General features: G+C 38.4%; 9 protein-coding genes across 15 annotated transcripts; 4 read left to right on the top strand and 5 right to left on the bottom strand.

Annotated features, from left to right (window-relative positions):
- Window positions 1-6,599: 6,599 nt before the first annotated feature.
- LOC103049382 (granzyme A-like) lies at window positions 6,600-12,680 on the top strand. Its single transcript, XM_007421337.3, has 5 exons — window positions 6,600-6,690; window positions 7,416-7,554; window positions 9,036-9,171; window positions 9,848-10,120; window positions 12,117-12,680. The coding sequence occupies exons 1-5, from the start codon at window positions 6,627-6,629 to the stop codon at window positions 12,270-12,272; spliced, it is 768 nt and encodes a 255-aa protein (XP_007421399.1). The 5' UTR covers window positions 6,600-6,626; the 3' UTR covers window positions 12,273-12,680.
- A 5,147-nt stretch (window positions 12,681-17,827) lies between these two features.
- On the top strand, window positions 17,828-23,656 carry LOC112541519 (granzyme A-like). The gene is made up of 5 exons (XM_025171331.2): window positions 17,828-17,897; window positions 18,570-18,705; window positions 20,444-20,582; window positions 21,594-21,857; window positions 23,492-23,656. The coding sequence occupies exons 1-5, from the start codon at window positions 17,828-17,830 to the stop codon at window positions 23,654-23,656; spliced, it is 774 nt and encodes a 257-aa protein (XP_025027099.2).
- A 2,420-nt stretch (window positions 23,657-26,076) lies between these two features.
- On the bottom strand, window positions 26,077-34,639 carry CDC20B (cell division cycle 20B). Its single transcript, XM_088152991.1, is given in 7 exon segments — window positions 26,077-26,245; window positions 26,843-26,907; window positions 27,092-27,217; window positions 27,681-27,804; window positions 28,121-28,319; window positions 34,263-34,467; window positions 34,556-34,639. Coding segments are annotated over 7 exon segments (972 nt in total).
- A 1,332-nt stretch (window positions 34,640-35,971) lies between these two features.
- Window positions 35,972-44,095, top strand: GPX8 (glutathione peroxidase 8 (putative)). 3 transcript variants are annotated; one of them, XM_007421338.4, is made up of 3 exons: window positions 35,976-36,241; window positions 36,974-37,235; window positions 38,435-44,095. In XM_007421338.4, exons 1-3 carry the CDS (start codon window positions 36,029-36,031, stop codon window positions 38,596-38,598), a joined length of 639 nt encoding a protein of 212 aa, XP_007421400.1. In that variant the 5' UTR covers window positions 35,976-36,028; the 3' UTR covers window positions 38,599-44,095. The 3 variants fall into 3 exon arrangements, with proteins under 3 accessions (XP_015744737.1, XP_007421400.1, XP_088008951.1); XM_088152825.1 differs by having other exon boundaries at window positions 35,990-36,241; window positions 36,978-37,235; XM_015889251.3 differs by lacking the exon at window positions 36,974-37,235 and having other exon boundaries at window positions 35,972-36,241.
- Window positions 44,096-78,786: 34,691 nt separating this feature from the next.
- Window positions 78,787-87,117, bottom strand: MCIDAS (multiciliate differentiation and DNA synthesis associated cell cycle protein). Its single transcript, XM_007421349.2, has 7 exons — window positions 86,995-87,117; window positions 86,412-86,490; window positions 85,957-86,042; window positions 83,522-83,594; window positions 81,026-81,234; window positions 80,286-80,396; window positions 78,787-79,209 (listed from the first exon to the last, which is right to left on the bottom strand). The coding sequence occupies exons 1-7, from the start codon at window positions 87,115-87,117 to the stop codon at window positions 78,787-78,789; spliced, it is 1,104 nt and encodes a 367-aa protein (XP_007421411.2).
- Window positions 87,118-92,058: 4,941 nt separating this feature from the next.
- On the bottom strand, window positions 92,059-95,734 carry CCNO (cyclin O). The gene is made up of 3 exons (XM_007421350.2): window positions 95,405-95,734; window positions 93,728-93,913; window positions 92,059-92,664 (listed from the first exon to the last, which is right to left on the bottom strand). The coding sequence occupies exons 1-3, from the start codon at window positions 95,732-95,734 to the stop codon at window positions 92,185-92,187; spliced, it is 996 nt and encodes a 331-aa protein (XP_007421412.2). The 3' UTR covers window positions 92,059-92,184.
- Window positions 95,735-105,450: 9,716 nt separating this feature from the next.
- Window positions 105,451-143,546, bottom strand: DHX29 (DExH-box helicase 29). Its single transcript, XM_088152694.1, has 27 exons — window positions 143,257-143,546; window positions 140,811-140,878; window positions 140,421-140,534; window positions 138,932-139,061; window positions 137,119-137,258; window positions 136,444-136,566; window positions 135,161-135,287; window positions 134,381-134,542; window positions 133,121-133,286; window positions 132,077-132,200; window positions 130,355-130,957; window positions 129,494-129,637; window positions 129,236-129,412; window positions 125,924-126,064; window positions 123,532-123,676; window positions 123,201-123,321; window positions 122,512-122,596; window positions 120,929-121,017; window positions 120,176-120,304; window positions 119,268-119,343; window positions 118,251-118,475; window positions 116,405-116,541; window positions 114,910-115,003; window positions 114,251-114,538; window positions 113,292-113,423; window positions 112,562-112,658; window positions 105,451-110,232 (listed from the first exon to the last, which is right to left on the bottom strand). The coding sequence occupies exons 1-27, from the start codon at window positions 143,456-143,458 to the stop codon at window positions 110,177-110,179; spliced, it is 4,095 nt and encodes a 1,364-aa protein (XP_088008820.1). The 5' UTR covers window positions 143,459-143,546; the 3' UTR covers window positions 105,451-110,176.
- Window positions 143,547-143,920: 374 nt separating this feature from the next.
- On the top strand, window positions 143,921-191,459 carry MTREX (Mtr4 exosome RNA helicase). Of its 2 annotated transcripts, XM_007421342.3 has the most exons (27): window positions 143,921-144,081; window positions 145,060-145,197; window positions 145,723-145,789; window positions 146,810-146,872; window positions 147,639-147,751; window positions 148,726-148,900; window positions 151,181-151,271; window positions 151,365-151,489; window positions 152,021-152,119; window positions 153,822-153,924; window positions 154,056-154,187; window positions 154,990-155,069; window positions 156,496-156,606; window positions 157,236-157,337; window positions 158,962-159,087; window positions 166,794-166,944; window positions 168,440-168,612; window positions 170,241-170,309; window positions 177,282-177,410; window positions 179,996-180,106; window positions 181,141-181,329; window positions 182,125-182,288; window positions 183,563-183,668; window positions 186,235-186,291; window positions 187,202-187,364; window positions 190,327-190,431; window positions 190,870-191,459. In XM_007421342.3, exons 1-27 carry the CDS (start codon window positions 143,966-143,968, stop codon window positions 190,920-190,922), a joined length of 3,111 nt encoding a protein of 1,036 aa, XP_007421404.1. In that variant the 5' UTR covers window positions 143,921-143,965; the 3' UTR covers window positions 190,923-191,459. The 2 variants fall into 2 exon arrangements, with proteins under 2 accessions (XP_007421404.1, XP_007421403.1); XM_007421341.3 differs by having other exon boundaries at window positions 143,922-144,081; window positions 190,327-191,459.
- Window positions 188,849-274,793, bottom strand: PLPP1 (phospholipid phosphatase 1). Of its 4 annotated transcripts, none has more exons than XM_007421339.3 (6): window positions 274,414-274,793; window positions 255,049-255,203; window positions 235,564-235,844; window positions 211,384-211,441; window positions 191,889-192,065; window positions 188,849-191,459 (listed from the first exon to the last, which is right to left on the bottom strand). In XM_007421339.3, exons 1-6 carry the CDS (start codon window positions 274,469-274,471, stop codon window positions 191,328-191,330), a joined length of 861 nt encoding a protein of 286 aa, XP_007421401.1. In that variant the 5' UTR covers window positions 274,472-274,793; the 3' UTR covers window positions 188,849-191,327. The 4 variants fall into 4 exon arrangements, with proteins under 4 accessions (XP_007421401.1, XP_007421402.1, XP_088008968.1 ...); XM_007421340.3 differs by lacking the exon at window positions 255,049-255,203 and adding an exon at window positions 247,660-247,811 and having other exon boundaries at window positions 274,414-274,785; XM_088152842.1 differs by lacking the exons at window positions 255,049-255,203; window positions 274,414-274,793 and adding exons at window positions 247,660-247,811; window positions 274,191-274,211.
- Between the last annotated feature and the right edge of the window lie 13,565 nt (window positions 274,794-288,358).

The following is a 288,358-nucleotide window of genomic DNA, read 5'->3' as shown; positions in this document are numbered from 1 at the left end:
CAGTCCTATAGTTTCCTTATCCAAGCACTGGAATTGTTTCAGAATATTGCTTCAGTGTACAAATGTTCCTGAACTGCTCCTAGCTACATTCGTATATGTAAACTGAAAGAAGAAATAGAAGTGTGAATGAATTGAATTTCAGTATGTCCAAAGATGAGAATCACAGTATAGACTAGACAAATCATGATAAGACATCAGGAAGAAGGCAGTATACTCGGGTGACCGGACAAAAGAAAAACGAACATACAAATGAAGATTGGGGAGAACAAAAATTATATAGAATGTTTCTATTAAAATACAACCATTTTATTTAAATAAAATGTATTTATTAGAGTATTTTTTAAACTCTTTTAACTTTTGCATCTATTAGACCTGCCCTCTGATAAGTCTTAATAAAAACAAAATAATCCTAAAATATCAGTAATGTTTGTTCTTGAATCCCAGCTCTGTAAACACTTTTTTCCTTACTCTCAGATCACATTACCAAAAAGGAAGCTTTCTTTGACAGCACGGCCATCTGAATAAATGATCCTGCTTGAAAGATAAACCAAAGATTTATCTTAGTCACAAAGGATAGGATCCATTCTCAAAACATTCCTCTTCCAGAAAACCCCTTTTGTATTAATCTCAGCATTGTCCACTGAGAGCAAAATGTGAATTTTCAGCAGCAGAAAGAAAGGAGGATAAAACTTGTATGAAACATAGAGAAGCCCAATATAAACTCAAAGACATTGTGGAAACATGTCTTTATTATATGTAACAGCATAATGTATTTATCAGCATATAAAGCTCAGGGGAGTGCCGGTTTTCGATTGCTCCCCCCACCACTCACCTTATGCTCTGTGGAGCTCAGGCGTGAGTGATGGGGAGATTTTCTTCATTCACGTATTTACCTTATAGGTGGTATAAATATTAATAAACAAAAAGTTCAGAACTCCCTTTATTTTGCTTCTAAGTCATTTATTTTAAATTTAACTCAAACTTCCTTCTTAAAATTAAGGTGCATGTTACATGCCTGTGCATGTTATATGCTGATAAATACAGTATTTAATATCACAGTTTCTGGGTCCTGATTCTCACATTCCTTGTTAGAAGATTATTTCAAAGGACTGCAGTTCTAACTATAATTAGGCCACATAAATCTCACTGGAATTAATGGGATTTATTTAGCCTTATGTAGGATTTTAACCAAAGCAAAAAAGGAGGTTAAAAGGGTCAGTTTCTTTAGTCATGGTGAATCTTTCTTATGAACAAGCAGACTTCATAAACATGCCATATAATTGTGGAAACTAACCAATAAAATGGAAAAATAACAAAAATGGAAATAAGTGTTCATAAGAAATAGTCTATAAATAGGGCTACAAATCTGGGGTAGAAAAATCTAGACAATTACTAGATGGCAGCAAAAGGAGACAACTTTCTAATGGTCATTGGGACTTTTGGATCCCAGCTTTGATAACCCTACAATTAATAAAATTAATTAAAGTTAAAATAATATTTCTGATTACTTTTACCAGCTTTGCTCAACATGATGCCTCCAGATCTATCAGGACTACAATGCCTAGAGGTCCATGATGGCTAGCCATTCTGGGAGTTGTAGTTCCAACACATCTGGACAACACCATGTGCAGAAGATTGTATTAAATCCTACTATATGTACAGATCCCAGCTCACCTTGGCACCTCGTAGAAGATGAATTAAGAATCTTGCTTTAATAGTAGCACTGAACTGGGAATGTATTATAATAATAAAGAGAATAGTGCTTGCAAATGTGCTCAGCACTTGTTTCATTCAGTGTTATTATATTATCAGGATGCTCTATACTTTTACCCTTACAAGGCAAAAGCTTAGTCTTTAGCACAAGGACATTTTTTTCAGAAATAACTACTAGGCAGACTTCAACCTTCCTTCTAAAAGGGTACTTTAACGGTATCTTCTGCAATAGTGTGGCAATAAGGCAAGTAAATCTGGATTAACTTCTTTTAATCTGATAATACAAGAACTCTTTGGAAGCCTGATTTATCAGACAGACGGTAAAATGCGCCATCTAACCAGAGAGGAATAACTAAATGTAATTCAGCAGCATGACTGAATACAGAAGATATATGTGTATTTGTGAGCCCTCTAGTGGGCAGAAAAATGTATGGACTTCACTGAGTGTTGCTCCGAGATCATTTCTTCACTAGTGATTTATAACAACTTACTATGTTGGTATAAGAATTGTCCAGATCCCAGCAAGTTTTAACTAGACTCTAGGCTTGTCCTTGGCTGAAGCATGGTTAGAGAAGCATCTTTACCCTATACTAGGAAGAAGCCACTAAAACAGTTGGTGGTTCTTTCTCGACATAAAGGTGCAATTTCCTCTTTATATCCACTGCAGTTTCATTCTTGCGCTTCATTCTTTCACCCCTCCCATGGTTTAACACATTGCCCTGTGCTTCTTAATCTTCATATTGGCTGACGTCTCTGTCTTGACATTTCTGCCCTGAGGGATTCTGGTTCTCAACTTTTAACTACCCTGTGGATGGCAGCATAAGATGCTGTATAAATGTATAAATGTATAAAATGTATAAATGGCAAGGAGCAGCTAAAGCCACTGTGGTGTCCATGTGGGAGGAGGGGTTTAAGAAAATCAAAATGGTGGTTGTGACTGGATGATCAAAGTCCCTTCTCTTTTTTATGTGCACTGCAGCACAACACATGTAAAAAAGAGTAGGGCTTCAACACTGCAGTCACAGTTGCCATCTTGACTTTTTTACCCCCTCTGCAGATGCCGCTATACCCATAGCTAGGAGATCTACCAGCTAGCTAAATAGCTAAACTCTCTCCACCTCAGTTCGTGAACAAGAAGCCAATGGAATAGGAAGCATAGAAGTTGCTGCTTGCCATGTTATATTCGTAAGGTAAAGAAGGAAGATGCCATCATCTCTGAAACAAATTTGCCCATTTTCACTCAGCCTCCCACCCACTGAAACTGGCATAATGCCTTCTCTGCAATTGCATGGGAAGGCATTTTACAGGATCCCTTTTGAAAAAAAAAATCATAATCTAGCTAGATGATTTAGAAGCTTATCACAGCTGATGGTATCAAACTCCACTAAGATGTTTAGGAAACTTTCAGGGTCTTCTCTTAGCTTGCTCTTAGCATGATCATAGTTATGGAAAACATAACTCCATCTAGCCAGCTGCATGATCAAGTTCTATCCTGCACTGGTCTTATAATTTGCAGACCAACAAAGTGCCTACTTACTAAGGATCAGAACCCCCCTAGTTCAGTAAAGCAACTATTTACATCAAAAAGAAACTCTCCCAGCCATAGTAAAAGGATACAATACCTGCAAAATAAACATCAGATCCTGGAGAGTGCCAATGCTACCTGAAGCAGAAAGGACCATTTTTACCTATCAGAAAATATGAAAGATGAGCAGATAACTTTAATCAAGGGTGTTCTGAGGTGTGGGGAAGTGTTTAAAACAAAACAAAAAAAAGTTGGGATTTTGATTGTGTGGTCATGGCTGCCATTTTGACTTTTTGAAACCCCTGCCCTGGACACCTCTGAGCTTAATCCTTCAATTGCTTCTCCTAACGTACTTTTCTAAACCCCCAGTAGATACTCCAGAGGTTAGTTTTCTATAAATCACCATCATATCGTCATCATTATCACCATCAAAACAGCAGCAGCAACAACAAACATAAAACTGAACATTATGTATTTCATATAAATTTTCCTGAAGTATTTGCAGAGAAAGTTTTTGAGGGAAAAGTCTTACACTCACATACAAGTCAGATCCATTAATTTTAAATGGATGAAAGAGCACTGAAGATTTTAAATCTTTGCTTTATCCACAAATACATAAACAATGTAAGTAGAAGCAAAACAGATTTAAGACACGTGAAAAAAGAACCTGGACAGTCCACAAGGTTGCATTTTAACTACTGTACATTTTAAAACCTTCTGCTTTCCCCTTCCAGTTCTCTGGAAACTTCCACACAAGCTTTTCCCACCCATTAAAAATCAGCTCTGAATCACAGCATTTCCATGAAGTTGCTGGTAGCCAAGAGCTGATTAGGGTTTTCATCTGATTCCACACCAGTTTATCTGAACTTGGAGCAAAGCTTTTCTTTCAGCTTTGCAAAACCTGTGAGCAGTTCATTTCCTCATTGACAAGAACTCTTGCCCTCTTTCACTTGCCTCTGAACTTCAGTAACCTCTTCATGGTCTTGTCTGTAAGTATTGTTAGGAATGTATTTCCCCTCTCCTTGAATCATACAAACATATAGGCCATTTCTTCATCCTTCTCTTAATACTGGGATAAGCAAACACTTTAAACTATTAAGTCTGTACTTGTACTCATACTGAGATGAAAGTTCAGCCTCATTGCTTAATTCAGCTACAGCACTGTATTGTAGAGAATATCTGCTGCTTGTAAGTCAGCTCTGAAAGAAAGAATGAGTTGAATTTAAACCACTAGAGTTCTTCATTGTCCACATACTTAGCAACTTGTGATTTGTTGATATCTTTCTACATTACCAACCTCCTATGTTCCAGATGTATTGGATTTAAATCTGAAGTACCCTTACAATTCTAGTGCTGCTCTCCAGATGTGTTGGATTACTATTCCCATCACCCCCCATAAAAGACCATACTATTTGGGAATTATGGAAAGTGTGATCCAACATAAGACTATTGCATCTGAGACGCAAAAATCCTGAAGACCATAGAATCACAGCAAAGAAATACAGAAAACTATCTCTCTGCCATCTCATAGTCATCTGGATTTTTGCGGTCCAGATATGGTGTCCCTTCACCAGCATATCTGAAAAGTAGCAAGTTGGAAAGGCTGTTTTATAATGGTTATAGAGCACCACAATGGTTATTGACAACTACATAAATGTTTATCACTCAAATGTTGCATAACCCATCTGTTTAAAAAGTAACGTGTTGGAACCTATAGAACTACATATTGCAGTGACTTTAGGGCAACTTGTTTCATTTACTTTTTCCTTTTAGTTTATCTCCAATTTTATCTTTAGAACAATATTGCTTAATTATATTTCCATTAAAAATGATATTAAAGCATCTTATTTTATTTCCTATATCTTAACTTTTTTATTCTTGCTTTTACAGCATGATAGTTAAGGAAACAGTCTCTTTGAAGCCTTCTGTACCACCAAGCCATCTCTTTCCATTTCCATTACATTTGGTTCAAAATGCTTACACCAGCTGGTAAGTTTTGTCCATGTTGCTTCTAAGTTGACCATTATATGAAAAACATACACACAGAAATCCTAGACCTAACCCTAACCCTAACCCCAGTGCATATCTGAACTTGTGCTGGTCATGAACAAACAGAAGCTCTTCATTCAATCTTCATAAAAATAAAATAAAATAATCTGCTAAATTTCCTAGTGTTTCCCACTCAGAGCCATGCATTTATATACATGTCCATATTTTACAAACCATGGTTGGTTTGTAAAAAAAAAAAAAAAAATCAAATTCTGGGATTGAGAATGAGGAACCCCAGTAAATTATAAGCTTTAGCCCCTAGATGCAACAGTAGTATGACCCATGAAGGTAAATCTGGTCTTCGAATGACCAGCATAAAACTTTCTGAATGGTTACAAGCATACATACAGGTATGCTCCTAATTGATAACCAACTTGGCAGTATAGCACTGCTTGCTTTACTGGAGTCCTTCTGAGCAGCAGTAAACAATGTATAGATAACAGGGCAGTTCCATGAATATAACAAAAGATGCTTAATTGTTATAGGAGGAGATAGAGAGGAAACTGAATAAGGATACTATTTCCTCTCCAGATGCCTGGATTTCTAAAGGATATGAAATGCTTAAGATGAGCACAGGTACCAGGAGGCAGAGGTGTAGTGAAAAATCCCTTCCATGAAAAACAGCCCAACTCCATGGATGGCAGAAATACTGTACAGTCTAGGCTCCCCATACTATAACAATGCCAGTGATGTTAAGCATTTCAACGGGAAAAATGGGGTTGTCTTTGTTAGTGGAAATGATGGGAGAGGGAGGCACATAAAACAAGTTGCATCCAGAATGGCTTTTGCTTCATCAAAATTGCCCATGGAGGACCATTTGCTTGTCCAGTTAATAAGAGTTGTCTAGAAATTCTCTTTATTGTTTATGATGATATTCTCAGAATGGGGTTAGAGGAGCAGTCACACATCACACTTTTTATCCTTACATATGAAGACTGGGCTTGTTCAGGAAACTCATATTTAATTAATGCAACCCTTTCTCTGAATAATGACGACATTATCACCTATATAGGATGTTCTACTTGGTTAATAACCTCATCAAATATTTTTTACTCAGCAACCCAACCTACCTACCCATATCTCTCTCACACAGATAAATCCAACCATGAAAACCTAAGTCAGGTATCCTCTCATCTCTTTTGCTTTCCACCTCATTAGCCAAGTTAGTCTTCATACTAAAAATGAAAAAGAAAATAACTTTGAAGGTCTTACTTGGGGGTGTTCCTGTTTCACACTGTGTAAAAGAATACCCTTTAGAGGGTGAAACCAACAACCACTTCCTTTCCATCCTCACTCTATATATATTCTATACTTTGATGTGGAGAAACACAAAACAGCAATGATGGTTCTTCTATTGGGCTTGTGGTTCTCTGTTGCGATTTTTCTCCTTGGCATTCCCAGAGGTAGGTGCTAAATTATATTACTTTTTTTGTTCTTTCCTTCTAATTTATGATGCCACTTCAGAACAATCAATGAAAGGATAAGCAGACCTATGCTGTTTGTTTCAAATATATGGATTTCTCATTGAATTTGAACAGTGAAGAAGAGAAAATTGCTCAGGTTTCCTCCAGACTGAACTTATACTGGTAGCAGAAGGCTTGCAGGAGAAATTCAAAGCCACAGCTGTCAAGAAGATGGTTTTATTACAGATACTAGAAAAGAGATTAGTAATGAAGAAAAGCAACTATTGTAAACTCTAAGATTCAGTATGAATCTTACAGCTGAAAAGTAATTATTGCATTAAAGCTAACTATTACTGAGCACAATAGAAAGGTCTAGTAATATACACATTTTTATATGCTTCGAGGTATGTAACTATTCTTCTCCAATCTATAAAAATACTCCTCCAACCTGGTGTCCTCCAGATGTAATTTCTAAAATGTCAAGCTAAGCATGCCAAAGCAGGAGTGCTGCAATCTAAAGGTGAGAAATTTGTTAATAACTGCAGAAAAACAGGATTGCTTTAATCAGTTGGTGATACTCCACAATAGTACAAACTGTGAGCACTTTTTATGATTTAAACATTCATATGTTGGGTTGGCTACTTTTTCCTCTTCTACTTACGGATTAACTTAAAGTTGTATGTTGTGACTCACTGAGATTAGCTTGGTCTCGTCATTCTGTTTAGATCACTGTACCCAAATCGTTGGAGGAAACGAATCAATTCCACATTCAAGACCTTTTATGGCCAAGATCAAAGGAAAAACTCTTTGTGGGGGAACCCTGATCAAACCAAACTGGGTATTAACAGCAGCTCACTGCGAAGTGTAAGTTTGGAGAGTTTGGTTAGTTTTTTGTTGCTTTATTTCTTTTTTAATTTTGTTTTATTTCTATAGCTGATTTCTGCCCAGCGTAACCTATCCCTGCAATTTAGGGACAAGCAACCCTTAAATTTCAACCGATGCAGAAATTCTCAATTGGGTAGCATCTTTCAGGTAAATTGTTCACTGATCCCAGCTTCTTGACATAAATTCTAGGGCTGGGATTGAAGCAAAAAAATCCGATCTATTTTTGTATGTGTGTGTGTGTGTATTAGGATTTTTCAATACAGTAAAAGTATACCAAAAAAAAAAGAAAGAAAGAAAGAAAGAAAGAAAGAAAGAAAGAAAGAAAGAAAGAAAGAAAGAAAGAGAAAAAAAGAAAAGAAAAGGAATGAAAAGAGAAGAAAACATACAGTTATGCCTTCTGTCTGCCCTTCTTTCTATCGAGTAATTATCACCCTATTCTTTTCCCCATCCTCTTTGACCCTTTTTAATCCCCAAATCCACATTAATTTGATCTTTTCTTCTTTCAACAAAAACCCATATAAGGTTTCCAGACTTTCAAAAAAAATCTTTGGGTTTTTTTGTTTGTTTGCTTGTTTTTCGTGACCAGGCTGGTCAGCTTTGCCATTTCTGCAAGTTCAATTAATTTTATAATTCAATTTTCCACTGTAGATATTTCATTACTTTTCCAACATTTTGCATACAATAATCTTGCTATAGTTATCATATACAATATTGGTTTCCCATATTTCTTTTCTAATTCTACATCCATAAAACCCAATAGGAATCATTCTGCCTTCATCACAAAAATACCCAGTCTAGATGGACTTGGCTCTGGCCAGATGCAGGGCCAGAATCCACAGTAGGGAGAAGGCTGGATTAACCAAAACTCTGGGCAAAATGGTGCTGACATACTTATTAGCTAGAAATTGGAATCAACTTTCATGTAAGACATTAGAAAATTTGTCTGTTCTCTCACAAGCCCTCTTCCCAATATTTGTTTTCCATGTAGATCTAAGCATGAAATTAATAGCACATGCCTTCCAGCACGTTATTATTGTTGCTGTTGTGAAAATTGCATATAATTTGAGCTCTCTTTGTATTTCAACCATCAGAACACCCATTTATATGTGTGAATGTCTGTATGTTGTAGTTCATTACTGAACTTAGTCAAAAATAGGCCATTGAAAGCATCTTGCATCTCCTATCAAAAATATACTTCCCTGTTGAAATAATAGTCCAATAAAAATTGATGTAAATGATATATTATGACTGAATATACCTAAGCCTGCAATTCCCAAATCCTAAATTTATGTGTCAGGAAATAAACCATGTTAAATCCAGTAGGATTTACTTCCGAACAAACACAGAAGATTGAACTGCCAGATGATAAAATTTAATATTGTTCAGCTGAGATTATACCAGTATTGTACTTGCTAAAAATGAAGTTTACTCCATTCTTACTTATCCTCTTTCCTTTTTAGGACACCAAGCACTCAAGTTATTCTTGGAATTCATTCAGAAAAAGACAAAACAAAACAATTTTTTAAGGTTATTAAGCACATTCCTCACCCATGCTATGATAATGACAAAAAGGAGAATGACATTATGCTTCTTCAGGTATATTCTAAAGAAGATATATATATATAGCAAGTATAAATGTGAAGGACAGCAAGAATGGTTTCTCCTTTTCTTTATGTGTATTCAGGAACTTGTGGCAGCTACACTCTTATAGAAAGCAGTGTACAAGGAATTTAGCTCTAGCCTTGAGAAGGGAGGGGAGAAGGAGGAACAGTTGTTCAATCATGTTTTTGACTTGGCCTACCACAAAGGGGTGACAAGCAGCCCATAAGAGGAGCATGACTGTTGGGTCCAGTTGCCTGGCATGGGGACCATCACTGGTAATGGCATCAATGGAATAAAAAATATTTCTCCCACTTGGGTGATGGAAACATTCTTTTCCCTGTAATTCCAGAGATGGAGAACAGGGTGAAGGAATTGTTAAGCCTCCTGACAGCTATATAAATGATCAGCAGGTATGAAATTGTACATATTGAAGAAATTCAAAGTATTATTGTTGTTATTATTCCTATTATAGTTCATCTTTCCTGCAAGGGACTCAAATGGTATAAATGTTCCTTCTCAGACCATTGTGTCTGCACAACACTGTATTGTAGGTCAGGCTGAGATAAGGGGACTCTCCAAGGTCCAAGTCCAACATGTGAATTGTTACACACCATATTGACTGTTAATGTAACGATTAATCTCTTTCGCCTTCCCTCTTGTCCCTTTGAAGCTTAATAAACGAGCAAAACGTAACAAGAATGTTAACTTCATCAAGTTGCCTCAAGTGTACAATGACCTCAAGGCAGGAACACCATGTCTTGTAGCTGGTTGGGGGATCACTCAGAGTGGAACAAAGACACCATCAGATGTACTCCGTGAAGTTAATGTCTCTGTCATTGAAAGAAGCATCTGCAATGATAAAAGTCACTATAATCGTCAGCCTCTAGTGACAATGAATATGGTCTGTGCTGGTGACAAGAAAGGGGGCAAGGATTCATGTTCTGTAAGTATATTTATCTACCTGCCCTGAATTTTTGAAGCTCAAAAATAGTATATGGAAGGCAGAATTTGAGAGGATTAGTAATAATACTTGCATAATTTTAGAGTGTTCTGAGAAATCAAAGCTCTGTATTATAACAATGATAAAATTAGTAAAATCTTCCAGTCATAAGGTCAATTGCAAAAAGCATCCGGAATTATATACCCTTCCAGACTGGCAGCATTTTGGCATACAATGATAGTCTTTTAACAAAAAGTGTTTCTTCATGGAGCACTTGGGGGGCACTAGCAAAGAGAATGTCAATTTGTCAGAACACTGGTCTGAACTACAGCTGGCACTTTGCCTGCCTAAATGAGGCTATGTCCTCTACAAGTTCAGAATTCACACTCATAGAATAGATTGTGTCTTCACACAGCTAAATATATTTAGTCATTTCTCCACCAAGAAAGGGGGTGACTGGCAGTGGTGGGAGTGAGCACACACACACACCCATCTCCTCTCCATTTCTCCTTGGAAAAAGTCTTGGAAGATATCCATTTTGGCTTTAACCTATGTTCTGGCTTAGTGAAATATGCAGGGAGGACTAGCATACATTTACAGTCCGAAATAAATTTTTTTTCTGCACAGTGCCATTTTAGATTGGTTTATTTGTCTATTCCTTAGATTTCTACCCACCTTCCTTTCAGATCAAGGTGATACATAGCACTCCTTCCTCCTATCTTTTTCCACACCAATAACTCTGTGAGATAGGTTTGGCCGAGAGAGAGAGAGAGAGAGAGTGTCCCAAAATCATCCAGTTATGGGTGCCTGCAGAGAGTCAAAAAAGTCAAGATGGTGGCCACAACCACACAATCAATGTCCTGCCCTTTTTTTACATGCATCACTCAGTGAGCTGCAGCAGGGCACAGGGCTGACTCTGTAGGCAGGATCTCACAGATTTCTCCCCTTCTCTTGAAATCATGTGCCTGGGAATACACCATTTCAGACTGGGAAAAGATAGCTGTGTGCTTGACTGCTCACCTGAATAAAAGTCCATGCACATCAAGAGAACTGTAGAGGTTAACATTAAATCACAGCCAGGGTTGAAACCCTGTGTATATTTACTGCCTATATAAGAACATGGGACTTGGTTTTTAACAAAGAAGGATTTTCTGTTAGAAAATCAGTATGTAGCTGGCAGTGATGCTGTATTTTTCAAAATTGCCCCTTTCAAAATTTGTTTGGGTACCACTTACTGACAGGCAAATACATTTTTGAAATAAAGTTTTTCTTCCTTCTTAATAGCTATGTACCAATCTCCAAAAATCCCTTTGTGAATTGGTTTTTATTTTTAATTTTTCTCTGCATGCTTTCCAAATAAAACAAAATGTAAAATTTCATCAGTGCCACCCATTAGTATCCCAACATTTGTTGTCCCCCAATTAGGCTTTTTCACTCCAAAATTTCTGCAGAAGAGCATAATTTTTACTGACTTCCTGAATGTCACTAAATTGGAGGCCATTCTAGCCTGGGGGGTGGGAGGACCAAGCTATTCCAGAGGGAGGGGACTCCTACTGAGAAAGCATCCTCTGGCCCCCCAGTCTCCTGGATGTGGGCACCTGCAGGACCCCCTCCCAGCCAGTCCAAACTGGGCAGGTAGATTTTACCTGAAGTATACAGTCCCAAAGATAACTAAGGCCCAAGCTCTTTTGGGCTTTATAGGCAACAACAAGCCTCTTGAACTGGATCAGAAGCCTGCTAGCACCCAATGCAGCTCCCACAGAGGAGATGTGACTGTGTTTGACTAAGCTGGTTAGCACAAGTCAGCAAGCAGGCCAATCATTTTCAGGGCAGCCCCATGTAGAACAAATCGTAGTAGTGTAACCAGGAGATGACAGCTGCACGAATCCTTCATTATGTTATGATTGTGATTGGCCCTTAAAAGAGAAACATACAACTGCTGCAAATAATACAAAACCTCTCTCCCCCCCCCCTTCCCCCCTTTTCCTCCTTTGTGCAGGGTGATTCTGGTGGTCCTCTGATATGCAATGGGGTACAAAGAGCCATCGTTTCCTTTGGCAAAGGATGTGGCAATCCCCGGTATCCTGGTGTCTACACACTTCTCACAGATAAATACATCCGCTGGATAAAGAGCATTATAGGGGGCAGTTTATAAAATTATCGCTTGATTTTGAAATGCTTTTTAATGATATTCATTCATTCATTATGATTTCTTTAAAGCAACCTTTTCCAGCCTGTTGTCCTCCAGATACATCTGACTACAGTCTCACCATCCCCAGCTAGCACAACCATTCAACCTGCTGGCTAACAATGATTGAGACCTCAGATGAATTCATAGTCAGCTTTGGTATTTAGGCTTTCTCTCTAAATGCAGTCTTGTAACAAAGATGTTCTTCCTGTATAAAAGCTAAGCACCAGTCTCCAGGAATCCTTTTGTGAATTGCTTTATTATTTTTATTTTCTCTCTGCACACTTACTCTGCTAAATAAAGCTATTTCCATATTTATCACTAATAAAACGGTAGTTTATTTCCAGGAAGCACAAGAAAATAAACCCTTGTTGCAAACCATTTTGTTACTGTTTTGTTGTTGTTCATCTCTGCTATGTATTCCATCTTTGCTTGTGGCAAATGTCAGCCTTTGTATTTGGAAGAATCAGTTTCTGTGCTGGGAATGGCTTCAGTTCTTGAATGCCATTCTGTGGGGTGGCCTGAAATAATTGGACTTCTCTTATAATTGGAGGTGCTTTGGAATTGCAAAATTCCCAGCTATACACACATGAGCTCTTATCATTTGAGACTTCATATGAATCTATGCATCACTTTTATGAGTGGAAATGTGAGAGTCATTAAGCATTGGAACCACATTCTTCATTGCTGGAAGTTTTCAAAGAAAGGTCTGAGATGATATGAGGCAGGGGGTTGACTACAAAACTTCCAGGATCCCTTCCAATCCTATGATTCTATATAGCAACAATAAATCTATGGTAGCTGATCAGTAAGGCATGACCTGTTGTTGCATGGTAAACGTACCACAGGGGAAGTGAAGAGACACCAAGCCAACAAGCTCAATCTTTTCATGCACTGCTTGGAATGAAGAGGTCAAGATATGATATTGACTTTTCTTAAGCATTTTGGGAAGAATAAGAATAGAGAGCTATATACACTTGCTCCAGTATATATGCAGAGAGAACCAAGTGTTCACAATGAACTTGATGGGACTTGCACTCCAGTAACAAATAGGGTGAGAAGGAAGGGTTAACAATTTTGGCTCATCTAGTCAGAGGACTGGATCCTGAATAAGTGGACTGGAAATCTTCTGAGCTGACAGAAATCAGATTGTACCACCAAAATAATATGAATACACACTGCAAGTTAAAAAACAACAATGCCTAGTATCAGAGAGCAGACTTGACTAGAACCTTTCATAATGTATCTATTTGTTTGCAAGATTCTCTATGGAGCATTTAAAATAGTAGCACCCAACACTGATAAATGGTGCAACCCATTTACCTACTTCAGTTTTTATCATTTTCCAAAGTTGCTGGCCCTCAAAAGAACAGAACAGAACAAGGCAGAGATCCAATTATCCCACAGAGAGAGTAGAACCACCTGGCTTTTTCCTTCTTCCCCTTGAAACTCAGCCCAACCAGTACCTGGCTTACCCTCATCTTGGGATCAGCATCAGGCCAACCTTATCACAGTAGGGAATGCATTTTAATATCCATTTAAAAGCATTATAAATTCAGTTAGAGCATCCATGGCTATAACTGAAACAAAATGAGTAGGACTCTTCTGTTCTTAGACAATATTTCTTTGCTGTGGGTATAGTTGTCATCAAAGCAATTTCATTTTGAATTGAAACCACAAAGGAAGCCCAGGTGTCAATGTTGTGCTCTAGGGATCATTGTGACATCACTGAGCAACAGAAATTCCTCTAACACACAGTTCTTTAATTCAGAAGTTCTCCAAAGCATCCACTATTAGCGGAAGAAGAATTAAATATGGAAGTCCATATATAGAGAATGGGGTAATATTGGAAATATGTAGTTTATGCAGGGGGATGTACGTCCTAGGAGATCCCAGCTCATCAAAACCTTTTGATGAACTGGATCAACACTTAAAGAAGCGATTTAAAAGATTTTTAACAGAGGCTGATGGGAATCAAACATATATTAACTGGAATTAAAAGCATGGTTATTTTGACTAATTTGTTGCATTCGCAAAGACTTTATTGCAATATCTTTTGATAATGCATGTATGATTTACACTACCCTTGTGACTGGAAACAGTGCCTTATGAAACACATGCTTAACGCTCTATATAGCAAGGGCAACATCATTGCCCTTTGAAATCGTGAAGCACCTCATATACTTCTGCTCATAAGCTGAAGCAGAAAGTAACTTCTTTCCTGGCTCAATTCCACATGTGAACTGCTCCCTCTGAAACCATGTTTTGAAATGAATGAATGTGTGTGTGTGTGTGTGTGTGTGTGTGTGTGTATACACCAATATTCAATATCTGACCTTTTAACCACAGATTAGAGATGCCTTAGCAAATGGGTTTAGAGGGTGCAAACAGATGTTGCATTCAACTCACCTCTGATCTGCCACATCTTATCAAGATAAGGTTTATTGGCCACCTGAGGCTACTCTGGACATGCCTCCACCCAGTCCCTGGCAACTGATTTTTCTGGGCCACTTGCCTTTCGGCAGAGGGAGAGTCAAAGCTCTCCCACAGGGTCCAAAAGCCACCGGTTTCCATAAATATCATCATCCATTCTTTCTACATATGCAGCTATATCACACATTCAGCATTCCCCTTCCAAACCTAATACTTCTCTGTGATCTTTGGCTATCAACATCACCCTAATTTCTATTTGTGATGCTGCACTGAAGATTTTCCCTAAATATTCCTTTCCTGCCTTTGTCTCTTTCTCTCTTACATTATGAATAAATGTTATTGTGGCTTTTTTCCACATATGTATCTTTACAAGCACAACATAAACAACAGTAGCATAGGAGACTACTTGTGAGAAGGAAATCCTCCTCCCTACCATGAAGTCTTCCCACCATAATCAAAGCAAAAGGTGAGAAACTACCATTAGAATGGACGAAATACATAGATTAAAATGTGAGAGATGCAAGCTAATAGCAATCCTTCCTAGCTAAGGTTTAACAGGAGATCTCTTTGATCAGATAAGGAGGGATCTTTTCTCTGAGATTACCATTGCAATCCACAAATTCTAAGCCAGTGGAAAACCACAACTCAGTAGGGTGCCTAACTGCAGAGGGCTCCTTCCTGGAACAACAGCTAAGTGCATTTTCTCAGAATTCCTGAAGGGTGTGCTTTTGCGCACTTTCAAGGAACAATAGCAAGGCTTTCTCTATATAAAGGGCTTACAGCTGACTCTGTATGTTTGCTCTCAGAAATAAACTTCATCTTTGTCTCAAGCAACTGCCTGTGCATTTTATTTCCAGCTCGGAAATGAACTCGGTAAGATTTCTTTCCAACATACTTATGGCTTAGGCATCACACTAAGTCATGGTTTGTTTAGTCATAGTTTGTTAAGCCACAATTTGTTGGGTTTATACCACACTAAACCATGCACCATGTTTTATACCAGCAATGTTTAGTGCAATGTTTGAACCCTGCCAATACTTTTGCAAGAACACAATAGTAGAAGAGTATCGGGAAGTATCCTGAAGAGTATCCGGAAACTACAGCTGATGCAGAATGCGGCGGCGTGGACAGTACTGAATGCCCCTAGGAGGGCACATATAACACCGTTGTTACGCAACCTGCATTGGTTGCCAGTTTGCTTCTGGGTCCAATTCAAGGTGTTGGTCATCACTTTAAAGTGCTTCATGGCACGGGACCAGGTTATCTGAGGAGCCATCTCACCCTGGTTACTCCAGCCTGCCCCACTCGGTCCAGCAGGAGGGGCATGTTGCAGACCCTACCAGTCAAGGAATTTCAACTGGTGGGGTCTAGGCAGAGGGCCTTTTCTGCTCTGGCCCCCACCACTTAAATCCTAAATCCTCTGGTGCTTAGCCAAGCTTGGGTGCCATCTGATCCAGAGAAATCCCAGAGTCCCTAACCATACTGAGAATCCTGCTGGATCAGCAGGCTGTTAGAGAAGCTGAAATGCACAATTCTTTTTATCTTACTACTTTTTACCATCTACCTGTCATTTCAAAATTCCTTATCATTCTCAGCAACCAGGATCTCTTTCAGATGGAAAGGATCTTCATTTGCATTTCTACTGTACATGAACCTACCCGTTTTAGCTTGTCCCTGCTACAAAATCAAAAACTGTTAGAATAGACTAGAATGGTATAAATTAAGCTGCCTGTCAATGGGGTTCAAATATATATTTCTCACGATAACAGAATCACTGTATATTCCTATTATTTTCTATCACATGGAGAGTTCTACAGGAGGTTCCTCTTCTACAGGAGGTTCCTCTTTGAAGGAAGCCAGCCACCGGTTGGCCCGGTAGGGGATGAAATAATACAGGCATTAGGGACAGCCCCATTTTCTTCTCCAGAGTTTCTACAGATGGATTTAGCCATCTATCAAAGATCTGTCTCAGAGAATGATGAACAATCGTCACATCACACAATTCCAGAAGTTGCTGGAGGAACAGAATGTTGATGTCATAATTATGTGGGCCTCTAGTGGACTTTTTTTTTCAGTCTCTCTCCAGGAAGAGTGTTCAGCCTATTGTAACATACTTATTTTTGTGAAAACTCTAACAGCTACAGCCATTTTCTCTCCCTCTCACCCCACTGCACACCTTCCTACTCTGCTACCTAGAAATGATACCTTCTTCTCCAAAGACTTTTGACCTTATTGTCAGTGAATATTTCTGAACTTGCCAAGAATGCATTTAGCAAATGAATTCTGGCTTTTTTTATGTGTTCAGTATATATTGAATATCTCATTGTCAGTGAACTCAAAGTAGCACCTATGGGGTTTTTGTTTATTTTGTACTTTCCTATTACCATTTTCTTCCTCAGAATCCAGAGGGGTAAGTGGTATTTTGTGAATGTATTTTCACTTTGCCCACTACACAAAGGCATTTGTTTAAAACCCCAATGGGAAGTTCCCCATAAGGGGAGCAAGTGGTCTAAGGAAACAGAAACCTCCCTTTCAAACCCAAGACCCCAATTCTCTCATCACTAGGCCCAGTTCCATGCCCACCCCCATCCTCTGGCTCCAATGAAAAGGAAAAGCTCATCTCCAGTTAGCAGCTGATTCGAGCTCAGAGATTTTCTAGCACCAACAAGGCTTTAGAAGATTTGAAACAGGGCCTTTTTCAAAGCCTCAATGATACATGGAGGGGATTTGCAATAAGGCAGAGGTGACCACAGGAGAGGATCGAGGGGGAGCGAGTTACCAAAGCAGCATCACCCCGGCAGGATGCAAATTCCACCCCTTTTGAACATGCACTGTGATGTCACATGGATGTACAAAAGAGGTGGAAATTTCGGTCACCCTTGCATGATGCTGCTTTCATCATTTCAATAAAAGCGGTGGATCCTGCAGACACCTCCAACAAAGGGATTACCTTCTCCCCAAAAAAGAGAAGCACTGCAGTAAAGCTTTAAAGAGCTCCCACTGATTTTGCACTTGAGTTTGCTGTTCATTCATCACATTTGAAGTTTGCATATCCAAATGCAAAATGGTTTCATTTCGTTTTTCTCCCGATGGTAGTCTATTACAGCCCAAGCTGTTCACAGTGGCTTAAAGACTACAACGACTACATGTCTCAGAAATGTAGATTTTCTTTAAAAACAGTGGTTGGCTCCACTGTCTTGCAAAGAATAATGTCCAAGTATCCCCCCCAAAAAAAATTGTAAACTGAGGAAGGGTAGGGAGCCTCCTATGACAGGAAGCAACCTCACCTGTTTCCTTCTATGAAATCGGTGGCTTGCGACTGGCTGCCATTTTGTGAATGGGCAAGCCTCCCCAACATTCATTTTGTGAGACCTCCCATGACACAATCTCAGACTTTGAAATGAACCTACTGGTCCAAAGGGGTAGGAAGTCCAGCTTTAATCAATCACAATAGCTCTCTTCAATTGTAACTGGAAAAATATGCTAAAAGTAAGGAGAGAAGGAATAAATGGTCTAATGCTAACTTTCCTCTGTCACCCTTTGCGCATAAAGGTTGATTTTGTGCATCAAAGAGTCTTTTTTACCTTGCTTTTTATATGATTTAAAATTCTGATTTGCAGGGTTCTGAACTCTTGCACAGAAATTCTAGCAACACCAATTCCACCACAAATAGGGAAATGAAAACAGAAGAAGCAGAACTAGTGTGTTCATCCTTGTTTTTTTTTCCTTACATGTGATTACAGTTAGTTGAAGGGAGCTGTAGTTCTTCAAGAATTAATCTATAACATGGTGTTCATGTCCAACCGGATCAGACTGACTTCTTTCTCATAGGTCAATCTGCAGCTATATCTAAAGAGGAAGAACCTTCAAAACCATATGTGGTTGCCCTCTTCAAAAAGGAACATTTATCATGTGCAGGAACATTGATCAAAGAGAACTGGCTGTTAACAGCAGCCCATTGTTTTCCGTGAGTGTTTATGCAAAATTATTGTGCAAAATTATTCTTGCAATTGCATCAGTTTTCAGGAATCCTTTAGGCAAGCCTATTAGGCATTCTCCACTCAGATATCTAGAGTTGATTTCTAGTATAAATTGCTAGAGGCAATTTCTTGCCATAGGATTTAAGTTAACTCCAGAAAACACAATTCTTAAATATCTATCTGTCAATCAATCAAGTGGGATCAAGTAGGATAAGAAATCCCATTGTAAGTGAGACATGTGAAGTGGAAGATGACTCTAAGAACAAAACAAAGTGAGGTTCATTTTCTGACATTTTTGGAAGAGTGATGTTGCAATGTCATGTTTGTGGTCTTAGTTCTGTGGCAAAAAAATAAAATCCATTTCTGTGGCTTCATTCTATTTAAACTGCTAAATCTGTATCACTCCAAGACTTTTTTCTGATCCACAGTTAATCTTGAATGCTACAAGAACCTCTGCCATTGTGTGAATGCTAACTATGCAAATAGACCACTATTCTTGTTGTTGTTCCTGCTGTTATTGTTATTATTTAGTCTTTTCTTGGAAAGCTGTGATCTATGACTCACACAGGGCCCTTAATGGCCACTTTTGCAGTTCATTATGAAGTCCTTGATGCTCTCCAAATAACATTACTGCTATCTTTAGTAAAATATTGCTAACGTGACTCATCAAGCTTTAAGCATATTAGCGGTTCTGAAAAGACTATTCAGTCCATTAATGGATGGTACAATAAGATTTGGACTATAGCATTGCTTGAGAAAATTTCTGATAAAATTCATTGTTTGACAATGCAAAGAATCGTTATTCTACAAGGAATGGCAGGATTTTGTTTACACAATTTATAATAGTCTGTATCAGAAATGATGGGGAAGTTAAAATGTCCCAATACCGTGTAGATTTTAGATTTAATTAATACAATGGAGAAAAAAGGCTATACAGTCTAGTTAATTAGATATATGTGTGCACCCGCTGTATTACTGAACTCTTGCTTTTCACCATTTTGGAGCAAGAAACATATAAGAATTGTAGTATAACCCTAAAACAGGCTTAATTTAAACTAAAAAAAGCCTTAAGCCCCCACTCCCAAGAAAAAAAAATATCAAAAAACCTGGCCCAATTCATATTGTATCATCACTATACTAATATGGTCAATACCCATGACAGTCATAGAAAAAAATCCAAAATATTAATTCAAATCAAAGCTCATGAAAGGATTGCCTGTCTGGACACAGCCTTTATTTCTGATACTTCTGTTTAAATCACACTTTACAGTGAAGTTTAATTGTTACTTTTAATGCTGTCTTATCTGATGTTATATTACAAGATATTAGCTCTTGTAGCCTACTGTACCAGTAAAAAAAATTAAAGTGAAGCAATTTTTCAGAAAGCTAGATATTCAATATTTTAAAAAGTTTGCTTATGTTTCAGATTATGAAATATCCTCATTCCTTGGTTTAACCACCACAAGAAACAATAAACAATATTCTCCATTATGATAGCCCTTGGTTTAGCTGGACTACAGATTCCAGATGCTTGGAGTTGTAATCCCCCATACACATGTGGTTGTCATTATGTTATGTAAAGTTGGAGTGGAATTTCAATCCTCGAAAGGTGTTGTGGGGAAGATGCCCAAAGAACAAGGTTGTATGCAAGTAGGAGGAAGGACATATATAAGAAAACAAATATTACTATGGTGAATTACTATATACTCTTACTTATCTTTTTAGGAATGAAGAAATACTTATCGGTGTTGGAAAACGACCCAGAATTAAAAAGGAAGGAAGATATTTTATAAACATTACTAAAATATTTTTTTACCCAGGGTTTAATCCAAAAACATTTGAAAATGACATTATGCTTTTGAAGGTAAATCTATAATTTGATTATGAATGTTCTGAGAGCAAACTATAGCACCGTGTTTATCAAGATGAGCATGCTCCTTGACCAGTATATAATTAAAATTAATATCTGAGACTGAACTTTAGAATTCTGGGAGTTGATGTCCACACATCTTCAAGTTGCTAAGACTGAGAAACACTGCTCAAGAGAGTTTTGATTTGTTCAGACTGCAAAATAATCTCTTCTTGCGAATGCATCAAGAGCTGAAATTCCTGGGCAGTTTTTAAGAGCAGACTTTTTCACATGGTAGGCCTGCCAAAACTCCACTATCAGGAATGTTGTTTCATAGGCCTTCTCACCTTCCCTTAGGCAGGCATTCAATAGTGATGATTTACAGTTATAATATGGTGAGCATTCTGGGGATATTAGAAGTATTTCTCTGAAACAATATTTACTTTTTTCTGGGAAAACATCCATATGCTATCTGGATCCAGCTGTAAACTCCACCAGTTATTTTAGAATGTGTTATAAGCCAGGCAGGGGAATTCGTGGGCTGTAGGCCAAGCACAACGTTCAGAATTTCCATTTTACCTATGTCAGTGTTGTCCAAACTTGGCCACTTTAAGATGAGTGGACTTCAACTCAACCCCATGCTGGCTGGGGAATTCTGGGAGTTGAAGCCCACTCATCTTAAAGTGGCCAAGTTTGGACAACACTGACCTACGTCCTTCCATAGCTCAATATTTCCCAGTTTCTGTCATTTCACCTGTCCCGGGTATTAAGGAAGAGGAATGATTTTATCTCTGACCTGTAGCAGAAAAGAGTTACTTATCTCAGCACTGGAATATGAGAATTACCTCCCATCTCCTGCAGACCCCAAACAAGCCCTTTTGCTTTATTGCAGTAGGAAGTACTCAAATTGGTAAGAAAAGAAGATCCACTTCCCACAAATCTAAGCTGGATTAGGGAGTGATATTATCTGATCTAGCCAGTATTAAAAACTGTTAATTCAAACAAGCTATGTTTATTCTTTCCCAGCTTCATATTATGGAAAAGAAGCTTAAAATGAAAACCATCCCACTTCCTGACCCTACCAATGATATCAAAGTAGGAACTCCCTGTACAGTCACAGGATGGGGAACTATCAGTAAAAGAAGGAGATTTATGACACTTCATGAAGCTAATGTCACCATCCTTGACAGAAATATCTGCAATGACAAGAAACATTATAATTCTCATCCATTTTTGACAACAAAGATGGTGTGTGCTGGGGAGAAGAAAAGAGGGAAGGATTCCTGTGTGGTAAGATAACTTGGGCAGATTTGAAATTCGGGTCGCTTGCCAGGTAAAATGGCCACTTCCACAGACCCCAGGAGGTTTGTGGGATGGGGTCAAGTAACCCACTTTTTCAGCTGTGGCCTCCATTTTATGAACACTGCCCCCAGAGGTAGGAATGGCCCCTACTCTACAAGTATTTTGCAAACAGGCTAAAGCAGCCTTGTTCCGGCAGGTGTGTGGCCCTTAGGCTGAGTGAATGGTGCCTAGGCTTCCTTGTTGTTCATTGTTATGGTTTATATCTTTTTTCAATGTTTATTGTACTCTGCCCAGAGTCCACCAGAATTGCAGGAGGCTCTAAATATGGTTAAATAAATATACGATAGGAAATACCAGGTCAAAAATGAAAACAAAAGAGTTGATACAAATTTGTATCAAACATGTTAAACATTCCTTTATATAGGAAGATATATCCTTACAATAACACTGCTAATTTAAATGGAGAGAATTACTGTATCACACTGGGGAAGTGTGTGACTCTGGGATCTTTGGGCAGTTGGAGTGCAGACAGTTGATGGGCAGCATCAGGTTCCCACTCTCTCTTCTTACAAGTTTTTTTTGTTTGTTTAATTTTTAAATTGGACTTGGATCTGAGAGCCCTTCAGATATAAGACTGTCCTCTGTGAAGTAGAGGGAATAGTTTTCTTTTGCTGATCAACTGAAGGAGGTTTAGTCATCTGTAGGGAGTCCTAGAGAGGAGGACCTTAGAGAAACTGTTCAGAAACTGTTACGGCAACATGTGGAAAGACATGGTTTGAGCCGAGGACAATGAGAAAGTATTAGAGGAAAACCAGAATGGTTCCTCCCTGGCCCCCCAGGGTAGAAGAGGGAGGAAAGGGAAAATGCAAGATTCTGTTACTAGAGCCTACCTCAATGAAGTATAGCTCTAGTCTTCTTGTGGAGTCGTTTTCCTGATCTAGTCACCCTCAAAGGGCTGACGCCATCTGGCTCTTTGGCTGATGGATCAGCAGGAGTGTCCATTGCAACAGTCCCTGGTTTCAAAACAGTGGATCCAACCAGGAGCTTGAAGCCCCACCCTTTTTACCTGTGTGTAGTGTGTGTGACATTGCTCATTAAAAAGGGGCAGGGCTTTGATCACTTGGCCATGCCTGCCATTTTGAAGCCAGTGACACTTGTTGCAGGTTCCTCAGAATCTGTTAAATTAAGAACATAAAACTTTACACCCTCATTTATGACATGATAGTCAGTCTTAGGCACAGGCAACTTTTTTCTTCTGGCAGTGAACTTTTAAAATTATCATTTTCTCCAAGGACCCCAGAAGTGGTGCAGAGATATCATCAGTGTAAGAGAGGCGACATTTTCTGCCCTTTTTAATTTTTGTAGGAGTGATGAGATTTATGCAAAATAAATTATTAAGCTTCTCTGAAGTTGAATACATTTAAATTGTTAAAAAATGAATAAAAATTGTACCAGTCAAAGGTGTTATTTTGCCATTGAATGTCAACTGTGTGATCCTAGGGGAAGCAAAATTAGACGTGGGCTCATCTAACTGCTCATTCTATTATTTCTTCTGTATACATCAGCAAAGCTATCTTTTAGCTTTTGCAAATTGTAACACTGCTGTCTGTCTTTTTTCTCAGGGTGATTCCGGTGGGCCTTTGATATGCAGTGGGGAGCAAAGAGGCATCATCTCCTATGTTAAAAAATGTGATAATCCCCAATACCCTGGCATCTATACTCAGCTTACAAAGACCTATATCTCCTGGATAAAGACGATCACAGATGGAAATTCACAGACTGAATGATACTCGAGGAAGCTTTTCTTTTAGCTTGTGACTGCTTAATTGTCAATTTTCCCATCTCTGTTCCTGCATTGTAGCTTCCATTTTTACAGATGGAAAAGAGAGTGATGGTATCTCACTCAATACTAGCTATACCCGCTTTAGACTCTATACTATAAATGCTTGAGGTTGGTCCTGAAGCTCAACCTCTCCAGACCAGTTTCAATTTTCAGTCCATTGGTACTAAGGTAGGCTTCTATTCTCTGGCAAAGAATATTTTTACAAAAAGTATACGCTTTGGGTATGAAATAGAGATTCAGCATAGCAAATTTATTGGCCTCCAGCTTTTGTATTACTTTCTCACTGAAAAACCTACCCAGTCCTAAGGTAGTTTTCCCACCAAAGTCACTGGCAGCAAATTTGTTGGTTCCAGTAAACTGTCTCTTCAGTGTCATTTGCAGAACCAGAAACATTTGGTTGAAAAATATGAAATACACAGCATGATACTTCGAGTAAGTGAGGTACAAGGTACACTCAGGGTAAATGGAACATCAATACTTAACTAAGATAAAGTCACATGGATTCATGGCTCAGGTCCATAAAACATTTCACTTCCAAGCATCAGGCTCCTCAGGCTAAATGTAGTTTTCTCTCAAGAATTTAGTGAGAAATATTCCCAACACCACTTTATCTTTCATCTGTGCTCCTCACACTACCATGAAGAAGAGAAATCGTGACTTCCTGGAACTGGGATGCAGCTTTTCAGCCACATAAAGAACCATGATCAAAAGTGTTCCTTGACACCCTCAATGAATGTGGCATTTTCTTTTAGGGCTCCACTGGATCTTGGCCAGTGAGTTAACAAATGCTTCTGTGCAGAATTAGGTGCTCCATAGTCCACTGAAATGAGGAGATTTAGGAGGCTGTTCCTGGGAGGGATGAGCGAAGAACACCAGTAGTGTACACCAAGAGTATATATTCCCAGCAGGGTCACCCAAGGCATGAAGGTCATCCCAGTGGCTCAGCCAAAGCAAGCAGGCACCTATATTGGACAGCAGTGATATAGGAAGGTGCTAGAGGTAGATGATTACTACAATGGCAACAGGAAAAGCATCTTCTCATACCACATGGGAGAAGGCAATGAAAAATCATTCCTGTATTTTACCAAGAAAACCACATGGATAGACAAGATAGTGTCAGGATCCCCGCAATTAATCATCAACTAGGTCCAGCTAGAAGAATTGTTAGAGATGATGATGATGATGATGATGATGATGATGATGATGATGATGATGATGATATAAAGTGACTGACAATACAGTGCCACATGATGGGCCTCTCAGTTCAGATGGCCCTCCCTCTCTCCATAGCACTGAAACCTGGTCAGTTTTGTGGGATATGCTTAGAAATCACATCTGGAGGATAGCGTCAGGTGCAACGCTGAGGGGCAGGCGCTGCAATCCACAGTCCAGTACTGTAGATATTCAATATGTCCAAGAAGGGTTTGCAATCCAAAGAAAACAAAAACAGCTCTGGACTTAGGTGATCACCTGAACTGGCTCTTTTTTACAACTGAATCTTCCCTCCCTCCACCCCTTGGTTTCATATCTGTTTAACTGGATGTTGAAGTAAAAATAACATGTGAAAACTTGTAGAATGTCACACATTAGAAATGCATCACATAGCATATTATGATATTCCATGACATATTTTTAATACATCCTATCTCCGGAAAGTTCAAAACATTGCAACACAGCCACCCACTAATTTCCATCCCAAGTTTTCAACAGTCCTGTGAGGTAGGTTAGGTTGAGAGATGGTGACTGACCCAAGATAAGGTTCATGCTTGAGTGAACTTTTGAACCAGATTCTTTCTCATATGGTTGCATGCATATGGACAATGTTCACATCACATGCTTTGTGTAATCATTGAATTGACAGACTTTTTCTGGGTTTGTACAATGCATGAAACCATAAATCAAACAAGCAGACAATCCCATCTTGGGGGATGGGGGAGTCAAAATTTGCAAGATGATGGGCACATAGCATTGTAATCAAAGCCCTGTATGTGCCTGATGCTGGGCATCAGTCATGACACTATGCCTGCCATCTTGCAGATTTTGATTCAACCTTCAGATTTTGCTGGCTGGTCCATCATTTAAGCCAATCATCATCATCATCATCATCATCATCATCATCATCATCATCATCGTCATCATCATCATCATCCAAGTTAGCATTCAGCAAGCTTAGGACATTGTCCAAAGGGATCATGTAAAAAAGCATATTGTATGAATCCAGTCCATGGAGTGTGTGTTTCATGGCATGCATAGCTTTCTATGTCCTATTACAATCCTTTGTAGCACTCTGTGCTACCTTACTGCAAAAACCAACACAGAGATCATGGATCTTTATCAAAAGAAGCAGCTGCACTTCAAAAGGTGTCACTGGCTTACTGACACAATCCCATATTTCCAGACACAGGCTATGCCATCAGCTGCAGCAGTAAAAATTCTGTTTCCTTCTGGGGTCAGTGCCATATGCAAAATTCTTCAATTGTGACCTACAATTGGAGAAGAAAAAGAAGGAAGAGGGACAGCACTGCAAACCATCCTGGATCAAGTGCAGAACTGGTAGAAGGTAGCCATTAGGCTCCATATGCGATGGTACAGTGATGAGATTTGGGCTGCAAATCTGGGTGACCTCTAGAGGGCAAAAAGGAGCTAGAGTTTCCTGCATCTTTTCCCTGCCATTTAGCAGTATTCCAGATTTTTGCAGCTCAGCTGTGGTAGCCCAAGGCAATGGTCTAGCTATAGGGCAAATTCCAGGGCCCCATAAACTAGGGCCACTCAAATGATCTCCAAGGGACCAGCAGGTAATGGAGTCAGCAGTCAACTCTGTTCCTGGGTTTGCATGAACATCCAGTTGGACTTAGGTAAGATCCTTTTCCATCTTATTTAAAAAGGAAACAAGTTTTATTGATGGAGTAGGCACCGAGACATATACATAATTGTAGGTGTTAATTTTATTATTTATTTGGTATAAGTATTTGTCTCTTCAATAAAACATTTTTTATTCTCAAGTAGCATACATGATGTCCAAAGAGACCCTAATTGAGAATAAATAAATAACCATTTAAACCCAGTGTCTAAAATTACCTATTAAGTACAATACATTTGTCAGCCCTCATGAACTGAATATGCAAAATACCTTGCAATCAAGCATTGGTCCCACTCAGAAAAAAATGCTTCACATGAATGACCTTTGGGCAACATCTGCTAAGAGCACCCACACAAAGTGAGAGCTCTTCCTCATTTCTCTTTTATTCCTTCTCAGACTTTAAGTTTCAAGCAGCTTCTGCTCTTCTGGTATACGGAACTATTCAATATATGGAAGAACACCTGTAACAGGTGAATGCATTGGGCTGAAGGATGCACTGCAGAAACCTTATGCGTTCACCTGAGATCCACAGTGTGCAGTTTCAAGCTGCTTCAAGTTGTTTGTGTTCCAGATGCGCAAACACTGATCCTTCACTTCTCCTCCAGTAGCAATGACTGCAGATTGCCATGGATACCACATCATAGCCTGCTGAAGCAGCACCAGAAGCAGCAGGGTCACTTTTTAATGCAAGTTCTCTGGTCCTGGACAAATGCTATTGCAGAAAAGTTCTACAGAAACCTTCCCCATCTGGTGCCCTCTAGCTGCGTTCAAACGGTCTAAGATGAAGTCCAGTACATCTGGAAGGCACCAAATTAGAAAAGTGCACATGTATTCCCTACTTTGTATAATAGCAATTTCCAGCTGGCCACACTAATACAAAACAGTAATATGTATTCTGACTGAACATAAATAATGAGTTGCACTCAAAAAGAGCAGAAGCATAATTTGGAGACGGTCATAGAATCATCATAGCAATTGGAAGTCCAAGTGACTTCCATGGCTAGCAGTGTCTATTGCCAGCTTCAATCGGTACACCATCTATCTCCTTTTCTGTACAGGGACTGCACAAATGTACTGGTCACATCACTTTTAGATTACAGTGATATACTCTGTTTGTGGCTACTTTTGCACTTGGTCTGGAAGCTGCAGCTGGTATGGTGGCCAGGTTCCTGAGTGATGCACCTGGCCATATATCTCCAATGAAGCAATTGCAATGGCTGACATTTAACAGCCTGTAAGTCAGATTCAAGGTTTTAGTTAGACATATGAAGTTCTCAACAATTTGGGACCACAAAATCTGTCAGGCAGGCCTTCTCTGTGGTGAACTTCATGTTCTAGAATGCTCACCACTGAAATTCAGAAGGCACCTACCACCTGTTCCAAACAGTATAAAACAACATTACCTTGCATTTTGCTTCTGTTTTTATTGTAAATTACTTCAGGTTGCCTTATCATAGGAAGCAATATACAAACATATAAATACATAAAAATTTTAAAATCAGATTTCATCTTTAATCATGGTGCATGGAGGCCAATGGCCTTCCCTACATTATCCCACTGAGATCATCAGGCCAGATATTCAGTAGGCCATCACTAGAACTACAAGCTAATAGTTTACTATCGGGGGACCATCATAAGCCACAAACACTTCATTTGCTTTGTTCAAGCATCCCAATGTGATAATGAGCTATTCGGATATTGTGATGACAGATATATCCTAGCATTGAGCCACTGTGGATAACAGCAGAGATCATCATTTACTATGAAATAATTTTATATCCAATATCAACCATTTATAAGCCTTTGGTAAATATCACATAGGCACACAGCAAGGAGAGGCCCCACAAACATTATTAAATAAACAATATAGAGATATTAAATTGGCCTAGAATCCTCCCAATATATTGAACTGCAATTCCCATCATCCTGAGCCAATACATTCTCTTCTCTATATTGCCTTCCTTCTCCCATTCTGGAGCAGCATGAGAAGGAGAATAGGATACAAAACTTAAGAAAGAACTGAAAAACATTGTTAACAGGATGAGGTGAGTAACAAGGAAATTCAGCATATTAGACTGGGTTCATTTTAATTGCCATAGATCAATACATGCTAACTTTTAGCTGCTTTTGAATTTGCAATGTGAAGTCTAAAACCCTGCTGAAAAATGAAACTAATATTCAGAGTTGTTGTATGAATTAATGGTACATGACTCATCTAAAGACAAGTAAAAATTATTCTAACAAGCTTAACCTCAAATGCCATTTTTTGAGGCTACACTTCTTTCCAGACACTCTAATAACAAAAGTGCCATTTAACTATTAACTGTCTAGATCATAGGTTAACACTAGACTTTAACACTAAGTAGCCAGCCACCTCAGACCAAAACTTTTATTGTATAACAAATACTTTGATGTAATCTGCAGTAGCTTCTTTTTTTTAATGTTATATTCAACTTAGGATGAAAAAGTCAATTGATTTTATGTTTGCAATACTGACATCTTACATTGTTTAATTAAATAAATGTATTTATTTCCAATACTCTAAGTTATCTAAACAATAGAATGTCAATCATTTTAATTAATATTGTATAAATATCACTGTATTGAAACAAGATCATGTATCAAGATTTACAACAAGATAATAATAAAGAAAAAAAGTATTATTTAGTGGTGTGGCACCAATGTTCATCTCAACCTCTTCTAACCTGGCATGTGACCACTTACCCTGTCTGGATACAGCAGTCCAGCAGTCCAGTAGCTCTTAAAATAAAAACAGTTTCCTAACTTCCTGTCTGCTCCTAGATCCACCACCAGATGTTTATCCATTCGTTCTGGCCTTCTTTTCTCTTGCATTACAGTACTTCCCATCCCATAATCTTTGCTCCTCTGTCTTCACCACCCTTATGATCCACAGTTCTCTGCCATTTCTCCTTCTGGTTGCCTCCCAGATCAATTATATTATGCAATATTTTTCTTTGAATACCACTGAAAGTTCATCTGTTCCCTTTGAGCACAACATGATTCCTTACAGGCTTTTTCCATCTAGATACATCTTTGTGCTAGAACATTTTGCTAGATAGGCCCTATCTCAGTCTGACTTCTTGCTTTGAATTCTGAACTTTCTCCTTGATTGTTGCATGTTATCCACATACCAATTTAGAATTACTAATTACTCTCCCCAAAAACTTCTTATATTTAAGACAAAAACTACGAATTTATTTTAATTATAAATTTATAGGTAAGGTTTTCCCTACTGATTCCTTTAAGAGGCTGCAACTGATAATGCTTGGTTTTCTATGAATGTTAAAATGTACACAGACTATTTCAAAGTCTAGAATGGAAACCTTACGTCAAAGAAAGATTGGTCTTCTTCCACAAACTTCCACAAGTGATGGTAATATAGAAGAAAATGGAAAACTGCTCTGAATCCAAAATTATATATTAAGAATATTGTCCGTGGTACAATGCGCTAATAAATATTTGCAACACATAACATCTTCATAAGAAGAGGAGTAATGATATTGAAAAGGCAGTAGTCTGTGAAATTAAGTAACATGACTTCGCTGAGGTATTAATGACATCACAGATTCAGAGGTGTTTATAAATGGTGGTTCAAGTCACTTAAAGACACTGGTTTGGATCCTGAGGCAAATGAATAAAAGAAAGCTCACGTAAGTTTCATGGACACCTATCTCTCTCCCCCACCCCCCCAGCCCCCCGCCCCCAATTTGCAAAAGTTAGTTACCTTGGATGGGAAACTATCATGGAATTCCAGGGATGCAAATTAAACCATCTTGGGAGAAGGCAGTGGCAAGCCATTTCCACTGCCGAGCAAACTACAGGAACATATAGATGAAGTCACTAGGAGTCAGGTCCAGCAGATTGTCCTTTTTAGCTGCATCCTACCAAAAACCCTCATGGAGAGCTAAGATCCCTCTTGTGGGAGGCTACTGGGGAGAGAGAATCTCCCCCAATCAAGTAAAGCTTTCACGAATCCCAGCAATCTAATAGCCCTGTTCTTTCTTTTCTCTTAAAAAAAAAAAAAGGAAGGTAAGTCTCTGAAATAGAAATACCCTATTTCAACCATAATCTCAAAATAAAATATGCATCTCTCAGATAGCTCTGAGAAGGATCTGAGGCAGGATTCATTACAGTCACAGAATATGAAACTTGTGGTTCCCTCATCTGAGTTGCTATGTTTGTTTTTTCATTTATTTATTCATACATCACGTTTATACAGCCGTCCATCTCACACAAAGCAACTTGTTTTTTCATGCAGTTCCCTACACCATCTATGGCTATTACATACATTTTAACCATGCCTCTCTTAAGACAGGAGATATAAACATTTCAGTCTTCACAAACTATGTTTTAGGATATTAATACACATTTACAGTAATCATTGCATAAAGCAGCGATGTAAAACCTAGTTTCTGGGTCCAGTGTTGAACAGTCTTTCATGTCAGCTGAAATGCCAAGAACTTTGCAGTGATTCTTGCTTCCATCCTTGCAACCTGGGGATATATGTTCAGAGGATAACACTTTAAATAAAATCTTCTTAAATGTTCTACGCTCTTAAGATGATAATTTATATCCCAAAGAAAGATCCCAAGAGAAGTCCATACAGCAAATAGATAACTCAATTTTACATGTCAGCAATGACTGTGAGGAATACTCACATCATAAGCAAACCATCCAGCTTCCCCAGAGTCACCCTCTGGGGGAGATGGGTGGCATATAAATTTAATAATAAATAAAATAAATAAATAAAATCCAGCTTCTTATTGGCCTCAAATCAAATCAAATCTTCATTACGGTCAAAGACCAGCATATTTATTGCCTTTCAGTGCTCCAGTTCACTAGAATGGAAGTAGGAATGCCACTCTACAGAGGTGTAGCAATACCAAAAGCAACAAGGACATGTCAGGGAAAGCAAATTTAGCAATCCTACTTGCATGTACTCATCGCCATAGATCCCAGCCAAAGGGTTTACTTGTATGAGTCTATACAGAGGGTGAGGCTATCAATAGCTAGCTACTTGTTATGAATGCTTTGTATTATTTCCAGTAGCAAAGATATCCCAATACTCAGTATCAGTTGCTTACAGAATATGAAATAGGTGGGTGGCACTGTGTTTGTGTCCTGTTTAAAGGCTTCAACAGACATCTTGCTTGCCACTGGGAAAACAGGATGCTGGAGTTTTGATCAAATGCAACACAATTCTCATTATTATTCATACATATGTGTACAGTTAATCCTTTAATTGAAATGAAACAAGAAGTCATTGTTGAGGAAGATATTCCTATGACTTCTATCTTTCATTCTGGTTGAGCAGTCTTCCACAATCTGATGCTGTTTAGCAGCATTCTTAACCAACGTAGTTGCAGGCCACGGGAATTCTGGAAAATTGTACTCAAAACACACTTGAAGGGCACCAATTTGGGGAAATCGGTGCTACAGTAATAAAATTATAACTTTTCCTACAATCATTACCTTTAAAATTCAACAAGGAAACAAATAAATGTTTTACATGGCTAGATATTTATGTATTAAACATTGTTTTTCAAAGTGAGGGAACTGTATCTTACAACCTCCTTCATCCTAGGTGCCGGTGTTACTGACTGCTAGGCCCTCTTGGTTAATTGACAGAAAAATAACTTCTAACTGGAACCTTTATGTGACATTTGATGCTTGTTAAGCTGATGTTCTGTTTATTTTGGAGATGGGGGTAATGGTTCAGGAATGAGGACCAATGCTTCTCTCCCAAACTAAAATTTGATAACACACTTTGATTTGATGGCTGGTGTGGGTCTTCTGGGCTGTGTGGCCATGTTCTTGAAGTTTTGTTTCCTAACGTTTCGCCTTTCGCCAGCACCTGTGACCGGCATCTTCAGAGTACAGGAGCACAGACAGGAGCAGTTCTCTCTGTGCCCAGAGTGATGTGACCTTTTTGTGGGTATTTATAGAGATCTGGGGGGGGGGGAAAGGGGGAGATTGGGTGTGTGTGTGGGGGTTGGGTTACTGAGTGGCTGCTTGTTTTGGTGTAAGAATCTGTGTGTATCTTCCTGGGGATTAGGCAGGGTTTTTTTTTCTTCTATTGAATTGTTAACGAGGGGCTGCTGGGGGTGATTAGCAAGTTCATTGTGTGAACTGTTCACATGTCCTGGTGGTTGAGCTGAGTTCCTTGACCTTTTGCAGGCTGTATTTTTCAGGATTGGTAGCCAGGTTTTGTTGATTTTTAGACTCTCCTCTTTTTTATTGAAACTGTGCTGGTGTTTGTGAATCTCAATGGCTTCCCGGTATAGCCTGGTATAGTGGCTGTTGGTGTTGTCCAGTATCTCTGTGTTTTCAAATAGGATTTTGTGTCCAGTGTGCTTGAGAGCATGTTCAGCTACTGCAGATTTTTCTGGTTGCTGTAGTCTGCAGTGCCTTTCGTGTTCTTTATTGCCTTCGACAATACACTTTGATTTTCCTGACACTTTATCTCCCTAACTTTTAGGGATGCTTATAGAACCTTTGTGGATCTCCAGATGCTTCTTGCAAGTTCAGAAATATATATACAGAGTAATAAGAATTTAACACAAGTATTATTTTCATAATCTGCCCAATGAACTCTTCTAACAGGTTGGATTAAAAATATAACAAATAGAGTAAGAAAAAGAAATGTTAGCTGCAGCAAATGATATTTCCCTATTCATAGCTAAGCCAAATATTTATTTTAATTCAGATAATTAAAGTTCTGTTTTTGAAACGTCATTAAGTTTGAGCTTCAGTAAACTTTCTGTTCTTCTGTCCTATCCATGGGTTCATTTTTGCAATGTCATTTGCTGTAAAGTTTTTGAATGTCTTTTTCTTACTGAAAATGGTTTTCATGTTTATCAAACCAATTAATTCTGTTTACAGGGTGTTTTTAAGTAAAGTCTGCAACCACAGAAACCGTGAAGATGTAAACTACTTTATTGAAGAAATGCTGGTTTTTGTTCCCATGTATCATTTCAGGAAATGGCTTCCCACATCAGACCACTTTTCGTACCTCTGATCTATGCAACAGTCTGGATACATGACAAAGGGGATCATGACTCACTGAAAATATGGACAAACTATAGGGTGGTGGCACTTGTTTGGGAGGTTATTACTGAAACACCATGACTAATATTCTAAGAATAAGTATTTAATTATGTCCCATCAATCTGCCACCCCCCCCCCCCAACACTACTGCTTAATGCAATTGACCCTTGGGGTTCTACTAATTCCATTATATCAAATGTGCCCAATTTCAACCACTCAACCCTTTTTCTCCAACATCAACAGAGGTTTGGTAGGCTATTTAATCTGGCGCAGGAGTGGTCAACCTCTTCCTAATCAAAGGCTGTCCATGCTCTTTAAATAGCATGTCAGGGGCTGCATTAGAAGAACTTGAAGGGGCTGGACAAAACTAAATTCAAGTTCTTTTCATTTATATTTACATTTTATTAAAAGCAACCAATGCTCATATGGTTATTCTCAGTCAAGTGTTTAACTGTTTTTCACTTTTGTCACCTTCAACATTATCATTTAGTAACCACTTTCAAAAGTAGCCAATGATTTTTTATGGCTTCGCTTTGGCAGCATCTCAGTGTGTCTCATACTCAGATGGGGAATGGTTGCAGTCTTCCCAAGGAGTCAGGCCCATCCTTTCAGTTGGAAAAGCAGGTGGAAGGCCATTCCAGAAACATTTGATCTACTTGGCTTCTGTTGTACGTTTGCTGCCACCCTGTGGGAACTGGGTGACCAGCAACTGGCATTTGGGAAACCAGCTTCTTCACTATGCAGCTTTTAAACTACGAATAGGAATTGGAAGTTGTTTTCAACAAAACAATGACAGATTTAGAATCTGTTTTCAACAATTCAGTCAACTAATGGCAATAGGAAATTTATTGCAATATTAAGAATGCAGTTTCGGATAGTAAGGATGCTACTTTCATGTAGATAATATTATCATACATGGGAGGCGCTGTTCCTATCCCAGGGTTGTTTTGCTAGTACTGCGATCTCTGTGTAAGTGTAAGGACTGCAACTGGGCTTCATGTGATTTAATGCTCCTTGATGCAATAAAGAAAAAAATGAATTACATATACTGTACCTAGCAAACACTATGTCAGGAAGGAGATTGTTATTTTGGTTTATTTACAGCATTTGGATGCTACTTGCTAACAAAAACTATCAGGTTGATGAATAATAAAAAACCACATATAAAAATAAAATTAAAATAAGAGCACCAAAACCAGGAGGGGAAGCTGTAATAAAATTAGCCGAGCAGTCATCTTCAATTTTAGTATTTTTCCAGTATCAAATTTGCTCTTCCTTGCTTCCTCATTAATTTGCTTTTTTAGAAAAAGTCCTGAGAAAAATTCATATCCATTCTTAGACGCATATACACATTTATGTACATAGTTTTTTTAAAAAAATATGCTCTCTGCAAGTGATTTTTATCTAATGGAAGTAAAAGGATTTTAAATGCACAAGAACAATTTGAGTTGTGCATTGCATCATAATGTACAGAAAAATGCAAATGTTGGCATTCTACCACCTGCATAAATCAATTTCTGGTCAGCTGTGTGATGATACTGATTTGTGTATTACCATCCCAGGTCAAACCTCCATCTACATTCTACCTGTCTTTAGATAAGGAGAAATACAGTATTGGAAAGCACCTGAAGCAGCCGGTAAGCAGCCTGGAATGTTATTACCAGCGGAATTGGGGTGCATGCAATTTTCAGAGGTTTATGTTGCTATCCTAACAGAAAGGCAGAGGAAGAGGAAAAGGCTTTATTGCAGTGATTTTCAAACTTGGCAACTTGAAGTTGAGTGGAGTTCAACTCCCAGAATTCCCCAGCCAGCATGCTGGCTGGGGAATTCTGAAAGTTGATGTCCACCCATCTTCAAGTTGCCAAGTTTGAAAAACATTGATTTGTTAGCACTGAAGGATTCATTGTATTAGTGGAACTGTCGGAGACACTAATCTACAACGTATTATAGCCTTTCCCAGCCCATAGGATGTGCAGCACAGCAACTCCCGTTATCCTCCAGTTAGCTGTGATGGCTGGGAGATTATGAGGTCTTCAGAAAGCTTGCATGTGCAGGACTCCAGGTTGGGGAAAGCTGATGTAGCATCTCAGGGTTTTTAGTGGGGTTAGGACAATAGGCACAAAGGGGCAATCTCTTAAAACGTCAATTTGATTGTGTAGATACTTTACAATATGATTGTGTAGATACTTTACAAGTAGCGTCCCGTCCTTAAGAAGCTCTTATAAAATCTGACCTGGAGAGCAAAAGCAGACGAAAAATTCAGCCAGCCAGTACGTTCTCTCTCCCTCCCTCTCATCCCCACCCTTCTTCCAATCCAAGCTTTCTTGGCTCGTTCAGCTCCTCCTCACATTCCAGGCCTGCTGAAACTTCCCCTAAAAAATCTCCAGAATGGAGCCGTCTCTGCCCCTTGCAACGTATACGCTAAAAAGCTCAAAACTGAAAAACAAGGTTTTCATTATTTTCATTTCTATGGTCCTATGCACAGCCATGCTGGGCCTGCTACAGCTCAAGTTCTTAAAACCCAGATACAAAGACTTTTATTCCTTCGAAGTGAAGGATTGGAAAGGAAGAACTATCTCCTTGGAGAAATACCGAGGCAAAGTAAGTAACGTTTTTTATTTCTGATTTTTTTTTTTTTAGATGGTTAGGCAGACTTGCAGCTGTATCCTTTCTGCTGGGGGTGGAAATCCAAGGTACTGAAATAAAAGAATCTCTTTGTAATGGTTTCTGAGATAAACTGAGAAGTTTCAGTGGTTCATTCTTTCTGCTATCTGGTTTTAGGGACCAGGAATATCCACCCCAAAGGAGACTTGGCTGAATCAGATCCAGCTTTTAAACTTTGCAGAGGCATCTGATAGTTACCAACAGAGTCTGGTTTGATAGGCCAGTTCTTACATTATTCTTTATTTTGTTATAAAAACTGCAGCTGTAAGCATAGTCAGTAGGTGTTTTTTTCAATGAACTATTGTTGACTAGAATTCTTGGACCTGGTGACTAAATGCATACATTCTTATGAGCAATTGAAGCTAGATTGGTTCCTAGGGTTTGTAATGCTAAACAAACTTTTATTTCAGTGAGAGAAAGTAAACTTATGTTTCATGAATTCACATAAACTAAAGTAAACTAAAAAGTGCTTTGTTTTGTCTGAATTGTATAGTTTGCTTCTACTTAATACCTATGATTTAAATGCTGTATTTTTTTATAATGAAACTAATCTGAACACTAGGCTTTTCTGTACTGAGATACCCATGATAAATGGGATAGGAAGATATTTTATCAGCATCAATCTGATCAGCCTTTTTTCTTTTTTTCTAATTTTCTATTTGTCTTAAGGCAGCTCTGGTTGTAAACGTGGCTAGTTACTGCCAGCACACAGAAAAAAATTACATCACGCTGCAGGAACTCCAGAAAGAGTTTGGATCATCCCATTTCACTGTGTTGGCCTTTCCCTGCAATCAGTTTGGGGAAACAGAGCCAGGCCTGAATGAGGAGATCATTTATTTTGCTAAATCAAATTATGGAGTCACCTTCCCCATCTTCAGTAAAATAAAAATTCTAGGATCTGAAGCATCACCAGCATTTAAATTTCTGATAGGTAAGCCTGTGTCTCTCTTAAGCTGCATGTTGTGTCTGACTTCTGCAATCTTACTTTTAGGCAGAAATGTGTACCGACTTCAGGTTCACTGGATTTGCAGCTATTTAAAAAAATGTTTCTAGTACCGAAATCCCTCCAAATATTCTTGAAAAGTGCAACCGAATGCCAGCCAAAATCCCAGAAAAAAGGGCTGTCTAGACAAATCTGCAATTTGAAATAGAATTTATTTATTTATTTATATCATGCAGTTCTTTGCCTTCTCCTATGACTAACCCCTGAGAGCCAGTTTGGTGTAGAGGTTAAGCTACCTTTGAACAACATTGGTTACCTCATATAGACTTGATCTGTATGTATGACAATCCCAATTCATCTAGAGAGACCATTTTGGGGAAAAGTATTATACAAACATCAAAGATATTTCCATTTTTTAATAATATCCATGTTTTTTTTAAATACCAGAAAGAAGAAATGTATAGGTTTACCTAGTTCTGCAAAATTTCCAGAATTTTTTCTTCTCTAGTCAGTCTTTCATTATTTATTAACAGTAAAAGAATTGTGGACCTTATCCCATGCTTTATATTCTGAGTAGAATAATTCTATTAAACCGGATTAATGATTGTGACTATACCACCTGACAGTAATTACTATATTGATTATTACTTTTTGGAATATTTTGGTAGTGTTGAAGCTTCTGAACTGGTCAAGCTGCATCAAATCATAGGACAGGCTGTTGATTCGTTTTTGACAGAGTTTTTTTAGTTCCTACAGAGGAAGAAAAGTATAGCCATAGGCAGAGAGGTGGGGAAGGGGGAGATAGGGAAATCAAGATGTAAGGAGAAGACAGTGCTAAGAAAATAGAATAGAATGATGGAACAGTCAGTAGAAATAACATGGAAATGGACAGGTTATAATAAGTCTCATGGAAGAAGGAAAACCTGAAAAAATTATCAGATCTGAACATGATTAGTAGGCGCTGAGTTTACATATTGTTCTGAAATCAAATTTTAATTACAAGCTGCTAGTTTCATATTAGTCTATAAAAAGTATGAGAAAATGAAATGCAAAAATTCTGTTAATATTGGTTAAAATATGGGTTGAGTATCTAAGTTCTACTGATCCCAGCTGACTGCCCATATTTTTCCAAATCACTTCCCTGTTGTTTGTGACCTAAATATTCTTATGTTATGTTATTCCTGCAGATTCTTCCAAAAAGGAACCTAGGTGGAATTTCTGGAAATATCTCATCAGTCCTGAAGGTAAAGTTGTGAAATACTTGAGACCTGAAGAACCCATACAAAACATCAAGCCAGATATAGCTGCTCTGATTAGGCAGATCATTATGAAAAAGAGGGAAGACCTTTGAGGAAGCTACCATGCCTTGTGGATCCATACATTCCTGCTCAAATATGGCAAATGCTGAACTATCAGTAATTTTTCTTGCCACTTAGTGCCATAATAAACTTTGATAACAGAAAATTATTCTGTTTAGGACTATTAAAGATGCTGAGGACAAAGGAAGCAAAGAATTTAATAGTGCTCTAAGCATTTTACCCAACTGAGCCTTGGACCCTACAAACATGTTTACCTGGGATATTTGGTTAGGAAATCTGATTATGACCAGCATAAGAGATGGATTTTTTTTTTAAGGGGGAAAAATTTACAATAAATACTGCTTTCCCAAATCAGTTCCTCCTGTGATTTTACACACACACACACACGTGGTATTGTGACTTTAGAGAAAGAGCCAGTTTGATGGTTAAAGGCACTAGGCTAGAAATGGTGAGACTGTGAGTTCTAGTCCTGCCTCGGATACGAAGCCAGCTGGGTAACCTTGGGCCAGTCACTCTCTCAGCCCTAGGAAGGAGGCAATGGCAAGCCACTTCTGAAAATTGCCAGGAAAACTGTAGGAACTTGTCCAGGCAGTCGTCAGGAGTCAAGACTGACTCAAAGGCACAGAAAAAAAAGTTAGGGGTAACATAACAAAATAATGTCCTTTTCCCATGTTCAAAATTCACTATTCGTAGGATGATTAGTCTGCTGTCCTCAGGAGCTATCTCCATTGCACTCCTAGTGCACAACTGTACTCTTCGCAGTGGCTTTATTATACTTTTGGCTGACCCTGAATAATCCTGAAAATAACTAAAAATAATCCAACATCTGTAGCCCATTGTTTTAATTCAATGCGCTGGTTCAGACAATAAACAGTACATTGAAATAATCTTTTCGTTATGTATGCTAACAGCACATCATCCATTTTTCTTCAGCATCTACCCCAAATGGATTATTATTAATCAAAATGATTTAGAGTATTGCCATTGTACAGCAAGAGTCAGCTCAGGGGTGTCTGCGGAGCGTAGTAAAAAAAAGTCAAGATGGCTGCCACAGTAGCATGATTAAAGCATGGCATGCAAAAAAAATGTGCGGAGCTTCTGTTGCACCGCTGTGGCCGCCATCTTGACTTTTTGATTATACCATGCAGATACCCCCCAATCAGCTGATAACGCTTTAATAGACATTTGCATTCTGTTATGTTACTAGATGGAAATAAACATGATGATGAAAGTAGTCTCATTTTAAACAGGCACTACTTCATATCATCTGAATGCAGCAGATTCTAGCAAAGCTCTATTCTTGCCCCTTCCCATACAAGGAAAGTAATAAAGAAGCACGTCTCCACTGCTGGAACTGAGCCCCTGTAGCTATCCACATACGGGACAGGAAGCCTTGGCTGGAGTTGCTGCTCCAATGCATCCGTGCAAATTGGACACACCCAGAGCCCTTCCTTCAAGGGTTCTAGAATTACGAAGTACTGATTGCCTAGCCCTTGGGACAATTAAAAAAAAAAAACCTTTTAGAATCAGTCTGTCACCAATTGGCTGGTCCAAGCTCAGGTCTCCTTCACTGTCATCCCTTAAGTAAACAATGAAAAATTGTCTATTAAAAAGTAACAGCATTAAACCAGCCTTCTCCAATCTTGGCACTCTCCATCCATGTAGATTTCAACTCCCAGAATTCTTGGCAATGGCTATGCTAACTGGAGAGTTCTGGAGTTGAAGTCTATGTGTCTGGAGGGAGCCCAGTTTGGGCAAAGCTGCAATAAACAAAGAATACAGCAGATGTACGTACATGCTGATATTTGGGGTGGGGTGGGATAAAACTAGAGAGCTTACTGAAGCATAATGGAGTGCTTTCCTCATAGTCACAAACTTTCTGACTTTTTAAAATATCCAGAGTATCCTGCTTAATCCAGGAAGATTTGTTTAATTAAGAGTGCAATCCTTGAATTCTCAGAAACTATCCCAAAGTAGCCATCAGATTTTTAATATGACCCAAGAGATGAAATACATTGTTATAATATTAGCAATATCTCATTCATTTAATTTAAATGCAATTAAAATGCAATCCAATTATCTTTTCTCCTGGTTCCATCCACTTTTTAACATGCAGTCCCTAGTACCTGGCTCAAAGTCCAATTGCAGCTTTCAGATTTAAATTATGATATGTTAAAATAAACCATAATAAAAATGTGGTTGATGGTCTATGCCTGTTAACAAAGAACAGTTTGAACCTACTAGAGTCTAACTCAACAGATGCAATTATAAATCCAAGGTACTTTAAAATGAGGACTAAAAGATCCCCAAGGGCCAGGAATCTTTATGATGGTTGTTCATAACATGCCAATTAACTATTAATTCTCCTAAAATATGGTTGTCTGCAACTCAAAAACCACAGAAGTTTGAAAACATTTGAATACATATCTCCAGACTAATAAAGCAACTTTCCCGAACATGACCCATCTCCAGTTGTGTGAGATTATGGCTCCCATCTCAATCAGGAAAGCCACCGGGGGGGGGGGGGCACTAGCAATTACTTAAATAGCATTTGCCAAGAATGAAAATGAACATTTGATGAGACTATTTCAGCTACTGAATCATCCTGCTTCCTGTGAAAGACTATCACAGCTTTTTATCAACAACAGAAGGACACGGGTGCGTTGTGCAGGTAGTTGTCGCGGGGGAGAAATTACAAAAATGTAAATAATCTCACAAAGATGTTTTCTTTTTAAAAAGAAAGAGAATAATCCAAGCCCAGTGTGGCTTGATAAAACAGCTTTGCAAGAACAACAAGAAAAACAGTTTTCCTAGGCACTACTGAATTTGTTCTGAGCATTCTGGGATGGTACAGTTTTAAATGAAAGGCAAAGTTTAATAATCACCCAAAATCTTAAAATTGAATTTCTGTGGAATTCTTAAGCAGCCCAAACAACAGCGCCTTCTCAAAACATTTTATTAAGCCTTGGGGAATCCCAAGGTTTGCTGAAGTACAGAATTACCTTTAAGGAAAAAATAAGAGAAAATAAAGAGATAAATGCCTCAATGGGCACAGAATTCTAGCTAAACGATGAAGAGAGAGCTTTGGAAAATATGTATAGGAGTGTGGAATAAGACTGACTAGATGTTGCCACCTTGCTGATCATGGGAGAACTGAACGTGTATTGCAACAAATGACCATTTGAATATTCTTACTGCAGACAGATTGAAGTAGATTTGACCCTTAAAATATAGAAACAGCTTTTATGGGAAGCTATTTTAGAGCCAGAAGTCACTTGCATATCTGAATCCCTACTTCTAATGCAGTCTTTCCTAACTCTATGCTCTCCAAATGTATTGAACTACAATTCCTATAATCCCCAGGGAGGATGTCCATTGGGCATGCTGGATGGAAATGTTAATGGTTTTAATCCAAAACAGTTGAAGGGTGTACCAGGTTGGAAAAAATTGCTTTAACACTTTAAGAAGCACTTAAACACCTTAGTAATTTCAATTGCACACAGCCTAAGCCATCATTTGATTAAATACGGTTGATTGAATAAAATACAGTTGGCTGGCTTCATAAGACATGTCCAGCCATAAACTATGGTTTAGAACAATGCTGTCTGGGTTCACACAACATGCTAACCAAAGCAAGCAAACCACATTATCCCTTTGTGTCATTTGAATCCAGCCAACACGTGGTACCTTTTCAAAGGTCTTTAGAATATGATCCAACTGTAAATTATCAACTGAGCTACTGGATTATATTATAATGCTCAATAATCAGACACAATGCCATTCAGTTTCCCCTTAATGTCAGATTTCTGAAATCCTTTTCGTTTTTTAAGTATCACTAGTACTGAGAACTATTCCAAATCTACTTAATCCATGTGAACTGAAATTCATTTTTATATCAGAGAATCTCCATGGTCATTTCGCAGTGCTCTTGTACTGGCATCACAGACCCAAAGACATGGTGGTCTCCCCTCCTCCCATATATATACCTTTCTACTACTAACTTTGGCAGCAGGCAAATTAGGATGGAAGAGATGTGTCTTCCAAACCAACTTGGAACAAAATGAATTAAAGTCAGTGATTTAGTGCACTTTTTCATAGCACTGCAGACCTTAAAGAGTGTTTATGTACAATGATGGCTATTGCCCTTCTCACCCTACAGGCAAATTTAACAAATTAGCCTAAAAATGAAGTTAAATTGTGCAATAATATGGAAGTGTATTTAGTTGCTGGAATATGTACAACAGCTAACTAAGAAGTACACTGCCAAACCATCACACACAGACAAAAAACACACATGGTACTATATGGCCCCCTCCCTTTTAGACTTCAGAAAAAAACTGAAGACCTGGTTTTGCCATCACGCATGGGGTGGGGATGGGAATGGTCAGTTTTGGGTTTGGCTGGTTCCCTAGTCTTACCTTTGACCAATATTATCTGGTCACAGGCTGAAATAATATCACCATCTCTTGGATTTTATTGTATTTAATAATTGTATTTTATATTTGTATTATTTATGTTTTTACTGATTTTAAATTGTTTTGTTGTGAACCACCCTCCTTGTGGGGGAGTTGGGTGGTGATATAAACTTGATATATAAATAAAATAAATAAATAGAATCAGATGGCTATATCAGAATGAAGAACATTAAAGAAACTTCCATTGAATAATCAGTGCACAGAAAAACAATTTCAGTGGTGACCATTTTGTAACCTGTGAGTTAGCCTAATAAGAGAAACATCCCTTATTATTTGCAGATAAATGCTAATAAATCTTCTCGATGGCAAACAGTCTTTGAACATTTTGCTACACCAACCATTGAGGTCACCTGATGATCAAAATATGTGCCGTAGGCTGGCAGCTGAATGTCAGCTGGTGCCATTTGGATATCCATCCAGCTAACAATACACTGCCATTCCACTACACACACAACTTTAGGTCATTTTCTCTCTGACAACCAAGAGTTCCTGCAGCAGATAGCAGTGTGGTAGCGACTGCTAGAATTAAACAAAGCAGCCAGCTAATTCTACACTGCCTATCAGTCACAGGTTGCATCACACCAGAGGATGGGTGCTTGAGACGCAAATTCTCCTTAGATCTACATATGCTACAGCCATCAAGTTGGGTAAAAGTAATGCTACAATCAAATCATATTTATTTCTAAATGGAAGGTTCATGATAATCAATCATGTGGGTTAGGAAGACTACAGGTAAATAACTTGTCATAACACTATTCTTCTCCCTCCATTCATTCCCTGAAATGTTTTATATTTCTTGATGATTAACAACAGTGCTAATATAAAACATCAAAAAGCTCTCCAACACAAATGCCCTAGAAAAGCCAATCACTTCTGACTTTTCTTTTTTAAAAGGAAATTCCCTCCCACTTCTCTGAATGGGCAAAGATTGCTTTGAGGAAATTCTTCCATGAATCAGGAATGTGCTTTCCTTTGTTACTTATTTGTTTATATATTTGTTTATATATATTTTATGAAATAAAAACATACATACAATCAGAGTAACATACTTCCATTGCTGCAAAATAGTTTATAAAAAAATAAAGCTATTGAATTCTAAACAAAAAATATGCAAGTTGATTATACTAATCATTTCATGTGGGTTAGTTATCCTATTACATCATTTAACCGTACTGTATTAAGTTGGTAAAATAATGATAAAATATACACATTGCATTTATTTTATCTAGAAAGTCAAAGTATATAGCCCAAGCAATTTATAGGTTTAGAGATCTGATTCAAAGATGACTTGAAAAAAAATTCAAAGTTGTTTTGAATTGTTGACTCAAATGCCTCTACATTGATCCTGAAATCCAAATTAACAGAACTGAATAATCAGATTGCCTCAATCAAATCAGGTTTTTGAATCAATTCAAATCAGATTCATTTTCCAAACTGAAAGAAGTTGAACCATTTGGATTTTTTTAATTGGCCCAGAGCTGTTAATTAATCCAATGGATGGGTTCATAAGGGACACACTTCCATTATTTCTGCAGCGCATTGGAATGCAGCACTCTGGAGTGCAACCAGCTGCTGTAACACAGAAGGTATCCAAACAGCCAGCTAGTACTGCACTGCCAAAGTGACACACATCTCTTCTCATTTTCAAAGTTTCCTTGTCATTGCATTTATTTTATTCCATTTATTTGGCCATGCTTCTCACCCAAGTGACTGTGGGCAGTAAACAGACGTAAGAACATTGATATAATAAAAAAATAACACACAACCAAAATAAAAAGAATGGCCGCTGAGAATAACCATCAACAATAATAACAATAATTCACAGGCTCACCTAACCTCACAACTCCCATGCCTGGGACAACAGCCAGGTCTTAAAGGTTTTCCAAAAGACCAGCAGGGTTGGGGCCAACTTTCCCCATTTAAAATTACTACTACTTCTAAGGCTTTCACAATAATAAATTGTTATTATCAGCCTACCAATAGTTACATTTTTATGCCATTTAGACCAGGAGTGTTCACGGAGAGGGAGGGAGGTGTCAAAAGAGTCAAACAGCAGGCACAACTGTGCAGTCAATTGGGAATACAACACAGATCAGATGCCTGAGTGGGAAATGGGAAAAGTTTAAGACAGTATACATAGTGGTGGTGAAAATAATACAGAGAAATTTTCTTACCTGTCTTATAAAATTAGTATTAAGGGTCATCCCACCCAGTGAAACAAGTTACTAGGAAATAGAGGACAGGCCATAGGAAGTATTTTTTTTCACCAAAGCTTAAATTTCATGAATTCGTGCTAGATGTGGTGAAGACTAAAAAATTAGGCAGGCTTATGGGTGTATTAGATAAGGCTATGGGAGAAAATGCTATTAGAGGCTACTAATTTTGATGATCCTATCAAAACTCAAGACCAGAGGCTGCAAGCTGTTGAATTCCAATTGCTGGGAAACCACAGCCAGAAGATGCTTTTGCCCATCCCCTTTGTGAGTTTTTCCAATATTGGTAAAAATGGACCATTGGTCTGATCCAACATGGCTCTTCTTCTGTTCATCCATGTGCGATCTGAGATGTGTTTGAGATCATGACTCCTATATTTGTAATAGCTGCATAAAATGGTGAATTTCAGCAAACATATTTTTCTGGCTTCTTTGCATATTGTACTAAACCATGGTTGGCATAATTATGGTCTGTTGTATATATAGGGTTTAGCAAATATTTGCCTGGTGAACAAAATGTGTTAAACCAATATTAATTAATAATTATGGCTAGCACAATTGTGGATCCAGTGTATGGATGTGCATATAAGAATGCCTTTGTTGTAGATCCTTCTCAACAAACAAAAGTGGGTTGTTCTCTCCTTCACACACTTCTCTCTCTCACATACACATTGTTGTTACCACCATTTCTGTTACCATGGAAAATGCATATGTCATAGATAAGTAGCAAAGTACATAGTTTGCACTGAAAAAGTCCCCCCCCCCTTTTGAAAGGACCTTAAACAGCACTTGCCAGTCTGAGTAAACAAAACTGGAACTAAAGGAACAGATTAATCTCCCCCATCTCATCTCCTTTGGGCCCAAAATATCTTTTGCACGTACAGCAAGGACAAAAGCAGTGCTAATTTTGTTTTCCGTCATTTTCTTTCACAGGACTTTTTTTTTAAAAAAAATAAGGACATATAGTTTTACAAGCAATACACACGGCAGAGTTCAGTGCAACTCTACGAAGTCTCACCTTAGTAAACTTTTGCAAACTTTGTTTTCTGGTCTGTCTGAGATTGGTCCCAAATGCTCTCGTGATTTTCTCCTTTAAAATAAGCATACAAGACATATCGTTCACTTCAGGCATCCCATTTGAGCTATACACGTCTCGATCCTTATTTTCAAAGACTTGTAACTATTTTGCTTCCATATTTGTCTGGACACAGATCATTTCTAATCCTCTAATTCCCCAGCTCCCACTCACTTTCTCACACACATGTATACTTCCTGCACAGGCCTTTTATAACGTTGTGCAAATAAATGTTTTATTTAGCTACCTTGAGGGTTTCTCTAGATTAGAAAAGAGAAATTATCTATTTCATGTTATAACATAACCTGGAGTCAGCTGATTTATGTTTCTTATTCACCAGGATGTTCTTCTATTTAAGGACATTAAGCAGACAGGGTCCTTCAAGATGAGACTTTCTGCCACAACTATAGACTACCCAGACATGTATATCCCATGCTTATTGTCCTTTGTCCAGCAAGGCAGCATGCCCTAACCACTCATAACTGATCCCAAAAAATTCTAAGCAGGATCAGACCTTATTTGTACTTGGAAAGGAAACCACTAAGAAATCCCAGGGCTGTAGGCTAAATTGGGAAATTAAAAAAAAAAATGCTGCCAAGCAAGTTACATGGAGATGTCCATGAAATCACTGAAAGTCGAACAAAAAGGAAAGGAGACCTCACTGTTAAAATTTCTCCCACTGTTTCTTCCATCTTTATAATTACTACCAGTACCCCCTTCCTAAAACCATGAAAAGAGAAATCAAAGCTCCCCAAGCCCCTTGTTTTGAAACATCCACACACCAACCAGCGGAAATGTCACCGCCTTCTGGTGTTTCTAACCCAGATGGCAACCTGCCACGTTATGCTGAATGGAGATAACTCCTGCGTAAGATCTAAGTAGTGGACGACGATGCTTCCCGTGTACTGTCACTCCAGCCAGCTGCTAGCGGGTGAATCGCTCTTAAAAAGGCGACCAAGCTGATGCTGAGCGGACGGGGCTGAGATTTACCCACAACATGTCTTCATCCGTCTTGACCTTCCGGGATGAGCATCTTTCTAACTTCCACTCCACTTCTGAAGAGAGTTACTTAATTAGCTTTGCTGGCGCTGAACAACCGCGCTCCTTTTCTGAGGATCCACCCCCACTACAGGGAATCCTTCCCCTTTGGTGGCGAAGCCAAACAGCTGCGGGCATTTCATTTTGCCTACTGCTCCTCTAGCAGGGGGTCGTGGTCTCTCATCTCCCGCCCCCCGCACCCGTTTCAAGGCCTCCTGTTAAGACTCCGTAGGGAATCCCCCGCGGCATCACTCTGCTCCCAAACCCCAATGAAGCCCCATTTCGATGGAATCATTTAAAGAGACAGAACAAGCGGCAAGTGAAGCGGGAATTCCTCGCTCTGGCTCCCGATTGGCTGCCTAGTTCTCTGACGACAGAAGGTTCCCTTCTGTGGAACGTCGCGGCGCGCAACGTTCGCTGGCGGCGGGCTCCCTCTCGCCTTTGCTTTGGGTAGGCCGCGATATCCCGGGCAAAGCCCCGCTTCGGCTGCGCAGTAGTGGAGATTCCGCTATTGTCTGTCACGGGACAGCGCGGGTAGCGCTTTCATAACCGCGCCAAAGAGTGCAGCGGCGGGTGAAGAAGCGGGGAAGGGACCGGAAATTCGGTTTTCTGCTCCGTACAGCCTGGCGGAGTCTAGGGTGGGGAAATAGCCCCCAAGGCCAACGCTTGGGTGCGACCCTCTTTAAAAATATTTGCTGCTGTGCTTCTGTTCTGAATGGTTGCCTTTCCTACAATGATACCAAGGCCGAGGATTGGCAGATCGGGCTGCAACAGAAGATTGCAGTGGAGGATGCCTGCCAGGCCTCTTCACTCAGCCGTGCTCTCTCCCAGGACACCCCATTTCAGTTACTGGGCTCTCCTGTTTTTCGTTTGTTAATTTATTTGGTGTGGGGAGCTGAGGATGTTCAGGCCCATCAGACTGTTTTCTTCCTTTCCTTCTGCTTTTGGATTGTAATATTAGTTATTTTTCTAAAGCTGTTTTATACTTCTGCAAACTGTAGTGCTCCCCTGAGCTTCAGCTTGCAATTTGTGTGTGGATGGTGTAGTTTTGACTTGGGTGTGAACAAGTCCACTATGAGGATATAAGATCATTTGATAGAAAGAATCAGATTTGGGCTTTGGCCTAGAATCTAGACCAGTGTTCCTCAACCGTGGCAGCTTGAAGATGTGTGGACTTCAACTCCCAGAATTCTCCTTGCTGGCTGGGGAGTTCTGGGAGTTAAAGTCCACACCTCTTCAAACTGCCAAGGATGAGGAACACTGGTCTAGATTATGGGAGAATAGGTAGAAATACCTAAACATCATAGTTTTCTTTTTCAAAAAGAGAATAAAAGGCCTAAATTCACTTTCATCTCCCCCAACTTTTATTTTTAAGTACTGGGAGCTCAGAACCAGCCTCTGTGAGCTTACTTCAAACAGCAGTAAATGGAAGCAGACCACCAAGTAGGAATTAAATGTATTTTGACTGAGGACAGATTTATTAATTTTATTTCTTTTTGCATAATATCTTACTGCATAGGCTCAACTGATATGTAAATATTAATCCAGTGTCCAGAATCTGAGCAGAGAAGACACTCTGCTGCCTGAAGCAAAAAAATAAATAATGTTCTTGTCTCTCATTCAAGATAACATAATAAAGAAGTCAGATGCCTGAAGCAGAACGTCTCACAGGTGTTTCTTACTCTCCCCAGCATTATATACCTATAAAAGGCAACCCGTTTGCAGCCTTTTCAGGAAATACAAAACCCTGAGAACTAACACTGAGTTTAGCCCTAACTCATCATATCCTGATGTATCTCACACAAAAGTTTTTCCAGAAGCGCATCTTCCAAACAGACTTCCTCTGGGTAAAATCAAAGTTTAATTTGGCAAATTAAAGGCAAAATGGCACAGGTGGTCCTATCTATTTTAAAACCTGTTTCCACAGGCATATATAAGCTTTCAGGTTACCCAGAACTCTTCTGTGGCACAAAATACAATGGTAAATAAAAATAATAAAAATAAAGGCGCTGGTTTTATAGCTAGATACCATGCCTTCTTATCTTGCAGTTGTAGTCCTTAAAGGGTTGGTGATCAGTGGTGCAGCAAATGCACTCTGCAGATGCTCTGAAGCATTTTTCTTTTAGAAGATCATTTAGGTTCTGCATTGAGACTCACCAGGCTAAAATTCCACCCAGTTTAATATATAAGTTCATATGTAAATCACTGTGCTTAACTCTTTGCAAGTAAGGGACCATTAAAAATAGATCTAAGGAATGTATATGAACCTTCATCCTCCAAAATATAGATATCAGCAAAGATTGCTCAACTTTGAGGCAATGTTCCATTCACACTAGTGAATGGAATTTCATGAAGCAATCAGTTTAAATTGCAGCATTCTGGTTGAACTAGTTGTTGTAGATTGGATTTATCCCAAAATGGTTAGGGTTGAGTGGAGATTTGAGGATTTAAAAAAAAAAATAGAAGAGGGAGTAAACAAATCAAGTGTTCCTATAGGTGAGGTCTATATTGAAAGAATAAATCCCCCACGTAGAAAATCAAATGTTGGTATAGTTTCTTTTCTATGTGGAGATAACCTTTTTTTGTCCACAGCGACCTTCGGTCATGAGATTGCCACCCAGTGCACTCTAAATAGCACTCAGGACTGTGTAATGGGGCTGCAATTCAGTGGCAGAGCAATGATTTGGCCCAAATTCAACCCTCCAAGGCAGGCTGGAATAATCCCTGCCTGAAACTCTGAAGAATTTTGCTACTGTTTGGTGTCCACAATATAAAGCTAGACAAACCAGTGCTCTAACCCAGTGTCTCTCAACCTTGGCAACTGTAAGATGGGTGGACTTCAACTCCCAGAATTCCCCAGCCAGCTTGGCTGGCTGGGGAATTCTGGGAGTTGAAGTCCACCCATCTTAAAGTTGCCAAGGTTGAGAAACACTGGTCTATACAGTCAGGACAGAACAGCTTCGTATGTTCCATTTCAGGGCCTTGCCTCCTTGTACCTAACTATGGTACAAACGCGCCCTGGTGGCATCTTTATTTTTCAGCTGTGTCCCCATGACATTGCTTTCATCTCTTCCAGGGCATGGGTGAAACAGCCTTAAATCAGGTAAAACTATACTAGTATTTCCCCTTAAGCCAGAAGCATTCAGTTATCATTGCAAGGTGTGAAAACATGAATTATGCTTTTGCCATCCATTCTGTCAGAAACCAAGTCAGGTGACCAGAGCTGAGTGAGATCGGAGAAGTACATACTGGCTATTTTAGGCTAGTGGAAGTATATTCCCTCCTCTCCAGTCCCAGGTTAGCTGCTGTTTTCTCCCCAGGGAGCCAAATACAGCAGTGGGTGAGAAAGAAAACAGCAGAGTAAATCCTTGTGAAATAGCTTCACAGGCTGAAGTAGCATTACACAGAAATTATGGGCCTACACCACCACCCTTTTGCCTTGAAAAATACTGTCTGGGGGAGGGGGCATTCAATTGCATGGCTATGGTTATCATTTTGACTTTTTTGACCCCTCCCTGCAGAAACCCCTGTGCAAGGGTAATCAGGAAGTTAGTATTTGTGTGGTGTGTATAAAGTCAGGAAAAAGAAGTACTGCTTGTGGTTCAGCACCTTCTGTGACTCCAATCTTATTCATTCATTCATTCATTCATTCATTCATTCATTCATTCATTCATTCATTCATTTTAACTTTATCCAGCTTGAATTCAGACAGAATGGGGCATAGAAGAAAGGGTTCAGGATGGAGCCTAGAGGTGACAGTCCCGCTCTATCCCTGCTGTAGGCCTGTAATTGGTCCATGTTTTTGTCACCGGCTGGTAATGTGCCGAACAGGGAGGGCATCAAAGCTGGAGGAATCATCCAATCGGTTTGCTTATCACAGGCTGCTCATGCAAAATCAGGACAGCACCCTTTGACAGAGAATCAGAACAGAGGCAGGATGGGGGTTGGTGATAGAGACAGCAAACATCATGCTGGTTTTCTCCTGATTCCAGGACAGGTGAATAGTGCTTTTACTTGGGAGTGGGGACAGGCCCTTAGGGAGAACTAGAAATTAGCAAGAAAATGTGAATAACCCTTCACTACTAATGTTAAATTTTAGAAGTAGATTATCATGGCTACCAGGAGTGTCCACTATGCAGGGGGAGGGCCCAAATGATGGGTATAAACATGAATCAAAGATCCACACTTGTACGTGCCCTCCCATTACTGATGCCTCTGATCATCACCATCATCTGTTACGTGGGACTGTCAGCAGCCTCCCATGCTCCATTCAGTCCCCAAAGAAGACAGGACTGAAAGAAATTGGATGGGAAGAACTACTTGACCTATATGTATGGAATTGGCCTTCATGACCTTTCTAGTCTAGGCTTTGGGGTTTTCAAGCCGACAGGACAGTATCTGTGAGATTCAAGTAGAACCAGTTTAGTTCTCCCCAGGAAGATAATCTGTTTAATCCAAGGCTAATGTGAATTAAAGATAATTTTGTATATGCAACTCTTTCCCACTTTTGTTTCTACCCATACACAAACATATACATGTCTACATATCTTATAAGCTTTTTTTGTGGGGGAGAGATTTGATTGGGCCCCAGCCAAATAAATAACAGGAAAATTGTAAAGGGTTTCTGTAGTAATAACACTCTTTACCTTCTAATCATGTTAATGTAGATGAATTCCATTCATCGTATTTTGAGGAACTTCTACTGTTCTCCAACGTAATCCATGATGAATGACTCACCACTGTTGCCAAATCATGAGATGAAGTCAGGAACGGAGAGATCTGGGGTTTTGCCCCTATAATGAACTGTCCGTTTCTTTGTTCACAGTTGAATGAAGATTGTTTGTCATGTGGGCAGCATACAGTTGATTATACCTTTTGGTTCTTATTTCCAAAGTGTTTTTAGTGTTTGGCTTTTTGTAAACTAGGATACCTAATTATGGTCTTGTCACTTAGGAAGCTTACCTGGTTTTTGGAACAAAGTAGCGACAGTTTGAGGCTTTGGGGAACTGTGAGGATGGTTAAACAATGGCAAGTCGGAGGCTGTAAATACATTCAAACAGTGTTTTTTACTAATAGAGAACACAGAAACATGGGTTTACTCATTTTGCTGTTGTTTTTGGCTAAGTATCCCCACAAGCCTCTTTTTCCCCCCTCTAAACTCATATTTGCTGTTATGGGTGAGTCATTCTAATTCTGCCCAGATCTTCCTTGTTGCTCAAGAGGCAAAGCTCTGATTGGACAACAATTACTAGCTGGACTTAGGCACCAAAAATTTTAAAAAAACAAAAAACTTACATTTATATCTTCTTGCTTTCTGCTCTCTATACAGCAACCATACATCAAATTCCAACCTAGGGCTGACCAATTGTGTTTAATTACAAATTCCACCATCCACAGCCAGATATGCTGACTAGGGATGATGGGGGGAGAAATCCAATACAGGCTGGGGAAGGCAAAAATAAAGGCTTTTATTCTACACTATTCATTATCATCAGTTACTGAGGGCAGGATATGTATAGTATTGATCCTAATACAATTGATACTATTTGTTATTTAGTTTTATTGGTTTTTCCTCATAATCACTTTAGAGTGCTTCCCTCCTCTCATTGGGGCAGCAGAAAAGCGTGGCAGTAAACTTTACACAACTGTATTCTGCTCTCCTTATAGGTTTACCACAGGAGAAATTAAGGAAAGCCATTGGTGGGTTCCCTGGTTTCTTTGCTCTTTCCAGCAAATATCACCAGCCAGCAAGAAAGAAAACCACCAATCACTGCCTTTAAGGTTTCTTTACAAATGTTATTTACTCCATGGTAAAGTATGGGCAGTTCCTCCATGTGATGAGAGAAAGTGGAAGCCCCGATATAGAAGAAAGACACTGTGCATGTTTTATTTGAATGCCCATTATATACCTCAGCCAGGCCCAGTATTTAGAACCTTTACTTGACAAAACAGCCTACTGAGACTTCAACAACAGATTGTCCTACCTCCTTTGGGGCACTACTAAATACGTAGCCAGCAGAAGTGCCGAATTTATAGTCAAAGCTGTTCAGCTGAGGCTTGTTACATAGAATAGATCAGGGTCTCATAAAAAGGTGATGCATTTATCCGAACACACCTTGTTCTGTACCTTGGCATATTTATACCTATTTTATCCTCTTGTTAGTTCATGTTATGATGTGTCTCGATACAGTCAATTGACAAATTAATTAATGCACTCAGTTCCTGAATATATCTGCTCTCTACAAACGTTATTTATTTGACTTATGTCTGCCACAATCAAAAGAGATTCTGAGAAGTTTGCAATAAAAATCCACAGTATAACTAGAACAATAATAAACAACCAACCTTCAGTTCCCCATAAACCCATCAATTACTAGTGGCATCAGAGTATCTCTGAAATAATTTGGTTTATTGTAACTTAAATGTTTTAAATCAAATGTCTTTGTCATTGTATAATCCCATTTGTAAAAAGGTTATTAACCACATTTAAACAAACTATTGTTTTGCACAATTTGTGGTGGCAAATTTTTGTCTTTTGCTTATATAAGAAAAAGCATTGTTTTGGAACTGTATGTATTACTCAACTGCACTAGAGGGTGCTGATTCTTTGTGTTTGATTTAATCTGTAAAACAAACACTTGAAGAAAAATAAACTGAGTCTAAATATTTATTCTTATTTTCTGATTCAGCAAATTACAATGGAAAATAATTACTCTCTAAAAAAAGTTCAACAAATGAAAAGGCATGGAATTTGTACAATGATTTCTCCCATATGTAAGCATTTGTAGTAATGATATAGAACTCAAGAGATGTAACTTATAAAGAAATCCACTTTAATTCAGCAGTAGGTTTAAGTAAGGGCAGAAAAACCTGTGACTTTGTACATCACATTAAGCTATGGTTTGTTTAAATGCAGGAGTCAGTTTAATATTTAAACCAAGATCATTCTGGCCCTTTTCTGCCAGTTAGCCAGAGCACAGAAAAGGTCTTCCTAGATGTACTGTAGACCTAACCAGACTGCTGAAGAAGGAAAAAACAGTTTTCTTGGCTGAAAATATTAAAAAATAGCTACTATGAGGCTACGAGACTATTTATTTATTAAATAAATAAATAAAATACTAGGCTACTCGAATACAGGTAATCCTCATTTAGTGACTGCCTTGTACAGTGGCCATTTGCAGTTACAATGGTGATGAAAAAGTAACTTTGCGACCAATCCTTGCATTTATGACTACTGCAGGTCTGTAAAGCAAAGGAAAGCTGAAGCAAGATCATAAGCACAGCACTTCACTTAACAACTAAGTTCCCCATCCCAACTGTGGTTGCTAAACGAGGACTACTTGTAAACTTTTCATGCTGGCTGCTCTTTTATAGCCAGCAAGAAAATGCAGACATTCCTATGCTAGACATTAGCATACTAATGAAACATTTTGCAAGCTAGTGATTATCAGTACTTTATGTCAATTGTCCTCCTGTTTTCAGATGTTCAGCAAGTCTTTTAAATACTTCCCCAACCTGTTACTTAAACAATGGAACAGCTAAAGTACTCTTCCCAGCTGGTAGCCTCCAAATGTATTAGCTCCTATAATCTCTGGCCAGCAGAATCACTGGCCATACGCTGCTCAGAAATCAGGCAAGTTCAACATTTCCGGCGGGGAACAGGATGACACTATAGTCAAATCCATAAGCTTCCCATGTTGTTTCACCTGAAGTGAATTAGGCTGTAGAAAGATGTTAACTTTCTTGCAGGTGCTGGGGCATAATTCCTTAGCACTTTCTCACTGCTTTTCTCCTGGAAGTAACTGATTGGTTTTCACAGCCTCAGTGGCTAGAATGCTGTTCTGTACATGCTTTATGATTGTGTTATTTTTTGCCACATTTCTTTTAAGTAAGCGTGTCACTTATATAGTCTTCTGTAGCAAATGGTACACCTAGAGTGGGATGAATTTGAAATGGCCATTGAGAATATCATCATGTTAATATAGAAAAAAATAATATAATGTAAGGGTTTAAAAATAGTAATACAATGAGCATCTGTAATTGTAATGGTATGTGGAATGACTTTGGGAGACTGGAGGAAGAGCCATCCGATAAGAGGCAGCTGAGTCCACAGAAGGAATGGGGGCATGGCAAAGGTCTCAGAAGGGACCGTCCCTGGTTTCTTGGATTGTAAAGGTGACAGGGGAAATGTACTTTCAGACTTGCCAGATTCTATTAATGTAACCTTTACAATAAAGTTAGAGCTAGTACTTCTGGGTGTGATTCTTGTCTGGACTACCTTGCATGGTTAAAAGTAATGATGCCATTCCACGCAACAAGCCCTCAACTACATAAAGCCTGAATAATATGAAAAGAAGGCAAAAGAGGAAGAATGTTGGAGCAAATAGCAATCACTTTAGTGCAGGGTTCCTCAACCTTGGCGACTTGAAGATGTGTGGCTGGGGAATTCTGGGAGTTGAAGTCCACACATCTTCAAGTCGCCAAGATTGAGGAACCCTGCTTTAGTGGGTTTTGGCATCTTCATTTCAGCCATGTGGTGGAGGAGACTTTTGCTGATTCCCCCATATTCTGCAATGCTTTGGTTGGTTTTGTTGGAAAACCCTGAATTGTAGGGTACAGACTGTTACACCATGCTCACATTTCAGTGCTACAACATAAAAGGCCTCAGCTCTTCCGGTAGATTTGAAACCAAATTCTATCTGAGACACTGGAGACTGTCTGTCAGTGCAGAAAATCCTAAATGGACCTGATGTAGCATAAAGCAGCTTGATATGTAAAAGTAAATCTTCCCTGTAACTTGGTGAAATGTTCATTAATTTCTGGGAAAATAATTGTGACGTTACTTAGTTCTTTATCTTTCTGTCACTAGAATGGTTTTAGCAAAAAGGTGGAAACAGTTTAACAGACCAAACATGATTTTGGTGGCTACTTTTAATGTTATTGTTCATTTATAACCCCTAAAGAATTCAAGACTGAGTTCTCTGAAGAACTATCTTTATATTGGGGAAAGGATTTCCTACTAAGGAGATTCTTAAACTTGTAGATAAGATATGGTATCCTTACAGAATGCAGGCTTTTCTCCAGAAATTCTTCCATAACCATCCCTCTGTCTCTTGATAGGCCACTAAGACTATAGGCAGCCTTTAAGATAGTGTTGTCCAAACTTGGCCACTTTAAGATGAGTGGACTTCAACTCCCAGAATTCCCCAGCCAGCCATGCTGGCTGGGGAATTCTGGGAGTTGAAGTCCACTCATCTTAAAGTGGCCAAGTTTGGACAACACTGCTTTAAGAGGAAGGCAGTTTCTTGGGGAAAATATAATCAGATTCAGCTCCCTCTACCTTTCTGCTTCTCTATTTTAAATATATTCACCCATTCACAGCATGATGATGAAATCCCATCATTTTATTTGCTTCCAAGTGCTAAGTAGTGTTGACCCTGACACAGGTTTGGCTAGGTGCACACAAACACACACATACACACCATTGAATGTCTGTTGGTCCCTTACAAGTTAATTTAATTTATTCAGTTTAGGTACCCAGAGACTGACACTGGACGATATACAACAAAACCAAACAAAATAGAAAATACAATATAATAAAATTACAAAAGAGAACAAGAAAAGATGGTGAGCCCAGCTAATAAAAGTCATACCCCCAAACAAATCCAGAGGGACCTCAGCCATCCTAACCCAAGGCCTGGGAAAAATGGTGTTTAAGGCTTTCCAGAATGGGTGGGAGTCACACAGATATCAGGGAGAACTTCATTCCAGAGGGCAGGCACCCAGATATAAAGATTATATTTATTATACACTTGGATATAAAGATCATTTAAAGACTATATATACCCAAATATAAAGATGGTAGACTACTGTAAATAAAATGTGGACGAAGAAAAACTTTGAACGATTACTTCAGGAAATTGAAGAAGCTCTTCCTATGAATGTTTATAAGGAAAGACTCCCAATTCAAAGTTGGATTAACACCTGGAAAAACAAAACAGTCCATGGCCACTATATGCACGACATTGAAGAAAACATAGTTCATTGATATGGCAATATCTGGAGACAGTCAAAATGATGAAAAACAACTGGAGAAAATACCAAAATATTGTGATTTACAAATTGACATTGAAAGGTTATGGAGGAAAAATTCAGTTGTCATACTGATTGGTGCAATACCAAAAGGATTCACTAAATGAATGACACCATTAATTTTGCAAAAGACGACCCTACTTTATCTTTTTCAGCAATACCTCCATGATTCTGAGGTTCCTGGCTAGAACCCAAATCATTAGAGTCAACTGAAAATTAATTCTATTAACACTGAAAATTAATTACATTAAATCTACAGTATTGGTTTTTGAGAGGAGTTATAAATTACGTTCAGGGCATTTAGATTTAGTTTGGATCAGGTTAAAGAATGTACATATTTCGAGATGGTATTCGACCACCATCTTTCATGGTCTCTCTACAAGTATTTTGCTACTAAGAAGGCATCTGCCTCTAGTTCAGCAATTCACAGACTTTTCCATTCCACAAGAAACCAACAGCCCTCAATACTCATTCAGGTTTACAAAGCCAAAACAGTGGCTCGATTTTTCTGTGGGGTGGCAATATGGGTTTAAGGAATGAAAGATGATAATAATTTGTAATAAAATCAATTCCTTCATGCTCTGCTTCATATCCCAAGTTATGTCCCTAAAAACAGTCTTGTTACTGAAAACAGGTTTATGTCCTCTTTCGATTTTAGCTTGGTTATCTGCTATTGAATTATGGTTGAAATTGCATATTTTTAGGAAATCTACTGGCCTATTGGTGCTAGTCCCTTTAGATAATTATCCCAGTATTTGAACAGCTTTCTTAGCAGACAAGCTATGACAAATAGGTATTGATCTGACAAGGCTGTCAAGTTTAGATCATTCCTCAGCAAATGTTCAAATTGGCATTTAGGCTCTTAGGCATCACTCAGCAAGATTTGGAAGCAACAGCTAAAGTACAGTATCTTGCTCCCCAGTATTCTTCGGAATAAGATGTGAGGACCATAAAGGAAATTAGCTCCCCAAAAAAGAGTGATTCCCTGTAATAACCAGGATGGAACATAGGCTCCTCTATTGTAGCTTTTATTTTAGGTTGTGTAATAACCTGATTAATCCTATTTTAATATCTTTTCCTGGATGTTCAAATGAATTTTATGTTAAATATCTTCTCTGTGATCAAATTCCTAAAGTGACTTTAGCGGTGGCAAAGTTCCTAACTGGTGCTGTTAGGATAAGGAAGCAAATTGATGCTACTTCATAAAGGGACATTGAGGGTTAATGTCTTAAGAAAGTAATATAATTTTGGATTGTAAAATAATATTCTGTTTTGTAACGGTCTGTAGACTGTTTAAATAAATTTAGTCAATCCCCACTCAATTAGGTTGTGAAGTTCATTTGGATGAATAGAACAGTGGTTATTATATTCTTCTTGTTATTTCTGAGGTAAAGGACATAAAGTCTCACGCCCACTGTTAAACTTGAGGCTCAGAAGCTAGCTGAAGACCTCTTCAAAATTAGACTCTGTAATTGATCTTTGTCTTGCAGTACTTCACCATCACTTGCACACCTTTTATCTTTCATCTGAGGCAGTTCAACTGGTAATAGGACCACCCTAACAAAAATGCATCTGGAGTAAAGGCATGGGAAAATGAATGCATATGAAAAGAGAAAGTTTAGATAAAAAATAACTTCTGTGGTCCTACTGCCAACTGTAGCCAATTTTATTTCCAGTCCTTCATGCTATGTTTTGTGAAAGGCAATGACCACAGACTCATTGTTCTCCACAGAAGCTTTTGAGCATTATTGAAGGAATACTTCACATTGCATATCAAACTTTTTGTGTTTTTCTACTTGAGTGCCCTTTGTCATGCCAATGGGAGTGTGCTGTTCTTCACCAACTCTGTCAATATGCAAACAGAAACTTGTATTACAGTTAACAAATTTTGAACTTTTATGACAAGCTTACCTCATATTTCTTTTTATAGCGTTCCAAGTTTCAACTTATGGATTAGCCTTCTCCAGCATTCTTTTACTGATCTGTCAGACTGCTGCTATTTTGAACATACTCAATTGCGGTCAGTACTGGGTTTTATTGCATTTTTGTTTTACATATTACTGTAAAAAATCACTAAATATTTCTCCACATGTACACAGTGTGTTCAGAATGTATTTACTGCAGTTGTCCAGCAAGCTTATCAAACCTGATTGAATCCATATTCTTCTACTAGTCCTCAGGCCTGATTTTAACACTCAATGACATATTTGACCATCATACTCAAAACCTCACTTCCCTTTAAGATGAACCTCAGTTCCATCTAGTTTTTTTTAGATAACTATATATGACTTTGAATTCTTACTCAGAACAACTTTAAACTGCCCAGATCTTTCACTTCTGGAATATTAAGATATTTAGATGATGAATAAGTGGTGGTTTCAATTCTGAAAAAATAGCTACATCAAAGACATGGTAAAACAACTAGCCTTTTGCCACCTGCTGAACTATAACCATGAGACCAGAGTTCAGATCCTCATTTAGCAATGAAATGGACTGGAAAGTCTTTGAGCCAATCACTCTTTTACAACCAAACTCATCTCATAGAAATGTTTGGGGGATAAATTAGCAGCCTGTCTAAATAAGCAAACTAAATCCAGAAAGTAAAATGGCAAAAGATTCCTTGGTGCAAAATAGGCTCAAATAATTTAAAGGAACACAGAAAATAAAACTGTGTTCAAACAATAGCATAGCAGAATCTGGTTTTTAAGTGACAGAATTGTTGGAGGATTGACTCCTGAAAAGAAGCAGAGCGCGGAAAGGATACCAATTGTTTAAGTTGCCAAACATCCCATTAAAAATAAAATCAAATGCTCATAGTACAGTAGTCTTGAGTACAGAGTATGGGTTTAGCCCAGCTATCTGTGAATGCTGACAGACATTAATTATCTTTGCAGTGAAAGCTAGGTTTATTAAAAGGCCCAAGGACAGAAAAACCTCGCTTCTATCTAAACCTCATCTTGCAAAGAGAGAGAAAGATGAAGTTCCTTTTTGTCTCTTAAGGAAAGAGACTAATTTAACTAACAATACACCAGATGAGAATCAAATTCAGGGACAGCTTGCGAAGGGTCTTGCTGTCATCTGTCTCTCAACATTTGCCCCAGTTGTGAAAATAGTTCATAGATACACAGAGATGATATCCAACAATACTATATTCAGATCATAATTCTCATTGTACTTTATACCACAGAAAAGGATACGTCAAAAAGCAAATGTCCTTGGTTTCACCTGCTTGCCAGGCAACTACACATGGAGTTCCTAATTAGATGTTGTGTGAGATCTACAATTATTTGTATATTTATAAGGCTCTAAAGAGAAAGTCTTCCAAATGATAAATGACCTCAAATTTCTATAAAGTATTCTGTTAAGGTTGAGTTCACACAACATGGTAACCTGTAACTATGGTTTACTGAATTATAATCCTCTAATTTACACAATGTGGTAAACCAGGAATGAGCAACCTGAGGGACCACATGTAGCTTCCCCACTCTCTTTTTGCAATCCCCAGAGCTGCCTCTGACCAAGGTCAGTGGTATAGTTTTATTTATTTGTTTGTTTGTCAAATTTATATGGCTGCCCATCTCACACAAAGTGACTCTGGGCAGCATACAACAAAAACAGCAGTTAAAACATTTTACAGAACCATTTAAAACAATAAACAGAGAGCCCGCGCGGGCTTCCTATTACCCAGGGATCCCCAGGCCTGCTGAAAAAAAACCATTTTGAGGGCTTCCCAGAAGCTCACAAGGATTTTCTGCCCTTCTGAGGAAGGACATGTGAGAAACCTGAAGTACTTTTAAAATAAGCTTAATGTGGTTATATGCATACAGGGAACCCTCAGAAAATCCCATCTCACTCTTCCTTGCCTCCTCCAATAATGCAAGAGGACCCCTGGCCACCAAGAAGACAGTGAGGGCCTTTGGTTTGGTTTTAGCTTAGATTTGTGAACACAACCTCTAGTAAGCAGTTGCTGGCCTTAACACTTCCTTGAGTAGATTGCCATAACTGATATTGGGCTGTCCTTTCTAAGTTTCCTTATAAGTTGTAAAGTAAAGCAAGGGAGCATGTCCTGCTAAAAAATATAAAACAGTTTCAAGATGATTTTACAATGGCAGAAGTCTGTTTTATCTGCTCTAGAGCAGGGCCCCTGCAGGAGGGAGGCAAAACAATCAAGAAAGTGGCCATGTCCATGTGATTGAAGCCATGGCTCCTTTTACATGCACCCCAAAGCACATAAAAAGGGGCAGGGTCCAATTGTGTAGTTGCAGCTGCCATCCTGACTTTTTTTTTAACCTCCCCCTGCAGACACCCCTGCTCCAAAGATTGGTTGTTTGCAGTTATTGACATCTTACAGTTTGTGATATGTTGTTAAGCGACAGCTGAAGGAAGGACTATTCAGAAGCGTATGTACTTGTGGTGACACAGTAGATGTACCAGAAAGTTCCCCTTGCATCAGACACCTGTTCAAACTCTTAGCTAATAATGTCTTATTTTCAATATTTACTTCATGCTCTCAAACAATATTTGGGGAAATTGTTTGTCATTGCCCTCAAGTTTATTCACACAGCTATATAAGGAAACAACCAGGACTAACCTGGTCAGCAAAATGGGCATTAAATTAGAAATATTTGGCCTTTAATCACGAGTTCTCCAAATATAACAAAGTTTGGCCCTCTTTGACCTGATTTCTTTATTCTGCTGCTTTATTCCAACAACTCCTGCTGCTTTTGTTACTCACATTGTTGAACTGCCTTTATAAATCTAGAAGCTTCATGGCCAAAATCTTGCGTACCAATAAAAGTGCAAAGACAGTTGTGGCCAAACTGGATTTACTCAAGGAACAGTGAGATGACTATGGAAAAAAGTGATGAAAAGATGAGACTATTGCTGTCAAGGAAACACTTTGGAAGAGGAGTGAGTTTTAAGGAAAGAACTAAAGAATTAAAAATGGCTTAAATTAGTATTATTTATTTTAATAATATATTACTTTTATTCTGATGTCTCAGCAGGTGACTTTGGCACAAAAATAAAGTGGGTTAAAACTTGAATGTTCCAAAAAAAGGCAATGGGAAACCACTTCTGTATAATTGCCAAGAAAACTTCATGGGAATTGAGCTTGATATAAAGGAGATGTTATCTTTTTAGATATTCTTCTTAAAAGAGCCCAAAGCGGTGATATCAAGAAGAGATAAACTGATAAATAGGTAAATTAGTTAAATTGTTGTTTTTATTGGTCTGTTATTCCTGATTGTAACCCACCTTGAGTCCTTGTTGAAGTGGGTGGTCTATGCATGTATGTTATGTGTGTATGTATACATAATGACTTTTTAACTGGGAAACTCTCAGCATTTTAGACCAAGCCAAATCCAAACTTGCAAGAGAATTTTTGGAAGCCTGGTATTCAGGCAAGGCAGCAATTAACAGACACATAGAGATAAACAGCATCTACATACTATTCAAAAGAGACAAAAGACCAGAAGATCGCCTCACCAGCATTCAATCACCAGCAATCATCACTCAGATAAGCAAAGGTCACCACCAGGCACACAATCAAGCAGTCAACAATACCCTAATCAAGGAACTACCAGAACAGCAAAACAGAACCCCCACCCCCACCAGCACTGGCAAAGCAGGCCACAGCAGATAAATAGAAAGCAAACCTCATCCCATTTTAGCACTGAAGATGTTACCTAGCTGGGTAATGAAACGTTTGCAAGAAAAGAACCAAGCTCAGAGAACCCCAGGGACTCCACAGTTCAACCCTGAGCTACACATATTCACCTCCATTGTATACATAATAAACACGCTAGTTCTTTATAGAAGGATGGTTGTGTTAGTCTTTTGCATGAAAAAGAGCAAATACTTTTATGGCACTTTAAATACTAAAAAAAAAATATTATCACTTAAGCTTTCATGAATCACAATTCATTTCAGATGCATGGAATAGAGTTCTGAGTTTATTATATATTATTTGGGCTGTGATCCATGAAAGCTAAGGTAGTAATAAATTTCTTAATCTGTAAAGCACCATATAGCTCTTGATTGTTTTATCAGTTTACTAATAACGATAATCTCTGCTGGTGTTCTGTATCAGATAAGTGTGCAAAGATTCTAAGCTAGTGGAAATGGGTTGCCAATGACTAATAAACTGAAACCAGTGGAATTGCTGGAATTGCTGTACATAGTTGGCTCTGAACTTCTGGAAAATAATGGTTTTCCTGTTTTGGATGGGTACCCCTGGAAGAACAGATATGCAACTTGACAGTGTTAAATCTTCAGTAGGGCTTAGATATTCTAAACATCTCAGGGAGCAATTTTGGCCAATCTGCCAACAGATGGTGTTTTGCAGTTAGGAAAATCTGGCCATGATGTGCCATGCTCTAACAGCTTTTGGTTTGTTTCTGGCAGGTGGGTCAATCTTTTGTGGTCAAATGCTAGACTTAATACTGGAGATGGTGGCTGAAAGACTAGGTTTTGTGAGGAGTTTGGATTCTCCACCATGTTTGTTTAAACAAAGATATGCTTGGCTTACACACAGTTTTATCTGCCATCACAGAATGGAAGAAAACTGCCTTTACTATTTTGTGAGCTATACTGGCTCTCAGTAATCTTCCAGGTGTAATTCAGGATACTGGTTATAACCTATAAAGACCTTCATGGCACAAGACCAAGTTACTTGGGGGACTGCCTATCTCCAATTGAATCTGTCTATTCCATGAGATCTGACAGGGTGGGCATGCTCAGGGTCCCTTCTATAAAACAAGGTCACCTAGTGGCATGCCTTATCTGCCACAGCACCTGCTCTTTGGAACAGTTTACTCTTAAGATCTGGATGGCTCCAACTCTACTGGCCTTTTGCAAGGCCTTGAAGCCCTGTCTTTTCTCCCAGGAATTAAGCCAGGTTGGCATATGGACCTGTATTAATGGTTTGATACTGAATGATTGCGGGCTGGTCTTAAAATTTGTTTTATTTTGTATTGGTTTTAATCCTACTTTAACTGCCCAGAGTCTTGATCTGCAAGTTGGGCAGCCATATAAATAGATTAATTAATTATTAATTAATTAAACAAAATGTACAGTGGTACCTCAGGATACGAACTTAATGCGTTCCGTGACTCTGGGCGTATCCCGAGTTGGTAGTAACCCGATGCAAATTTCCCCATAGGGTTCAATGTAAATCCGGTTAATCTGTTCCGCCCTCCGAATTTGGTCGCACCCCGAAGCAAATTTTCCCATAAGGTTCAATGTAATTACCGTTAATCCATTCTGGCGTCCGCGGACCACGCATCAGGGGTGGGAGAATGGCCGGGCGCTGCACGGTGCGGTGGGAGAAAGGCCGGGTGCGGCGCGGCACAGCGGGAGAATGGCCGGGCGCGGTGCGGCGCGGCAGGAGAACGGCCGCGGACCACATGTCAGGGCAGAAAAATGACCGTACCCCGAGGCGGAGTTCACACATCGAGGTAAATTTTTGCGGCTGGAGCTGGTCGTAACCCGAAAAGTTCGTTAGTAGAGACATTCGTATCCCGAAGTACCACTGTATTTTTTGGCATTAATATGAAAGTGACTTGCTATTGTCTTATTCTGTGTTGTTTTCTCAGTTTCACAAAATTGCTTACATTTCCTACTGAAATCAATAGGATATCAACTGTAGAAAGTAAGGAAGATGACCTTGATGGAGATGTGAAAGATCTGTTATCAAAGCGACAAGGGGTGAACGGTATCTTAAATCCACAAGAGGCAAAATATATGTCAAAGAGGCTCAGACATATCTCTCTCTAATTCACAGGAGTATAAGAAGGGGGAAGAAGTACAGCAAAATCAGACTTGCAAGATTCTGTTGTTATTATAGCCACTCTCAATAAAAGTAGTTTTAGCTTTCCTGTGGAATTGATTTCCTGGTCTGGTCTGCCTGGTGGGGTTGATACTGTGGTATGCATGAATTTATTTTTTTGTAAAGAAGAATATTAAAAAATGGTAGAATTATTTAAGATGTTATATTTGCTTTTTCTGGAATACGGAAGAGATCAGTTATATATTTATAATGAATGTTCCAGCTCTTACACAATCCTTCAGAATACAGTTTGACATAATAGTATATAAACATTTACTTGCGAGTCCACTGGCAAGATAAAGAACAGAAGACGTATAATGTATGATAGGTCACAAGGGCAAAATAGTTGATTTCCTCCTCCAGATTGTCAGTGACATGTCAGATTAGTTGTGCCAGCAATTAAAGTGAGTGCATTGAGCAGAAAACAGAAATGAGTGGGAGAAAATGTCTTTTCAGCTCCATCAAAGATAGGTTCCAGTGAATCCTGAGAGCCACAAGGATGCTGTTTAGAGAGGGCAGATGGGGAGAGGGTAACTCCCTCCTCCCAAGTGATGAGTGATATATTCTTCCCAAACTTTTTTTTACCTCTACTTATTCTGGGATATAACCTCTCCCCTCCCCACCCCCAAACAGAGGTTTGTAGAATACATTGCTTTTTGTCAGAGGTCTGAATTGATAGTTTTACAAGGCCTTTGAAATCATGCTGAAGGCTACAACTTGATTATCCCAACAGATATCCAAGTTCACCCTTTACAGTCTTCTGCAAATGTCCTTCAAATATGTCTCTACCTTTTTTATAATTTTTCTTTCTGAAACCTGGCATGGTTTGGAAATGACAATCTTCATAATGGGACAGAACCCAACAAATACTGAAAGTCAGTTTGGTTTTCTCCTTCTGTTTGCTGACAGCCAAACCAGTGTAAATGCATTATATAATCCCCTACTTCTTGCTCTTTTCAAGCATTAATAGGAGCTTTATACCTCTCAAATTTTGGATTAAACTATGGTTCTGTTGTATGTGGGTGAGGCTTTTCCTCCATTATGGATCCACCTATACCTTCTCTTTGCAATCCAGGATAAACTATACTGTGGAAAAGCTTAATGTCTACCCTCATTATTGTCTGAATCTTTGCCTGCACTCCACCCCACTATACCTGCTATCAGCTTTGAAAGAAGGAGAAGTTATTACTGATTTACTTCTTTCCATTTAATTTGGGTCAATGGGATAGTGGCTTGCAAAAGCAGCAGAGAAGGTGGGAGCCTCTCTCATAGCAGCAGGGGGGAGGCAATATGGTGCATAACCAATGAAGCCATTGACCAAGATGGATGATGACATCATTAGTTGTACGGCATGCAGGATGTTACCGTCACTCATGCCACTGCAGTTCTAGGTAGCACATCCAATGCCATGGCTCTGTTCACTGATTTGATGATCATGGTCTAAACCTTATTCACCCTAACATCCTCCAGATGTATTGCTGGAGATGTAGTTCCAACATATTTGGAGAATGCTGGGCTGAATGGCAAGTTTAAAATAAAAAAGTGGGCTAAATTTAGTTAATTATACAATCACCTTATTTTGTGTGTGTGTGCGTGGGTATGTGAGTATCTATCTAAAAGTATTCATTCACAGCTCTGTGCTTTGTTTTATATGATAATAACAATGCACAAAATGTCTAAAATGTCCAATAGTTTTACCATAGGATTAGTTTTCGGTTCTGAAATACTTTGGTGTCTTCTGCCATGACTGAGTAAAACATAAATCTGAAGGTTTTCATATAACACACGTAACACTACTTTTAAGTTATAAATACATCATATAGCAGGTGGGTTCTTGAAATCAGGTCCAGTAGCTGAATATTTGTTTTTCATTAAGTATTTGCTAATAAGTAATTCTTCACTTAAATGGGGGTCCTAAAGTTCTTTTAAAATGCAACATCTAACATAACTCATTCTGCAGTTCTGGGGCTTAGCCAAAGCAAACCCAATCAACAAGAATAGAGGAGGTGAAGAAGAAGTTCTTTTAACTCTTGTGAGGGCATGTCAGAACTGTATCCGAAAACCCTTCTACTTGGTGCTTTCCAGATGTATGAGGACTCTGATCCAGTATGGCCTTTAGCCATGCTTTTTGAACATTTTAGGACCAATTAAGCATGCTAGGTGGGGGAAAGCCTCTCTAAATAAAGGAAAATAGGAATTTACAGATATCTGGCCCTATAGATGTCTTATTGATTTCAATAGGAGTCTTAAGCATAACTGAGATCTCTTCAGAGGGAATAAATGGAACTTTAACATGCTTTTCTGGGGCTGGATTATATCCTTTTTTCTTGATCTAAAACAGTTTTGCTATTGTTATTTGAATGTAGGATTTAATGCTGAACATATTTAACTAGGATATTTAATATCTATTCAAAATTAAGTCCCATTATGTTCAACAGAAAGTACTCCCAGGAAGGTGTTCTCAGGGGTGCTCTCAAATCCCCGGTCGGTTTTGAACTGATGGGCATATTTGGAATTTTAAGAACATTTTATTCTATTTATTTAGGTATTTATTATGTTCTTCTCCAATCTTTTTTGGGGGTTGGGCGGTCCCTTTGAGCCAGTGTTGACTCCTGGCAACTGCCTGGACAAGCCCCTGCAGCTTTCTTGGAAAGATTTCAGAAGTGGTTTGCCATTGCCTGCTTCCTAGGGCTGAGAAAGAGTGACTGGTCCAAGGTCACCCAGCTGGCTTTGTGTCTAAGGCGGGACTAGAACTCCCAGTCTCCCAGTTTCTAATCAGTACATCAAACTGGCTGTCTCCCAATCATAGCTGATTCTATTTATTTATTTGCTTACTGTGTGCTTCTCCAATCAATTAAAAAAATTAAAATATACAACAAAATGCATAAACGATAACAAAATCCCCAATCCACACATATAAACATTCACCCACCAGGATGGAACAAAATATGTCCTTGAAAGATGGCCTCAAAGCATTGGCCCATTCAGAAAATAGTTGCCATAGGGACAAAGCACTAATTTACCAGAATGTTATCTTCCATTCTTCTAATCCTACTCCAAAGGATACTACTATTACTTCTTCTTTATGTTTTGTTCTTTTTCTTTTCTGGGCAGGTGGGAAATGTTGGAAGGTGAAGCTTTCCTTATGTTGACATTGAATAGTACAGGAGACATCACACAACTTGAGTCACAACATAGCTCTCAGAAGTGCCAATTTGCCATAAATACCTATATTGGCAACCATCAGATTCTAGTTGTATCTTGCCTCCTGTGCTACACATCTACATGAGGGTCCTGGGGAAGACCAGTCAGTTGGATTCAGTGTCATATGTGCAGGTGAAATTTGTCTTTATTCCTCCTTCCTAGGAAGTCTTGAACCATTATATAGAGTTAGTGATAGAGCAAATATGAGCAAATAAATGTTGACAGTCCAGGTAGGACACAGGTGCACAAATACAGTGAAACTGACTTAAAAACTGAGCTATGAACAGTATTGAAAGAATTAGCATCACCTTTGAATATAAAGTTTGATTGTTTGGGGTTCTTCTGGACTCAGTCTTATCATTTGATGACCAGATCACTTTTGGGCCTAGGAGTGGTTTTGCTCAGCCAAATTTGGTGCTCTAGCTACTTCCATTCTTGGAGAATTAAGATAATGCCATAATTGTACCACACCGAGATTTTCAGAGATTTTTGAAGGCGAAATCCCCAAAATATCATGAGATTTTGGAAAAAATTTTAAAAAGTGGGGGAAATGCTTAGATCATCGTGGAAGATTATACAGTGTTACTCAGGGACTGAAAAGGGATTACAGTGACAGTGCATGTTGTTGTTGTTCAGTCGTTAAGTTGTGTCCGACTCTTCGTGACCCCATGAACCATATTGCGCCAGGCCTTCCTGTCCTTCACTGCCTCCCGGAGTTTGCTCAGTTTCATGCTCATTGCTTCAGTGATGCTATCTAACCATCTCATCCTCTGCCGTCCTCTTCTCCTTTTGCCTTCAGTCTTTCCCAGCATCAGGGTCTTTTCCAAAGAGTCCTCTCTTCGCATTAGGTGACCAAAGTATCTGAGCTTGAGCTTCATTATCGATCCTTCCAATGAGCAATCAGGGTTGATTTCCTTTAAGATTGACTGGTTTGACCTCCTAGCAGTCCAGGGGACTCTTAAGAGTCTTCTCCAGCACCACAGTTCAAAGGCATCAATTTTTCGGCGCTCAGGCATGATCCATTGGTAATTCCAAAGTCCCAGGATGTTCTAATCATTTCAGAGATTCCATAGGTTCTTTCTGTTAATTGTAGGTATAGCTAATAATAGAAAGCGTTTCTGCAAAAATACGTATACATTCTTTTCAATCTGTTAAACAATACGCAGCTGTTTAAATAAAGAATTAAAAATAACTTCGGTTATAATCCTAAAGAGAAGATTCAGCCAAGATTCATTTGTTTACTGTACTTGACACTTAGCTACAGTGGTTTGTTCGTTACCACATAGGCACAGAGAGTTTACAGTGGTACACTTTTAATGAAACCACTGAAATTTAAACCGCAACTGTTGGCATGCATACCGGTACTATGTTAAAAGTGAATCCGTTTCATTTTTTATTGATTCTTCTTCCTGGATGTAAAGGGAAAACCGATAAAAATACAGAAAGATAGAATAGGATTTTAATGGTAACACAGAGCTTTATTTTTGGATGCTATCACAAAGCTGTTATTCGGCTTGTACATAGTAGGAGGAGTTTCAAGTGATTTCACCAAGAATGTGAAACTGAAAATAAACTTATCTTTGGTAAGCTGTATCCTTCAAAATCCCATTTTTCTTTAAGAAAATCTGTTTTATTATTACTAATTTAGTAGGCCTAGCTTTTTCAGTCTGGTTTAAAAAAATAAGCATCCTAGTTTTAAAAATCTTTGCATTTATTTTAATCAGAAAAACTAGAATTAAAATGATTTCACCAACATTTTGCCAATGGAGAAAGGCATTGTTCATTTTAATGAAGAAATTACGCTATATTTTCTTCATTAAAATGAACAATGCCTTTCTCCATTGGCAAAATCCCAGTTTGTTTACTTAGGAGTAAGCCCTGATTAGTAAATATTTCAATCCAGGATGTCCATGGCAGGGGGTGTGTGTGTCAAAAAAGTCAGGATGACAGCTGTGACTGCATGATTGAAGTGCTTCCTGCTTTTTACATGTGCTTGTAAAAAAGGGGCAAGGCTTGAATCATGGGGTCATAGCTGCCATCTTGACTTTTTTGACCCCACCTACAATTTAATATTTAAATTTAACTGTTATTTTGATAAATAAATTGCTTCTTGTCCTTTTATTTCAATGTTTTAAGACACCTCCAAACACACACAAATCAAGTCGGGAAAAAGATGAGAAATATGGAGAACACACCCATACTACAGGCCAGCAATGTTATTTCAATTTTTGGTAGAAGGTTCATATCTATTTATGAGTAGATCCTAAGCACATGTGTATAGAACTGTAGACTAGTAAAACGTAAAATGTTGAAACATGTTATCAACTACTCCTTTTGTGCCTGTCCATAATGCTTGCTAATATCTGGGGTTAGATGAAGCCATTATTGCAGATTTTGCTCAAGTAATTTGCTTCCAGTATTAAATCTGTTTCATCACGATTTTCCATTTTTAAAAGTCTTCACACAATGTGCATTATCATGTGCATTTCTACTGATCTACGCATCTTTATATTTTATTTCTATATTACAGGTAGTAATACAAATTAATAAACTATACTACTGTGTGGAACTTTGTTAAATTTCTCTTATCGCCAAAGTCAAGCATGCTGATTATGAAATATTTCGTACTTTGTGTACAACCAGTGGGGAAATCAAACAAAGGAATAGAACATGTGCAACTTGGAAATCCCCTTGGCTGTTGGGCTCTTGTCTCTGTTCCATACAATTCCCACCAGCTGGATATTTAATTCATATTTACTATTGCAATCCATTTTAACTTTTCAGAGATTGCTAATGCAGTCACAAAGCATCCTTTTTTTTTTAATAATAGGTATTTTAATGCCAAAAATGAGGTGTCAACCTCTCAGCTGACCTGACTTCACGTGCCCTTGACTGTGAGATTTTGTGAAACAACTCTCAAGAGCTGCTCACCAGCACCAGATCATTTGCTTTCATATTGAATGAGCTTATGTGAATGCAAACATATCCCCAAATTGATTTTGGGGGAAAGAGTTTGGTAGCTTAAGCAGGAACACTGACATTTTCAAACTACAGCAGGAAGTCTAGTAACTGTAGCTAACAGTACATCCCTATTGATGCTTACTCAATGCTAATTAGCAGTCTAATCCTAAACTTTGACAAGCCACAGTGGTAGTTTCAATTATCACACTGAACTAAATTGTAACATGAAATCTAGACATTCTGGTGTGCAAATATGGTTTATGGTGTCTACTAGGCCATTATAAGCGGGTTTACGCAACATTCTAACCCTGGACTTATGAACCCAATATAGTTTTCAAGGACATAACATAATATGTTACTGGGTGGATTTACATGTTGTTCCAAACCATGTTGTTGTTTGGCTTTGGTTTAGTGGCCACATGAAACCAATCATTGTGTTTTATAACAGAGACAGCTGCAAAGGGGGTATTAAGTAATTAAGATGGCAACTGTGATTGTGTGATTGAAGCCTCACCCCTTTTTATGTGCAACGTATGAAAAAAGTGGCAGGGCTTTGATTACATGGTCATGGCTGTCATTTGACTTTTTTGATCCCACCCCCATGGATGCCCCTGGTTTATAAATGATGGTTTATATATTTGTGAATGCAAGCAAAAGTCACATAAATCTAAACTCTAACCTTGTTAAGAAAAAATACATATACATATCAGAGTTGGTTATGCATATAAAAATACATATCCTATTTGTATTTTTCTGAAAATTAAACAAACGTGAAGATTACTTAAATCTTTGCCCCTTTGACAAACCCCTCCTTATCCTGTGCCCTGTTCCTTCATCCTGCACTCACCTTTGTGAGTGTAGATGTGATCTAAACTCCTAGTACAGATAGTCCTCATTTAGCAACTGCTTCTACAGTGACCGTTCACAGTTACAATGGTGATGAAAAAGTAACTTTGCAACCAATCCTCACATTTATGAGCTTCACAGGTCTGTAAAGCAAAGGAAAGCTGAAGTAAGATCGTAAGCATAGTCGTAGCTTCACTTAGCAACTGCTTCACTTAACAGCTGAGTTGTCAGTCCCAGTTGTGATCACTAAATGAGGACTACCTGTACTTCAAACCACCTAAGGTGAAGTTTTTACCCACAGAGTATGGCATCAGTTGTATCTTCCATAATGGCAAACATTAGGGAAAAAGCAAGGGACCATGATATTGCCACCTTTGCTACGTATCACAACCCCTGCACATTTTTAGCATTTGCTCTCCTATATGTTATTTTGGAAGGTGTCACAAGTTTTAAATGATGAAAGTGGCAATGGAGGGAGGAGAGGGGGCAGAGATGTGGCTTATTGACCTTTAAGTATGTTAAGATACACTAGCTGCCCATGTTTTTAAGGAATGACAGCAATCTTCCCCTGCAGGTTTTCAGGCAGCCCGCAAGGTTGCAGAGAGGAGGAGAAACCAATCAAAATTTCCATTGAGCCCTTTCTCCCAAAGTGAGTGGAACTCAAGTTAAATGTGAATCTGCATCTAGTGCATTTGATGCCTTAGGCCAGTTGAGTTACTGCTCCATCTGGTTACTCTAACCAAAACTGTTTCTCCATTTCAGGAATTAAAGAGTTTGCTGGGTGCATATTGGATGTTTTGCTGCTAATGGATTCATTGTGGTAATAAAACAAGCTGGAACACAACCCCACTAGCGTTCATCTTTTGTGGAAAAAACATAGTGGGGAGGGAGGGAGGGAGGGATGGATGGATTACACCTTCAAAATGTTACAAAGTGGCCCTATATATTTTACAACTTTTTGAAGTTTAGCATGAGCAAACTCAGGGAGGCAGTGAAGGACAGGAAGGCCTGGCGCAATATGGTTCATGGAGTCATGAAGAGTCAGACATGACTTAACGACTGAACAACAACAACAACATATTGACAGGAACACTGGGTTTGTAGAAGAAAAGGTAACTTCCCTGGTATTTCCTGGAATGAACAGGTAAGAACACAACATTGTACAACTACAAGGCCCTCTAAGAAAGCACACAGGAAGGATCCTCTACTTTTCACAAAGCCCAGGATGTTGTAAGCATCAAGGTGTTTAAAAGGGAAAAAAAAAGAGAGAGAGAGATTTCTTGATCAGCTTGTGAAGTTTCAAAAGTAAGTGCCATCACTGTATATGATCTAGCCAATTTTTCTGTGGTTTTTTAATGTGAAAAGTTGCTGGATCAAAAATCTGCTGCCAGAAGTGGATAGTGAAGTGAGGAGAATCCATTCCAGTCTGCTGATCTGTGCCTGAGTGCCTTAACCCCGAGGCCTCTGGCATCATCTGCTACCTGATCTTTTTAACGAGAGATATCAGGGGTTTTGAACCTGGCGCTAGTGGTTTGCCTGTAACTACTGGAGTCCTACTTTATAAATAGGATGGAAAACAGAATGTGGCCCTGAAAATTATCTGTGAAACTGCTTATGAAGTAGCAGATTTTAATTAGCTTAAAAGGACAATGGTGATGATGATGATGATGATGACAAACAATGTAATGCCTCTTCTCTTTTTTTTTAAGTCACCCTCACTGCTCCATTTTCCCTTTATTGCCATTCTACCTAAGATTGGTTCTGGTTTGCTCTATTTCCAAAATGAGTCATCCTGGACATCTTCCCCATGGGGCAAAAGTGATTTGTGGACTAGGAAAAATGTGGTGATGCAGGTATCTGGAAAATGTACTTTCTTGATGCTCTAGCGACTCTTAGGGTAACATGTGTCTCTATATACAGCTGTATTTAACAAAGTATATGTAAGGATCAGTTGTGTCCCTTCTAGTTATTCCCTTCTCCTAGTTGGTGAACTGAATAAATGATTTTAAAAAATTTTCCTGGAAGGTTCCCTTCAGCAATATTGTCAGATAGTTCTTATAACAGATATAATGCATACTTCACTTGAAATCACTTGGGCACACATGAGTAACTCTATCAAAACAAGAACAGACAATTAAAAAGAAAAAAAGGAATACTCCTTTCACAGTGAAGGATTAATGTTAATACTGTTAATCTTTAATAAACTGTGTTGACCTCCATCTCTCTCAAGCCACTAACTCCACAATTTCCTAGATCTAGATCATGATAGACTACATAAATAATTGTCACATATGTTTGCTTGTGCTGATTATTTATTTACCTCAGCAATTTTTAATTTCATGTTTATTTATTTATTTATAAATATTTATGACACATTTAATATGTCAGGTTTAAGTATTTCTAAATGTTTTCCCTAATCTAGTTGTCTTTCAGATTACAACTCCCAGATTTCCCCATCTGTATGGTCAAGGATACAAGGTTGCAGAAGACTGGCATAGACAAATGTAGTGGAATTTTTCTGGCTATGGTTACCAGAATCCAAACTTTTCCCTACATTTAAAGCTATGTTATAATGATAATCTAACTGTAGTTCCATTAGAACCCTGGATGAGATGGTGGCTATTACAGGTAGTTCTCGTTTAGTGACCCCAATTGGGACCAGCAAATCAGTCGTTAAGTGAAGAGGTCATTAAGTGAAACTGCAGCTGTGCTTATGATCTTGCTTTAGCTTTCCTTTGCTTTACGTACCTGCAAATGTCGTAAATGCAAGGATTGGTCACAAACTTACTTTTTCATCACTGTCATAACTGCAAACAGTCGCTGTATGAGGCAGTCACTAAACAAGGACTACCTGTATAGGTAAAATATACAATCTCCAAACCATTTTTCTGAATCTTAATTTTGGCTCTCATCCCATAGATTAAAGCTGTTTTCACACATTACACTAAGCCATTATTGGGTTAACCATAGTTTATTGAGTAAAGAATTGACTGAATTGATGTCACATAAGCCAAAACTATACCAGCCACAACATGCCCTAGTGCAGGGGTGAGCAACATTTGAGAGTTCAGGCTTACAGTTTGTACCTCCGAGAGAGCCATAAGATGCTATCTGGTGATATCACATCATTGAAAGGAGCCAAAATTGGGGGGCCTGTTTTTTTCAGGAGTTTGCACTTGAGGATTGGATCAGGAGGTCTTAAGTCACATCTATTCCAATCCTTAAAAAAAAACAAAAAAAACCCAGTGTTGCTACCATGTGGGAACCCTATATTTCTGGCCCCAAAACAAACCAACAAACAGATTAATGGCCAAAGAAACAAGGAGAATGACAGCTATTTTCTTTTTTGCTAGAGAGGAGATTAAAGAACAGAGCCCATTTTGCTATGATTGAAGGGAGAAAGACACATTGTTAATAACATTACAAATTACTTCATAATATCAACCAATAGACACCCATGTTGTCCTTTTCATAGGAGAATAGATTTGCATAAAGCCATTATCATGCACCAAGATTTCATGGGGGTGTGGGGGAGACAGGAAAATACACGGTGATGTTTCTGTCTGAAGTCTTTTATTTTTTTAAAGTGCTTGCTTTCAGCCTTCATACATACAAGCCATACATCACCTTACTTGCTGTAAGATCAAAACAAGAAGTTATTCTGTTCTTTAATAACTCTTCTTTGCCCTCTTCATTCTACCAAGTATCAATTTAAAAAGCTCTACCCTGTTAATTCTACCATAGTAATTACATTTGTGTAAGGCTTTGAATGTAAATCACCCACCCTATAGCTTTTTGCATAGTGTAATCCAATACTTTGAAGACCCTGGCTATGACACACAGCATCTTCATTTCTAAAAAAAAACAGGGCTGCATTGTCTTTTTCAGGTGAAATGAAACCAGTCTAGCATGTTGAAGACTGAACTCTAAAAAAATAGGTGTGGGCAGACCAAAACTAGCACTTGGTTTAATTCAATTGCAATTAACATTATATTAATTTGATTAAATAGTTAATAGGGAATGCTTCTTTCCTGTGTATTTAATAATTCCCCTACTATCACATTAAAATTTACACTTCTTAGCAACAGGGCTCTGGAAGCAACACTCCAGCCATAGGCTGTATACCTATGTGTTTAAAAAAAATGCACGAGAAGTGGGGGGAAATCCCTGCCAGAGTACTTGGTAGATGAACAATTGCTCTGGCTTGCTCACCTTATTCACTCAAAATGATAAGATAGTGTGATTTGTTTTGTTTTGTTTTAACATATATAGAAATGTAATCAATTCTGGTTTATCCAGCAAACCACTGTTAAATCATCGCTTAAGGTGACATATCTACTTTGTAGCTCTTCATAGCAGCTCAGAGAAGTTAGAGCAGTGTTTCTCAATCTTAACAACTTTAAGATATGTGAACTTCAACTCCCAGAATCCCCCAGCCAGCATGGCTGGCTGGGGAATTCTGGGAGTTGAAGTCCACATATCTTAAAGTTGCTAAGGTTGAGAAACACTGGGTTAGAGAGTTACAGTTGGAAGCAGAGCCATTCAGACACCTTAACGTTTTTAAATTTTTCTCACTAAACAATTGCAAACTGTTTTCTTTTTACTCAGATTAATGGCAAAACCAAAGGAAAGGGAATCTATGGCCTAGTTTATTCAATATGGTGAGCTATAATGTGATTTATTTAGCTTTAGTGATTTATTTAGATGGGGTGAATAAACCCACCCAATTGTGCTGTATTCTGTCAACTCTACCCTAAAAATTCAGAGCTTAGCCCAATTTATAAACCAGACCAAGGAACATTATGCTCCAAAAGAACATTAGCAGACTTTTAATCAAATAAAATGTATTTTATGTACAGATGTAAATGGCTTTGTAACTAGGAATCGTTAAAATTCAACTTTGAGCAAGATCTTACCCTGGAAACATTCTATTCTTCAGCAATATTTTTGTATTAATGGAAATATTCCCTTAAACAGTTGCTATTTAAGCCTATAACACATGATGATGATAATAAATATAGATTGCTTGGGTCCATAAATCTTAGCTTACCTAGTTGAAATTTCTGGTGGAACCTACAACAAAGAAAAACTGCCAAGAATTCTGTTTTCTTTTTTTTCTATTCCTGATGTCACACTTCTTTCACTACCCACTTGAAACTTTCATTTATACTGACCTTCATTGATAATTTCCCTGAGGACCCCTCCCTCCCTAGCCAAACCCACCAAAATCATAACCTTAACCTTTCTAAACAGAGATGTGACTATTTGAAAAAGATCTCTCTATTCTAAGAAAATGTTGGGTCCATTCAAGCACCCTTTGAAGAAAATGGAAGGGTTGTGTAAATCAAATCTTTCTGTAATGTGAGGTTGAAAAATGTGACATGGAATGGTTACCATACAGTGCCTAGAATTATGTGAGGAGTTGTTTCGCTTTGCAAAGCTACCTTGATGCCAATTATCATCAAGGAAGGCATTCAGTCTTGAGGTTGGCTATTTTACTTTGCCCAGCCACTTCCTACATTTATGCTTTTTTTTTTTTTTTGGTGCACACATACATGTGCAGAGAAGACTATCAAAAGCCAGCAAGCAATGACTGCTTTGCTTTGCTGAGCCACAACAAAAGGATTTACGTTTTGGATTAGAAAAGCTACCCAATCATCAAATGACTCAAGGATGCTTCAGTTGAAGACCCCTTTGAGACTTTGCACAGCTAACGCTACAGATTAGTCTTAAACGTATCTCAGTCCATAACCCTAAATATACGCATCCATGCTATGAGCCACTTGTGCAAAATCAGGAGCCTTTCCAGAAAGGAAATCTCTTGCCCTGGCATTGTTAGATGCCTTTGGGGACACAGTCTGCTGAAGCAGTAAGAGGGATAGGCTTCCAGGCATCTGTAAAGTGAGAAGAGCAGAGATGCTCTGGCTGGAAGAAAGGAGAACATGAGATCCAGCTTTAGAAGAAGTTGCTATTCTGAGGTGCTTGAAGAAAAGAACTTGATGATGATCATGTGGGGTGGGGGAAGTAATCCAATGTCATCAAACAAAACTATGCTACAGAAGCCAAGTTAAGACTGACATCACCAATCAGCAATACAAAACCAAGCAACCATTAGTAAATTACATCTAACCAGTTTGGACATTGGCTTATTTAGGCAATTCAAGTATTGAAACCAGACGATAGAATAGCACCACAAATGTTCTTGCAGTGGGAGGTGTCAAAAAAATCAAGATGGTGTTGAAGCCCCACCCCTTTTTAGTGCATAAGATGGGACAGAGTTTCGATCACACCATCAAGGCCACTTTTTTGGCCCTCCCACATGGACAACCCTAACAGGGTTTGGTTTTTCCCCTCAACAAGAACCTCAGTTTAAATATTAAGAACATTTCTTTACTTCAGTTAGCCATACAGAACACACCTCACCACTTTAAATGTGATCATGAGTGGGATTTTGGCAAGTGTAGTTAGCTGATTGCTTCCCTCTTTAATCAGCTGGGGACCCATCTAAACTTATAGCCCCCAGTGGCTGTCCTAACAGTAAATGCATTGCCTTGCGGAAAGGCCAGTGTCCGAATGTTACAGTGCTCTGTGATGGATGTCCTGAAGGACACCCCTTCCTCAAATTCACTGCCACTTAAGTCCAGGGAACTGTGACTGCTGCATGTCTGCAGCCCATGAAAAGCTCCATACATGTGGATGGCTTCATTCTCTCCACGAGGACGCTTCGGGCCTCTGTCATCGTCAATGGACTGCAAGGCTGCACTGCATTTTTCTGATATTTCCCTTAAAATTTCATTCACTTCCATGTCCTCCTCATGCTCAGGAGCTGACATCTCCTCAAGGCTTCTCTTGCCAGGGCCACAGCTGAGGGAAAAGTCAGTGCTGTCTTTGCTCTGAGGGAGCATCAATTTCTGCCAACAGTCAAAAGCACAAATGTAGAAAGACATTAGCTGCACATCATGCTTATTAGCAAAGGTGGAAGACTTGTTAATATCTTACTCTCTTACAGACTACGTTGCTAAAATCCCTCGTATTCTAAAGACAAGGGGAAGACAATTTATTTAGACAAATAGTGATATTTGAAATTTTGTGGGGAATCTCATAAAATGGCTGCCATGGGCGAGGGTTTGCCATTCACAGAATCAACACATCCACACAGAAAACACCCACAATCCATTCTATACCTTCCCTATCCAATTAATCTTGTTTTCTAGGCACAAAGCATAATCACAAATGAAGCAGTGGCCATAACTACCTACCACTTGATTTCTTTAAGAATATCTATGGAGCAAATCAAGATGATGCTGGAGTTTGGTGTGTCTGTGGTAGGCCAGGGCCAGGAAACAGACAGGATTACAGGGCTGATACTTCGTTATTGTAGGGTATAATACATAATCTTGGAAGCCTGCCAGAGTTTCCTATTTATGTATGTATTTATTTATTTAAGATTTATATAGTCACCCATCTCACATATGTGACTCTTTGGCCCATCTTATTCCAAATAGAATCAAGACAGGCTTAGTTTGAGCTCCTTTTGCCTGTTTTCCCTTTACCCAGGACTAAGTTGTTGTCTCTCCTCCCTTAACAGCTCCTGTATGCCTTCCTCAAGAATGCATCCTGTATGCATCCTCTACAGCTGCTTTGTTTTGTAGCATATCAGTTTCTAATTTTTTTAATTGAAAGAGACTAAAAAAAATTAAAGTCAAATGGGGCAGGAAGCTAGGTAGACATAAAAGAAAGTGCACTGGCTTTGGTGCCCTGGGGTACCACATGGCCTACCTCTGAAATGTAACATTACTGTAATACGTCATAGTTAATCTCTGATTTCATGTTTGGAGAATACACCAGGGTTTAACCCTAGAGCCTTTTTAGTGCCTTATATGAAAACAATAAACATTTCACTCATAAAAATAACTTGGCTTTATGGCAGTATGACCACCCAAGTGGTACAGAAATTACCTACCAGGAGAGACATTTCAGCACTTACATCTAGTACAGAAGCAAGATGTTTGGCTTGGCTGGCTAGTTCCTTCAGCTGAATATTTCTCTCCTTCAGAGAAGCGATTTCTTCTTGCTTTTGAGTCAGTGTCTCTTGAAGCTATTGGGAATGAATACGGTCAGGTAAAAATCATGAGCACAGAATGTCCTATCAAATGAAATGTTGCCAATAACTATACTTTCTGATCTAGGAAATTCCTTGATAACCTTCCTTCTTTTCTTTTCTTTCCTTTTATTATTAAATTTATAGCTCATCTTTACCTTTTCTTGTATTCACAGATTGGGATTAAGAGGTTTGCTGTTTTTATTTTTCTTACCAAATTCTTATCAATTTACATCTTGCCTGCTTCCTAGGGCTGAGAGAGAGTGACTGGCCCAAGGAAGATCACCCAGCTGGCTTCATGCCTAAGGCAGGACTAGAACTCACAGTCTCCTGGTTTCTAGCCTGATGCCTTAACCACTATACCAAGTGGCTCTCTTCCTATTAATTACAGTCACCATATCCGGGCTGCAAAAATCTGCACAACCACTAGATAGCAGTAAAGAGATGGGGAAATACTTTGCTTCCATCTAGGAATTGCCTGGATTTTTTTCAATCTGGCTATGATGGCCCTGTTATTAATCTTGATGCAGTGCTCACTATCAATGCAAGGTCTCGCACTGCTGCTTGAATGGCTTGCTGCTAAGTAGACGCCTAGCTTACTTCTCCTAGTCATTCACTTTTCATACCTGATTATTTTCCACAAGTGCATCCCCCAGCGCTTTTTGATTATGATCTGCCAAGTCTTTCCAGTACTGCTCAGTGGACGAGACATTCTTTATGCTCAGTTGTGAGACAGGATCAACTGGTATAGGTTTCTGAAGGCAGGGGCTGAGGGGGCTTCCATTATCCACAGGGAAAGAAAAATCCAATAGAGGACCCATCGGAGGGGATGGATCTGGAGAATAATAAGAATAAAAATATATAGCTGGCCAACTCCATTCATCTTATTGGCATGTGCGCAATTTAGGTAGGGAGCAATTAAGGCTAAATTAAGCACAGAGCAGCTAACTCAGAAATAATGTTGGCTAATCTCAAAAAGCAGCATCAAGTTGCAGACAGTTCTTCTCAGAGGTCTGACCTGTTGTCTTGCAGATGAGCTTTGAAATTAAGCTAAAGGCTACAGGTTATTCAGCTCTGGTATGATTAAACAGCTATCCTATCTGACTTTTTATCATATCTTCTCAGCTTAAATTCCTTCACTCAGAAGGAACTATTACCAGTAGATAGGGGTGTCTGCAGAAGGGATAAAAGAAAGAAAAAGACAACAGCCACAACTATGTGTCCAACCCCCCACCCCTTTTACACGTGCTGGGCATGAGACACACTTAAAAATGACAGGGCTTTGATCACATGGTTGCAGCCACCATCTTTATTATTTTTTACATCCCTGCCATTAGAATTTGATTTTCAGCCACAGTGGAGTCAAGAGCAGTTGGAAGGAGCAATACAGGGGGAATGATTATCCATGCTAAGGGTTCCAGGGGTTTGAAATCCAGCTCCACTAGATGGCATCAGATTGGGAAAGGTTAATTTAAAGCAAGTGTCCCAAAATTTAAAAGGATTTATGCCCATGAAATGCTGTTTAATAAATCATGTGGGCAAGTTCCACTATGCCCAGTACAGCCTACTCTAAGATATGCATGCATAGCTTTAAAGTGGAAGCCAACATTTTTTTTTGTTTTTTATCTGCACTCAGTCGTTACCGACTCTGCAGTGACTGCTCTTGGATGAGTCCTTTGCAGTTTTCAAGGCAAGGTGTTTCGGAAGTGGTTTGCCAGTGCCTCCTTCCTAGAGCAGAGCCCAGCTGGCAAGTGCAGGAGGTGGGGTTTCCGTTGCTTCGCGCCTTTTTTGGGCAAGCGCGGCTTCCGCGCTACCGGCAACTGCTCCCGACTCCTTTTGCAAGGCGCCGCCAGCATTTTTCCTCCCTCCGGAGTGAGAGTACCCATTTATCTACTCACGTAAGTTTTCGAACTGTTGGGTTGACAGGAACTGGGGGAGGAAGCAGGAGCTCACTCTGCTACGCGAAGGCTGGGCCCAAACCGCTGAAGTGTCGACCATTTCTGGCCAGCAACTTTCAGCGTCATTAAGCCTCTGCGCCACCGCATCCCCTTAAGCCAACATTAAGGGAGTTCTAATAGGACTTTGGAAGATCAGCAATATAAATTTAATAGCAATCATACATAGGAGGAATTTGATTGGGACCACAGAAATACAGAAAGGGGGGTGGAAGAGCTGAACACCTTGCTCCATTGATAAAAAAATTACATCTTGCCCCGAAACAGGCAAAACCTACAGGTAGCCGCTCATTCACAGGTCTCTGGTTTCTTTACTTTTAGTCTAATTTTAAACAAAACCTGATGTAATATAAAGTAAGGCTGTAATACTTGGTTAATAAACATTTGGAAGTATTTTACAGTAGTTAATTAAATGCTCCTACATATTTGGGCACAATTTTTTTTTATATATATATAAGGAAGATGAGCTCTAAAAATATCAGTGCAAATGAAGTGTGTATATGGTATTATTTTTCAAAAAGGTGTGGGATGCTCCTTCTCAACCAGGAAAGAAAGCCTCTAAGAGCAGTCTTGACTGCCTGTGCATTATTTTAAGCATATGCTGTTCCGGGTATAATTTATCTGCATTAAAATATATGCACAAGCAATCAGTGAAGCCTGTGATGGCTGTAAATAGCTACCTGGGAGTAAGACACCCACCCTGTGAAACATCCCCCCCCCCCAGGTGAGACATCCTTGATGTCCTTCTGGAAGTCCTGCAAAACTTGGCTATGTTAACAGGCTTGGGGGGTCTCAAGGAACTGGTGATTTAATGAGGTGGCTACATTGTTTGTAATATTTAATGCTCTCTCCTAGCCTCTTAATAATAATATTGTTTTAATTGTGGGATGTTTTTTAATATTGTCATTTTATGATTTTTTATTGTAAGTCACCCAGAGTCACATTTTGTGAGATGGGCGGCCATATAAATATGATAAATAAATAAAAATAAATAAATAAGGCCAATAGAATGCAAGGTGGCTTACATCCAACATATATGGCATAAGTATGCATGGTCAACGGCTGAAATAAACTCTTTAATCGAGTGGCAGGGCAGCCCACTCTAGTAATTCATAGGAACACTTCATTTCCAACAAGAAATGTTAATTAAACTCTCAGAATACTTGCCAGATAAGAAGTTATCCACAGCATCGCGAAACTCCAGGAAATCAAAGTCATCCTCGGGTTGCAAGGAAGGGCTCTGAAACGTATAAAAGAAACGAGGCGGTCAGGGAAACTTTTCCCGGGAATCACCTTCTGACGTTTTCCTCCCACGCGTTATAAACATCTTCACGCGCACCTGCAAACCCACTGGCCACCCTGGGCAGCGAAGGGAACAAGCCTGCATCGCCAAACGGCAGGGGAAAAGAAAGGGCGGCTGATGTTGGTCTGTCACGGCCGTTAAGGGCAAGTGCTATTGAGAGAATCGCTGCGATAGACGGGTTTTCTTTGAAAAAAACAGACGCGAGAAAGTTGAACCCATCGCCCTTGCGGATCTACACGCGTAGGCGCCGCTCCCGCAGGCGATGCTTCTCCCTACGGTGCCATATCGCGATCTAATTGGCTAGGCACGCGAGCCAATCGCGTTCTTCCCAGCTGGGCATTCCTCCCGTGCTGGAGGCAGGCGAAGCCGCGCGAGCTTCCCTTTCCAGTTGCTGTGATTGGCTTACTAGTTTGTGCCCAGCGTGTCACGTGAACATATTTTGGAACTATTGCACAAGGCCTTTGGATTGCATCTTATAAAATAAATAAAATGGAAAATGGGCATACCTGCATACAGGTATCCTGTAGGCCTCTGCACTATAGCATCCTCCCTGCCATTCACACGACCTAATCTGATTAACTCTGGTTGCTGCGAAGGTGCAAAGTAACCACTCGTTAGCAGCCACTCGTTAACCCAAACCCACCCCCCCACGCCCCCACACACCCCCTTCAGGCACCCCCGCTGATCACTATAAATACCCACAACAGGGTCACATCGTCCTGGGCACAGAGAGAACTGCTCCTGTCTGTGCTCCTGCCCTCTGAAGATGCCAGTCACAGGTGCTGGCGAAACGTTAGGAAACAAAACTTCAAGACCACGGCCACACAGCCCGGAAGACCCACACCAGCCATCGTATGCCGGCCGTGAAAGCCTTCGACAATACAGTGCAAAGTAACAATTTCTTCTCAGATATCACTGACCTAAGAATTCCATTTATTCTCATCTAAGGCTGCAATCCAACCCATATGTTACTTTTCCCAGAGAGTAAAGCCTGAGGATTCACTTCCATTAACTTCTGAAAAGCATAAAAATTCATGGCAGAGTGTTTGTAAAGTTCAACAATACAATCCAGTGTGCATCTATTTAAAAGGAAATCCAGTAACAGTGGATGTTAATCTCAGGAAGTCTGTATAGGATTGCAGCCCAGATTAACTGCCATGGTCTCATATACACACTGACCTATGGTTTTTTTAACTGTCATTTATTGACTAATTCATTATTGTCTAGTTTGTTCTTCAAGCTTTAAACCATAGTTGGTTAGTATAATATCTGAAGCCATAAATTATAGTTTTTAAACCATCATGGCTGGGTTCACATAACACACAAAAATCAAAATCAAGCAAACCACATTACGATTTAACCTGTTCTGAATCCACCTAATAAAATGATAGTGTTGAAATGTAATGTCTTCCACTTAGTTTTCTAAAATAATCCCCCCACCCCCAAAGTGTGCATGTTGATCCTTGGGCTGATCCTTTAAATCAGGCACTGCACATCTTTTGTGAGAAAACACCAACAAGCACTGGAAACTTACTACAGTATCCCTTCATTGTATGTACTGAAATCCTTTGCAACTGCACTAAACTGTATGTACTGAAAAATCCTTTGCAACTGCACTAAAGCACCCATTTCTCATTTTTAGAAATTATTATCTGAAATTCCAGTACTTATGTGACATCCTCAACTCACTCAACTCATTCTACTTTCTATTTTTGACAGTTGCCAACTTGTCTGGAAAGAAAGGCTGTTTCATGTATCAGCAGCAAGAATAAGGCTTTTTTAAAAAAAATGTAGTCTCCTTTGAGCCAACTTCAGTTCCTGACAGCTCCCTGGATACCTGCATGTAGCATTCTCAGCAATAATAAGGAAGTGGTTTCCCAGCACCCTCTCCTGGAATGTTTTCGACTTCCCAAGCTCACCTAATTGCTCTGGAATCTCCTAATGGTCTCCCATCCAAATACTATCTAGATGAACCCCATAACTAACCAGATCAAACACTGCTTAGTTTTGAAAACAGCCAAAGTCAGCTACCTGCTGCCACCTAGCCGAGCCCCCAGGATGAGGCACAGGTTTCTAAATAAATCCGTGCTGGTTAATGGGAGGTCTCTTTCCCTGGGGTGAATGAATACATAGCGCCTGAGGGTTTGGCGTTCTGTAAGGCATCGGGGTCACTTCTCTCCCAATGCAGACCGCAACGAGGGGGGTATCCCCACCCTAATGTGGCTAAAATAGCCGGTATAATTGCGTGATTAAAGCCATGGCCGTGTGAAGCGCCGGAGCGCGAGGACTATCGATTTACCTGCTGAACAGCGGCGTCTCTAGAAGCCTCCCGCTGAAAGGTTGAGGCGCAGCTCGCTAAATCTTGCCAGTCGATGGTCGCAAAGGCTATAAGGGGAAACGACAGACCAATCATTGGAAGCCAACTTCAAAGGCTGACAGACGTGGACAAGAGACAGGGGAAAGTGTGCAAGGAAAGCTAGGCTTGCGCTGGGCGAATCGCGTTTTTTTCTTAGTGTCGTGGCAGACGATTAAACTAAAGAAGCGTCTGTCCTCCAGATAATTTATTCCTGAACAATGATCAGCCTCAATAGCTGGGCAAAAAGAGACACAAATGGCGAAAGGGGCAGTTGTGAGGAATATGTTAAGAAAAAGATGACTAGAAGGATCGTCAATGTAAGTGCGTGTCTGTGTGTGCGCGTATAATGCCTGAACATATCTTCATGCTGGAAATGACAGATTTCAAACCGAACTCACCAGCCTCTATTGAGTCCGGAGGTGGGTCGTTATGAATAATTATGGGGCAGCTTCTGGGATGCAGGATCTTCCGTGGCACCTGCCGGCAGACAGTTGCAAACAAAAACGTTAAACTTTTTCAGGCAGCCTCGGCATATTTCTCAGCCTCAGTGAACTCAGGGGCTCTTACTTCTTAGGTTGGGCTGCCTAATCTCTGAGTACGCGAAGCTTTACTTCTGAGTCAAAGCTGGCTTGTATTGCGCAAGGACATCTTTACTCTCTTTTTAAATAGGGAAATATATAATATAATATTATATATATAAAACGGAAGACGCCGGGGCTCGGATTTCTCCCTTTGCCATCTTCTGTCAATATGAGATGACTGGCGGGGGGCATTCAGAGGGCAAGAAACTCTGCACATGCTCAGAGATGCTCGCTTCCTTATCAGTTCCCATCTTCTAGCGGTTGCACGGGGAAATCCTCTCTTTTTCTGGTCCAAAACATGCCCTTGGTTTAACCACTGGGCGACGCTGTCTCCCGCCCGAGAGGGAGCGAGCGAGCAAGACGTTTCTCCGGCTCGCGACGTTGATCTCCAGCAACGCACCTTTCTCTCTACTTTGCTCGGCTTTTTGCCCAGCCTGCCGACCAAATCTTGCACCCTGTTGGGACAGAGGCTGCCACAGGCTTGCCTGCCGCCGCCGCCGGCTCCGCCGTCGCGCTTTTGCATCGCGACCCGCCGCCCAGAACGCGTCGACCGATCGGTTGGCTGGCGCGGTCTGGCAGCGGTTGGGGAGCCTGGCCGCCTCTCTTGGGAAGAGAGAGCCGAGGGGAGGCGGGCCGGCTGCGGATTGAGCGCCAGAGGTGGCGCCTTCGCCTTGGCACCGAGCAGCATGGCAACAGGCGAGCCCAGCCTCGTCTCGCCGTCCCTCCTCTTCCAGTCCTTTCCCCGCTCCGCCCGGAGATTAGGCTCGATCGCCGCTGCTGCGGCTCGGAGCAGACGCGCGAAATTGCGCCCTTTCTCTGCATCTTGGCGCCCCGGCCAACCGACCAGGGCGGCCCCAGTCCTTTGTCTTAACTCACCGGGGCTCGATGAAGGCCCATCCAGATCTAGGCTCTCAAGGAGTCCATGCCCCTGAACATACGCAGAGAGCACTTTTCCGCCCACAGCCCCGTCCTACACGTCTTCCTTTGGAAAGCAGTCTCGAGGACCTGATTAGATCCCCAAGTTAAGTGTTCAGAGTATGAGAGTTTTTAAGGCATGACTGGGCCTCTCTTGGGGATATACAGATATTCCTAAGGGATATCTCATCTCTTGATAAGAATAAATGGCTTCCTCAGCAGAATGAAATAACAGGGATCCTGCCTGCCTTCAGACTGCAAGAATAGCATTTTAAAATGCTTCCCCCCATTTAAAAACAAACTCCCTCTGTATAAAAAAACAAGCATATCTGGCAAAAGGTTGTTTCCGAATTCCTTTTCCCGATGTGCTAGCTTTCTGCTACTTGAAGGTTTTTTCCCTTTAGTTTTCTTTCAACAGGCATATACTGTATGAAAGCGATCCATTTTATCATACCTAGTCTGAGATGTTACAATCACTTTCTCTGTCACAGTTTTCTCTTAGGAATTGTTATAGATGAAGATCCAGAATACATGGGCAAGATTATTAGCAGTTAACTGCACCTGAAATTATTTCATTCCTGCAACAATTCTGTCTGAAATGTAGAGTTATAATGCATTGTTCACAATGCAAATAATTTACTTGATCCTATAGCTAGTTTGATGCTCAAATGATCTTTCCCAAGACTGGCACCCTTCAGCTACCTGGGGAGTTCCTGAACAAATATCCATGTATTAGGACTGGCAGCTAGGAATTCTGCAGTCAGAACTTGTCTAGAGGGCTCCAGACAAGTTAAAAAAGGCTGTCTTGGTTTGAAAAAAAAATATATGCTGAAATATGGTATAACTATTTTAAGTAAAAAAAAAAAAAGTCCATCCTACTTTAGTCTTAAAAATTACTTAGTAAGGGCCAAATTTGTATTATATCACTGAATTGCAAAAATAATAGAGGAATTGCAAACACAAATGTTGGTTCTTAAATTTGGGTGGGGGGGCAGGAAGAAATTGTACAACTATGCAATAAACAGAAGATAGAATGAATGCATATATCTGATTTTATGTTCACAGTATTTATAATTGCTTGTTATTGTTTTGTTGTTTTAAACCCTTTCTTTTCTTGGTGTGTGACACCCAGAGCTTATTTTATATTTGCACACATGGCTACTGGCCTTGGATAAAGCAGTCTCTCTGTATATGTGTATTCTGTCCTTATCACTAATCTCAGATTACCCAGAACAGTTACAGTATAGATGAATGGGGTTATGCCCTTAAAATAAGATTGTTACCCACTCAACATCCTTTTTGTAACTAAATGTAATAAATTTAACATAATAAATTGCACGACCTAAACTTCCTTTGAGACAGAATTCAACATAGTGTGGCCTCCACTCCTGTTGCTCGTTATTTTTAAATAATTATGGAATAGCTCTGATTTTGTGTCCTCCCATTGAAAAGCCAAATATCTCTGAGAATTCTTCCAAAATGTGACAGAATTTACCTCATCTGAATGAGGTTTCACTCCCTCACAAACAACAGGAATGGAATTCTAGGAGGTGCTTCTAAGTCATCTTTATCAAGAGTGTCTATTGCCAGCTTCAGTTGATATACTAGCTGTGTCCTCTCCTGCATAGGGACAGTATAGCCACAGTTGTAAATACACCAGTCAGCTCATGTCTGGATTATTGTAAGGTGCTCTTTCTGGGGCTACCTTGTGCTTGGTCTGGAAGCTGTAGCTGGTCTGATGGCCAGATTGCTGAATGGAGCACCTGGTCATATGGTACATCACTGATGAACAACAGCAGTGGCTGTAATTTAATTATCAAGCCAGGTTTGGTTATATGAGGCCTAAACCAGCTTGTATCAGGATACCTGTCAGATGGCCTTCCGTATTATAGACCTGGTTAACAGCAGAGATCCTATTACCTTACCATACCATGTCCTCTGAGAGTTGCCTGCCAGCAAGCTTTCTCTGTGGTGGTCCCTGTGCTAATGAATGCCCCCCCCCCCCCAAGTTTGCTTGTTGAAAACTCATCCCTTCCCCCAGACCTTCCCAGTATGAATACTGAATTTTTTTTTCATTCCCCCTCTGTGTTTTACTTGATGCTTTATATTGTCTTAAAAGTATTGTTTTATTGTTTCATTTTTACTATAATGCTTTGGCATAGGACAACAGGCAGGACTGCACATTTATAAACTGTTTTATGGACTATCCTGAAAAAGGAAGATGAATTTAACTTAATTGGTTACTAGCAACAGGTTAACACCATATAGTTGAACTTAAAAGGGACAGAACAAAATGCAGTGTGATTTTAAACACCAGCAATCTTAATGGAAAGTAATGCGATGCTTTCTTTTACATGTTCTCTATTACTGTCACTCATATTTTTCCAAAGCATTGTATACTGTGGTGAAAAGAAGAGCAAAGAAATCATTGGGGCATGTCAGCGTACACCAGAAAGAGTATCACAAAAGGAGGGAGCGGTGAATGAAGACACAGAAAGAACTGAATTTCATGCATCTGTTCAAAAGAAAAACCACACCAAATAACAGATGGCTTCTATCTTTTTGTTGAAAGTGGACATCTTTTGTGATAATGACATTTAAAACAAATAGGCTGCTTGTGGCTGAACTCTGGTGTGAATGAGTGAGCCAAAATGCAGGATTCTGACAAAGGAGTTTGACACCACCTTAATTTGACACCTTCTCCAGGTCTGATTTTCTGGAGTCTAAGGAGTGGGAGTGAGATCCTGACCAAATATACATTCTCTTGTAGCTTCATATTACATGAGACACAAGGAGAACCTGTTTTAGCTTTGGTCCTATTGGGACTGGCACAGAGGAAGGCAAGTGTTCTCCTGCTTACCAGCAAACCACATTTAAAGCTTCACCTCTCTGTGCTGTACAGACAAATGAAATTATAAAGGATGCTGTTCCCTCTTTCCCCTCTCCAGGCATTATTATTATTACTACTATTGTTGTTGTTGCTGTTATTGTTATTATTATATTTTTATCTCACCTTTTTTATATATTTTGGTCAACTCGAGGCTAGGTCCAAACCCCAAGCATATATCTTAGTACAACAAAATCATAGAATGCTTGGGAACATAGCTCTATAGCAGCATTTCTAAACTTAGTGTGGGTTATATATTAGATGAGTCACATGTCAGTTCTTTCAATTTCCACTCAGTTAACCCAAAGTTAACTGGTTGGAAATTCTAGGATTTTCTAGCAGTCGGCAGCAACTGAATGACCTTGCCTGGGCTCTGATGCTAAGTTGGATCAGGCCTGATAAGTACTTGCATAGGAAGCCCTTGTGGAATTCTAAGGGTGTAAGCTAAACTGGGAAGTTGAGAAAACATCCCTCAAAACAATGGCAAATCATTTCACTATTATATGTCCATTAAATTTAAGGAGTCACGGTCAACTTAAGGAGACTTTACCTTAGTCCAACACTCCTAGAGGGCATTGAGATTGGATAAGGCTGAACTATAGGCAGAAATCATAGACCTACCAAACCCAATACACTCTCTCTTTCATGATGACCCTGGGCGTCAAACAAGGTGAGGAAGCCTCTTTTGGTGCCTGCCAATATCCTAGTTCCACCTGACTCATAAATAACTCATAATTCATAAATAAGGGGGACTCATAAAGGAACTCTGCAATGTCAGATAAGTATCCTTAGAAAATACGAATAAGTGTCTGCAATCCAAGAGCTTTACTTGGTCATGTGTTCACATGCTATAAACAAGAGGTGAGTTGGGACACAGTAAAGAGCAGCCTTTGCTTTCTCATCAAGAGCAGAACTTTGTGAAAAGGTAGCCTATCCACTGCTGGCAGTCATTCTGTAAGATTGCATATCATATAGTCTCAAAATTCCAAATGTGTCCACGGACCCAAAACATTAGGGTACCCTTGGCAGTGATTCTCCAAAGCACAGAAATCACTTGCTATCTGATTCATGAGAACTCTAGGAAGATGGGGGGGGGGAGGGGAAGAAATCTCAGTTTGCTCAAAATCAGAGATAAAAAATAAGCGAATAGGGAGTAGCCAGCATGCTCTTCAATTGGCTATTTCTCTGCTTGAGAACACTTTCTGATGTTTTACAGCATTTTCTTTCCAAGAGATGGCTCTCTTTCCATAAGTTATAGTTGGATCCTAAGCTGCAATTTCAAACATTACTGATTAAGGAGGACTTACCATATATATAGTAAACAGAAAACGATATAACAAATCACAATTAATAATAGAAGCTTTATTAGATAAACCTTTTTACAATTTGGTTCTCCTTCCTATGGCTTCAAACTGAACTATCATTTCAATAAATAAAGTACCAGGCATAATATACATTGTTTACAACTCTAAGGTATTACTTAAAATGATGTCAGTGCAATATAAGTCTATTGTGCAAAATAGAATCTGAAATTATCTGTAAAATATTAAAGAAGCTGTTCTTTAATTGATTTTATTCTAAATCAACATCACAGCTTCTACTAATAAATATAAATACAGTGTAAAACTTGTCAAAAGAGATTAGTGAGTAAAAATAGAAAGTGAATACTGTTATTTCAGAGGTATTGCAACTATCACTGATCCTTCTATTTAGGAACTGGAACAAAACAGAAAACATAAACTTCCAAATGCATGGTCACAAATTTTAAATAGTTTTTGTTTGGTTAACTTATTTTTCTAAGTGCAGACACTGATCTGAAATCTCAGGAGGTAGTACCAAAGGCAAAGAGTCCTCATTTAAAGAGACCAGTAAATGTAGCTTGTCCAGGCAATCTTGCAAAACTCCCTCTGGATAGTCACTTAAGTGCAAGTCCAGCGGCTTCTGGTGCTGCAACATCTGATCAGCCAGACCCAAACAACAGACGGCCAACAAGGAAGGCATATATTTGTTAAAGGCATAGTCGGCTAAGCTAAGTTCAGCCACACCTTTTGCTAGAGCTTTGGCATTGTTGGCTTCCCAAGCATCAGCTTCGCAAGCCTCCATCCGCACATGGGTGAAGTGTTCAAGAAAGAAACTGATGGTAGGAGCTGAGAGATTGAAGTGAAGCTTGTTGAGAATGATGCACTCCAGGTTGCAGAGCTGCTGGCGAGAGAAAGTGTCACAGCAAAGGGCCAGGAGCTGTTTCACCTTTGGTGGGTGCACTTCTACCTGAAAAGCAGACAAGCACAGAAAGCAATACACAGGAACTCAGGCACAAGATAACATCTAGGAATGCGTCCAATACTGTTGCGATGCAGTATTGGGTGTTGTATTTCCAATGTTAAAGCTCTTAGTATAGAGAGAGTTTATTGACTTCTTGTCACTTTTAATGTCATTAACATCAGATACTCTTTTTTAAAATTAATTTCATTAGCTGAAAAATTAAAAGACATAATTAACTTGTTCAGATTAATGTAGATCTAAATGGCTTAATCTTGGCTGTAATGGTCTTTTTTAAGGAATTGATTTCTGGAACTGCAGCACACATCTTCTTCACAGAGAGGGAGATCTGACTGGGAAATTATAAACAAGGTGGTTTGGATGCTAAGATGTTATCATAATAATGTTCATGGTAGGAAAACTCCTGGTCTCTTCTTTATTCCTTTAGCCATCTGTGACCTCTCAAAAGTCTTCTGGGAGAATCTAATTGATTATTTCCCTCTTTCAAGCTCTCTATGCTCAATCTTATTTGTTCAGAAAAGATCTCCTGACTTTCCAGAGAGGTTTCTGGAGAATGGACTGCATATGGCTGCAAGGCCAAAGAAAAGACAGAAACTTCTGTAATGAACTTTCATAATTCATGGTAGACTCCAAAGCCAGTATGTCTATCCTCTGAAGTATGATATCCTGTAACAAGGATGATGGAGGTATTATGCTCTTAACAGTAGGCTGAGGCTAGCAGAACAACTTTTGTCGTTGTTGTTTTTAATGTATTAGGAAACTCTGAACAAAGTGACTGATGTTTCAAGAGGGAATAGAGGAGACAACATATGATATAGTCTAACATAAAATTGCTTTTTGTGAACAGAATTTCAATATTAGATGTACAAAGGAAAATCTAGTGATCTATTGTATTCAGATTTCACTAGCATTTTTGAGCTTCCAATCACATACTTCAGACATTTCTCCTATTACAACTTAAATAAAGTTTGTCTTGCTCATGTGCTCTTTCTTTCCAGCAGCAAATACCAATTGTGGTAACTAAAAAAAGAGGTTCTCTAGAGCCTAGTACCTGTTTGCAAGAGATGAAGAGTGAGGTGACCCCTAGGAGTTGAAAGCAGTCAGCAGCCACTGGGGTAGTTGTGAGAAAACGGTCTAGAGTGTTTACTGTCAGGCATAAGGATTCGAAAGAAAAGCCAAAATGTTTATGCACTGGGATTAGCCAGCTGATCAGTTTGCAACGGGCTTCTGTAGTTATCTGGGAAGCCAAGAAAAGAAGGAATTAGGATGCAAAAGAGGTATCATTGAAATCTACAAGCAGCCATTGATTACATCATAGAATACAATGAATTGAAATATTAGTATGGAATTATTTCAAAGACAAGGGATATTTACTGCTGACTTCTGATTTCATGATTTAAATTGCTTTCTATGTGAATAAATATGAATAATTGAAATAATTAATGCATTTGCTTCCTGCAAACAAGGATTTGTATGGTCCCCAAGTGGCAGGAATGCAAAGGAACTATATTATCGAAAGAAATAGCTGGCTGCAGGTTAGATTTTACTTCTATTTTATATGACTGGTGAGCCCCTCCCATGCTCAATCCCCCCCCACTGAAAAACAACCAAGACATATAGATACAACAAAACACATATTTACTGCTTTATTTAAATATTTTTTTTAGTGAAAAAAGATCATGCATTCTCTTTTCCATCCTCACTGAAAAAGCTATGTATGAAAGGTATAAAGAAAACCCAACAAAGAATGGCACATTGTATGGAAAAAATATTTAAAGTGCTTTGGGGTCATGAAACCACAAGTCAGTCATTCCCTACTGTTCAACAATAGTCTCCATCGACTAATTTCATTGGGATTAATCACCAGGAAGTGTCTGGGAATTTAGGAAACAAAAAGCAGCAGACATGTAGTTTTACTAACATCTGATGTGCATGTTTATGGCAAAGCAATGTGCCAGTTGTAAAACAAGATCATTAGAGCATACTAGAGCATACCAGGCAACTATGTTCAGGCTATAACATAAATGCAAAACAGTGGTCAAAATTCCAAGAATATAATGACACAGCAGCACATGTATAAAAATGGAAGCAATTCATAAAGGATATAACATTTGGTTAGCTCTATGAACTCAGCCTCTAATCCAAATTTCCAAATATCCCAGAAGCAGCTCTTTTTTGAATGACTGTGTGCAGCAAAGCACACGAAAACCCAGTCTATGTTTGGATTCCTATTTTGGTGGAGATCAAGGCTTCTCCCTAAACAAAAGTGCATTCTGTGGATGAAAAAGGAGGAGGAGGAGATGGAGCAACCAGAACAAAACCCAGCCTTTTCCTGCCCAGAAAGGTATCAAAAGTGGTAAAGCGGGGGGAGGGGGGGAGGCTGCATCTTCTGACTTTGTTCAGTGGGTGACTTTGAGTCCCCCAGCGCAGGGGAGCGTGCATGCGACTTCGGGCTCCTACTCAACCCAGGGCAGGTGATTCCGCGAAACCTCCACACGGAATAAACCTAACGTTGGAAAAGCCCTTTCGGGAAGGAGCGGAAAGGGGTAACACGAAGACGAAGGGAGCGGAGGTTCACTTTGGCCCGGGGAGAAAACTGCCCGTGCGTATCGCTGGCCACATTAAAAAGAAGAACCGGGACCTCCGTCTGGGTCCGAAGGACGGGCCATGCTGGCAGCGATCTGATTTCTCCTTCTCCGGCCCTACCTGACCGCCCTCCTCTCCTTACTTGTGGCTGCTGCGCCAGAGGGTCGAGCGGGTGGAACTTGCCCTCCAGCTCCTTTCGGAAGCGGTACCAGCTCTGCCCGTAGTCGCGGAAGATCTGCCGCTCCAGAGGGCGCATGGGCTCGCCGCGGCTGCGAAGCCGACCCACCGGGGGCGGCTTACTTTTCTTGACGGGCGCGCGGAGCTGGCGGCCGGCCGCGGCGGCACCGCCCGGAGGCTCAGGCCGCTCCTCGGGGGTCACGTCCTCGTTCCGCCGCCGCTTGAGCGGAGACTTTGGCAGCCCGTCGGGAGCCGCCGCCGCGACGCGCTCCTGGCTAAGCCGGGTGATCACCATCCTGCGGCTCCCGCGCTCCTGGCCGCCTCTCGGGCAGCGCTGAAGCGAGAGGCGCGGGGTCGGCTATATGTTCGGCAGCGCTGCCCCGCCCCTGCGCCCGCCCGCCCGCCCGCCGGGGACACATTCTCCGGTCGCCTCGCCGGCTTTCCCGGCTAAAGAACCGCTCTCGCAGGGCGCCCTGAGGTTTCTGCGAGGCGGCAGCAGCAGCTCCCTTGGCCCCGGCGCGCGGCTGGAGGCTCCCCACCTCACGCCCTGGGAGACTCGAGGGGCTCTTCCCCGCGAGCCCGTCCTTCTGAGGAGGCGCCTGCCATTTTATTTGCTGTCGAGACGGTCGAAGGGCCTAAAAACGAGCCCTCCAGTCTCATAAAAACTTTGAAAAATTTTTTTTTGAAGGCCCCCTTCTGCTTTAGACGCTATCGCCTGTTAGGGCTGGCCTGATTCAAAGGGCCCTGCTTTCCTTGAAGCGGGCCGTGCGGAAGCGCCCCCTCCGGCGCAAGCACGAGAGCCGGGCGGCAGCAAAGAAGGGCGCCATTTTCCTCTGTTGCCGAGTCCAACTGCCAAGTTGGAGAGTCGGGCCTGGCGCTGGTGGATGGCTTATCCAGAAGGACTGTTAAACCCATAATTCACGACTACCTACATACATACACCCAGACCCTTGTGTGGATTATTGTAAGGTGGACGTGCTGACTGGATTCACCCTTTACGCTAAGCCAAGGCCTTTTCCACCCTGCTTCCTTGAACAAACCACAATCACTAGAATGATGCATGCGGAATACGAAACTGCAAAACTAAAATTAAAGCTTGGATTCACACATTATTAAACCAAACCGAAAAACACATCGTTTAGCAGAATGAGTGAAACCAGGACAATCCTTTTGATCTTGTCTCTGGCTTCCAACATCAGCCTGGATCCTCTGGCTGTGTGGAATAGAATAAGAAGGCCTGAAGTCAACATCTGAAGGGCACCAGTTTGGGGAGAATGGATTTATTATTGGAAGTTTGTGTCTTGAAAAGCAGCTAAGCAGTATATTAAATATGAAATGGTTAGATCAATAAAATGTCTTGTGGTTGGCTAAAAGAACAAAATCAGAATAGCTGCTAAGTTATTTTAAAACACAAGGAACTTAAGGAACCACAGATGGCAGTCAGAAAAATATCTTTTTGTAAAACAACGCCTGCTACAACACATACTGGCAACTTCCTGAAACAAAGTATGTTTTGAAATCACAAATATTCTTGTTAAGAACATAAGAGTGGAGCTACTTCAGACCATGAGTCCAACTAGTACAGCTACCCCTCTCCACAGTGACCAATCACCAGAGGCCTCAGGGAAGCCAGCAACAGAGCACCAGCACAACAGTATCCTCTCTAGCAGCTGATATTGAGAAAGACACATCCATCCTCAGTGTGGGAGGTAACATAGCTATAAGGCTAGCCTTATCCTCCATCAGTTCCTGGATTCTTGCATTAGATGATTTCCAAACTCCCTTCAACCCTTATTTTCTATGATTCTATCATTGGTTCAAATTCTCTTTAAAGCCATATAAATGGTGGGCTGTTAGTATGAACCTCAGTTCCACAATGTGCTTTATAGATGCATGAAGAAGTACCTTTCATCTATCTTGAATCTCTCATCACTGACCTTTGTAGGATAATTGAATCTGCATTCTAGTAATATGCAGTTAAAAGATTCTCCCTTTTCATTTCCTGCTTATTATACTTCTGCCATGTATCTTCTCCTTATGTACAGTTTTCCTAAGGGAAAGGACTCAAAAGTTCTTATAAGAAAGATGTAGTAACCACTTAATTGTTTTGGGTTCCCTTTTCTTTGTATTTTTGACACAGGACAATTAATCTCCTGGGAGATCCTGTATCAATCCCCACTTCTGGAAAAATATCAGGCTGACAGTTTTACTCTGTGCAAGTCAGACATCTGGTCTCTTGCAACCAAATGAAATTGATGTAGAAAGCAGTACCCAGCACTGGATGGGAAAGTTATATCTACAGCTGGTTTAAGCAGCCAATGGAAACTGGGCAGATCCTGGCCCCTAGATTTGTTCCTGATTGCTCATAGCTATTTTATTTCCTTTTCACATTCAATAGGTAAAACACAGTTATTAGTTCAAACTTGCCCAGGTAAGTTCAGTGTCAAAACATTTCAGCTTTTCCCAAGTGTTTGTGTAGGGTAATGTTTTTGCTGCAAAAATCAAGCTTATATAACTCAAGCTTTCCCTGTCTATGTTGCAAATGAGATTATCTTGGGAGAAGTTGCTTGTGGTACCCTAATTTTATGAGATGAGGCAGGCTAAAACCAGAAAACGCTGATTTTTAACTATAGTGCACATGCTCTGGAACAACCTCCTTCTGGATGGTAAGTTGTCCCCCTTGGTGATGGCCTTTCAAAAGATGGTGAAGACCGTACTCTTCTTGACAGCTTTTGAGGAATGACTGTGTACCATATGGAACTAGATGCATTAGGTTTTGGGGGGGGCGGTTGTATTGTGTCTTCTGTGTTATGTAGTATGTTGTAATTGCTATTTTCTTTGATTTATAAACTGTCTTGCATATTGTTATTTTTCTGTTGATATTTTATTGTGTTTTTATGTTGTGTTAAGCCACCATGAATCTAATGGACTTGGTGGCATGCCCATTTAAATAGTAATCATCATCATCATCATCATCATCCAACTTGAATGTAGCTTGGATTGATTACAAGAAGGCATTCGACTCCCTGCCACATGATTGGATAATCAAGTGCCTAGAAATAACAGGAGTCAATAAAACATCAGAAGCTTTGTGCAAAGATCAGTGGCACAGTGGAAGACACAGTTGCTAGTCAGTGGTGATAGACTGGGAGAGGTTAATATCAAGAGAGGAATCTTTCAAGGAGACTGTCACCACTTCTGTTTGTCATTGCATTGATTCCTCGTGTCAACAATATTGAACAAGTCAGCCCATGGTTATCAAACATCAAAAACATCTGCCAGGCTATCCCACCTCCTTGACATGGACAATCTGAAGCTGTATGGTAAAACACCATCTGAAATAGAATCGCTACTCAACTCTGTCCGAATATACAGCCAAGATACTGCAATGGAGTTTGGACTGGACAGATGTGCCCCCCTTACCATCAACAGGGGAAAGATAGTGAAAACTGAAGGGAATCAAGATGCCCTAAGGAAATAACATCAAGAGTCTGGATGAAGAAGATCACTACAAATACCTGGGCATCCTTCAAGCTGACAACATCAACCACATTGAAGTCAAGAAGTTGGTAGTGAATGCATCATGAGCGTGAAGAAGATCTTAAAGTTCAAACTCGGTGGAGGAAAATACCATCAAGGTAATTAACACCTGGGCAATTCCAGTCATTAGATATACAGCTGGAATAGTGGACTGGACTCAAGCAGAACTAGAAGCCCTGCATAGGAAGACCAGAAAAATAATGACAATGAATCATGCCCTTCATCCATGCAGCAATGTTGACAGGTTCTACTTGCCAAGGAGCATAGGTGGGTGTGGAATGTTGCAAGTACACCAGACAGTAGAAGAAAAGAGGACATTGGAAGAATATCTGAAGGACAGTGAAGAAGATGCACTGAAGCTAGTACACCATGAAGGCTTACTGAATACCAAAGAGACCAAACTGGCCTACAAGAAAGACCAAATGAAGAATGGAAAAGAGACATGGCAAGTACACACACACACACACACAACTAGCAGGCAAAGCAGGTAACAAGAAGATCTGGCAATGGCTAAGAGCAGGAAGTTGAAGAAAGAGACAGAGGGGCTAATTCTGGCTGTACAAGACCAAGCCTTAAGAACAAACACCTACAAAGCCAGAATTGAGAAGACAGCCACAAGCAGCAAATGCCGCCTCTGCAAAGAAGCTGAAGAAACAGTGGACCACCTAGTCAGCTGCTGCAAGAAGATTGCACAGACTGACTACAAACAACAGCATGACAAAGTAGCAACATTGGTGCACTGGAATATCTGCAAGAAATACCATTTGCCTACAAGCAAGACCTGGTGGGACCACAAAACAGACAAAGCAATAGAAAACGAAGAAGCTAAAGTGCTCTGGGATTTTGGAATTCAAACAGACAAGCACCTGCCACATAACACCCCAGATTTAACAACTGTTGATAAGAAAGACAAAAAAGTCTGGATAGTGGACATTGCAATACATGGAGACCGCAGAACAGAAGAGAAAGAACTGGAGAAAATCACAAAATACAAAAACCTGCAAATAAAACTGGAGCAACTGTGGCAAAAAAAAGCAAAGATAGTACCAATAGTAATAGGTGCCTTGGGTGCATCAGGCCCTGGAGCACCAGTTGAAGACCACTGGCATTGACAAAATCATCATCAGTCAACTGGAAAAGGCAGCTTTATTTGGAACAGCTTACATCCTGCACTGATACTTTACCACCACCAACATATGTGATGATACCTTTAATATTATTAAACAACATCTGCCTATCCCAAGTCCTTGGGAAGGACTCAATAGGTGGATAAAAATGCCAAACCCAGTTTAAACATCTGGCTGACTGTGACCAACAATAATAATAGAAATGTAACCTGGCTTTCTTTGAAATCAAAATGATGCTTCCCAGCAAGAAGTGAATTTCTATTATGGACAAACATTGCCTTCCTTGTGAAGTTTCTTTCTTCAGGCTTCCATATTCCTTAGTATCCAAATTCTCCATTTCCCTGAAGTCTTTTCTGACAGTCCCCATGTTAATGATAGTCCTAGATCAGTCTTCATAATAAATAGCTTAGCCAAACCACTCCAACTGCAGCCAAGCCTATTTAGATGCACACATTGTTTTTTGCTTGCTAATTATTAGTTATTTTACTTGTGCTTATTCTTGACTACTATTTCTAACCTGCATTTTACTTTATTTTGCATCAGGTAATTAATTCCTTTTTAGAATTCAGTTGCTAATCAAATCATCAAATCAAAATTTATTTATGGTCCAAGACCAAACACAATAAATGACCAGCATACAGTACAATATCAATAAAAGAAAATTTTAGAAATTGCAACAAAATCCTAAAATATTTATCAGCTAACAGTTGATAGTACTGAGGACGAACCAGATGGTTTCTAATAGCTACAGCTATTAATAAAAATTTTGCAATCTTCAGGGACTGCTGGAACGCGGCAGGCCCACCAGGAGTCTGGGGGTGGGGAGATGGCAGCAAGAGGGTGGCGGAGGCGAGCCCAGCACTAACAGAGCCCCGGTACCAAGGGGGTTTGAGGCCAGCCAGCATTGGCAAGCCCAGTGGAGGGTTAGGGTCAGCTGGGGACAGGGGTGGGAGCAGGTGAGGATGAGAATACAGTGGCCTCTTTATTGCGGCCATGCTCTCCAGGGAGGCCAAAAGGGCAGAGACGGGGGGGAGATGGGTGGGTGGAGTTGAAGCAGAGGCAGTTTGCGCAGGGCAGAAGTGTGAAGTCATGTGATGTTGCGCTTAACAACCGTTTTGCTTAGCCACAGAAATTCTGGTCCCAATTAGGGCTATAACCTGAGGACTACCTGTAATCATAAATTAAAGTCAAATGACATAACCAAATGTATCCAGATGGATAAAATGTTAATGCAATTCATTCCATGCATAGAAACATTTCATGCTGTTGCATGAACTTGGTAGTGTACACCAGGCCTCTTAGTGTCAGGGACAGCAGGGATGGCTCTAGGCTAAAACGGAATAGGGCCAGCTTAGGGGCACCAAATTTTAGGGGGGGGGATTAAAAACAAAAAAACAAAAAACAAAATAAAAAACTGAAAAGCAGTAACAGCATACTCCATGAGCCAGTGTACCTGCTCGAGGGTTAAATATAATTTTGCAGAATTGTTGCCATATGACAACAATGGATGCTGATGTAATTAAAATTGCTTGCTGTGTAAATAGGCTGAAAATATCTGAGAAATGAAAAAAATTGTCCAGGGCTGAAAAACTTAAGTGTTAAGCTTGAAAACTCGAAGAAAGTAAGAAACAAGAGTGCCTTTTTGAAGTTCCTAACAAAATCAGAAGAATGAGCCAAACCATAGAGAGTGCCGGAATATGACTTTCCCTAGGGTGCCAAAACGTCTGACAAGAAGTTTATGTAGTCAGGGACTTAAAAGACAAAAACTAAACTGATCTCTGCCTCAGGTTACCTTACTGATGAAGAGGTAAGTCTTCTCCTAGCAGCATAATCCTGTTTTCTTTCTTGAGCGCAGTGCCATGATGAGGTTGGTAGCAGATGAACATGTTTCAGGTTTCCTAAGGAAAGCTATCTACAGCTCTCTTGCAACATAGTGAAACTTAAGAGAATGAGGTACCATAAGAAATAGTTCCAGAAGAAAAAAATAATACCCTACTTTTCTCATGCATGTACGTCATTTCTCTAACAAATAAATTATTTTTTCATCTTACAAGTTATGTTTCAACTTCTACATACATTATTGTTAAACTGATTTTTATTTCTAACTCAGGGTATTGTCAGTTTCAGCAAGAGACTCAAACTAAAATATATACTAAGAAATGCAAATGATAGCGGTGAGCAAGTTTGTAAATCCTTAATAACTATAATATTGCAGTATCTATCTATCTATCTATCTATCTATCTATCTATCTATCTATCTATCTATCTATCTATCTATCTAATTTATATAGCTGCCCATCTCCATATAAGACTCTGGGCAGCTGGGTGGCTATCTGTGAGTGCAATAAGGATGGAGAAATATTGAAGTTTCGCCACTCTTACTGCCACAAGATAGGCGTTAGTAGAGGCCTCAGTAGAGGCTCTACTTGTGTTCGGTCAGATTAATCTTTCATTGCTCTCCAGTGGCACTCTAGGTGTTTCTTCATTTGAGTTCCCCCATGTTAGGAGAGAGGCCACATGGCCACAATCCGATCCAAAGCCCCTGCTGCACTCTCATACCAGGTAGCGACCAGGTCAGATTGCGCAGCAAACTGTCAGGAACCCCAAAGTCCCTCTGAAACCGAATCCAGTCTACAATAAGGTTAACGTAGATTTTAAAAATCACTATATTAGAAGTGCTATATTGAGAATATGGAATAGATATAAACCGAGATTGTGCCCAAAAATGCCTTTCTGGGTCTTAGCACAAGAAGCATTTTATAGAAAAGAAACAGCAGGCAAAGAGAGATGGTTAATATTGAGAGCTGTTAGAACAGCATGGAAAATACAAGATGATCAAGAGATCAGTTGACTATAGAGGGATTTCACTTTCAATTGTTTTTATATGCACAGTTAAGAGAAAGATTTAAGATAGGTAAGAGGACATTTGGAATTGAACAGCACAAGGAACTATGTACAAATGATGAATATATAATTACTAAAATATATACATTTTTGTTGAAATTTGAAATGGAAGAACAAGTGAAAGTCTATGATAAAATGGGCTAAGAACTTTGGACATAATATACTTATGGAACAAAGGGAAAATATGTGGCTGAAAGGACTGAAATTTACATTATGTTATAACTTAAAAAGATAATTTTTATAAAATGATGTACCATTGGTACATGACTCCAGATAAATTATCTGAATGTACAGTATAAAGGTACTTCAAATCTGTGTTGGAAGTGTGGAAAATATGAAGGGTCATTTTATCATGCCTGGTGAATTTATAAAAAAACCCAGAAAATTTTAGGTTCAAATACACAGTGATACAAAGAATTGTAAAGATTAATATTCAGTTGAAACCAGAACTTTTCTTGCTGGGACTAATGGATAGACAATTAGAAAAGAGTTATGGAAGATGGTTTTTGTATATGATAACTGCTGTAAGACTATTACATGCACAAAAATGGAAAGACTCTGAAATACCCACAAGGAGGAATGGCTGGTAAAGATGATAGAATTAGCAGAGATGACAAAACAGACTTGTCTATTATAGAAAGGATAATAATCCATTTATTAGCTACTGGAAACTCCTTATGGACTTTTTGCTGAAAAAAAGAAAAAAGAATGAACTTGTGATTTTTGGATTTGATGATTAGAGTAGATTATAGAAACAAGAAAATTATAGTGTAATCTAAAGAAAGAGGGTAAAATATAAATGTATCTGTAACTGCTGTTAAGAAGATCGGAAGCTGCTTCTTTATAACTTTTTCTTTTCTTTCTTTTTCTTTTCTCTTTCTTTCTTTGCACCTTTTTTCACTTATTACTTTTCTTTACCCTTTTTTCAAAATCTGTATTGTTTTTCTCTTAAATATTTCTTATATATACTGTATATATACACACATATACATACATACATACATTCGTATTCATATTCATATATATAATTCAACCAGATCCGTTAATCACCCTCTAGAGAACTCTATACAGTGAGGGAAAAAATTATTTGATCCCCTACTGATTTTGTATGTTTGCCCATTGACAAAGAAATGATCAGTCTATAATTGTAGGTTTATTTTAACAGTGAGAGAATAACAACAAAAAAATCCAGAAAAATGCATTTCAAAAAAGTTATAAATTGATTTGCAGTTTAATGAGTGAAATAAGTATTTGACCCCTTCGCAAAACATGAGTTAGTACTTGGTGGCAAAACCCTTGTTGGCAATCACAGAGGTCAGACGTTTCTTGTAGTTGGACACCAGGTTTGCACACGTCTCAGGAGGGATTTTGTCCCACTCCTCTTTGCAGATCCTCTCCAAGTCATTAAGGTTTCGAGGCTGACATTTGGCAGCTCGAACCTTCAGCTCCCTCCACAGATTTTCTATGGGATTAAGGTCTGGAGACTGGCTAGGCCACTCCAGGACCTTAATGTGCTTCTTCTTGAGCCACTCCTTTGTTGCCTTGGCCATGTGTTTTGGGTCATTGTCCTGCTGGAATACCCATCCACAACCCATTTTCAATGCCCTGCCTGAGGGAAGGAGGTTCTCACCCAAGATTTGACGGTACATGGTCCCGTCCATTGTCCCTTTGATGCGGTGAAGTTGTCCTGTCCCCTTAGCAGAAAAACATCCCCAAAGCATAATGTTTCCACCTCCATGTTTTATGGTGGGGATGGTGTTCTTGGGGTCATAGGCAGCATTCCTCCTCCTCCAAACACAGCAAGTTGAGTTGATGCCAAAGAGTTCGATTTTGGTCTCACCTGACTACAATACTTTCACCCAGTTCTCCTCTGAATCACTCAGATGTTCACTGGCAAACTTCAGACGGGCCTGTACATGTGCTTTCTTGAGCAGGGGGACCTTGCGGGCGCTGCAGGATTTCAGTCCTTCATGGCGTAGTGTATTACCAATTGTTTTCTTGGTGACTATGGTCCCAGCTGCCTTGAGATCATTGACAATATCCTCCTGTGTAGTTCTGGGCTGATTCCTCACCATTCTCATGATCATTGAAACTCCACGAGGTGAGATCTTGCATGGAGCCCCAGACCGAGGGAGATTGACAGTTATTTTGTGTTTCTTTCATTTGTGAATAATCACACCAACTTGTCACCTTCTCACCAAGCTGCTTGGCGATAGTCTTGTAGCCCATTCCAGCCTTGTGTAGGTCTACAATCTTGTCCCTGACATCCTTGGACAGCTCTTTGGTCTTGGCCATGGTGGAGAGTTTGGAATCTGATTGATTACTTCTGTGGACAGGTGTCTTTTATACAGGTAACAAGCTGAGATTAGGAGCACTCCCTTTAAGAGAGTGCTCCTAATCTCAACTCGTTACCTGTATACAGTAAAAGACACCTGGGAGCCAGAAATCTTGCTGCTTGATAGGGGATCAAATACTTATTTCACTCATTAAACTGCAAATCAATTTATAACTTTTTTGAAATGCGTTTTTCTGGATTTTTTTGTTGTTATTCTGTCTCTCACTGTTAAAATAAATCTACCATTACAATTATAGACTGATCATTTCTTTGTCAGTGGACAAACGTACAAAATCAGCAGGGGATCAAATAATTTTTTCCCTCACTGTAGTTAACAAGGGAGTGATCTGACCATGACAGGAGAGCCACTAACAGCTGCCCCAAGTCCAGATCATACTGCCATTGCTCCAACAACAACAACAATAGATCAGGTGGTATTACCATTGTCACGTGTTGGGCCCTGGATACCTGGGATAGGCCCATGGCTGTCATACTGGCCATGAACTCCCAAGCCACCTCAGAAAGGGGATTGTTAATGCTCATGAGACTGGAAAGGAATATAAACCTTTTGTCAAAACCCTTCAAAGTTTGCAAAGATCTCCAGGGTAATAGTAGATGATCTATGGTCACTCTTGTGTTGTCTGATGTCAGTATGCATGACATTCATAAGGAAAACATTTACCAATCCCACAGAAGGCAGGTTGAAGTCCCCCAGGAACATAAGCCTGGGGAACTCCACTCCCACCATGGTTATGGAGTCAAGGAGCTTGGGCAGGAAGGTTGGCACAACAGCAACAGTCACAATTGATCCCTAGAGCCCAACCTAACAAACAGGGTCTCATAATAGGGTCTGATCATCTGCGGGGCAGCATCCCTGAAAGCTATCAGAAACTCTCAAATGACAATCACCACCCTCTCACCCTTGCCCTGAGTTCTCAGCTGATGCCACACCCAAAACCCAACTGGGCAAAGCTCTGAGAGGGGCACAACTCCCTCCAAGTCCAGCCAGGTCTCAGTAATACTAGTTGTATTATTGTGACCTACAATGTGATTAGAGCTTCATTTTTTTAATGAACACACTGGGTCAACATTCATTGTCTTTGTTGGAAAGAGTATGTGAAGTCCAGGGTAACTGTCTCTCTAAAGGAGTAAAGTCCCAGTCAGTGAGATGTCAATTTAAGGCACTCTCCCCCATTAAAACAAAAACACGCACATTGGTTGTTACCAGTGAAACCTGTTCTTCTCAACATAGATTTGTGGAAATGAATCATGTCCCAATCAAAAGAAATTTCTACAAATCTCAGAAAGGAGGTTGTTAATGCTCATGAGACTGGAAAGGAATATAAAACTATTATTATTCAAACTTTGAAAGGTTACAAAGATCCCTGGGGTAATAGTAGATCATCTATAGATCTCCAAGGTATGCATGACATTCATAAGGAAAACATTGACCAAGAATGGTGTGCAAGAGAGAACTAAGGAGGAAGGAATGTTGTCACTTGTCTCAAGTTTGCCAGATACCACAAGGATGATCCAGCTGGCTATTAGCTAATATTCTGTGGTCATATGAGATGAAAGTGGAACTTCTTGGTATTGAGAAATGTTATGCTTGGAGAAACCAACACTACACTGCAATTCATGAACCTTATCCCAACCATGAAACACAATAATGGAAGTATTATGGTTTGAGGATGCTTTGCAGCCTTACATCCTAGATACCTTGCAGTCACTGAGGCAACAGTGGGTCCTGGATTCTTCTGGCAAATTCTACAAAATATCAGGGAATCCATCTGTGAGCTGAAGGTTAAATAAATGTGGGTCATGCAGCGTGATGACCCCAAACCACTAAGTAAATCCACCTCTGCAGAAATTTTGTAATTTGGAGTGGCTGAGTACACCCTGAATTTAACCAACTGAAATGCTGTGTGTGCCATGACCTCAAACAAATAGTTTATACATACAACCAAAAAATATCAAGTTGAAGTTGTTCTATAAAGATGAATGGGCCAAAATATCACCAAGCCAATGTGCAGGACTGAGTAACAGGTACAGGAAATGTCTGAACTTTCACATAGTTTTACAACAAAACAGTGAATGTTAGTTGTATGTTTGATGAAGCCATTGGTTTTTGTGCTGCTTAGCAGAACATAGATGAGGCTTGGATCATATTATAAGTTACGGTACAGGTAGTCCTTGTTTACCGACCACAATTTGGGACCAGCAACTCAATTGTTAAGTGAAGTGGTCACTAAATGAAACCACAACTGTGCTTCTGATCTTACTTCAGCTTTCCTTTGCTTTACAAACCTACAAAGGTTGTAAATGTGAGGACCGGTCACAAAGTTACTTTTTCATTACTGCTGTAACTGTGAACAGTCACTAAACGAGGGCTACATGTACTGCAGGATTATAGATAATTTTAAAGGGTTCATGCAGTTTCTTTCATCAGTATATATAAGAGGAAAATGAGATCTTTCTCTTTTAGCAATTTATGTTGGCAAGTTGCTTCTGGTGAATCAGTAAATTGGATTACTCTCTACAAAGATTTCATCTAAACACACATTTGTACAGGTAGTCCCCGGGTTAAGAATGCCTGGGTTACAGACCCATAATTAAGAATGGAGTCTATTGCAGCAAAATTCAAGTTAAATACACAGTGATTCGAGTTAAATACACAATGGTTCAAGTTCATTACACAATACTACTTATACAGTATTATACAATTGTACTGTTCCGGCTTACATACGAATTCGACTTAAGGACAGACTTTGGGAACAGAACTCTTCTTAAACTGGGGACTGTGTTCCCTAATTTTTCCCACTGTTTTCAAACACAATGTCTTGGTTACAATTCTGATTGATCCTCTGTATACCTAATCTACCACTTTTTCCCTCATTAGGTTGTTACCTCCTGCCATATCACTCTGTTGAGACATTCCCCCAATTCCATTTTCTTTTTCCTCCAAGCCTATGCCAAGTCATTACTCTCTGTCCTTTCTATAGATCAAGAGCAGCTTTTTCACAAGAGCAAGGAAAAATGCAACTGAAACTGATAATGAAGTGACTTTACCAGGCAATTCCAGGATCTGCTGTGCTAGTGTACAATCTTATAGAATAGAAATACCAGATTTACCTTATGGCTTTTTGAGATTTGGGAATTAGTTCCTTTCTTTAAAACTGACAGCAAGGCAAGTGTGAAATCTTTACAAGACTTTCATCCTCTTCAGGCATATAAACAGAACTGTAGTGTCTTTATCAGAAAGATGATTCCTAGTTGTGAAGAAACACTGAAATCTACAATTAGTACTTGCAAATGCTTACAAAAATATGTAGTATTTCAAGCCTCCTGACATTTATTATTTTAAGAGCTGACTCAATTGTGTGACAATTCAGGACTAAGATTACCAAGAGCTCATCTAAGTAAGAGAGGCAAAAGCTTTAGCTGATGAAAAAAAAGCATGCCATTTTTTTATTATATTAAAACATTTTCTAAAGCCTTTTTCTTACAGTGTGTACATTTGTAATAAAATACTTTGCCCTGATTGATTTTATCAAATTTTAAATACTAAGAAAAAGGTAATATCCCAATCTGATGTCACAATTTATTAAGGATCATATCTAAAAAGGAATGATTTTTAGTTTTAATACTAAAATTGCACTCATATAGAAGTTAATTATGATTTTACATTTCTTAAATAGCTTCAGTCTTTCATCACTTGACAAGATTTGTAATAACTGCGTAAGTTCCTGTTAATTGTTAATATAGGACTCACAGTATTTTTAATATTTCTATACTATCAAATTTGATACACCAATTATGGCGGTAATGGTAATTACCAAAATAAAGAACACTTAGGTTCTTTATTTTGGACAATAATTTTTAGAAACTCAGTTGAGTGTAAGATGTTTATTTGCCTGTATTAGTTTCAAACGTTGTGCCTGATACTAGAGGTCTTGCAAATTTTAAAGTGAAAAGAGAATCACATTATATATGGTAGAGGAAAGCAAACATGCTTTGAATGTGGAAGAATCAAGCTGAAATTCCTGTGAGATTTAGGCTTATAAAATGCATATAAAAGGTAGTATGTATACCTTTTCTTCTTCTGTATATTTTCTTTATATAAACAAAAAGTTTCTAAATATACATATTTGAGGTGGTGTGTTGCTTTTTAAGAAAAAAAAGATTAATATTTCTTCCACAGTTTTATACATACTGAATTCAGACACAGAATTTCAATCTAAAGGAACATGCATTCCAAAAACTGTTTGGAACTTCAAAGCAAATATATGAAACACCTTTTTTTTTTTTGAAATGCCAAAGTAAGTATCTTCTGGCACTATCAAATTGTTACTATGTCTTTTCAAAGTTATCATTTGGGTAAGAAATGAAAATGAGCAATTTCTTAAAATGCACTGCTTGACACAAATAACAATTCACTTAATAATTATGTAACCTATACATGTATTTTGGCAAGTAAAGAAAGATTCTGGTTCCTCAGCTGTACTTTCTTTAAGAGAAAAGAAATCTATTCCATGGATTCAAATTCTACAACTGAAATCATAGTCAAGATATGCTTTATGCTGAAACAGAAAAATAATGAATTCTGATTTTTATACTGAAACCATCTCCATTGTTGCCATTATTTAAATTTGAATACCCATTGTTCAAAAGTTTTTATTGTCAGTTTTACAAGGCATTCATTTCTTGCAGAATAACAACAGAATGTATGTGGAAAGTTCAAGCAGTGTCCATATGATGATTGTATTGTGTCCCTTTACACAAGCACATTCTTCAATTATATTTTTCTTCCAATTTCTGTAGCTCTGAAATATCAGAGAGTGTTTTCTGTTTTTATCAGTTCTTTGATGATGTTCAAAATTTTATCATCTGGAAAAAAGAACAGTGGTAAGCAAGAAAGAATAAACTTAACTGATTCTTCTCATTATTCAAAATTATAACGGAATGTATTGTCAGATGACAACACTGCATTCTGCCTGGCAAAAGTGGCACACAGCATTACAAAGGCTGGAAATTATCAATAAGAAAAAGTTAGCATCTCCAGTGCAGGTGTAGTTAAGCTGCATCACATAGCTTAATTAAAGACATGAACCATAGACCCTGAGATTCTTTCTCAATACTGTAGTTTAATAATCAGTGAACGCTCATGGAAATGGATATTTGTTTAGGGACTCGCTGCTGCTCTCTTTACCACTGAATACTGGTTTACACTTTTCAGCCACTTAATTCCTCCCAAGAAAATTGAAGAAAAATGGAAAATTTTTGCTAGTCTTGCTCACTTGGTGCAATGATGGGACTCACTGAAGATCTTACTAGTAAGAAGTAATGATTGCATCTGGTAGATTGCCTAAACCTATCCTACAAATTTCTCTTGGAATGGATATGCTACTGAATACTCTAATGCTCTAATCTCCAAAAGTCAGTTGTGTTTTATCTTTTTAGCATCACTCACCAAATACCGCATCGTAATTTTTGCTACTTATTTACAGAGCTTAGCATTTATATTTTGAGTTATTTGCAAATAATGGCAAGAGATAATAATATGATATTTAAGGTGTGAGACTAGGCTGAAGCTGCCATAACCTAAAGATGAAGCAGGCACATAAGCAGAGAGGACAAAAGCCAGGAAACTTATCTATGAGATCCCTTCAGGGAGGTAGATAAGAAGGAAGCAAGTTGTTAAGGAAAAAACAAAGGACCTGAACCAGAAAAAGGAAGTTGGGCCTGAGCACATGGAAACCCTCACCTCAATCCCATCAACTTGTAAATCAACCCAGCAAGGACTTTTGGGGATAAAAGGGGTCCCAAAGCCCACCTACTCTGAGTCGTCTGAGTCATCTGAGTCACCTTTGGATCCAGACTTGGCGGCTTCCGTCCCTCTAGCTAGTGCCTGGCAGCCTAGTTGGGAAGGATGTGGGTAAGTGTGGATGAGCGCATGTGTGTGTGTATGAGAAAGAGCAAATGTATCTTGCAACCAGTAAAGTTTTGCTGTTACTTTAAATTCACTGGGTCTCCGTGTATTACAAAGAACCTCTTGTGCCTCAGTGTTCAGTTGGAAGTGATTTGTGTGTATCCCTAATTATTTCCCAGCTGTTGACCAGGGCTGTGTGTCTGTCTGCTCCAGCCGCACCTATCTGGAAAACCCAAGTAGAAAGCAAGGGGGGCTGACAAGATCCGCGTGCCTCAACAGGCTGTGAGTGTATGAGTGAGTGACCATAAGCCAAACCTGGAAACAGTGTGTGTAACAACGGTAGCAACTATATAAGATTATCAAGCCAATAATCAATCTCACTTAGGGATTGCAATCATGTTTAATATTCCATTCAGACTTTGTCACAAAGGAAACTTTAGAAAGCATGCTAAGGAATATGGACATGTTGCCATGGTGACCACAGATTACAAACAACTGTCTTTGGTTTTTTTTTTTTAAGCTATGCAATGCACTATTCAAAGCTATACAATGCACTTTTTAAGCATGTCTAAGATACCTGAAATGGCATTAGTGTATTCATAATAACCTTTGATATAAAGTAGCACATATTTCCATTTTATCGTTTAATAAATTATTTACCAATTGCTTCTCTCATGTACCCTAGAGCCTTCTCTATGCTTCTGTTTTCTGGAAATTCCACTAACTCTCTGAAACAAAGTTTTAATGGGAGCGGAGGATGAATGAAAGACTAAAGGGAGAGGGGAGGAAATAGATAAAAGAAATTTGTTTCCACCCACAAAAATGATTCTACCATGATTCTACCATCTTCTATTCATGACAGGTTAATGCTTGATTGAATCCATTTTGTCTATTTGCTTCTGGAGCATAGAGATTTCCCATTAATTTCAATAAATGGTTCCAATCTGAGCTAGTTATCCCTTTTATTGCATAAAATAGAGAAACTCTTTAGGTAGGAAAATATATAACAAAGTAGAATCTACTAAAAATGGAGCTTAGCACATTAGCCTTATTTAATAGTTAAGATAGTTTATTATTCCATATTTTGCCAATTCTCTGTTTTTAAAGTGATCTATCTATCTCAAAGAGAAGGATACAAGATAAATTATGGGTTATGTTTTGCAGGAAATTAGCATCTGCCACATGAATAATTTTCAGCAATAATGCAGAAAGTTGTCCCACATATTTTACATATATATTTGTTCAATTTTTTCATGGCAACATGGCACACAGAAACAATAAAATTACCTTCAAGGGACATTTTAGGGTTTTCAAGTTTTTGCTTTAAAACCGACTCGATGAGTGCTCTCAGTTGCTTGAAAATTACTGCAATTTTTACAGGGGCCTGTAAAAATAGTAATGTTAAATTGCATATTTTATTAAGATATTCATATTTTAATATCCCAAATCTTCATCATTAAGATTAAAACAATTCTAATAGCTATGAAATTAAAACAAATTGTGGAAGACTAGGCCCTGAAGAGATGTAATGATGCTGCTTGAAATTAGGATTTGCAAGATTAGGAAAGAGTCAAGAATTCCAGTGTTAGAACTTATTCTATTTTATATCCAACGTGGAGTTATTCCTTGTTAAATTTGTTTTCTGAAACATCCAGTTCAGGGCAGCATGAACTAATTAGCAATATTTTGACAGGAGTTACCTAAAATCACAGTTCCATAGATAAGATGCCTCAGGAAATAGTGACTTAATGAACATGAAATATCTCAAACTGAATGGAGGAAACACTCAAGCTAGTCACCAATTTTGCTGCCAAAATAATAAAACATTATTTGTGCTCTTTTTTTCTTTACAGGAACTGAACAGAAGTTTACTAAGTTTGAAAGGTATTATCAGTAAAGATGACAAGTGCATTTTCTTTATATTTAACTTTCAATTGGTTTATCTGTCTATGGATTTTGCACACTAAATGGTGGCATAACAGAATTCTTCCCAACTCACATATAATGTAAGATATACCTGAAAATGGATCCAGCCATCAACTGATAAAAGGCGTTCACGATGCAACACTTCTATGTCTCCACCAAAAAGTAATATTGGAAAGGGGGAAATTAAGGTTGTCTCTTTTAAGTACACCCTGGCATACCTAATCTGAATGGAAGACAAACACTATTAATTTGGTTTATCAAATTGCTGCTTTTAATGCAGAAATTATTTTTCTACCCTGGGAATTCTTCTTTATACCTACTTGAAAATATGGTTATAAAAGCACTATATTCAAGGTCATTATCAAAAATGCTGCATGTAGAAGAATAAAAGTATTTTTTTAAAGGACAGACTTGCATAATCTAAATGTTTTGCAAGCTTTAAATAAGTAGCATTGGTAGTTATGGAACTATATACCAATGTAACAACTTTAATAAATAAAATGCTGAACAAAGGTCTTACATAAAAAATAGCATACAAAAAGGCATCTGCCCATAAAGCACATCACAATAATTCAGTCTTGAGGTAAGCACTGCAGTGATTCCGTGATCAGGCTACTCTTATACAGAATAGGTAGAGCCCGCCAATCCACCGCCTACGCTGAGGAAAGGCTCAGCTAGCTTTGATAATGTCTGAGCCTCCATAGATAATAATGATCTAGGAGAACCCCTAAAAGACAGCAATCCCAATCCAAGTCTCTGTAATTCCTGGGCAAAAGGATCTACTTAGTGCACAATCTCAATCTTATCAGGATTCATGTTAAAAAATTATACATATACGCTTATACATAGTCAGAAGTCCTCTATATTTTAGTCCCCTTAATAAACAGAAACCCTTTAATAGAAGTGGAAGACAGAAATTATTTTATAGTATGCCAAATATACCTAGGGCCACAAAGCATGCCCACCTCAACCATGTGGATAAATCCTACCCTTAAGTACTGTAATACAGTATTTTAACACCATTACAATAAAAAATCTAATTTAGCTTACCTTCTCTTGATACAGCAGCCATCCATAGGTCTGCAAATCCCTGTTCACGGAAGAAGGGTGCACTTGTGCTTTACCCTGAGCCGTCTCTGCCATGCATGCTAATTTCTCTGTCACATCCACGGACTTGGTGTAGATTATCTTCCCCACATTGTCATATAGCCCTGCAGTTAGCACAGCTTTAAGGAGGACCATTTCTTGTAGTGACAGGGAGTGTATTCCTTCATAATGACATGAAGGTTCAGCAAATCCTGCTGCCCGCACCACTCTGATAAGTTCTTGTTTTACATCCTAAAATAGATTTACATGATCATGTTTTATTAATATATTTACAATTCAGCACTAGATTTAAAAAATAGCAGTGTAACTGCATATACGTTTATAATCTGCCTGTTGCCTCTAATACTGCACATAAATACCATTACTGCAGAAAACATCTGTCTAGAACTTCACGATTGATATCTCTACCTCTACCACTATCTCTGTCTCACATATTTGCCACCACATCTGCAGGTAACTAAGTGAATTCGTTTCAGCGGTACTTCGTTTCAAATGCTTTAAACAAGCTAAAAATATAAACCAGTTAAAATATTAATATTCTACCTTACTGAGTGGGGCTTTCTTGCAGATTAGGAAAAAAAGATTAAATAGATTGCTGGTACCTCAAGAGTTAGTAGTGAAGTTCTGTTCAGAAAATGTCTCCTACAGAAAATCATTTCGCCATGATAACCTCCTTCAGAGCGGGCTTTCTTCCATCTAGGTAAAAAAGAAAGAAAACGTTCCTTTTATTGTAATATAAGAAATCATCACTATTCAAGGAATATGAACAACAGGGTTAAAAACATAGTGATAAAAGATCCTTTTGTTGCTTATTGACAAAGCACAATCCATTGGAATAACTTTTTTTCTGCCAATCATAATGTAAATACTTCATTACATTAACACTGAAAAATATATCAATGTATTGCTAAAAAAATGTTCTGCCATCTAGACCTTCAAATTAAAGAACCCATACATGGAAGTATATTCCCTTTAAACAACACAGGCTTCCTTTTAAACAAATACGTTCAGGATCTTTTTGCTTAGAAATAAATAGTTTGCAGATAGCAGCTAAAATTTATATAATGTAACAATCTCTAAGAGATCAGGGAAAAAAAGGCTCTAAAATATTCTTGTCAGTGCAGATTTGGTTATCCAGTGACTTTTCACCAAAAGTCTTTTGGTGTTGAATGTTACTGAGTACTAGATTTAAGCAGGTCCATAGCTGCAATTTGAAAAGTATGGGGCAATCATGTTATCCTCAACTCCATCTGCAAAATTATTAGTGGATTATGTAATAAGGTTGCTATACTCTCTCAAAGCACAGTCCTCAATTTGTAATAGAAATGGAAGAATTAACCACTATTTAGTGTCACTGTTTAATACCTTCTCAAATAAACTTGCACTATGGGAGTAAAAATAGTAGAAAACTCTTCAAGGTTATAATAAACTACATTTTGAGCTTCAGCCTACAACCCAATATGTAATAAAGATGTAGCATATTTGGACAACACTGCACTTAACCATACAGCAATTGCCCTATGTTATTCAATGGCTCACTTCATACATAATGCTAAGACAGGGTTTCTAAAATCATGATTTGCCAAATAAGCCAACATTGCCTGGCTTATGCACAGCCAAAATGAATGGGTTCACATATCATGCTAAAATGAACTCAAGCGACCAAACCGGGCATGAAAATTCTTTTTAAGTACAGCCTCTCCCAAAGTACATACTCTTATGTTTTGAAATTTGCCTTAATGGGCTTATTTTTCAAGTACAATAGCACTTATTCTAATGTTGGAGTCTCAGCGCTATAAATTAGCCAGGGAAGCCAAAACATCTTGGAAGAAGCCAGTGGCAAACCACTTCCATTTGTCACCATGATCCAAACTTATCTCAGAGGACAAGTTATTAAATAACCGCAGAAGATACAAAAAGCACAGTGAGTAGAGAAAGCAGTTAACCATAACAAAGTTCTTCCCCAGCTTGGAATGTAGCATAGCTGTAGAGAAAGAAAGCAACGGGAGAACAGATGAATGAAAATATAGTGGCAATAAACAGATAAACAAAACATATTCATCAAAATCTATCCTAGGAAAAGTCATTTCAAGTTACCCAAGGTATGCCTTGTAAATTGTCAAATGGTCTGAACTGGCCAATGCCAAAAATGATTTTGCCAGGTCTGCTTCATCTTTTCTTCCAATTGGGGTAGTAAATGGAGATTTTTCGGTCATTACAGCTGCAAGAGTAGCCTACAAAATATAACAATGTACAGCAGTATTTATATTTTTACTCCTGAAATTTTTATTTTTATTAAAATGCTTATTTTAGAATAAGGAATAAGGTCACTATCATAGGAATGTAGCATATAATCATGTAATCAGTACAGGTAGTCCTCGCTTACCAACCATTCGAAGTTACGTCGATGCTGAGAAAATAACGTTGCGGTCCATTTATGACCTTTGCAGCATCCCTAAGTCACGTGATCGTCATTACAATCAGTACGCGTTGTCCTGTGCCTGACCTGTGTTTTTTTCTTTCTTTCCCCCCTTGCAGAGCAGAGAGCTTGGAGAGAAGGATTGCAAGAAAGTAAGCTGTTTGCTCTTCTACACATTGAAAGCAGTGTGACTGCACCAGCAGCCCGGGGTTGGGAGCTGTGGGTGTGCTATGCAAACAGCTTACAGTACTCCCTTGAAATTTTTTTCTCTCCAAGCTCTCTGCTCTGTGGGGGGAGAGCAAGCAATTTCTATAGGCAATCTCTCCTTTGCTTGACCCTTTCCTACTCCTGGCGCAAATGCATTGCTCTCGATGTGTTGAGGAGCAAACAGCTTACTCTCTTTCTCTCCAATCTCTCCTCTGTGCAAGGGGCTGGAGGAGAAAAAAACAAGCAATTTCTTTATGCAATCTCTTCTTTGGCTGACCCCCCCCCTCCCCCAGAGCAGAGAGATTGGAGAGAAAGAGATTTCAAGAGAGTAAGCTGTTTGCTCTTCTACACATCAAAAGCAGTGTGATTTGCTGGCATGGCAGCGGGAAAGGGTCAGGCAAAGGAGAGACTGCTTACAGAAATCGCTTGCTTTTTTTCTCCCCCCCACCTAGAGTGGAGACTGGAGAGAAAGGGGTTTCAAGACTGTTTGCATAGTGTACCCATTGCTCCCAGCCCTCGGCTGCAGCATGAACCCATTACTTTCGATGTGTATAAGACAGTAAGAAGGCACACAAGCATTCCAAAGGGCAGGGGAGTGGTTATGATGCAAACAAAAGCCGAAGGTGTGAAACTGAGTAGTCTTGTCTCTCTCCAGCCAGAAAGCAGAGTTGCAGTCACGTGATTTCTCACCTAGCAACTGCTTCACTTAGTGGCAGAGTTGCTGGTCCCAATTAGGGTTGTTAAGCGAGGACTACCTGTAAGATGCTGGACACTGGAGAAAGGCTAGCAACATTTTCTGATGCTATCATGAAAAAAAGTGAAATTCTTGGGAGATTTTGGCAATTCCTATAGAACTTTGAGAGATTTCAGCATTCACACATTTCATACTATTCTGACATTATATTTTGGATGCTATGGACACCTTATGAGGATGTACTAGGCACCATACTGTCAATCTACCAAAATTTAGTGAGGGCTGTCAGAGTCTAAAATAATGAAGCAAAGATGAAAATTCTATATGGAAATGACAGAGATATAATAATGTGACCAGAAGTTTTTGAATGATTTGGAAGCAGAGCAGACCACAGACCACCATTTTGTTTTTCAAAGCTGTGAGTTGGATATTTTAAAAATCCCAGAAGTAAGCAATAGTGAGCATCAGTTTTGCACTGAATCAGCTAAAATAGTATTTTACATATCATAAAAAACATAATCTGCCTGGCTATATAGAACAAGTCCTCAGATTAACATTTATTTCATGAGCACTGGCACTGCATTAGCCAGTAATGGGCAACCCAGTGTTAGTCATCAACTTACCACTGGATCCAAGCAGCCAAAAACAGCACCAAATATAAGCATTTTACCAATCTTTACATTGACTGGCAAGGATGCAAGATGTTGGCCTAGAGGAGTCAACTTGGGCTCACTTAATTCACAAGCCCCAATCTTCCGCAGAAGATTCATGGCTTTGGCAACAATTTGAGGCTGAGGTGGGTCTAATGCTTTGGAGAGGAATTCTTCAGGAGAGCCAAGATTACATTTCTACAGATAAATCAGACAAAAAAATAAAATAGAATGAAGCTCAAGGTACATAATTCTTATTCACAGATTCTAAGCAGTATTTTGGCTATTTCTAGATTATTTATTTTCATGTTTACTTCCAAAAGATAATATGTAATATCCAGTATGATAGGATTTTCTATTTCAGGTTTCAAAGTAATTTAGCTAGCTGTATGGGTTCTATGCATTTTGATATAGGAAGAGGGACTATTTGTTGTCCTGCTTCAGTCAGCTATGTGTCCTGGCTGCACATGATGTTTGAACTATGGCAACCATAGCCTCTCTTTGTCCTACCCTGGAACTATGTGAAAAGTTTTGCTAGACAAGCAACACTAATCTTCAACATTCATAGTCATTTCCCATATATCTCTGTTTCTCAAACCAGCACCCATATCCTGCACCTTTAGATTTATGCCAGGATTTCATGCTTGCATGTGATGTCTATGTGCAATGTACAAAAGCCATAATACTTATTTAATAAATACTTATTTTTCATTTATGGAAAGGCATATCACTCAAAAACATCTTTTTTCAGATGGGCATGGCAAACATGAGATTAGATAATTGTCTACTCCTTCACCTCTACCTGATTTCCATACATCATATGGGCATTTAAGGTATGACTAAGCTTTCCTACAGTCTTGCCAAGAGGTTACAACTTCTTGCAAGGATTTTTCTCATTCAGAAAGGTAAACAATAGCAATACACTTGCCCAGATTCTCAGGGTTTCCTGGTAAATCAAGAGAATTAATATTTAAAGCTCAAATATCATACCATGATGTGAAGGCACAGTTCTTCCAAGGGAACACGCAATATTTCTGGAACAGAGTATTCTAGGAAACTTTCAAATCTGCAAAAGCCACAAGGCAAAGAGTATGAGAAATGCTTTAAGCCGCTATATTCCCATATTTATTGTGGGAATTATTTGTGTATAAACATCTATACAGGTATTCCTCACCTAACGACCACAATTGGGACCAGAATCTCAGTCGTTGAGTGAAGCAGTTGTTAAGTGAAGGGGGAATCCTTCATGGGGCTGGAGGAATGAAGCTTAAATCTTCAGGATCTGAGCTTTGTTCCTGCACACCACTGACAGGTTTCCCTCTGTCCCCTTCGCTTACAACCTTCCCTGCTGGCTTCCCTGTTGACTTTCTGGGGAAGGTGACACAGAAGATTGCAAATGGCGCTCACATGATCATGGGGTGCTTGCAGTCAGTCGTCAATGCAAGCTGGTTGCCAAGTGCCTATATGGCCGAGTGACTGCAGGGCAGTGCGATGTCTTATGATGGCCAGAAGTGCTTTACAGGCCGTAACGCACCCTTTCTGAGGCTGTCGTAACTTCAAACTGTTGTTAAACAGTCATTAAGTAAGGACGACCTGTAACTACAATGGGAATTGTTCATTTGCACTAAGTAGTCAACCATTTCTTTGATGGTGGATATGGAAAATAGAGGATACTTAGAGTCAAAACAAGCTAGTTTAGTTCTGCAGGTTCTCCCAAAGGATTGTTCATCTTTCAACGAAATTTATAATATGGTTAATGAACTTTGCATGTTTGTAGTGGAATATGTGAGACAATTTAATAGGTAAACAAACTATCATAACAGATATGCTTGGGCTATAGTTTTAGCAAATGGTTCTGCCTTAAACATAGAATATTTTGATGGTTAAAACAATTTTACCTATCTCTGGTATACAATCGAAAGCAAAATCCATCTCTGACACGCCCAGCTCTCCCCTGACGCTGTAGTGCACTAGCTTTACTGACAAAAGTCTCTTCCAATGAGCTCATCTGACTACTTTCATGGTACCTGGAAAAAGTATTAAAGAAAAAATGTCCAGCACATACAGCATTAATAATACTAAACTTAATAACTCTCCACAAAGAACGCTACTTCATATTTACTTCTATATAAATGCTTCTGAAAACATACTGTAGCTAAGTATTTTCAAATACAGAAAGCTATGCCTATTTATTTTGATAGGATCTACAATAAAACAGAAAAAGGGACCAGTATCAGGAGGATTGCAGCTTTCAGTTCCATTACTCCTGGCACAAATTCAGATGCCATTCATAGTCTCTCCCACCCATTCCACTTGCAGTATGCTAGATAAAGTCCCCACAACTGCCTAAATGGCCAAAAATAAAATGTGAAAAAGGCTCAGGGAAGGAGATTTGCATTTAAGAAATAAAATAAGTGATGATGCTTTTGATGAGTATACAATTTACTCATTCCTCAGAATTCATGTTGATCTAATAAAATGCTATTTTGAGGTATAATGTCAAATTCTAGAAAAAGTACAGAACTACATTATATCTAGCTATTGCATAAAAATAAATATCTCTATTGCATAAAAAAAAATATTGCAAAAACCCCCCCAAATATTTCTCTAATGAAATTTGATCCTTTTTAGTGAAAAGTAAGTGCTTTCACCTGTTTTCCTTTGTTCTTCCAGTGTCAATTACAAAAACAACATCAGGTATAGTAATACCTGTTTCAGCTATGTTGGTGGCCAAAACAATCTGTAAAAGGAACACAAACGCTTTTAAACACACATACATATATGCAAGTTTCTAACTTTTAGAAAGAGAAACCTAACTTGGAATGAGTAGTATGTTTGTTCAGAATTCCAAGTTCTTCCACCATTTATGTAGGGGAGGAGCAATTTCCATTTAGTCCCATCATACTTGGAGTTTTGCAACATTCCCAAAGAACATATTTTAGGGAATGTAGAGTGATGCATGAAAAGGGGAAAAAAAAAGAAAAGGTCTGTTTTATGAACATGAGCAAAAATTAGGATCCAAAACAACTGATTCTAATTATGCTGACAATATATTTGTAACATTTACTCTTTTATTAATAAAATAAAGTGAGCCTTGTTATGGTAATCCATGCCCCAGAAACAGGGATTACAGAATGTATGGTACATTGGCTGTACTTGCAAAGAATCCCAGTATTTCACTTAACATAAAATACTGCAGCCAGAATCCTAACTTGGATTGAGTGTTATAAGCATACTGTGCCAATTTTATATGATCGTCACTGACTTCTCAGAAACCTTTGTTTCTGATTCCAGTTCAACCTATAAAAACCCTTCATAGATTAAAACTACAGTACCAAAGATAATGCCTCTTCCTGTATGTTCTCACTCTTGAGATCACCTTCAGAAACTTTGCTCTGGACACCTTCTCATGCTAAAGTATTTTTAGAAGTACACCAGAGATTGACTTACACTCTTTCCAGCATCAGGTAAGACATTTTTATTAATGTGTTAATTAAATTTTAACATGCTGCTACTTAAGTTAATTTTTATTCATGCTCCTGATTTCATAATTTATTGTTTTAATTTAATACATTTTAATTATTTTGCTTTACTGCATAAATAAAATAATGTAAATATTAATTAAGCAGCTGCCCTGGTTAAAATCTGGATTTGAAGGGTGGTGTACTATTTTAATAGTAAAAATAAGCTGAGCTAAGCAGTGCCACCTACTCCACTCAAACCAGCAAAAATGCTCCTAATTATTTTATACAGTTAGTATTAACTATTATAAGCAGTATGTTCATAACAAACTCTGTGTTAATACAGTATTGAGTTATCTGAACAGAAGTGGGCAACTTGTGGTCCTCCTGATGTTGACGGAACAAACTCCTTTTATCTTACCTAGTCATTGTCCCTTCTGGCTGATACTAATGAGCGTAGGAATAGAAGACTAATGTAATTCTGAAGGGTAGTTTGCTTACTCTTGGTCCAGAGATAGATGCCAGGCTTAAGTAAACATTCAGAAGAATGTAGATTGATTTAGGGACACTTGACAAGAACTAGTTTTCCAAGATTGCAACATTTAACATAAGGTCACATTAGAAACATTTGAGATACGTTCAGTTTTGTCCCATTAATCACTTGCTTTAAAGTACATGAAAACCACCATGCATGACACAAAAGGCTGAAAGAAAGATCAACTTGAGATGCAGGGTGTGACATCAGTTTGTGTATATTAATATCTTAAGCATACCTTTCTAACACCAAAAGGAGGCAATGTAAATGCAGCTGCTTGCTCTTGAGTGGACAGAACAGAATGCAATGCTATTAACTGGTGCCTGAAAAAACAAAATATAATGCAAAAAAATTGTACTGTTTTGACTTATACTAAAGGCATAATCTAAGCAGACAATATGCATATTTGGATTTATAACTTGATTAATCATTAGGACTTGATACATTAAATTAATACAATTTACTACAAAAATGCAGCTTATACTATATTGAAATGTTTAACATTGCCAATGAAAATCTGTCCTTTAATAGCTTTTTAAAATTCAAGAAAAGTCTGTACATATGTGACATACTTTTATATTTATATTTCTTGTTAGTTATATATTATTTCTGTATGAACTCATATATCTATTACTTGAGAACATTTTCAGAAAACTCTTCTGAACATTTTTACAAGTAGATAGTTTAGTTGTATATAATTTATTTTACACCCAGAAGCAGACATTTCTACTATGATAAAAACTGTTTTTGGTGTTTATATAGGTAATATGCAAATAAGAAAAAAAACAATTTGCATATTAAGCTAAAATTCATATTTTCAGCTAGCAATCCTGTTTACCTTTTCATAATTTAACCTATACAACAATATACATTTTAATTAGATTCTATTAAAATTTAAAAAATATTAGTTTTCCATGATTTATTTACCTCTGTCTTAGATCAAATCTTCTGTCAGTCAAAATGAGATCATATAACTGCTGGATATGTGCAAGGCCTGGCAGGAAAATCAAGACAGCTCCTTCCACATTTTTGAATTGGGGAGTTCTGTCTGTAAGGGGAAAGACAGAATTTAATAAAAAGTACACACACACACACACTGATATACCCCTATATTAATTTAACCAGAAATAATTCCCAATGTGTTTACATGATTTAGCAAGTATGTTTGGATTGTAGCCTTATGGTTAAAAAAAAAAAAAGACTAGCAGTTAGAAATCCATTTTAAATTTGTTTTTTATGCAATTGTTCAAAACCTTACCTAAAAATGCAAGTAACTCCAGGATGAGATCGAAGTTGATCTTATAGGGATTCATATAGAATATGGCTTCCTGAGTTCGACTGCTATATTTTTGAAAATATGGTCCTAGCTCAGTACCAGATGCAGCCTGAACTGGAATATTTTCCTAAACATAACAGAAAGAAATTTGGAACATAAATTCTAGAAAAAAATAATGTAACAAAATAGCTCATCTATTGCTGTAAATAAAAAGTACTATACGCAGTTAGCAGCCTAACTGCAACATAAAGAGAAAATGCAGAAGATTGAATACAAATTTAGGTTCATGCAACAGAGCTAGAAAAAATGGTATTTGCTGTCCTTTTGTCTGTCACTCTGAAATGCTACACCAGATATGAGCAACAAAAGAACAGCCCATGCCCCCAAAGATATTTTTGCTAGACTGCCCAAGATTATACACAAAAACGTGGCAGCAAATTGCTTCTTTCCCTATATTTTTTAAATACAGTGGGGCAAAAAAGTATTTAGTCAGCCACCAATTGTGCAAGTTCTCCCACTTAAAAAGATGAGAGAGGCCTGTAATTTTCATCATAGGTATACCTCAACTATGAGACAAAATGGGGAAAAAAATCCAGAAAATCACATTGTCTGATTTTTAAAGAATTTATTTGCAAATCATGGTGGAAAATAAGTATTTGGTTACCTACAAACAAGCAAGATGTCTGGCTGTCACAGACCTGTAACTACTTCTTTAAGAGGCTCCTCTGTCCTCCACTCGTTACCTGTAGTAATGGCACCTGTTTGACCTTGTTATCAGTATAAAAGACACCTGTCCACAACCTCAAACAGTCACATTCCAAACTCCACTATGGCCAAGACCAAAGAGCTGTTGAAGGACACCAGAAACAAAATTGTAGACCTGCACCAGGCTGGGAAGATTGAATCTGCAATAGGTAAGCAGCTTGGTGTGAAGAAATCAACTGTGGGAGCAATAATTAGAAAATGGAAGACATACAAGACCACTGATAATCTCCCTCGATCTGGGGCTCCATGCAAGATCTCACCCTGTAGGGTCAAAATGATCACAAGAACGGTGAACAAAAATCCCAGAACCACATGGGGGGACCTAGTGAATGACCTGCAGAGAGCTGGGACCAAAGTAACAAAGGCTACCATCAGTAACACACTATGCTGCCAGGGACTCAAATCCTGCAGTGCCAGATGTGTCCCCCTGCTTAAGCCAGTACATGTCTGGGCCCGTCTGAAGTTTGCTAGAGAGCATTTGGATGATCCAGAAGAGGATTGGGAGAATGTCATATGGTCAGATGAAACCAAAGTAGAATGTTTTGGTCTAAACTCAACTCGTCGTGTTTGGAGGAGAGAGAATGCTGAGTTGGATCCAAAGAACACCATACCTACTGTGAAGCATGGGGGTGGAAACATCATGCTTTGGGGCTGTTTTTCTGCAAAGGGACCAGGACGACTGATCCGTGTAAAGGAAAGAATGAATGGGGCCATGTATCATGAGATTTTGAGTGAACACCTCCTTCCATCAGCAAGGGCACTGAAGATGAAATGTGGCTGGGTCTTTCAGCATGACAATGATCCCAAACACACCGCCCGGGCAACGAAGGAGTGGCTTCGTAAGAAGCATTTCAAGGTCCTGGAGTGGCCTAGCCAGTCTCCAGATCGTAACCCCATGGAAAACCTTTGGAGGGAGTTGAAAGTCCATGTTGCCCAGCGACAGCCCCAAAACATCACTGCTCTAGAGGAGATCTGCATGGAGGAATGGGCCAAAATACCAGCAACAGTGTGTGAAAACCTTGTGAAGACTTACAGAAAATGTTTGACCTGTCATTGCCAACAAAGGATATATAACAAAGTATTGAGATGAACTTTTGATATTGACCAAATACTTATTTTCTACCATGATTTGCAAATAAATTCTTTAAAAATCAGACAATGTGATTTTCTGGATTTTTCCCCCCATTTTGTCTCTCATAGTTGAGGTATACCTATGATGAAAATTACAGGCCTCTCTCATCTTTTTAAGTGGGAGAACTTGCACAATTGGTGGCTGACTAAATACTTTTTTGCCCCACTGTAAATAAATGTAATAAATCTCTTCCCCATCCCCAGAAATAATACAAAGAAACAAAACAGGCCAAGATTTCATGACTGCCTCTTCTTATGATATCACAATATCACCACCCTTCTTCCAGCAATCCTCAGATAATTTCTAAAGTTGCCCTTCCCTTTACTGAAGGCTGGCAACCTTTGTTAAATAAAGTGGGCCATGGTGTAAAAGAATGAAGAATCCCAAAATCAGAAGGGGAGGAGACATCTTCCTTGAGCAGAACTGGTAAATAGTTCTGTAAAAGACTTCTGTTCTTCTGTGTAAATAAAATCTCACCCGATATTTTATTATTCCTCCTCCTTTGTTAGTAACATTTACAGTTATTTCCTCCTCTTCTTCCAAAAATTTCTGACAATATTCAGAATCTTTCTCCAGAACAAAGCCAGTTTCCTCTATTACATCTTCAGCATGAAAAACCTGGAATTTTGTAAAATGAAATAGCTTAATTTTAGATCTATTTATTTCAAAACCACATTGAGAGCAACTTCCCATTATTAGGACAGAAAGGTAGATCAATCTTTTGACTCAGATAAATATCTCAAAATTCAGCTGAAAAATTGGTTAGGCACCAAAGGTAATGCTTGGCAATCCTGGTCTGTCTTTTAAACATGGGTAACACATGACCTTGCATGTTGCTACCTGAACCACAACTGATAAAAAAGATTTGGGTAACCAGATCATTTAGAAATAATTATATTAAATAAGGTAATATGTCATATGCAATTTGTCTACTGTCAAATATCTAGAGTAATTGTGTTGTTGCCCAATTTACTGCATTCACAATACCATACTGTACTCACTCTCTTACAATCTTGAATAGCCTATGGAAGATTCTAGTTGAGTCAAATTATACTTTTTTCTTTCAGTTACTGTACTGCCCATGTTTTTGTCGCAGATATAACTTCATTAAAGAAATGCCTTCTTCTATGCCCCCTTTACAAGTTCAGCTCTCCTAAAGTTCTATCAAGAATGTTTAAGTATTGGGAAACTCAGTCTAGAGTTTTTATGGCTACAGTATTCTGACTGTACACATCTTGCTGACGTCCTTCATATTTGTTCTTTTTTTAAGTTTATGCATATCAGAAAACCTTTAGCTTTGCATGATTTACTTTTTAATAGTAAGGTTATATTCAATTTTATTTTACTATATGACATTGACTTACAATTATTCACTGGTTTTAGACTAGATAAGCAGAGAATACAATATTAGAAAAAGCAAAATACTAGAAACAATGCAGCTGCTGTTGCAATATTAGAAAGTAATTTATTAAGTGTAGTGGTCCCATCTCATAGAAAGGCAATGTCAAGATCATATTATACTAGCACAATTTTTTTCTACTCTTCGATTCTTTCAAAGGCTATACAGAAAAGCTCGCTCTATCTATCCATCCATCCATCCATCCATCCATCCATCCATCCATCCATCCATCCATCTCACACAAGGTGACTCTGGGTGGCGTACAACAATTAAAAAATAAATACATAAAAACAATTACACATAAAAAAACTGTAAAAACACACAAAACAGGAGGGGATAAAATTAATAAGGGAGCCATCATAAAATCTCCCTGGTCCCCAGACCTGATCACATAATCAGGTCTTGAGGGACTTATGGAATGTTAAGAGGGATGGAGCTAATCTCACTTCTGAGGGGAGAAGATTCCACAAGGTGGGCGCCATGGCAGAGAAGGCCCGCCTCCTGGGAACCGCCAAGTGTAATTCTCTAGCAGACGGGATCTGCAGCATGCCTTCTCTGCCAGATCTGATGAGATGGGCAGATGTAATCGGGGAGAGGTGGTCCCCTCAGGTAAATTGGCCCCATACCACGAAGGGCTTTAAAGGTCAAAACCAGCACCATGAATTGGACCCGGAAGCAAACTGGCAACCAGTGCAGCTCGTGAAGCAGAGGTGTAACGTGTACCGCCCTAGGGGCACACGTAACTGCCCGCGCCGCTGCATTTTGCACCAGTTGAAGCTTCCGGATACTCTTCAAGGGCAGCCCCATGTAGAACACATTACAGAAATCGAAATGGGAGGTGACCAGGGCATGAGTGACAGTGATTAGGTCCCTCTGATCTAGGAATGGGCGCAACTGGCTCACAACACGAAGCTGTGCAAAGGCCCTTCTAGCCATGACTGCCACCTGCTCTTTGAGCAGGAGTCATGAGTCCAGGACCCCCAGATTGCGCACAGGGTCTGTCTGGGGCAATGCAACCCCATTCAGTGCCAAAGATGGCATAACTCTAGCACCAGAAGGCCCCAGAACCCACAGCCTTTCAGTCTTCCCAAGGCTGTTGGCAAGGCTGGCAAGGTTGGCAAGGCTGTTGGCAAGGCCTGTTGTTCCCCATCCAGACCCTCACAGCCTCCAGGCACTGGGATAAGACATTCACAGCATCGCTTAATTTGTCAGGGGCAGAGATGTATAATTGGGTAGCATCAGCATACTGATGATACCTCACCCCATGGCAACAGATGAGCTCACCCAGCGGCCTCATGTAGATGTTAAATAGGAGGGGGGAGAGCACCGAACCCTGTGGCACCCCACATAACAGGGGCCAAGGGCGGGACCTCTCCTCCCCAACCACCACTGACTGGAATTGGCCCTGGAGGAAGGAGGTGAACCAGCACAACACAGTGCCGCCCACCCCCAATCCTCTGAGCTGATCCAGAAGGATACCACGGTCAATGGTATGGCTGTGAGAGCTGGACCACAAAGAAGGCTGAGCGCCAAAGAATTGATGCCTTTGAACTGTGGTGCTGGAGAAGACTCTTAAGAGTCCCCTGCACTGCTAGGAGGTCAAACCAGTCAATCTTAAAGGAAATCAACCCTGATTGCTCATTGGAAGGATTGATAATTAAGCTCAAGCTCAGATACTTTGGTCACGTAAAGCGAAGAGAGGACTCTTTGGAAAAGACCCTGATGCTGGGAAAGATTGAAGGCAAAGGGAGAAGAGGACGGCAGAGGATGAGATGGTTAGATAGCATCACTGAAGCAATGAGCATGAAACTGAGCAAACTCAAGAAGGCAGTGAAGGACAGGAAGGCCTGGCGCAATATGGTTCATGGGGTCACGAAGAGTTGGACACGACTTGACAACTGAACAACAGCAACATGGATATGAACAAATGGATCACTGAACAAATCAACCCACTCAAGGCACAAATGACCAGGCTAAAATTATCATTCTGTGGACATATTATGGAAGACCTAGCCCTCTAGAGAAGGCTCTGATGCTGGGAAACGTGGAGGGGAAAAGGAGACCCCTGCAAGGTCGATGGACTCAAGTTACAGTGGCAATGGGTGCACCACTGGAAGATCTGAAGGACCAGGTTAGGGACAGATCATCATGGAGAAAATCTACGTATTTGCTAAGAGTCAACACTGACTTGATGGCACATAATCAATCAATCAATCAATCAATGGATATGAAGCCATTTAAACATCAGAAGTAATTTTGTGGCAGCCCATTATGAGTTTTTAATACTACAGAGCACAGATTCAGAGATTAACAGCTTATAGTATTTTCAAAGGAAAAGATATGACATTAAATCAAGTGGTGGTGTTATATGGATACAATTATGTACTTACCTCTACAGGATAACTCCTTCCTGAAATTCTTAGTATGGGACAGTGAGTGAAATAGCTGGAGAATTTTTCACTATCAACTGTGGCACTCATCAAAATGAGATGGAGATCTGAACGCTTGTGCAAGATTTCCCTCAAGATAATTAGCAAGAAATCTGACTGAACACTTCTTTCATGAACCTTTGAGAAAAGGATATAGAGGAGTTAATATGGATGAATAACTATGTTGCTTTTTTCAGATAATAAAAAAGTGTTGCTAACCTCATCTACAATAACATGAGACACTTTAGAAAGAAGAACATCTTCTTGCAATTTCCGAAGAAGAACTCCAGTTGTACAGTAAAGCAGTCTGGTGTTCTCTCCTGTTCGCGATTCCATACGGATTTGATAGCCACACAAGGAATTCTTAGAGAAGAAAATAAAAGGTTTGTCTAAAATAAACTTATTACTAATAGATCTTTGAATTATAATTAAAATAGATTACTTCGTCCCTATATTAATTCTCATACATTTTTTCCTGTTTAAAAGAAAATTGGTTCCACAGCAGGTACAGATGATTTTAAAGCAGGGCCCAAATTTTTAGTCTATCCCAGCAGGAAGAGATGCCAGCTAGTCTCTTCTGTTTGTAGTTTTTTTTTAAAGGATATGTAATACTTTCTATACAAGATTAACTCTTTGATTTAATATTTATTAAAAGTATAATAAATATTTCAAAAAGTGTGACATGGAAAGATGAGCACGCTTCCTCAGAAGAGGAATTTATTTTATAAGCTGACTGTAAAGGTTCAGTACACCCTTAAGGTGTAGCCTCAGTCTGCATCTGGACCTTCTACCTACAGAGCTTCAAATGCAGCACTATTCTGTTCTTCAATTTGCTAGATAATGCCTCTGCGCCACCATTATTGATGAACAACTAATTCCAATTCCATAAGGAATTAAAATTACTACTGAATGGTAGTCTACCATTTTTTTCCCCATGATCTCAACACTCTTATGTGAAATTCCTGTAAGTCACAAATGAAAATTGGTTCCATGATAAGCTGATCTTTTAGGAGCACATTAGCTGTCCTATTACATTCTCTGATAAGCAGTCTTCAGAACATGACTCCAAGAACATCTTACTCTTCCACCAGGTCCACTTTCACAGCCCAGTTCTTCACATACTCTAGTTGCCAAGCTCACTGCTGAGATCCTCCGTGGTTGGGTGCAAACAATATTGCATTTATTCAAATTTCGTTCATTATGCAGCAAATCTTCTAACAAGAAATGTGGAACTTGAGTGCTTTTGCCACTACCTGTTTCCCCAGCCACAACCACAACTCGATGTTTTTTCAAAGTTTCTATAAGGGTATGTTTATATTTAAACACTGGTAGTTGCTCTCTCTCCTTTAAAAGTCTTTGGTATCTGGAAGAACTCTGTTGTTTTTTAAAGAGAGCCCTCACAGGTTCTAAGTCATCTGTAAATGAGGTCTCAAGAGAGAGCCCATTAAAGTCCTCTTCAGAAATTAAGTTCTCCCAAGAGTCTTCTGCATCTTCTGAAAGTTTGGGCTTGCCTTCAGATTGCTGTTGTGGCTGTTGCTGCTTCAGCTTGTTCAGTAGTTTGGCAATGAACTGGTCACGAGGCTTGTTGATTTCCACCTTGTTTTCTTCTTCTTTTTTCTTTTCAGTATCACTCCATTCTAACCAAACATCTCTGTATGTAGGAGGAAGTAACTGATGCACTGACTGAAGAGGAGACACAAAAAGGCATATTTTAAAGTAAAGTATGCTTTGTAATGGATTACATATTATAATATTTAATTAATGAGAAATAAGTTGCATTATATTCAATAAAACTGATCTCAGGTAAATATGTATAGGACTGTTGTCCTTATCACTGATGGCTCAAAAGAGAAGCTGTTTCTCAACAACCTATTTTAGGTGGCTCCCAAAATTAATATGACTTCTTCTTGCATTCCCAAAAGGTTCTCCATATAATAATTTTGACACATCCCAAATAATTTTTGTTTTATTTTTAACAGAAACCCCTGAAAACTCTTCAAAAATAGTTTTGAATCACGTGTGCAGTGAAACCTTGATTTAACACAAGGGGAGGCGTCTACTACAGTCAGATCTACACCCTCACTAATAACCTTCCAGAAATTATTTTCATTTTATTCTATGGTTTTTAGCATGTGTGTATGTTTTTTACAGATATAAATTGCCAGGAATCAGTGAAAGTTGCACAGCAGCATAAAAATCCAATATTTGTTTATTCATTCATTCAATTTATATAGCCGCCCATCTCAGACGAGTGACTCAGACCGTAATGACATAATGTATTTGAACAGTGGATTCTACCTCAGTAATTTTGAAAACAGAGCACCTGGGCTATTCAATATTCTTTTTACCTGGGGGTTGCAACTGCGTAAGAGCTTGTACTATAGAATGGCTTCTCGAAGTTACTGTATAGATGTCTTGATAGCTTAAAAAGAAAAATGCTTCTTAGTGCTATCATGCCAAGCTCTCTAACAATTTCAGTTGGACTTACCCACGTTTTTCTGTATCTGAATGATACTTATTATTTTTGAAAATTCTTAATTCACAGTTGCTTCAGGTACTGCCTGGACTCTAATGTGTGGAAAAGGCAGCCTGATTAAAAAATGGAATAAAATAAACAAGAAATGCTGTCAATAAGAAACTCTGTAAAGCAAAGAAAGAAGTCAGTCAAATCCATTACACTGCAAAGCTCTAAGGGTCACCATCTTCTGCTATAGTCACCAAATATTGAATGTGCATATATGCCACCACTCCTTTTCAGTAAATAATTTTTAAATTCTTTTATTGGGAATTATAAAATCTCACCTGCCCTTTTGTCAGATGATACAGAGCTAATGTAGCAGCCAGATGTTGAGCCTGCATGCTATCTTCTGTAAGGATTGTGGGACACACCACCATTGTATCATCAGCTGACTTGATAACTCTTACCCTTAAAAATAGTTAAATCAAGCTTAATAAAAATAGTGTATTAAATGACAACTATTTTGAACGGCAAATCGTCTGGCATCTATTTTATAAAGCATTCACAAAAATTCTAAATAGCATGAGCTATGCAGCCAAATATAAGCTAAGCCACAGATCAGTTCATGAAATGACAATAATGCATATATTTTGTATAGCTAATTTTAATGCATAAGTAAACTTTTATCTTACAGCTGAAACAATATAAGCTGCCCAGAGTCATCATGAGTCGAGTAGTCCATAAACTGCATAAATAAATAAAATTTATAACTAATTTGTTATCAATGTCAGCTTTATAAACATAGAGTTCCAGCAAATTTGATATAAATTGGAAATAACAATTTTTCAGCTGCATTATGTATATTAACAAAGGCAATTTAGAAGGCAAAAATGGTCGTTCTTTAGGCCATAAATAGAGAAATTGCTGTCTAACTATTCTTCTAGGTGACTTTGGGCCAGTCATTCTCTCTCAGCCCAATCCGCCTCACAGGATTGTGGGGAAAACAGGAGGCAGAAACTTTATCTATGCCACCTTGAGTTGTACTAAATCAAGGTAAGGATATAAATCAAATAAATCAATATCCCATTGATTCAGCTTTTGCAGAGGGACATATGTGAGAACTTAGTTTCAGATTGGCTTCATAATAGCCACAGGCATGGAGTTTTGCCTTTGCCTGTAAAACTCAAAAACCTGCAACTGTTTAATTCAAATGATTATTGTACAAATGAATTAGACCTGAATAGCACAATCATGCCTGAGGGTAAATAATTTAATCTACATTTCAAGCTGTATGTACTCATCTGTTAAAATAACTTTTCAAAAATGTAAAAGGAATTGAAGCTATTAAGCATAATCAAGTGAAAAATGTGCTTCACAGGTATACCTACCTACATTTCCAGTATCTTCCTGCTGGAACTTTTTCAAAAGAAGGATTTGGCGACTTAGGATAATGTTTTCTGCACCAGTCAATCAAGAACTGTTTAGGAGATTTCCCAGTCCAGCTTCGAGCTGTATAATCAAAATTCCTCACATCCTGAGGATCTTTCTTTTTCACTAATATCAGCAACAGAAAACAAAAGTTATTTGTACATAGAACACAGGGACTATTACCAGACTTGGATGAACTAACTTTAAATCAATGTTTCCATATAAACAGTGTTTAATATAAGCTCCTAAAAGCAGGCACAATTAATCCATATGCACAACTAGATTCCAAGTAATTCTAGTATTGAACCTAAATTCTAGTGCTGAACTTTCATTACTAGCTCAACTTCATATAGGGTATAAAAAGATTTATTTGGAACTTGCGGGCTTTTTCATAAAATTATGCCCTTATTGGGAGTTCAAGGACATGGTGGTAGTTCAGATTTTGAAGGCCAATAATGTATTTACAGTGCCCATACTTTAACTGTTACAGTATTGCCTCCAGTTACAATTGCATTAAATAATGCCTTTATCAATGATGCTACTTTCTGCAAGAAAGGATGTGCATAATGGAGATAAAATCGGGGTGGCATTTTTAAAAAGCTTGGTTATTCACTTTTTTGGTATGCTTGATTTGTTCAAGTAAGTATTGGCCTGGAAATCTATTCAGATTTATAGGAAAGACTATGTTGGTGGACTGTGTTGCTTGTGCTTCTGTATTAACAGTGCATGATGGCTAGAAATTATCCACACCAGAGAAGAAAGAATGAGAAAAGCTTTTATAGTCCATAAGCTAGTGATAGGTTTTTATTTTTTATAAATCAATATAGAGTCACATCTCTCAAAAATGAAGGATCTGAGAAGCTGATAAAACCTGAATAATAAAATGCAGCTCTAAGTATCAAAGAGGATGGAGGGTTTATTGTGATAGATGAATTTAAAAAATGAAGTGATATTCTGTTCTGAAGAAAGCATTCCTACAGATTCACAACTTACAAGAGCAAACCTTGAATCCTACAGAATCAAAGCTTACAAAAGTAAAGATCAAGTTGAACAACAGATTTTGCAGATGATTTAGACACCTCTTATAAAAGCTATTAATTAAAACTGTATCAGTTTGGGGATTGATCTTTTGGGGATGATCTTCTCTTTATACTTCTATGGCAGGATGTCAGAGAGTTGTCCCAAAATATCTATGAACTTTAGAAACAAATTTTCCATACCTTTTTGTTCTTCTGGAGGAGGACTCTGTAATTTCTCAAGCGTGTTCAAATTCAAGGGACTGCCCATTTCAAGAAACACAGGACTCTTTTTCTTTTCACTTGGTTGGTCTGTAATTTTTATTTCAGGATTGAATATAGGGTGTTCTTCCAATGCTGTCATTTCTGTCACGAAGGAGGAATATAAATAGAATTTATTCAAACATTCAAGGATTCTCAAATACCCTGGCTTAGGAGGGGGGAAAAGAGAAGTTTTTTTAAATGGGTTTGAAAACTTAACTTTTAAAAATATTACTCCTATTTAATCTTTATCATTGTTGACTTCCCCCGTAGCTGAATCAAATACTAGTACTATTCACATGGCAATATTAAAATGCAAATGTTAATGCTAACCTCATAGCATTATATTGGATAATGGAAAAGAAGCATATGTATGCTGCTCCGAATTCAGACAAAGTATTCAAATCGGAACATACCATTTGTGCTCAGGCCACATATAATCAAGCTGTGTTACTTGGCTCTGTACTAGTCTTGCTTGATAAAGCCCACAATGAGTTTATCAGGTTGATGCAATGATAGCAGGCAACAAAAATAAGAAATCTCCCCTGGGCAAATGGATTCCTATAGCTACCCATGATGTACAATTTTTAGCATTAGTTTTCCAATTTTAGAAAAGAAATTAAAGATGGCACCATAGTAGTATTTTACATAACTCTTATCAAAAATGAGAAAGAATGCTTTTTTTTGAGACTGAGGAAATAAATGAACATTGAATGTTCCTACCTTGTTGAATACGCCTTATTTTTTCTTGTGCCATCTTCTGTCCCTGCTTGTTTTTCTCTTGCTTAGAAGAACTTGCTAGTTCTTTCATTTCCACAAGCTTCCCAGCCAAATGTAAATATCTTTCATTCTGTTCCAGAAAAACTAGTTACTCTGTATGAATATGCTAACAATTTAATTTTAGTCACTGGTTTTAAAAAACGCACCAAGTATGTTTGAAGGCATAAATAAATGCCAGCTTAAGCTCCTTAACAATCACTGTGGTCTTCTTCTGATGCCAGCATTAGTATATAGATACACTTCTTGAAATACAGTTGAAAGAGCCACACACATAGTGCCTTCCATGCTACAAAGAATACTCTTAAAGAGGGTATTTGTTCTTCTATAAGAGCGCTCATAAAAATAATGTGAAAAGCTGTGCTATATATACATGCAAAAGGTGTGAAGCTTTGCAAGTAAATCTGTGCTTTTCAAAACACCTTTCAATGCAATGGCAATTCAAAATTAGGAACACACAAATAGCAAAATCACTAGAAGCCACATTTAACTCATGGGCTGGTCTCACACATTGTGCTAAATCCTGGGTTGTTGAATAAGGCACAACATCCTGGATTTGTATGTATGCCATAAGCCATGGCTTATAAACCATAATGCCTAGGTTAACACACCATGTTAAGCCTAGGCCAAACAACCCATATTATGGCTGAGTACCATGTGAACCCTATCATTCTCACACTGAAGAAAGTTTCCCTCAGAATATGTGAATGGTGAGGGTGATCTATTTCAATCTTACAGGTAACATTCCTATTTACAACCTGAATCAAATTCAGGTTTTATTTTTGCACCAAGTTCAAGCAATATTTTCAGAGTTTAGATCCAATCCTGTGAACATTTCCCACTAACTCCACCCATTTGGATGTAATGACAAGAAGCAGTAGTGCAGCTGCGATCAAGTTTTCTTAAAGGGAAGGACTGCTGATGTTCTGTTATTTGCTTTGGCCCACAACAACCATATAGGAACCACAAATTTAAATCCACAGCTTCCTCTGCCTTTACTCAGTAGGAAAACTCTGTTTCTTAAAGTTTCTAACTTACTAATTAGAAAGATAGGCTTGCTTATCTGCCTGCTGCTTCCCAAAACAACAAAAGCTTTTTCACCTGAAGAGGAAAAACTGTGAAGCATCTCTCCTTAGGGAGGCCCTGAGAAGCAGCTCTTAATATAGTAAGTGCATCACAACAATATAGTATAGAGACATAGATCTACATGAAATAGCTCATGAACTTACAGGGTCAAATTTTTCTTCATCTGAATTTTTCAGAGACTCACTTTCTTCCTCAATGTTCTGCTGCTCTGCATAATGCAAGATCCGTTCCTTCAAACTGATATGTTTTTGTTTTCCTGTGGTTACCTTTGGATATTGAAGAAATACAGTGCAGATATATTGTTGTTAATGCATCTTAAAAACAAGTTCAGCAAAGTACTGAAAATGTACCATTAATTAGAACTAAACTGTATGACCCTATTAGGGCTTACTTGGAAGTCACAGTCTGTTTTAACAACCCCTTTTCGCATAATCAAAGCCCAAAAAACATATATATGATGACATCTCATATGATTAATGCAAACCAACCTAAAATCTTCAGATTCACTTGCAATCTGCAGTTAATTTATAGATAGTCCTTCTTTAGCAACTGCCTCATTTAGCTACCATTCACAGTTACAATAATGAAAAGTAACTTTACGACCAACCCTCGCATTTATGACCTTCACAGGTCTGTAAAGCAAAGGAAAGCCAAAGTAAGATCATAAGCACAACTGCAATTTCACTTAGCGACTGCTTCACTTAACTGAGTTGCCAGTCCCAATTGTGGTCAGTAAACGAGGACTACCTGTATAATATGTTAAAGCAATTTTTAAAAAGTTAAACAATGCTATGGTTTCTCCACATCCAGTAAAGTACCTTTTTTTCATCATCATCTTCTTTCTTTTTATTATTTAGCACCTGAGGAGTTTCGCACCTTGGCAAAGGAGAATAAAATTTAGCTCTAGTTTTCTGTTGTTCTTCACCAAATTGCTGACTGAAACCTTCAGGCAATGCATCTTTAAAAAGCAAAAACAGAATTTCAAATATTGAATTTCTACACATATATGGTTGATTGCCTGCACATACATAGTTGATAATCATTTGTAGTTCTAAATCAGAATTATGTTTTAAAATTTTCCTTTTCATTGTATAATTAATTCTATTATCATAATTTCAAAACTAAAGGTTGAATCTGAGGGTTTGTTTCTGGCAGCACAATAGAAGCAGGAGGAGGCAGGCAAATTTCCCTCATCCCTAATATCCCTCTCCCCCAATCCTCAAAAGCTACTTCAGAGAATCTTCCAACCTTCTAGAGAAAATGAGAATATTTGTGGGGAACTACAGTAGGAAAATGAGGCAGAAGCCTCGCTGTGGCAGTAAAAGGTTTCTCACACAATGCTGGATCCCATCATTTGTCCTCATTGCAAGTGCCTGTACTTATGTTCAGGGAAAAAACAAAAGCTTATGAATTTTTCCAAAGCCTTTTTTTCTACAAACAGAAATGCAGAATTGATGGAATTGTTTTTCTCTTTTGAAATGATACATTTAAACCATAAGATGGTTAAGAAAAATGTTAATATATTGTTACACAGCTTTTCATTTCAGAACAATTTTTTTTAAATTATGTAATAGGAATACTAATGTAAGATTATTTATGTATGAGATTATTACAACTGCACAAAGGGCATTATGATTCTCATATACAAGCCAAGAATGTTCTTTTCTCACACAAGAAGGAAGGGCTCAGCCTTTCTTTGCTCATGGCCTTACTTTCTCTTTTTGACTTTTGATCTAGAGCAGTGTTTCTCAACCTTAGCAACTTTAAGATATGTGGACTTCAACTCCCAGAATTCCCTACCCAGCCATGCTGGCTAGGGAATTCTGGGAGTTGAAGTCCACATATCTTAAAGTTGCTAAGGTTGAGAAACACTGATCTAGAGGCTGATGAACCTGTTCGCGTCCTCCACTAGGCCTCATAGCACTAAGAATTACACAGCTATTGGTGGAAGCATCCGTTAATCTATTATCTAAAAATATGCATGGCATATAGCTAAATTCAAAAGTAAAAGTCAAGAAATACTATCTTTCTGCTTCTAATATACCTATAGGATTCTCATTTCCCTTTGGGATTGTCCTTTGCTGGTTCATCTCATTCTGAGAAAACAATTCTATAACTATCCTACATTTTTTCAGCTACTAAAGAAAATAATCACTCAGCTATTTAGACTTTTGAAACTCTCTGCTGGTTTTCCTTCTAATGTGCAGAACATCTAGTTGAGCAAAGTTCTTGGGGACCGCAGGAGCACTTCTACAACTTGGAAGTAGGTTGGCACTGCCTCCTTCTGGGATATTTTTTCAACTTTCCAGTCTCACCTGAATCTCTGAGATTGAACGGTTGTCTCCCATCCAAATACTAATTAGGTCTGATCCTGTTTAGCTTTTTGAAATCCGCCAAATTTGGATAGGTACTGTCATCTGCTTTGATCTGCTTCTACAATTAACCTTAATTTTCAACTCCTAGAACAGTAAAGACTTGGAATGGTCAATGTCAGTTAATACTGATAACCAATATACAAGAGGATTTATTCCCCCTTTCCCTCCTGCAACCCTCAAATCTGATCTGAAGGGAGAGAATATATTATGTCTATACTAGATTTCTCAAAATTCATAAAGTTGCCTTTATCCTTACCATCAGATAGGTTTAAACATAGCCAGTCAAGTGCAGAGTGTAGGTCGCCACCATACAAGATAGTATTAGTCATAGCTTCTTCAATATCTTCAGTCTTGAAAGAAAATCCTTGCAAAGCCATGTATACATCCTATAAAGAAGAACGCATTACAGTATATCACAGAGGAAACCTGCAACTATTCTTCTCTACACATAAAAATTTAAACAAAGATATGTTTCATTCCACTAGAAAACTAGAGCTGTTTCATTGTTATAATGAATAGTAAAATCTGTGTCTACCATATGTATACTAAAGTAGCTTTGAATTAATCCTACATTTTGGAAAACATGATTCTAGGTTTCTAAACAAAGATCTCCAGTATTGTATAGTAGTTGAAATTTTGGACAGGAGAGTCCCCACTTGGTCACGGGGAGTCTCTCTCAACCCAACCTACCACACTGGGAGGTTGCTGTAGAGATAATTTGAGGTAACCCCCATGCCATCTTCAGATTTTAAAAAGAAGGGACATAAATGCAATGCTTAATAAATAAATACATTTCAAGGAGAAAAAAACTAGTACAAAGATGAGGAACTACTGTTGGTCAAATCAGATTTAAAAGTTCAGACTTTCGATCACGAAGCTGTTCTCTCCCTCAAAGAGTAAGCCTGAAGCCTGGGAGTGTTCTTTAATCCTCTGGCATCACCGGATTCCCAGGTGAGTAGCTATGGCAAAAAGCACATGTACACAACTGCCACTACTGCAGCCTCTGCCCAAGTTTACCTCTGAAAAGTATCCAGAAAGTTCAATCAGTACAAAACATAGCAGGAAGGTTGTTAACCAGGGCATAATAAAGGAATCACATTAATAATAATAATAAATTAAATGTATATGCTATCCGACTCCCAGGGATTCTGGGCAGTTTACAGTTGTTAAAAACATTTAAAAACAAATAATACAAAAAAAGTTGGAATATCCCCAGATCTGGGTGGTCTAAATGCCCACAGCCACAGTCGGAGACGGCTTTTCCCCATCCAAACCCACAGAGCTTTCTTACTACTGGAAGTGTCTTCATTTTTAACTTCTATGGGTTAGAGTTACTTTCATGGGTTTTTTTTTTTTATGTTAACTGTCTAAGTATTCATTTGAACAGAAAAACCAAAGAGAAAATGGCGAACGACTAAATAAAATTAACCACAAATAAGAGAAAACCAATAAAGAACACGATAGATTGAAAAGTAGGAAAGTGGATTATAATGTTGCTAGAACCTGAAATATAGTACAGTATACCATGAGTACTGAAAGAAAACATAAATTAATCATCTTTGCCTTCTTTATGTCAGATTAATAAATGACATAGGAACAAGAGACCACAAACCATTAACAGATGATAATATAGAAGCCTTTATCTTCTTTATCCAATGGAGGATATATATAATTGACCTCACTAAAGCGTCTAAATACTGGAAATATGTTCAGTATTAATGAACTGAAAGAGTCTCAAATTTTACCTGTAATTTTTTAGCAGTTAGTCTTCTAGAAATCATTCCTTTTTCACCAGTTTGTTTCTTATGGTCATTGATTATGGCAATAATTCTTTTTTCCAAATTACTATTAATTATGACCTGAAAAGACAAAACTTAGTTACAGCCTACACCTTTGAAAATTGTTCAACAAAGCACATTCACAGCTAAAGATTCAGACCAATGATATGCACTTGAATACTTTCTCCATATATTTGTGTGAAAAGGTTACTGAAGTGTGTGTGTGTATAAAATGCACACTTATACACATAATTACATGGATCACATAATTTCATTTTAGATTACAGTTTCAGCCTGTTCTGTATATGGCTGCTTCCTCCTTGAATAATGTTTTTTCCATCTAATAAATCATCTCACCTTAAGAATAGACTCATCTGTATTTGCACTGGAGTCAACTGCAGAACCAAAGCTGTACGTTTTTGGACCTGTATAGTTAAGCAAACAATTATTTGACAAAGATAACATAAGAGTACACAAAATTAGATCAAAGGCCTACCTAGTACAGCATTCTGCTCTCCTAGGGGCTAACCAAAAGTGCATAGGACACTTACAAGCAGGACATAAAAGTGCTAACAGCCATTCCTGGACCACAGATAGTGAGACCCATAACGCCTCAGATATCAGAATTTAATAACTGTGACTAGTACCAATTGATAGTATTACCCTAATCATCTTTTAAAAATATCCAAGTTAATGTCCATCGTACCTTACTGTAGCAAGCTGTGTAGTCTACATAATATTCCTGTTATCTCCTTTAATTTCCCACCATCCACCTTCACTGAATTGTATTCTACTCCTATCAGCGTTCTCACACCATATATAATTTTATATACCTCTATCATGTCTCCCATTGCACATTTTCTATTAAAAGCAGTTTAACTTGAAGTTTACTTAAGAGAATTTTTCTATGCAGGTGGATAGAAAATACTACCGATGTCAAACAGCAGATTCAAGAGATGTGTTATTTGTTGACTTTTATATTGTAAATGAAAAGATGGAGCTGTATGTTTTTATTGCAACTAATTCTGGATTACTGCTACTGGGTTGGGGTCACAAAGAGTCGGACATGACTTAACGACTGAACACAACAGCTACTAGGTTAGGTTGTGGATAAAACAAACTTGTGGATAAAGCAGGTGGAAAAGTCTTTAACTTCTCAGTAACACATTTTGAGTTTTATATTCATCTGAGACAACAAAGAGTCCAGAACTCAAAGCACTCATTTGTAGTTTATACAAAAAGATCCAAATATAGTTTTTATATTTATATAAAATAGTTTTATAATTTGAAATCTTTCTGCTAGATTTATGTTAGCAATGAGACTGTGGTTTTGTACGAATGCCTTCAGAGACTAATGGTCAGAAAAAAGCATATGGTTAATGTCTTCACAGGGCCAAGCCTGGTGAGAGATCTCCAGGGGATACCAGGACTAGACTTACGTTACAGGCATTCCCAGATTTGGCTTATGGTCACCCTCTCACACACTCACAGCCTGTTGAGGCATGCGGATCTTGTAAGCCCTCCACCCCCCTTGCTTTCTACCTGGGTTTTCCAGATAAGGGCAGCTGCAGCAGAGAAGACACACAGCCCTGGCAATAGCTGGGAAATAATTAGGGACACACACAAATCACTTCCAATCAAACACTGAGGCACAACAGGTCCTTTGAAATACAGAGATCCAGTGAATTTAAAGTAACAGTAAAATTTTACTGGTTACAATGTACATTTGCTCTTTCTCACATGTACACACACACTCATCCACACTTACCCACGTCCTTCTCAACTAGGCTGCCAGGCACTAGTTAGAGGGACAGAAGCCACCAAGTCTGGGTCCAAAGATGACTCAAAGAGTGGTCAGGCTCCAGGACACCTTTTATCTCTGAAAGTCCTTGCTTTGTTGATTCACAAGACTGGCAGCTACTTTTGCCTTGTTAATTTACAAATCTGGTAACTGTTGATGGGACTGGAGGGGTTTCCATGTGCTTAGGCCCAACTTCCTTTGTCTGGTTCAGGTGACATTTTTTCCTTTGTTTCCTTAACTTGTTTCCTTCTTATTAACCTCCCCAAAAGGATTTTAGACAAGAATCCTGGCTTTTGTCCTCTCTGCTTATATGCCTACTTCATCTTTAGATATGGCAGCTTTAGTCTAGTCAGCTCCAGCCTTTTACTTGGAAGTAAAAAAAATAAAAAAAATAAAAAACACCTCTCAGAAGACAGTAACCAAACCACTTCTACGGCTGGCTAAAAACCCACACATGCCTGAAATCACGAGGAACCCAGCTCCACTTGAAAGAGGCTGACAGTACTTATTCATACCTACAACAGAAAGGGCTCTACTTTCTATACTTAGGATAGAAAGCTTCTTAAAATACGACGGGGCTCCCATAAGGAAAGCTTAAACAGAAAAGGGCTTTCCGCCATGCCCCAAACCCTGCCTTAGTGAACCCGGAGCGCAGCGGGGAGAAATTCACCGCCGGCTCCTAGTTCAACACTGTGCGACGGCACAGGAAGCCCAAGGAGCAAGTCGCTGCAAGTCTTCCAGCTCCGCGATGCAGTTCCTCGGGCCAGCCTCTCCCAACCGAAAGCTCGCCGGATGGTCAGCCTAAAACGCCCCACCTGGCTCGCCTGCACAGCCCTCGGTTGAGGGAAGCGGATCTCCGTCCTGCCCCCCGGGCCCCACCGCCCACAGGCGGCAGCCGGGCGGTGAGTCCCGCTGACTTCTGCCAGGAAAGAGGACCGGCGGCACCCTCCGAAGCGCCGGCCAATTTCCCTCCGTGCCTCCCCCCTTCTCCCGCGGCGGTACCTTGCTTGACGCGCAGGTCCTTCCCGGCGGGGCTCGGCCGGGGCACCAGCGGCCTTTTGCAGGCAGCTTCTCCGGCAGCTCCCGATTCAGCCGCGGCGGCGCCCACCACTTTACCCCGGGCTGCGGCTACCGCAGCGGGATGGACGGTCCCCGCTCCTGCCGCACCGCTGCCGCCCTTGTGCTTCTTGTTCTTGCCGCCCATGGCCGGAACACGCTCCACTCCCCCTCGAACCCGCGACAAAGCTCTCACGCCGGTTCTGCTTACGTCCGGGGATGAGCAGCCGCCGCTGTCGTCACCACCGTTCTGATTGGATCAGGGCAAGTGATAGGCAGGGCCTATTTCGGGCAGCTGTAGATGATCACTTCCGCCCATGGTGGCTCGCTTCCGGTTAGATTCTAACGTTTGTCTCTCACTCGTTAAGAATTGCTCAAGAAAAATTACAGAGAAAAATATCTCGTAGTTTGATAAGTTGTTTCTGTGGGGTTTTTTTACTAATGTTTTTTATTTTGAGAGAAAGGTTTTATTAAAGTAGTATTGAGAAGGATAAATTGGGGTACGCATTTCTTTACTTTTTATCTCTATGGGCAACCGGCTGGTGTTGTTGTTGATGGGAAGTTTCGCTTTGGATGCCGCTCTAGCCCCTTTTAATTCTATCGTTGTTTACACGCGGTGTATGGTGGGAGCTGCTGGTGCGCGTTTGTGGGGAAGATGGCGGACGCCTTCAGCGATGAGCTGTTCAGCGTGTTTGAAGACGATGCCGCCTCCGGCTCTGGCTTGAAGGAGACGAAGGGGATATCCGAGGCGGCCACTTCAAGCAAGTCAGGGTGAGGAGAAAGCGAGGGGTTGGACGGATCTCTTCCTAGTGGTGGGCTTGAGTGTTTTAGTTTTTCGAGATGCCTCTAATTTAAGGGGCTCCTCAGATGTAGGTTTATAGTGCAGCAGGCGAGGGAGCATCTCTGGGACGTTTTCTTGGGTACTAAGAGCCAATGGAAAAAGTTGCTCTCTGCAGGTCTGGATTTCATTCCGGTTTACGTTTTTATCTATGTGGGACCAGGATGCACGAGATACAGAGAGCCAACGTGTTGCATGCAGCTTTTCGTCTGTTGAGTTGGCGAGTTCAGGGTCAGTCACTGGACTCACCACATGACTTTGTGCCAGTCGCTTTCTCTCAGCCCAACTACATTACGTGATTCTTGTGGGGATAAAATAAAGGGAGGTACCAGTTTGCGCCTTCTTCAAATCCTGGACTGAAGCTGCGATATAAATCTAAGAAAGAAATAATGCTATAAATGAAACAGGTATTATAGATAGTGTTTTCCACGTTGTTTTGAAGTAATTGCATGCTTTAATGTTCCCCATCTCGCCTCCAAGAAGCTTCCTTTGTGTGTGGTACCTCTGGTTCCCCACTTCGGGGATCCTCAGGCAAATTATTAAGTGGGTTTGGTTCTCCCTTTCTTGAGTTTTTCATGTTCTCTTTGCTGAATGCCATCATTGCTTATTCAGATGAATATTTCCAGTTTTGGGGGTTGATTCCTCCCTTTCCCATCCCATTCCCTTTCACATCCAACCTATTCAGGAAAAATGATGGTCTTTTTTCCAGCTTGGAGACTGTTAAGAGATAATGTATGAGGGTAATAATGCTTTTGGGAACTTATTTCACCAATGCAATTTTTATTTATTTATTTATTTATTTTATTAATTAATTAATTAATTAATTAATATGCAGAGTTTATCTGTTAAGCTTTGTTTATATGATTCATCAGGGTTGGTTCCTGGTCCCTATTTTTGATGTTTCTATTTAGAAAACAACGAGATGGCAAATCTTTGGCACCTGCAAAAATCCAAACCAAAAAAAAGCGTGATGCAGAAGTTAATAGTGCAGATATTACAGCTTTGGGAAAGAGACCAAAGGTGGAAGACTTCACCACGGAAGATCTTAAGTAAGAATGAATTGTACATATTAGACTTGGAAATGATTGGGTTTTTTTAGAATTGAAGAGATAGAAATGATATATGAATAACTGCACAGAAAAAAATACTGTAAAAGACATACATTAGAAGCTACTAGAATGTTTTATCACGTAAAACTGCTTGCATTAGAAATGATCTTGTAAAGCAATCCTGTATTTTTCATTGCTTCCAGTGAGTATAATAAATCTTACTCCAGGAACAAGAATTGCTGAAAGAAATGTATGTGAAGCATTTTGATTATTTAGGGAAAGTAAGAAATGTGATAGAATGGCTTCCTTTAGCCAATGAGAGAAGTAGCAATTCCTTCTCACTTTAAACTTACCCTGTCTTCACATTTGGAGAATTGGATTTTTCACCTGAATTGTAGTTGTTCCAAATTGTAGATTTGGAAATATGAATAATGATCATTATTAGCATTATTAATCTTTGAAAAGTCAAGTATATCATATACATTTCATTACTGAGTAATAAATTAACATGATTTTTGGTTTCAGTTTGGCAGATGTGATGCCAAAAGTAAAGGTACAAGCTGTTGAAACTATTGAAGGCTGTACACATGAGGTGAGTGCGAGATTGGTGGTGATTGAATGTTATTATATATAGTGCTACTATTATGAGTTAAGAATACTATAGAAACTACTCAGTAGTTTACTTTTCTGTGTGAGAGTAGGTAGTGGGAAAGAGAGACATTTTTGAACACCATTATAATGTGAGCTAAAAATTTATCCTCAATGGAAATAGAAGCCACAAAGAATCTTGTGTGCATAGTCTCATCTCTATATAGCTATACTTAGCCCCTGGTTTCCATTTCTTTCCAAAACTAGAATGTAGTGAAACTCAAACACTTTATATAGGTAGGAAGTACATAGGTATTGTGATATTCATTAGTTTAGCTGTTACTTAAGAGTAACAGCTAAAGCTTTTATTTTAGAAAGAAAGGGTAGATAAAGCTTTCTAGATCTCCCTTGTTTAAAAACAAACACTGACATTTTGTAGCACAAAGTTGTAAGTTAATCCTAGGGTCTAAGCTACAACATTAAGGGTTATGGGCAATTTCCCTCTTTACTGACCTCATTACCAGAGAAAGCTTGTTACAGAGTACTCTTTCATAAGGAGCTGAGATAGTTGCCAGCTCTGGAAAAGGAGTCAGTTTGTTGCAGACCATATGATCAGGCTCATTAATAATGTTACTGTTTTGAAATGTACCTGAAGTTACTGGTAAAGCAAAAGCAACAAGTTGAGGGGATCTATTACCTTAGTTGGACAAAGCTAATTGTTGAGGCTTACAAACAAAGAATTGGATTTAAATTGTTTGAAATTATTTTGTTTCTGATACAAAGGCAGATGATGTAGTGGTTAAGACATTGGAGAGGTGGTGGGAAATCCCAGGTTCGTATGTACGGTCAGTTATAGAAGCTCGCTGGGTGACTTTGGGCCAATCATTCTCCCTCAGCCAGACTACATCCCTTTTTTTTTTGTTAGGTGGAAAATGGAAGGAGGGAGCATAATGTACTTTGCTTTGGACATCAGGAACTTTATTTCTAGAAAATATTGCAAATGACTGTAAATATTTTTTACTAGGTTGCTCTTCCTGCAGATGCGGACTTCATAGCCCTGAAAGCAAGAACCGGAAAAGCTGCAAAGGTTTGTAATTTACAAGTCTTATCCCTTTAATTTTATGTCTTGTAAAGAAGAATGGATGAGGGTGAAATACTTTGTGGCAGTTATTTGCATAGACATAAACATTTATTTGGCTTGCTTTTATTTGAAAGTTAAGAAGATGCAAATATCTATCATTTTAATAGTAAGGGTTGATTTGAGGAAAACAGTGTTAGAATTTGTCCAAGGTTATTTGACTAGAAGATCGTTAAATGTGGGTCATGTAGCTTCGGTTGATTCTAGGAACAGATTATTTCACTGTTTATTCAATTCTGTTCTGATATTAAATGTATAGAAGCCCATTAATACAATTTCTGAAGAAGCTAGACTACAAGAGAATTCTTCCAGTGAAGATTTTTAGATAGTGTTTAAAAATTAAAGTTCTTGTGTTTCAAAGATACTCCTTTTGCAGGTTGGTCCCAAAAGGGCCAAGGAAGCAAGGCAGTTAACAAAGCTAACTGTGTATCAGTTGTTCTTATGACTATTAATTTCTCTATCACATTAATGTCTGTTGCATTACGGTTGCTGAAGATATTAATTTCCAGAATATCCTGAGGAGTGTGAAGTTTTTTTAAAACAAACCAACCAAATACAATCTGTAATAAATATATGGAAAAAGTTGTGCTGCTTTATGATCACTTGTTCTGGAATATATATATATGAACTTATGCTATTGGGAAGAATTGCTGCTAAGCTGAGTATTTTTTTAATGAACAAGTAAATTATATATCAGATTTTTTTTTCTTTTTAGGAATATCCATTCATTCTTGATGCTTTCCAAAGAGAAGCTATTTTGTGTGTGGATAACAATCAGTCTGTTTTAGTATCTGCTCATACCTCAGCAGGGAAAACTGTATGTGCAGAGTAAGTAGCTCTATGGTGGATTTAAAAATATAAATTCTTCTCCCTTTGAATAAAATAGTAAAATAAATCATCTGCCACTTTCTACATTTCTGTATCATATTTCCATTTTGTTAATGTATGTTTACATTTCTGCTACAGAAAGAATATAACAATACATTTCATATGAGGCTAGTTATGTACCTTTAAGCTTGTTAGATCAATGGGTGTGACAGTATGGAATGAAGAGAAAATGATTTGGTGGTGTGGAAACATGGAGGAGTGATTGGCAGCTGTTTAATTTTTAAAATTGGTTTGCTCTACAGGTTTGCCCAGCTTGCTTCATTTTTTTTTCAAAAGAATTTTTGTCCGGAAATCTGTGCCAGTGCTATGTTTCAGTCAGATTTTTAGAGCACACAGTTCTTTTCAAGTATTTAGTACTATTATAATAGTACTATTGCATATATTGTTTGAAGAAATAAAATATTTAAGATTCACAACACTGGGACATTGTAGTTAGACAGGGTTTTGGATTGGATCGGATCTGGGTACATGCAAGTTCAGTTTTCCTATTGAATGACTTAGGGTGAGTCACTATTAAGACTTTGCAAAATGATTCAAAAATAGACACAATTTGGGCTCAAAATCAGTTATTTTTACTGTACTGACGGTACTCTGATGCTGTTCTGGCAGTTGTAAAGTTGAAAACAGATTTTTCAAATTTGAGTTTGAATGTTTTGCACAATATTTGTTACTCTTGTATTTAGTTTTATTATAGACAGCAGACCCTTGTATATATTATTTCCATTATTTACTTTCATATTGCTATACTACCAAAGGATTCCTGTGGTTATTAGAGGAAATATTGGATTTCATAATAAACAACATGTACATTTTTTCAGCTTGTGCAATTATTTAATATCAACAGTAGAAACTAGATATTATAGAAATGTTGCAAAGCATATTAGTTTATAATGAGTATTACATATGTACTACAGGTATGCCATTGCTCTGGCTTTAAGAGAAAAACAGCGGGTGATATTTACCAGTCCTATTAAAGCTCTTAGTAACCAAAAATATCGTGAGATGTATGAAGAATTTCAAGATGTTGGCTTGATGACTGGGGATGTCACCATCAATCCTACGGCATCTTGCCTTGTAATGACCACAGAGGTAGGTTTGGTTGTTAAGCTTTCCTGTGCTGGCTTTTGGCCTCTCTGTTAGACTAAGTGAATCTTGTACATGCTTGTATAAAATGTTGTGTTGCATACCATGGGGCTCAGTTTAGGCCCGGTGTTGTTTAACATACTTATGAATGACTTGGATATGGAATTGGAGAATATGATGATCAGATTTACAAGAAACTCAAAGATGATGGGATAGCAAACACCTAAATGGCCATCTGACTGGACGGCCAACTGTTGGGGGGTATTGTAGAAGTGGATTCCTGCACTAAGAATTCTTCAGTCTTCTGACACTTCCTCTGCACTCCAGGAATTTTCAAAGATCACAGTTAATGGTTTTGAGATCACATCCATCAGTTCCTCTAGCACCCTGGAATATAATTTATCTAGCCCCAGTGACTTGAATTCATTCAGAGCAGAAGTTGATATTTTCTCACCACTTCCCTTAACTATTTTGACCTGCATTTCTCTTCTGCCCCACATGATGCAGCTTCTGACACATTGGACTACTTTTTCCTTTTGCAAAAAGATATGCCAAATAGGACTCAGTCAGTTCAGCCTTCTCCCTGTTGTCCATCACTAATTTGCTATCTTCTCCAATCAACATATTGACAATTTCCTTGACTTTTCTTCTTGTTCTGCCTATATCCAAATAAGCCTTTCTGTTAATTTTGCAAATCAGCTCATTCATATGCTTCTTGACCTCATCCTTACAGGCTATTTCCTAATACTCTGCTTTTGTTATATGCCCTTCTTTCCATTTTTTAAACTTCTCTTCATTTCTCAGTTTCAAAGAGTTTTTTATGTAACCATGCTGGTCTCATCAGCTGCTTCCCATTTTGTGTGTGTGTGTGTGTGTGTGTGTGTGTGTTTAGGGCTTAATTAACTTTTCAGAATTTTTCCTTTCAGGATTTCCATCCATGGAATCCTTCCCACTTTTTCTCTTAGCTTCTTGAAGTCAGTTCTCTTGAAATATTGAACACTAATCTGAAAATTCTCTTTACCTGCAATGTGGTAAATTCTAGGATTTCATGGTTACTCTCTCCCAAGTTTCCTACAACTTCTACTTCCTCAACCATTTATTTCCTGTTAGTAAGTTTTAAGTCCAGTATAGATGGTCCTTTAGTTCCATCTTCCATCTTTTGGATAATGAAGTTGAGTGCAAGATATGTCAAGAACCTATAGATGTCCCACATGAGTTTGATTCTTAGTTGATGTCAGTATACTTGAAATCCAACACAGTGCATGTTTCCAGGACACCTTGACGATCTGATTTGCAAAGTTTTCATCTATATCTTCTGGGTGGCCTATAGTGCACACCCATAACAGTGTCATTTTTGTTTTTTGTTTTCCTTTAATATTCACCCAGATTCATTTAGCAGGATTTTCATTCTTGGTGTCCGTGGAAGTGCAGTCATTATTTACATATAATGCAACCTCCCTCCTCCCCTTTCATTGAGTCTCTTCCTTTTCAAAGAATTATATCCAATAATGAGTTCTAACCCTCCTTCAGAAGTGCCTACCTCCAATAGTTCCTGCCCATCCAGTACAACTGGACAGAGTGGGTACATTCCAATTATATGTTGTCATCTTGTGGGGCTGAGGAAGCATGCCTTCTCTGTCACTGCCCCTGCCCTTTGGAACAGCATCCCCCCCAAGATACATATAGCACCCACCCTTCAAATGTTCTGTAAGCCTCTGAAGCCCTGGCTTCATTCCTAGCCTCAGGTTTGGGTTTTTGTGGGGCCCCTGTTGAACCTTTTCCAAATGTTATTGATGTTGTTTTGTCCAGGCAATCCTGTTTTTCTTTTATACTATATATACTTTTAAAATTGTAAGCCACTCAGTCTTTTTGGAGTTGTGTGGCCTCAGAATCTGATAAACATATGTCACTAGGTTTCAATGTCATTAACAATGTCATATTTCCCTCCCCCCAGTATACTAGGACTTCAAATGCTTCCTGTTTGTTCTCCATACTCTGAGTCCTTTAATACTGCCATTCTTAAGTCTGCTTGCTGTATCCTTTCCTTTTCACGGCTTCCTTTCTTGTTTTAGGTTTTACTGCCTTTGGGCTTATGTTTTGGGTGTGATTCTGCTTATTGATTTCCCTCCCCCTCCAGATTTAGTTTAAAGCTACCTGATGACCTAAGCAAGGTATCTTCCAAACATACTTTTCAAGACCTTTGTGAGGGGCAGATCCAACCAGATGTGCTTGGCACATTGCTTGCAATATTCAATAGGTCATTTTCATATTTATTTTTCTTTTTAGATTTTGAGAAGTATGCTTTACAGAGGTTCTGAGGTCATGCGTGAAGTTGCTTGGGTTATATTTGATGAAATTCATTACATGAGAGATTCAGGTACTATACATTTACACATTTATGTATAAGTTTTTGTGTGTAGAAACCTAGTACAATGAACATGATGCTGTCCTGTGAATTTTCTGTTTCTAGAACGTGGTGTGGTATGGGAAGAAACCATTATTTTACTTCCTGATAATGTTCACTATGTGTTTCTTTCTGCCACTATTCCAAATGCACGCCAGTTTGCTGAATGGATATGCCATCTTCACAAACAGGTAAAATGCCTTTTCCTTTATCTTTACTTGCAATAGTGCTGTTAACCCACTTGATAGACTGAGAATTAGCTTTGGAATACCAAAACACATGGTGAATGAGAATTGAGGTAACTAAGCCTATATACAGGCAGATCCTATGTCTATTTATGTAAAAAGAACTTGAATTAAGTTGAGTAGGTTATTTCAACCTAGTTTTAACTTCCTCTAGCATGTATTTCAGATTTATATTCTTGATTTCTGATTTTTCAGATAAATTCCTTATTACAGCCATAAGGCTGGCAGTCAGAAAAAAATAAAACAAGTAAAAATAGAGTTGTATAAGACACAAGAGAATTAATATGGATTTTCCAAACCTGAGAATTTTTGATTTATCATTAATTGCAGACTGTAGAGTCCTATTGCCAGCCTTATGTAACCTCATTTGGGTTATTTTAAGGATAAACTTAGAAATTAGACATTGTAAATACATGCTGTATTGTATATATAAAAAAACACAGAATCTTTTAAAATAATATATTTTCTGTTTACCAGCCTTGCCATGTGATCTACACAGATTACAGACCAACTCCTTTGCAACATTATATTTTTCCAGCAGGGGGAGATGGACTTCACCTTGTAGTTGATGAAAATGTAAGGAACTATGTTTCTTTGAATTACATGTAAGATTTCTCTAATTGTATTGGTAAATATCAGGGCTAAGTTCTGGAGAAGGAGAAAGCCACATTGAAGTCGTCTGTGCCCACTGGGATGCTTACTGCTTTGTTGAATCAATTCCTGTGCCATATTAAAAGCTTATTTTCAAACCTTCTTTAGCTTCAAAAATAATTTGCCGTGGGGCAAAGAATAAAATTTTCTATATGTAAATTTAATTATGCTTCTGTTTTTGATCCTAGTCAAAGTAATTTTGGGGGGGGGGAATAGTGATTAACAAGTGGGACCTGCAGTGAAATGTTTTCACATGGCAGGGTAATCTGTGCATTTCCTCTGACTGTTGTTTTAGTCGTTATGTCATTTAGTCATTATTCCTCTCCAGTGGTCAGTCAGCATTCTGAGGTCACTAAACATGCTGAGTTCTGATTGGATGCCTCCTCTATAGGGGTTTTACAATATGTTTTTATTTGTAGGGTTCCCCTGGATTTTTGAGTGTACATAGTGCTAGTATATAAGGATCAATACTCAGATAAGGAATTAACTATTTATTTATTCTGTTGTCTGAGAACTGAGTGTATTCTTTTTTGAATATCTAAGGATTCTATAACATAATTTCCTTAAATATGAAATATTTTCCTATCATGTATGTTGCAATCCTATTTAAATAATTATTTGTGGCGTAATTTTTAAGAAGCTAATGTTTTAACCATTGAGATTATGATAGATTCTCATAAATTTACCTTTCAACTTTATAGCATCGTAAATGTAATTAGAATATGCTTCTTAAAATATGCAGTTGTGCCCTGAGAATGAGCTTTTATTTATTTTCTCTCTTGAAGGCCCAAGTTCCTAACTTTCATGGTTATTAAAGACAAGTTTGAAAAGGAGGTCACTTTTCCTCAAATTACATAGAGTAGCAGATTGAAATGGCACTAGAGTCCTTAATGATCGAAATAAAGGGTATACATTGGTCATCATGGTACAAATCAGAATGAAGTTCTAAGCTCTTCAGTTTCTGAAAAACTCCAGGCAATATAAGTTATATGTATGTGGATCAAATGTAAAACAGGTAGTCCTTGTTTAGCGACCACATTTGGGACCAGTTTTGTCATTAAGTGAAGCAGTCACTAAGTGGGAAATCACATGACCACGACTAACCTTTCCAGCTTGAAATTGACAAGGCTAATCAGTTTCACACCTTTGGCTTTTGTTTGCCTCTTAACGACTCCCCCACCCTTTGGAATGTTCGCCACTGGGATAATTAGCAAGAATGGAATTAGTGTTTGTATTTACATTCACTGGAGAAGGGGTTACAAGAGAGTAAGCAAGCACACAATGGGGAATGCACATAGAAAGCAAGGCGGTGGTGCTGGCAGCCCCAGGCATGCTCCTTTCGGTATGTATTTCCCATTGTGTGCCTGCTTACTCTCTTATAATCCCTCCCTCTTCAATCTCTCCATTCTGCAAGGGGAGAAAAAAAAGAAAAACAACAGATCAGGCATAGGACAACTCATACTGACTGTAATGGTGATCATATGACTGAGGGATGCTGCAAAGGTGGCAAATGCAAGCAATGGTCATAAAGTTATTTTTTCAGCACAGTTGTAGCTTTGAATGGCCACTGAACAAGGCAGTCACTAAGCGAGGACTACCTGTACTAAAATTTGCTTTTGTCTTCCAGGGTGATTTTAGAGAAGATAATTTTAATACAGCCATGCAGGTACTTCGTGATGCAGGTGATTTAGCCAAAGGAGACCAGAAAGGCAGGAAAGGAGGAACCAAAGGTTGGTAGAAATCTTGTTAGATAAATATATTGCAAGATTAGCCAGGTGTTGTTTTTGAAATTAAAGTGAAGAAACTGTCATCATTTCATCTTCAAAACCTAAACTATTTGCTGGCATTGCTGTCTTCATAGGTCCCTCAAATGTATTTAAGATTGTAAAGATGATCATGGAAAGAAACTTCCAACCAGTAATTATATTCAGTTTCAGTAAGAAAGATTGTGAAGCCTATGCACTTCAGATGACAAAACTGGATTTCAACACAGGTGTGTACTACTCACTTCTAAATGTTAGCTTATTTTTCATCAATCGGCATTTCTCGTTAATGTTTTTCTTATAGTGAATAAAATAAAAACAGATATATGTTCTCTGGTCAAGAAGCTGGGACTAGCCAGTGGCTTTCTTTTTTTCCTCTTTTGACATACTGGAACCTGCTTTTGAAATTTCCCTACCTTAGAATTCCCCTTGGTCCTCTTAGTTTCATGCTGCTGAGGATGCTGGCCACCTTCTTAAAAATGTTTTATTTATAGTATAGTTATTTTATTTTACATTTATAATTTTAGGTTTTAAAACATTTTGTTTTTAATCATCTAGAGAATGTTATTAAATAGGCAATACACAGAGAAGGAATAAATATATTTAGTGCTGCAAAAAGAAGGAGGAAGAGGTAGTGGTGGTGGTAGTTCTGGTAACATTATGGCATTTAGGAGGGAAAAGGTCAAAACAGGTTTAGTTGGCTGGTGAGTTCTTTCTTAAATGTAGTTAATCAATTAAGCTTCAGTCTTACTGAATACAAATTTATTTAAACTATTATATTTAATGTATTTTGACTTTGTTTCAATTCTGTAACTTGTCATGAGATAGAGCACTCTCAAAAAATCCCAGAAAATATCTGATCTGCCCATCATAGTGAGAGGAAATATTCTATATTCCCATAACAATATCTCAGTTAATTTGCTTTCAATGTCTGCCTTTTTAACAGATTTCTTGGTAGACTTTGGTTATAAACATGGCCTTTTTTGAAGGGGATAAGGAAAAAAGTTTACGCATAGCTATTTTTTCTTTCAGATGAAGAAAAAAGGATGGTTGAAGAAGTGTTTAATAATGCAATTGACTGTTTGTCTGATGAAGACAAGAAGCTCCCACAAGTGAGTGCTTAAGGCTGCAGGAGCTTGTTTGCACGTAGCAACGTAGGACCGATGCCTTTCACTTTCTTAGCAATGAAGAAGAATCATACAAGATCTATTCCTTAATTTACAAAATATAGGAAATCTGTAACAGCAAATGCATTTTTACAGCCATTTTTGTTACAAGAGCTATGTATGGATGAACTTAAATCTTGGATGAAATTACTAATTTGGTAACAATACTTTTTGTAAACGGATACAATATGTCTAGGCACCATTTTTACCTTTTATATTACTTCACTGTGTCCTTCCTTGCATGCAGTCCTAAATCTTTTCTCTTTCAACCCCTTGTGCCATCGGAATCTTTTCTCTTATAGCCCCTTGAATCATCTTTTTCAGGGAAAAATTTAAGAAAAGGGAATTAATAGGGATATGCAAATTGTTTGAAAGGAATGCCAAGTGCATTGATGAGAGGCAGTCCCCATCCTTGAAGTTTAATGCAGCCACATCCTTTGGCCTTTCCTGGTTTCTGCCTATATATGTAAATGTGCTGGGAATAGTTCTAATGGAGTCATTGGAACTACATGCAGGTACATGTTGAGACAAATGGAGAAGGCCCTGCAAGCAGCTACACTGAGCCCTCCACAAGTGATGGCTGTTTTAATACTTTGCTAATAATAATGGTATCTGTTTCATCCTTTGCAAAGCTCATGTTTGAATGCTTTGCACAATCTTAACTAACCAAATTCCTTTCTCTTCTAGTCTTCTCCCTGATTTCGGCAGGATCAAAGGGCCTTCTGTTAGATGCAAGGACACATTTGTGTGTCACTCTGTTTAATATTTTCTTCTAGCAAGTCAGAGTTGTATGAAACTTCCATATATCAGTTGGACTTGCTACAATGTTAGGTTTACCTTGCAAACATTTGTGTCTTCTAAAGCTTGGCTTTTGTATATTTGATGGCTTTGGCAGGAGAGTCAGTTGGGGAAATCAAATATCAGATCATTACTGTTTCTTTTGAGATTAGTATGTTAAATTGAATGTCTGTGATATTGCCACCATGAAGTAATTTTCAATGTCTGTTTTAATCCTAGTGCTAGTGAATGAGATTAAAAAATATATTCTATATTATATCTTGGGCAACATAGACAAACCTTTGCTGTCTTTGAAGATGAAGTTTATATGATATGCTCAGCAGACATAAGAGTGTATTTTCTGTTGTTTTCATAATTACTGAAATTGTTATTAGTTTATTTGTATATATGGTTCATGTTAACATGTTTATCTTAATCATTTGTTACCTGAGTTTTCAAAAACAGAAGAAAAAGACAATTGTCTAAATTCCCTGCTGGGGAAAATTCTTGCTGACCACATGTAGCAGAGCTAATAACTAATTACGAACCACAGTTAATATGTAATAAGATTCATCTCTTATTTTTGGGCTTATAGGTTGAACATGTGCTTCCACTTTTAAAACGAGGTATTGGAATCCATCATGGGGGCTTACTTCCCATTTTGAAGGAAACCATAGAAATTCTTTTCTCTGAAGGACTGATAAAGGTGTGCACTTTCTACCATATACTATACATAAGACACTGTTTCCACTCTGTGAGCCACTGTACACATTTTCATATCTACATTAGGTCAGAAAATTCTTTTTTTATTGTGTTGTGCTGGGTTTTATGACATAGTCATGTGGTCTCAACATTATGCCTGAACTAAATTAATCTGCTTCAAATAAAATGTTTAAATCTGCTTAAAACAAATGTTGAATAAGGGCTACATTTTGAACTGAATGGAGGTGAAGAACCAGTAATGTTGGGTCTTTTGATTAACTTATTCCTATAGCATTTGGGGTTGAGGTAACATGCTCTATAACAACTTTGTCCCCAGCCTGAACACTTGAAAGTTTTCACAGAGCAGTTCATTTACTAATGGCCTTCTCATGCAAGAAAGTCACTAATGTAAGAGTGTTGAACACCAAGTGTTACTGCTATGTGTTTGGCATAAAGAAGTATGGCTAATTAAGAATACCTTTCCGTTCACAGCTACACTGTGGGAACTGTACTTTGAGAGTTTGTTAGTTGTCTGCTTTTTTGTTATTTAGGATTTTAAACCATATATAGTTGAATCTGGGTACATTAGTATGTGGTAACAGATTTCTTTTATACATTGTTGCCTTTACTTAGGCTTTATTTGCTACAGAGACTTTTGCTATGGGAATAAACATGCCAGCAAGGACAGTACTATTTACAAGTGCCCGGAAGTTTGATGGGAAAGATTTCCGATGGGTAAGCATTGGGAAAATGAAAAACGTTATCTGTGTGGACTGATTTTTATATGAACCAAAACACACATGTCCTGTCTGGATCCAGACCATACTTGGTCTGGGACAGATCTGGAATATGTGTTCCATACACAGGCGTTCTCAAAATTTATCCAGCCAAAACCTAGGACATTTTCAGTTTTGTCCGCACTTCTAGTAAACTGGAATCCATACTATAAAGGCAGGGAGACCTTATAAATAGTTGAAGATATCTGCAGAGTGAAGTACAAGTATCATTTAGTTTAGTCTTTGTGAACTCAGGAATCTTGAAATGTGCTAGAATCTAATTCAACCAGCCAGTACACAATGAGTTGGGATGGTAGGAATTACAGAAATTATAATCCAGCGCATTCAGAGGGTGCAAGCTGGACAAAAGATGATTTGGTATTGAATTGTTTTCCATTGTTAATGGATAGGACAATGTATTTCCATCTATTTGCATTCTGTTGGGCTGGTTTATCTTTCATCTTTTCTTTTATGCACAAATCCATTTGATCATCTTGACCTCACGGCAACTGATCACCACCAAGCTTTTATCGATTGATCTGGCATAACTTTAAACAGTGGTGCAAAATCCAGGAACTTGTGGCTCCAACATCAGGAGTCTCTCACCTATTGGACTTCCTAAAGGCAGGCCAGAGAAGGGACTAACCAAAAATACATTGCATAGATGGGTAGACCCACTTCCTCAGGACTATTCCATTTTCACCCCTGGTTATCTACTGCTTCCCTATATGGCCTCTGCCTTGGTACTCATAATCTTGAGGACCACTCCCTTCAGGTGCTCATTAATATTCTTACCTGAGTGGCTGCCTTGTTGGTAGCCATAATTCCAGTAAGTAGAATTGGGATCTAGTGGCATTCTTATAGGAGATCAGTACATTTTCCACTGCAGTTGGTGATATCAAGATCAGGTCCCTGTTTCATGTCCAAGATAATGCTTCCCAATGAGCCTAGCCCATCCTAGAATATAGAGCTGGCCCAAGCTAACTGTGCAGAGGACTCTAAGAATCTATCCCAAACATATAGTAAAGGGTGAAGAGCCAGTTCTTACTTTGTTGCAAAAAACACAGGACATCCACAGCGAACCAGAGACAACCCCCATCTAGCATCACAGTAATTTGGCAAGGAGGGCAGCTGCATTAACAGCCATAACAGCAGGTATAACATTAACAGGCATTGCAGGGCAGCTATCTGGATAGAGCCATCTACTTTTATACAGGACTATAAAATAGCTATGTTCTTCTCGACAGATGGGGCTTTTGGTCACAGGGTATTGTAAAACTTACACTAACTTACCCTGGGAATACCACTGTATTATATCCTTTTCTGTGTGCTATGTTTCCAGTAGCTGGATTTACTGTGAAGTATCTTTTTGCTCACCAGAAGATGGATTCACCTGTCCAGCTCTAATTAGAAGGGAGAAGAGGTTGAGAGAGAAACTAGACAGTGAAGAATTAAGATGTGAATTATTTTACTGCATTATGCTAAAAATAATATATTGTTTTTTTCCATTCCTATATATATTTATGCAATACTTAATGGTAGAGGGTGCATCAGTATTTTGTCTAATGTTTTCATATTTTCAGATTACCTCAGGTGAATACATTCAAATGTCTGGTCGTGCTGGCCGCCGAGGCATGGATGATCGAGGAATAGTCATTTTAATGGTGGATGAGAAGATGAGTCCAACAGTTGGAAAACAACTTCTAAAGGTATTTTGATGTCTGATTACAATGTTCTGAAAATATGTAAGAAGCATATAATTAAATGCAAAATAGAGTAATGCATTTCTGGAATGCTCTGTTTTCTCCTGGAAATAGCTGGTCTAAGTAATTCAGGGATAGTTTTTATTTTTCTGGAAGTGTACCTTCTGGAACAGGGAGTAATTTATCTTGTTACGGATACAGCCCAGATCCATTTAGGATCAGAAAACATCCAGAACAGTATGGATTGCATTTGGAATGGGTTCTGATCAGCCCATTCTGAGAGAAAAATGAAATGTTCCAAGAATGAGCTGCTCTGGTTTGGCATCCTAGAAGCATACTATGGAGTATGTAGTGATTGTATTGAAATTTTAAATTTTGTACCAGAGATGTTCTAGGTTCCATTTAGTTTCTCTTTTTGCCCAGTTCAAGTGTATTTCATAACTTGTAATCGTTGTGTAAATTATTATAGGTTTTTTTTTTAACTGAGGCATTCTAGGTTTCAAACAGAGTATCAGATATTTGTTAGCAGTTACTGATTGGCTGCATGAATTGAAAATACGGAGTTGTGTGTGCATGTTTATAGAATAAATTCCAATGATCTGAATGCATAGTTAAGATGGGTTTTTTTAAAGTAAGGATAAAATAACCTGGTTTATTCCTGCCATAAATTTAAAATAAAATGAAATAGCGCAGCACAGTTTGTGAATGATGTGAAGAGTTTTGATTGAGGATAGGGAATAGAATGAAACAAAGCAGAGCATTCATTTCATAAATAGGCATTCATCAGAAGCAGGGCAGCTCAGAAGTAAAACTGAGGTCCTCTTTTTCTGTTCTCTAAGACTGCCTTTTCTTTTGATGTTCATTGCCCCTCTGATTGCAACAGACGTGAGATGCACACCACGATGAAACTGGGAAGTTATATAGCTTATACTATATAGCGGAGGATAAGTTCAGTGCTGGGCTGTCATTTCCATTGGGAGACAAAAGTTAAATTCAGTAATTATTTTACTGTGTACAAGGACAGAAAATGGATCGTTTACTCATTGGTTTCTCTTGGCAAAGCCAGTAGGTGTGCTGTTATTGTAAGTCAAATGGTATGTGCCTAAAATAATTATTATGTTTGAACTACTGAGTAGACCTTGTAATAATTTTTTTCTTGTCAACTGAATGAAGACATATGGTCCTTTAAAGTACAGTGATAGTGAGTACAGAAGCATACTGTGGCAGTCATTCCAAATATAATTCAACTCTGGTAGTAACATAGAGTATATTCTGGACATGATAGCTGAAGAGCATGGTATTCTGCCAGTACTTTGTCCTGTACTATAATGTAACGTTTTAGTTATAGCTAATGTATTTTAGTTCTAGCAACTAGGGCAGTATTATCGTTCTCCTAATACAGTGTTGTCCAAACTTGGCCACTTTAAGATGAGTGGACTTCAACTCCCAGAATTCCTCAGCCAGCATGGCTGGCTGGGGAATTCTGGGAGTTGAAGTTCACTCAACTTAAAGTGGCCAAGTTTGGACAACACTGTCCTAATACGATTTGTTTCAAGGAAGGTCAGCTCAAAAGCCTAATTTGCAGGGCTGATTTCCTGTCATGGACGTACAAGCGGGAGTCCCAGAGTTTGGCAAAAGAAGCACCGTCTCCATTACTCTTTTTATAATTTGGAATCTGGAGAAACTTGTGGATGTACCAGCTGACTTCTTATCGCATTTCCATGCCCAAATCTTTGTGGATTTTTTATTGTAATAATGTACTGTAGTTCAGAAAAATATCACTCTAATTGGAAACGTCTTGAACTAGTCTAGGATCCTAAACATACTAGATCATATTGTAATGATCTAAATTAGGATCCTGAAACTCTGTGAGGATTAGACATGGCTGTGTGACCCTTTCAGTTGGTAATGCTGTCCTCAGTGCTGTTGCAACAGATGCTCAGGCATGGACAGTTGCCTGCCTTCATGAAGAACACTATGGAAGCTTTGTGATGCATTCACATTTTGTTTTACTTCATGTTTTACTGTTTGTTTTTTTCCTGAAGAGGAGGCCATATTTTATATTTATCGCTCTGGTTAATTTCTCATTGAAAGTCATCCTCTGACCTGTTTATTGCAAGATGGAGGCACAAGCCTTCAAATAAGCTGTTGGAGTAGAATCTGTGCAGCTATAGAGACTCCATGTATAAACATGGAGCTGAACTTCCAGACCTAATTGCAGGTTTGTCTGGTTTTACATTAACTCATGTGCATATGTTTCCAAACATCTGTATATGTGGGCAAGCTTTGAAAAACTTAATAGACCTCAGTTTGTCAAAGGATGTGACCTGCCAGCCAGAGTCTGATGTGTAGGACCTGGCAGGAGAGGATGACTTGGCATTCAGCAGTGGTACAGTATTTAGTGTTCTGGTGGTTTCCTCTAAAACCTTTTTTTTTTAAAATGAATTCCAGGCAGCTAATTTTATATTATAAGAAATTACCTGGCAAGGTGCTTAGAATTCCAATTTCAAGAATGAGAAGCAGCATGTTCTTAAGCCTACAAATTAGTTCCTTTGCCTATAATAGTATTGTGGAGATTCTGGTAGTGTTGCCTTTAAGGATTCAGTGTTACATGGGCAAGTTAGATAATATTAGGGTTTTTTCTCTGATCACTCCCATATCCCCCAACTGCTATCAAATTTCTTTTCAAGCCTACAGAGCAGATTCAGGGGCACTTGGGGAAAGTGAAGGGTTTGATTAAGTAGTTACGTTTGTTCCACTCTGAATCACTATTGGATGCATTCCTATTAATCTTTAAATAGTTTTGATCAGCATTGTTTCTTTAAAAAAGGGGAGCGCAGGGCATCAGTCATATTTATTTACCTCTGTCAAAGGAAGCCATAGCAATTCACTACAGTGCTTCTAGGACCAATATCTTGGTTCCTGGATGGGCCAATTAATAGAAGTAAAGAAACATATCATCTGCTTTTATTGCAGTGTTGTTCCACACTTCTGTATTCTGCTTGGGATTCTTAGGTTACAAGGCTATCCAAACTTTGTTTTTTTCAGTGACCTTTCTCTGGTCTTGGAAAATTTTGCAAAACTTTATGCTTTTATCAAAACATAAAGCAAGATGTACATTCATGTGATTGTAAATCAGCAAAGAGATAAATGGTTTGTTGGTGTGAATCTCTTTGAAGTTCTGCATCTTGGTGTAGTCAAGACAGAAAGGTTATGATCTACTCATTCTTACAAAAAATGCAGGACAAGATAGATGCCTTAATTCTGTTTTTCTGACTCTGGAAAATGTTGAGCAATTACAATTTTCCTTTTTTCCCCTTCACCCACTGCAGGTGCCAGATTGTTTTATTGCCAGAACTAAGTTTCTTGGGGATTGCTTTTTGCTTGCCAAATTGGTCATAGTAAAATATTTTATAATTCTGTTTGTCTCTGCTAAGTGCCTTTGAGTTAAAAAGGAAAAGATGTTAAAGTAAAAGGCTTAGTTAAATGTTTATTATTTTATCCATTAAAGCCATAGCAAATAGGTATGTGAGGAAAGGAAGAAATGTCAGAGAAAGCTGTCATCACTTTCAGACCTGACATGAAATGAGATATACGCCATAAATAAGGCAAATTCCCAAAGTCCTATATTTGAATTACAGTTTTTGTATCCTTCATCAACTGCAGTTAGCAACCTGGTTCTGTCAGTCTTCTACATTTGTTTATGTGCTGTAGCATTTATATCCTGCCTTTTCTCTGAGAACCCAAAGTCATATATGTGGGAGTCATTCCTCCTCCCCCCAATTTAATTCTCACTACAACAATCCTGTGAGGTAATGTCAAGTAAAAGAAGCTAACTGTACCAAAGTCCACCCAGGAAGCTCCGTGAACAAGTGAGAACTTGAATCTGGATCTTTCTAATTCAAATCTTCTTAAATATAATACTGGTTCTCCAGTGATATAGGGTTAGAACAAACAATAAAAAATATCAGCATGTTTTGCAAACATCTGTACCCCAAAATGGCAGTTACTAACACTTTAAAGCAACGTTTAAATTAGTCAAAAATAAAAATACTGAAAAGATATATAGGAACCTGAAGGCATCTATACTCATGCTTAGGATGAGAGTATTTTCAATGTTTAGGGACAATGGGAAGCTGTGAATTATGGGAATTATATTTTAATCCATCAGCGGGTTGTTAGATTGGGAAGGTCTGATATACAGAGATCCCTGTCTTTCCTGATCAGTGAGCACATTTGGAATTTTGAGAGCATGTTATGGATGTTCTCAGAAAACGATGGGCATAGAAGATATGGCCAATCACAAACTATCCCTTTATTAAAATGCAAACTTTGGGGCTGTTTTTGCCTCCTAGGATGCTCTCTATCAAAATTACCATTGCTATCTTTTTCTAGACAGGTAAGCACACTTCCAAACAGAACACTGGGCTTCAGCCACCTACTATTTTATTTTCTAAGATTGTCTCTAAGGTCTATGAGAGGCCCATGGACATTTTTGACAATACAGATTAGGTTGAGATTGTGTACATGATTGAGTATCCTTACACAAAACAGTAGGAGGAAAAGGCTTAAGCTATAAAGCTAATGTAAGGCTGATATGTACATAGGACTTGATTTCTGTATTTTGCATTAGGCAGGTTTTCCTGGGTATTTTCTGTGAATATATAACTTTTTTCATATCCCAGTGAAGTAATTTATCTAGCACTATAGAGTATGCTGTTCTTTAGTTCCTGAATGCGTGGTTGAATTTCTGGAAGAATGGAGATTTATGACCTTGCTTGGCCTGACGTTTGACATCTTTTTTTTAAACTGAATTTTGTACTAAATATTTCATCCAAAGTTAAGTCTTTATTTACCACTTGGATTAATTTATGTATGTCCTGCTGTATTAACAGTATATTAACAACTTTTAGCACAAACTTGCTAACTGAAGAATATTCTTCAGAGGAAATTTCTGAGATAAATGGATAACCAGCCCAATAAAATCTGTTCTTTTAGATACTCGTAGTTGAGTTTCATATTCCCATTTGAATGGGTTGTTTCTGACAGAACACAGTTCAACTTTGCACAATGCATATAGAGTTACTGTTGGTAATTGCACTCAAAACCTGGTCACTGTTAGTTTTCTGTATTTTAGAATATAGGTACCCAGTTTAAGAACAAGTTCCATTCCCAAGGTCTGTCCCTAAGTTGAATTTGTATGTAAGCCGGAACAGTATTATTATATAATACTGTATAAGTAGTATTGTGTAATGAACTTGAACCATTGTGTATTTAACTCGAATCATTGTGTATTTAACTTGAATTTTGCTACAATAGGCTCCGTTCTTAACTATGGGTCGTCCTTAAACTGGGCATTCTTAACCTCAGGACTACCTGTACTACTTATATTGTTACTTGTATGCTTCAATCAGTACTTTCAATCGGATCCATTCTCATGAACCAGCTGGGGTGAGATGGCAAGTGGACTCTCAACCAGCTGACTGTTGCTATGTATATGAAGCAGGGAATACGGCTGCAAATGATATGCATGGGGCATGGATGGGGCATGCATAGGTAGGTTGGGCTGACACAGCAAACTCCCATTATCTGGCTTGTTAGCATGTAACACTGAAGTGGGTAGACTCTTGCCAGCTGACCCTTGGCACAGATGGAGAATGGGCTCTGCCCTGTCAATATGGGGTGGCTGAAGTGAGCCACTTGGTACACCTCTGGAGATCTCTGGTATTACTTTGAGAATCACTCATCCAAGTTCTTGGTCATCTACCATTTAAAGGATTGCATTAGGTATAAACTCAGAGGGCCTCAGGCTCAAGATCCCCATGTTTGACTTCTGGATGTTCTGAATGTAGATGGCATGGGTGAACCTAGGCCCCCAGAACTGAGTCTGTGCATAAGGAGTGGGCCAGTTGATCAGGTCAATACTATGTTTGATGTGTGACACTGACCTGATCAACTCTCACAACTTTTGCTTCCTGGCAAAAGCAGATTTATATACGTGGAGCACCTGTTTTTTTGAGATGATGAGGGTACAGTACTAGGAAAATAGACAAAGCTCGCTCCATATTACTGGATCTTGAAAGTTGCTTTAGGCCAACTTGGTATGTGACAGAAAAAGGATAGTTCTTGGACTGCTGCTGTATCTGTTGCTGTTTTTACTGGTAGCTTGATCCCTGACAGGAAGCCTCTCTTTTTGACCTTGGTTTTGACTGGGTTTTGGCCTTGGTTTTGATCTAACAGACCTGCTGTAAGGATAATCTCTGGAAATGATTTTGGGACTGGAAAAGAAGCAGCAATATTTCAAAATATACTTAACAACAAGCAGATGGATTTTCAGGGTCAGTCTTATCTGGAAAATGATAGCTAGCCCTTAGGTTTTGGATTCTGGCAAAAAAAGGTTCACATACTTCAGATATTCTGCCTTAATGAATTAGTGCTAGCATTTTGGCTTACTCGGTTTTCAAGATTCTATGTATTAACCCAGTACCCTCTTGACTATGAAGCTAACTAATGATTCACATGAATCTTTTTTTCTGGATGGTACTCTGCTGTTGGAGCTTAACATCTGCCTTAGATTTCTGCCATTGGAGTCTGCATATGACAGAGGTGTCTTTTCATGGCTTAAGAACTGCAGTGAGTGTGGTCTAAAACCTGTGATCTTGGACAGTTTGTTAACATCTTGGTGGACTGACACCAGATATCTGGGAAACAGCTGTAAGAGTTGTTTGGACCATAAGATCATAGCCTGGGAGGTGGGCTCTGCTCCCTTGATTGCTATAGCATTGACCATGTAAGTCCTATTTAAAAGAATATCATTGCATCTGTCATTGGGATTTCCTTTCAGATCATGGGTTTTCAGGCTGAGAGAGCTGGTACATATCTCCCAACAAAACCCTTAAGACTTCTGATAGGGATGTAAAAATGTTAGGTAGTAGTTGGTGGCTTGAATCTTATGGACCTTCTTGGTCAGAAAGCTAAAGTGATTGTGTGAAAATAGTTTCACAGGAACCGTAGGAGCCAATTCTTGCTCCTCCAATAATTCTCTCTCCTCTACATTTAACTGCTTAGAAAAAACATAGCCATTAGAGAAAATATCACTTTGAGAATCCAAGCCTAGGGCTTGAGAAGCCCACCCTAACCCCCAAATATGATTAAAGGTATGTGTTAGAGTTCCCTTCTCTCAGAAACGTTTGGGTTTAGGGAGGAGAATGAGGAACATTGATATTTTCAGACTGAGGACAGCCCCATTATCACCAAGGAAGTTACTTTCTACTACCATCTAAGGGCTCCTGAATAAAATTCTTTGAACCTGCCTACTAGGACAAATAGAATGAGGAACACAGTAAATGGTGGCTTTCAGTAATAATAGCAAAGACGATTTCTTATGTTTTTTAAATTCAAACGTTTTGCCTCACTCATAGTCTGTGTCATTGATGGGAGGGTTAGAGAAGCAGGGTTAGGGAGAGGACATTTATGGAATTTGCATCTTCCATGTTGACAGGATTCCTGATGTATGCAGATTTGCCTGTTAGACCTATTTTGGAATTGCATAACATCCTGAAACTTTTTGCAGAATTCTTACTAGACACAAGTTGTATTCATTCAGGCATATTGTTAAAAATAGGGAGATAACTTCTTTCCTCAGATAAAATCATTCAGGATTCTAATATCTTGTGGTGCCTGATTTTCCTAATCTTATTTTTCTTGTCTAGGGATCTGCTGACCCTTTAAACAGTGCTTTCCATCTGACCTACAACATGGTACTAAATTTGCTGCGTGTAGAAGAAATTAATCCAGAATACATGTTAGAAAAATCTTTTTACCAGTTCCAACATTATAGAGCTATTCCAGGAGTAGTTGAAAGTAAGTTTTGCAAAATATCTAATAGTTTGAAAATTAATCTACAATTACGTTAAAGTGTTTACTTCTACAGTATTCTCTGCTGAAACTGTTATCCTATGACAGAAGAGTAATTAGCCACAATAGCTGTTCCCGCAGAGCTGAAGGGTATCCAGTTGTTTTTTATTTCCTTTCTTTGAATAAAACATAAATGCTAAAGCACAGATGACCCACTGTTTCAAAAGGGATTTTCCGTGTAGCTTTTTGAGGTTGGGGTAATCATATAGTCTATCTCACACCTTTAGGGCACCATTTATAGGTCTAACCATGGATATGTTTAATACCAATAGTCAATTCAACTCTCTCTGTGGCAGGACCCATATAACTGAATAAACTACTACTGGAACAAAGCAAGGCCTCTTTTTAATTCTCTCCAGTTCAGGAGCAGGCTCAAAATATGTATATTTTTCCAGGTCTTTTAGCTTTTGTGTTTTGTGTTGCTTTGTTGTATTCTTATTTTTTCATATACATGTTTTTAGTATAACGTGAGCCACTCTGAACCATTAAGGTTGTGGCTTATACATTTTCTTAATGAATTTTTAAAAATCTCTTGGGGCCTGCAGAATTAGTTGCACAATTGGTCATACCTTTGTCCACTAAGATAATTGGATGAGAGCTGTTTTTGTGTCCAGGGAAAGCTGCTGTAGCTGAACATTAGCTTTGACCTCTTTACAGTTTCAGCAAAGATAATGGTAGTATTTACCTTGATATGAGGACTGTAAGGTTGGTACAGAGTCTGGCCATTGCATAGCCTACTCTGATGCGTGGGCATAAAACTTCTGGAAAGGAACTCCGGTGCAGCAGAATTTCAGTGACTCTTAACAGTCACAGGTTCCCTATTGTATGATTGGACTCCCCTAATTGAGATCCTTTGAGCAGGGCTTCATGGTTAAAATTCATTGGATCTTCATGTTTTAAAAAGATGGGCATTAATAGAAAGCACGACATTCTTAAAATATTGGAGGCCCTTTAATGCATACCAGCAAGTTGAAATTTACCACTAACTGTCCTTGCAGTAACTTATGCTTTTGGACAAATGTACCTATGTGGTGTTCCCTGCTGCCTTTTGTATTAACACTTAAAACAAAAATAGTTAATATCATAAATGAACATTTTAATAATGTTATGTGCAAAGTGGTCTTCAGAAATGAGAATCAAATATACTGTAACAAACACTGTTGTTTGGGGATAACCACCCTACAGATTCTCATAAACATAAACCCTGTTCTGCTCTCCCTTGACAGTCAGGCCAACACAACACAAATTATTCCCTGTGAGAACCTTGATGCCCTGGCCCAGGTTAACAAGGAGATGAGAGGGATAATAAAGTCCTCTAAGCCCTGCAGATATTTTTCTATGAATGGATAGTGTACTTTTTCTGGGAAAAATCAGACTCATAATTTGCTACAATATTGGGTCCTTGATATAACACCTTTTGTTTCACAATATGTATTTGCAGAAGTTAATAATTTGGAACAGCAGTACAATGAGATTGAAATTCCAAATGAAGAAAATGTGATCATCTATTATAAAATCAGACAGCAGCTTGCTAAACTGGGTAAAGAAATAGAGGAATACATTCATAAGCCAAAGTACTGCTTGCCATTTTTACAACCTGGAAGACTGGTAAAAGTAAGTTACTAATATTAATCTTCTGCATCTTCAAAATGTGTGCTTTCCAAAAACAGAACCAAGTTTTAAATACCCTAGTACTTCAACATAGAGATTTCACATATTTAGGGACTATGATTGCAACTTTAACATTTAATTAACCAAACTTTCAGTATTCAGTATATGGCTTAGATCCATCAGGAAACTTATCATTACAGGAAACTTATTAGACTACATAGAACTGAAGTTAGACATGACTAACCATTCCCACTGATTTGGATGGTTAACTTAAAGTGTGATTGCATTGCAATAAGCTTATATTTATAATAATAAATAACCCCCAAAATATCAGATAATATCAGAAATTCAGTATAACAAATCTACCCAAAGTATGTGTTTTTTATTGTACAGTGGAAAATCCGCCAGAAAGGCACATTGCTATTAAGGATCAGTAATTGAATAACTTCTGATATTTGTATTTATTGTGTTTGCTTATATTCCTGGTTTAGTATTATTTTTTGTTCTTAATGCATTGTATGTTTTACTAAGTTTGTTCTGGAGAGTGTATATATAGTATTTGCTTTATTTGTTTTCAGTTGCCTAATAGGTAGTTTGATTTCAGTTTAGCTTGCCATCTTCTTATAATAAAAAGCAGTATTTTCTAGTATTGTTTGTAAATTATGGCTAGAAACTTGGGGGAGGTATAATCCACGGCATCAAGTGAAAAGACAGTGTATACTTAATGGCCCAAGGCCATCTAGGTTCTCTGGCTCTAAAATGACTTCTCCTCTCATGTTCTCACCATACCTGAGATCACACAAATTGGTGCCTGCACTTTCTCCTCATCTTTCTTATTTAGGAGCATCTCACATCTCCATACATACACACCAACGTTCACCCAAAGGCAACAGAAAGGGAATAGGTAAAATTCCATGGAATGCTGTGCAGAACCATACACCAGGCCCACCCACCAAACACATGGTCTCAACTGAGGCCACTGTTCCCATAAGTTGTCTGTCACTGGCATAGGGCCGAACTTAGCAACACTGCCATCGTCCCTGGGAACACTTCAGTTCTCTTCTGGGAAAACCCATGCAGTCCACAGTAATCCTTTAGAGTAGTGTTTCCAAACCTTGGCAACTTTAAGATGTGTGAACTTCAGCTCCCAGAATTCCCCAGCCAGCATGGGTTCCCAGAATTCTGGGAGATGAGAAACACTGGTTTAGAGACCAGCCACGAGCAAAGCTTTATAGGAGCATTTGGCAAAAAGTGTTCCGCAACTCTCCTTTTTCCCTTCAAGACCAGGGGAAAGGCCGACAGCTCAACCAGTGTTCCAGTGCGGTCCAGTGGGGGGCTGAGATGGAAGAACAACTCTGGCGTCTCTCCTGGCTTCCCCTCCTTACTATCAGAAAGTCATCAAGAAACAGCTCCTAAATTTAGCCTTTAAATTGTTTTAATGTTTTTGCTGTTACTTTACTGTTTTAATTATATTTTTGATTTCATAATTCAATTTTCTGTCACAACATAAAATATGCCTTAGATTTTTTTTCTACTCTCTTTTTTGTAAGCATAATTTCATATAAATATTTTATAAAAAGGATGCCTCTTATGCAGTATAATATGCAAGCTTAATATCTAAATTTTCTTAGGTGAAAAATGAAGATGATGATTTTGGCTGGGGAGTGGTGGTTAATTTTTCCAAGAAATCCAATGTGAAGGTAAGATAAAATGATTTTCCTCAATCTTGAATAAATATATTCCTGACCACAAAATAGGAGAAATGTAAAACCACATAATAGTTCATAAGGAGACGCTCGTTTTTGTGAGGGAGTTTACAGAAGAGGCTAACTTCTTGCAGAAAGCCATATTCAGTTGGCAGCCCAATCCTGCATGTTACCAGTAAGTAAGCACCACTGAATTGATTAGAACAAACTTCTGTGGGCATTGCAGCTATAATTTTTCTTTCTCCAAATGCTCATGGCTTTGCATTTCTGATTATCGATCAATAATTGAAATAAAAAATAGGTTGTGTTACATCCAGCCAGTTACCTGAAGGAAATCGTGTTACTATATACACAGATTTAGAATGTGTTCAAACACACAGTGTATAATCTGAAAGTGAAGATAAGGCAGTCCCTCACTTCCATGCATCTAGAGGCATGCACATAAGGGAACATGTTTATGAAGATTCTCAGTCATCCAGGTGGAACTGTCTGGAGGTTGAGTCATGGCAACTGGACTTCTTTTCTTTTTGGTTAGAGATGTTTCACTACTTGTTCTTCAGACTGAAGAAGCTGCTTGGACAAGTAGCGAAACGTCTCTAGCCAAAAAGAAAAGAAGTCCAGTTGCCATGACTCAGCCTCCAGACACACAAGGGAACAAACATATGACTCTGGGGGTAGGCTGGACCTGTTCTGGGAAGGTCACAGTATGACCAAACAGAAAGCAGTAGTGTCTTGGTGGTCCCGAGATTTGACTGAGACAAATTCCAGACAAATTGTGAGGGGCAAATAGGGCAAGAGGGACTGTTGTGTTTCACCCCTTTCCCCTTCCCCACATGGCCCACCCACTGATTGCTCCTATGCCTTCCTTTCTTTTCCTGCTGCATTGGAATTCAAGCGTGGCATTACCCAATCGGCCCATGCCCCCCGGTGCCTTTCCCTGATCATCCCGGCATTTTCTTTCCTCTTCCCTATCTCACCTGAGTTCAAGAACATCATCATCTAACTAGCCTATGCCTGCGCACCCACCCCCTTCCCCAGTCATGTCAGCATCTTGCTTCCCCTAGTCTTTTCTTTCCTGCCTCCAGCTTTGTTGTTTTTCCCCTGTCACCACAACTTGTGTGTTCCTGGTCCATGCCCAAACTAAATATACATATTCTGGGTCTGGATGGAGCACATGTATTTTGGGCTGGACGCAGACTGCCTGAATTGGCTGTCCTTTGCAAGGAACTATCTGAATATAGAACATTATACAGATCCCTAATTGCACCTTATTTTATTAATGAAATATTTAGAGCCCTAACACATGGTTCTTACAGTCATAGTACAGTAATCTGATTACATCAGGGATCAATGTGTTACCATGAATGGTTCTTCCTTCTGTAATTACTGATTTTATGATAACATCTGAATAGGCCTGCTGAATTTTATTATTTCAAAATTTACTCAATTAGACCAAATGGCTTTGTTTATATTTTTATAAGAATGACTTTGAAACATTATTATGTGATGGAATTTATAAATTGACTAGAGAAGTTGTATGTAATAAGTTACATGGACAGTCCATGGTCTATAAACATTACCCAAACTCCTGTTTTTGCAGCCTCTAAAACCTTGTAAGATTAAACTATTGAAACACAGTAGCAGACTGCCAAGTATTACTGGTCCAGTTTTAAGTAAGAAATAAAGTAATTTTGTTCAGCCTCCAGTGAACTGATAGCATCTGTTAAGGTTTTAAAGAAATCATTCCTTCAGCATACAAAAAGAAAATACTGAAAAATTTTAAAAAGCAGTTAAAAAAGTATAGTTTGGGCAGCAAAAAGATTTCTTGCCCTATTTTAGCAGAATGTGAAGCTTCCTTTTCTTTTTTTTCTTTTTTACATTTATCATCTTTATTTACTCAAATATCACATCCTTATACATACATAGAAGCATAATTGAATATAGATTTTCCTGAATATTGCCCTCTAATTTAGTGACTGAAAGGAAAGCTACCTGTAAATATGGAGTGCTTATTGTTAAAGAGCAGTCAACATAAATTGCCCACGGTCTAATTGCTAGAGTCTCCCAAAAGGTCATCAGAAGCTCTCATTCTTCAGTAAATGTGTTCAGAATCACATGCTTGATTTGTCCCTGTTCCTATCTTCCTCAGTGTTTAAAGAGGGCAGGTGGTTAAATGTTGACCAAGAAGTGGTGGACTAAGACTACCTTGGAAATGTCCCTCCTCCCTCCCATTCGATATGCTCATCCTCTTACTCCATAGAAGTTATTTTCTATAAATGAGTGCTCTTTATGATATTTTCTCCATTCCTGAATGGCTCATTACAAGTTCTTCTTGTGAAGTTCCCGTTCTTCTGAGTGTTTTTCAGCAATAAGTGCTCAAACATGCGTGGTTAACAGGGTGAACTTCTCTGTAAGAAAAAGCTAATCCAGGAAAGTTTTTTCCTTGTTCTGATGGTTGTTTTGATTTTTAGACGTAGTATATTCTTGCCTGGAGATACACCCATGTCATCAAAGCTGGTATAGAGAATTGAGGCACAGGAACAGGAGGGGAGAGAAAAAGTATACTAAATATTGCTGCATATTCTTTTATGTTTATGCTAGAAGAACTCATGCAGTACTTTAGTGAATAAGAAATGCAAATAATAAAGAGACTGGTTATAGCATATAGTCACTAATAGGCTATTAAAAGTCTTGAGAAAGAATTTACACAAAACCTTGAATAATTGGAAGATTTTCCCTGAAGTTGGGATCTCTTTTTTCATATACTGCTCCTTTCACTATTAGAAATAGTAGTGAAAGAGAAGTGGCTTTTTGGTAAGCTTGTATACATTTTGAAGGCTGTGTCTACTTGCCTGTTGTTCTTCTATGTCACTAGGGATTTTTTTTTTTAATTTCTTTGCCCTATCCCCAGAATTAGAATTATTTACTTTTTATATTTTGATGTCTTTTATTTCCCTTCATACATTATTTTACTTTTTAAATTTGGGTTATCCTGCTTCCTCGCCTATTCACACTAGCATTTTGGTTGGTAGTTTTATGGAAGGAGGAAGTTATGAAAGTCCTCAGACTGTCCAATGAACTACTAAAAGTAGTGCTAATACTTTTTTTGTTTTTGGAAGTTTGAAATTCAGAGTGCTTAGGAAAGAACTAATAAAGTTACAAGGTCAAGTGGTGTGGTGGGGAATCTATGTTTCTGTGCTGTAGTGAAATAAAAGTACCTGTTTTGCATTTGCATGATTTTCTTTTTGTCCATGCACAGCATCTATTATTGTAATAGAAAGTAATAGACTCCTTTTGGGGCATTCTAAATGACCCAATTGACTACCTGTTGAGAATGCAACACATAGCAATGATGTGATCCAATTCTGGCTTCTTCGTGTTTCCGTAGAGTGTTTGATGCATATGTTAGCCTGCTCCAAGTTTGAGTAAACAGCAGTTTAAAAAAGTTGGCTTGAAGCTGCTTTTGCACATATGGATTGCATTTTGAATGCAGTTCAGATGACATGAGTAAACACAGGTCTTGAAACCAAAATTAAAACAGCTGCTGTAAGTATCTTGAATGGAATAGGATGGTTTCACTCACAATTATTTTTATGAACAAATTCTTTGATTATTTGGTAATATAATGGTAAAATAAGGGATATGTTTCTGTTTACATATGGGCATTTCACAGATATCTGTGATAAAGTATGAAGTCTGTACAGTGTCTTCCGAAAGTCTTTCTTTAAGTACTCTGCCCTCTTAAGCAAGTCCTTCTTCTCAGTAGGCCACAATTGTCATAAAACATGCTATTTGAAGATAAGTTTCTCTCCTGTCATTCTAATTTGGCTCTTTTGTAAAGAAGCTTTTGATGTATCCATATATTTTATATAAACACTATCACAAACAAAGCAGTTACTTAACAGTTAGTGGTTCCTCACAAACTGAAGGATTTTTTCTTAAAAACATTTGTTAGATTGATGCTCTTAACAACTTTTCTGCTCTTTTATCTGCCTGGCAAGAATTGTGTGTTAATGGTATAGTAGATGGCAATAAGAAAATTACTTTTTATGACAAATTCCCTGATTATTTATGAAGTCATAAGAACATAAGCTGTTTCCTGGGTCAAGTCCAAATCTTATCTAGCTGAGCATCCTGTTTCCCATCTTGACCAATCAGGTACCTGGGGTTTAGAGATATTATTGACTTCTAATTTGTTAATGAGAGCTAGAACTTTGTATCTTGAAGACTTTCTAATTGTTTGTGTTTAATATACTTAATAATTTCTTCCTCATTCATTCGTTCGTTCATTCATTCATTCATTCATTCATTCATTCATTCATTCATTCATTCATTTATAGTTTTCATTTTTTGTACCTTATTGTCTCGCTGCATTGCTTTTTCCATGTATCCGTCTGTTCTTTTTTGTTTTTCTCATCTAAGTATTTTCTGAAAAAAGACTTTCCAGTTCTAATAGTTTCCTTGAATCTCCTTGATGACCTAGTGATAGTTTTCCTGTTAAGCAGCAAGTACCAGCAGAAAGTGGATTGGAGTCTGCTGAAAAATCTCTGCAGGACTTGCTGTAGGTCAACAAAAATTTCTTTCTTGACGTGCAGCTAACGGTAGCAACAAGAAGTTATTTTAGCTCTAAATTCAGTTACTGAAATGCAGAAACTTGGAATAACAGAGGGAAAAAAAATATGTAAGCATAGTTCAGTTGTAATATGGAAACAATTCCTAGGCTAGAAATGTGTTCTAAGGCACCATGTTCTTTAAAATGAAGTGTATCTTTTGCTCTTAACTTCTGTTGCTGGTTCTTAGAGTTCTAGTAAAGAAACAATTTGGCAATTGTCCCAATTGCATGTACAGTGGGGCAAAAAAGTATTTAGTCAGCCACCAGTTGTGCAAGTTCTCCCACTTAAAAAGATGAGAGAGGCCTGTAATTTTCATCATAGGTATACCTCAACTATGAGAGACAAAATGAGAAAAAAAATCCAGAAAATCACATTGTCTGATTTTTAAAGAATTTATTTGCAAATCATGGTGGAAAATAAGTATTTGGTCACCTACAAACAAGCAAGATGTCTGGCTCTCACAGACCTGTAACTACTTCTTTAAGAGGCTCCTCTGTCCTCCACTCGTTACCTGTAGTAATGGCACCTGTTTGACCTTGTTATCGGTATAAAAGACACCTGTCCACAACTTCAAACAGTCACATTCCAAACTCCACTATGGCCAAGACCAAAGAGCTGTTGAAGGACACCAGAAACAAAATTGTAGACCTGCCCCAGGCTGGGAAGACTGAATCTGCAATAGGCAAGCAGCTTGGTGTGAAGAAATCAACTGTGGGAGCAATAATTAAAAAATGGAAGACATACAAGACCACTGATAATCTCCCTCAATCTGGGGCTCCATGCAAGATCTCACCCTGTGGGGTCAAAATGATCACAAGAATGGTGAGCAAAAATCCCAGAACCACATGGGGGGACCTAGTGAATGACCTGCAGAGAGCTGGGACCAAAGTAACAAAGGCTACCATCAGTAACACACTATGCTGCCAGGGACTCAAATCCTGCAGTGCCAGATGTGTCCCCCTGCTTAAGCCAGTACATGTCTGGGCCCGTCTGAAGTTTGCTAGAGAGCATTTGGATGATCCAGAAGAGGATTGGGAGAATGTCATATGGTCAGATGAAACCAAAGTAGAACGTTTTGGTCTAAACTCAACTCGTCGTGTTTGGAGGAGAGAGAATGCTGAGTTGGATCCAAAGAACACCATACCTACTGTGAAGCATGGGGGTGGAAACATCATGCTTTGGGGCTGTTTTTCTGCAAAGGGACCAGGATGACTGATCCGTGTAAAGGAAAGAATGAATGGGGCCATGTATCGTGAGATTTTGAGTGAACACCGCCTTCCATCAGCAAGGGCATTGAAGATGAAACGTGGCTGGGTCTTTCAGCATGACAATGATCCCAAACACACCGCCTGGGCAACGAAGGAGTGGCTTCATAAGAAGCATTTCAAGGTCCTGGAGTGGCCTAGCCAGTCTCCAGATCGTAACCCCATGGAAAACCTTTGGAGGGAGTTGAAAGTCCATGTTGCCCGACGACAGCCCCAAAACATCACTGCTCTAGAGGAGATCTGCATGGAGGAATGGGCCAAAATACCAGCAACAGTGTGTGAAAACCTTGTGAAGACTTACAGAAAACGTTTGACCTCTGTCATTGCCAACAAAGGATATATAACAAAGTATTGAGATGAACTTTTGATATTGACCAAATATCAATATATTTATTGGTGGAAAATTTATTTTCCACCATGATTTGCAAATAAATTCTTTAAAAATCAGACAATGTGATTTTCTGGATTTTTTTCCCCATTTTGTCTCTCATAGTTGAGGTATACCTATGATGAAAATCTTTTTAAGTGGGAGAACTTGCACAATTGGTGGCTGACTAAATACTTTTTTGCCTCACTGTACATTGAATTTAATAGTGACACCATTTTTAATACATCTTTTATCAAATTCTGGCTATAATTTAAGAGTAAGTCTTGGTTTGCCTCCCAGCTTGGTCTGTCTTGCTGGTTCACTTTGGATGAAATCTCCTCTTTTGCCAGAAGTATGATGGAAGGAGAAAGACTACGTTTTGTATAGTCTGAATAACTATGAATTGTAAAAAAGATTTGGAAGGAGAAGCCAAGAATTCTTACTCTTAGATTTTAGAGTGCAAGGTATATATATCTTAAAAATCAAGATGCTGCCCAATCCTGAAAACTGATGGAAATTTTCATAAATATTTGTGATTGTGTACGAACCTGTTCATTTTAGAGGGAAAGGCAATATGCTTGTATCATTCATGTACGATCTGTTACCTTTTACTTTTTTTCTAAAGAACCACTGTGGTGCAGAAAGCCTAATAATTTTGTATTTTTCGCTTAGTATTGAAGAGTAACTCCATGCTTTTACTGATCTTTTACTGATTATGCAGCTTAATTCTGGTGAACTGGATCCACTCTACATTGCGGAAGTCCTCTTACACTGTAGTAAAGAGAGCCTGAAAAATTCTGCAACTGAAGCTGCAAAGCCCGCAAAACCTGATGAGAAAGGGGAGATGCAGGTGATTGCTCTTATCCTTACTGAAAATAGAGGAGGAAAATTGTATGTCAAAGGCACAGAATGCAAACTTGGTGATGACACATATTCTCTCTCCATGTACAAATTATTGCCAAAAACAAAGGACACAAGGTCCCTTCTTGCTGGGCTACATCTTTTTTAACTGAGAAAGGGAGAGTTAGTGCTTAGAAACAATTTGCTTGTAGTTGTTTTTTCAGTAAATGATTCTGCTGACTTGCCTTTAATATAGATAATGATAGCTCCTTCCAATGTGATGGTACAAAATTGGATTTAACTCCAAAATTAGAACCATAATAGATGCATTTTTCCATTATGTGCAGTGGGTGAAGGTTATTTTTATGGGGTGCAAGCTAAGCTAAAATTAGATCTTAAACCATAGACTTGTGTTAAAGATGAATGGGGATCTGAAAAGTTTGAAGAACTGTTGACTTTCTAATGTAGAGTGGTTTTCTTAGTAGTGGAAAAAGCATGTTATGGGTTTATAATATGATATAATAGGCTAAAGCTTTCATCCTTTGCAGGATGTAGCTTATCTGGCCCTGTAAATTAATCAGTTGGTGATTATAGCTTCATGGCTTGAATTTGTAAAAGAACCATTAAAGTAAAAATCACAAAGTTAGCGATCACTTCCTCAGTGAAGGCATTTCATAAATTCAATGGCAAGGTGTTAAAGGTTCAGTAGTTAAGATAGTATATAATAATGAATATGGTCATATAGCCACCTATAGGAAATTTAGTATAAACCTAGCAAAGGTAGAAGTTTGTACAGTGGAGTGATTGAGCTTACTCTAAAAATCCTCCATTGTTTTTCTAAAAAAACTGCTCAAGGCAATGTACAATGAAAGGCATTATTAATGCAATATTATACAGCTGAAAAATGATTTTGTGCAGTGTCCAATTGCATTTGTTCCAGCAGCAGCACTTGCTAATTGGATTTCAGTTGATTATATAGTTAAGAATCAAATGATTCACTGGATTGCAGGACTATATGATCAACTGAAATCCATTTGCCAAGTGCTGCTGCTGGTGGAATATATGCAATTGGACACTGCAGGAAATCATTGTAATCAAAATCATTGTTCTCTTTGCATTTGTAAGCCAGTGTTTCGGCTAACAATGAATGAAGACCTCTTGTATCTTAATATTTTAACATGTTCCATCATTTCATCTGCTCAGAGTCATTGCAGAGTTGGGCAACCTTATAACTTTTCTAAAATAAATAAATCAATTTGGGTAAACTTTCAGAAGTACATAGCTGTACTCATTATTAAAATAAAAATACCTATTATTTATAACTTTGTATTATTCCAATTTTATCTCAAGACTAAGCAACCCTTATTTAATATTTGTTAGATAGTTGAATACTATTCTGTACCTGCAGCTGTGTTTCCTGGCTCCACTCTTGGAGAAGAAGGCCCTACATAGATTAAGAAGTGGTTTAGAATTATTTGGCTGTAGCTTCCACTAAAGTTACTTCCCCCACTCCAAGATTATTCAAATTGATGTCTGGTTTCACTGTTAAACCCCAGAACTGCCATTCAACATTCTGTTTATCCTATTTTCAGTCAGTCTGAAAGTCTGCTAAATTGTTTGTTGCCTTGGCAAGAAAAACATGTTCATTTTTTTTATACAGCTATTAAATATTAAATATATTTTCCCTTTACTTCATTCCAGTATAAAAATGAAATTTAATAATATTAACAACAACAGTAATGTGTTTTAAGATCCTGCAGCTGATATTTAAGGTATGCTGCCTGTGATTCCGGAGCTAGTAAAACAGCTACCAAGAGTGGTGATAGCCTGATCATCTATGAATTTGTCACATTTGTAAACTGTCTAAATTGTTGCCATCACCACATCTGATGGTGCTGAATTCTAGTTAAACATTTGTTCAGTAGTATCTGCATTGAATTCTAGTTGATTAATGCAATTGTACATCTGTGGGGGTGGGTATACATATATATAAAGCATGCGCGCGCGCACACACACAGAATGCATGGGGCCTTTGATCCTGAATTTTCCTTATTTAGTTTTAAAGGATGACAAAAAGATGTTTCTAGAAATACATTGGAAATTACATGGTAAATCCAGTTTGTGAATTTACTTTTTTATATCAGTAATTTAAGCATTTTCAAGAGTTCTTTTTTTACTTCATTAAAACAAATGGCATCATCTGTTTCATTTGGGGAGATTAAAAAAGAATTCTTGATTAATTAAGTTGGTGGAGGAAGTACTAAATATTTATTTTATGAATTCCTACTGGAAGCAATTCAGGAGAGTGGGTGTGTAGCAGAATGGTAATCCTAATCCTTGCAATTTTGTTATTGTAAAACAGCTCCCAAATTAACATTAAAGGTGAAATTTTAAGTACATTACATTCTTTGAAGGAAAAATTTGAACTGATAGAGAAATAATCCATGCCCTCCAAGTGTATTATGGATACACTCTATAACAAAGTGAAAATATAGTACAGTGCTCAGAATATGTGGCATAAAATATAATCTGTTTAATAGTTTTAAGATTAATCAAGTACATTTCTAGTTTCTGATCACTTGTCTGTTTGAGTAGGTTGTTCCTGTCCTGGTGCATCTTTTGTCAGCAATCAGTAGTGTTCGACTCTATATACCCAAAGACCTCAGGCCTCTTGATAACAGACAGAGTGTACTAAAATCAATACAGGTAAACAATATATATTGCAATTCTGCTTTTGAGGAAAAGGGGAATAATAAAGAATTAACAACTGAGTATATTTGAATGCTCCAAGGTCTACATAGTTTTAATCAATCGGTAGAAAAAAAACTGTAGAGTAGATGATGAAGGATCATCATCACTGTCCTCATCTCTTGTTTCAGACGGGGCAGATGAATTTGAAAGAAAAAAATTTGTCTAAGGCCATCTAGTAAATGCTTGCAAAGCGGCTAGCAAAAAGAACAAATGCTCTTCTCACCGCCTGGTTAGACTACTGCAATGTGCTCAGCATGGGGCTGCCTTTAAAGAACATTCAAAAATTGCAGTTGGTACCAAATGCAACAGTTTACATACTGACTAGCACTAAATGCCATCAATAACTTACAGTTGTACTCTGAGCCCAACATTGACTGCAGTAATTTCCAAGTGCAGTTTAAAGTGCTGATTTTAACCTATAAGGCCCTGTATGGTTTGGCACCCAGATAACTGCAGAACCACCTCTTTCAACTAGAATCCACCCTCCCTATACAGGCAATTTGGGAAAGACCCATTAGTAGTCTCCCACTACCAGGAGGTTAGAGAGATTGAAGCTATAAAAGAAGTGTTTCCGTAACAGCCTTCTTTTGGTGGAGTAGTTTACTAGCAGACATCAGGCTTGCTATGATCCTTTTAGCCTTTCAGAAGCAGATTAAAATAGAGTTTTTCTGGAGAGCCTTTTTGGTTAATAAGGATAGTGCCATAGCAATGTTTATCCTTCCCACTTTTAAGACAATTTTAAATACTTCTTAGTTTTGTTTTATCTTGAATTATTATGGATGTTTTCTTCTTGTAAAACACCCAAGAGATCCATGATAGCAGTGATTTAAAAATCAAATCAATATTTGGTCTGAGGATTTCTATTTTGTTCTTCAGTTTAATCTCTTTGCCACTACATTACTATCAGTTCTCAAATATCTGAAGTATCAGCAGTATAAATAACGCAATGAAGAAATGTTTTAAGGTTTTGGTTTTTTTTTTCCTTAAAGGAGGTGCAGAGACGGTTTCCTGATGGAGTTCCTTTGCTGGATCCTATTGATGACATGGGGATTAAAGATCCAGGTCTGAAAAAAGTAATCCAAAAAATAGAAGCATTTGAACATAGGATGTATTCTCATCCACTTCACAATGATTCTAATTTGGAAACTGTGTACAAACTTTGTGAAAGAAAAACACAGGTAAGGAACAGACTTCAGGCATGTTCGCTTGTGGAGGGACTGTAGGTCAATGAATAAAGCTTGTCTTTGTGTATTATAGAAGGTCCCAGGTTCAGGCTCTGATATCTTCAATCCAATAAAAAGGTCATAGAAAAAGAAGTGACTTCTGGGCCATACAGGGAGCCAATTTGGTGTAGTGGTTAAGGCACGAGGCTAGAAACTGGGAGTCCAGGAGTTCTAGTGCCGCCTTAGGCACAAAGCCAGCTGGGTGACCTTGGGCCAGTCACTTTATCTCAGCTCTAGGAAGCAGGCAATGGCAAATCACTTCCAAAAAATCTTGCCAAGAAAACTGCAGAGATCATCTACAGCCAACATGGCCAATTTCCCTGAGGGAGGGAAAAAGTATTGGAGGCTTCTGGCCTGTTGGTTAGGACTTTGTCTGCCTAGCAGGCAGATGGATAAGTGACCAAATAAAAATGAAATGAAGCTTTTGATATCTGTTCTGTGAGTTGGCAAGTGTGTGTCTCTAGGGATCTTGGTGTGGTACCTCATGACTGTTTGTAACAGACTAGTTTATTTTCTGACAGTAAATCTTTAGGCAATGACATAAAGTACATCAATTAGATATGATTATTCAAATCTATTTTGGCCACATAATTCAAAGAAACATTTGATATCTGCTTTCTCATTTATGAAAAGGGGTTGTCCCCTGGCTTTACAGAGATTATGTGGCCTGTGGCAGTCATTGTGATGAAAACTGGATCATAAAATTGTCCTAGTTTCTGATTTCTGTTAAAATGTCTGTGTTGACTTTAGATTGCTGTAGACATAAAAGCAGCAAAACGGGAATTGAAAAAAGCAAGGACTGTTTTACAAATGGATGAGCTCAAGTGTCGTAAACGTGTTCTTAGAAGATTGGGCTTTGCAACCTCTTCAGATGTCATAGAGATGAAAGGACGAGTTGCTTGTGAAATCAGCAGGTAAGATGATGATGTAAAAATCAACAGATGGACAGATACAGTTGTTCTGAAAGTATCTCTTTTGCCTTTGTGATAGTGTTCTATGATATTGTACAGTTTAGAAAAACCTCATATTCATACAAATATGTTTGGTTTGTAAAATAATAGTGGAGTTCTAAAGGACTCCACAGTGGGTTCTGTGAGTAGGGCTTTAACTTGTATTTCTCAAGCAGAGTACATATACTCTGTCTCTGCCAATTAACAAGCTGCATTTGAAACTGAAGCAATTTTCAAAAATGTTTTCTGATATGAAAGAGCAGAGCTCTTGTTCAAAGACAGTTACAGATTCTTCTGAGTATGCTGTGCATCAGAATTCCTAAGATGCTAAACTCATTTTTTTTAGCGTTAGCCTAAATAATCACGTCAAAGATGTTCCACTGTTAAATTCATGTTTTAGTTTATGCAGCAACTATTGTAAATACAAATAATTCCCTAACATAAAATCTTTTGAACTGTGGGATATTCAGGGCATTAATTAATACAAGATTGCAGCAAAAACAGGGCAAGGATAAGCAATCTTTCAGTGTCTCCATTGTGTGGATTCACAATCTGTTGATGAAGTGATAAGAGTTTTAATAATACTACAAAATGTTCTAAGCATTTCAGCATTTGAAATTCTAGAGACTTGTTTCATGAACTAGGTCAGCCAACTTAATTGATTATTTTGCTTTGAAACATCAAGAGTTTTTTTATAGCCAGCATAGTTAACCTATGTGGATGAAATCCAGCTAGTTTCTCTCTACTGTTCCTCCTTTTCTGGAACCAATTCTAAGGAGGAAGTGTGAATTGCTGAGAATTGCCCCCGCTTCTTTTCACTAGTAGAAGCCATCTTTAGAAAAAGCTAGGTCAGTATGTAATGCTTCAGTAATAGTAAGCACTGAGTCAGCAATTTCCCCAAAGCTTACACAGCCACTGGTACACTAAGACTAGTTCTTATCTCCCTTAGACTTTCTAAGCCAAGTTTGTTTATTCTATTTAGTCAAAACATGTCTGGATATTTTAACTAAATCTCCAACAAACCAAGTTCACTCTTAGTTTACAAACATTGTATCATTAACCCTTTTCTCCTGGATTAATTTCTTAGAGCTCTCACATCCTGCATATAACAGCTATGACATCTGAACCCTTAAATGTATTTTTTCTCTGTCTTTTTCTGGGGAAGGGCAGAGTGACTTTTTAAACATTGATTTTAAGCATATAAATTACTAATGCTGCCATAATTGAATCTCTTCTAGTGCTGATGAGCTTTTGCTGACAGAAATGATGTTCAATGGGCTTTTTAATGATTTATCTGCAGAACAAGCAACTGCTTTATTAAGCTGCTTTGTATTTCAAGAAAATGTAAGTTATTTTTTTCCACGGAAATAGCCATGCTAATGTGTTATAACAAAACAAAGCAAAAATTAAGGGATTTGTGACACTTCTAAGACTAACTAGGTTTATTATATCATAATAAACACGGGAATTTGGGGATATGAAAAAATGCCTCTAGGGCATTGATAGAGAAAATGAAGAGGAAAGAGGTTCCACAAAGTAACAATAGGGGCAGCATGTGGGGTTCCTTCTCTGCCCTTATTGTGCCTGCAGTTGGTTGTCCAGCAGTCTTGTTAAAGGTGGACCCTTTGGGGAGTGACAGATAGGAAGAACTGCCTCAAGACTGCACTGACATGTTTACAAAACTCATTGAGAATAAAATCACTTATATTCACTCAGAGTTGAATGCAGATGATGGCAGCAGTATTGGATGATGTTATCTGGGATTTTTTTGTACCTGTGAAGTCCAAGGAAGTGGATAGGGTCCTCTGTAGTATAAAACCAGCCATGTGTGGGTTGTTGAAGCTGCCAGAGAGGGAAATGGTATCTTGAGTGATTAATCCTGCTTTAAAAGGCAGGTTGCACCAGCCATCTTGAAGGAGGCAGCTGTGTGCCTCCTGAAGAAGCAGTCCCTTGATTCAGATGGCAACTTCCAACTGATCCCCAACATTCCCTTTTTTAAAATAGGTTACTGAGAAGGTGGGGACAGGGATTCATCTACTGAAGACTCTGAAAGAAAAGGCTTTGCCTAAATAACCTGCAGTCATACTTCAGTCCTGTCACTCTTGTAGATGGCCTGTGACAGATTTCAGTGAAGAAAAAATGGCTCTTCTAATCCTGATAGATCTTTAAGCAGCATTCAGTACAATTGTGGTATCATTATGGATCATTTACAAGGATTGTGGGTGGGAGGTACTGCTATAGCCTTTCTGAGCAGGTCCAGTCAGTAGTAGTGGGGATGAAAGATCCATGCCTTGCTTCTCTGATGTGGGGTGCTCTAGAGCTTAGCTTTCTCCCTCATATTATGTAACATCTACATGAAAATTGGGAGATCATATCTGCTAATTTAGGGCAAGGTATTGTCAGTATGCAGATGATATTTAGCTATACAGCTCCATTTGGGATTGAACAAGAGACTACAACAATCTGGATAGGATAAATTGAGCTCATGTTCAATCCCAGCAAGATGGAGTGGCTATTTAGGCAAAAATCCCCTGAATCCAGTGTAGTTTCCTGTTTACTTTTCATTGTTATTTTCATTGGGGATGCATATCTCTGGAAGGAGCTGCTAGAATAAGGAATCAAGGCCGTGGCCATGAAAGTCTTCCCCTGGCTTCAGCTGATGAACCGTATGTGGCCATTTCTGCAGCAGAATGCTCTGGCAACAGTCTGTCATGCCTTTATCACTTGCAGATGGATTATCGTAATGCATTTTACATGGAGCTGCCTCTGAAAACTCTTTGTAAATTACAGTTGGTGCAAAATGCAGCTGCCTGCTTGCTAATAGCAGTTACAAGTATTCTGTAGGAGCTGGATTGACTATCAGTACGTTTCTGGGTAGAGTTCAAAGTGATGGTCATTACCTATAAAGAGGTAGACCAGCCTTTGAGTAGAGTGCTTCTGCCATGGGTGTCCTACTTAGTAGGGCATGCTTCTGATCCCCCTCCCCCCCTCAGATGCTTTGGGGACAGGAGCATGAAGATAGGCCTTTCCGTAGCAGTCCTGACCTGTGACATTCTCTTCCCCATTGGTGTTATTCAGAAACTGGGTGAAAACTGTTCTTTTTCATCAAGCCCTTGGAATGTAGGTTGATAGTGATTGAGATTGCTCTTGACTGTCACTGATGATTATGGGTTTTTTTTATTATGCTTATGGGGATTTATTATGTATTTTTATTATTTTGGTTTTATGGTATTTTTATGATGTATTTTCTTGTGAGCCACCCAGAGGTTATGATTGAACTTGCATACACTATAATGCCAAATAAATGAATATATGCACTTTCATGGATCAAGCTCACTTCATCAGATGCATGGAGTAAATTCCTATAGAGATTTATTAAGTAAATACAGTGATAGAGAGTGGGAGAAAAGGAAATAACAGAGAAAAAAGGGCTGGTGAGAGTTGTATCAACTCTCCAAATAACCCTGGCCATTCCCTCCACATCTCTACAACTGTATGTAGAAGAACAGAGGAAATTTGCAAATTTGACCACTTAATACATATGGAAAGAATTCTGCAAGAAAAGTCAAGAGAACAAAATTAATTTTTGGTTAAAGAGCATATTTCAGGGATAAAGTTTGTAACAGAGTTGTAATATCAGCCTTTCCTTTTGTTCCAAAATGAGGTGTAGTAAAACATTGGGATGGAGGTAATATTTCACTGGGAAAAAATCCAGGAGGCTCATATTCTACACTCAATATTGGCAGAGAAGCTTCATAAATGTATTAAAAAAAACTGATGAGCACAGTCTGCCAAACATTATCCTTGCATAAATATTGCTCATTCTACTAAGATTTTGTATGGCAGTTATGTGAATTTTAAATACATGGGATATATAGGAGTTGTTGATACACTCTTTATTTTTTTCCAGTCTAGTGAAATGCCCAAACTAACTGAACAATTAGCAGGTCCTCTCCGCCAAATGCAGGTAAATGTTTTTCAGCTCATTCTAGACATTGGTTGATCTAACACAGGGAGCTTTTGCTTAGAATAAAATCTACTACATAATTCAGATTGAAAGCTTATAAATTGGCAAGTATATTGTTTTTCTAATGAAAAAAACGCATCTGTTATTTTAGAAGCCTGAATAATTTGTCCGCTTTTCTTGCTTTGCAGTCTAATTATATAACATTCCATCAATAATAAGCTTTTGAAGTCCAATCTCTATATTAAAGTAGGAACCTTTGATATTACTTAATTGTAAATCTATCTTAGCATAATTTAAAATTGCTTTGATTTTGAATATGATTGGATAACATGGGCTGGAAGAGTTTACCGCAGGAGTCCTCTGTATTTGAAACGTTGAGAGCTCTCACAATATGGCTGTTATGGCAGGAGGGCATATCTAGTTACAAAAGGATTCATTTGGCAGAGGGAAACTGGCAAGGATACCCTCTGTTATGCCTCCCAGTGTGCTCCTTGTATTCATTTTTATTTTTTGAGAATGCCTGTGAGGTCCAGAAGTATTTTTGAAAATAAAGATAATGCTAGAAATTGGCATTTGCTTTAAAAATGCAAGTGGAGTGAGGAACATTTGCAGTCACGCTGATGCCTCAAGGAGCATCATTTCGGAATCCCAATTTTATCCTATGGTGAGCCCTGCTTTAGCGTGTGCATTCCAGTAAGCCGCATTCAGATCTTCCACTGTGAAGCAGAAGCTATTTTTAAAGTAATTATTTTCAAATAATTATTTAGAACATAAAAGAAAGCCATAAGGCATGAATTTCATCTCCCCTTCCAGAATAGAAACTAAACATTGACTGGTATGCATGCTTAAGAACAATTATTTTTGTTTGGTTTGTTGATTTAAATAAATAAAAGGGTTTTTCTTTTTTAAGGAATGCGCAAAAAGAATTGCTAAAGTTTCAGCAGAAGCTAAATTGGAAGTTGATGAGGAAAACTACCTCAATTCATTTAGACCAAACCTAATGGATGTGGTATACACATGGGCCAATGGAGCTACGTTTGCTCATATATGTAAAATGACAGATGTCTTTGAAGGTATGTGTGTGTACTTTGTTGCTGGAGTTAAAATTAAAGAAACAAATGCCTTTGGAAGCAGCTGTGGCTCTACTGTGTCTTTTCCACATTGGTAGTTATGCATAAGAAAGTAAAAGTTCCCAACAAAGGATAAGAGAACATGGTGCTGTGCCCTTCTAGTGAATGATTAGTTATTCTGCTTACTTGCCCCAGTTCCTTCAGGAGGGAGAGCTCAGCTTTCACAAACACTGAAAAAAACACCAAATTAGTTTCTCTTTCCCCAGTCCCAATACAAATTGTCATGGGTCCTTACTTTTTTTTTTTTTTAAAAAAGGTGTATTTATCAAATTTGCACCCAGCAAACCAACCTATAGTTTTCAAGTATGGGAAGAGAGTGAATAACAGAGGAAGCAAATAGAATGACTGGGATGAAAACCTTTCAGCATTTCCATTGAAATTTCTGTTTGAGGGTTCCAAATCAGAGTTGTGAGAAATGTGTGATAACTCTGTTCCATGTGCGTGGAATCTTCCATTGTCCTCTCCCTATTGCCTCTTGAGTGTATTGCATCCCTCATTCAACATTATTTTAGAAGTTTTTAGACCAGACTTATGTGTATGTACTGCAAAGTAAGTACACATTAGTAATATTTTCTTTTAAATCTTTGTTTTTTTAATTTTGTTAATTGGCTTTGAGTGCTCATTGGAACTGAAAAGCAGAGTATAAATTGAATGAATAAATAAATAAACTGCAGTATTGGCCATTTAGCTTTTAAAACCTTGTGAGATTTATACAAGAGGAAAAACAAGGCGTACTTTCCTCCACCCCCCCCTTCCCAGGCATTAGCAATCATTGCAAATATTGAATGTATTGTTTGCTGTGGCAACAGTTGCCTTGAAAGCAGTTGCAGCCAGAGTGAATGTCAAAGGTTTCTTTGCAAAAATAACTGTGACATCCAGAGGGGCTTTGCAGGGGGGTAACACAGGAATGGACAAATTCTGTGTATTTTGTAAATGCCATTTACAAAGAAATTACTTGGCTGTAGCTGATGGAAATTTGGTGTAACTGCACCAAACCCAGGTATAGAGAGGCTTCGTCCCTTCTTGTGCATATGCTTGTTTGGGGCCCCCTTTTCCCAGGCTGACAGTTGATTTGTTTGTAGTAAATCTTTGCCATCATAAACAAGAGTAATTATAACATCTTATTTTTTTGAGAATTAGTAAGAATATTTCCTCGTAAATACTAAGGATCCCTAAGTTTCTGTAGATCCAAAAGATCTTGTGAGCTGTTTGAGTCACTATTCCAAGAAAAAAAAAAAGGTTTTTGTATGTTTCTTGTAATGAGATTAACATCTACATCCTTGTGATAAATCACTTAGGAAAAACTGGGATTTTACGTATAAGAAGTAAATTGCCCATCTTCCGTTATATTATGGCCCACCACTATGCCATTCATTGAGAGACAAGGATCAGGAATAACAGGAGAGAAAAATAAAAGAGGCCTGAAGTTACTTTTGTTAGGTACACATTTTATTGATTGCAGTGAAGCAGGCAGGAAATTTTGTGAACAGTTGCATTTATAAATGCTGTACAAAGTGTCCTCTTTCCTTCCCCATGCGATAAAAGGTTTTCCAGTAAGCAAATGGCTGATTATTAAATGGGAGACCAGAACTGCACAATGAACTAGGTTTGTTGAGGTTGAACACTAGGCAGGGTGGGACAATTAAATTCTGTTAAGCTGCCCACAATAGCAATTTCCATTGCTAAGGTAGAAATTATGTAAAACGTAGACAAGGCACTGACGATAGTAGCGTAAGTTTTGTTTTGTTTTTTGTTAAATCCATGTAAGTTGCATATATTTATTTTCATATATCAGATAAGCAAACAAAAATGCTTCCAAAAGTGAGCAATAATACTGAAAGAAAGGCACTTTTCTCTGTCACAGCAAAGTACATTGAAGTAAAGTTTTAGTGACATGTTGTGAGGATTTGGAGAGGTGGGAAATACAAGCTGTAGGTTTAATGTCTAGCATAGGCTCACTTAATATGTTGGCAAATGGAATATATTTGATGTCTGATTTGATATAATACATGTTCTATTATATGACTACAAGGAAGGTTCCCTAGAGGTCAACATATTCTTTATAGCTTTTTCATTATCAAACCTTGTCAGCAGAAATTATTCTTTCCTGAAATAAGTTTGCTCAGAGTACAGAAGACGTCAGTGTCCCAGTCTCACATGGCTCAGATTTGTTTCTTTTTGATAACTGACTCCAGATTACTTTTTAAAAGAGTTGCTAGATCTGCAATCAAACAATCAAATTTAATTCCTTATGGGCATTTTTTCGAATTCTCATCAGTAGGAAAAAAAAAACCTGCCTTAATCTATACCCTCCTGGCTGCTTTACCTGTTGCAGCTCTAATTCACTCAGATTTCCCAGAACGTTTGAAACAAGATGTATCTTCCTTTCATCGTGTGTCACTGCAGAATATGAAAATATAAAGGAGGGAGGGAGGAAGATTCTTGGTTCCCTGTTTTAAATGACCTGCTCTCACAAATCTGTGGCGTATGCTAATACTGAAAACTAGTACATGAAGTCTCTTGCATTCCCTTCCTGCAACACAGAGTGAGAGAGGGAGGGATGTCTTGAATACCCAAAAGAGCACAAAGCTGCCGCCGTTTTAAAGCATAACTTTCAGGACATGGTTAGCTCCTACATAAAGGAAATAATCCTATGGATTTCAGAGCCGTTTTTAAACTATAACATGCCTTCTCTTTGATCCAGATTAAGAGAACTGAATGAATGAACTTGATTTTACACGATTAGCTCCAGAAAAAAACTATAAAAATGGAGGCAACAGTCCTGTTTTGAATAGGCAGCTGTATAATTTACTTCATAAAAAGGGGCCATGACTTCCTAGAAAATGACTGCTTTAATACAAATATCTATCTACCTATCTTTCTCTGTGTATATTTTCGCATTCAGGGAGCATAATTCGATGTATGAGGCGGCTAGAGGAATTGCTCAGACAGATGTGCCAAGCAGCAAAGGCCATTGGAAATACAGAACTGGAAAACAAATTTGCAGAAGGTTTGTATGTACAATATTATATAAATACGTGCATCTTAAAATGTAGAATATATTTACAAGCAATTTAAAATTGCTTGGCCACAAGCCAAAATATTCCTTTTGAACTAAACATGCCTGTTATAATCTGCTATTGCTGATATTTGAAGGGGGGTGTTACCTAGGAGACCGCTAGTGTTTCCATAGCACTGTCAAAATAGCTGTGCAATATCTTGAAGTGGAAACTGAGAGAAAATACATATTTTAAAAATTCAGGTTTTTTTTAATCCATTCAATCATGTCCCATTCTCAGAGACTGCCTGGATAAGTCCCTGCAGTTTTCTTGGCAAGATTTTTCAGAAGTTTAATTTCATATGCATTTTAGTAGACCTTAAGCAAGCAGTATCTGGGTACAACTATGCCCTTAAGATTGGATATACCTTTCTTTTTTCTTCTCAACAGGAATTACAAAAATCAAGCGAGACATTGTGTTTGCTGCAAGTCTTTACCTATAAGAAATGCGTTCCTGTAGTGGTGTCTGAACAGCATTCATTCTGCAGCAGTTGCTCCAAGGAAGGGCCACTACAATGACCAGTGCTTCCTCTTCCCAAGCAAGACAAATTCTTTCTTTGAATGTATTCCACTGCTGTTTGTATATGAGTATTACACATTATTTTAATTAAAAAATAGCCAGGATACTCTGTTTATAAAGCAAAAGCTTGAACCCATAGAAATTCGAGATTTTTAGATACATTGTTGTTAACTATATACATGTAAAGTGAGCATCCAAGAGGTATAGCAGCAGCAGTCCCTTCAAAAGGCATTTAATTTATTTATGGTTTTTACATAGACCAGAAAGATTTGTGAAATTTTCCTTTTAAACAGCAGGAGATTCCACAGGATAATAGCTCTTGAACCTGTCATGGCTGGTGATTAGTGCCATAGTGATTTCCATTGGTAGGCGTCTCATGTAGAGTTGTATGTGAATCTTCTTCCTCCTTCTGTTTAAATGTACGGCCTCTCTCTTTGAAGAAATCTGAGACATACACAACCTGTAAAGACACAGTAGTCAGTATTAGGCATCAGCAGATGGAATAGTACTTAAACTGTTGTTACTTTCCTTCTGCAGCCATCAACCACTGCTGTGGACATTAGTTCCAACTGAAGGATTTTCTCTAGAAATGGTAGCTGATACCCAACAACTGATTTACAGAGCAGGAAGGGGAAAAAGGGCTGATACATGGGATACTGAAATGTGGTAACAGGCTGCTTTGTTCTCCAGTATTCAGCGAATGCCAAATTTCATGTCATCTTTTCCCCATTGTAGTGAAGCTACAACACACTAAACTGGTTTAAGTATATATGAAGTCCCCTTTGTGGTTTACTTCAGTTGAAAAAAAAAACTAAAAGATGGTGAGTCAAATCAGCTTATTTGAAAATGGAACTGATGAAATGGTAGAAAAATGTTGTTACGGACTTACAACAAGTGCTGCTACCAGAGCTCCCTGGATGAGTCCAGTCAACACATCGCTCCAGTGATGTTTGTAATCAGAAACACGGGAGAGGCCCACATAGATGGATGCAGCAATAAGCCCAAACTGGACTGTAGGACGCAAAAGTCTTGCCCAGTCACTTTTCATTCTGGCCTGAAGATAAAGCTAAAACCAAAAAGACACACTTTCAGCAAGAGAACCAAAGATTTGTCTAAACTTAAACATCATTTCTTGTAGAAAATACAATCAAGTAATGGATAGTAATGGATACTGGTATTTCAGAAGGGGGTTGGATCACCTCGCCAAGATAAGCATAGAGACAATTTGAGTGCAGTTTGTTCATATTCAATATTGTGCTTGATATTTTTACAGATGTCCTTTCTATTGGCCTTTTAAAATATGTATGTATAAAGTGTTGCCCATTTTTAAATTCAAGTGGTACAGTGTTTAATAATAGGTTACAGATGTCATTAACTGCCTTATCTGAATTAGGAGATAGTCAATGCAACAATCATTTCTTTAGCAGTCACTGTGAAAAAGCATCTCCTTACTAGTATTCTGAGGTGTCTAATGCCTTATCTTGGGTTTGGGAATGTTAGTCACAAGACAGTTGCAGTAACAACCAGAACCAGAGAGGGCATTTTCTGAAAAAGTTTCCACTTGTCTTCTTCAAGAGAGTCAGAAATGTGCTCCTTCCTCCTAGGCAGTATTCACCATGGCCTAGAAGTGACCTGTTCAGACCCCCCTTCCTTAAGATCCATAAGGGGGAAACACAAAGATGTAAGCGTACTTTGGCAAGTAATTTATCTATATCCCCATACACTAAAACTATTCAACAAATGATTATATGGTGTTCTGGGCATAACCATGAAAAATACTATCAGAAGCAAAACACTGTCTAAACTCACATATGCTGTGAACCAGACTCCAAGTTGCATGTGCACTTCCAAAGATAAACTTGAAAAGCTGTCTGCCTGCTAGAAACATTAGATCCATCTGAATGAATACACATACACAGACTAGTAGTTGCTAGTTTCCAGAGTTAAATTTTTGGAGAATATCCAATAGGTTTTTGAAACTAGTGATTACATCACCCTTTTGGTACTCATCTGTGTCATTCTGCTATAAAAAGACTGAAGTTTAATGCTATATGGAGTAATTTTTAAACAACTAGGTAAGTTTTTCATAGACTGAAGCTGTACTACAGGTATGATTGTTCTTAAAAGTTCGCATGATTGAAGTTTAAGACATTCTGCAGGCATATTCTTCAAAGATGAATGCAGGAGTTTGACAGCAAAGGCAGGTATGAAGTTCAACATAGTAAAATTGCATAGTAGTGTTCCAAGCCAAACAGTTTTCTCTAGGCCTTTTTGTGACTGTGACCGTTACACTAATGTAAACCATTTATTTCCAATGAGAAGTAGAGCCAGGAGTTATTCTGGTGGTCTAAAAAAAGCAGGCTGGCAATACTGTCCTGGCATACATCCTTTTTTCCAGTTTAGGAATTCCACTGAAGACATTGAAAAATGCATTACTTGGCTAATATGGTTTCCACACACAGGCAATTGCTGTAGTTGGCAGAGCAACATTACACACGTGGGAGGGAGGGTGGTATATGTGGTTATGAGTGGGAGAAAAGGTGGAACCTTAAGACAGTCCTTTAGAAGCTTGTGGTTCATACACAGGTTGAGTGCCTGGGATCTAGGTGGTAGCTGGTAGGATTTCATCCTACTTGCCAACATGTCAAAATTGAATAAATTATTAAAATGTGGTGTTTGAACCTCCCTGAAGTAGAAATGGTTTCATAAAGCAGGATTCTGAACAACTGAGATGGCAAAACAGGAAACTCAGGTTTAATGTTTATTCATGGATTTTATTTCCATATGTTAGAGGCACTAAGATACTCAGTGCCTTGCCAGGCTCCTGGCAGAAATGAAGGAGAAACAGCATTTGCTGTGCTGTGTCTCTTCTGCAGTTGTTAAAAAAAGTTATGAAATTAATGAGTGAATAAATCTGTGTTACATTTAGGCCCGAGGTAAATTAAGTGGTATGGGGTTCTGCTCAGGCTGTGAAGGGGTTGAATCCAGCATATTTATGGTTTCTCGGTGCATCTCCTTTGGGCTCTGTCGCAAAAGCCTTGAAGGCTGGGGTGAGGGGGTGTATATGGCAGGAGACATGACGACCACAGACTTCTTCCTCTGAGATGAGATCTCTGCTGAGGAAAGTGCAAAATATTTTTATTCTCTGTTCCGAAATCTGTATGTCATTCATGCCCATTTTTAGATTAGACAGTTTACAAACTCTCACCCTAAAGTTCCAGAAAGCCCCTTTTTTATATTTACATAAAATACCCTATTAAATTGAAAAGATTCTGTAATCTCAGGCTAGGTTAGTTTCCTTTATCTACAACAAGTAACCTGTAATCCTCTATCCATGTTACCACCAAGTCCCACCCTCTTTTGGAAGCTGTTCATTAGGATTAAATTAAATGTTTCAAGGTGGAAATAACTGCAAGTATTAGGTAGGTAATGAATTAATTCAAAGTTAGAATCTCTTTAGACTGGAGTGGCATTTAATTGTATAAATAAAAAATACTTTGAGGAAAACCAAGTAAAATTAAGTTATATTCTGTTTTTCCAGCAATCAGGATGTTTCCAGTGGATTTTTCTTCCTCCAAAAGTACTGCAGCAGTGCTCCTTGGCTAACTTTGTGCACATTTTTGGGTTGCTACCAACTGCAGGGGAGGAGCAGGATCACAAGGGGTTAAGTGGTTACAGCAGAGTGGGAGTAAAGATGCTGGTCATGGAGACATCAGTGCCAAGGCATTTCTAAGCTTGCTGGCCCTGAGCAAAAGGATGGAGACAAATGACTTGTTTATAAATTTACAACAGAGCCATTTAATTTCTCTACCCTATTCCAAAGGTGGTTATTTATATTATATACAACATGTTGCTGCATTTTATAGGCTACATTTAAATGTTCTTTTGTTAATTTAAAATAACCTCCCATAGATTCCTTCAAGATATGGTTAGGGAACTTAGTAAACTTTTCACCCATAATTAAATGCAAGATTTTTGCCACAAACATACTACAGTAAGTACACTGTTCTTCACTTTTGATCCAACACTTTTCCATTGGAAGTTGAAATGCAACCCTCATTCCACTCCATCCATTTTTCAAAAAGGCCCATGGGTCCATTTAATATATTTCCAAGAACAGAAACATTTGCTATCTAAAAGCATTTATAAACATCACAGCCAGCAAACTTAAAAGGGTTTTTGGAACCACTATTAAATAGTTCTAGAAGATCTGACCAAAAAAAAAAAAAAAAACTCTAATAAGTAATTATTTCTAGCCATTTTCTGCAGTTCTTTTTTCACAGATACTATGCAATCCTCTGGATCTACGATGTACAGTCAGCTACCGCAACAGAACACACTGTTGTTTTTTTCTGAGACTCTTCTTAGCGCCTGGTTGTCATGATGTGTTCCACCACAGCAAAATTTTCCACTACAATGCTGCTCCTTGCTATGTGTTTCCATGGAATTGTACTCTGTAATGAGATCTGGGCTCACACAGTCATGACTTAAGAGCTTATAAAATGTAGGCCGGGCATTATGTTTTGTTCTAATGCCTACAAAGAATGACTAAATGAAAGAACGAAGGAGAAGGTGTATGTCGATAGGCGTTAGACTTCAGGCAAAGGCTGTGAAATAATCAGACAGTTTTCAAGCGTTAAGCTTTCCATAGAGGACACCCGTTGCGCCTTTAGCTTCTTTTTTGCCATATACACTAAATAAAAGTCAGACGCTTGCAGATCACATTTAAAGCCATGGCCACAGAATACAGTCAAAGAGGCTTTTTAACCTTGAAGTGATCATCTAATTCAGTGTTTCTCAACCCTGGCAGCTTGAAGATGTGTGGACTTCCACTCCCAGAATTCCCCAGCCAGTATCTTCTGGGAGTGGAAATCCACACATCTTCAAGCTGCCAGGGTTGAGAAACACTGATCTAATTCATAACCCTATCAGAATAACGCATGCAATGGATAATTCTGCCTGAAATGAAGAGGGACGGTGCATAAGAGCTTTACTGGTAGCTTAATTGCAATTCTGCAGTTTTATGTATAGGTTATATGTTATGCTAAAGATCTCTGTCTCGTTATGAGGGCAGGCAGAGAAAAGAGAGACTGAGGCAGCATTTTTATGTTCGTAACAGATGATCTCACAGGGAAGTCATTTAATGAACTAGGCCCCAAAATGTGGTAAAAAGTTACCCAGAGCACATTTTGAAGTCATCTAAAAGGGCTCTTTGAATCCCAGTCCTGATTCTTCTTTGCTGGGCTAAGATCTAATCATCTGGCATGTTTATGATCCACAAAGGAATGAAGGCACCAGAGAGGAAAAGGATAAACTCGTAACACTTGGTCTGAACTGGGGAAATTTAGATACCTGAACCAGTTTATAAAGATCACCAATCCCTTCTTCACATTTCTTCAATTTTCTTTTCTGCTCTTAACATGCAAACACCCCGGCCCTTTATTTCTGTAGACTCATGTATGGGCTTTGTTGAATGTTTGCAAATCTCACACCCTATTCTCTGAAAATATTTGAATGCTTGGAGGTAACAACAAAAAAGGGTCAACTGACATGATCAACAAGCAAGAAGTCTTTGGTCCAAATTTAGGCACAGGATTGAACTAACTCCACCTTAAACTTTTCTTTAGGAAAAAAACAACTCTGTTTTTCCAATGGGGACATTTAAATCCAGTCAGTTAACCCATTTTGCAGAGCTAGTCTTCCAAGAAAAAGAAATGGGAAGTGGCTGAAAAAGGCCTCTCCATTGCCAACACTGCCAAGGTCTGCAGAGAACGTACCTCAAAAACACAGCCTATAGTGGTCAAGCCATGCCTACTGCTGCTTAGCCAAGAGGCCTTCCTGATGCAGGTTCTCCTGGGATACTAGACACTAGAGCTGTATAAAGCATTTGAATATGGTGCTTTGCTACACATGGAAATGTGAGCCACATCTTTTGCAAGCCTCTCAGCTGCTTCAAAAACTTCCCCACTGGTTCTGAATATATGTACATGCACAGCTACTTACGATTCACATTAGAACCAGATTTTGTACAGATGGTCTCTACCTCCATTTCACACTGTCAAATTATGAAACCTGTTATGGCAGTCATGCCAACTGCCCTTGGTAGGCTGCCAGAAGTATTCTGCCTAATTTTTTCTCTCTCTCTTGTTCCACACAGATTGCTGCTTGCCTGATCAATGAGGAGGGCCAGAGATGCAATTACGCCTTAGCAGTAGTCCCCTGGTGCAAAGAATCATGCGATACTAGGAACATCTTGTCTGTACTGGGTGGGGTTCCACTATCTCCCAAACCAACAACTTTTGACTTAGTATGTGTTGCCAGAACCACCAGTAAGGAAACAAGATCTTACTGGGTCAGGCAGACTGTAAAGACAGGGCCAATGAGAATTCAGTAAATAGCAAACTTCTACGAAATGCATGATAAAAGACATAAGTGGGTCCCACATGACTGAACCCTTGGCAGATACATGCAAATGTCTTAGATAGATGAGAAATCCATGGAAGAACTCTAGAATTTATGAGATTCCCAAAAGTTATCCAAGTTATATAAGTTGCTCTTGAAGAGTGACAAAAATATTTTCCAATATTTTAGTTAGTGCACCTATCATAGTTCTGACTGGCCTGTCCAATAGGCTGCATGTCTGATCTCATATATAGTATAACTTTATATTGTATTTTTAATTAATTTTATCTTCTCTGTCAACCGCCCAGAGTTGCTTTTTAACGAGATGGGGTGGTGACAAATTTGACATATAAATAAATAAAATAAACTCTGCCCCATTTTTAGAGGACTCCCCAAAACCTTCATCTATTACTTGATCAGTAAGCAGTTGAGGTCTTCCTAATCTGAAAGAAAATCAAAGAAGTATTCTATAAGTCCTTTGAAGTGGCCTTACATTGCTATTTTTAATCATTAACGGTAAGAAAACTGTTGGCTAACAACATTTTAAGCAGAAGTGAGGAGGATAATTTTTTCCATTGTGTTCTTCAGGTCACAAAGCCCTTTAAAGAGGGAGGAGTATTACACAGAGATCACTTTTGTTTACAACATCACAGCAGGTCATCTCTTCAAGACTCTCATTCCAAGAGAAAATAAGTTTATTTTATTTATTTATTTATACATCAAATTTATATCACCGCCCAACTCCCCCACAAGGAGGGACTCTGGGCAGTTAACCAAAGTTAACAAGCATGTGCTATTCATAGAAAGGAAGATGTGATAAGATGGACTCTTAAAGCATCATGGGAAAGCCCCATAAACTATTTTCACAACAGAAAGCAGAGTTACCTAGCAAAACAAAAAATCATAGCATACAACTTAGTTATGTTTAAATCCTATCAAGATGACAGTCGCACCATCTTGTGAAGTTATCTGGGATCACTTTGAGGTCAGGCTCCTCTGTGCTGTCAGCTCCACCATTCCTCCCTGCTTGGTGACAAATGCCTGGGTATGGGCAGGGGTTAATGTATGTTTGGGAAAGGGATGGTGCCATCTTCTCAGTAAGCCATTCTTGGACCCTGCTGTTCTGGACAAATAATAACTTGTATCCAACCTCCCATTTCAAGGGAAGATTGTTTAGAAGTTGGTGTGGAGCATCACATATAACTGAGTTCTTCACTGTGCACATAATGGGTATGAGTATAAAAAAAAATAACACATGGCCAGACATATGCACAGATTTTGCAAGTATTTTTCCATACAAGGAAACCCTAACTTAAACAGGTCCACACAAATGCCAAAGAGTCAAATCTCTAACACTGACACATGCCATGAATCTGTCATAGATGGGCTTTGAACGAATAATTAGGCAGAATATATCCACGGTGACAATGAAATGTTTTGATCGTGTGGAAGTAGTACATAAAGATATTGTTCCAAGCATTTCAAACAGGACTAACACATGTCTGCTAAGCAATAGTCATTACCACACAGAGAGATTACAGAAGAAATAAAGATCTGCATTTCACTAAGGGCCAGAAAGACACGACCAAGGAGAGTTACAATTGTATCTCTAGCTTTTTTCCCCAAATGCACTTAAAAGCAGTTGCAAGGCCTCCAATTTTTTCTTCAAGGCAGCAGCAGTTGGGGAGACTTTTATTCTTACTTTGCAACAGAACAAAACAAAAACAGCAAAAACCCTTCCCCCACAATTTGCTAACAACCCTCTTCGTATGGCTGCAAAAAATCTTGATTACCACTGCAAGGCAACAAGAGATGCCGTACACCTTTGCTGCTGATTGTCTGGAATATCGCAACCCAGAGCTGGTGGCTCTACATCTTTGAAAGCCCAGGGTGGGGAGCAGAGAAGGGGATACACTCCTTTTATATGCCCCCCTTTTCTTTAATCTGGGGAAACCTAGACTTTTAATAGCTATTTTGCAGTCAGAAAATAATTACTACCTCTTTGATGTCTCTCAGAACCAGAGAGCAAGCCCTGGCTGGTTTTTGAGTTTCTCAACCCAAAACTTTGCTAAGGACAGAAACAGCAGGCCAGTGAAAGATATCATCTCTGGCTTCAAGAGGAATTCCCAACCACCCTATAAGCTACTAGAGCTGTGCAAAGCAAGTGCTTCAGAGGTTGTCCCAAAGGTGGTCTGTGCTTGCACTCATAGGCAATACAATTGCCTCAGAAGCAGCCATGCTAAGCCTTCCAGAGGACACTGCTGCTTTAATACTTGAATGAAGGGTCTTTGCTTGTGTTAACATGCTTTGTGAATGTTTTGCAGAGTCTCTAGGCCAGTGTTTCTCAACCGTGGCAACTTTAAGATGCGTGGACTTCAACTCCCAGAATTCCCCAGCCAGCATGCTGGCTGGGGAATTCTGGGAGTTGAAGTCCACGCATCTTAAAGTTGCCACGGTTGAGAAACACTGCTCTAGGCACTGGGAGAAAACCTCAATAGCATCTCAGTCCTGTCTGATTGGGTACCAGTCAAATTATATTTCAGTCAAAGACCAGTATAGAATGAAACAATTAACGAACTGCTTAAAAGTAAAAGAGGAGGACCAAACATAAAACGCAAGTATAAAGAATAACACAGAATATTATTGTCACTATTGTTATCTCTGAAAGCTATGTTTCTAGGATCAAAAAACCCCAGAATATTCTTTGTCTAAAGCTAAGGCCTAAAGCTAAAAATCTAAGAAGTAGGTTAAAATAAAAGAGAATAAAGTGACATCTATCTATATAAGCTTATTTAGTATTGTTTAAAAGTTAGGCACAGTTGCATTATATCAGTGTTGTCCAACTGGCTGGGGAATTCTGGGAGTTGAAGTCCACTCATCTTAAAGTGGCCAAGTTTGGACAACACTGCATTATATTGAAGAATGGGAATTAGTCAGCTTACATCTCGTCTGACTGGGTATCATCTGCATATTGATGGTACCTCTCCCTGTGTTGCCAGATGACTTCCTCCAGCAGTTTCATACAGATATTCAACTGTATGTGCAAAACATTTCCAAGGCACTCAAAGGTCTGGCAACCTGGCTTCTGAAATGAGGCAATGGGACATCACTCAGAAGCCACTCACATGCTCTGCCTTCACAACTAACCAATCCCCAGACCCTCCCCTCAACCTCCCCAACAAAACCCTGCTCTCACCCTGGTCTATGGGGGCAACTCCCAGGCTTTCACTCTAGGGAGAATTATTTCACAACCAAACTTCATCCCCCACCAGAGAACAGCTGCAGTAACCCCTCCAATCTGCCTTCCCCCCTCTAGCAGTCCCATACTATCTTTAGTCAGCAACAGCTGCAGCTCTGTATCAATTCTGCAGTCATACTCAATAAAACATGCCAATCATTCTGGGAGAAAATTCCCTCTGCAATTCCACTCTTTCTTGAGTGACCAACTTTAGCCTCAAGGTTGTCCTCACACCAAGAGAACCTCTAATGATGGCCACCTTCCTGCCACAGCTGTCACTTGCACTGATGGTTGCTGACTTAGACACAACTCCTGGATAGACCTGGCCATGGCAGCTGCAGACTTCAGAGGCTCCAAGCCTTTCACCCCCTAGGGATCCCAGCAATGCATTCACAACCGATACTGATCCACTATGGCACATTACCATTGGGTTTGTATCTTGCCATTGCCACTGTTCTTCTTGTTGCTCCCACCTTTGGAAGCCTCCATGACCACCGCTTCCCCAGTAGACTTCCAGTTCTGCAATCCTTCAACTAACATAAAACCCCAAATTGTGTCAGCTGCACCTCTTCTTGATATGCATCTTCCAATCTCACTTTCATTTCCTCTTTTATACTTTCTAATTCCAACATTCCAACCCTAACATTCCTAGCTCCACTCAGTAGGCATTTCACTCAAACTTCCTTTCCACTACCATCACTTTCACTTCTTCCTCCCAATCTAAATTACCTCTACTGCCTGTGCCATCTTACAAAAAATAATAAAAATAAATAAAATCCAACTCTCTTCAAATACAGGAATCTGAAGTAAAGCATCCCCAAGAAATATCCGTCCAGCCTATGCATAAAGCTATCCAACAAAGGTGAGCTTATCATCCCCTTAAATAATTGCTTTCGTGATTACACCTCCCTTAGGAAGACTTTCCTAATTTTCAAGTGGAATCTCCCCTGCTGTAACTTTGGATTTCCATTAGAAGTTCAAAATAACCTCCATCACAAACCCTTTGAGTTCTTTACCAGGACAAGATGGCTGCATTCAAAGAATGTCAGAATTGCCCTGTGAGATCACAGCAGTGATGGATCTAATCCAGGGCTGCAGTTCCAACAGCAATTACCCAGTTACTTCTGTGTACTTGTGAATAGCCATTTGCCTACTCAAAGGAAAACCTTAATATTTTGGCCAGATGAATAAATAGGAAACGCTGGATGATTATATAGAGACTAGGCTCTTTTTTTCTTCCCCTCTCCCCCCCCCCCCCGAGTTGTTGATATATTACAGGTGTATGCTTGGAAAGCCTGGCTAATAAAAAATAAAGGCATCTTAACTTTTGGATGCTATGCAAATTATATGCCTAATTTACAAATCCCTGCCAACTGTTAGGACTAAGTACATCTGTTCTGCCAAATTGTCTCCTTGGCTTCCATGGGCTAAGAAGAATAGCATTCCCTTAACAACCTCATTGAAAGTTTCCTTCAAGCCCAGCCAAGGACTGCTACCTGTTGAGAAGAGCCAAAAAAGGTAAAAATTTCTCCAAGTCGAATGCGATGCCTAGTGACTGCATCCATGCAGCCTTCCTGGCAGTCATATGAACATAGCTGTCGTTGCCTTCTTATGGGATTTTTTTGACTTCCCAGTCTATGTCAGAGCTCTAAAACCCCAACAGTCCCCCATCCATGGCTGACACTGCTTAGCATCTACAATGAGAGAAGACTGGCTTGTTAGCCTCGTCTATTAAGATCATAGCAGTAAAACAGGAACTACAGTGATGGCAACTCTGAGAGTTCTTAACTTAAAATAGATACACAAACCAGGTATCTGTGAAACAAACAAGCTTATTTATTAACACTGCTGAAGAGAAATGGCAATTCTATACCCAATTAATTCTGATAATTTCTGAATTTATGTAAATTACTGGACAACAAATTTAGAAACAGCATGAGTTTCATCTTATAAGATAAAAGATAACATCTCTAAGTCCAGCTTCACTCCTGGTGACTCCATGGACGCAGCCATGGGGTTTTCTTGGCAGCCATACAGAAGGGCTTTGCCACGGTCTTTTTCTGGGCCTTTTCCCTCCTACCTCACAGCCTACTTTCCTAGGATTTCTTGGAAGTCTTCTAGCCAAATACTAGGCAGGCCTCACCATAGTTAACTTCTGAGCCCAGGTGCTGAAATGCACTGGCAAAGGTAAAGACCTCTGCAAGCTGGCTTGACTCCTTGTGATTGCATCATTGCCATTTTCTTAGGAGCCACATGGAAGTGGTTTGCCATTGCTTTCTTCCCAATCTAGCCTGTATCCCTACAGGTTAAGTACTAGCCAGGGCCTCCTCTGCTTAGCTTCTTGCTCAGATTGGGTCAGCCAGGTGCTGCCATCTGCTGAGACCTGAGTAAGAAACATATATATGCTACCAATTGTGATCAGTGTCATATCTACCTGTATTTCTGGCCTAAAGCACAATATGCGAAGCTTGGCTAAAGTTAACCTTTCTTATGGCTTAGCCTGTTATGCAAGCCCAACTCATTTGATTAGTTTACCATCTGACATCTTGTGCAAATCCAGGTTAAGCACGCTATATAAATGCAGCCTGTGTATGTTCCGGCAAGATTGGAGGAACTTCTAAAGGAGAGTTTGGGGATGAAGGTTGTAGAGAGAAGAGGAAAATGTTTATTCACATGATGCTGAATTTCAAGTTGTGTTACAAAACATACAGGTTTGCATGCACATTTTTTAGCAGGTGATATGCTACTTATTAGAATACAGTAGTGCTAGTGGGGGTAGGAAGGGACCAGAAACTTTGGTGAGAGTAGTAACTACACTGGGTTGAAGGTTCAACAAGTGGATTTAAGTAACCAGCAGGGTGGGGAATCTGTCCAGGCCCAAACAAACATTTGCTCCAAAAGCATGTCATTCTTCTTACAATCTGGAGGAATTTAAAGGGCAGAATTTGAAATGAACACTGTGACAGAGTAAGGAGAGTCTGAAGTGCCAACAGTTTCTTCAGAGCTGTAATCTAATTGTCAATGTGGCTGGATTGCACAACTCTAGCTTTTGGGTTGGTTTTTGGTTTTTGTCTGCATGCAGAGTCAGTCACACTAGCATATGTGAGATTCCTTTGGTCCTCAAGAGGCTGGAGTTTCAAGCGTCTGCTTATGATAAATCCAAGCTGTGAGTAATGCCACATGTGAGGAACTGGAGAGTCATGAGCAGCACAGAACCGCAGCTGGAGCCAAGCATGCAAGCGGCAAGATGCAGCTGCTCAGAAAGAACATTTGAAACAGGTGAGCAGATGCCTCCAGCTGACTGGGGACAAAAACCTGCACTATCCAACAGAAGAGTTAAGAACCCTAAACAGCTGTACAGAGAGATGGTTCCATCTGTATGTTGTAAGAGGCAAGGCACTTTAATAGGAAAGAACCGTGCACCATTGAAGCAAACTCTTCCTTACTACGCAAGATAGAACCACCAACTCATTCAAGAATCAAGAGCATTCCCGCAGGGAAATTTCACAGCCATTCTCAAGACCCTTTCTAACTCATCCCAATTAATGCCCACGCCCAGAGGCAGGGGGGAGAGTTTCCCCATAAAGTTCTATTTATGATGTCATTAGTAAAACGTATTGTCAAGGATACTTTCTGTCCAACGTTCTTATTGTAAATAAGAACATGAAGCTAAGCTAAACTGTGCAGCTTTTTTTTTAAAAAAAACAACTGGTTAGAGATCTTGTAGCCAAAATATTCACTTTACGACAGCCTTACCCATCTTAACACCTTTGTTCAGCTACATGCTTTCCAATGGCCAGGACTCGTTGTAGTTTAATCAAAACAAAGAGGCCAGGTTAGGAAAGGTTAGTTTGGAGGAACAGAGATGTGAACACCACTATCTCCTTTTATAATTTGGTTTAATTCCTCCAAAACAATGGGCAATTTCTCTAAACTGAAACAAAAAACAATGTTAAGGCAAATCCAAATTAGATCTGTCAGTTATTCTGACCTACTGAAACAGATGACAAATTTGTGAATAATAAAAAGGAGTAGGAATGCTCTTCTCATGGATGAGTGCCCAGTACTAAAAGAATTATTTTCAGCACCTGGTTAAAATGATTTATTGATTAGTTTTTTGCCATTTCTTTTTTACTGACTTTTGTATTACTGACTTTCAAGATTTATGATTTGATGTTATTGTGTTGTTGCCCATTTGTCGTATAATGGCCAAAGAGCCAGCTTGGAATAAATATTGCTGAAAGTAAAAATACTGTAGTCTTGTTCCAATTACTTCTCAAAAACATTTTTAGGATACTCTGAATTGTGGAGTCCTTGGGGTTCTCTGAGCTTGGTTCTTTTCTTGCAAACGTTTCATTACCCGGCTAGGTAACATCTTCAGTGCTAAAATGGGATGGGGTTTGCTCTCTATTTATCTGGCCTGCTTTGCCAGTGCTGGTGGGGGTTCTGTTTTGCTCTTCTGGTAGTTCCTTGATTAGCATATGTTGACTGCTTGATTGTGTGCCTGGTGGCGACCTTTGCTTATCTGGGTGATGACTGCTGGACATGATTGCTGGTGATGATTGCTGGTGAGGCATCTTCTGGTCTTTTGTCTCTTTTGAATAGTATGTAGATGCTGTGTATCTCTATGTGTCTGTTAATTGCTGCCTTGTCTGAATACCAGGCTTCCAAGAATTCTCTTGCATGTTTGGATTTAGCTTGGTCTAAAATGCTGACAGTTTCCCAGTTAAAACTGTGGTTGAGTCTGTCCATGTGTTGTGCAATTAAGGAATTAAGCATATTCGCCTCCACTGATACTCTGAATGTGTGTTAAAAACCCACTCAGCACTCCAAAAACTACTACAGTTCTCTACTTCTGCCTAGAGGGGTTCAAGGGGGTGAGTAAAAAAAAACAGCCAAATGGTAGCCATGACAGTGCAACTGAAGCTCTGTCCCTTTTTTCACATACAGAGTGCGTGTAACACATGTTAAAAAGAGGCAGCATATTGACTGCACAACTAACATCTTGATTTTTTTTTTTTACCCCTGCTTCTGTCCATTCTATTGGATAAAAGTCATTGGAAGTAATTCATCTTTCTGCACTTGAGTTCATTTTTAAGCTGAGCAAGAATATACCAAATATGGAAATATGGGCAGCCTTTTTTTCTGGTGGGGGCTGCATTTGCTCAAAGATAATTTGCTTGGGATCGCATGAGAGGTGGGACCAAAGTAAGTAGTGGTGAGAAACCTTCTCTCTCTCCAAGCATCAGAGAAGAGACATCTCCTTCTAATCCAAACTCTGAACTGCTCTCCTATAGAAGAGTTTAAATGAAAGACTATATGTCTCTCCCCCACCCCCCCATATTTATATATATTATATATATTGAACACTAAGGTAGGGACAGAAAATAAGCATAAGGCTTGGTGCCTACGAACTTGCAGGCCTACCTTCTCCAGCCAGAGTTGATTTGCTTGACGCTTGTTTTCTGGGAGAAGGTGCTGGTGATTCCCACGCTCAGGAAGGGAAGGGAGACAGGGTCATAAGGCTCTATTTTGCAGCTATGGCCCCAATTTTATGGGCCAGCCTTCCTCCAGAAGCTAGGTTGGTTTCCCCCACCCCTTCAACTTTCTGGACATTAGTTAAAACAAAGCTCTTATGAACAGCATTTAGGAATCATTTCAAGTTACACTCTCTATGGTGGTTATTGCTCTGTAGTTATTCCTACTTCTTACCATGGATGTTTTAATGTATACCCTTTTTGAGTGTCTTATTATGGTCAACTACCAGGAGACTTTGCAGATTACAAACAAGATTTGGAGATTTATTCTGTGGTATTCAAAATAAATACTTATTATTTATTTTATTAAACAAACTTATAGAACTGCTTCTCTACCAGAAGGAACTTGGAGCAGTGAACAGAATAAAAACACAGTACACTAAAAAAGACCATTTAAAAGAGTAAACAACATTGAGGCCCCAATAAAACTTGCATTCATTCACTAACTACTCCATCCCAACTCCATCAACATCCTGGCCCCAGTGCCTGGGGGAAAAGCCAGGTCTTCACCACTTTCCTAAAGGTCAACAGGGTTGGGGCCATCCATATCTCCAGGGGAAGGCTGTTCCATAAGTCAGGCACCATCACAGAAAAGGCACGTTTCCAAGGACCCACTGGGTATCACTGCTTCACCATGGGGACCTGGAGCATGCCCACCCTGCCAGATCTAGGATGGGCAGAAAGTACTGAGGACAGGTAGTCCCATAAGTAAACAAACAAGCAAATATATAAATCTCTTTGCAGACCTCCATCTTCTAATTACCTTGTCTCATTCAAGGGAGTTGGGAGAGACCTGTAGCAGTCTTCCACTTTTGTCAGAATGATGAAAGCAGTGTTGCGATGTCACGCTGCAGCCTCCACCCCTTTTCAGCATGCAGATGTTGCAGTGCATGCAGAAAAGGTGCAAGACTTGTGTCATGATGCTGATGTCAGTTTGGTACACACTCCCGCCTCTCCCTTTTGCTTGTAAAGCTATATTCTTTTTGTCTTCTATCTATGGTGGACTAGATGTCCCTGAAGGAGCGGGGATGGCATTGTGGTAGAGATTGGCGGCCAGACAGTGAATTCCGGCCTGCACAGTCCTTCTGGACAAGGAGAGATCATCAGAGATCACAGTAATGCAACCTATATGGACAACGTTCGCAAAAGCCTACTTTCTTAAACCATTTTGGATGTAATCAATTTACAGCTAAAGAGAGATTTTCTAAGCAGCAGGATAAGAGAAATCCACTTGATGAGTCAACATTCTTTCTGGATTAAAAAAGGGGGGAAAAGCTTCAAAGATTTAAAAACTTTTAGCAAAAAGCTTAACAAGGACTGGATATAAGCAAGTTTAAAATGGATAAAGGGATAGTAATTTTGAAAGATTAATTTTTGGTGAAAGTGCTTTTGAACAACTTGGAATTAAAACAGACAAACGGACTGGACCTTCGTGGGAATCTGTTTACTATTAAAAAGCGTGGACAATTGGTGGATTTTATAAAACAAAAGATAAAGGTAATAGGAGTCAGATCGTGATGCTGACTGTAACTACGGAGTGCCATTTGAGACGAAAGTATTAAGGGCATGGGAAGACAAAGCAAAAAAGGGGGGGAGGGGAGCCTGCCTTTTTCCCTTGTAATTGAGACACTTCTGGATTATAATATCACAGTGGCAACCATCAGAAAAGTGGCAAAAACAGCAGAGGGGAGGAGAGGATAATGAAGCAACCTGCAGAAAGAAGAATTACGCCAGACTTGCTTCAAAAATGTTTGAGGAATTGGGCAATAAGTTATCTGAATCACTTGATACTAAACTGACAGCTTTTGAAAAGAGAATGGGTGAAAGACTTGTAAAGATGAAACAAGAAGTTAAGAAGATGGAAAGCTCTGTAAAACAAGTGTCTGGAGATGCAAAACAAATTAATGACAAAATGGAAATTCTGGAGAAAAGAAGTTATAAACAGAGAGTTGGAAAGAGACTTATTAGATAATCTGACGCGACTAGAATTGAGAGAGAAGGAATTCCATTTGCGATTCAGAGTAATTCCAGAGGATTCTGGTGAAGATATTAGAGAAAAGGTTATTAAAGCTTTACCAAGACATGAAATGGGACAAGGAGGATACAGAGGCAGAAATTGATAAATTATATAGAATAAACACAAGATTTGTGAGAAGAAATGTTCCAAGGGATATCCTGGTGCACTTTGTCAGGAAGAAGACAAGAGATCAAGTTTTACAGCAGCATTTTAATACAAGACTAAAGATTGATAACACAGATGTAATTGTGCTTAAAGAAATTCCGATTAGAATACTGCGTAAGAGAAAAGAGTACTTCTTTTTGACTGATAGACATAAACAAAAAAAGATTCCATTTCAATGGGACAAATTGGAAGATGTGATTTTTACTTTTAAACAGCAGAGGTTCTGACTGAATTCTGTCTAGAAGGTGAGAGAATTTCCAGAAAAATTCAAAGAAGAGTTGGAGGAGACTCGGATGGAGGAGCTAGATGAGACTACACAAAAACCTCAACAGGTACAACAGGAAACTGAAAGGGATAATGCTGAATTAGGAGCTATAGGTATTGATTTTTCTAAATTTTTGGCTTGATTATAGATTACAAATGTTTAACGTGGAACATAAATAGAGCAAATGCTCCTCAAAAGAGAAAAAAATTCATTATTTGAAAAAATTAAAACAAGGCATAATTTGCCTACAAAAGATACATATTAGAAAAAAGGACAAAATATTTGATTTATAAAAAATTGGGTGAAGAATTTATTTCAGCAGGAACTAAAAAAAAGAAATGGAGTTGCTTTGATATATATACCACCAACTAAAACCAGAACTTGTACTGACTGATAAGCATGGAAGATTTGTTGAGGTGGAAGTTAATTTGCATGGGGCTAAGACTCTGATATTGGGAATTTATGCCCCAAATGAGGACAAAGTATTGTTCTATAAAGGACTTGTGGAGAGACTAATGGGCTTTTCTTATGAAAACTGGTGTTTTGATGGGGGATTAGAATGGAGTGATCTCTCCACAACTAGACAGAACTTCTGAGAAAAATATTAAAATTACTCAAGGAAAATTACCAAACTTTTTTTTTTAATTTGATGGACAATTTAGGGCTTGTTGATATATGGAGACAGAAAAATGGCAATTCAAGAGAGTACACATATTTTTCTGAAAGACACAGATCCTTTTCAAGAATAGATATGATTTGGATTTCAAAGAATTTGGCTACCAAGGTTCATAAAGTAGAGTATTACCAAAGACCTTTTCAGATCATAATCCTGTGAGTTTGGTTTATAAAAGGAAATCCAGTTCTTTTAGATGGAGACTAAATGAAATGTTGCCACAGAAAGAACAAAACAAGGATGCCCACTGACTCCTCTCATTTATTCTAGTCCTTGTAGTATCGAATTCAGATATAAGACAAGACGAGAGGATTGTGAGAGTAAAGATTTAAAAAGAAACTTATAAGTTAAGGGCTTTTCCAGATGACTTGGTGTTGGTTTTGGAAGATCCTTTAAAGGGGATTGAAACATTAATGGGAAAACTAAAAGAATTTGGTACATTAGCAGGTTTTAAGATTAACAAACAGAAGATGAAGATGTTAACAAAAAACATGAAAGTAGAGGATCAAACAGAAATGATGAATAAAATGGATTTTAAGATTGAGAAGAAAGTAAAATATTTGGGTATCACCATGACAAATATGAATTGTATGTTATTTCAAAATAATGATGTTAAGATATGGAATGAAGTTAAAAAAGACATGTTAAGATGGGAGAAACTAGAACTGTCATTGTTGGGGAGAATTTCTTGATAAAAATGAATGCCTTGCCCAGAATGATATTTTTGTTTCAGACAATACCTGTTTTGACAACTGGTGCAGCATTTAAACAGTGGTAAAAGGATATATCTAAGTTTGTGTGGTAAGGAAAAACCATGAATTAAATATAAAGCGTTACAAAATGCAAGGAAAAGAAGAGGATTGGATTTACCTGGTTTGAAATTGTATTTTGCAGCTTGCTGTTTGGTTTGGATGAAAGAGTGGGTGCTGCCGAAAAACAGAAGGCTTTTGGAGTTAGAAGAACATGACCTGAGATTTGGGTGGGATGGATATTTGTGGTATGACAAAGTCAAGGTTAATGTGGATTTTAAAAATCATTATGTTAGACATGCCATATTGAGAATATGGAATAGATACAAATCCAGGTTGTGTCCGATAACACCTTTGTGACTTTCAGTACAGGAAGCATTTTATAGACAAGAAATAATAGGCAAATACAAATGGCTAACTTATTGTGAGACACTAGAATTTTGTCAAGGGGAATACAAAATAAAATCAAGAGAACAACTGGTGGCAGAGAGATATAGTAGCCAAGGGTTTTCTTATTTACAGTTATCAGAAAGATTTAAAGTAGACAAAAAGAGTTTATGGTTTTGAACATTGTAAAACTGAGTTTGAAATAGAATTGTGTACAAATGATGAACATGTAATTGCTAAAATGTATAAACTTGTATTGAAATTTGAAACAGAAGAACAAGTGAAAGAATGTATGATAAAGTGAGCTAAAAATTTGGTTATAATATATAGATGGAACAATGGGAAAATATGTGATTGAAACGATTGAAATTTACATTACATTTACAAAATCTTAAAGAGAACTTTTATAGAATGATGTACCATTGGTATGTGACACCAGAGAAATTGTCTAGAATGTATTAAGGCACTTCAAATTTATGTTGGAAATGTAAAAACAAGAAGGGTAATTTTATCATGCTTGGCGGATGTGTAAAAAAGCTAGAACATTTTGGATTCAAATACATACACTGATTGAAAGGATTTTAAAGACTGAGTTGTTGCCTTTGCTATTGCTATCCTAACAGCATAACGGTCAAGCTGTTTACCAGGCCTATTTAAGACAAAATACACAAAAGCCAGAACGCTAACTATCTTTACGCCCAATCTGATTACTTGTTCATCTGGCCTGTAAACATCCTGTTAATGCAATAGAAATCTGCTGGTAGGTGGTGACCAAACATTCCAAACTTTAGCCAAATTATTTCAGAGCAAACACCCCCATCCCACCCAAATCATTTTCATTTAATGCTTCCCTTACACAAATAGCCCAAAAGGAGTTCTGCCGATGTAGCACATGTTTCCACCTCAAACTTTTAAACATCATAAGTGGCTGCTAAAAATACATATACTTACTGCTAGGAACAGCATGCAATACATGGAGAATGACGAATGTCCAGAGTAAAATGACAGTCTGAAAAATAAGAAAGTGAGTATGCATTTGTTACTTTTTAGTATACAAGAATCTGCTCCTTAAAAAGAAAAGAAAAGAAAATGCAGAGCAAACATAATAGAATTCTTCATATCTCAGATGCAAAATCTGAATTTGGCAAAGTACACTGAGTAACCTTGGACAAGATGCTATTTCTCACACCTTCCTTAATATAAAATTGTGAAGAAAAATGCTCCCCTGAGTCCTTGAAAAAGAAGCCAGGGATATAAACCCATCCAAACAGAAGCAAGGAGAATACAGCAATAATGGTGTCTTTGTAGCTGGCATACAATTTGTAATCTCCATTCAAAATTAGATTTTAGCCTGAGTTCTTGTGCCTCATACTCTATCTGTACAGTTGTATTAACAGACTAAAATGTTCACCTATATATTGATCAATGTTTTAGACCTTTAAAACGCATTTATGTCAATTCTGCACCTGCCTTAAAGTCAGGCTTGTTTGCCCAATCAATTTTGAGAGTACTTAATCCACAATATAAATGATACAGCATTATTAAAACACAACTGTGAACAGCTTGGATATATCAGATTGCTCAATTTTTATACTGATCCTGTAACTTGAGGGGCTCAATTGGCTTTTGGGACTGTCATAAGGTTTGATTCCTAGCTCTGAGGCAAGGGGCGATCTTAACCTTGGAAAGCTAGACCTTATCATCTCTATATATGGACAGAAAGGATGAGTCTGACAGAAGAGCAAACGCTGTGCCTAAACACATTCATAGTAATGTTCCAGCCAGGGATTTCAGACTATTACAATTAGTCTTCTATTCTTGGATGCAGCGTTGCCAAAAGACACAGCTAATATAGCCTGACCTTTCAACATCAGAATGCACTACAGCATATTAGCTATACTTTCATGTTTCCAGCAGACAGATTACAGTCAACATCATGTCTCTCTTACATAGAGAACTTCAGAGAAAGTTATTAATGGTCCCCTAATTCCAGCTGGAAATACCTGTCCTTTATTAGCTTATCAGTCCCCTAGCTGTATTTATTTTCCTTCTCTCAATTGCTGCCTGCCCCATGGTTTTAATATTTTAAATGGAGACACAATAAAGAAACTGCTAAATGTTCCTCTACAACCCATTCTTCCAAAGGCAGCCTCAGAGTAGAACATTTTGTCCCTCCTGCCAGCCATTTATGTTCCAAACTCTTTTTCAGCATTTCTGCAGACAAACTCCTTCAGTATTTGCCCCTCCAGCCCTAGTTGATAAATAAGCAATCCACAATAACAAAGTGTCCCATCTCTGGAAACATCAAACCCTTATTTAGTTATATTTCCTCTTCCTCTCCCTTCATCATGTTGTTGAACTATTTAAATCATCCCAGTAGCAGATCATACATCAGGTCTCAGGAGCTTTTAGGATGTGCATTATTGTTTCATGACAACCACCTTTGCATATTTTTCTCCTGGAAGGATTTATTTCAACGAGTCAGATAATACAAGCCTAGAGTATAAATTTTATTTTGACTTCTCACTCTGGCCATTAACGGTAATGTTGATACTTCTTTCCAGAATAAACTATTTAAGTGTGAAGGCACAATTAATCCAAAGATACCAGGCTCCAAGGCTTTTTCTGGGTTCATCAAGAGAGAAACAATCTAGAAGAGATCTTTTCCGTGTTCACAAAACATACATGGCATACATCTATCCCATCAAGATAGTGGGAAGTCAGACTTGTAATGTTTTTTTAACATGCTTTAAACAATTCATCTATGAGATTTGCCTGCAATGTCTAAAGAAGTACAACAGACCTTTCACAAAGCCAATAGTACAACAATTTGGACACTAAAATGCCACGTTCTGTATTACAAAAAAAAATCAGGCAACATATATTCTGATCATGAATGCAACCAAATTATGTTAACCTTTTTAGCTCATTATTACAAAATCATATTTTACACCACTGAAAGTTAACTCAAACAGGCACCCTGAGTAGAATGAAGGATCTTAAAAGGAAGAAGACTTGAGCTGGAGTGTTTAAGCCACAAGAGAAGATGAGGCAAATAAGGAGCATGTACCAAATTATGCAGCAAAATCTCCAGATTTGCTCAAGTATCAAGTCTAGGCCAGTTGCACTTATGACAACTGTTCCCATGCAATATCTGTTTTCAAATTCTAAGTGTGTCCAATTCAAATTTTAAAAAGTCTTAGGAATGATTTTTAAAATGTGGCCCTTTGATAATGGTAACTCAATATAATGCTGAAAACGTTCAGAAAAATAAGAAAGAAAGCATTCATAAATACTGGCTTATAAGCAGAAGCTACACTCACAAACAACTGATTGTCCTCCATAGCTGTGAGGGTGCAATTTCCCTCATGTACCCAAAGCAGTTTAAATCTGTTGTTTCTTCTTCTCACCTGTCCCACATTTCAAAAGACTCTTTACTTTGTGTTTCATAGCTGTTAAAGTTGGGCAGCTGTTGATTATTGACATAACTGACATCTCTGCTCTAGGAACTGCTGTCTCTCAGCATATTACTAAGTTACCCAGAGCAACTGAAGTCAGATGAGACCAAAAATGAACCACAAGATTTACGTACAATATCTACAATGAGTAGTCAAGATTGTAGGAAAAGTAAAAGGTAACACACATTCTCTGGAGGCTTAAGCATTTGCTAGTATCTTCTGGGAAACATCCTCATAATTCTGACTTGATTCCAGGCATCACAGATACTGCTACTAGCAACTCCCAGGAAGCAGCATCCAGGATCAAGTATTTGGCATGTTCAACTTCTTGACATAAATGTGGGCCTTATGTAAGTAAAGCCAAACAGTAAGGCAGTAACAAGCTCTATACCATGTAATAAAATTGGATAAGAATCCATATTTTTCTTACTCTCATAAAATCAGTAAAATTGATCAAAAGTTGATCCAAGCATTTATTTATGTAAACATTATTTTTTAGGCCTGCTGCCACAACTTTTGTTAATGACCACTACTTTAAACTGGTTTGAAAGTGGATCAGACAAATTAATGGAGAGGTCTACCAACAACTACTGTATGTAGAACAATCTTCCTCCACTTGGGCCCCTCCATATTCTACTGGATAGCAAGTCCCATCATTCTAAGGCAGCATATCCATCAACTATGCTGGCTGGGGATTCTGGGAATTGTAGTCCATCTGAAAGACATCAGGTTGGGGAATGCTAGATTTATGCAACATGTCCTTGTTGAGGCAACTTATGTTTAGTTTTGCCATATACCGAAAATACCACAACTTCTAAAACAGTGTGAAGAAAGAGACTGATTCAACCCAGTATGCAACTCTCTTTTAAATGAAACATGAATGACAAGAGGATAAGATCGTCAGATTTTCAGAGTTACTGCATGCTTTAACAAGTCATTTATTCTGGAAAAGAACAAAGTGCATAGCATATTTGGTGCATAAAACATTAGAACAAACCATCTTGCAAAGTGCAACCAAGACACTCCTGAAAACGGCTCTTCAAAATATGGCAAGCTAAGAGGAGTGCATTTTTTCAGTTTTGCCACAACTGCTTTCTTAAAGTCACCTTTTGTATCCATATTATACTCCCTCGTCATATGCTGCACCCACAGGTCCAGAGAAAAGTAAATATAGCAGATGGTATTTGGCAACAAGAGAGTACTTCATAAAGACCGAAAAACAGTTTTGCATCAGTGAAGTGAAGTTACACTGACAGTTTAAACCTAATATTCCAGTACTCAACCACAACACTTTAGAAGGGTTTGGTTTCAACATCTATTCTTCTTGCAGGTGTCCAAGAGGATTTCTTATTTCCTGACAGCACTGAAATAAAGCTCCTGCTTGTAAAAGAAATTTTTAGCAAATGCCTACACCCATTACTTCCCTTGAAATTCCTCCATCGATCACACCGAGAAGCTCTTTGGAGATGACTGTCAGGGGACTGATGAACTGCAAAACTAATAATTTTCTGAACCTGCTCAGCATAGAATAAAATTATGATCACATCCCCCCACACTCAATAGTAAGCATAACTCATATTTATAAAAACTCAAAAGGTTTATAATTAGGGGTATGTCTTGCACACCCTTTAGCAGAGATACCATCAAGAGCTGCACTTGAAATGGAAATCCCATTATTGTATCACAATGGGATTACTAAATACAGGAAGAAAATGCTGTATTTCTTCCAGGATTTATTTATTTATTTAATTTTTCAACTGCCCATCTCCCCCCATTGGGGGAACTCTGGGTGATTCACAACAGACATTAAAAACATAAATATATATAAATACATAAAACATTAATTAAAAACATTACTAAAAAGGAGAAGGAGAGTCCAAGAGGATGAAAAATCTGAGGCTGAAGACAGAAGGCCTCTATGGGGCTAGCCATCCCCATGCTTGAGGTATTCCTCAATGGACGCGGTGGCGCAAGGGCTTAATGATGCGGGAGTTGCCGGTCAGAAATGATTGGCTCTCCAGCGGTTCGAGCCCAGCTCCGTGGGACAGGGTGAGCTCCTGTCCCTTGTCCTAGCTCCTTGCTCACCCAGCAATTCGAAAGCTATTCCATCTGCGAGTAGATAAATGGGTACTCCCGTTTAGATGGGAGGAACCGGCGGTGCTGCGCAGGGGAGCAAAATACCGGTGCTGGCCGAACTCCGAATGCAGCCGGCATGAGCGGCGAGCGGTGAGGAAGATCTACGGAGGAGGAAAAGCCCGGATGACCCCCTAGCGGCCCCTGCCGGTCACACAGCATAATTAATTGTATAATTGTATGATATATACTTTGTGAGCTGCCCAGAGTTCCCCATTGGGGGGAGATGGGTGGACAATAAATCGAATATAATAAATAAATAAATAAATAAATTCCCTCCCCACCCCAAGCCAGGTGGCAGAACCAGGTCTTCAAAGCCTTACGGAAGGAGGCCAGGAGTGTGGGGGCCAATCGCACCCCCGGGGGCAGAATGTTCCAAAGAGCAGGGGCTACTGCAGAGAAGGCCCGCCTTCTGGACCCCGCCAGTCGAAGTTCTTTCACTGAGGGGGTCCGAAGCATGCCCTCTCTGTGTGATCGGGTGGAATGGGTTGAAGTCATAGGGGAGAGGCGGTCCCTTAGGTAACCTGGTCCCATGCCATGTAGGGCTTTAAAGGTGATAATCAACACCTTGAATTGGACCCGGAAGCAAACTGGCACCCAATGCAGCTCGCATTGCAATGCAGCAAAGCATTTACCTTTAAATGCTTGTGTGAAACCTATTTTCAATGGCAGACCTATAACAAAAAACACCTCTGAGCAGATGCTTGACAGAGAAAACCCTGATCCACACAATGTATTACATAAGGCTTACAACAATTTGTTTATTGAACCAGAGAATTATACCCACAAGCTACAGTAGACAGATGACTTGGAAATCCAAAATAGCCCCATTTTAGAAAACTGGCTTAAATGAGTATTTTGTAGATTTTATATAATAGAATCATGCAGTATAAGATTTGGAAGGGATTTGTGAGATTACTTCTTTTTCTCCTACCCAGGTAAAATGATAGTTGGCTCAGAGTAATAACTACACAATCAGTTCCTACTGGATCAGCCTACAGATCTATACAGCTAGAAGGCAGATAGTTCAGCCCCTTTTCAAACCCCCCTACAGCAGGGTTTCCCAAACTGTGAGGTATACCTCCCTTGGGAAGGTGCAGAAAGAGTCCAGGGGAGGTGTGAAGAACCTTTTAGTTGTACATTGTTACAATAAATCTACCTTTCCCAAAATACTAATTTCAAGTGAGTAACATGGTGGTGGAAGAAGCACAAACTTTGCTTTTTTATTTATGTCTTTATTAAAAATAGTTTCATTGTATAGTTTCATTGTTCATTTGTGTTCATTTTGGTGTTTGGATTTTTAGGGGAGATGCATGCATCAAGACTACACTGAAGAGAGTCTGGTGGCAAAAAGTTTAGGAGTCCCTGCCCTACATCATAGCCATCGCCAGAAGATGCTAATGGTTTCTGCAATGCCCACTGAGGACTGGATATGCACTCCAGAACTGAAGGTGGCAGGAGGAGGGAAAGAGGGCAGCAAGCTCGCGTTAGCTTTGTAGGAACATCTTCAAGGGTCAGGCAGCCTGAAGAAACACCAGTTGCATTTTTCCTGCTACAAGCAACCACTTTTAAAAAACTGGATTCCACTTGTGTCATTCCTAATTTCAGGAAGGCTGAAGCAAACTGGTGTTTCTGCAGGTACGGTATCATTTTCTATGTACCAAGCCTTTTTAAGTTACAGGCAAGTTCTTTATTAAATTGAAACTTCTGCAAAGTATTAGCAGCTACACACCCATTCGTCTTCATTGTCAAAACCGACACACGTATCCAACTAAACCATTGACAGAGCTATCTCCGGAGATGTTTTTTGACACGTGTTGCTATTAAAAGTCATGCAGTGCATAAGTACTGTAAACTCCATTTATATGCCTGATTGCCAAGTGCCATCTCAGTTACACTAAATGCACAGAAGTCAAATCGATTAATCACCTTCCACTATGGAATGTCTTTGGCTCTTGATCAGGTAGCTAAGAAACTGAAGACTTGCTTTCTGTTCACTCCTGAAAAGACAGCTAATTTAAAAACTTCTGAATATCTCATTTCAGGGTTTTAGACAAGTGAAACTTAATCTGTGTCCTGGGATTTGAAATAGTTTCCAAAATACAAAGAGTATTACCTCAGTAATAAAGTTCTTTACACGGTTTGTTTGATGAGAAAGACAGAATCATCTTTGGTTATAGGCAATGAGACTGTATCCCACACAAACTATGCAAACTTCCATCCATGGTATTTCAATATGTAACTCTCCAAAATTCCATGCGCAAAATACAACCATAAATCAGGTCAGCAAAATCCTGATGGAAGCCATTTCACAAGTTCAAAAAGGATCTCTCATTTATGAGTGAGCTTCTAGCCAGCCCTGAAATCCAAGTTGATATAGCCCAAGAATTTCCTTAATATCTTGTATTGCCAATTCTAACCAAGTATGAGCAAGAAAATTGGTCTCAGTCATGGCCACAACTTCAATCACTGACAATCTGCAAACTCAAGATGGTGGCTTGTTTTAAATAAACTAGGCAGAGATACTTCCACTTTACCTATCAGGTTGTTCAACACATTTAAGTCTACTTTCTGTGTATTCTATATACGCATGCTTATAGCATTGACCATACTTCTCAAGCATGTATGGAGAGAGCAACTATCTGTCATCCTCAGCCATAAATTCATTTCCTTTGGAGTTTAATAATCAAAGCTGGTCATTTATCTCAAGAGCTGCAGGTTTCACTTAGTTCATTCCACAGACTAAGGGCTGATCTGCATAACCAAGATGTCCTAACCTAAGTACAGACCATTATCTTTTCTCAAGGGTAGAAACACATGATGTCGTCCTTTACCAAACTCCACCCCACTGGGAAGGCAAAGCCACTTGTCTTTTCCTGAGACTCATAAAAAGTACTGCTTTTGACTTGTGCTCATCTGCTGGGCTGTATTTCATTGAAGGCAATCAACCACAGTGCCCTGTGGCAGGAATGACCCCTCTCCTCCAGACACTGGCAACTGCCTTCCACTCATTTTGTCCTAGGGTGCTGGGCCACCTGCCCCTACTGAAGGATCCTCCTTTTTTTTCATTTTTCAAAAAAAAGTTATTTAATAGAAAGGTGGGCCTTTCTTTTTTTACCTTTTTTTAATGTGGTGAAATTGACAGAATTCTGCCAGTTTCCCATTCCAGCCCAAGTGACAGGAGAATGGTAAAACATGTTTTCTTCCTTTTTTAGTGAGCTCACTGACAGAAATGGCTGCCTGCCTGCCTGCCTTTCTTTTTCAGCAGGTAAAATTGACAAGAGTTCTACCAGGTTCCCTTTCTAGCCCATGTGACAGGAGAATGGTAAAACAATTTTTTTAAATCAGTCCATGGATAAACACACCAGATGGGAAGGTCCAACTACAAAAAGGACCTAACAGAGGGGGACTTGTACAAAAGTTCTGTCAATGGAAGCCATATGTCCTCTAAAACCCACCTGTGGAAAGGAAAGCGATTGGTACTTGCTTTCCCACCATGGCCATGGTAAACATGGTACAGACAGAAGTCACTACTGTGGCCAGAACAGAGAAATGGTTGAGGTCTAGAAAGGGACTTAAGCTGGCTTCATTTCTAACCAGCTTACAAATCTAAAGGTTCAAGCACCTCAGGGCTTCAGTGTGGGAAAGCACTAAGACGTGGGTCCCAATCTTGCACTCGAATTTGACAGCCGTGGTCAATTCCCTTCAGTCTTTGTTCTTAGCAAGCACTGAAGACAGCACTGGATTACCACCTCCTACAATTTTACTTCCTAAGAATGCTTATAGAAGCATTCTTGGAAATAAAGATTACGTTTGAAGCTGGCACTTTATTTTATAGTACACAAGCTTCCCATTTTTTCTTAATTAAAAGAATCTAAAACAAACATAAAATGGATGATGGAGTTTTGCAGACCTAAAGGAGAATGTCTACTGGTGCCATATTGAAGACTTGGAGGTAACATTTTACTTCAAAGCACTTTTCAAATGGCTTTGTTTTATTAGCCTGTAGTTTTAGACAAATAAAACTATTTTTAAGTTAATTAGCCATGCAGTATTAAAAGAAGGAGCTTGATGCTAGTGTTAATTAAAATAAGGACTTGTTCCCTTTAATTATACTTTTGATACATTTGGGGAAATAAATCGAGTAAAAACATGTTTAGAAAGGTGCATTTTAAATGTTATTTTAATATCAGTACTAACTTATTCAGAGAAAGGCTCAGCTTTCAGTTTAACAAAACATAAAAACCTGAATAGAAATAAGAATACAGTTACACTGGAAGGCATGATTAACCTTCAAAAATGTCTTCTACATAAACTTTATTTATCTATTTTTTTCAATTTATATGACTGTCCACCTTAACCTTGTGACTCTAAACCTTGTGACAGTAAACAACAGTTAAAAACTTAAAATAACAATAATATTACAATAAATACAAATTGGTGGGCACTGAAAGTTTAGTGTTGAAATCCCTCACAAAAAACACCTATGTAAAGTGGAGCATTTTGGAGTGTTTTCTCCATATATGTAGTTGTAAATGCATGTTTGTACAAATGTATGCATAGCGCAATTATTCTAGAAAATATTTATTCTGCTTTTAGTGGAATAACTACAAGATAAACAAATTATGTCATCCAAAACAAACATGAAATAAACTGTTACAGTTTCCCACAAACTATAGTGTGCCAACACTAACAAAGCTGTGAGTCAATTATATCTGAATTTTTCTCAGGTTTTAAACTGGAACAATTTCCTTTAATATAATGAATACTATAGTGGCATTTGTGTAATAATAAATTTGTTAGCCTTTAAGATGTTCAAAGATTCTTGCTTTTGCTTAAAAAATTAACATGGCAATTCCTTTGGAAACTGTGACATTTAAAATGTTTTTAAGAAATAAAAGCATCCTGGTGAATTGAGACTAAAATTTAAATTCTAAGAGATAAAAATATTCCTCAGCAAATAATAAGACCTAAGCTTTATTCTTAAGTCTCAAATTGCCCAGTATCAAGCAGTGTGGGTTTTTTTGCTAATAAACACTAATTAATAAACAAAAGCGAAATAAGAAAAGATTTTGAATGATGAGAAACAACATTAGGAGAGGCCTAGAAAGAGATTTAGAAGGCATTCTGCAACCTGTCTCTCTCCAGATGTTAGACTACAACTGTCATCAATTCCAGCCTTTGGCTTATGGTGAATGATAGAAGTTGTAGTTCAACTTATCTGGAAGGCTTGCCTAAAAGTGCCATTGAGGTAGGATCATTTCTTTTGCTAGAAAAATAAACCAGACGTTAATGCATGTTTTGCATAAGTCCATGAAAAATGAATCCTCAAACAAGTCCCATCTCTGTTATGTGGAATACATTCTCCTTGTAAATTGGATTTAGTTCAGAAGGAACTAACGCTTCTCCTGCGATGCAGAGATGTTGACCCCATCTCTGGGGTTTTACTGGGTATTACCCTGCATTAAGAAGGGTGAGCACAACGTGCGCTCCTGAACTGAAACTCGGTCACAGCACTGGAACCTGCTCCGGGGTGCAACAAGAGGCACCAGGGAAGACCTTTCAAAGGCAGGCAATCAGGCAATGGAGAAGGGCTGAAGAGGATGGCAGGGCCATGAATCTCCTGCATTTTATCATATGTAGGTCTCAAGGCTTCACTGCCCAGCCCTGGCTCGCTCATTCAGATCGCATCCACTCCCCAGCTTCTTTTTCTGTAGTACCTTCTTCTAATCTTTCTCCGACTATGAAACTTACAGCTCTGGAGTTATTACTGTGCACGGAACTAAAGAGAAGCAGATAATTTTTAAAACCGTCTCCTTTCCACTCTCACATTGTATTATTGCTGTTTTGTCTTTGAGTAGATCTTAGGACTTCTTCTTTTGCCAACTTCACACTTAAGCCCCGCTGCCCCAGCCCTCCTTCCATGTGGAGTGTTTTTTTCCCCCTTACTCAATGTTCAGGCTTTCATCCGATAAAAACACGTCTTTCCTTTTGTCTCCTCCCAGTGTTATTCAGTTCATATTTCTCCTTCCAAGATTTGTTAGATATTTATCTTTATTGCCTTCTAGTATAAAAAGTAAGCTAATTTAAAGAAAATTCCATATTCCCCTACCTTTAACATCCCTTTAGATGATAAAGCTATTTCACCAGATTGGGTTCCAACTTCTGTTTCATACCACCAACAAGCAAACAAGGAGAAAATATTCTGTAAGAGGAGTTAAGCTATAAAGTGGAGTGAAATGGCAAAAGGTAAGTGCAGGCGCCGAGGCAATTCTATGTCCCAAGTGATTTATGCACTTCTCTGCGGAAAAAGTGATAAAATAAATCAAATCACATAGCATTTTGCCGTGATGTGGCAAGCTTGGCAGTACAAATTCTGAAACTGTGAGCCAGAAAAGCAGTGATTTCTGCTAAAAAACATCCCCCCAACTGCTTCTAAATCCAATGCAGAAAAAAAATCCAAAAACTGAAGTAGGAACATTCCTAGAAAATGAATATTCTGAGAGCTAGTTGTTAATGTTTCTTCTTTCTTTCTTGACTTAAAGGATCTTTTTAACTACTGTAATCCATTATGAAAATGTTAACTGACGGACATAGTTACTTCTAAAACAATATCTGAATTGAAAGGGAGGCAGTAGCACATGACAATTGCACGTGGCAGAAGGTCTTGGGTTCAATTCAATCGGGGTAAATATTCTAGTCTGAAACAGAGAAGATGTTGCTAGTCTGGATAGCTAATACAGAGCTCAAGGGACAAGTCATCTGATTTGGAAAGAATGAACTTATCTACCTTTTTTTTGATACACACATCTTTTTAAGCTTAACTGTCACCCCATTATTTAGACCAGGCCATGAAATCAACTGCACAGGAAAACTAGAACTACTTTTATTGAGACTGGCTATAGTAACATAACCTTGCAAGTCTGATTGTTCTACTCCTTCTTATATTCTAGTGAATCGGGGGTGTTTGCGGGAGCCACTTTTCAATATTATCTCATTTCTCAGGGCTTAAAACATGTTTTTGCCCCTATTGCTTAGGAAACAGTTCTTGCATATTTCCATCAAGGTCATCCTTATTCTTTACATTAACCCAGCACTTACATGGTGATGGTGTTATAACACCCTAGAATACTCTATTTTGCTGCATCCTAGAATGCTCCCACCCCATAAATCACACTGGCACAAGATGTAACGTTGCAGTGGCGGTTGTGATGGCCAATTTCTGAGCATTCTTTTAGCCTAACGTAATCTAATTTTGCCAGGCAGCAAAGCTAGCTTTCTCCTCTCAGCGGAGATACAATACTATATTGGATATAATATTATAAACTACTGTGAGCACTTTTGTTTTGCTCTACTCAGACCAAGTATTATCGTGTCCACTACTGTTTTCAGTAAAAAGCCAGGTGCTTCTTGAACTTCCCAAGCAATTGTGCAGTGACCATCTGCTTGTCTAGCCAAAGAGCCCCTAGCCAATACCATAGTCAGTAAGCATTTTTCAAGACTTTCACAAACAGGTGGACAACGAATTGGCCACCTCACCCATGTAATGAGAAAAGTTCATTCTAAAACACAAAGAAAATGATCTGGGTTATCTCCAAAGTATGATCATCTAAGAAGGCGGCACAGGATATGATGCAAACCCCACTACGTTGGTGCAATACTACATATGTTGATATCACTCCCCAAAGCTGTGAAGCCACAGGAAACAGTCTATTTTTTATGAATTTGTGTTGAATGATGGACAAATTCTTCCAGTTCCATTTATTAATCAAGGCATGCCTTATGTTTTCCTTCTCTTGACCCACCCTGGTCACAGCTCAGGTTTATTTAAAAGCTTTGAAATGAATCTCTAAAAATCTATAACTATTCCAGGGGAAAAGGACTAATTGTCAGTTACTCCTCACTATGCTCAGTTATTTTTAGTCAATGTTGCCATGCTGCCTAGTTTTTTTCCTCCAGATGTTGCAGAACTCCTGGCATTTCTAGGAAGCGTGGAAGATTGTAAGGGATGCTGGAAAATGCAGTTCAGCAATGTTGTAGTTCCCATTGCCTATTGATGCCCAACAGAATAGAGGGAATGGTGCAAATCAATCTCTATTTACAGTACACTGTTACTAGTATATAAATCCTGTGCAATATCACCACAATTCATATGATATTGTGCATAGCATTGTTGCCCAATACAGATTCCTGCTGAAGAAAAATCAGGAAAGTCCTTTTGCCTGCAGCTTACCTGCAGGACATTCACTAGATTTTGAGCACTTGCATGATAATACTTTTCTGCTTAAACAACCCTTCCGCAACACTTCACTTTGAGTCACCAGACAAAAGTGTTTACCCCACTCCTATAACAAGGCACAACAGGGCAGAGCACTCCTGCAGACAGAACCCCACAGCAACCCCAAGGTGTAAGAAGTGAGTATGATACCAAGTAAAAAGCTGCCCCCTTTCCTTCTCAATGGAGTAGCTGAGACAAGGGTTGCTGTCTCCTGCTTTCAGTTTCTATGTCACAATTAGGTTATGAATAACATAATAAGACTTGAATCCTGCTGGTAGAGGCAGCTGGATAACAACAGCAACAAGGTCACTGCTGCCGTGCCAAAGCAGCGGGATTGCTCAGCCTTTGTAGGAAGTCTGGAATTCTCAAATAACTCCAGCTTTTGTATCATAAAGTCTAGTCAGTGCCAGGAAACGCTGCCACTATGGGTATCTTGCATTTTGGACGTAAAATTGCCTTGCTTCGTGGTTAACCAACTTCTACCCAAGTTATGCAATACCTATCAACGACTATTCTGGATAATTTGATAATAAATAGACTGCAACAGCATTAATGATATATTATTTTTCTTGGAGCAGGGCAAAAATTAGTACTTAACAAGCCAGCATTGTCCTTCTCTCTCTCATCCACACATATTTTTTAGGACTCCTGACCACAATCAAGTAAAATCAAGCAAACAGAATAAAGGCAAGTTCTGCTACTTTGCTTTTTTTTCACTGTGCTTAACCATGCAGAGCAAATGGCTTAACAAGCCCTAGAAAGCCCTGTTTTCTGAAAAAGATCTGGGATACATCATTTTTCACTATGAAAATATATAGAGCTGGCAGCACAGGCCCTATTTTAAGTCCTGAAAAGATCTGAACGTGTATGTGACACATATTCCAAAGTTACATTCCCAGCTTCCATTTCAGCATTCTGTCATTACCCATGAATAGAAAAGTTCTCACTAACTAGACTTCCCTGCTTGTTCCTCTATCTTTTATGGATTAATTTAACAGGGATCTATTCTAAACAGATTGGAATCCTGAGCTAAAAAAGATTAAAATGTAAGTGACAGGGTTACAATTTCAAACATGACTTTACACACTGTATTCATACTAGATCACAGATTACCACAGTATAAGAGTATTTGTTACAGAAGCCATAGGTAAATTAATGGGGTATTAGTAGCACATCTTGATTGGTAATTGCAGTCTTTAAAAAGTTTTTAGTTGATTCAGAACCTGATGCTGTAATTTGACTGTGTTCCTCCAACATCACACAGGTGATTTTTTCCCTCAAGCAATGAGACCTTCCCTTCTTTGCCAGATGCCTTCCAAATCTTTTCTGAAGAGTTCCCCAATTCTCTAGATAAGTGTTTCATAAACTTGTTTATCTCAGGAGTGCTTCCCATTTTTTAAATTATGGAGGATGCCAAAAGAGCTTTTGTTTGTATGGGTTATATTTATACTTATCATATTAAAAATTAAAACTGATGTATTCACTCTCACTACTGCTTCTCACAGTTGTTTGATGGGATTTTAATATTGTATTATTTTTCAACATAGGCTGGCAAATAATTTTGATTTTGTGGACCCTTGAGAAGATCTTGGGATACCCCCAGAGGTCCTTGGACCACACTTTAAGAAACACTGCTTTAGATAAGTTTTAGAAGATGGATATGGAGGAAGAAGAATGTCTTTAAATGGCATCCATTCATTACATTGGCAAACAAAAACCATCTGGATATTTATTTTTGTATATTGTAACTTTTACCTTAACCTGCTTTTTTACCAAAAGGAACAGCTTCTCTGAAGTATAAGATGACACACTTTTTAAACACATTTTTCAAATTAGATGGTTGCCCTTTTAAGCAATAGAAATTTTATTCTTAAAAAAAAACCCCTACAAGGCCATCTTGTAGATATCTAGATGTTTAAAACCCTTTGAGTTTCAACTCATTACTGTTTTATTCAGTTTTTTACTGTTAGAATTAAAGCCACCACAGCTTAATTTTGAAAGAGAAATTACTGGCTATTTTTTGATGGAGGAAAAAAATGGGTTCCTTTGTAAAGATCTTGTATAGTAAAAAAGAAGTTAATAATGCTCCTTCAATACCTGTACAGAATAATTGTGTTTTAATCATCTCCACCCATTAGCATTCACATCAGGGTTTTAGACAGTCACTTAAAGTTGGCACTCCATATTTTGATCCATAAATCAATGTTCTGGTTAATTAAAAATGTGTATGAGTTTGGGCTGTATTTTATTTTAATTGTATTATTTTAGTTCATTGTTTTTATTGTGCATTCTATATATATATGCAGTAAACTGGATGGAGTCAGAAGTCAAATAAATAAATAAATGTTTATAATCAAATACCTTTTTTTGCGGAGAGGTAGAAAGACAGTAATACAGCAGTTTGCTTTCTGCACACAAGACTCTAAAGGCTCTGCAGTGCTTTGTATTCAGTTCCAAAAGGGTCCTACACACAGGAGAGTAAAACACCACCTATCTGCAACTTTTTAAAGTAACCATGTCTTTTCCCAAGATTGCAGGATTGTGGCTGTAGGAAGGCTGTAGGAAGAGATGCAGCTGTTTTAAAGAGTTACAGGTAGGTGTTATGTTTTTTTTTTCTGCATGCTCCAAACATCTTTTTGAAATCCAACTGACAGCACTGTAGAGCCCGACAATCCACAATATTCTGAAATTCTTGAGTTGCAGGAATTGTGGGATCTTGCATAAGATAGACTAGCTCATTGGACTCTATGTGCAACAGCCAGTAATGTTCAGGCCAATTATCTAAAAAGAATTGAAACAATCCACAATGAGTTTAAAAAAGCAACTCAGAAACTAGAGTGACCCCCAGATTAAAACAGTCCTCCACAATCTAATTCCCCTAGATGTGTTGGGCTACAATTCCCATAACTCCCAACTCCCATGATCAAAGCACAGAAGGAGAAGAAGACTCTTTTTCGCCATTCTAAGAAAATAATGTTGAAAAAAAATATGAACAAAGTATTAACAATTTCAGGTCTGGCAATTCAAGTGTTAATTTGTGTTTATTTAGACAACTTAGACAACAGTTTTATGCCTACTAAGACTGTAATAAACTGTGAATCTGAAATGCCTACTATCTAAGAACCATGCACACTCAGAAAAACTTTACTGCAAATAACGTAATTTCAAAATAACTTACATTTTGTTCCCTTACTACTGTTTTTGTTCTTTTCACTTAAAAATACCATGTGTCCTTCTTTAGATCGAACAAAGGCCATTTAAAATTAGATGTGTTTGTTTATATATAGTTCTCAGAACTGCTCTTTCATTAAAGCAGAATTGTAAGCACATTGTAGTAAGGCAGCTCACATTAGTAAATACTTTAAACAAACAAACAAACAAACAAAATCCTAGACCAAATTGACACTCACATTTAGTTATGGCTATATAAAAAGGCAGTTTTGTTTTTTAAAAAAAGGGTGGGCACTAACCTTGGCAACTTACTGCATTTGTGAAGCTACTGATAATGACAGCAGAGAGAAAGCAAGTAATACTTCTAACTTCTATAGTGTTTTTCCCCCCTTTTCTGCGTGGAAATCGTATCTTTGATCTCAACTTGGCCTATAGCTTCTATAAACCTCTATAAGTCTCAACCAGCATGGTCAATGCTAGGTTATATAGTCTGTATTCTTAGACAGCTGCAGAATGCTAAGTCATCTCTTCCCATGATATCAGCTCTGTTCACCTTACCATACGTGCTATTAAAGGAGGGAGCAGTCCAGATACCCTTTCACCAGACTAACCAGGAGCTCCCATTTTATGTCTTGTTTATTTTATTTTCAAGGAAGTTGATTTTGCTAGGCACTTTCATGCATGTGCTTGTCCAGATGACAATACTTGTAATGAAATACCTGAGGTGTGGCAGTTCCTAGATTCAATTCAGTTGTATGGCAGAAATCCTTCTGAATGCAATTCAGTTTACTAATGCATTGAAGAGAGACAAATATGAACACACAGACTCCAAGTAGTAAACCAGGGTTCAAAATCAGGTAATAACTGAAGTACAGCATACTGAACTTCAATCTTATGCCTCTTTGGGTTCTGAACGCAGTGGGCAAGCATTCCAATTTCGAATGTGTTCCCTGAGAAAACCTGGAGAAGAATGCCTTACTTCTGGTAGCCTCCGGATGACTTGGTCTTCAGCCCTCAACATTTCCAAAATATCCAGCCAGGCTGAGGAAGGCTGCTTTTCCTTCATGCAAACTTTATTACCATTTAGACAATACAGATTACAGCGGAAAAATATTCCTGTTTTCATGCATTTTAGACTGAACTTTTTAAAGTTCTGAGTGTAGAGTATCTTTAGGCACAACTTAGCTTTGAGAGCTAAAAGAATATCTGACCACAGATTTTATTTACAGCAACAAGGTAAAGCATAATCCTGTGTAAATATAGATCATTGTTTATAAAAGTATGCATTTACCTCCAGACATCTTATGAACCTAAATAGTCATGGCAACACTGAATGCAATCATCAAACTTTCATTGAGAGTTCTATTTTGTCTGCCTGGACATTTATGGGCATATTCAGAAGTTCAAAAGGGCACATTTCTAGCACTGGCCTCAGGTATCACTGCACCTGTTTCAAAAAGCTGAAGTCTCATTTGCAACACCCTTCACGCCTTCAAAGGACTTTTTCAGCAAGGCAGAATGGATGAATTCTTAGTCACAGTAGGACATCGGAGGGGATAATGAGTAAAATCAACAAACCCAAGATATTTTGCAAGCTTTATTCTTGTCAAGCATGCTACAATGAACAACTCCTGAACTTCAAAGCAATAAGCCAGTATATTTCTTTGTTCTGTATTCAGTAACTAAATACAGAGCTGTACTTTTAAGAATATCACAGCATCTGGCTAGACAGCATAGAGGGGAAGGCCCAGCCACAGGTAAAGAACCATTATTTTTTCCAATTCTTTTGCAAAAACAGCCCACTCGATACACATACCTTTTAGGAAGGACCACCATCTCGCCAGGCATCATACTATATCCATTTAATATTATAAAACTACTACCTTATTATTAACTACTACCTTATTATTGAGAGCCAGTTTGGTGTAGTGGTTAGGGCAGTGTTTCTCAACCTTGGCAACTTGAAGACATGTGGACTTCAATTCCCAGAATTGCAGGCTGGGGAATTCTGGGAGTTGAAGTCCACATGTCTTCAAGTTGCCATGGTTGAGAAACAATGGGTTAAGAGTAGAAACCAGGAGATTGTGAGTTCTAGTCCCGCAGTGGCACAAAGCCAGATGGGTGACCTTGGGGCAGTCACTTTCTCTCAGCCCTAGGAAGGAGGCAATGGCACACCACTTCTGAAAAACCTTACCAAGAAAACTGTAGAGACTTGTCTAAGCAGTCTCCGAGAATCGGACATGACTGAACAGATTAAAAACAAAAACCTACCTTATACTAGTTTTATATTATAATATAAATTATATTTATATTATAATATATTATTATATTTATAATATAAAACTACTATAAAGAGAGAATATCTAAAGCAGTGTTTTTCAAACTTGGCAACTTTAAAATATATGGACGTCAACTCCAGAATTCCCCAGCAAGCAAGGATTTCTGGACAGACTGTATTAACAACAGAACTATTTTATGGATCAAGATCCTTTGTTAATTTCTTGTTTTCTTCCCTAGGTCCTCTAGTTATCTCATGCTACAGCAATTACTTGCTTAATCACAACGATATCAAAGATATTGCACGTGGTGCACAACCAATGGACAACTCTCCTCCCATATTTTCCTAACATTTTCTCATTTTTCCAGTTCTTGGACCCGTTTTAAAGGTAGCATAGTATTGTTTTAATGCTGGATGTATTTGTGTTTTAGATATATTTATAGTTTTTAATGTTTTTTGTAAGTCGCCCAGAGTCCCCTATTGTGGGGGAGATGGGCGGGAGAGAAATCCAACTCATCATCATCATCATTATCATCATCAGCTGGATTTCTACACCTCAGCTTAGTCCCATGACTGATATTGCCAGGAGCCACTGTTCGTGTTAGTCACAGAATGCACTGAAGGTGACATCACTACAATATTGTGATAGGTGCTTTAATCACTTTGTGAAACACCCTGAGATACATTTTGTAAAGAATGGTATAGACATTTTTAAAATCAATTACAGAAAGCTGCAGTCAACTTTTCCAAAGCGCTCATTTAAAGCCAATCATATGGACATGTGTAGCTGCTTTATAATGAATAAAACCTAGTTGATAACTGTCTATGGCAACTAGCAGTGGTTCTGCAGAATCTCAGGAAAATGACCCCTTCTATCAGTTGCTACCTGATTCTTATAGCCACACTGGAAATTTTATTGGAGGACTGGATGTCAATCCTTAAAATAAATATATAAATTACTGAAGATACCAGGAACTGGAACAGAGAAATTCAACATGCAAAGCATGTGTCCCCAAGCATCATTTGTTTTCAATTCTTCACATTTGGTTCTGTCTTATTACACAAATATCCATTTGATTTGCATTAGTATATGAAATTAAAAATGTATTATTTTCCTTCCATTCTTACAGATCCACACATAACATCTCTCTCTGCACCTTCACTCAGGAGGAAGAGAATAAAAGCCCTCCCTTTTCTGTAGCTAGCAGAGTGGCCATGGTGCAAGATAGCTAAATCCCATATTAGAATGATACTCAGTTCCAAAGAGACGCAAGCCATTTATTATGTAGATTAAGGTCAAGGTGCTAACTGGGAGTTGAAGACAGAGGGGGAAAAGGAAAACATCATGAATCCGGCAGGCTTTAATTTGCAGCTAATTTTCCAGGCAGAAATACACATCCAAATGCACACACAATACAGACAGAGCAAAATATATGGCTATAAAGAAACACTTCAGATCAATCCATAATATCAATAAAAGGATCTTAATTTACATCTAGGCCCATCTTTCTCCAAATGGCTGTTCCCTTCTGATTCTCCAACCTTCCTCAGAGTTAAGGCACTATTTTTTACCTGATAGGGCCAGTCTAGAGAGCCAATTTGGTCTAGTGGTTAAGGCACCAAGCTAGAAACCTGGAGGCTGTGAGTTCTGGTCCTGCCTTAGGCACGAAGCCAGCTGGCTGACCTTGGGCCAGTCACTCTCTCTCAGCCCTAGGAAGGAGGCAATGGCAAACCACTTTCACAAATCTTGCCAAGAAAACTGCAGGGACTTGTCCAGGCAGTTGCCAGGAGTCAACATTGATTCCACACATACACATAGGACTAGTCTGAGAATAGATGCCCTCTTCTCTCAGAATGGAAAACAATTGAATCAAGACAACATGGAGCTGGCCCTCTCATTTTTAAAAGCTTACTTTTAAAGCTTACTTACTTTGCCCATTAAATAAATTGAAAGGTTTAGGTGGGATTAACTCTTTCATATCTAACTCCTTGGGTTATTTCCTCCTCTTCACTGTAAGACTGAATTGAAGTACTTCATTTTCAGTGGATCTAAGGCAGGATAAACCATATCAGGAGTGAAATCTCTATAGTATTTGCTTTTCTTAAAAAAAAAAAAAAATCTAAGATGGTGAGAAGGATTGTACCTTTTCTAAGGCAAAGGATCTTTCTGATATGGACACATGGCCAGTGTTAAAAGGGAAGCCTCTCCATAGAGCTCCCTGCTGTTTTGTTTTGTTTTTTTACAGTTAAAAAAAAGAGTTGGAAGACTCACAATCACTTGTATGTTGACAAAGGTCCAACAACCCTCAGCCCCCAAATGGCCCAGCATTATTTTTTAAAAATCAAGAGGGAAAAAACCTCTAGATCAGAATTTTACCTCCAAAACTGGGCGGATATCCCAGATCTAATCATCCATCATGGGAGGAGTTCTCTCTGGGGCAGATGGATGTTGTTTTTGGATCCTAGTCATTTTACACCCTGCAAGGGAAGCCCTCAAAAGAGGCCTTCCCTTTTTCTGTGTTTTTGCCTTCCAAATCATTTATTTAAACATATGCAAATGAAAATATTTCTTCATCTCCAAAAGAAGCTTCAATGCTGTTTCCTTTTCACAGCTCTTTTTAATAAACTGATTCCTGAATTTTACTTCTTTTTTGGAATGAAGAATATGACCTATCGTTTTTTTTAAAAAATTATACAGGAAGACAGAGGCAAATTCCTTAATCAAAATAACTAGGATGTAAGGTTTAATGTTTCCCAATCCATACAGAAATCTGATTTAACTAAGGACCCCATGCATTTCCTGGAAAGTAAAAATAAACAAGGGAAAAAGAACTAGCAGCCAGTTTCCTCTGAATGTGAGGAGAAGAAGAGAAAAATGGGAGAGAAGAATATAGGTTCCAAAGACACTGAAATTGATTCCAATAGATGAGAATATATGTAACTCAGGGTTGAACTGTGGAGTCCTTGGTACTCTCTGGGCTTGGTTATTTGCTTGCAGATGTTTCATTACCTGACTCCGACTAGGTAATTAGGTACACAATACATACAAACAGCCAATGAATTACTGGAGGACAAAAAAACCTACATCCCAGTAAATGCCAACCCATTATAGAAACTAGACAACCTGATCAAGAGAACCCTCAACAACCTAACCAAGAAAGGTCAAATCACAAAAGAAGAACAGTGGTTGATGACAAGCAATGGACCCATCCTGGCACACTGCTATGGACACCCAAAAATACATAAGCCCAACATATCTCTTTGTCCAATTGTATTGTTAACATGCTCCCCAACATACCACATAGCCCAAGAACTTACAAAAAAGTTCTGTGGACATCTCACAGAGGGGAGCGAATATTCTATCAACTCCCCACTACAGTGCCTCCAGAAAACCAAAGACCTAAGAATAAAAGAAGATGAAATTATGGTTTCATTTGATGTCATAGCACTCCAGATCCAGAACTAGCGAAAGAATCCATGGCAGCAGTACCACACCTCACATCCAACCTAGCCAAATACACTAAGATTGAAATACCCAGAATCATGGTCCTCATCAACCTCTGCCTCACTACCTACTTTCAGTTTGATGGACAAATATACAAACAAATCAGAGGAACACCCATGGGATCACCACTCTCAGGACTCATAGCAGAGACCATAATGCAGTGTCTAGAAACTATAGCATTCCAACACATACAACCAAAAGTATGGATCCTATATGAAGACAACACCAGCATAATAAAAAAAGGAACAACTAAAGTATCAACATCTTCAAAGGAATAACATTCAAAAGGGAAGAAGAAAACAACATACTACCCTTCCTGGCTATCCTCATCAGCAGAGGAAACAGTGACAAATTAGAAATGCAAGTCTATCGAAAAACAATCCACACGAACCAAGTGCTCCATTACCGAAGTAACAACCCAACCCCCACAAGAAGAGCTGTGTAAGAACATTATTCAGACAAGTACGAACGCACTGCAGCAACTCAGAACACCAGAAAAAGAAAACAGACCGCCTATACAACATCTTCCAACAAAATGGATATCCATGTAACTTTATCAAAAAGTGCCTGACCACTCAATCCACTACAGCACAACCAATACAAGCTATGAAAAGGGAAACACTGCCAGACAGGCAGAAGACTAGCAGAGCGCATCCATGAACACCAACTAGCAGTCAGAAGACATGATGAAAACTCCTTAATCTCACAACACATGAACAGACTCAACCATAGTTTCAACTGGGAAACAATGAGCATCATAGACCAAGCTAATTCCAAAACTGCTACGGAATTCCTGGAAACTTGGCATTCAGACAAATCAGCCATCAATAGACACATAGAAATAAACTATATTTACATACCATTCAAAAGAGACAATAAGAAAGCTAAGAAGGAAACAAAAAGACCAGAACACATCCTCTCCAGCAGACAAAAGCCAGATAAGCAGGGATTAACACCAGACAAACAATCAAGCAGAAAACAATACCGTAATCAAGGAACTACCAAAGAGAAAACCCTCACCCCCCACCAACACTGGCAGGACAAGCTACTGCATATAAACAGGGAGCAAACCCCACACTCAGTCACGCTGAAGATGTTACCTAGTCAGGTAATTAAACATCTGCAAGCAAACAACCAAGCTTCAAAAAGAAAAAAAAAGAGTGACCAAATCAGACAGGAAAAAGGAGTACACAATAGTGACAACATTCAATATACTCTGTGGATAGAATACAGTTAAGTTTTTACACCAAAACACTCCCTGAGTTGTGGTTAATCAGTTATAATTCTGCTTAGAGAGGAAAAGCAATTCTTTAACATTTAGGAGCCTTTCACTTGCAATGTTCTTTCCCTGCTGAATTCCTGCTAAAACAGTGATATGCTTTCAGCAATAATAAAGATAAATTCATTTAGAAGCATTTGTTCCTCTGGTATTTCTAGGCAATGACCTAGAGATTTAAGGAACCGTGATTCAAATATGGGTTTGGGCATTCCAGGAGTAATCTGATTTCTTTTGTTTTCCAAACTGTAAGCTGCTATCAGATTTTGGAAATGGACTGTGATATTCCAAAGAAGCATAAATCTGAGATTTTCATGGCATTCTGGACTAGTTCTTTCTAAACCGTGACACATTGCCATCCTAACTGCAAGAACTGTGATCAAAAGGATCTATTTTGTTTTTTGCTTTTTTAATTTTTTTTCTTTATATTTTTGAAAAACCTGGCATTCCCATAAAAATTCTAATCCCTTTTCTCCTATGTCTGGGCGGTGCCATTCTAGCTACATACCAACAGCCTTCACAGCTTGAATAGCAGGAAACAAAGGGAGTGATTCTGCACAGAAAAGCAACTTCAGGAATGTGAAATGTACTGTAATTAACACATTAATCCTTAGGTTACAGTCTATCCAGCTCTGCATAGTGTCTAAGCATCAAATGGGAGAGACAAAGACCAAAGTGATAATACCTGCCAAATCATAGATGTTTTACACTTTCCTTTTGTCATGGCTTCAGTTGCTTTATAACCAGAATCTCATATGAACTGGCAGCAGCTATACCATGTGCTAATTATTTCATACTAGTTGATGGAATGAATTCTGGAAAATGTGTTTTTGTTAATGGAAGCAAAATATGCAATACCTTCTGTGTGCTAATGGAGAACAAATGATATGAGGCATATCACATCCATTGTAAGCCCTGTTTACAAAATTGCTAAATGCTCACTTTTGCCAAAAAATGTTGTTATAAAATAGTTTTCATGACTACACACACACACATACACACACACACACATGTATATGTTAACAGACTCACCTTCCTTCATTAACCTTTGCTTTGTCTCCAAGGCATTTGAAGTTTTCAATGTAACCAGCACTGCAGTTGATACGGTGCCAATCCGGTCTGCATATGTCCAGAAAGTGAGGCCTCAGCCTCCCTATAGAGTATTTGGCAATGTCTGTCAAAGATTGGCTAACAGCTGCACCAAAAAGGAATGTTCCCAGAGCCTTGTAAATAGCAGCAATGTAGTTATTTCGCACAAATGAATTAGAGTGCAAACAGTTGTGATATACCGAAAGGACCTCTCCTATGATTATCTGGAATAAAAAAGAAAAGAATTAAAAAAAGAATTGTAAGTACGAACATGCTGCATGCTTAGGTCTGAATATGGGCTTCCAATTAATTAGCTAATAATTAAGCCAGAAATATATTTTATAAAACATTTAGATGACTAGTGATCAAAGACACAGTGAAGGAAATAGGAACTTTTGTCTTTTTTGCCCTTTTGTGTGTACAAAGTGGAGTTTTAATGAACAGATAACATGAACTAGAAACCTTCCCCTCTATCATTGCCACCAGACAAAACACTGCTTCCCAGAAAACCCAGCAATAGTACCATCAGCAAAGAGCACATTTAACTTTTCATCAAGTTTCCACTCATTCTTAACCTTTTACTCAAAAGAAATGGTTTATTTGCCAAGAACATCATTCTGGAAATTCAGGAACCAAGTGAAAGGGCTAGACAACAGTGTTCTTGCCAGAGATGTTAAAGGCCAACTTTTAAACATGGGAACCTCCCAGGCTTCAGCTACATGGAATCTTTTAAACAGGACGGGCTTCCTTCAGGATATAATAGCTTTCTGAAACAAAAACAAAGGTGCCAGAGGTAGAAATGTAGAAGTATGGAAAATAACATTTTATAGTGTTGGCGTTCACCTTGGCTGGAAGCCTTTATGCTTATCTTTTATAACTGAGACATTTTTTTATATCCCCACTTCTGTTCTTGGCAAGCTTTACTCTAAATCAGATGTTACTGAACTACAATTCCAAGGAGCCTCAGCAAGCATGAGCAAAGGTGACAGACAATGGGAAGTGGAGGTCTGCAATATTTCAAGGGCTACAAGTTCCCATCCCTGTTGTAAATAATAACTGTTCTAAGGAGCAGTTGGGTTATAACGGGATTCAGATGGACAAGACTACAAACAAATCTTTCCATTAATGCAAATCTCTAGCCAAGGCCTAATATTAAGTATTATTAAATAAAAAGAGCATATTTTATACACACACACATACAGTATACATCATTTTATTAAAAATTACAATTGCAAAGATAAAAACTAATACAAACTAAAAAAAATAAAAGAAAAAGAAAAAATAGAAGGTGTAGAAAAAAAGAAAAATAGAAAGAAAAATAGAAAAGAAAGGAATAAGAACCTAGTAAAGAAAAAGAAGAGAAACATATAAAGAAATGACTCCCCCCTTCATCACAAGAAGTATAAACAATTTTACTAACTTATTACCTTCTCTTAAAATACAACAAATGACCTCTTGTTCCCATATCCCATCTCTTACTATAAACAAATCCTTAAAGCCTTGTCGTTGTAGTCCTGATCAAAAAGTCCACTGAGAGTTACCATAAATAACAACCTATCTATTTTAACCTTGATTAAAAAAAAACTTTTATATTCCTTCCTTTTACTTTTAACAATCTTGATCTTTAGTCCCTTGAAATAATGTCCTAGAACTTGATTTCTTTTCATTTTTTCTTTGTCCCTTCTCACAAAATTCTTCAAAGCTTTAACAAGCTCTTTTGTAAATCATAGGAAAGTTATCCAGGTCACTCTCTTGGTTTGTTATTTGTATATCCTTTTTAATTATAAAGACATCAGCTGGTTTCTTTTGTATGTCTAGTGTAGCATCTTTTTTCATATTATTCTTGTAGCCTATAATTTTTAAATCCATTTTCAGATCAGCCTCAATCTTATCAAATAAAACTTGTTCCTCTTCCATAACATCTTTTAAACACAGTCTATCTATAGAGGCAGGCACTCTTAAAATTAATTTCTGTGCTCGTTGTTCAAAAATATCCTTCAGTATGTCCAACGTTAAAATATTGTGCTTCATTCTGTTTTAGTAAATGTAAGTGTTCTTCTTATTTAATCTTTAGTTCCTTCTAGTTCCTCTAGTGTCCAACCTTCAATGTCTCATCCTATCATTTTTTAAAAGAATTCAAAACAAAAGCATTTTCCAACAGGAAGGATTCTTATAATTAATGCCAAAATCTTATTTCAAATCCATCTGGACCCTTAGTCCATTGTAACTTTCCAAAATCAAAGTTCTAGTCACCCATTTGCTGTTTATTCTCCCGCCCAACATTTTTAAGTCCTTAAACTTGTATTTAAAACTTCTTTCACTAAGGATTGCAGGAAACTCATCTGGTGTTTTCAAATTTGTCAATATAAAGGTTCCTAATAGCAGAAAAGCAGTTAACAAGCAATTTCTGAAAGTGATTAGAAAAAATTATGCAAACCCAGTGTCCTTAAAGGCACTGACTGTGGTTTTAGCAAGATGGCTATTTCCTCATCTCCCAGAGCTCTAAGGAGCAACTGTGTGGAGCACTTGTGAGCAATCTCAACGTCTCTCCTTGTCCAGAGGAATTAGGAACAGCTGGTCTACTCACCAGCTCTTCATTCCACTGCAGTCATCTTCAGTTCACCACTTCTTCCCCGAAAGTCCCAATATAAATATATATTTTAATCTATTTGGTTTAAAATGTAATAAACCAACCCACCATTTTCTTATATTTTGAAGACAGAAATTAGATATTCAACTATCAGACTTTTTGTAAGTGAATTACTGGTAGTACTATAGGAGGAGAGGCATGTTATACTATGGTAGTGAAAAATCAGGAGTCTGGTGTCCATAAATGAGTCCATAAATTCTTTTGCACAAAGTCTGACCTGTTTATCCTATGAATAAAGGGGTGTTGCTGACAGATGATGGCTCTTCTATATACACAAAAACTTATGCTTTTTTTAAAAAAATGTGTTAGTCTGAAAAGGGACTACCAGACTCCTGATTTTTGATGGTACTAAAAAGCCTGGAGTCAAAATCAGCTCCTGATAACAACTTGAACACATCTTATGTTGTTATCTTGATGACATATGGCAGTGGTTTGCCACTGCTTTCTCCAAGAATGTTTTTTCCAACTTCCTAGCCTAGCTACAGCCCTACATTGTCCTGGTGGTCTCCCAAATACTAATCATATCCAATCCACCTAGGCTTTTTTAACATTAGTACAGGTTGGCTAGGAACTATCACTTGCTCTGACTGGGAATATTTATTTAGGACATTGCTTAAGAAGAAGTGGTTTTTGCTAGCCTTTAAATACATATAAGAACCCTTAATTTTTTCAGAAAACACCCAATAACTGATTTAGCCTTTAGAAGTTCTAAATGGTGGGGATATGAAATCCAGATGATTTGCCATCGCTGTCCAGCTCAAAACCTTTCTGATGATCAGCAACCTTCCAAAAAAGTACTTGTGCAGCAAGGGGACCCACACGAGGGCAGACAACAACATGGGTGCCCAGATGTTTAAAAGTGAACTCTGCCCCTTATGTAGATACATGTGATATCACAACACAAGTACAAAAGGGCAAAGCATGCATTGTGACATCACAGAGCATGTTTCATTGCTTTGGCACCATCACAGTAAGGAATGGAGGCCCATGAGTTGCACCATCAGAAGCAGTATCAATTAAAAGGGAACTGAAGAAGTAGCACGCACCTATAGTCTGACTTTCCAGTCTTGCATAGATCCATGTTCATAAGCATCAATAAGATGCCTCAGTCCCCTCAAAATTAATCTTCAGCTGCCCATTTTTACCTAAGCCTATTTTTCAAACCCCAGAATCAGTTTTATCACTTTCATTTCCATCCAATCACCCTATGGAGGCTGTGGATCTCAAATCAGTGTTTCAGATGGATTGGATAAAACAAACTATGATATAATCTAGGTAAGATGAAGGTACGATGGTACAAAGAATGAATAATATAGACAGAAATTTACAATTAATTTTAGATGGAGTCGCAAGACCAACTTTGCCACTTAGTTACATGGTAACTGGGGAAACTTAGGTCATGGTAGTGGCCAGGAATATATTTTACAAATGGAAGCTACACCAGTTGTGCCCCTTGATTTCAGTAAATCATACACAAATGAAGTCCACAGTAGAAGGCTGTAATGCATTCGATGTAGGATTACTTTCGAATACTTCCTGGAAAATTCAGTTTGTGCAAAATGCTGTTGTCTCCCAAGTGTCAGAGGGAACAAGGCAACTAGAACATGCAGCTTCTAAAAGGCATCTTCTAACTTTAAACCAAGCTGCTTGAAGGACTCATACCAGTCAGCACAGAACTAAAGATAAGACCCATTCCTACCAGTGAAGACAGGCCCAAAGATCCATTTGTTCTCTCAAACTTACTCATGATTTCTTGTTCTGCACTGGATTATTAATTGTAACTATCTTATTTTAATATAATGTTGCAAGTTCTAACTATGGATGTGTGTCAAATTTATCAATATTTTATTATACTTTTACTGCCAAACTTCTTTCACCCCTATGTTTTTCCCCCTCATAAGCTGCCTTGAGGGAGTTTTTGAAAATGGCCTACTTCAAGGGTCATTTAATAATACTGACTCTGTATAGGATGCTACAGCTTTAGTGCTTCCTGTGTAGTGACTTACAATGGTTTAGTAAGCGGTGGTCTAGGAAATATTGATATCTGACTGAATTACACAAAACCAGGACTTTTCAAAAGCTCCTTTGGGAGGAGAATGGGAAAAACTGGCCTGGGCTTACACATGGAGACAGCAACATCAACAACGGCTAACAAGAGAATACCCAGCATAGAGTGGTCAATTTCCTTTATTATTCTCAGGCTTGGTGCTCCATTCATCTACAGACCTTGGGAACATTTCCTCAAGGAATTTCATTACATTTGAGGGCAAAACCCCTCCTTAGACAAGCTGTTACATTCTACATATGACTTCACGGAACCTTATAGAACGGACAAGATACTTAACCTTGCCCTGAAATAGTTTATACAGTTTAATGTATTAAGTCACAATTGTTGGATGCTGCTTGGTTACCACCTTGTCAGTTTCAGGACACGGATTTAATTAGCACTACTGCCAGACTATTACTTTCTGGCCACAGAAACTCTTCAGTCCAATCCAGTTAGGAGTATTTTAGTCAATGGTTCCAAGCAGCTTGCTTAATTACCGGTAGCTATTTCAACTCTTATGCAGCACTGAACATTTTGAATCAGTTTTGAATCCTTATGTGATCTCATCTCTTTGGTCTACATATTACTGTGCTTTCGTACTAATCTGGTAGCTTTAAGAGACCTATAAGCATCTTAGTCAATGAAGGGTATTAACCAGAAATCTGACTTTTCTCAAGAAATCATAATTTGACAATAGAATATTTAGCTTCCATTTTTAGAAAACATAATTAAAGCAGCTATATCTATATACTCAGAAGCTGGGCTGATGCCTTCCTATTATGTAGACATGGCAATACCAAGGATAATAGATTTATCCATAATTTAAACTGAAGAAAAACAGCAAGCTGAGTTACGTGGGACTTAAACATCAGTTAATTCTAGTATATGTCTTTTGCAATGTGTGATAAAGGTGACTGGAGATTCTAATCTGGCTTCAGGCACATCTACAAATTAGTAGTAATGGGTGGCTGTTCATCATCTCCAAAAGACTTATGATATGGTGTCCCTTAAAGTTCTCCAATTGTCCCTGTTGCTCAACAGTTTTTCACAGAAATAATAGAAGCAACCAGATTCAAATACATGGATGATACACCCAGTAAGAAGCTTCTTGTATCAGGAGCCCTAGAAGTTCCATTTCAGTTTTTAGAATGCTTGATAGAAGTCCAACAGCTGAATGAGTCAGAACATCCTGCTTTAAATATTAGTTAGGGATCCAGCAACAATACTGATTGGGAGGAAAAAACATTAAGGTTGTCCCTCCATCTTCCCTACATGTTGAGATAACACAGGCTGTGGGGGTGGAACAGAAGAAAGAATCATGCATTTCCACAAGATAGCATATGTCCCTTTTGCTACGGTAATCTTCGTAAAAAGGCATATGTGCTTATATAGGTAACCACAAAACATGGTTTCTATAATGTCTTCTAAAACGGTGGTCCCCAACCTTTTTGGCACCAGGGACCAGTTTCATGGGAGACAATTTTTCCACAGACCGGGGGGGGATGGTTTCGGGATGATTCAAGTGCATTACATTTATTGTGCACTTTATTTTTATTTATTATTATTATATTTGGGCTCACCAAAACTGTGACTGAGACAAGTGCTCAGTGCGGGAAAGAGGCAAATAAAGTGGTAAATAAAATAATGGGCAGGCCATGCGCGGAGTACAATAAGTGTCAGATTCTGACTTCAACCCTCCCCAGTGCTAGCATCACCGCCTCAGCTCCACCTCAGATCATCAGGCATTAGATTCTCATAAGGAGCGCGGAACCTAGATCCCTCGCATGCAGAGTTCACAGTAGGGTTCACGCTCCTATGAGAATCTCATGTCGCCGCTGATCTGACAGGAAGCAGAGCTCAGGTGGTAATGCGAGCAATGGGGAGCGGCTGTAAATACGATGAAGCTTCGCTCGCTCACCCACTGCTCACCTCCTGCTGTGCGGCCCAGTTCCTAACAGACCACAGACTGGTACCGGTCCATGGCCCAGGGGTTGGGGACCTCTGTTCTAAAAGTGATCTTTTTACAGCTTGTCAAAAATGTAATAATGTGACTACTCACTGATTTAGCAACAATTATCTTAGTATATTTGTGCTGCATTCTTTATAATAACATCTGTCTCACCATGAAATGTTGCTTTTAAAGGCCCTAAGCAGTGTGTAGATCCTGGCTTTCTTTAAAATCCACTCCTGCAGTGATTCCCTAGAATCTACTTGCCTTCTGAGACCATAATGCTGAAAATATGGTTATGAGCCAGCAGGTCCTAGAGATGCTACCACCTCAGATAACAGTGCCCAATCTGTTCCATCAGGCATACCATATATGAACTTAGGGGATTCATGGAATAGAGATAGCCTAGGTTTGCTGTACATACTTAGTAGTTGGCTCCAGAAGATCAATACCAAGGTATTTTATGGCCATTTCACTCCATGTGGCAGCAAAGCTTCCTCAGCATTGTTGCCCGGACAATTTGACTATTAAGTATGTACATACCTGAACTCCAAAAATCTGGATGAATACTCTTTGCTCTCATGGTCATCCAGGTTTTTGCAGCCCAAATATGATGTGTCTACTTTCATTGCAGCATGGGAAATATTTGAACTTGCTTCTTCTATCTTCAGGATCTCAACACTTAAATAAAGGCTTTTCACTTAGTCAAATTATGCAATCTACTGCTCACAATAGAATATAAAATGTATCTGATTTCAGAGGAGGAATAGTCAAAAAGCCAGTCCTAGGCATTGAGTAACATTTTCCAGTATGTAGATATAGTATGTAGTAAATATGTAGATTAGGTAGTTAACAGAGGTAAAATATAAGCAAAAAAATCCAGACAAGAAGACATTGTGTATTACATGTATACAATACGTATTTGCAAAAAAATAAGGTCAGAATGATTTCCCCATTTATGTCATTTATGTGCTTGACATTACACACAGCTCTGAGTGCTTTTTCATAAAACAACAACAACAAAAAGTTGTTGGGTTATCCTTCAGGCTGTGCAGATGCCAATTAAACTGCCCCATTAACTACACTTGCAATTTCTTCTGAATTATTTTTTACCCAACACATGTATGAAGCCAAGAAACACAATGACTTGCTTATACTTGTTAATTATTGTTTTGGGAGACACATTTCTAAGCAGTCTTAGATTAACACAGTAAGTTTCACTGTACTTTGAATTATTTATTTTGATACATTTTAAGCTTGCCTTTCTTTCATCATACAGTTGTACACAAAAGTTTAGGCACCCCTAATAAAATTGTACATTTCAATGAATCTCTACATAAATGGAAGTTGACAAAACCTGTACATCAAACAAAGGTAAATGTGATATCTTTTTATAAAACTGAATGCATGCTACTATTTATGGACAGTTGTTACCTATTCAAAATAAGAAAACAGTGATTATGGCAAGCGCAATAATCTGAATGACATCCCTTCAGTCAGTACAGTACTTATAATACAGACAGTCCTCTACTTATGAACTTTTGAGTTATGAATTTTTGCTGTCCGCAACTCCAACCTAGAAGGTCCTGGAAGGTGGGAGAAGGCAGGAAAGGGTTAGTTTATGAGTGCTGCATACGTACACTTGGCAGCACCATTACACATTGGGAGGCTGAGTGTTTTATACTTGGTTGGACTTATGAACAAAATGGACTGACGAGTAGCCTCTTGGAGTGTAACCTGTTCATAAGTAGAGGACTGTCTGTACCTCCTTTGACAAAAATCAATATTTCCTGAAGCTGAAAAGAGGTTGGATATTTCCAGAAGACAATGATTTGAAGCATACCTCCCTATCAGCCATGAAGTACTCACAGGAAAAAATATACATCAAAGTTTTGGAATGTCTTCATATTCCCCAGTCTTGAATATTATTGAAAATCTGTGGGAGGTCTCAAACAAGCAGTGCATACAAGGAGACCTTAAAATATTTTGAAACTATGGAAAAATGGAGGAAAAATCCAAATGCAAAACCAGAAAGATTTAGAAACTATTATTTCTGCCAAAAGAAGCATTAAAAAGAACTGACAGAAAGGGTGTCGAGACTTCAACACCTGCCATATTAACTATTTTCTTATTTGGAACCTGTAAACAACTGCACATAAATAGTAAGTATGCATTTAAATTTGCAGAAGGATGTCATGTTTAACTTTGTACTATGTAGAGGTTGTGTCAACTTCTGTTTAGAAACTTACAATTTAATCAGGGGTGCCTGTACCTTTTCATAAAACTATGTTTCCTCTGCATATATAGTTTGAATGAATCTTTGGTAGAACAGCATTATACTAGAAGCCAAGAAAACTAGTATTTTTTCAGAAACTCAGTTTTCAACAAAATAGGAATACAGAAAATCAGGTGAAAATCCATCAAATGTCTTTTTATAAATGCCTAGCATGAGTTGGAACAAACGAGGCACATCTTTTTCCTTTTTAGTTAACGTGGTCATGGTTATGGAGCCTTGAGGAACATCCTTGACTAAATGGTTTGGAACTACTTTTAGAACAGTCAGTAATAAAATAGCAAGAAATGAGTTCTGTGAACTACTTGGAACAAGTTATTTTTAGTTAAACTCAAGACAGCGGAAGAGCAGAAATCAGAAGAAATGATGAATACATTCACTTATGCTGCATTTATGCTGCAAAGAAGTAAATCATTTTTCTCAACAGTCACTTTTTCCTCTTCTTAAGAATTTAGCGCTAAATGTTATATCTCTTTCAGTACTGTACAGATCTGGAAAAAAAAATAGTCATACAAGGCATTTATCCACACAGTCATTAAGAAAAAGGCCTATCCTGAAGGCATCTACCTAACTATAGTACGATCAATTTTTCAGTACAAGAAAGAGTCTTACTAGAAATAATCTGGCCTATAATAAATGTACATGATATTGGAGATCCATAATCATATCTCTCAACGTGTTAAAAAAATAAAATTCAAATGCCATTATGAGATCCACTTGATTCACTTAACAGGCACAGGAATGGTGGCAGATGGGACCCAAAACACATTCTCCCTACAGCAAATCTCCCTATAGATGTCCCTATATTATTTCCACCCCTACAATGGGAACAGTACCTCTTATGTGGCAATTTTCATCAGAAAAGAAAGAAGAAAGGGAGGGAGGGAGGGAGGGAGGGAGGGAGGGAGGGAGGGAAGGATGGACTGTTATGTAAAATATGGTTGGTTGGTTGGTTTTACATTCTCTTTAAATTAAACAAGTTGGCAGTCTCCAATGGCTCCTTTTGAGTAAAAGAAAACCCTCGTGATCTAGTTGCAGATGTTCCATGTTGATTAAGTTCCTAATTTAAAATAAAAAGCAAACATATAGAAATACTAAATACCAAAATCATTCATCATCTAGGTTCCTTTAGGAGATCCAATGTATCCCACAGATTTTCGCAGCTGGAACCAATAAACTTTCCACAAAGGCTCAAAAGATATAAAAGCACTGACCTTTTAATGGCCATTTGAAGCACAATTTTCTCTCCTTTTGTTTCAGGAAAAAAAGAAGAAGTTGGCATATTTTACGTAACAGAGTAAGGGTGGACAGGTGGAAAGGGAAAAGAATATTTAGCTCATCCTTAGGACTGTCAATCAATAAAATAAAGAGAAGCATGTTAAAATGTTCAGTCAGTTATTTGGATCCACTTTAGGATGACTCAAGCAGTAATGAGAAATTAAGAGTAGATGCCAGCAAATGCTATGCAGCACTCCCTGTACACAAGGCCTCTGGGCAAGATGATACACACACCAAAATCAGTGTCATGGGAACTGATTTTATTTGAAGCATATTACCTCATTTTTCAGGAGGAAAATCTCCCAGCATGACTCACCAATCAATTTTTAAAGTTAATTTTTGTCCCCAACCTTATAACTGAGAAGATGACAAAAAGGAAAGAGAGAGAGAGAGAGGGAGGGAGAGAGAGAGAGAGAGCACAAAAAACCAACTCAAATAGTTCATAAGGTCACATAAAGTCACAGCTAGGTGACAAAGAAATGGGTGAGGGAGCCTGATGGAAAAGTTTCCACTTGGTGATCATTAAGAGAGATCCAAAGTGATGTTGATTTTCAGCAGAGTAGATGGGACCAAACTTTTATTTCCTCTTTCTTCCTGGTTGTGCTGAAGATGCTGATCTTGTTTGAATTCTCTCTCATCTTCACATCCAAACGAAGTTCTCTCTTTATTCTTCTTTGTGGATGATTTAGGCCACAAAGAGAATCAAGAAACAGGGTGGATACAGTTGGGAAAGGATTGCAATCTCTTGTTTACAGATTAAGTATATAAAAGAATTCCTCATGGATTTCCTGTGAGACCTGATTTTGGATTTTTACCCTAGAGGAAATCTACCAGGAATGAACACTAGCTTTCAGAAACCCACAAGATTATGGGCAGGATGAACATTAACTAAAATGAAGTGTCCAGTGTGGGAGGGGGATTTTATTTACTTTAGAAATATTGGAGAGAAAAAATATTTACAGAGCTTAAGGTTTTAAGTGCGAAAGGAAAGGAAAGGAAAGGAAAGGAAAGGAAAGGAAAGGAAAGGAAAGGAAAGGAAAGGAAAGGAAAGGAAAGGAAAGGAAAGGAAAGGAAAGGAAAGGAAAGGAAAGGAAAGGAAAGGAAAGGAAAGGAAAGGAAAGGAAAGGAAAGGCCCTCACAGACATCTCCTATAACTTTTAGTAGAATTTAAATCCCCCCTCCTGCCTACATGTTCCATCTAGCCATTTGCCAACCAGATTATCAATTTTTAAAAAATAGTAATTGGCCAGATTGGAAATCCATCTCTCAAACTGGAAAAAGAAAAAGAAAATGCAGTGTGGTTATCCATATTTACTCTTACTACAGCCTTGGAACATGATATTGGATCTGGATTTCTCTTTCTGTAGAAATTCCAGAGTAAATGATTCTCCAGATCAGAACAAGCCAAAGATGATAAAGACACTTATGAAAGTTGCTGACCTGGACACTGTCTTTACGGCCTCAGGGTTATAGCATGTGATATCATGGGGCTGTTTATTTTCAGCTACTTTATCCATTTTTTTAAACCCAAGCAGTTTAAATCTAGTATTAGCTTCTCTAAGTCTTTACCACAAAATAAGACTTATATGCAAATAAGTTAATAAAAGTTTTAAGAAACATTACATTTTGAAGTTTAAAGATGTATAAGAACTCTGTTAACAAAAAAAAAAAATTCTTCTTGTCCAAATTGAAGGCTTATACCAGTGGCACCTTTCTTCCAGCCAGAAAGTACCATTTTTGATATCATATTTATCCATTAATATATAAGATATGACAACTTCCAAAATATAGTCTAATGGAGGAAAATGAGGCATAAAACTTACAACAATTACATCGAGAGGAATAATTATCCCTGCTAACAACTGATATGAAATGGTGTCATCTTTGTAAGGGTACTGGACGGATTCATCATTACAGAACACTCCTCGTTTGAAGGGATCACCCCTTGCAGTCAGAATTGCAAAAGGCAAGGCAGCTAGCAAAAAGAATAAGATAATTGTGTTATACAGGATGTTTCAAAAATCTTTAACCACAAGCCCTTTCTATCCAGAAAGCAAAGAAAGCAAAGGCATGAAGGCAACATGCAGCAAGCTGGATTATTTTCTAGACATACTGGTGTTAGACATACTGTGGGGCTTATAGTGGAATAAAATCTAGTGTAGGGAACAAGTTGACCTTGTCTGACTTCTCACCCACATAAATGGTTTGAATCTACATTCAATTAGCAAAAGCTGCATTCTTAGATTCTTCACCCTGTCTTCTGAATCTGTTTCTCATTGATCAACAGGACATATTTAGACTTTTCTCCAAGTCAAAGTTTCTTTCCAGAGACAGATACTTGGGATTTGTGAAATGGGATTGGTAAATACACCAAAGCAGGAAACAAGCAGAAAAACATGGAAAACTTGGTCACTGATTATATTGTAAAATGCATACAGCATTATTGTTTGCTTCTTGGAGGAATGAGGAACAAACATTTCCTCCATACATTCATCTAATGTGAACCTATTTTCATTGTAATCCACATACAAGATAGTAATTAGTAAACATAAAAACAGTAGGATTTCAAAGCCTGAGCTTGAATGAGTGCATGTACCATATTTAATTGGCATTAGCTTAAATGAATCTGGTGCCAGTTGAAGAATTAACTAAAACAATAAATCAAGAGAAAAATAAAGAGACCTGCCATGGATAGGGCTCAGTTCCGATTTACCTAAAGGCATAATCTGCTATTAATTCAGCAGGCAAGACCGTAGAGTCTGTTGAGCTGGTGGGACTTGTAATCTAACACCTTTGGACAAGTTAGAAAAGGCTGATCCAAAATTACAATCTGTTCTATAACTCAGTGCACTGCAGAAGATGCAGTGCATCTTCACTGCACAAGAGATTAAATGAATTCTAGAACTAAGAATGTGGTATCTAAATACTGCATATGTCCAGTTTAGCAGGAAAATATCAAGGAATCCAGCTCACCACCAAGTGTATGAAAATCAGAATAAAGCTTTACTTGCTAAAAAAAGTAAATTCCCTTTAGTTAAACTCAACTCCCGCTAATGTCCATGAAGTTTTCTTTGTAGCAACATGGAAGCAGTTTGGCACTGCATTCCTCTGAGTTTTTTTTTTTTAACTTCCCAGTCCTGATTTCTTACAGAAAAACATCTACAAAAGTTAAAGGAAAGTATGCTTAACTATAAATGCCATGGAATAGCTTCTAAATACTAATAAACAGCATAAACCTGAATTATTGAACTCTGAATGCACAACACCACAATCTGCCACTCAGCGTTTAAAAGTTTGTTTTCATAAGATCTAAAAAAATATCAACTATGAGACTAATTCCATATTCTAGAATAAACTCATGTCCAGTGTTTAGGTTTAGAGCTAACTGGATAGTTCCACAATTAAGTCAGATTAGATTTGTTCCCATGAAACTTTATCACAGAATTCCAAAGTCACAATCTTGGACTCAGAAAATAGAGGCATTAATAAATGTCCCCACAAGACAGATATGGAAAGTGATTTTTATTCAGTAAAACTACTACATGTTTCATTAAAAAGCCAGAATGTTCTCTGGGATCTTCAAACATAAGTGTCCTCCCAGCATCACCATCATTTGTATAATACCTAAATTTAACCCACTGCTTAATAAGATACCATCACATTGGGCATGGGGCAACCAGCAGAAAGCTGGGAAGGTGGAGCAAGAGACAAAGCATGATCGCATCATGCCACACATAATGGAACTAACTTTAAATGTATAAATTATGATGAAAAGAAAGAAAGATGTAATAATTGTAAATCTGTGATAAACCGGCAGTGAACTTTACAGTTACTTTTTAAACTACTCTCTAAATTCTAAAAAGTAGCAGTGATGCAGCTTGGCATGGAAAACATATTCAGAAACTTGATGTGAAGTTAGAAGTGGGCACACGTGCACACAGCACAAAAAGGACACTTCTTCATATGGAATACACACCTAAGAACCACCTCAAGGAGATTCTCTCAGTCTCACTTTCCACTAGATTTCACTATTTTTGATATACTTTATTTTCAACTCAGGTTGCAATGACTTTTGCTGGGCCATGCTTTTTGGGTGAGTCACCCCAGTCAATTCTACACTTTTGATTTGGCAAAAGTGCTTAAAACATGTTCTAGTGCATAGCTTAGGTGTATTTGCATCAGTTATAATTTCTTGATGAAGAAACATTTGGACAGGAAATGCTAGATATATTTCCTGCATGAGCATTCTGCCCTCTTAGAGGTGTGGTTTTATTCTTGCAAATATTGCTACAGTGTAGGGAAGATGAAAAAATTGTGACATATCCCAGGGCACTCAGGTATGGTGGCTACTAAACCAAGGTGTGTATCACATCCAAAACCCAACATTAAGGATTACATGGTATTGCTTAACCAACCAGCCATACCAAAGTTCTAAGAACCTCTTGGCTTGTTTTTCCACTGTTTTAAGAACTTTTTTTAGGATTGCCTTAATATTATTACTTTGTGCATTTAGAAATTTGAAATTTGATTAATATATGACATATATAATTTCCCCCTTTTCTATTTTTATTTTTATTTTGTTTTTATTAACCTGGGTAGCTGCATTTTTGTCATTTTTCATATACTTCTTTTTCTGTTTTGTTTTGTTTTTTGTATTTTGTGTTCTTTTTCTGTTTTTTTCTATAAAATGTGTTAAGAAAAATAAATAATTTTTAATGGAAAAAATCAGTATCATTGTGTAAAACATTTCAGTTATTCTTCCTGAATTATCCTTATAATGGAGAATCATCATGTTTCAAAGAAGCAAACTAAGTGCATACTTAACAGGGAGATACAGCCACTCTTCATGCCTGAACCTACAGAACGCCCCCCCCCCCTGCAAATATATATTTACTGAAATCACATTTTACATTTTTAGAGGTTTGCTATGTCAAAGTTCTTCTATAATTGTGAGGGAGGAAGCAGATTTTTACCATTTTAACAAAATCTATTTCCACTTTATGAAATCCAGCCCACTTCTCATTTTATAGTGATTATTATATCCTACTGTAGACCTGAGACAGATTCTAACTTCAACAAAGTCCTCAGATTTTTGAAGTGCAGTTCTGTAATATGCACAATTTTGTGTACATGTGCATCTTTATATAAAAGAATCAATCTTAATAAATTGTTACAAGCCTTCCTCCTACAGACATCCTTACTGCCATAAGACAAGTCAATGGAATTAAACTTTAGAAAGGCAATATATTATTATTTTCCACACACTGTGTTTCCATAACATATTTAACCAAATTAAAGAGCTAATGAGTTCATTTACATTATTTGCAAAGCTTAACTAGGTTTAACCTTAGTTTATTTGTGGCTTATTGTGTTGTGTGAATGCAGCCCATTTGGTTAGTTTATGATGCACTATATACTGTGCAAACCCAGGCACAAAGTTAATTCAGTAACTAGGTTAAGCATGTTCTGTGAACACAACCTATGCATGGCCAACCTGAATACATGTGCCATTCACAAAGCTAGTATGTCTGCAAATGAGGATTTGATGAAATTATAACCAAGAGCATGGACATAGGTTCATATATCTTCTCCATGACTTTGTAAAGAATCAAACATTGGTGGGATCTTTTCAACAGCAGGGCACTTTCTATTTGCTATTGCTCATCAATGTGTATTTTACTCATCACTTGCGATCCATCAGTTTTCCCACCTTTCCACCAGCCACTCTGAACAGAAATAGACAAGTGACATCTGCAGCTAAACAATGTGGAGCATTCTTACTGAATGTTTTTTTCCCCATTATGTTAAATTCATTCCCCATCTTACTATGTATGTTGAGTTCTTACTATGGAGTCATAAGGTCCCCAATCCCATATTAGATTTTTCTTCCCACTTTATATCCTTTTGGAGTTTTGCTACCATCTCAAGGAACGCTCACCTCTAAACAAATAAAAGGAATGATGTAGCATGCAATCAAGCCCTAACGTGTTTTGGAAACTAGTGCTACCACATAAATTCTTATGATCCATTGCTAAAGCAGTAGCAATTAAAAGGCTCTTACAATCCATTACTAAACCATGTAGCTATTTCATTTATTAAACTTTACCATTTAAAGGCCAGAAGTACAAAGTTTGTGTGTTTAGCACATGTATACACATTCCCCAAACTGAACTCTACCACAGAATTACCCATGTCCTATGATGTTTAATATGAAATGTATGATAAGTTAAGTACATTTACTCATTTAACCAGAGGATAACACTTTGTACAATCACAGATGAAAAGAAAAAAGAACAAAGGCACTACAGCCCAGCAACCTTAAGAGGAAATTCTACATGACTTCCAGAACATTTCAAATTCAGTCTCAAAAGGTGCTTTGGAACACGCAAGACTACACACACAGCACCTTTAAGCAGGTCTGCCCTTCTCAAGAAACGCACCATCTTCCATGTATATTAGAGTATACATGCTGTTCAGGGCCCTTTTTAGTCCAGCAATTACCTTCTCACAGAGGCCAATCAGACGATACACAAAAAACCTTCAGTACCGCAAAGGCTTCAATTCATATTCTACTTTATTTATTTATTTATTTATTTACTTACTTACTTACTTACTTACTTACTTACTTACTTACTTACTTATAAATTTATATGCCACCCATCTCTCCCAGAGGGTGACTCTGGGCAGCTTACAATTAAAATTTTCTATTATGGGAGAGATGCAGAGGGAGTAACAGTTTAAAGGAAGTGCTCGGCTCCACAGGTATGCAGAACAATACTTACCTGTTTTCTTTGGTTCATGTTCTGCATAGCATAGTAAAGTGGTTCCTCCAATGATTGCCAAGATAGGGGGACTTCCTTGGTGGGGGGGGGGAGTTAATGAATTATTCTATTACTTTGGCTCCCAAGTCTAGTTCAATTCTAATTCAGGTACAATTTCAAGGTTACCTTCAGGCTTAGCTTCAAGTAGGGCTACTGGGGAAAAAGAGGGAGTCATCAACATCTTCCATAAAATTCCAAAACTAAGTGTCCCACAAAAACCGGGGGGGGGGGGGGAAGAGAGAGAAATAGAAAAATTACTACTCAGTAGCCATAGTAATCCTGTCTGGCAAGGAGATTGATGGAGCATTTATTGGAAAACAACATGGCCAGATGAAACCCTGTACATAAACACTCCTTATTACAAGGTAAAGCTGTAGTATTTTTATGTTAATGTTAATTCTTTTCCCACACCAGTCCCAATAACAGTAAGCCCTCTAAGGCTGCTAATTGTACCAATACAGAAACTCATACTAGACTCAACACTGAGATATGAGCCAATTCCAGAACTTCTAAGAGCAGCATCTTCCCAAGTCAACAGAATCTGGAGGCTAAAATCTCTACTTTTAAGAAAAAAACATTTAAAAATAATATAGAGAATTGCTCTGTTCAGTTTTGTTTCTCCTAAGTACGGTAGTAACAATATTTATTTTTATTTATTTACACACACAATTCTGCACCTCAAACAAAACAAATTAACTGAAAATGACTGAGTTTACTTTGTATAAAGAGAGTAGCTGAGGCATCATAAGCAAGTTTGACTGGCTCCTAACATGCAATTTAATTTTCTGTATTCATGATCTTTAAACATATGCTTTCAGCTGTTCAAACTTTCAGTGAATAATGGCAACATGACTCCTTTTATGTCATATGAGGATTCAAAAGGGCAACAGGCCAAGGGAGCTCACTGATATTTTTGCAGACTGTTCATGTGATGCATGCTAAATACAGGCTTTATGCCATTTGTTTGAACACAGAGAATGTTTTAGCTTGTTGACGAGGGAGGGAGGGAGGGAGGGAGGGAGGGAGGAAGGAAGGAAGGAAGGAAGGAAGGAAGGAAGGAAGGAAGGAAGGAAGGAAGGAAGGAAGGAAGGAAGGAAGGAAGGAAGGAAGGAAGGAAGGAAGGATGGATCTTGCCTACTAACTTGAGGAGCAAAAAGTTAAGAGACAGGCTGATGTTAAGACAGGTTCTCTTTTCCTCTGTATTGTATTCAGCACAACTGATATGACCATCCCAGAAAATTCAAAGTCTGCAGTCTTGTACACATTGAGTAGAAGTAAACTTTCTTGGACAATATGAGACTGAGTTCTCAGGAAATGCACAGATCTAATCACCCTACAAATGATGATGAAGATATCCTTATTCATGAGTGAGGTAGTAATATGGAGCAGAGACTAGTTTAAAGGCAATATTTTGTTTTCTATGCAGCGATGATAGCTAAGCTTTAATTATCAGTTGTTTATAGACATGGATATTGGAGTGCAGAGTTGGAATAGGTGATAATTGTCTTGGGTTTTTTATTATTTTTATCTGTTTCAAAATCTATAACTTTGAACCTAATCTCTCAACAACGCCACTGCAGTTCTGAACAAAACTTTGTCAAACCTGATACAGATAATATTGAAAGAAAAGTATTTAGATATTCCCTCTTGTGTCTGTTTTTGCATAAACCAATTGGCTAAACTGAGTTATGATTAAAAATAAACAGCTGGAAAAAGAGTTCATGTAAACATAATACCACTCAGATTAAAAAAAAATCTACACCATTTACTGCTCTATCATGAGTTAATAATATGTCTATTACCCATAAACTTTCTGATCCTGGGTGCTCAAGTGTCACCACAAGACCAACTACTCCGAAAGACCAAAAAGTTGCAATCTGTACACTGTGTCACTGAACAAGGAAACAGCAGCTCTGCACCAATCTGATTAGCGGAACTAATCTTGTTCACTGAGTTCAATGAGACGTATTCCCAGACAAATGAGGATAGGATTACAACTTAATTGCCATTTTCGGATTTTTTCCCATTATGATAAACCTTCTCCAAGAACTAAATTGTATTGTCATTATTTCCTTTCCATTTCTTTGCATCTCCTGTACTGCCTTCTGGTAATTTAGATTTAAATTATACTTCTGCAGTTCATTTTCCAACCGACAGGAATCCAATTTCTCATCTAGCCATTTCAAAAGATTTGGGAAGAGACAACCTTATTTTGGACAATAACAGGAACTTCAATATGTTTTACAGAGTCTAGTGATTCTAAGCTATTATAATAATTAGTCAACTACACTGAAGCCAAGTCTTTATGTTCAAAAATTTGATGAAATGGTGAATTCTCCACACATACTTAACACTTTCCCCATACAGCTGCCTGTATATTTAGCTACTTACAGAACAAATGGGCACAGTGAACCCCACTGTGTAGAGGACAGTAGATGTGATGGTACTGTCATGGAACGGGTAGCTGATGCTGTCATCATTACAGAAAAAGCCCCTCTGGTACGGCTTTATATTTGCCAAGTTTAGAACAGCAAGGGGTAAGCCAGCTGTTGGGGGAATGGGAAAATACATAAAGTTAAATGTAGATAGATATCAATATATATTTTTCATCAAGTGCAGAGGAAACTACTGAGCTACATGCAAAACTCAAGAGTTTTCTCCCAGCCAATTTAGCATCATGCAATGCCCGCAGACTCCTTGTACCGCAAAGCATCCTATTGCTTTGTCCATAATTCCTTAATCTGGCATCCTCCAAAAGTTAGGTTCAGAATTTCAAGAGTTCCAACCTCAACACATCTGGAAGGTGCTTGGTTGGAGAATGTGTGTCCCTTAATCACTAGCAATCAGACCTACTGACAACTGCAGAAATTAGCTAGGTGCAAGCTGAATTCATAATCCTTAAACACTGAAAATATGTCTTTTACATTAAGGAAGTTATGAGTATATTATTTAGCTGATATTTTTATTTTGGTCAATAAGGTGAAATGGGAGCAATCAGAATAGAAGAGTCTGAAACTTGGATAGAACAAAAAAAAAAAGGGAATGATTGTGGAGAGCATATTATTTATTTTTGTGATGGAAAGGTTTTCAAAGCCTTATCTGTTCAGCTTTCAGAAAGAAGGCAGTACGGAAAGTTTCCTAAAAGTGGAATGTACTACACAATCCACTGATTAAGCTGAATATTAGACAAACATTCTGAAAAAATACGGAATTGTGATTTCTATAAATATGCTTATTTCTTTTCCTCATACAACAAAGTTGAAGAATCCTAGATCTTTTCCCCCCAACATCTGGCTGGGAAAAATAATTTCTGCAATGATCCTATAATTGCCTCTGGAATGGAGAAGTACAGAGCATGGAAATACAAGTCAACCCCTTCTCTCCTGTTTTTGAACACCTGTGCTTAAATTATTAAGATTTATTCCATGGCATCAGCATTTGCTATAATTATCACAATCTTTACATAACAGATTTATATCATGGTACTTTTGTGATTAGCTAATTTAAACCTCCTTGAAACACCCTGGTTGGTATATGTGTACTTCTTCACTTATTTTCTTGAGGTTTTTATGCACATATCGGAAGTCATGCTGAAATTATTCAAATGAGGAACACCAAGCCTACCTGTCCTCAAATCTTCCAGATGTTCAGAGATCTAATACAATGGGGATATTCACACATTAACCTAACACAGCATTCATCAAAGGGAAGTAACAACGTGGCTATACCACTGCTGAGAGCAGTTTCCAACCCGTTGTCATAATGGCTGGCTAGACATCACTATTGGTTTTCTTTACTAAATTTGAAAACACCAATACAAACATAGAATGGCCCAACTGGGGGTGAAGCCAGTCTCTGCAGGGTGGGAGAGGAGGCAAATCCAACCCCTTAATTTTTTTTAATAAGAGTTTTCCTTAAGGGAAAAAATGGAATATCCTGCATCAGCTGTTTCACCAACACTGAACAATCTTTTCAAAAGATAGACTAATTCTCTCATACATTAACCTTATTATGCCATCTGCTTTAGAGATACTCTACATTTAAATATGGCCAGACTCCTAAGCTACCAGCTAAGTCAAAGTTCTTATTAAATAATGTACTCACTTCTTGCTGTAGCTGCCACTGCCAGGCAATAAAATCATTCAAAACCATTTTTCCCCACTGTCTCCCAACATCAACATTTCCTTTGTGCCACCCTAGCAAGAGCCAGGTATATACACACACACACACACACATATACATATATATGCACACACACAATAAATATACAAAAATATATACAAAAAGCTTCTATTCTATAATGCATAAAGAACTGTTTTAGAAAACAGCAATTAGAAACGGAAGATCCACATCCAGCTAACTGGAGATTACTTACTCCTACAAATCACCGCAAGTTGGACATTTTAGAAATACATACTGGGGAAAAAACCACAAAGGACAAATTTGAAATAGTTTTAATAAATTAAAAAATAAAGGCCACATGAGGTTCCAGAAATGAAGATCATCTGGCAAAGGAGTACTCTTATTCACATTTTCCCTTCCAGCCATCTAACAGTTACGAGATCAGTTGCAACATAATGGAAAGCATTTGCCAAGGAAATTAATTTATGTTACATTTACACTAATTTATATTTTAAAAAATACTCTTGTATTTTCCTCAAGTGTCAAAACACTTCAAACATTATTTTTAAAAATATGTTTAAAACTACATATATCACACACTGTATGAACATTTCTCTTTGGGCAGACTACAACTTTATGGCTAGCTAAGAAGTAAATCAATCTAAAGAGTAACAGAAATGTAGGATGGATTGGGAAGTCGTATCTTTTTTCTCAACACTAATAAGATCACATTTCTTCTCATGAGTGTAGACCGGAACTACTGCCCCGTTCGCATTATTTGTGCATATAATGAGTCAACTAGTCTTAGACTCAGAATTTAACCCATGAAATCTGTTAACAGAGATCACCAGGCAGGCAAAGAAAAACTTTATTTGAAGACTCTAGGAAGCTATGGACTGTCTGCATTATACAGTAATGGTGGGGAATATCCATGTTGCCTGGAAGTAATGGGGATTGTAAACCAATGCATCTGGATAACATCACAGTAGCAAATGCTGGACTAGATGGCTCATATAGTTAAAGAAGCTTAAGGCAGAACATCTGGATTTATCCTCCGTTTGAAAAGATGCTAAACCATAGGGTTAGAACTGCTCTCTGATCAAGACTCTACAGTGCCATTGTTTATAGGTGAGCTAAGTGAAATGTTCCCTAACTGGGTGATATTTCCAGTTTAACTTTTTAAAAGCAAAACAACTAATGTCTTGTTGATAGAATTTTGCAGAAATCCAGATAACCTTATCAACCATCTAGAAACCTTCCACTAAATCCTCTTCAATTTCCCCCACTTCTTCCTTATTTCATATAATCTTTTTAAAAAAGACAAAACTGTTATTGTGGCACAATTCTTGGGAGGATAGGAAAGGACAATGCCCAACTGAGGAACAGTAAGAGGAGATTCTCTGGGGAACATGGACAATATTCAATAGACAGACAAGTAGGTAAGTACTGTAGATAGATAAAAAGTTTCATCCTGAGCTAAACATGATCTGTTCCATTATGCAGCAACTCCTAGTAATCACAGGTTCAACTATTTAACCAAGGAGCAAACTGCTTCAATTTATAGGTACATTCTGAAGTACAAGGAAGGAAGTACAAGGGAGGGGAAGCCCAGAGGAAATCCTCATTTTAGAATGCTGAAGTCCACAGGAAAAGGTGTGCCAACGTGTTCATATCCACAGAGATGAAAAATGTGCTTCCCTTGGCAAAAAAATGTCAGTTCAGTTATGTTTTTTCATAAATCTGTTTATATTAGGAAAATATTTCACTTCAGAGTAAGATTTTTAAGCACTGAAACAAGTATTATATACTGCAAAAATAGCTCAATGTGCTGGTTAACCTAAAATGTTGCTCAATAATTTCTTGCATGTGCGGTGAGCCATCACAGACATTCACTGCATCAATCCATGTTATAATTATTGCTGCAGTTCAGATCACCTACTGGTGCTTATCAAGACTAAAAGTGCTACACAATCTAAAACATCCAGCACAGTACAGTACTCTCAAGGAAACCTGGGCCATTTATAGATGAGGGTGCAATTCCACTTGCAGATCAAGTTCTCCCCACAAATGAGATGAGGCTGTGTCCTGCCCTTATCATCACATCAGTCCATGGCTTTCCCAAGTGGTAATGTTAAACCTTCCCTCAAAGAGAATTTCCCATTTCAAGCAGTGATGACCACAGCAGAATTTTTATTGTTTTACTCTGCTATATTATAATGGTGTAGTCTGGGCTGCCACTTGAGGGCAATTTGGGTCACTCCATCTCCCATTTTCCCAGTGTGGCAGCTAAACATCACTACTAGGGTAAGGCCCAAACATAAAACAGCATAAAAAGCTTGGCAGCTGCCCACTATAAATAAGAAATGTTGGTAGGGTAACTTTTTATTGTAGTTACAGAGATGGGGTGTGAAATAAAGGAGGCTGGCCAAAGCATTTTTCACTGGTCAACAAACAAGTACTAATTGGATGAGACACCACTGAGCTCATATATTGGTTAGGTCAGAAAAGACAAATGCTGCTTGGCTGTTGGCTCTCAGTCAGCACTGTTGATTTACAAACAAGTAAACATGTCCATTCCCCTAGTCCAATGTTTTTCAACCTTGGGAACTTTAAGATATGTACCAGAATTCCCCAGCCACTTGAAGTCCACACATCTTAAAGTTGCCAAGGTTGAAAAACACTGCCTTAGCCTCTCTGCATACCTACTGAACTATAACAATGAACATCAGTCATTCCCTGCTTTGTTTTAATTGTGGAATCAGATATTTTGGGTGATGGAAAGGCTGGTCACTGGAAAGTACTCTTTCAACTGACTTATTACTGGAGTTTAGAAAGATCTGCCTACAGCTTATAGGAATTTCTAGTGGGAACAGCAGAGCTAATATTATTTTCAATTAAGAATATTAATTGAAGGACAGCACATATCCTTAAGAAGGATAACACATATCCTTCGTATGTGTTGGATTCTAAATTCCATGATCCCCAGCCAATACGCCTGCAGCATACCATATTAAGTTAGGCTGCACTAAATGATACTTGGGTGTCCATAGTGGAGAGTCAACAGCATTAAAGTGATGGGCACAACTGGAGCAATCGTAGGCCTGTCCTTTTTACATGCATGCAATGTTTATAATGGACATGAAAGAAGGATGGTTGCATCTGCCTTTCCTATATGGACTTCAGACTCTGGCAACAGAGCTTCCTTTTCTGTTGTTGTAAGTAGAAACAAAACAGCATTGCTTTCTGAAATATGCTGATGGTAAACAAAGCAAAAGTCATGCAAGAAAAATTACATTACACCACCAAGATACAGGCAGGAAAAATACAATAAAAACCCTTTTGTTGAAAGTTTCACAAAACAGTGTGCAAGCTTTTAAGTTTTCCAAAAACCTTCATCAGGCTAGATCAGGGGTTCTCAAAGTACGGCCCACGGGCTGGATACAGCCCGCCATGGTCACTTATTCGGCCCACCTGCCTGATTGGCCGCTGCTGCTGTCTGTCAGAAGCGGAAGTGTTGGGGCTGTGTCGGGAGCTGCAGGCGATGCACGAGGAGGGAGATCGCAGAGCCGGACTATTCTACATGACAGGTATGCCGGGTCCGGCGGCTCTCCTCCTCTCATGTTTTTTTCAAATTATAGTCTGCCCCCCAACATTCTGAGGGACCATGAACTGGCCCCCTGTTTAAAAGGTTTGAGGACCCCTGGGCTAGATGGTTAATCAGAGGAGAGAGAACCCAAAAAAATCTGGGTGGTGCTGAAGCCATGGCATTTGAACTTAAGTATATTCTTTAAGATAAAAGGAGACAACAGACATCAAATCAGATCTCCTGGATTGTCATGTAATTAAAATATGTTATTAATCAACCATTATAGTTAATGATTCATTCAAATATTTGGCATATTGATATTTGAAGTACAAGTGCTTCCTGAAATACTGCAGCATGCACAGAGTAATAATTAAAAGGGTTATTCCTCACTGTCCCAATTCTTACAGCACAGATTGTTTATGCCAAGGGTTCTCAAACTGCAACTTCCTAAAATGATAATTGAATTTATGTGACCTCATCCCATGAATGAAATGATTTCCCTGGGGTAAGTAATACTCAAAAGTCTAAGCTTAAACACTGGCAGTAAATTGGGACCCCCTTGTAAGTTGTTTGCAACCCTCCAGGAAATCCTGACCCATAATTTGGGAACGTTTATGGCATAAACTTTATGGAGCAAATCTCAACTGGCTGGAGTCGTACAACCCACTAAGCGATAAAATAAGCAAATCATGTCGTGGCTTAACCAATGTATGAATCCAGCACTGCTGGAAAGGTAATCTTTAATCACTTTGTTTACTCTTCTTTGTTCAATAATAGAGCAGAAACAAAACAAAACAAGTTAACAAACTTAAAGTTCATCCCATCAGTTAAAGGCTTCACTCACCAATTTTAAAAATCTGTTCTCTGGGTCCAAATGACATTCCTGAAATACAGTTCATCACATAATAGTGATCATATCACTGAACAGGCAATTACTGCTTAGAATGATAATAAATACCTTTTAGCCAGCATACTAGTTCCTCCACAAACTATTCATTGATGTAGCCATAAAACCATTACAAATATCAAGTTATCACCTTTTATTTATCCTAACACATGCTCTCATATATTTTCAGGGAACAGGTCATCTTCAAACGTGACCAATTTCCCATACAGAAAAGTAATCTGCATAATAAAAAATACCAATTGCACTTATTCATAACACTAATGTGATTCATTCCACTCTGTATTCATGCACTAGAAGTTGTGACTAGTTGTGATTTCCCAAAATATGCAAGATATAGTGAATAGTAATATATGTCATCATTTTGAATAATAATCTACACACCTTTATGTTGCATGTTACTTCCTACAGATTTGTTCATGAAACAGTATTTTTACATCTTATGAAATCTAGACAATGTAAGAACATAATGTTCTCATTTTTACAGTATAAGGCCATGTCAAGGACTGATACAGAACATGTCTCTTGGATTAACTCTTTAACAACCAAAGTCTTATTTTCTTCCCACCTATGTAACATAATGAAGACAAGACTGGATGACCTCAATATTAATGGCTCAGAAGCTATTACTATCCAATATCTAATGTATTCAAGTCCAACATAGCATATACATTTATTACAAAAAGCTAACTACCAAAATCACTGTTTAGATAAGTTTGATATAATTAACCAAGAATAAAAATGTTTATAAATATAAAAAATATTGCAAAGATGTAGTCCAGAATGTCTGTAAATGCTAACATTCCAGCACAGGTTTCCAAACTACAAAATATAAAGAATAGGGTGATAGAAACTTAGGATTTGATCTCCAAAAGCTGTTTCAAAACATGCAGGCAAAACATCTGTAAGCAACATTTTAAAGCAGCTGTGTTTTTTCCTGGCAGTGCAGAACCCAGGGAAATAGCATGACTACTCTAAGGTGTTGCAGACAGGTGTGAGATTCATGCTACAGCATGCATTTATTAGCTATTGAATCCAAAGCACTGCACAGCCCTATGGCTATGGGCGGCGGGGGGGGGGGGAGGAGTGGAATTCCCCTTCCTTTAAAATTATCTTAACTATCCTGAACATTCTCTGACGTTCACAAGTGTGTAAATGATTTCCCAAGCCAAATAGAATATAAATCAGCCCTATAGACAAAGAGCAGTTTTCATCCGTTGAAGCCAAAGCAATGTAAGGCTTAAGAGATCACTAAACAATAACAACTATGCCCTGCATGCTCAAAGCAGCTATGTGGCTATATATTTCCTGTGTTGGTACCCAAAAATATTGCTAAGAAGCTATATAAAAGGCAATTCGCCAGCTTTTCTGTAGAAGAAAACAGCAGTCCTGCACGCACCAATGGCTATCTTTCCAACAGCCGCCAACTCATTTCAGCCACACTAAAAAATATCAAATTATTTCCTCACGGGTGCTCAAATAAAATTTCCTGCATTAGAAAGTATCAGCCATGCGTGAATCTAGCTCAGTGTTATCTACCCAGCTTGGCAGCAATTCTCAAACACTGCAGGCCAAATCTAATTTCTGACACTATTTTATTAGCTAAAATGGGGATTGACCCTACTATTGACTCAATGTCAACTCATTACAATTGCTCACAGGAGCAATTTCCGCACCTCTCCTCAAAGACCAAGCCTAAGTACATTTACTGAATATTAGATCGATCTGTGTTTGTGTAGCTTGATCATTTCACAACTGCTATTTTGAGGTCTTATCTGTTGAACAAAAAAGAAATCCTAAGCAAAAGACATTGCAGAGGGAGAGAGGGAGCAATAGAATTCTTCTGTCCCAGGGGGCAGCAGAAAAAGCCATTCAAAATCAGCCCAACTGTTTAAAGACGAAGGAGAAAAACAGTTTCTATCAATATCAAAGAAACAGAGTGTTAATCGAATCTTTCAAAAAGCAATTCAGAGTGTGCCACTTCTTAATGATTCATCTAGAGTAACTCTACAAATGAAATCATTTTTACAAACTGATATTCCATGTTATATTTTACAATAGAGTAATCAAATTGTAAGATTTATGTGGTATCATTAAGCTTACTGAACCACAGTTAATGTTGACAAATTCTAGGTATAATTTCTCAGAAGGGAATTGTTTTCCAATCCATAAAAATTCTCAGATGGAAAATTCAACAAACTTTAAAATATGTATTGACCCTAAATTATTACATACATACAGAATATACAAGGGGAAAAAATTAGTCAGGGGCAGGCCCATTTGAAAAAGTCCAAATTCAAAAAGTTAACTCCCTTTTATCAGGTCCAACAAAAACATTGCATATTAATGAAAAAGTATTTTCAAACTTCTTTACAATTTTTCACTATTTTGAGATGTTTTGGTTTTGACTCTAAAAATATAATTACAGCATGCTTGCTTTGTAAAAGAAAAAAAATGAATTACTTTGAACTCTGTATATAACTGACTAATGGTGGAAAATATATAAATTTATTGTTCCACATATGACTCTGTGTGGGGAAGTGAGCTCAGACAAGTTAATACAAGTTTTATAAGAGCCTTTACTGCTTGCTTTAATTCCCAGTGCAGAATATACTGCCTGAAACTTGTAGTATGTGAAACACCCAGTGAAACCAAGTACCAGAAAGTCCTTCTAGATATCATGTGAACCAACCCTTCCCTTGGCACACTTGGTATTCCATAGCTTGCAAGACTGAAAACACTTCCAAAATTTACTAGTTCTGCCTTTCAAGCAGCGCCATTATCACATTGTGGAATGAACCAAACTGTAATGCATAGTTTAAATAGTAAACAATACATATTTTAATAAAAAGTATTTAGGCACTGATAAAGGTAGCAAGATTTCCAATAACAGACAATAACAATATATCCTAATTTTTTTTTAATGTCAAGGGTAGTTTCATACATACACACACACACACATGTATACATACACACATATCAGATGGCAAGTAACAGAACAAAAGCAAATATCAGCAAAGCTGTAAATATCTATATCTAACAGACAAGTTTCACAGATTGAATTAATAATAATTTATTTAATCAGCTGAACAGGTTAATCCATATTACCAACTGCAATGCCTGAGTTCACAATACATGCTAAGCCAAAACAAGTCACAATTGTATTTTAGCACAATGTATGAATTTAGCCACACAATCTTAATTCTGAATAGCGGTTATTAATTCAAAGCATTGGCAATGTCAAAACACAGTTCAATTTCACACAGGGGCATATTTTCTCCCACTTTAAAAAAAAACACAAAGAAATCAGATTTATTACAGCAGAGCCATCCTCCTCCTAAATAACCCCTCACAAAAGTTAATGTCAAAATTATGACACCTGTCATATTATTTATATAATAGAACACACAAGGTTATTCTATTAGCATCATAGACGTTTTCCTCTCCTGCCTCTAGTGGATCCTTGATGTCTCATTTAGACTGTCAGCTTCTGACAACAGGGACCTTTATGGTACTAAAGAAATCCATACTCATAACGCCAGTTAGACTTTAGTGTGAGATACAGCCTGGGCCCCAAAGTGGCATCCACAGACACCAATATGCCCACATACAGCTTCCTTTGCTCCTGCTAAGGTCAAAGCCCCACTGATTTTATTTTTTAGAATTTTAAAATTAAAAATGAGAAGCATGCTGCAAGGCAAAGCAGCAGCTGAAACATCTTTTATTTCCAAGAATGTGTTTGATCTTGCCTATATCTGAGAAGCATTCTTAAGAAGAAAAAGTACAGAGGGCTGTTGTCAGACTTCACCCAGGCATAGCAATAAATTTCTACACTACAGAAATTCAGCCCCACACTCAATGACTAGCTAATTGCATAAGATTCACAAACTTAATATAACTAGATAAGTTGCTTTATAGCAGTTAATTAGGAAATTGTATTTAGAATGAAGATCTGGCTGCTGCAGAACAGAGAAATCAAGCCCTATATAAATGTCAGCCTCAAGAGTTTAAATCCTAAGCCTTTTCCTCCTACCTTTCAAATCAATGGACTTTGGGCTGTTCTTTTCCAACCCTTCTGATTCTCATTCTCCTCAGGGTTTACACAATGGTCTTATTTGGCTGAGCACTGCTGGATCATACCTTCTCAGGTTTAGCCCTTACACCAATTCCCTATTTTCTCCTTCCCTCCCCCCTGGATCTGGAAATGTCAGTTGTACCTCTCTTCCCACACCCTGCATGCCCCTCTTTCTGTATCCTTCTCTTTATCAGCTGGAGTTGATAATATTACCAACCTTCTTTACACTTCCTTCTTCTTCTTGGGGATTTGGGGAGGGGGATTTCTATTTCTTCTTTGGCTAAAGACAGTGAAGATTTTTTTTTCCAATTCAGAGATATACTGGAATTGAAAATCACATTCACATCTTTAAACTATATTATTCTTCCCAAAATATATTAACAAATATACGGATATTAAACAAAGGAAACAATAATGGAGCAAATCTATATCATATTGTAAATTGTAAATGTTCTCTCCATCATTTTATACATAAAGTATAAAGAAATTGTCAACCAACCTTTCAAAAATATTCTCTCAGGAGTTAGTGTAACATGAAAAAGTATTTGTTGAATTAGTCTCATATTGATGGGAAATATAGTTATTATTCTTTAAGATCTTTAGGAACTGATTTGTTAATATGGGGCATTCCAAATCTTTATTTTGAAGTTCAGGCATATAATTGACATCCATCTTAATAATATTATTTAATTATTTATTAAAAATACTGTAGATTGAGAACCATCCAAAACACATTTTAATTGTTGACAGTAATTCAGAAGTTTTATACTGTATGCTGATAATGCAACTGGACCAAACTGTGTACTTTTGTCAGATGCCACCAATGCAAAAAGGCTTCTTTGATGGGCAAAAGCTCCTTGTTAAAAACATCATCATTTTCCTGGCAGAACTTCTGTTATCTAGTAGTTATCTAAAATGCAAGAATACAGTTGTGCTATAATTTTTTTATACTCTTCTAGAGCTACAAAACTGATATTGTACAGTCCAGCTCTGAACAACGTATTTTTATTCTATAGCTACTGTTGTTAATGTGCATCAAATTATCCATAATCACAATGCTATACGCCTGTGGAGAAAAAGTAAGTATCAAACCTCTATCACAAAATACAACTGGCACTTCTTCATTTTATTTGTCGTGAAGATATTTCAACGTTAACTTCTCTATCTACGTTTAAAAGGAAAAACATCACTGAAGGCAAGCATCACAAAAAGTTTCTCAGATGGACAAAATATACCACCTTAGCCTTACAAGCAGATATAAATACAGGATATAAGTGGAACAACGAAGTAGTGAATTCTTATTTGGTAAGTTGAATCCTGATTTTTAGAGGGCACTATTATTGAACTATTTAAATTGCTGACCTCTCTCTATCCGCAATGAGCTTTGAAATGGATCCAAGCTATTCCTGATTAGCTGTTATTTTTAGAACACATAGTAAGATTATACAAAGCAGAGAAGAGACAGGGTACAGACAAGTTTTATTTACCCTCTTCACCAAACTAATAATTTGGTGACCTAAACTAGGTTTGCTGCCATTAAGGGCTCTCATCATAAAAATGTGCCATTTTATTCCATTAATTTATGATTTGATTACTTACATAAGCCATAAATGCAGAGTTAATGATTACATATCCACTGATGATTACTCCAGGCCTTTTCCCACTGCTGAGTGATAATGCCATCTACCCATAACTGAGTTGATGGAAACTATGCTGGCATGAAATTTGCTGCCCACATTTGATCAGACTTGATTCTTGGCAATTACACGGACAAGTCTATGCAATTTTCTAGACAGCATTTTCAGAAATGATTTGCCATTGTCTCCTTCCTAGGGCTGGGAGGAAGTGGCTGGCCCAAGGTCACTCAGCTGGCTTTTGTGCCTAAGGCAGAATTAGAACTCAGACTTCCCTGTTCCTAATCTAGTGCCTTAACCACTCCTTTGCAACAAAAGGAGAATGATGGCTGCAGTAATCTCTATGTAGGGTAGATTGGAATTTCCCCTCAAAAAGGAAGAGCCTCCCATTGTTCTCGGCAGGGAGACTACATGGCCAAGCAGTGAGGAATGATGGCAAACCAACAAGGAAAAGCATCATTTGCAATTGAGGTCATTTTGTTTCATTATGAAAGAGACATGTTTCATGCTTCCTCCTAGGAAATATTTACACTGTAAATATTGTAAATTTGTATTTACATTGTAAAGATTGTAAAAGTTGCCTATTACTTTAGGCAACCAAATTAAAGAGATTTCTTTGTTGTCCATCATACACAAAGTATATAAAACAAAGTAATCAGTGCATTTAATAAGCAAGTTTTCCCACCTAATTCAATGGAACACTTCCCTGTTTACAGCCTCTCTTTTTTTTCAATGGATTGATTCAGCTGGGAAAGGATCCTAGGAATAATGGAGGCACTGAACTCTTGACTACAGGAGCGGGAAAGCAGATGGCTGCTAGCAACACAGCTATGATTTTCCTTTTCAGGCACAGACCCCAACCCTCAAGACTTGCAGCTTTTCCTAGCACTGAAAGGCAAATGGCATGGCAAATGGCACTGGCATGGGACCAGGTTATCTAAGGGACCGCCTCTCCCCTATAACTTCAAGCTGGCCCACCCGATCACACAGAGAGGGCATGCTTTGGACCCCCTCGGTGAAAGAACGACTGCCAGGGTCCAGAAGGCGGGCCTTCTCTGCAGTACCCCCTGCTGTTTGGAACATTCTGCCCCCGGAGGTGCGATTGGCCCCCACACTCCTGGCCTTCCGTAAGGCTTTGAAGACCTGGTTCTGCCACCTGGCCTGGGGTGGGGTGGGAATACCTCAAGCATGGGGATGGCTAGCCCCATAGAGGCCTTCTGCCTTCAGCCTCAGATTGTTCATCCTCTTGGTCTCTCCTTCTCCTTTTTAGTAATGTTTTTAATTAAGGTTTTATGTATTTATAAATTTTATGTTTTTAATGTTTGTTGTGAATCGCCCAAAGTTCCCCCATTGGGGGGAGATGGGCGGTTGAAAAATTAAATTAAATAAATAAATAAATAAATAAATAAATGCAGAAAATGTGGAGAGCTTCTGGATTTTATGCCTGTTAAGAGAATCTCTCTTAAGATGACAAAGGACAACTCTCTTCAAAGCCAGTGTATGGTCAGCTTTGTGAATTTTACAGGCAAAGTATTATGCACCATTTGCCAATACATCATAAAATCATAGAGTTGGAAGGGACCTAAAGGGTCATCAAGTCCAACCATTACACCTGCACATTGCAGGATTCACTACGCCACACACAATAGATGACTATCCAGCCTCTGAAAACCTCCATGAAAGGGAAGAGATCACTCCATTTGGTAACTTATTCCACTGACTGACTGCTCTTATCGTCAAGAATTTCTTCCTAATGTCTAATCTGAGACATCAGAGAGTGGAAGTCATAGCCTTCCAAGTACTGTCAGAACTCAAAGAAGCTAATGACAGGTGGATCAAAGCACAGGGATTGAAGAAAAAAGAACTCCAACAGCTTTTTATCTAATTCTGGGAATTGAAGTCCACACATCTTAAAGTTGCCAAGGTTAAGAAACACTGTTTTTGCCTTTCACTCTTCATTCTAAATCTAGAGGGAACTGATGCACTTAAACCCCACAGAACCTCATAACAGAAACCACTCAGACAACACAATTTGGGGTGCTCCTTCCCAATCCTCTTTTCCTAAGTTATTTCATAATCTGAATGGCCATTCATTATGTATACATTTGAGAACAAATTATGCTTTGGTCCCAAGTGTACTATTTTAATCACTTTATACCTAAGAGCCATACTGGTTCAGTTCTAGGCTAGCATTATTTTTGGTACTAGAGTTACAGAAAGTGGCCAAACAAATCTGAACAGCGACTGAACTTAAATCACTCACAGTTTTGGAATTATATGTGATTAAAGCCAAATTAAAATCTAATATTTGAACTGCTCCATCAGCTCTAGTAGGAAGCAAATTACTTAGAACAATGAGTAGGAATACACTTTGGGGCCGTACATGCTTCAAAAAGAATCTGGAAGTTGCTTCAGATCTTGCATCAACTTTTCATTAAAGCAGGCGTGACTTTTTTCCATATGAGACTGAAAAAGATTCTGTTGCTTTAAGTGTCTCATTAAAGATGAGTTGCTTAGGTATGTAATTCATCTTTTCTGAAGCTTAACCAGAAGCCTGAAAGAGGTATAACTTTAATTATTATAGTTTAACGTCTTAATATTAAAAATTACGTGTGTGTGTATGTGTATCTCCCCCATTCCCTTACTGCAGCTGAAGTTATGTAGTTCTACATTTAGGAACTATGATCCTAAATGCTTAGTCAAGGTTTATGTTTTCTGCTCAAAAACTTAAATCAAATTATATAATCAGCAAATTAACCCCACTTTATAGCTTATAAAGTGATTTACAACTAATGAAATTAGATTCAACACAAAATGATCCTAAATGCCTCATTTAGAACCCTCAATTTATTATTTCTGTCATTTAAAACTCTCAATTTCTGGATTATTTCTATAATCCATACACACCATAAATTATGGAATTTCAGTAGAGAGATGGAAAATTTCCAGACATTTTGAAACCATGGGGGAAAAAACTGGCGGTGAGTGGGGCAAATCTGAAATGTATCCAATATTTTTATGTTATTCTTTATTGTTCTAAGTTCATTTTTGCTCTTTTATGAACATTCTATGTAGTCTCTTTGTTTATGCATCAAGTTTCTAGGCTTCCCAACTCCAGAATGACTCTGGGTAGCTTTACAATTAAAAAACAGTATCATATTGGGAAAGCATGGAGTTGTCCAGAGGAAGCAAATAAAAAAGAATGCTCACTTCATTCCCCAACTTCAAAGGGCTCGAACCTTCACTGATCCAAGGCCTGGAGGAAGAGATGGGTTTTTAAGTCTTGTTTAAAGAGGGATAGGGTGGGGGCTGTATGAATTGCTGGGGGATGCCGTTCCAGAAGGCAGGTGCAGTGACAGAGGCCGCCTGCTTCCTGGATTATGTTAGATGACATTGTTTAATCAATGGGACCTGAAACAAGCCTCCTCTGTTGATCAAACAGGACGGACAGATCCTACAGGAGACAGGTGATCCCTCTGATAACTAGGCCTTATAAAACTTTAAAGGTATAACCAGAATACTGAATTGCACCTGGAAACTAACCATTGCAGCTCCCAGAGTAGACCTGATACATTGGCATTGCAAGACATGCTTATCACTACTGGTGTGCATCTGAATTCTGGATCAGGTGCACATTCTGAGTGATCTTCAAGGGAGCCTCACGTAGAACACATTGCAATATTATACCCACAAGGCGACCAAGGTGTAGCTGACTATACAAAGAGCCTCCAGGTCCAAGAATGGGTACAACTGGTGCACAAGCCAGCAAACTGCCACCTACTCCTCAAACAGGTACGAGTGTCCAGGAAAATAGTTCAGAGTCCCAATACAACCCTATTCAGGACCAGAGGTAGAGGATTCCCAGAACCACATGCTCCAAGAACCCACTGCCACTTGGTCTTGCTTGAACCTGTTCATCCCCAAAGTAACTTGGTTCATTCATACATATTTGTACAATGTAAAAGTATAATTTAATTAGATAACTAAATCTACTAACGGAATGTGCTATTAAATGTTTACTTTTTCCTACAAGGAAATAATGAACTCCAGAAAGCTACAATACCTAGGATCTCTTAAATCTGTCAATTTGACAAACTGGAATAAAATAAAGTTGAAAGAAGCAAAACATGTCCTTTGAGGCCCAGTCAGGAGCAGATCCATTGGGCTCTAGATAAGAAGTCAACAATACACAAGCCCACAAGCAAATAATGTACTGAATTCTTCCTTCTTTAGTGGCAATGGCCATGCCACCTAGCAGCAGCCATGAAAGTTGCTGACATTTGAGAGTCATACAGGATTATGTGTCCTCATGTAGCAGCTCTAGTGCTCTGACACACTAGATAAATGTTATCCTATTACAAATTCATAAAAAATAAATTGGAGAAATAAGCAATAGCTATATATGAGTATCTTGTCTTATCTGCATCCATTTCTCCAAAATAAAATATTTCACTGCAAGTTTTTATTCTTTCTAAAAATTTTCAATTGTGGGGGGAGGCTTTTAAAATGCTGTGTTTTGGGTTGTTTTTTTTTACTGAGCCATTACATAACTAATTCTGCAATGTTATTCAGTATGCTCATCCTAGCTACTTCCAGAAACATGAAATGTCAGAATGTCCAATGTTTTTATTAGATAAAATAAAAAACATTGTTTGGCAGTAAATTGATATAAATATTTTCAGTGACACACACAATTCTCGAAGATAGGGTCTGAGTTTGATAGTAGCTTACTTAAGATCAGAAATGTAAATACCAATATCCAAATTAACAAAGCTTGTTGCACGTGAAATAATTAGTTAATATGTTTGTAGCTTTCACTGCAACAGAAAACTATGGCTGCTGTCTCATCAAGTCAGATCATATAATTTATCAAATCATAGACTGCATAAACAATGGTTTGCACCTTCTAAAATATTTCCTCTTGGGTTAAATATATTAGATATTGTTATAGCATGTTAAGAATTAATACAACTAACATACATGATCTTTTTTTGTTTTTTAATCTGCACTCAGTCATTACCGACTCTGCAGTGACTGATTTTTGGATGAGTCCTTTGCAGTTTTCAAGGCAAGGTGTTTTGGAAGTGGTTTGCCAGTGCCTCCTTCCTAGAGCAGAGCCCAGCTGGCGAGTGCAGGAGGCGGGGTTTCCGTTGCTTCGCGCCTTTTTCAGGCAAGCGCAGCTTCAGCGCTACCGGCAACTGGTCCTGACTCCTTTTGCAAGGCGCCGCCAGCATTTTTTCCAGCATATTTTCCTCCCACCAGAGTGAGAGTACCCATTTATCTACTCACGTAAGTTTTCGAACTGTTGACAGGAACTGGGGGAGGAAGCAGGAGCTCGCTCTGCTACGCAAAGGCTGGGCTCGAACCGCTGAAGTGTTGACCATTTCTGGCCGGCAACTTTCAGCGTCATTAAGGCTGTGCGCCACCGCGTCCCCTATACATGATCTTGCTGAAATCTTTAAAACACTGCAATAGGTCAGACTAAAGATACAATATTTTAGATGTAAGAATTTCAGATTCTTATTTAAGTTTTAAGCTGAAAATTTTCCAGTAAAGAGCTTGATCTTAGCAGTCAGCTAATTCTTTGCCAGAGTAGAAAGATGTGCACAGCTTCTGAAGGAGCAATCCTGAAATAACATTATTTCACGTCAGCTTCTTTACCCAGATTTATTATTAACTTGGGGAAAAAAAAGTTTCCTCATATATTCTTCAATTCAAGAAATGTTTTGCACTAAAATTGGCCCACTGATCCTTTAATTATCTAATTAAAGATAATTATTAATTAACTGTATCACCCAATAAAGTATTATTTAATTACATATTAAAGAATGGATGTGAAATAGCTAATATTTCATCCAAGATGTTACTCTATATTTAAATAGATTATTTCACAGAAACATTCATTCTTTGCATCATATATGCTAAATTTATATGGCATGGGGCTTTCTCATTCTTTCCACAGAAGCAAATTTTCAGCCATTCTAAATCAGCTACTTTAATGTTGATCCCAAAATCCAATTATCTTTGATTTCATGGATTTCCAGTAAGTGAATTATGAATAGCAAGATGAAGCTAAATAGCATAAATCTCCATCAAGGCCTTTCTGAAACTAGCAGATGAGTCTAACAGAGGATGACAGGCTACAATCACCACACAGCCCTTACCTAAGGTAACACTTATAAATATTTAGCAACAAACAAACAAAACTAGTAGTTCAGTATTACATCCGGTCAAGAAAATAATGTCAATCTAAAGCCAAGTGCTTTGCAGTAACAAGGTTTAAGGCTAGACAACGCATATTATTATCTTTTTAAAGTTAAGATTATACCTCACCAAATACATATATACACTTCTTGGTTACATTGTGATGATTCTTCATATTGCAAAAGGAAAAAGGAAAAACTACCTTCAGCATATAAACTCTAGTACAGTATATATGTCTTGCAATCCTAACTCTAAGGACAGCTATAGAGTCACCCATTAAAAAAATCTATTAAAATCTGCATTGTTGGACATCAGTATGCAACTTGGTCAACTATTTATCCCTTTACATAAAATAAAAGCATGTTCATATGAGAGGAAATAAGCTGCTTTCTTTCTGACCTCAGTTTCCTGACTGTAGATCATCTTCCCCAGTCTGATACCCACCAAATGCAACTGACTTCACCAGATACTTGATGTGGATCCCAATATACCTGGAGGGCGCCTGGTTGAAGAAGCATGCACGAAATGTCACTGTGCTTTTCCATCTACCAACCTACCAAGGTGGGTTTTTTCCAACTCTCTCTTTCTCTGTACACCACTCATTCAAGCCATTTGTTATATTAGCCAACTCGGATAACCCTGATTTAAGCAGAATTCCAGTGACCAAGTTTATCTAGGTGAGAGATGGGGGCTGGTGTGAAGCTAGCCAGTAAGCAAGCAGATGAACAGATGAAGGCAAAGAAAGCAGCGACAACAGCAGAAGCAGACAAACCTAAAATGAAAAAAAATGCTGCATTTATTAGCCCCTTTCCAAACCCTCCCCAAGCTTCAGCAAAGCCAGGATGCAAGCCAAAGACCAGCCTGTCAACATGCAGGGGAAGCAAGCTACCCCAGATACACATTCGCTGCATATGTACGTATGCGCTCGTAAACAGTGTAGATCAACACTGCACAAACCCACAGAGCGATTCATTCGCACGGTATATGAAAAGTATGCGGGAAACGTACCCATTCACTGCCCTCACCCAAACACGTACATATGCCACCGTGGATTCCCGGGGGTAACCGCAAGAACAGAGATGGGGGGCAGAGGGACTGCCAGAGCAGCCCCTCGCCGCCAAAGCGGGGGCGCGTTGGGTGGGCAGACCGGCAAGTGCGCGGCGGTGGCGCGTCGAGCCCAGGCGCCTCCCCTTCCTCCCCAAATCCCCAGGCTGCGGAGCCCGAGACATACCTAGGACCACGCATACCACGTCCAGCGCCACATAGGGGAGCCGCGTCTTGTCAAACATCTTGGGACTGCGGCTGCGGCGGCGGCGCCTCCCTCAACCGAGGCTCGGTCGGGACGAGGCTGGGCTAGCAAGAGCGGCGAGCGGGAGGAAAGGGCCGGGAGCCCCAGCTCAGCCGCCTCCAGCCACAGGGCCAGTGGAGGCGGGCAGGGAGACACGGGCAGCCCGGGCGCGCAAGTTCTCCGCCCAGTGGCGCCGCCTGACACCCGAAGCGCCGCCGCTAATGCGGCTCGCGGGAGGATGGGCCGCGCTTTAACGAGAGGGAGGGCCCGAGCCCAGGAGCGCGGCGGGGGGACCAGCTTCCGAAGACTCCGCCCCCTTCGGCGCACCGCCGCCCGCGTGCCCAGAAGCCCAGGCTCCGCTCTCCGCCGCTGCATTGAGGAACCGAGGTAGCCCACCAGGGCGTCATAACCCTTGCCCCGCCTCTTCTTCTTTTCTGTCCCGCGAAGCCAATTAGCGCTCCCCTTCGGTGCCGCGACGTTCTAAGCACGGTCGTTGGGCCACGCCACGCCTCCCCCCGGAGGGACCGGGCTGCCTTCATTCATTCCCCCCAAGAGCGGCGGGCGCGTGCTTTTTCCTTCTCTATTTTGCCCTCTTTGCCGGAAGGGGTCACGTGGTGCTGAGGGGACTGCCGTTCCCCGTCGCTCGTTCTGCTTTATACCTTGCGTTATCTTGCTAGATCCGTTTAAGCTTGATAAAAGGCGGGGGGGGGGGTTCCACGTGGAGGGGGAAGCGGGTTGGAAAGTAGCTGCTGTCCAGATGCTTCCACGTAACGTTAGGCGCTGTTGCAAACATACTTGAAACAAGTCTAGGCAGTTTTTTAAAAGATGTGGAAAGTTGGTTAGTCTGTTGCAAAACAAAAACAAGACTCTCCGGGATTTAAAAACATTTATGTCCTTGTTTACTCATAAATTAATCCTACTGTGTTCTGTAGGTTTCCCAGGTAAATGAAGCTAGGACCGATTCCTAACAAATTAATGGTGGCATGAAAGGAAGGAAGGAAGGGAAGGAGGGAAAGAAAAGAAAGAAAAAGAAAGTGAGAGAGAGAGAAAGGAAAGGAAAAAGGGGAAAGAGAAAGTGAGGGAGAAAGAGAAAGTAAGGGAGATTGAGAGAGAGAGAGAGCAATCTTCGGCTGGCAGTTCTCTAGCTGTGCTGTACCGAAACTCCCATTGGCCTGAGCCAGCAGAGCCAAAGGATGTTTGGGATTTTAATTCCAAGTATTCAGAGGGCCGCATTTTGAGGGAGATTTCATTAGATTAGAATCAAGACATAATATAATATACACACAATTAGAAATATAAACACTTCTTCCACCCTCTCTACCCATATATAGGCATAACTATATATCATGAATGCGAGGAAATGGAATCTAATTCATGAACGTGTAAGTCTTCATAAAATGATTTACATACAGGTCATAAAACTTTAAAGTGCTTCAAGACTTGTTTTTAACTATCTGAAAGCCTTGCATTTATTTTCCTAATATGGTAAACCCAGATTTTAATTTAATTAAACATGTTTAGGAATTGAAAGTTGAAGATGGAAGCTTTTCTATCCTGTCTGTTAAAAAAGAGATACAGAAAGAAATACTCTAGATGGATAGTGTTGGTCCTTGATTTCAGATTGACGTTTATTCACCCTGATCTTGGAGAAAATCTATCTATGTGGTCACTAAGAGTCATCATTGGCTTGATGGCACATAATCAATATGCACCCTGAAACTCAATCATTTGAATATGATTTCTTCCTTTCTTAGCACTGCCTATCTTACCTTAGGTTTGTTAGATAATAAAATAGATATAGAGCAAATCTTCATTCTCTTTGATAAAACAAAATGGCACCATCCACATGCAAGAGTTTGGTCAGTTTGGTGCTTTTGAATCAGTCTTGACTCCTAGCAACTGCCTGGACCAGTCCCTGCAGTTTTCTTGGCAAGTTTTTCGGAAGTGGTTTGGCCTTGCCTTCTGAGGGCTGAGAGAGAGGGACTGGCCCAAGGTCACCCAGGTGGCTTCGTGCCCAAGACGGGACCAGAACTCACATTCTCCCAGTTTCTATGTCACCAAATTGGTTCTCCAAGACCGTGGGATCAAGACCTTGGAGAAACCCAAAATATTTAGAACAACAATATTTGGTCACAGACCCCTCATAAATACTGCAATCTCTCCAATAACTTGAAGTAATACAAAAATAGGAGGAAATAAATAATTCATCTGTTAATAATTTGTGTGCAGAGTTACCAAAATCATGTTGTACAATAATACATCAAAGATCTGGAAAAGCTGTATTAAATGAAGGTGAAAAATGGAACATGAATTAATTATTCCTATTAATTTTTTTTATCTCTGTTTCTTAATTCTTGTCTAGATCTATGAAGGGTCATGAACTGGTTACAAAATGAAGTGATTCGCTCATCTAGAATAATACACTTAATTTTGTACATCAGAAAGATTGCACTGCAGCTCTGTAGAAGACTGTTCCACACAGCTGGCTGGATCTGAAGAAAGATCTTTCTTCAAAAAAATACATTTTTTTGCATACTCATGTGATGCATGGCATGTGATTATATAAGCACACCATGATAGATAAACATCTTGATAGGCCTATATTATTTAAGTAACTTTATTTTTAAATAATAGTATTTCTCTGATGATTAAAATCACCTTAAAAACACTGACACTTATCTAATTTATTAATCGTAAATATTTCACTAAAATTATTTGAAATTTCCATACTGCCACTAATTGGAACAGGAATTTTAAGAAAGAATTAACAGATTAACTTGATTAGCAGTGAGACAGTTTGTTATATGCTCACTATGGTTCAGAACTCATTGAACACTTCCAACCTTGTACTGGTTGTACAGAACTTCACGTGGTCGTGGGTTTGCTCTATGTCTGTTAAATGCTTCTTGCCTTGTCTACCAGTGAATTCTGCCCAAACAAGCTAATCTGAAAAAATCTACAGTTTGTTTTAGATATGTCTCTTTGGTTAATGGGGAGCTTAATCTTCTGTAGATTATATGAAACAAACAAATCTAAGCCAGCAATGGAGAGAAGCCAGCCAACACAAGGGATCAGACATATTCAGAAGAAGCAATGAACCATGGAAAACAGGTCATCAGGATTCGCCTATTACCTGCTGGTTTAAAGAGGACTATCTATGCACCAGTGAGAGCCACTGGACTGTGGTACAAAGGAAGATTAAATTGGAAAGCCCAAAATGGAGAACCCATGACAAATCAAAGGCTTACCAAGTCTCTCCTTTTTCTGTTAAATCTAAAAAAGAAAAGCTAGTAGGTTCATCTGGAAAAAGCTTCAAATCAGGATACAAGTCTGTCATGCAAACCTGTAATGTCAAAATATATTTCTGATAGCTATCTTCTTGGAAACATCTGGTTCAGTCAGAATCTGGAATAACACAATTAGGAATAGTAGTAGCTTTATTATGTACTTACAGCTATGTGTAGAACAGTTATAGAATAAAACAACAGTTCAAACAATATTTTACAATTATTTATAAGATAACATAAAGTCCAAACTTAAGATGATATTTTAAATTATTGTATACATTTAGAGATAAATTCAATTACTGGTTACATTTACAAGGTGATCAAGTACTGTACATAACGTCTAAACCATACTGGCTTAAAAGGAGAGGAGAAGGAAAAGTAACTTAAAGGGACTGGGAAAATGACATGACATAGGTGGGATCAAATGGTGGTAGAACAGATAAAAATGACTGCTTTTTTAAACTGTGTTAAAATCCATTTTAGAGTCTCCAGCACAGTTTTCCCAGCAAAGAATGGTGGAGAAATATTGAATCAATATTAATTGGAGGAGGCTTATGGACTACAGGGGATAACTGGCCTCTTGCCGCATTAAATCAATGAGTGATCTACTCCTTAAGTAAAGTTCAGAGGAAGAAATGTTCAAGTTGGTCAATGGGTTCCTATTCACTTTGCCAAGTTATCCAATTAATTTTTTACAAGCAACAACTGAGCTTAAGGGTATTGAATTTGATAGTGCTGTGTACTCTTAAAAGAGTCCAAAATTTGAACACTATATTTCGCTAATGTGTTTTTAAAAATAATTTTTATGTATTTGTATCCTGCATTTCCTCTAGCTTAGCATGGCTCATATGAGAATCTTCCTTCATTTTACCCCAATAACAGCAGATCTGTGAGATTACTTGGGCTGAGAGAGAGTGGCTGTCTCAATATCATCCAGTGACTTTCTATTTCTGAGGGTCACAGTAGATTTGAATCTTAAATATGGCTTAATGAAACTATATTTCTTAAAACCTGGCAATCGTTAGCAATTACTGTAAGTGCAAAGGGACATCAGAGAGCAATACAACTTGATGCATATCCCATTGGACCTCTTTTTCCCTGCATTTCATCTCATTTATGTTGCTAAGGGTTATGGTTCCTAACATTAAATTCTGATGTAGACATCATTTACATGCAGTGGATTTAATCTTGTGTAAAGGATACAGCCAATATACAGTAGAATGTATATTTAGTTAGAACTAAGCTCCACCGAGTTTAATCGTGATCCTTGAAAGATTGCAGCTGGACTCTGCCTGCTACCTGGCCATAAATGATGTATGGGGAAACAACGTCAGGGCTTGCTGTGGATTTTCGTGATGCGTTTACCATACTAGGATATATTCTAAACTTATTAGTAGAAAGCATATCCAAAGGCACTATTATTTTTATTTTTCTTGAAATCATGATTAATCTCACTCTGTAAAGTACAACAAATGTTCACAAAATTATCATTAATTCAACAAGGCGCTATCCTTGGCCACAAAAATGATGGCAGCACAAAATGTCATCAAGCTACAAAACAGAAAGTTACTGGAGATTGATTAGTTTCAGTGTATACCTACATGATGGGAGACAGACAGATCCAATCATCTTCAGAATTTTGAAAACACTTTGAATTTCCAGTGATATTCCTGTCACAGGTGACAATTGGGACTAGTTGAAGGAACACATACAGGTTGTGACTTTTGTCTTTAGAACTTTTCATAGCTAGGTTTAGGGTGAATGTACTGATGTATTTTGAATCTTTTTAATACTGATTGAAGGCCTTGAAATAGAAACTGCAAGTCTTAATAAGAAGTATGAGTTAGGAAATGAACAGCTCCATCTGTATGGGCAGAAACCAAGCCCAAAGGGAAAATCAGAGAATACCAATTTACTGAAAATGTGGTGACTTTAGAAACAAACGGATTCATCAAAGGGGAAAGGAGATTTGTCCCAAGGCAAGCAAGATAATTAGGAGAGATAAGAGGATTTGCATGAATGTAGTATGAATGTTATGTGCCTGGAAGAGGAATGCTAGGATTCAGTTCTTATAAGTTAATAATATGTATGTGATTTGAAAAGAATAGTCCATTGGTAATGCTATCCTTAACTGCTTTTAATCTTTTTTTCTCCTTTCTTTTCATTTTATTCTACTATTGATTGGAAATAATAAAAGGTAGGTAGGTAGGTGGATAGATAGACAGACAGACAGATAATGTGCCATCAAGTCTGAGATGACCACATAGATAGATTTTCCCCACGATGATCTGTCCCTAACCTGGTCTTCAGGTCTTCCAATTGTGCACAATTGCCACTGTAACTGAGTCTATCCATCTTGCTGTTGGTCATCCTCTTCTCTTATATAAAATCTAAACAAAACTACAGCAACCTTCACAGCAGCTATTTCCTATACAATACATTGCAGACCATTTTTTAACATATGTGTAATTGACTAATGAACCCTATATAGGAGTGCCTTTGAAGACCACAAAGAAGCTTCAGTTAATCTAGAGTGCAGTGGCCAGTTGTTGGCAGATACTTGCCAAAACTGGCATATCACATCTAGTTCTGGGTTTTAGCATTGCTTCCTATCAGCTTCCGTATGCAACTTAAAATCCTGGTTTTATTTATGCATTATTTAGATTTATAAGGCTGCCTAACTCACTACAACTCTGGGCAGTTTGGACCTTTAAAGTCCTACATGGCTTGGCACTGAGGTATTTTCAGGATGGCTTCCTTCTCTCACCTTTGACCTGCCCAGTACAGAGCTCCCAGATAAGGCTACTAGTAGTCCCCCATTTCCATGAACTTAAGGGGATAGAAGCCCATAAACACTGTTTCTCTATGGCAATATTAATGTTCTAGAACTCCCTAGCTCCTGAAATCCAATCAGCTCCTACTTTGATTGGCTTCAGGACACCATTAAAATAGAATTGGTTAAGAGGGTATTTGATTTATAGATGTTGCTATCTATTTTTATTGCTTTTTGATTGGCTGTTTTATTATTTTATCTATGGTTAAAATGGGGGGACTATTTATTGTTTATTATGACATAATTTTAACTGTACAGTGGATATTTTGTTATTGCGATTGCAACCTGCTGGGTGTCTTTCATTTAGACTAGGCAAAAAAATAAAATTAACTAAATAGAATAGACTGCAGAATTCTATGCTTAAATGATTTATCAGTGTTTACCTTCCAATTTGAATTCTATAAGGAGAGAATTGGGAGCTGACAGTCAGTTCTTTCCTTTATGTGACCTGACCCACAACAGAATTTTCAGTTCTTCACTTTAGTTAAAGTTCTTAAAGTTTTCCATTCTTCCAAGTTGATATGAATGCATTTATATTGGTATGACAAAGCTAGCATTCAGTCTTCCAATACTATAACAAAACTAGTTAATTAGTTTTCACCATGCTCAGGTATTTCCCTTTAAAATTTCACCCATGCTTACAAGAAAGAGTTGAGTAATGGATTGTCAGTATTCAGGGCAACAGCTCATTGCTAAACTGGTTCTAGCAGACAAGCAAGTCTAGCCTTTCTTGCCCCACCTTTTGTTATTTAGACTATAATGTTTCGACTACTTTAGGAATTCAAGTTCAGAATAATGTCTTAGTTTAGGTTACAATATTATATGACATGAGACCACAGAGCAGAAGTAAAAAAAGAAAAAAAATGTGTTCACTGTGACTGTCAATTCTAGTTATTAAAATAAAATGGCTAAAATAATTGTTTAAGCATTTCCAATAGTCAAAAATGGCTCTTTTGCCTTTTTTTATCCTCAATGTTTAAGCTATGTGAGGTTCTGAAGACTGGATTTGGATGGGACACTGAATAATAGGCCTGGTTCACCCAATATCTTAAACCACAACTGACTAGATTCATCCCCAACTAAGCAGACACTCATGATTCAGTCTTTTTTGTAACTACTTAGGTCTCTGCAAGGCACTCCATGCTGGGGGAACTGACCTCTTTAGTAAAACAATCCTAAAAACAAATATTTTAAAGAAGACTTGTAATTGTCAATATTAATTTATTGTGGATGTTAATGTTTCTGATTTTAATTTGGGCTTATGCATTGAATGTAAACTACCAAAAGGTATCGGTAGTCACAGTATAATACGTGTAATAGAAAAGCAAACAAATACAGGTAGTCCTTGGGTTACAATGGCAATTGGGACCAGGATTGCTGTCGCTAAGTGATGTGGTTGTAAAGCGCAACGTCATGTGACTGCATCACTTAGCAATGGCAATCCAGGCAGTCCCAGCTGCTGTTGCAACCCCAAGACACGTGGGTCATTAGGCGGGAAGGGGCAGGAGTCCCAGGTAAGGAGCGCAGGGGTGCTGCAGGGGGGTGGGGGAGGCCTGGGGAGACCCTGTGCAGGCTGCACGTGAGTTAGGGGAGGGGGTGCTGCAGTGGAGTGCAAGTGCGGGAAGGCCGAAGGAAGGAGGGCGCGCAGGGAGGCATGAGCACAGGGAGGCTGAGAGGGCATGGGTTGGCGCAAGTGTAGGGAAGCCAAGGGAAGGAGGGCGCGGGTCCACATGAGCACATGAAGGGAGTGCAGGGAGGGTGTGTGTGATCGTGATTCGGGTGCTGGGCAACCAGCTCACAGTTATGATGGTTGCAGCATCCCATGGTCACATGATTGCCATTTGTGACTTTTGCTGCTGGCTTCTGACAAAGTCAATGGGGAAGCCAACAGGAAGTCACAAATGGCAATTGCATGACATTGTGTTTAACAATCACATGGGATTTGCTTAACGATCGCAATGAACTGCCAGAACTGTGTCGTAAATCGGCATGGTCACATGATGTTGTGCTTTACAACTGTGTTGCTTAGCAACAGAATTGCCAGTCCCAATTATCGTCGTTAAGCAAGGACTACCTGTAATTTGTTTAGATTTTTTGTGATTTATGATATTGTATGAACCCGGCATTGTGCTTCACATCTTAGTGTTTCATGTTTGCTTAGCCAACTTTGGTTTATTCAATAAACTATGGTTCAGCAGTCCATGATTTAACATGCTTCATGAACTCAGTCATAATGTTGCCAGGCTTAGGGTTAGGATGTTCCACTCCATTCCCTTCTCTCCTTGAGTTTTCATTTGTTCCCATAATGAAGTACTGCTTACTAAAAGGATGCCATTAGCCTACAAATCTGTACAAAAATAACAGCTTCTGTAGCATCCTGGAGAAATGTAGTGAGAATCATTGACACCTCTGCCATGCTTCTATCAATATTGCTGAAAAGTTTATGGAAGCCTCTCTATAAGGCAACATTTTCAAATCTCCTAATAATACTATTATTTCTTTTGTTCACAAAGCTCAGAAACAGTTTGCATGTGCTGTAAACAAATGATGGTTTATTTCCCCATTTCCAGTTGTACTATGGGAACTACTTAGTTTACAATATTTTTGTTTTTAAAACAAGAATACAACCCCATTGGAGCAAGCTCAGGTTTATCATATATGGGACATATGTTTATATATTCACTGAATTGATTTACAGTACTTAATTATTTGAAGTCAGAGGTGGGGATGAGGGAGGTCATTTGTGATAGTAAGTTATAAACACATTTCATAATGGGATTCTTACAGTCCTCTATTGGATCAATCATTCGTTTGGTAACTATCAAATACATCTGAGGATCATATCCCAAATCCTTTATACTATAAAAGGGCAAGTTCATTTTCAGCCAAATGTAGCTATTGTAGAACCCAACTTGTACAATCCACTGGGTGTATTAATTTCCTAGTGTCACTTCCTGGGGGAAATCCCTAACAACTCATCCAAATTCCTGATTTTCCCCATCAGGAGGAGGAGGAGGAAGCAGGAGGAGGAGGATTATGGACCATTAAGTCATTGTCATCTCTTAGCAACCTCAAAGATAGATTTTCTCCCTTCAGGGCTTGGCTGAATATAACAAGAGTCCTGTAGACCAAACTTCTTGCTGGATGCACCCAGGACAGATGTTTCTATTTATGTTTGTATTCACACCCTGTTCCTAATCTTATTTACTTGTCCTCTAATTTTATCTTCACAATCTCTCTGTGAAGTAGGTTTGGCTGAAAGTGAGTGATTCAGAATCACCAAGTGATTTCTGTGACTGAAGAAGGGCTCACACCTGGATCTACCCCAATCATAGTCCCACACTTGAACCACTATTTACATTAGTTCTGAATCTAGAGTACGTCTGTTCAGCCTTTGCTAAAAGGTTGTTCTTAACTTTAAGTTTCTTTTAACTAAAATGTATTCTCCTGAAACTTAAATCCTTAAGATCTAATGTTATCATTTAATAACCATCTAAGTCTTTATCCAATTAATTGTGGGGATTAGGAAATGTCGAGGAAAATACCCATTGACTCTGTATGATTTTCTTCCTATAAAAGTAACTTGACGACAACACACACACCTTTCATGTGTGAGGCACTGCTCTGACAATAACTCCACAGCTGATCTGTGGGCATATGATTGTGAATCTTGCACAACAGTGGTTGCTTTTTATCATGAGTTTGAGCCACACAATATGTAGTAATGTAGATGAAGGAGAAGTCAAAGAGATTAAGACATTATTTTTGGGTGTTTGGCTACCGTGGACCTTTTAAAATAATATACTCTTTAAAATAAGCTCGTTGGTTGCATTCACACCTCCACATCTATACAGGAATATAACCCTGAGAATTATTTCTGTGGCTGTTCACAATTTAGCAACTTAACAGGTACATAGGGGAAAATTCTACTAACAAATACCACTACTTTCCTGTCACAAATATCTCCTTCTGCAGGACAGTTTGAAGTAGAGCCCTTCACTTTTAAAAGAGCAACTACTCTTTTAGAAACTGTCCTTTGAAGCAACCCCTTGCTGGCTTCAGTCCCACTGGCTGATAGGGTTTCTTTTATTGTTATATTTTGCCCTCTCAGTGGCATCATAATATTCCTTGGTACTCCAAAGTGTGGGCGTGCCCAAAGCCTTCTCTTCCCTCTGTTATCTACAGAGAAAGACTTTAAAACCACATCTCAATAAGCTGAAGGGCACTTTACTGGCCAATACATGGAAGCAATTTAAAAACCTGTTGCTAAGCAGTTGGGGGGTGGCGGTGGGAATAGAATATTAAGGGAAAGCAGAACCAAGAAGATCACAATGCTGGGTTAGCTGTTGAGGGTGAAGAGAGGCTGGATTTCATATGTATATGTATATATGTAGAATAGCAGTAGTAGAAATATCAGACATCGAAAATTCTACCCATGAAGTCCCATAGAAAGTGCATAGTAATTGTGTCATAGCCAAACAAACTCTGCAGGATGTTTGTATGGTAAAATAAAGAGGAGAAGAGAGGAAAGACTGTTATACTACTCTTAGCTGCCTGGAGGAGAGGAACACTAGAAGTAGTAACTGGGACAGCTTTACATGGTTGTGCCTGCCTGAAATAATGGCCGTCCCAGAATTACTTAATCCGCTACTTTGGTTGCAAGACTCTGATTTGTATCATGAGCAGAGTGACTAACATTATGGACATGTGACTGCAGAGTAAAGGAAGCTAATCTTGCAAGATGTCCTAGGAAATGTGCAACACGCTGCAAAAGAAACTGAAAGAGTATTTTGAATTGTTCCCTCAGCTATGTAACATTCCAGGAGCATTACAAGGTCAGTTCTATTTGGTTGTGAGAATACTGAAGACTAAACAGCATCTTTGTAAGACTTGCCATTTTTAGACATATACAAGCAGAGATGACAAGAAACGAATAGACAGAAGGCAGGAGATCTCCAGGAAGCAGCTTAGAGTGTGCAATTTCTCTCTCTGAGCACAGACATTGCTCCAAGAGGGTTCACAGTTTTTTCAGGCCAAGGGCCACATTTGGCATGCCAAGGCTGTACTCTGAAAATTAGCGTGTAGAGCCAGTATAATCTGTATTGGTTTCATTTAATCTACATTTAAAGAAAAATAGTAAATATGTTCTCTTCTGTTATATTAAAAACTGCCATTTGGAATCAATTATTGCAGGTCTCTGGGGGTCATCCTCAAGGCTTTCAGGGATTGCATCCAGATCTGGGGCTGCAGTTGGAGCAGCTCTACATCAAGCCATAGTTTGCTTAACCATGTGTTGCTGAATAAAACAAAACACTCTGGGTTCATATACAAGGCTAAACCAAAACCTTGGGTTATGAACCACAACGACTGGGTTCATGAACAGCTGAAACCACCCATGAGCAACCCATATTATAACTTAGCACAATATGGGAATTAAGCCAGTCTATCTTCATTATCTCAGTCTTCACTGAGGAGCATTAACCAATCAATCTGCTTAGGAAATGGCCAGCTAATAGCCATAATACCATTACACAAACACATACATCATCCTACCCCAGGCAAGTGCCTTTAAGAAGTTTTGGGTTTAGAGCTTCCAAACTTTGCAGCCAGCAGAGAAGTTACAGTTCTAATATATTTAGAAGGCACCAGTTTGGGGAAACTGTTTATGTAATATTGTGTATGACATCCCTTCCTTTCAAGAATCTAACCAGTAGCCCTAATTTCAGGGTATGATGCTTCTTTCACAGTAATATTATAACCTAATGTAAATTACTAGACTTGAGACACAAGGAGTCACACCCTCTATGACATTCATTGGTCATGTTTACATGTCACATTAAACTAGGTTATGTTTCTAGACCTAGCATGTTGAACAAATCTGGGCCTTGGGTTTCTTTTAAGTTAACTCAATGAACTCAGCATCCCACATTGTCTGAACATAGAAGAGATTATTATTGTGAAATCCTCTCTTCTAGCTTTTGGAGAAGTGGTCATTTCTTAATAGACATTCATAGCGTATTCTAGAGTCATCCAACCATCATTGTGGCAAAATAATGGTAATGAGAATGACCTTCCTTTCTCTTCACATGATACTGGATAATGCTCTCAAGACACTAAATCACAAGAGGAGAAATGGCCAGAAACAGGAAGCTAGAGCCACCAAATGGGGTGACCTAGCTGAAATGTCTCTTTTTTGTATTTTTTTCATACACATACAGCAGAGAAAGGGAGTGACAAAGAAGAAGTGCCCTCATCTGTAATGGCTCCATAGTTTTAAGGTTTTGGGGTTTTGATTTATTTTTACTTTGACAAGAAGAAAAACATATAAACTGTAGACAGGATAACCGTTGCAAAGGTGGCTGGAAAATTAGCCAAGATGGATGTTCTCTATCAAACCAGACTGCTCTTGCTTTGCTGGGGTGCCTGATACCATGGGTAATCCCAAAATAAACTAAGCATGTCTGGTGAACATACCCAATCAATAATGTTACCCTAACTCCAAGCTGTATTCACAGATGCCAGACAGAAGTCCTTTCTAGCCTTTCCTGGAGATGTCAAAAGCTGAAACTTTGGCATATAAAGCATATGCTCTGTCACTGAACTATGGCACTTCCTGTGTTATAAATTCTTGATTTCTCAGCTGCAGTTCCTTTGCAATTCCATATCTAAATGATTGCAATAAATTTATTGATGGTAGTTAAAGAAACAGCATTTCTCAAAACCTTTGAGAAATTACTTTAGGAAACTAATGTCACTTAAGGTAATGAGAGAGTTCCTGTTTTTACATTTATTTTTATTCCACTATACAATACAAGTCAAGCATTTTGGCCTGAAGCCTTGTAAACAGAAGTCATTTTGCAAGATAAATTAGTCAGGATGTAGTAAATTCTTTCCATTAGATAGGAAAGGGTTATTTCCCAGCAATAATACATTCAAGTTCAGAAACTCATACTGAAACTTTCGCCATTCTTGTTTTTCAAGGAGAGGGGAGATTATGCATGCCTAATTTTTGTCTTTCCAGATGCAAGTTGAAGGCGCAGGAACATTGCCAGAAAGAAAAAAAATGTGGCTACTCTGACATTAGGTCATTGAATTTGTCTGTAGTCTCATATTCTTAACATCTCTGCTCAACTAATCCATGATCATCATGCAAAAATCATTGCTGGAGCTGCTCCCAAACACTACATGTCACCTTTCACCAGCCAAGTTCTTTTCTTTCCACACTGCTCTTTATTTAGTAGAATATAGGAATCTTCCAGTGCTTTTGCTCTAATGCCTAAATAATATTTTTAATTAAACTCAGCTTTAACTTGAGGCAGTGATCCAAGATGTGCCTTATGTACGTCTGCTTTCATACAACGTTCAGAGCACAAAGTACTAACCACATTTTAACCTAGTATGTTATGTGAACCAAGCCCATGTATTTAGTTTGTGGCTTAATTTATGTGAACTCAAGAAAGTGGGTTAATTCAGTAAACCATGGGCTAACTTAATCATGGGTAAATGTACTGTGTGGACACAGCCTACATCCCCAACAAAGAAATAGCTCCCTCAAAATAGCAGCTTTCCACATCTACCTGTCATTGTGACCTGTACTGAATGCTATATTCTCTGAAGTTTACTTTCATCAGGTAAATGCATCTGGGATTGCACTCCTTGTAATTAAAATAGCAGCCTTCTCTAACACATTGAGGTATTTTAAAAGCATTAAGCCACTCAGAGCACTTGAGATAATTTGTGACCCAGGATGGTTGTCCAATCATAATCT

This window comes from Python bivittatus, unplaced genomic scaffold (assembly GCF_059951505.1).
Source record: "Python bivittatus isolate LINGU-HERP-01145 unplaced genomic scaffold, Pbiv_v1 ctg000570_np1212, whole genome shotgun sequence".
Taxonomy (NCBI): domain Eukaryota; kingdom Metazoa; phylum Chordata; class Lepidosauria; order Squamata; family Pythonidae; genus Python; species Python bivittatus.
Note: the sequence above shows the minus strand (reverse complement) of the source record. Positions and strands in the feature narration are given on the sequence as shown.

Bases quoted from the DNA above. Each gene is read 5' to 3' on its own strand.
- LOC103049382 (XM_007421337.3), top strand. From the start codon at position 6,627: ATGATGGTTCTTCTATTGGGCTTGTGGTTCTCTGTTGCGATTTTTCTC. The intron at 7,555-9,035 runs GTAAGTTTGGAG...TTTCCTTTTTAG, and splicing joins ACAGCAGCTCACTGCGAAGT to GACACCAAGCACTCAAGTTA. The intron at 10,121-12,116 runs GTAAGTATATTT...TCCTTTGTGCAG, and splicing joins GGGGCAAGGATTCATGTTCT to GGTGATTCTGGTGGTCCTCT.
- LOC112541519 (XM_025171331.2), top strand. From the start codon at position 17,828: ATGGTAGTCTATTACAGCCCAAGCTGTTCACAGTGGCTTAAAGACTAC. The intron at 18,706-20,443 runs GTGAGTGTTTAT...TTATCTTTTTAG, and splicing joins ACAGCAGCCCATTGTTTTCC to GAATGAAGAAATACTTATCG. The intron at 21,858-23,491 runs GTAAGATAACTT...CTTTTTTCTCAG, and splicing joins GAGGGAAGGATTCCTGTGTG to GGTGATTCCGGTGGGCCTTT.
- GPX8 (XM_007421338.4), top strand. From the start codon at position 36,029: ATGGAGCCGTCTCTGCCCCTTGCAACGTATACGCTAAAAAGCTCAAAA. The intron at 36,242-36,973 runs GTAAGTAACGTT...ATTTGTCTTAAG, and splicing joins TGGAGAAATACCGAGGCAAA to GCAGCTCTGGTTGTAAACGT. The intron at 37,236-38,434 runs GTAAGCCTGTGT...TTATTCCTGCAG, and splicing joins AGCATTTAAATTTCTGATAG to ATTCTTCCAAAAAGGAACCT.
- MCIDAS (XM_007421349.2), bottom strand. From the start codon at position 87,117: ATGCAAAAGCGCGACGGCGGAGCCGGCGGCGGCGGCAGGCAAGCCTGT. The intron at 86,491-86,994 runs GTGCGTTGCTGG...GTCTGCCGGCAG, and splicing joins CGAGCAAAGTAGAGAGAAAG to GTGCCACGGAAGATCCTGCA. The intron at 86,043-86,411 runs GTGAGTTCGGTT...TTCCCCTTATAG, and splicing joins TCCGGACTCAATAGAGGCTG to CCTTTGCGACCATCGACTGG.
- CCNO (XM_007421350.2), bottom strand. From the start codon at position 95,734: ATGGTGATCACCCGGCTTAGCCAGGAGCGCGTCGCGGCGGCGGCTCCC. The intron at 93,914-95,404 runs GTAAGGAGAGGA...TTGGCTTCCCAG, and splicing joins CTCTGGCGCAGCAGCCACAA to ATAACTACAGAAGCCCGTTG. The intron at 92,665-93,727 runs GTACTAGGCTCT...TCTGCTTTTCAG, and splicing joins TCTTCATCTCTTGCAAACAG to GTAGAAGTGCACCCACCAAA.
- DHX29 (XM_088152694.1), bottom strand. From the start codon at position 143,458: ATGGGCGGCAAGAACAAGAAGCACAAGGGCGGCAGCGGTGCGGCAGGA. The intron at 135,288-136,443 runs GTAAGTTCATGA...TTTCTGGAACAG, and splicing joins ATGAAGAAAAATTTGACCCT to AATGAAAGATATTTACATTT. The intron at 116,542-118,250 runs GTAAGTTGATGA...TATATTTTGTAG, and splicing joins TTGGCTGCTTGGATCCAGTG to GCTACTCTTGCAGCTGTAAT.
- MTREX (XM_007421341.3), top strand. From the start codon at position 143,966: ATGGCGGACGCCTTCAGCGATGAGCTGTTCAGCGTGTTTGAAGACGAT. The intron at 153,925-154,055 runs GTTGGTAGAAAT...CTGTCTTCATAG, and splicing joins CAGGAAAGGAGGAACCAAAG to GTCCCTCAAATGTATTTAAG. The intron at 154,188-154,989 runs GTGTGTACTACT...TTTTTCTTTCAG, and splicing joins AAAACTGGATTTCAACACAG to ATGAAGAAAAAAGGATGGTT.
- PLPP1 (XM_007421339.3), bottom strand. From the start codon at position 274,471: ATGTTTGACAAGACGCGGCTCCCCTATGTGGCGCTGGACGTGGTATGC. The intron at 255,204-274,413 runs GTATGTCTCGGG...TTCCCCCAACAG, and splicing joins CGTGGTATGCGTGGTCCTAG to CTGGCTTACCCCTTGCTGTT. The intron at 235,845-255,048 runs GTAAGTAGCTAA...TTTTTATTCCAG, and splicing joins TCACTGTGCCCATTTGTTCT to ATAATCATAGGAGAGGTCCT.